General features: G+C 48.9%; 12 protein-coding genes and 2 long non-coding RNA genes across 32 annotated transcripts; 6 read left to right on the top strand and 8 right to left on the bottom strand.

Moving 5' to 3' along the window:
- Nucleotides 1–659: 659 nt before the first annotated feature.
- On the bottom strand, nucleotides 660–16,771 carry LOC135286192 (membrane cofactor protein-like). 5 transcript variants are annotated; one of them, XR_010350651.1, is made up of 13 exons: nucleotides 16,608–16,770; nucleotides 15,590–15,781; nucleotides 15,282–15,378; nucleotides 14,765–14,850; nucleotides 14,194–14,400; nucleotides 13,464–13,646; nucleotides 12,763–12,951; nucleotides 12,478–12,669; nucleotides 12,148–12,174; nucleotides 11,427–11,493; nucleotides 9,871–9,968; nucleotides 9,348–9,400; nucleotides 6,216–8,067 (listed from the first exon to the last, which is right to left on the bottom strand). XR_010350651.1 is itself a non-coding variant. In XM_064399201.1 (12 exons), exons 1-11 carry the CDS (start codon nucleotides 16,711–16,713, stop codon nucleotides 9,878–9,880), a joined length of 1,437 nt encoding a protein of 478 aa, XP_064255271.1. In that variant the 5' UTR covers nucleotides 16,714–16,770; the 3' UTR covers nucleotides 6,216–8,067; nucleotides 9,871–9,877. The 5 variants fall into 5 exon arrangements, 4 of the variants coding, with proteins under 4 accessions (XP_064255270.1, XP_064255271.1, XP_064255273.1 ...); XM_064399201.1 differs by lacking the exon at nucleotides 9,348–9,400; XM_064399203.1 differs by lacking the exon at nucleotides 9,871–9,968.
- A 1,276-nt stretch (nucleotides 16,772–18,047) lies between these two features.
- Nucleotides 18,048–45,389, bottom strand: CR1 (complement C3b/C4b receptor 1 (Knops blood group)). Its single transcript, XM_064398763.1, has 49 exons — nucleotides 44,617–45,389; nucleotides 43,425–43,616; nucleotides 42,738–42,929; nucleotides 42,451–42,547; nucleotides 42,200–42,285; nucleotides 41,740–41,970; nucleotides 41,035–41,094; nucleotides 40,909–40,935; nucleotides 40,739–40,802; nucleotides 40,472–40,582; nucleotides 40,071–40,256; nucleotides 39,748–39,843; nucleotides 39,400–39,489; nucleotides 38,315–38,526; nucleotides 35,643–35,717; nucleotides 34,877–35,056; nucleotides 34,615–34,797; nucleotides 34,275–34,454; nucleotides 33,968–34,150; nucleotides 33,308–33,490; nucleotides 32,977–33,156; nucleotides 32,637–32,819; nucleotides 32,164–32,382; nucleotides 31,709–31,900; nucleotides 31,371–31,470; nucleotides 30,929–31,014; nucleotides 29,820–30,014; nucleotides 29,313–29,492; nucleotides 29,029–29,220; nucleotides 28,774–28,873; nucleotides 28,545–28,630; nucleotides 27,825–28,019; nucleotides 27,165–27,347; nucleotides 25,856–26,038; nucleotides 25,541–25,723; nucleotides 25,268–25,450; nucleotides 24,466–24,657; nucleotides 23,744–23,926; nucleotides 23,339–23,530; nucleotides 23,007–23,106; nucleotides 22,394–22,479; nucleotides 21,500–21,679; nucleotides 21,023–21,070; nucleotides 20,639–20,821; nucleotides 20,181–20,363; nucleotides 19,801–19,980; nucleotides 19,159–19,407; nucleotides 18,823–18,907; nucleotides 18,048–18,137 (listed from the first exon to the last, which is right to left on the bottom strand). Exons 1-47 carry the CDS (start codon nucleotides 44,702–44,704, stop codon nucleotides 19,178–19,180), a joined length of 7,113 nt encoding a protein of 2,370 aa, XP_064254833.1. The 5' UTR covers nucleotides 44,705–45,389; the 3' UTR covers nucleotides 18,048–18,137; nucleotides 18,823–18,907; nucleotides 19,159–19,177.
- A 1,088-nt stretch (nucleotides 45,390–46,477) lies between these two features.
- On the bottom strand, nucleotides 46,478–48,778 carry LOC135286176 (uncharacterized). Its single transcript, XR_010350639.1, has 3 exons — nucleotides 48,362–48,778; nucleotides 48,078–48,254; nucleotides 46,478–47,773 (listed from the first exon to the last, which is right to left on the bottom strand). It is a non-coding gene; the product is annotated as an uncharacterized LOC135286176 (long non-coding RNA).
- A 10,471-nt stretch (nucleotides 48,779–59,249) lies between these two features.
- HIPK1 (homeodomain interacting protein kinase 1) lies at nucleotides 59,250–84,363 on the bottom strand. 5 transcript variants are annotated; one of them, XM_064399281.1, is made up of 16 exons: nucleotides 84,100–84,363; nucleotides 82,102–83,179; nucleotides 76,854–76,977; nucleotides 74,754–74,873; nucleotides 73,939–74,025; nucleotides 72,942–73,126; nucleotides 72,498–72,660; nucleotides 71,917–72,139; nucleotides 70,973–71,094; nucleotides 69,273–69,407; nucleotides 66,645–66,787; nucleotides 66,309–66,491; nucleotides 65,588–65,803; nucleotides 65,109–65,347; nucleotides 64,636–64,784; nucleotides 59,250–63,760 (listed from the first exon to the last, which is right to left on the bottom strand). In XM_064399281.1, the coding sequence occupies exons 2-16, from the start codon at nucleotides 83,175–83,177 to the stop codon at nucleotides 63,275–63,277; spliced, it is 3,651 nt and encodes a 1,216-aa protein (XP_064255351.1). In that variant the 5' UTR covers nucleotides 83,178–83,179; nucleotides 84,100–84,363; the 3' UTR covers nucleotides 59,250–63,274. The 5 variants fall into 5 exon arrangements, with proteins under 5 accessions (XP_064255351.1, XP_064255356.1, XP_064255352.1 ...); XM_064399286.1 differs by having other exon boundaries at nucleotides 59,250–63,496; XM_064399282.1 differs by having other exon boundaries at nucleotides 66,645–66,784.
- A 704-nt stretch (nucleotides 84,364–85,067) lies between these two features.
- Nucleotides 85,068–91,187, bottom strand: DCLRE1B (DNA cross-link repair 1B). The gene is made up of 4 exons (XM_064399288.1): nucleotides 90,930–91,187; nucleotides 90,668–90,812; nucleotides 90,294–90,473; nucleotides 85,068–90,207 (listed from the first exon to the last, which is right to left on the bottom strand). The coding sequence occupies exons 1-4, from the start codon at nucleotides 91,116–91,118 to the stop codon at nucleotides 89,366–89,368; spliced, it is 1,356 nt and encodes a 451-aa protein (XP_064255358.1). The 5' UTR covers nucleotides 91,119–91,187; the 3' UTR covers nucleotides 85,068–89,365.
- A 107-nt stretch (nucleotides 91,188–91,294) lies between these two features.
- On the top strand, nucleotides 91,295–97,942 carry AP4B1 (adaptor related protein complex 4 subunit beta 1). Its single transcript, XM_064399287.1, has 10 exons — nucleotides 91,295–91,555; nucleotides 91,920–92,144; nucleotides 92,225–92,355; nucleotides 92,568–92,715; nucleotides 92,853–93,349; nucleotides 93,995–94,078; nucleotides 94,954–95,057; nucleotides 95,198–95,405; nucleotides 95,875–96,159; nucleotides 96,580–97,942. The coding sequence occupies exons 1-10, from the start codon at nucleotides 91,443–91,445 to the stop codon at nucleotides 97,053–97,055; spliced, it is 2,271 nt and encodes a 756-aa protein (XP_064255357.1). The 5' UTR covers nucleotides 91,295–91,442; the 3' UTR covers nucleotides 97,056–97,942.
- An 805-nt stretch (nucleotides 97,943–98,747) lies between these two features.
- On the top strand, nucleotides 98,748–115,107 carry PTPN22 (protein tyrosine phosphatase non-receptor type 22). Its single transcript, XM_064398953.1, has 21 exons — nucleotides 98,748–98,874; nucleotides 101,134–101,242; nucleotides 102,174–102,250; nucleotides 103,712–103,807; nucleotides 104,160–104,198; nucleotides 104,584–104,655; nucleotides 104,733–104,792; nucleotides 105,162–105,304; nucleotides 106,124–106,190; nucleotides 107,198–107,275; nucleotides 107,754–107,846; nucleotides 109,157–109,233; nucleotides 110,144–110,874; nucleotides 111,862–111,960; nucleotides 112,094–112,224; nucleotides 112,905–112,932; nucleotides 113,305–113,385; nucleotides 113,671–113,771; nucleotides 113,963–113,993; nucleotides 114,092–114,169; nucleotides 114,474–115,107. The coding sequence occupies exons 1-21, from the start codon at nucleotides 98,788–98,790 to the stop codon at nucleotides 114,536–114,538; spliced, it is 2,343 nt and encodes a 780-aa protein (XP_064255023.1). The 5' UTR covers nucleotides 98,748–98,787; the 3' UTR covers nucleotides 114,539–115,107.
- Nucleotides 115,108–116,090: 983 nt separating this feature from the next.
- RSBN1 (round spermatid basic protein 1) lies at nucleotides 116,091–131,408 on the top strand. Its single transcript, XM_064399382.1, has 7 exons — nucleotides 116,091–116,477; nucleotides 119,965–120,635; nucleotides 126,600–126,737; nucleotides 127,149–127,291; nucleotides 128,129–128,296; nucleotides 129,298–129,406; nucleotides 129,963–131,408. The coding sequence occupies exons 1-7, from the start codon at nucleotides 116,123–116,125 to the stop codon at nucleotides 130,422–130,424; spliced, it is 2,046 nt and encodes a 681-aa protein (XP_064255452.1). The 5' UTR covers nucleotides 116,091–116,122; the 3' UTR covers nucleotides 130,425–131,408.
- Nucleotides 131,409–135,305: 3,897 nt separating this feature from the next.
- Nucleotides 135,306–146,033, top strand: PHTF1 (putative homeodomain transcription factor 1). 3 transcript variants are annotated; one of them, XM_064399379.1, is made up of 18 exons: nucleotides 135,308–135,488; nucleotides 135,553–135,609; nucleotides 135,684–135,753; nucleotides 136,280–136,438; nucleotides 136,772–136,931; nucleotides 137,331–137,447; nucleotides 138,254–138,413; nucleotides 139,416–139,625; nucleotides 139,705–139,782; nucleotides 140,769–140,975; nucleotides 141,287–141,415; nucleotides 141,832–142,104; nucleotides 142,602–142,733; nucleotides 142,863–142,949; nucleotides 143,306–143,461; nucleotides 143,788–143,937; nucleotides 144,407–144,532; nucleotides 144,836–146,033. In XM_064399379.1, exons 1-18 carry the CDS (start codon nucleotides 135,450–135,452, stop codon nucleotides 144,854–144,856), a joined length of 2,331 nt encoding a protein of 776 aa, XP_064255449.1. In that variant the 5' UTR covers nucleotides 135,308–135,449; the 3' UTR covers nucleotides 144,857–146,033. The 3 variants fall into 3 exon arrangements, with proteins under 3 accessions (XP_064255451.1, XP_064255449.1, XP_064255450.1); XM_064399380.1 differs by having other exon boundaries at nucleotides 135,310–135,488; nucleotides 143,842–143,937; XM_064399381.1 differs by lacking the exons at nucleotides 143,788–143,937; nucleotides 144,407–144,532; nucleotides 144,836–146,033 and adding an exon at nucleotides 143,029–143,130 and having other exon boundaries at nucleotides 135,306–135,488; nucleotides 143,306–143,437.
- A 1,067-nt stretch (nucleotides 146,034–147,100) lies between these two features.
- Nucleotides 147,101–158,372, top strand: TBC1D22B (TBC1 domain family member 22B). Of its 2 annotated transcripts, none has more exons than XM_064399270.1 (13): nucleotides 147,101–147,281; nucleotides 150,826–150,882; nucleotides 151,778–152,097; nucleotides 152,834–153,013; nucleotides 153,472–153,542; nucleotides 153,942–154,070; nucleotides 154,481–154,546; nucleotides 155,384–155,498; nucleotides 155,941–156,047; nucleotides 156,411–156,486; nucleotides 156,730–156,857; nucleotides 157,081–157,176; nucleotides 157,628–158,372. In XM_064399270.1, the coding sequence occupies exons 1-13, from the start codon at nucleotides 147,226–147,228 to the stop codon at nucleotides 157,754–157,756; spliced, it is 1,530 nt and encodes a 509-aa protein (XP_064255340.1). In that variant the 5' UTR covers nucleotides 147,101–147,225; the 3' UTR covers nucleotides 157,757–158,372. The 2 variants fall into 2 exon arrangements, with proteins under 2 accessions (XP_064255340.1, XP_064255339.1); XM_064399269.1 differs by lacking the exon at nucleotides 147,101–147,281 and adding an exon at nucleotides 149,555–149,760.
- A 697-nt stretch (nucleotides 158,373–159,069) lies between these two features.
- On the bottom strand, nucleotides 159,070–176,753 carry BRPF3 (bromodomain and PHD finger containing 3). Of its 4 annotated transcripts, XM_064399264.1 has the most exons (13): nucleotides 176,106–176,753; nucleotides 175,930–175,982; nucleotides 170,924–172,326; nucleotides 169,811–169,967; nucleotides 169,233–169,364; nucleotides 168,250–168,378; nucleotides 167,594–167,906; nucleotides 166,266–166,526; nucleotides 165,547–166,024; nucleotides 164,403–164,500; nucleotides 163,710–163,807; nucleotides 162,157–162,311; nucleotides 159,070–161,861 (listed from the first exon to the last, which is right to left on the bottom strand). In XM_064399264.1, the coding sequence occupies exons 3-13, from the start codon at nucleotides 172,306–172,308 to the stop codon at nucleotides 161,678–161,680; spliced, it is 3,390 nt and encodes a 1,129-aa protein (XP_064255334.1). In that variant the 5' UTR covers nucleotides 172,309–172,326; nucleotides 175,930–175,982; nucleotides 176,106–176,753; the 3' UTR covers nucleotides 159,070–161,677. The 4 variants fall into 4 exon arrangements, with proteins under 4 accessions (XP_064255334.1, XP_064255333.1, XP_064255335.1 ...); XM_064399263.1 differs by having other exon boundaries at nucleotides 175,930–176,753; XM_064399265.1 differs by lacking the exon at nucleotides 175,930–175,982.
- LOC135286234 (uncharacterized) lies at nucleotides 175,040–195,959 on the top strand. 4 transcript variants are annotated; one of them, XR_010350671.1, is made up of 4 exons: nucleotides 175,040–175,169; nucleotides 176,920–177,037; nucleotides 179,514–179,647; nucleotides 187,372–187,798. It is a non-coding gene; the product is annotated as an uncharacterized LOC135286234 (long non-coding RNA). The 4 variants fall into 4 exon arrangements; XR_010350674.1 differs by lacking the exons at nucleotides 175,040–175,169; nucleotides 187,372–187,798 and adding exons at nucleotides 175,536–175,607; nucleotides 192,890–195,959; XR_010350670.1 differs by lacking the exon at nucleotides 175,040–175,169 and adding an exon at nucleotides 175,536–175,607.
- On the bottom strand, nucleotides 182,683–192,947 carry MAPK13 (mitogen-activated protein kinase 13). The gene is made up of 12 exons (XM_064399275.1): nucleotides 192,639–192,947; nucleotides 189,999–190,128; nucleotides 189,599–189,657; nucleotides 188,442–188,550; nucleotides 187,406–187,435; nucleotides 186,938–186,985; nucleotides 185,716–185,830; nucleotides 185,298–185,369; nucleotides 184,777–184,856; nucleotides 184,306–184,384; nucleotides 183,283–183,459; nucleotides 182,683–182,979 (listed from the first exon to the last, which is right to left on the bottom strand). Exons 1-12 carry the CDS (start codon nucleotides 192,755–192,757, stop codon nucleotides 182,900–182,902), a joined length of 1,098 nt encoding a protein of 365 aa, XP_064255345.1. The 5' UTR covers nucleotides 192,758–192,947; the 3' UTR covers nucleotides 182,683–182,899.
- Nucleotides 194,278–217,320, bottom strand: MAPK14 (mitogen-activated protein kinase 14). 2 transcript variants are annotated; one of them, XM_064399277.1, is made up of 12 exons: nucleotides 216,804–217,320; nucleotides 210,002–210,131; nucleotides 208,929–208,987; nucleotides 208,444–208,555; nucleotides 207,930–207,959; nucleotides 207,461–207,508; nucleotides 206,925–207,039; nucleotides 205,966–206,037; nucleotides 200,494–200,573; nucleotides 197,882–197,960; nucleotides 197,438–197,611; nucleotides 194,278–196,659 (listed from the first exon to the last, which is right to left on the bottom strand). In XM_064399277.1, exons 1-12 carry the CDS (start codon nucleotides 216,917–216,919, stop codon nucleotides 196,592–196,594), a joined length of 1,083 nt encoding a protein of 360 aa, XP_064255347.1. In that variant the 5' UTR covers nucleotides 216,920–217,320; the 3' UTR covers nucleotides 194,278–196,591. The 2 variants fall into 2 exon arrangements, with proteins under 2 accessions (XP_064255347.1, XP_064255346.1); XM_064399276.1 differs by lacking the exon at nucleotides 200,494–200,573 and adding an exon at nucleotides 198,462–198,541.
- Nucleotides 217,321–220,398: the final 3,078 nt, after the last annotated feature.

Genomic DNA, 220,398 nt, shown 5'->3' with positions numbered 1-220,398 from the left:
TGTAAGTGCAGTGCTCTTTTTGAGTTTGCCCAGTTTCACCTCATTGTTCCCTGTGAAATGTAGAATTCTCCACAGGATCCAGGGGGTCAGCAGAGCCCTCCAAACAGGCTCAGGGTTTGCCCAGGAACTCTCCTGAGAGCAAAGCTGGAGGAGAACTGGATGACTCCAGGCAAGTCAAAGCAATTTCAGATGAGCAGGGGGATCACAAGATGGGGAACTACAGCACTAATATCTAAGCACACCTCCAATGGTCACCATGCTCAAACAGCCACTGCAGAGTGCTCTGACAGATTCCCCTTAACAGGAATTGAAATCAGTGACTCAAACCAAGCAGGCCTGACTGTCCCACTGCTCACAGTTAAAAGGGACACAAAGCTCCACAGGCTTTTACCCCCATCCTGTCCCAGTGTTCAGCCTGCCTTGGGGTTTTGGGGGGTTTCAGACACACAGTGTCTGCCTTTTAACTCCATTTGTACTGCAGTTGTAAGGCTGCAAGAGTAGGACTGAAGGAACAGGCTACGTTCAATTCAGGATTGTAACGTGGAGTTTTTATTGTGGTCTTAATAAAGGAAAAAAATATCTCCCTTATGCTTTAAACTCGTGAAGGAAGTACCTGTTTTTGCTGCCCATAACAGCAGTGGCCTCTCCAGAGCCATCTCCTAGGCACAAAGACCAATTTTCCTAAGCAGTGCAGCCCCTGCTCTGCCTTCCCTCAACCCAGGCTGGTGCTCTGGCACACCAAGTGTTCCACAGAGGACTGGCTCCCAGTGCAAGTCAGAGCACATTTGTCCACAGCTGACCCACGCAGCACCAGACCTGCACAACAAAGAGATGCAGTTACAGGCTCCCCACGCCGAGGAGGCTTTTTTTGAAACCTTAGAAGTTCACTCATTTCCATTCCCCTTGCAGGTCACCACTTGTACTGTCACACCCCTTGTCCTGCACCTGGCCCTGGGCTGATTCATTCCTTCACTGGGAGGATGATGCATCAAGCTCAGACTCTCAGCATGTAAAACAGGGATTATTTTCTCCAGGGGAGACCAGAGCCTGATGAATTATGAGTTTCACCCTGTGATGTGAAAATGGAGGAAAAAATTCATGATGCACACTGAGATCTGTTTTTCTTTCTGTAAAAACCCCTGACCTGCCTTTCTTTAGAAGGTGCAGGTTGTGCAAAATCAGGTCTGTGACATCCAGGCATGCCTTGTTCCTGCAGGCTGAAGGGCTCAGGGTAGAGAGGCAGCTGCCTTTCACAGGGAAGGCAGGGATTCCCTTTCTGTCTTTGTCTCCTATGGAACGTATAAAGCAGTGTGAAGTCCATGAAAGGCTTTGAGCTGTTCCTCTGAAAGAAGCTACAGAACAGCACTGCCACTAAAACACCTGAAAAGGAGGAAAACCACAGGATGATAATGTACTTTCCCTACTGTTATTTACTGGAAAGTCCAGACCCCTGTGCCAGAGCCAGGCACAGGTGACAGTATTTGCTGCTCTCCACACAGCAAACGTTTGAGACCAGCACTGCTTCATTTTCTTCCCTGTGAGGGTGGGGAGGGGCTGGGATGGAATTCCCAGAGCAGCTCTGGCTGCCCCACCCTGGGAGTGTCCAAGGCCAGCTTGGAGCAGAGGGAGGTGTCCCTGCCCAGGCAGGTGTGGCACTGGGGGGGCTTTAAGGTCCCTTCCAAGCCAAACCATGCTGTTTGTGCTCCTGTTTTCCTGCCCTGCACGTTCCCAATGGATCACAGCATCCTGCACTGCTCCTTTCCCCTGCCCAGACACACTGGGAGCCTTGGAAAGGAGAGCACAGGCAGATGTACCCTTCCCAAATGTGCTCCTGCACCTTGCCAAGGAGGGCTGGCACCTTCTGGGGAGCTTGTGAAGGCAACAGGACAAACTCCAGGTAGCCTGGAGGAGGGGCAGCAGCATCTTCATTATGCTGAAGTGAAACCTGGTTTTATCAAAACTATAAATAATAAATGAGCCATTGGTCTTCATCTGCTGCATGATATTTCTGGAAAGGTTGGTCTCCTTTGCAGAGGGGAAGATGTGCAGAAGTGTTCAGTCCTTCTGAGTCTCATACTTTGACACAAGCTCCCATTTTCAGCAGCACAAAACTAAGTGACATTTCCTTCAACTATGTCTCAAAATCCTAATGAAGATTTCTTTGCAATGCTTACTACTGAGGCAAGGAAAACCCAAAGCACAGCTCACGGTGAGCCTGTTTCTCAGAGATGCTGCTGTGATTCTGTAATTCTGTACCTGCCTCTCCTGCTGCAGCTTTTCAGGAGTAAATCTCACCTGAGAATAGAGGGTGCCTCCTAAATAACTGTGCCACACGGCAGGCACTGGGGAGGGAACCTGCTTTCCACTCGTCTTTCACCCTGTTGCCCCAGATAATGGATTTAGAAACGACAGTAAATACCCAGACAAGAAATCTAGTCCAGTTATTTCCCCTTCCTCCACCCCTCTTTCTTGGAAGGACAAGCTCCTGTCTCTGAGCTTTCCCTCTGCTGCCTGGCAGTGTGCATTAGGATGGAGGCACCCGAGCAGATTTTTGGATGTGGTTACAACAGGAATACACAGAGCTGCCAAAACCCCAGGGCATCAATAAGTGAAACTGCTGCCTCCAGTTGTGCTTTGTTCCATTTCACGTTGGCCTCTACTCCAGCACAGGTCAGACACTTATCCAAGGGTTGATAGCTCCTGAATTATGCATGTGTGGAGCAGTTCAGAGGCTTCTCAACACCCCCTCTGCTCCCTCTGCTCTGAGCTGTGGACACTGCAGGTTAAGTGCTCAGCCCTGCTGCAGTTCCAGGAACTATCAGCCACTCATTTTCACACTCTCCCTCCTCGACAACTTCCACTGAACCATTTACAGTTCAATTTGTGAACGCTCCCTTTCTGCTCTGACCCACACTCAAAGTTCTTTCAATCCAATTTAGTTTCATTCTGCCTGCAGAATTTAAAAGTTGTCTCACAAAAACCTGCAAGTCCTTGCTTATTTAAAGCACAGGGACTGCTGATAGAGGAAGTTCCATCGGGACACTCACATTTCCTTTCCCTGTCACAAAAAGCACCTGATGTGTCCTGTACTCTCTGATCAGTGAGTGACAGAAAGCCAGAACACTCTCTGTCTTGGACAGAATGAGGTTTACAGCCTGGTTCCATCTGCAGTGAAATGGAAAAAGTGTTCCTGAGCCACACAAACTTCCCACACTCACCCCATCAGCATCGTGCTCTGCACTAGCAAGAAATAAAACCTTGATCATCACTTGCTGGGAAGAACTTGAGTGCATTCCACCTGGCTAGGGCAGGAAACAACACTCACTGCCAGGCTGGGGGTTTTCCTCACCACATATCTCATTTCTCCTACACCAGCCTCAACCATCCACGAGATGCCACAAAAGAAGTGTATCCTTAAAGTAGCTAAGCCCAAGGTAACTGTCTTGCTGTCTAATACAATTAAATAAATGAATTTTTCTCTAGGTACGGTGGAGATGAAGGATTTTCTCCCTCAGCCTGCAGCCATGCACAAGATGTGTCTTCCTCTGGAAGCTGGTTTCACATGGTGGCTTAGATTTTCCCACTTTGTATCTAGCACCATTTGAAATCAGTGTTCTAGGAGCAAGAATTACAGCGTGGGAGGAGACCAAGCACCTGCTCACTTCAACAACATCCTCTGCTCCTCACATCAGCCCCTTTCCCAAAGGTTATTTTTTTTTTACCAGCCATCCACTTTGTAACATCATCTGATTTCTAGACACTTCTCCAACCACTGTATGCACCCTCCCAAGGCAGGGCCACAGCAGCACAGCCTCCTGCTCGTGTACTTCTGCTCAATAAACAATGGATATGAGTTCAAGTGTCCAGAGTAAAGTGATCCGCAAGTTGCATGAAAACCAACGTGGTATCTCTTGTCCCTTGACAGGCAGAGTATGTTTGATACCCAAAAACTAGGATCAACTTTGAATTTACTGCCTCAGAGCAAAAGGATTCTCACCCTCTGCCTGGGGGCTCCATCACCACAGGATTCTCATTGCACAGCTCTGCAAACACAGAAATTCCCCCCAACAATTTCACCTCAGCAGTCAGGCACAGAAATGCCTTCAGCAGTCCCAGACTGGCTTGGGTTGGAAGGGACCTTAAAGATTATCCTGTTCCACCCCCTGCCAGGGGCATCACAAGATGCCACACAGCACACTCAGAACCCAATCCTTTTTCAGAATCACTTTCCAGCACACTCAGAACCCAATCCTTTTTCAGAATCACTTTCCAGCACACTCAGAACCCAATCCTTTTTGCAGAATGACTTTTCAGCACATACAGAACCCACTTCTTTTCTAGAATAATTTTCCAGTTTGCTGCTGGTACCTCCCAGCAATATTTCACTCCTCCAGCCCTGCATCCCAACCTAGAATGAAGCTGAACTCTTTTTTCTGCCCTCCCTGCTGCCCAGCGTGTTCCCAGACATGGAAAAGCTGATCCCTGTGTGGATGAAGGTTTGATCAGAGCACTGAGTAGTCATCTCTAAAGAATGCATAGCTGTCATCTCCAAGAGGATCCTTCTCTGAGCCAGGAAAACGTCTCTTACACAGGCTGACCGATTTCTCTTGGTGTTCAGAGTCTCAGTTTTTGTCTAGCACCATTTGAAATCGGTTATGATGTAGGGGGAAAAGCAACAGTAATGGGGAACTTCCTTCCCTCACCCCCCAGCCACAAACAAACACCACCTGGCCTCCCCACCACCACTGGCTTGCTGTTCTCTGAGCTGAAGTTCCCCCCACAGGCTGCACACAAGGAGGACAGTCAGCATCCCCTTCAAGGGAGGATGGGATGCTTCCAGACAGACAGAAGCATCTCTTCAAACATAACTCAGCTTCTTCAACTCAGGCAAGCCAGGGCCTGGCTGTGACAACACAGCCACCCAACCTTCTGACCACTTCTACTCCATGTGCTGTTTGTTTGCCTTAACCTGTTCTTTACACAGATTTTTTTTTTCCTTCTAAATAAAATTGTGTGCTCTATGCTCCTGGGCTCTGTCTCAGGTAGAGAGATCACCTGACTCCCTGCTGGACAACACCAAAGTGCTGCAAGTCTCTTCATTTCAGCCCCAGCTCCATCTTCACCACCCTCAGAAGTATCCAGGTTCTGGAGAATCAGAATGGTTTGGTTTGGAAGGGTCCTTAAAGTCATCCAGTTCCAACCCCTGCTTTGGGCAGGGTTTAATTTATACTCATTTTAAGTGTGACACTGAAAATCCACCAACCACAGTGACCTCACATGATTTAACCCTAAACCACAGAACTCTGGACCCGTTTTGCTATTCCCACTGCCCTGTCACCAGTAGATGGCAACAACTCATTTTTATTCCATGCAGCTTTCCCTTAGCAGAGTTCACATCCCTTTAATTATCAGTTCCAGACTCCAAAAGGAAATAATTCATGCAGCACTGAGTTTTAGAAAAACAGCACAGGACTCATGACAATTAGGCCAAATTAATCTGTAGTGTTTAAGTCAGATTCACAGAATCACAGAGCAGAATCCCAGAATGGTTTGGGTTGGGAGATTTAAGATCATCCCCTTCCTAGAAACTCTGCTTATCCCCAGTGCTCACTGCAAACCCAAACTCCACAGGGTAAAGCTGTGCAGCCTGGCATCATTTCCACACCAACTCACTCTGAGTATCTCAAACTGCACTGAAATACAGCATCTGAAGTTATCTTTTCTATTCCACCCTCTGAAAGGCTACTCTCCATCAGGCAGCTGACTCCACACACAGTTCAGTGCATTTCAAGTGTGAAACTCAAACAATTCCTAAACCCACTCTCCCTCACAGGTCACCCAAACCCACCAGAGCTGTATTCCCTAAGGATTGCACGTGTCACACTCGGGTCAAAACATCTCTGGGCTTTGTCTCAAGTGTTCCACCAGAACAGCCCCAATCTCCTCCATCAGCTTTTCATCAATTTTTTCAGGAGTCAACATTGTAAAATTCTGGAGATTCTGGGCAATTCTCTGCAATTCTAAAAGGAAACCCCAAAAGGTGCTCAGCAAATTAAATCCCATCCCCTCCACTACCACTGAGTAATTCTGTGTACAAACTGCAAACTTCAATCTCAGCAGCTTCCACCTGATATTTGGGACATGAAAAATCACCTGATAACAATGGGAGAAGAGCTGCTCAGCACAATGATGAATGAAAGACAAACACTTACTGCTAAATAATTTAACATTTTTATTTGGAATATTACAAATCACCGCTAATCTTTACATCCAGAAGGAAGAGCAAAAACACAGCCACTTTTTACAGTGATTTCACTTCCCAATTCAGAACATTGCAGTGTATTTCAGACATTGCAGATGCCACACAAAGCAAGCTGAGCTCCTGACCAGCACCACACTCAGTCCCAGTCACACATCCCAGTGTTTACAAACAACTCTCCAACTGAGCTATCAGCCAGGCCACCAACAGCCAATCCTTCTGCAGAGCCAAAGCCCCTTTCTAACAACCACAGCCTATTATGAACTCCAACAATACGACTGCTGGGACTGTCCCAAAAAACCCTACAAAGCCCCAACCAGTTCTGTGCCACTGCAGCAATCTGTTGATGACAGGGAGAGCAGTGCCAAGCAGCCACAGAGAAGCCAGAGCACTCTCAGTGCTGCCTCAGGCACTGAAGTGAGGCTAGTTGGGCTTCCTGTGGAAATCAGAAGCTGCCTGCATGCTGACAGGGAGATTCATAGAGCTAAAACTTGTTCTAGTTAAGATTTGGGGTTTGCTGAGGAATTAGAAGTAGCAGTGATTCTAAACTAGTGGCAAACACAGTGGTGGGAGCTCCTGGAGTCAGAATCTGGACTGAAACATTTACTGAACAAGCAGCAAACAAGAGACCACCACATCTACCAGCACTCCCACAACTGATTTGGTTCTCCTTTAACATGAGAAGTGAGTGACAGGGAAAAGCTTCTGCTTCTAAACAGGAATCTGATGCTAAATCCAGCTTTTTCAGAGCTTGATTTAACATCCCAGTCTGCAGCCAGAGGTTAGAAATGTGGAATATGTGACTTCAAGTAAAAAAGCAAGGAAGGTGGATCACACAGCACCTGTTTCTATCCTGGAAAGCAACAGAAGATCTCCAGAACTGACATCAAGGCTCCCTAAAATCCAGCAGCCTAAGGAACTTCCACTGTGCCCATGACAGGACACGGCCACCACTGAGCTCTCAGCAGTTCCTTTAATCAGGGATCTCCTGTCAACAGGCAGGGGATGCCTTTGCTACAGAATCCTTCAGTTTTCAGGTCCAACAAATGCACTGCAGTCTTTGGGAAATTACAGCAAAGAATCAGAAATATACATGGCTTTTTTCCTTCTCAGAAGCAAAGGAAAAGCTATAAAACTCTGATTTCAAGGCACATTTTAATTCATTATATATACAGCAACCAACTTTGGCAGACAAAGAGGTAGAGTATATAAGATCTTAATTGTGATAGTTTCCAAAAGACATTGCCTTCAACGGCACCAGACTCTCCAGGGAATGAGCAACAAGACATTTCAGAGCACAAAGGAAACAACAGAACCATTTACAGCAAAAAGGGATGGGAAGGACAGCCAGGTTTGAGTGAGCAGAGCTCTACAGGAGGGAGCAGAATATTGGACATCTTCTGTAGGCCAAGAGGTGGCACTGCAGGCAGCAGGCAGCAGCAGCTGGCACTGGGACAGGGGCATTGCAGCACTCCCACAGACTCTGGCATGCTACAGGTCCTGCCTCTGCCCCAGCTGAGGTGCACAGAAGGACAAGGAGGGGCCCAGAAGGCAAAGCAGGGTCTGTGTTAGCTACAGGCACGCACACTTTTTATCCTATCAAGCATCTCCTCCTGCAGTTCATCAGCAGAGCAAGACACAGCACAAGGAACTCAGGGCCAGCCACTCACTGCAAGGGCACTCAGTGCTTGTGCAGCTCTGCCAGGGCCATCCCACTGCAGAGTCCCTCCCTCCCTCCCTCCCCCCAGAAAGGGCATCATGCTTTACACATCTTATATTCGGCAGAACTGGGAGTGCTCTCACGTTTCCTACAAACAGAAAAACAAGGCAAATCAGAGGTTTTACATGGCAAGAGGTTTTACATTTACACTGAAAGCACATCCTTAGTTTTGGCATTTAAGCTGCAGGTAAAGTCACAAACTGGGTCATTCTTTAGCCTCTCTTTGCCAGCTGCTGGACTGAGGAGATTTTAGCTTCATTCAGCTCCTGAACTGGCAGCAATGACCCAAGGAGCAGCACAGCCTCTGATCCAAAGGGATCATTCCAAGTGATGCCTGGTATGACCAAAAACTAACACCAGAACAGGTACAGGACTCCCACAGCTCCACCAGGTGCACTCTGGATTTAATTTTAATTACTGTGTGTTGTTTAGTATATATTTTCCAACCAAAAATGAAATATTAGTTTGTCTGGATTTAGATTCTGCAGTCCACTAACAGCAACTTTACAATACTTAAACATACAAGAACTAAAATTCACAATGACATTCTTATATAGGTCCCAAGTTCTTGAATAACTCCAGTTTTGCTTGAACAAAATCCCACCCCATACCAAAGCTCAGTGCTGTTACTCCAAGGCTCTAAGGAGTTCCACATTCCAAAAGAAACCATCCAGAATCACCAGTGGTTTGACACACCAGACCAGTAATTCCTCTTATCATGTCTAAAGGTAAGTTTGGAATGAAGAATTCTATTCTATCTCCTGATTCATTTTTTTCTCTCCAAAAATAAGCCAAATTAACCCAGAAAACACATCTTATCCTAATTAGAAACATATTTCTTCAGAGTGAAGATGATATTCCTTAATCTATAAATTATTTTGGAATAAACTCCAAGCTCAATGTTCCTACAAAAACTCACCAAAAATACTGAAAATTCAGCTGTCTTTTACAAGTCAATAGAAACAAGATTATGCACATGAAAAGACCTTTGCATTAAGCTGAAATAAGAGAACCATCACCTCCTCAGAATTTGTGCAGTGGAGAAAAGCAACAAAAAAAAGAAGATGCTGATTAAAAAAAAAATAAATTTGTAGTTCCAGCTCTGATGGGATAGCACAACAGTGGCAAGGAAAAGTCAAACTGAGCTGTCCTGTCTGCAAAGTGCTCTGCTCAAACGAGGCTGGAAGAGCCAGATTTTGGAAGAGCCCATTTGACCCTACACAAGGGCAGGAGGAACCCCAACATTCATCACATGCATCTCACTGGGTGAGCATTAGGTTAAAATACAGGAGAGCACAGCAGCTTCAAAGCAACTGGATTTTGAGTCTTTTCAGGGCTACAGAACTCTGAATGTTAAAAAGAAATCACCTTTTCATAAGAAGGTTTCAAAAGATCTTGTTAGACCCTTCATTTATTCTCTTCTAGAAAGCAAAAATGCAGATGAATCAGTAATTGTGAGAGATGTGATCTGGTTTTGTTTGAAGGATGCACAACTACCTTTAGAGTTTTAGTCCCCAAAGGTGGACTTCTAATTACAAAGCTTCTAATTACAGGGAATTAAACTATTAGCTAAGAGAAGTAACTCACCACTGGGATGGGTGCAGACATTCTTCTGAGTATTGTAGGCAATATGCTACTCATTCTTCCAACACAACACCAAGAAATGTGATTTACAATCACTGGAAGCTCTTACTGACATTGCTAAATGGTAATTCTCTATATATTATATCCTGTTCTCCCAAAATGAATGAAAAATTAAGATATTCTTCCCTACAGGAAGCCAAGGTTCCCAGCTAGATGGACTCCACACTCCTGAAATTCCAAGCAAACCACAATAAAACAGACACTTAAGCTGCATTGCAAAAAGTCCAAATGAAGTGGAAAGTTATACCTTTTCATTAATTCATTTGTGCAGTTTCTTCCATCTCAGCTGGGACATTAGTTTTTAAAATACAAATTTCCTTGCAACTCTCATCAACTGTGTACGAGCTGAACAGCAGAAAGGGAGAAAGGTCGAATTGAATGTCCCATCCCAGGGATTTCCCACACGCCAGAGAGAGAGGCCAAGGAAAGATCTGCTGCCATTGGAGGCCACAAACCAGCAAGGATCAGGGGCTGGAAGCACAACAGCTCAGCTGCATCAGGAACTCAGACACCAAACAGGAGATGGAGGTTTCATAAAAGGAGATCAGATCAGGGTTTTCAGACAAGAAAGAGCTTGAAGAGGCAGATGTTCAGAGAGGAAGATGAAGGGAAGCACTAGGCACAATAAGGCTTTTCATGCTGTCAGATATTCTGGAAATGTCAGAGTCTTTAATTTTTGATGATGCTGCTTTAGATCCCTCCTGCTTTCCACACCCTGAGAAGTCCCTCCACGGGTGAAGGCAGCAAGTGCTGCCCTCAAGTGCCAAGAGCTCTTCTCTGGCCCATCCAGGCTGCAGAATATTCCAGTACTGAATAAAAGCAGGGGCTCAAAAGCACCAAATTGCTCAGCAGCACACTCTGGCCCTTGGACTGATACTGCACTGCCTATTTAAGGCTAAAACCTCACTGGATATAAAGCACCTCCAGGGCTCTCCCAAGTCCTCTGTGGACTTCATTACAAATATGAACCACAGGAATATTCCCTCTGGTTTGCTTCTTTTAAAGCATCCCTCCCTTTGTTTCATGGACTCCAGATAAATCCCAACAGATTCTGGAAAAAGACAGCACTGCTTTGATGAGATGCTCATCCTGACATTCTGTGTGTACCACCAAACCCGCTCTGGACTGTCAGTGTTTTGCATTTTACAAAATATTTCCCTGACAAAAAGGTTTTTTTCCAGAAAATAAAATCAGACATCACAGCAAAATGCAATGCACAAAGAGGAATTTAAATCTCCTGCCCCTCCATGAAAAACCCCACATAAACCCCAGTTGTTTTTAAGATAAAGCTTAAAACCCTCTACATGTCTCATTAAAAATAGAACACTACTTGCTTGTGCACAAATCTAGTATTTTACAGTTAATTTTGCAGGTCTTTAACACAGAGACACCAATACTGGGGCTGCAGGAAGAGAAGAAAAACCTGAAAACCTTCTGGCAGCACAAGCCCACACAACCTAGACTCCCCCTGGCTTTAGGAGATAAACTGATATGTTTGAAGCAGATGGACAAAATTCTTTCTTTGGCAAGTGGACACTGCCAAACACAGGTTTGAGAACTGGGTTTTTCCTTCTTTGAAATTAGTGCAAGTGTTAATTAGCAGCTTAGCTGAACAGCAGATCCAAAACCAAAGTTAAATTCATGGTTAGGCTTTAGCTTCCATCAGCTGCTGGGAGGAGCTCACACAAAATCAGACATTTGAAAAAGAGAGGGCACACAAAGCTCAAGAAACTTAAACATCAGCACAGCTTTGGCTCAGTTATTTGGAAATTTGCAGTATTAATAAAGAGGAAGCCTACTCACCCATTCTGTGAGAAGAATTTCTTGTAGATCCAGAAGGCTGCCAGGAGCACCACAACTACCACAATCACTTTAGGAAGAATTCAAGTGAAAAAAAAGCACCTTAGAGTGATAAAGGTCATCTCCAGCTCACAAAAAAAGCAACAAAAATTTTGCAGAAATAGCCTTGCTTTCATCTACAGGTCTATCCCACCTCTATCCCCCCAAAAAAACCCCACAACCCAACTTATTTATGGAATGAGCCATGTAAATTAAATATTTGATTCATCAAGATGGTTCAGCTCAGAACCAGTGACCACCAAGATGGCAAAACCCCACCAGCTCAGAAACTACAACAGGAATGGCAAGGCCCCAGCATTACTTTTGACAAGTTTGTACAAATCTGGGTAACAAAAGCAAGGACAGAGGATGGACTGAACATTTCTGTTCACTGGCAGAGTTATTTACTCACACCCCCAGTAAAGCCAAGCTCTGAAATTTATCCAAGTGGCCAAGCTGTTGGAAATTGCCTTTGAAATGTGACCTCACCACATGAGAAAATACACATTTCACACTGAATTAAGCTATAATAACTAAGCAATCTTTTTTTTTTTTTGAATCATGCAGCTTTAACCAAACTCTAAAATCACCCTGTTGCAGTCACAGGTGACTGGAATAAAAATGGATTCTCACATAAAAAATGTAATTTGTACTGTATTTTTTTTAAGTTTTAGAAAATACTTACCACAGATGATGGCTATAATATATCCACCTGAAAACAGAAGGAATCAGAATCACAAGAGGAACATAAGTGCTTCTTACTCAAACATTATTATAAAAATATTCACAGAGCAATTTCAAGTCAAGTACTTCTATCAACACAATCTTTGAAGCAGACTCATTTAAATAATATCATTTAACTTAGAATATGAATATTTTAATTCATTTTAACAAACCCTATTTTTCCCATCAAAATAAAGAAGGAAGCTGCATTAAATGATTTCTCCTGACTATGAAAGGAGTGTTCACTCAGCTGCATTTTCATCCTGGTGGGGATTTTGCAGTGCACACTTACTGAGCTGGCAGGCTGGCACTGCAGGCTCCCACTGGTTGTTTCCAATGTACCGAATCCGAGCCTCCCCGTGCAGGGTGTACCCCGTGTAGCATTCAATGGTAATGAAATCCCCCACCAAGTAGGAAGGTTTCTGTCCAGCTATCACTCTCCCATAACTTATGACTGGAGTGGAACCAGAACCTTCAGGCTCACCTGGAAAAAAAAGGGGGGAGAAAAAAAAATAAATGTATTACTACGTCAGATGTTTAAAACTTGTCAGTGTGTCCTGATTTTAGTTTTACTCACAGGTACAGGGCTGTAAAGCACCCCAGGAACTCTGTTCTTGACAGGTCACTGTCATCTCTGCAGAGCCACCAGGGAAGGAGCAGCCAGCTTTGCACTGGATCTGCACAGACTCTCCTTTTGTATAGGCAGGCTTGCTTGGAACCAGGACCCCGTTGGGGATCTTCGGGGCAGGACACACATCTGCAGTGACTAACACAGGAATTTAAAACAAGTTTAGTGAGAATAAAGCTTATTTCATAACTCAGTAACTCATTCTACAAACACAAGCTGCCTTCATGTAAGAAAAATAGCTCAGCACATGTCAGAAGTTTAACTTTACCCCAATTTTAAGTGCAAACATTCCCCTTAGAAAACTTAAACATCACTGTAGATATTCATTAGGGTAATACAATCCTATGACATGGCAGCTCAGAAATCCTTACTGGTTCATTATTTCTCTGAGCTCTAGAATCATTTCTAGAAAGTAGGAGCTGAAGAGCTGCATAAAAAAAACACACACAAAGATTTCAACTCCTCCAGAGGGATACCACAGCTTTCCTCACTGTGCATGCTCCTGGTTCTCTGTATCAAATATTTTCTCCTGCATTCCACATCTCTTCTCCTGCCTTCACCCATGAAATCACCAAAACACCAGGATGCTCAATTTTAGCTAAAACTCTTTCAACACACAAGAGAAAAGGGAATATTACAGGAAGTCTTACTTTTCTCACAGGTTGGTTTTGGAGGATCCCAGGCATTATTTTCTTTACAGGTAATTACATCTGCTCCAACCAAGAAATAACCTTGATTGCACTCAAACACAACCGAGTCCTTGTATTTGTAGGTAAGTCCAAATCCAGATATTTTTCTCCCATTTTCAACTCTGGGATCTTCACATTTGACCACTGAAAGAGACGAAACATTTGTTAACACAAACATTTCTTAACAAACGAAAACAAAGCTTGGAAACATCTGTTAACACAAACGTTGCACCAAACACAACATCCTTTTCCCCAGTGTCAATTTCCCCAAGTTGTTTTGGAGAAGCTTTGTAGGAACATTGATTCCTGCACTTCCATGGTGGCTGTGTTTTTAGGAACAGGATTCTTCCTTAGCTTTTTACAAGTCCTAATCCAGCCCCCACCTCCTTGCCCTTGACACAGTTTTTCCCCAGGATTTGTGGTCTCCCAGTTCCTTCACTTTTGACCTTGTCACTTCTACCAACAAAACCCTCACAGAGCTATTTTTCAAGCTTTAACTTAAATTTTAGTCATGTTCTGTGTCATAATCCATCAATATCCACCATGCTGATGTAATTTCCTCTGGAACTGTACCAAACTTTGTACCAGAGCATTTGTTCCTTCTTTCCTAGAGGCAAAGTCCATTCTCCCCACCCCACTTCCCCGGAAAGGGCCAGACATTGAAAAAAGAAATAATAAAAATCCCAACAACCTCGACATTCTGGAGGAGGCCCACTCCAAACTCCATTTGAGTGTTCATCAGACGTGCAGTAAATCGTGTCTGAGCCAACGAGGGAGAAGGGATCACTGCCCTTGGGGACATCCTGACACCTGTAGGTCACCGCGCTCTGGTACACGTAGCTGGCTCTCTCCTCATAGCCCCCGTTGGCTATTTTGGGAGGTGGCTCACAAGGAATTCCTGGAAACAAAGCACAAAAGTTGGTCAAATTGGTTTTGCTGTGTTAGCTGGTTCATCTCAAAGAGCAAGCCTTGGTTTTCCAGTCATTTTACTGGAAATCTGACACAGCCACTCGAAGTCACGCTACAGAACCTCAGCTTCAACAGGAGGTTGATCTTAATATGAGATAATATGATTTTAATATGAGATAATTACCACCAAAAGTGACATTTTTCATTTCCTCAGGCATAACCCAAGTAGTTAAGAAAGAAACCATCCCTGTTTTCCCATCATTTTTTGTACTGGAAAGTCGGTGGCAGAGCTGTTTGTAAATGAACTTACCCCCCTCTGAACAGAAAATCAAACACAGCAGTAATTCACTCACTTTCACAGTAAGGCAGACCTCCACTCCAGCCAACACCTTCATTCTTGATATCACAGGAAATCTCCCCCTTACCCCGCAATCTGTACCTACACAGGTAAAAAATTTGAAGATGTGAAACTTAAATTTCTCATTTCTCCAACAAGCACCAAAAAATTGGTTCTTATCAGTAATGCTGTTCTGTGATTACAGGAACATAACATACATAACATTTTCCTGTAATGAGAAGAGAATCTTGTTTATTTTGCTGACAGTCTCACTTTGAAAACAAAACAAAAAGACATCACTAAGGAACTGTAGCAGTCTTAACATTTTCAGAAATACTGTCTAATATTAAAGTCCTAAAATTACTAATAATCAAAGAAAAGGAAAAAAAAACCTCCTTAGTGTTGTTGACTTAATTATTTGCTACAGGTAGAATTCAGATTTCAGGTCAGAACTGGAACAGAAAATTTGGGTTTATTTCAAATCTGGTGTAAACATTAAAAAAAAAAATCGTTAAGTTCACCAAAACACTTACCCCTCTTTACAATGAAATGTCAATTTTGAACCAAATGTAAGATCTGTTGGGTCAAAATAACCATTTTCCAAGTCTCCTGGGTAAATACATTTTCTCGCTGGGAGAAAGGGGGGAAAAAAGAGAAAAGAAAAAAATCTACATTTTTGTAGTTACATACAAAATCAAAATCTTTGGCACTTATCACTCTTACCCACACCAGCATTTTCCAAGCTTCTTTAAAATATGGCAAAACCCTAATTCCCACTCGCAAACCAACTGGAACTGTTAAATATCAGTGGGGAAAAAAGGGGCACAACAAATGAAATTACCTGTACAGAAGGCGCCCTTGGGTGACCACTGCAAGTCATCACCACACGTCCAGCTCAGTGGCTTCCCTGGCACCCTCATGTATCCCGGCCGGCAGGTGAAGGAGACTCTGGTCCCAGGTGGAAAATCCTGCATTTCCCTGGAGCTCTGGTCGAGCTCTGCGTACTGCAGCCGCTCCGGCCTGGGACACGAGCCTGGGAGAGGAAGGAAAAAGGGAAAAAACAACACAGCATCTTAGCAGCAAGAAGAGAAACGCCCTGAGGTGTAACAGCACAGGAGACAGAACCATTCAAGAGCTCTTAAGGATATATTTGAGTCGTGTCCAATTTTTTAATTTAGGTTTTAGCTGCATGCAGGGTCCAGCTCTACATGTATATAGGGCATGCTACTCATTGTTTCCTCCAGTTCTTTAGTCACTCTACCCAGACAATGCACTTCCTTCCAGATCCTATTTTCAGATTTTTGTCTGTTTGCCATTTTTTTGTAGTTAGACACACGCCTTCACTCACCGCACACCCATTTCTTTTGCTGCATGAAAAACAAACAAGCCAGCCCACTCACAGAGCTCATTGTCCCTTCTTACGGAAAAAGGACAGCGGGTCTAAGGGACATAAAGCGGAGCTTAAAATCATCTCCGGGGCCAGGCTGGGCGGAGGTTCAGCGGCAGGTGTCCCTGCCCAGGAGATGCGCTTCGCGGTCCCTCCCCAGCCCAACAGAGCCGCAATTCTCCGATTCAAACCCGCCCAAAGCCTCGCGGCTGCACCACCGCCCCAGAGCCATTTCCTTCCCGCTCCCCTCGCCCCCCCGGCAGGCCCTGAGGGCTCCCTCAGCACCCTCAGCGGGGAGCAGGGCACGGCCACGATCCCAACCCCGACCCCGATCCGGACCCCGACCCCGATCCCGACCCCGATCCCGACCGCTCCTCCCAGCCGCGGTCCCCTGAGGGCTCCGCGCCGCGCCCGCCGCTCCGAGCGCCCCTTCCCCACCGGCACCGCAAGGAGCGAGCGGCCGCTGCCTCACCCTGAGCCTGGGCTCCGCCGAGCTGCCACAGCACCAGCACGGGCGGCAGCAGAAGCGGCAGAAGCGGCAGCATCAGCGGCGGCGGCGGCACCGAGAGCCGCCCCATGCCCGCAGCGGGGCCGCGGCTGCGGCCGCTCCGCTCCCTCCCGGCGCCGCGGAGACGCAGCGCGCGGCCGGGTGCGCATGCGCGGCCCGCCCCGCCCGGCCCGCCCTCAGCGCGGCGCCGCCATGGCCGCGCCCGCCCGCCGGGCCCCTCAGCGCCGGGGTGGCACCTTGGGGAGAGCTCGGGCCGGTGTTCAGCCGGGGGTCGCTGGTGTTCCCCGGGCCGAGCTGCCCGTGCCGGTGTTACACACACGACTGCAGGGTTAGGGCGGTTTCCAGGCGCGGCCGCTGTGTTGTGATGAGTTAATGCCCACACGAATGACGCAGTCCCGGCTGGGTTCAACGCATGCCCAGGGAAGGCCCCGTTTGACCCGAAAGTGTGATTTTTAGCAGGGTAATAATCGCTGTTCAGCTGAAGAATACATCGGCCTTGAGTATTTTGCCAAATACATCATCAGCACCTTGATTTCCTTCATCCTTAAAGCTAGTTTATTGGGGGATGCCCTTGACTAAGGGATGCTTCTGCCTGCTCATTTTTTATGGATTAGGATTGGAAGTGTACAAAGATCTTCCACCAAAGAATGCCCTGACTTAAAGGAGTCTTACAATATGTGGACATATTCCACATTTTGCAACACCCTCAGCGCATTACAGCAAGGAGATAAAATCCTTTCCTGGGCAGCTCAAGGAAAGAGGATAAAGTCAAAGTGTATTTAAGTGCCACACGTGGAACACCAACTGTGATAAATTAAAAATAACAGCCAGCTCAGGATGGACATCCCCGTGCAGGGCTGCTCGCTTTTGGAAGGTAAATCCCGTGAGTGGCAGAGCAGCATTAAAATAGAACAGCCAAAATTAAAAAAAAAAAAAAAACAAAGCAGAAAAGACTTAAAGTTCCAGGCAGGCCTCAAAGAAAACACAGAATTGTCATCATCAGCTTTTATTAGGTTAAGCATTGGTAGAGGAACACCGCACATAAGCGTTGCTGGAAAGAAGTAAACATGTAAAAACAGCTGTAATTAAGACATTAATGTTACTCCCACCCTTGTGCAGGAATGTTTTGGTGGGCACAGGGAGACACGGAATTGGGGTTATGGCCAGTGCATTATTGTTTCTCCCAACCAAAGCTTGGGGTTATCCATTTGGTTATCCAGTTTTTTGGGGATAAAGGAAATATCCTTCATCAGGAGCAGTGCACAGAATTCCCTCCGAGGCAGCACCCGCACTGCGTGCAGAGTGCTCTCACTGTGTGAGCCTCACTAGATCCTTACAGTAACTGCTGAGAGCAGAAGAGCATTGGAGATTTACAGTAAAATGTCCTTTTTTTTGGCCACAGAATTCCAGTCTCCACGTGAGCGGTGCTTCCTCACTGCAGGGAACGAGCCGGGTGCCTGGTGAGCAGCAGCAGGGATGAGATCTCTTTCCAGCCTAGGAAAGATGATATCCTGGTGTTGGAATCAGGATTTCCTGGTTTTGTACTGGTGCGTAGAGATTCCATCGCCACCCGGAGAGGGAGGAGGGAATTTCTGGGAAATGCTTTGTTTCAAAGAAATCTCCCAGAACAACCCAAAACTGAGATTGTTTACGTGTCCCACTTTGTAGGTGAAGTGCTGCTAACAGTGAAGATTCACTGCTGGCTGCAATAGGTCCACCATAGAAAACAGATCCAGTTGTAAGTAAAAAAACCATTGTAGCAAGTGTGAAAGCAATAAAAAACCCCCAGGAACCAAGTTCAGTGTCTTGTCTGACTCTACTACTGCTGAGGCAGTTTTTCAGCTTTTTCATAATCTGTACAAATTAAAAGCAGCTTTAAGTCAGAAGCAAAGACTGGTGTGGAAGTGCACACCAACCATCCAGACTGTGGAAAAGGAAAGACACGCTTTGGGGGTGGTGTCAGAGGGAAACTGGATGTTTTTAAACCCCAGTTTAAATCTTCTATTCAGCAAAAGAAAATATTTTATCAGAAGACGAAGGGAAAAGAGGTTTCTGCTTGAAAGATTGTATTAGGAAAGCAGTCATTCAAGGAGACAATGCAGTCAGCAGTATAAACAAATGACAGTATAGTTATTGCAGCTCTAACTGATATTTTGTGCTGAGGAATATAAATCCTTACCTCCTATGGCAGACACGAGCCTTTGTGTTCAGTGTCTGGGTTCAGGGGGGTTCTGTAATTATAGTTTTCATACGTGTGATAATAGCTACGTAAAAAAGAAGAAAACAATGAATTGCTTTGTAAAAGAACACTTGGTTGGGTTTCCTTTAAGAAAGAGAGGCTTGAAATAAAATGACCACACCATGAGTTCCAGGTTGTAGCATTTGCAAGCCTGAGCTGAAGGTACGAAATTACAAAGCCCAGAGGCACTGAGGCAAATATTTCAAGTGTATCAAGTGTTATAAAGCTTGGGACTTGGCACCAAGGGACGGGAGCAAACAGCCAGAGCTGCCTTACCCTTCCTTCTGCTTGGAAATTATTTTCCAGACAACACCTGCCCCCAGGAGCAGCAGAACTGCTGCAGCTGCCACTCCTGAGGGAGAAGAACCCGGGTTATTCTCACTGTGTGTGTAAAGTACATGAAATGCACAACAGGGTGTATCTGCTGAGTAAGCAGAGGGAGGCTGTGCCACTGAGCCACTGAGCTGGGGACAAAAATGTTTGTAAGCTGCTTACCTAGGCCTAGTGACCCGGGCTTGGGGGACGCTGGAGGGAAGGGAAAAAAGGAAAATCAGCAAACTGTTCTACCAAAATACAGCATTTCTCAACTGTCCTTAATCAACACCCATAAACCTTTCAGAATCACAGGATGCTTTGGGTTGAAGGGTCTTAAAGCTCATCCAGTTCCCCGTGGGCAGGGACACCTTCCACTGTCCCAGGTGCTCCCAGCCCTGTCCAGCCTGACCTTGGGCACTGCCCGGGATCCAGGGGCAGCCACAGCTTCCCCATGCCAGTGTCTCACTGCTAACACCCACAACACCAGATTTCTGAAAACCACACCCCTTGTATACTTCCTTTTAAAAAAATACAGACACTTGCATGTTTAAAATGCATTTGCATGCTTGTGTACGATCTTTGTTCGGTTTACATTCCACTCACTCAGTTTACAGGCAGGCACGGGAGGGTCCCAGCTGAAATCCTCTTGGCACTGGGTGTGACTGATGCCTTCCAGCACGTAACCATCGTCACACTCAAGAGTGATGTTAGTGCCAGAGCGATAAGTATTTCCTTTAATGGCTTTTTTAACACCTTGGACATCCGGGAATTCACATCTGATCTCTGAAATTGGACGCAATAAGAAGAGGGCGTTTAGAGGGAACACGAAATATGAGAAAGACAGCTGTGGGTTATTTCGGACACTGCTCTTGAATCCCTTCTGAGTGTAGCCAGGAATTCATTCTCATTCCGCATTCTGCAGAACTGGGAAAGTGCCTCAGTCCCACGTGGAACTCCAGACATCACAGGAAGCAGGAACTCACCTTTGCACTGCGGGAGGGGCTGGCTCCAGGAGCCCGACCCCGTGCAGTTGATGAAAGCGTTCCCAAGCAGTGAGTAGCCAGGATCGCAGCTGTAGGACACGGCGGCTCCGGGGGGAAAGGTGGCAGAGCTGTTGCCTTTCGGCCTCCCGTTGGTGATGTTTGGAGGCTGCTGGCACTTCACAGCTGGAAAGTCAGGGAGAGACAATCAACAGGATGCTGAAGGGTGGCCAGGGGGTGACTGAGGCACTGACCCTCTGCAGCCTCGGCTGCTCCCTTTGAATTTCTTCCCCTGCACTCAACAGCAGCCCTGTAACTCCAGCAGCCTTTGGAAAGGCTAAAAACTCGAGCTTGTTCTTATCACACATTCTGTACTCAGCTTTAGACCTTCTACAGAGCTTCCCCTAAGGCAAGACTTGTTAAATGTCCTTTGTTCTTCACTCTCTGCAGCCAAAACACACCTTGACATACGGGAGGGGGATGGCTCCAGGCTCCAGATGCTGTGCAATAAATGGATGCTGTCCCCAGGAGGGAGAAGCCAGGCTCACAGATGTAGTTTACAGATGTTCCCACAGTAAAAGCTGCTTTTGCTGGGCCACGGAAAGACCCGTGGGTGATGTCTGCAGGCTTGGAGCAGTGCAGCACTGAAAACAGAAATGTGCAGATCAAAGCAGAGCTCAGAGAGACAAGAGGGAAAACTTCTGAGCAGCTGGGGAAGGCTGAACGCTCCCTCCCACAGCACTGACCCCAACCCTCTGCAAAGCTCCCTCAAAAAAGCACACAGGTTGGGAGGAGGAGTTAGTGATTAGTAAATCAAATCTTGCCTCTTCAGGTAAGAGACCTACCTGGCTTTGTTGTGGTGTCAGGGTGGTGATAACGTTCTGACAGTCCATCTAAATGCAGCATTAAGAGTTTAAAAACATGGTTGAGCAAATAAAATACATACATTTACCTTCATTTCCTGTCATCGTGGTTCTTACATTTCTAGGAAAAAATTCACAGCTCTCTGACATTCAATGTCCTGCAGCTATCAAATTCCTCATTTCCAGGGAATTAAGAGAATGTAGATTATGGATTGCAACAAGCAGTGTGAGAAAGTGCAAATCATGCCAGTACTTACAGCATTACCCAAGCCCTGGCTCATCTCCTGTGTGTGAAGAAAGGCATAAATGAAAGAAAAAATTTCTGGATTCTCCTTAAAGTAGTTGGAGCAAACAGGAAAAATAAAACCAACTTTGTCTTCCGTGAGTGGACAGGAGAGAAATCGGGTGAGAAACCAGGAGGAATGTGCAATCCCAGCAAGGCCCAGAGCTGAGTCTTACCCTGCTCACACACAGGAACAGGCGGGTGCCACCTCCTGTCCCCTCGGCACTGGGACCTGCGGTGGCCTCGCAGGGTGAAGCCTCGGTGGCACTTGAAGGTGACAGAGTCCCCGTAGGTGTAGCGGGGCTTGGGGACAGCCACCCTCCCGCTGGGGATCTGTGGGGCTGGGCACACCACCCCTGGAAGAGAAGCTCCTGCTTAGGGGCACAAAGGCATGCGAGGGCTGCAGTGAACACGTCCTGGAGTCCATTCTCAGTGTGCTCAGAGCAGCTTCACAGGTAGGATTAGAGACAAAGATAAGAATAATTCCAAGAACTGAGGGGTTTTAGTTCTCTTAGGTACCTTAAGGGTACCACAGTATTATATATATAAACATAGATGGTGTGAATATATTCTAATAAATACATGAAATGGTGTAGAAGTCTGTCAGTACTGTCATTCTCATGAGTGCTTTACTATCCCAACCTCCAAAAGCAATTCCAGCTGAAAAAAAGACTAATTGCAATGAGCAACCCCTGCAATACATCCTTGTGCTTTGGTTAACGGTACAGGGTTTGGAAAATTCCATTTCAATGGTACTCAAAATATCACTCTTCTATTACAAAACACATTTTTTACTTGATTTCTTTTTTATTGTTGTGAAACAAAAGGGACAAGTCCCTGCAGGCATCTCACAGCTCTTCACTCTGCATTGCTGTGACAGATCAAAAGCTTACATCTGGAAGATTTTTAGAAGAAACCAAATATACAAGCATAAAAAAAAAACTATGCCAGAGGAATATTCTCATTTAATAGTCTTATTCATTTAATTCTATTTATTTAAAGGAAACGCTTTTTAATTTTAAGGACTTAGCATGGCAATTCTGGCCCCAATATAGTAGTGACCTACTTACTCTGACAGATGGGAGGCAGACCAGTCCAGGCAACGTGTCGTCCCAAAATCTCACATCTCCTGTGGGACTGTCCAACCAGTCTGTACCTGGAGGTGCAGAGAGGGAAACATCAGCTCATACCAAGTCCTTCAGCTGGGTTTTTCCCTCCCCAGAGGTTTCCTTCTGCAGCCTCCTGATTCCAGCTGATCACCAAGGTCTCTCTGCTGGTTTGACACCTGGGAATGAAGGACACCAAGTTGCTTCTTCCCACATCCAAGAGTGCAACACTGACCCCAAAAACTCTGGGTTAGATTGGTCAGGTGATAAATGATGACCCAACTGATTTCCAAAGGGCTGGAGCCTCCTTGCAGCACGGTCTTGCTCCCACTCTCAGCTCCTGCTCGAGGCCATCTGAGAAGGAAAACTGAAACTGGTTTGCAAATTAATCTGCTGAGCACAGGAGGGAAAAATGAGACAATTCTCCCTTTCTGGAGCAGGCAGCTATGGCAGAATTAGAACCAAAATTCCAGTTCAGGTCTGCTGTGGGAGAACAGCTGTGCAGAGGAATGGGCTCTGATCCTTTACCCAGCACCAAACTCAGACACGGAGGCAGCAAAGGCAGCGTGGGACTCACCCTTCGTCACACGTGTGGCTCACGGTTGACCCAAAAAGGAGATCTGTCAGAACAACAACTCTGCCATTCCTGGGGGGTTCTGGGTGTCTACACTGCTTCCCTGGGAAAGAACAAGGCTGAGTTTAAACTCCTCTCTTGAGGTTGTGTAACACACTATGAGAAGGCACCTTAAGGCTCTGTCCAAGTTCTGCCACCAGTAAAGACGTGATTTTGAAAAGGCCCAAAGAGGCCCAGACCATGTGACTAGTAAAGCCATGTACCAATCTTTCCTTCAAAAACCCACAAAATACACAGTTTCCAATAACCAACACCAAATGGATGGAGCTATTCACTTTTACAGAACTCTAGGGCTTCAGACCACGTGTGGTTTTGGAGGCAAGTCAGAGTTTGGGGCGCTCCGGGGCGTCTCGAGTATCCTGGCCGGCAGCTGTAGCTCACAGTGTCCCCAACAGCAAATTCCAGCTGATTTTTGTATTCCCTGGTTAGCTCAGCAAAGGTGAGGTTTGGAGGTGCACCACAGCCACCTATCAGGGGAGAAAACATAGGGAGAAACGGAGATTTCAACTACAAAAATTGTTTTAAAATGTATTTTGAGTAGGTACGGCTTAAAATTGTAGTGCAAAATGAGTAATAAAAGGGGAGGGTAAAGGATTCAGAATTTTGGGAAGGGTGAGGATGAATCCTGCAGGTAGAACTCCCAGACTATCCGTAAGTCCAAGCTTGGAAGCACAGTGTACCTGCACACTGAGGGAGAGGGAGGCTCCAGTTGCCAGAGCTGGTGCAGTAGATGGACGCCTCTCCCCGCAGGCTGTAGCCAGGGTCACAGCTGTAGTTCACAACCAGCCCAGCAGGAAAAACCTCCAAGTCCTGCCTGTCGTGGCTTCCTTTGGCAATATTTGGAGGTGGAGGGCATTGCAGCACTAAAGAGAGAGGACAAAACAAAACTGAGAAAGGGGCAGGGCCATGGTGCTGGGACAGGCTGGGGAAGTTGGGGCTGTTCAGCCTGAAGAGAAGGCTCCAGGGAGACCTTAGAGCCTCTTCCAGTGCCCAGAGGGGCTCCAAGAGAGCTGGAGAGGGACTTGGGACAAGGGATGGAGTGACAGGAATGGCTTCCCAGTGCCAGAGGGCAGGGTTAGATGGGACATTGGGAAGGAATTCCCTCTGTCAGGGTGGGCAGGCCCTGGCACAGGGTGCCCAGAGCAGCTGTGGCTGCCCCATCCCTGGAAATGTCCAGGGCCAGGCTGGACAGGGCTTGCAGCAAGCTGGGATAGTGGAAGGTGCTCATGACAAGGGCTGAAACAAACTGATTTTTAAGCTTCTTTAACTCACTGTCATAGGAGAAGAATCACTATTTTCAGAAATCTGCCCAAACCCTGCAAAGGAGGGGGAGGTGAAGGGGAAATCACAAGGCTTCAGCACACAACAACTTAAACCAATCAGAAGCAGCTGCAAAACTTACTTTTGCAAAACTCCTGGGCTTCAGACCACATTAGATTTTCAAGACATGTGATAGTTGGTGATATCTGTGGCTGTTGCACGTATCCAGGCCGACAAGTGTAGTTCACAGACATCCCAACAGGAAACTCAGTCTGATTTTCATATTGCTCACTTAGCTCAGCAAATAGCAACGGTGTCGGTGTGCCACAACCGGCTGCCAAGAAACAAAATGGGCATGAGAAATATGTCCTTGGCTGTGAAATGCAGCTAAAGAGAAACAGGTGCATTGATAGGCACTGTTAAACCCCAAGTTATTAATGCATCTTCTATGTAGTCTGACATTTGTTTGCATCAAATAACACTCAGCGTGCGAGGACACAGGCACCTAATTCATGTGGCCTTAAAAAACAGAATAAAACAGTGCCCAAAAATTAGTTTGGGCAGTGTGGTGCCTTCACACAACTCTGAGCTGAAGTACAGAAATCTTTAATTTCAATATTTAGAACACCCAAGCCTGTCTCCTTTTGAGAAACTTGAGCAATGCCACCAGCTTATTCCCAGTGCCACCAAAGTGAGCACAGCTCCTGCTGTGGTTCTCCCTGTGCCGTGCAATCCTGCGGGTTGGCAGGTTTGCCTGATCCAGGGTGAGCCTGGCATGGGATGTAAATGTTGAGCCTGGCACGGGGTGGATGCTGAGCCTGGCACGGGGTGGAGGCTGAGCCTGGCACGAGATATAAATGCTGAGCCTGGCACGGGATGGAGGCTGAGCCTGGCACGGGATGGATGCTGAGCCTGGCACGGGGTGGATGCTGAGGCAGCCCCACCTGCACAGCGAGGGTAGGGAAGGCTCCAGTTGCCCCAGGCCGTGCACAGCACGGAGGGGTCCCCGAGCAGGGAGAAGCCGGGCTGGCAGCTGTAGCTCACGGAGGTGCCACTGGTGAAGTTCATCCCCGGCTGGGCACTGAGCGTGGCGTGGGCGATGACGGGGGGCGGAGGGCACAGCCGCACTGCCAGGGAGGAGCAGAGAGCAGAGCTTGAGGGGTTTCACCCAAATGAGGGGCACTGGCACCACAGCAGAGCCCTCCCAGCTGGCTCACCTGGCTGGCAGGTGGGCACAGCAGGCACCCAGCGGCTGTCGGGCTGGCACGTGGCCCCACGGCTGCCCCTCAGCACGAAGCCTGGGTGGCACTGGAAGGTGACGTTGTCCCCAGGGTGGTACACAGCCCTCCGGCCCTCGGCCACCTCTCCGTCCTTGACGCTGGGGCTGCTGCAGGTGATCGCTGCGGGGGAAAAGCAGCAGAGCTCGGGCTGGGGGCACGGCTGCCAGAGCTGAGGGTGCTGCTCTGGTTTTGGGAGCCGTGTGAGTGCAGTGCTGTCCCTCTGCACTGAGGGCAGCAGCGCTGGCAGCTCACCTTCACACCGGGGGTAGGGGATGCTCCAGACTCCCGATGGCAAGCAGGAAATTGTGGTTTTCCCGGTGAGGACGTAGCCCGGGTCACAGTGGTACTTCACTGCCATGCCAGGGATGAACTCTGCCACCCCCTTGCTGTCGTGCTGGCCATTTCTGATAATGGGAGGGGAAGGACACGGCGGCACTGCAAGGAGGGGGAAACATCCCAGCTAGCCAAGAGCTGCTACCACAAACCCCTCTGGGAGTGAGGCAGCCTTTTAGCTTTGTTCTTTCCCATTAACTTCTGCCCGACAGCAACAAGAGCTGTCACTGAATGATATTTCCATCCTACCCTCTCTTACCTGCCAGCGTTCATGCTTTCTGAGCTTATTGACATAAAAATGATAGCTTCTCATTATTTAGGCAACTGCAGTGGTTAGTTTCCATCTGTGACCCTAACAACTTACTCTGGTCTGTCTGTGGTTGTGAATGATAGGCACCAGCCTGGATTTTGTGGATTCATCTAAAGAGACCTACACTTCACAAGGGTCTGAGTCACAGAAACATTTAGGTTTGAAAAGCCCACCACTACCCCATGTCCCCAAGTGCCACATCCACGTGTCTTCTAAATCCCTCCAGGGATGGTGCCAGATGATGCCCACACCTCCCCAGGTGCCTGTTCAGGGCTTTGGATGGGGATGAGGAGGATGGCAGGATATAAACTTGCATGTTTTTCCTTTCCAGCCCTTGAGAGCAGCCCCTTTCCCTCCACACACAGGTTCAGAAATCAGCTGCCCCTCATCTGCACTTACACTTCTCACAGCTGGGGACAGGAGGGTGCCACTTGCCCCCAAACTGGCACTGGGACTCTTGAGAGCCCTTCAAGGCATAACCAACGTTGCACTCGAAGACGACGATGTCCTCCAGGCTGTATGTGGTCTCTGAGCCAGCCACTTTTCCATTCTCGATCTCTGGCCTGGTGCAGCCAGTTGCTGGAAGGGAAGAGCACGAGGATGTGAAGAGCTGGGGATGTGAAACCCCCCTGGCTGTGGAGGGGGACCAGTGCTGGGCCTTGCCATCACTGCCACGGGCATTTCAACATTTCTAACTCTTATTCTTACACTAAATATCATTATTCAGCTGTCCCTGAGCGTTTATACTCATGAAGAACAGAAAGGGGAACCCAGAGGGGCACAAGGGGCTCCTCCTGCCCCTGGCACCTCTGCTCCCTGCCTCTCCCTGGGGATTCCCTTGCAGTGATTAAACCAAGAGCCAGGAGGGAGGAAGGAGCCCGGGGCCAGGCAGAGGAGCCACAGAACCACAGAACACACCTCGGCAGCGGGGCTGGGGCCGGCTCCAGGTGCCCCTGGCCGTGCAGCGGATGGAGGCGTTGCCCAGCAGGGAGTAGCCCTCGGCGCAGGTGTAGAGCACCACGGAGCCCGGGCTGTGCCAGGCCCCGGGGCTGGCACTGTGCTGCCCGTTGGCAATGCTCGGAGGGGCAGGGCACCTCACCTCTGCCGGGAACAAGGAAAGGCAGCTGAGGATTAGGGCAGGGCAAGATAAACACCGCAACCCCGGCCCTCTGAAAGCGAGGCAGGGAGATAACACAAGGGCGGTCAGTCAGGTCGAGGTGGTGTGTAACTTTTCCAGGAATTTCCCTTAGCTCTTTTCTCCATCAGAGACAAACATCCTGGTTTTTAGAGCTTTTTCAGAAGTAATACGTCAAATTAAATTGTAATGAAAACTGAAGCAATAATAGTACTCCCCCACCAGCATCAAAAAGAAAAATCTATTATACCAAAGTGCTAGCAAATAAGCGTTTGATGCTTCGAAAAATGATTAAAAAATTACAAATTCTCTGAGTTGAACACTGACATGAACTGCTGTGAATGAACAAAATCAGACGTGTGAGCTGTGTCCCCGTGGGTGCAGGCCCTGTCCCCTGTGCCAGGGCCAGCCAGGGCTGGCTGTGGGCACACCCCGAGCCGTACCTTGGCAGCGTGGCACTGCCCCGCTCCACGTGCCATGCTCCCCGTCCGCAGAGCTGCAGGTCAGGGAGGCGTCTCCAGCTGGGGCCAGCCCCGAGGCACAGCTGTAGGTGACCACGTCCCCGAGGGAGAAGGTGTCCCTGGAGCCCCCGCTGTGTGTCCCCCGGGGGATGGCCGGAGGGGCGGCGCAGGTGACGCCTGTGGGCAGCACCAGGGGAGGGTCAGCAGTGCCCGGCGCTGCAGGGCACACACACTGCCCAGGAAGGGCAGGGACCGAGGGGAAACCACCTCAGCGGTGACACAATGACCCGATTCTCCAGGAACAAACTTTGCATGGATCAAATCGCACGTGGGAAGGAAAATCTGTCCCCTCCTGTGAGTCACTTCCTTGCTGCCCGTGTTTGGAGGTGCTGGGACAATTCTTACCTCCCTTTCCATAACCATTGGTGACACAGAGAGAGAGAGAGACTGGCCAGTGGGAAATACTTACCCACTAACAGGCACTTTAAAATATTAATATTTCTTCCCAGTTTGGATCAGAATAAATAAAAGACCTTTGAAACCATTCTCAGAAGCACATCCAAACCAAAATGAAAAGAAAAAGGAAATATTTTACACATTCAGTGACCTGAGAAATCTTTTGCAATAAAACCTTTGGCTTGAAAGAAGTTCCATTTTATCTTGTAAACCATCTCCAAGGGCCTGTTGTGGTGGCCTACTTACGCTGGCAGACAGGAGGATCCCCACTCCATGAGACATGTGTGCCAGAGACCTCACAAATTCTCTGGGAGCCTCCCACCAGCTTGTACCTGGACCACACAGAAGGATTAATTCTTTTAACAGTGAGATTTTTCAACTTGAAATTTCTTTACAACCCTTGCAAGTGGCAGCCAGGAGTTATGGGTTGTGCAAAGCTGAAAATCCACTTCACTCTCCCCAGGACAGGACTCACCCTTTGTCACAAGTGTAGTTGATTTTGGACCCGAGGAGGAGATCTGTCAGGACAACGGCTCTGCCGTTCTCTGGCTTCCCTGGGCTGGGGCACTGCTTCCCTGGAAGGGAATGGCAGCCCCCATCAGCCCTGGGCTGTGCCCACATCCCAGCAGGAATGTCACCACGGAGAGCAGGCACAGACCCCCACGAAGCTGGGGAAAGTGCAAACCAGCCAAGCCTCACACTTGAGGCTTCCAGCCCTTGCAGGACCTACTTTCACAGAACTCCAGCACTGCAGACCACGTCTGGTTGCTGAGGCAGGTGATGGCTGGTGAGACCCCCAGGAGCTGGCTGTAGCCAGGCTGGCACACGAATTCCACCCTGCTCCCCTCGGGAAACAGCGTCTGGTTCCTGTAGGGCTCCTTCAGCTCGGCAAAGCCCGGCCTGGCAGGGGCTCTGCAGCCAGCTGCCAGGAGAGAGAACAGCCTGGCTGTTACAGACCCACAAAAGGTGGATTTGGGAGAGCAGGGGAGGCTTAAGCCCTGTTGGGACACTTGCCCTGCTCGCAGACGGGCACCGGCGGCTCCCAGGTGTTGTTTGGCTGGCACTGGCTCTCTCTGTGGCCACGAATGGCATAGCCTGGGTCACACTCGAAGGTCACGGTGTCCCTGTGTGCGTAGGCAGACCTGGCAGCCACGATCCTCCCGTGCTGGATCTGCGGCACAGGACAATTCGCCTCTGGAAAAGAAAGAGGTGCAGGTGTCAGAACAGCCCCTCAGGCAGAGCTGGGCAGCTGGGAAGCCACCAAGGGCTGCAATTTTAACACACAAGCCCAAAAATCATTTTCCCTAGAGAAGATGTTGCACCTGCATCCAATATCAAACATCTCCAAGGGCAAAGGGGACCCTGGGACAGCAGGGTGGCACTCCAACCCCCCTGCTCTGGATAATAGGTAATGCTGGGGCAAAAATCCCAGCTGGCTGCAGTTTCCCAGTCATTCCCAACACAGCAGCGATGCTGGGAGGATCGCCGGGGGTCCCAGCACCCTGAGGCTGCCCAGCCCACCTCCGCAGGCGGGGAGGGGCTCGCTCCAGACGCCGTTGTGGCCGTCGCGGGTGGTGCAGTGGATGGAGGGGTCCCCGTGCAGGGGATGGCCGCGGCTGCAGGTGTAGGTGACGGCCGTGCCGTACAGGAACTCGCTCAGCAGCCGGCCCGAGTGCTGCCCGCGGGGGATGTCCGGGGGTGGCTCGCAAGGGATGCCTGCGGGGGTGCAGAACCTCAATTCAACAGCAGCGCCAAAGCCATCAGGCTGTGGGGCACAAACACTTCTAAAGAGGGGATGAAATTACCTCCCAGGTGAGGTCCTGGGAACGGGATCCCACCCGGATGGGATGAAATGACCTCCCAGGTGAGGTTGGGAACAGGATCCCACCCCCCTGGCAGGTAGAAAGTAGACCAGTAATCAAAGCTCTCTGTGGAGGAAACCCTGCATGCTTTGCATTTTCTACTGTTTAAGGAATAAGACATCGAATGCTTATTTAGCATCACTTGGATAAAATCCTGGTGCCAGGTTGTGCAGCAGGCACAGTCTGTGTGTCGCCTGTGGCTCACACCCACCTGGAGAATCTGGGAAATGCTTTAAACCCCCAGAATGTACCAGCAAATGCTTCTTTCTTCGTATGAAATGGCTCTGATCAGCAGAGGAAGGCCCAGGTGGAGTTGCTGAGGAGCAGCACAGCAGCTCTTGGGCACTCACCAGTGGCGGAGAGAGGGAGCAAACCCACACTTTGGGATTTTGGGATTCACTGCTGGCCCTGGCTCAGTGCTCTGAGCTCTTAGGACTGACCCTTGTTCTCTGTGGGTCTGACAAAACCCCCCCTAAGCTGAACATGTTTTCTCTTCCTCCCCTGCAGTGGCTCCTGGTGTCAGTCACAGCAGGACACAAGCACTGCTGGAAAAGCTCCAGCTGAGGGGTCTGAGCTGTTGCTTTCCATAATCCCTTCAGCTTTGGGATCCCCAGATTGCTTTCTTACAACTTCCAAACCTTCTGGTAATTTTCCTGCCCACAGAGGGGAGAAATTGCCTGTGAAAGCTTTGACTGGAAAGGTGTGGCAGTCTCTGCTGGGAAATATTTCCCGGATCCTTGCAAACCCCCAGAGCCATGAGCTACTTACGCTGGCAGAGGGGAATGTGGCCAGTCCATGCAACACGTCCCCCAGAGATCTCACAGCGTCTGCTGGACTGTCCAATTAACCTGTGCCTGGTGTTAAAAGGGTTGGTCATTCACCCCAAGCCCTTCAGCTGGAGTTCTTGTTCCTCCCAAGCACCCGGGATGTGGGATCAGCCCTGCTGGCAGCAGAGCTGTGGCCCTGAAGGGGAGGTTCCTTCCTTGCTCTGCACAACCCATTTCCCAGCATTTATAGGGGATATGGATCTATATATTTATATATCTTTATATTTATATTTATATATATATATACACACACTATAGTGTATAGGCACAATAGGTACAGAACCCTGTACGGGGCTTCTGTACAGAATCCATTTACTGGGAGTGAATGAACAGGGGTTAAAAAGGGGGACACTCACCCAATCCACCTCCAAAGCAGGACTTACCCTTCCTCACAGCTGTAAACCACTGTGGACCCAAGCTGGAGATTTGTCAGGGAAATAATCTTGCCATTCACAGGCTCGCCTGGGTGACTGCACTGTTTCCCTGGGGAAGGAAAACACCCTTATATCCTGCTTCTCTACATCACAGTAGAAAATATTCAATTATTCCTCCAGTCCCCTGCCCACATTCCCAGTCCCCCCAACATGGGTTTCCAATTTCAAAGGGTTACATGGCTTTACTAGTCACATATTCAGAATAACATCAAGCTTTTGGCAGCATGGACAGAACCTGAGACCTGTTCCTCCTGCAACAACAGACACCAAATCAAGGAGCTATTCACTTTTACAGAACTCTAGAGCTTCTGACCACACTCCACTCTCAAGGCATGTCCTAGTAGCTGACATTCCTGGGACTTTGGCATATCCAGGGAGGCAAGTGTATTGCACAGTCTTCCCAACAGGAAAATCAATGGCATTTCTATGCTCCTCATTTAGCTCAGCAAACTGTAACCTTGTGGGAGCACCACAAGCACCTAGTGAGAGAGAAAAGAGATGTGAGAAGCAGGCAGGACAGGCACACGGGGGCAAGCACACCAAGAGCACTGTTAGGAGGAAAGGGGTTTGGTTTGCCTTGCCAAAATGTTCATTTTGATTAATATAGCCATTAATAAAGACATTTTCCCAAAGGCTTGCAGAGGATTAGGTTCTTACTCCCAGGACAGGCTTCAATCATCCCCAAAGGGTTTAACAGCATTTTTTAAACAGAATAAGGGGACATAAAATAGCAGTTAAGTACCTGGAGACCTGCTGAAGGAGCTGTGGTAGGGCAGTGCTCTGTCGCACTCAGGAGCAGGGGGCTGCCAGCTGCCATCCTCCTGGCAGGACACGCTGGCACTGCCCTGCAGGCTGTAACCATCGTGGCACCGGAATGTCACCGTTTGCCCGGGGGCAGAGAGGAGCCCGTGGCCACCAACTTGCCTTCCGTTGGCTACGATTGGATTGATGCAGACAGTCCCTGGAAATGAGGGTGTGCAGGGGGAGTTGGAGCAACAGGAAACACAGAACCACAGGCTGTTAATGCTGGAACCACAGAACCAGCGTGGTGTCCACACAAACCTCCCCAGCCTTGGGAAGGCTTGCCGTTAATTGATTCCGTGGTACACTTTACATGGAATTAACCCTCTTGGAGGGTCTGTTTGCACTGTGAGGGTGTCCTTGTGCTCAGGGCCACCCTGAGTTTGTCCCTGAGGGGACAGAGCCCAGACCCACCTTCACAGCGAGGGAGGGGCTGGCTCCAGTTCCCCGATGCTCTGCAGGACACGGCGGCATTTCCAACCAGGTAATAGCCAGGGTTGCAGCTGTACCTCACTGACATCCCAGCCGTAAAAAACGCTTTGTCCTGGCCGTTGTGATTGCCATTGGCGACCTCGGGAGGCATCGGGCACGGCCGGACTGCGGGAGCGAGATGGGAAATTGAACTCAGCGAGAGAACGGGGAGCGAGGGGAGGGCAGGCAGAGCGATGTGCACGGATGGGTGAAATCACGGATGGGTGAAATCCCTGCCTGCATCAATCCCTGCCTGCACCCCCTGTTCCTGAGCAGCACTCACCCCTCTGGCACACGAGCTCCGGCGGGTCCCAGATGCCCCCGGGTTGGCACCGAGCCTCATCGGAGTCCTCTGTGGTGTAACCAGCATCACAGCCAAAGTGCAGAGTGTCCCCAGCTCTGTAGCTGCTCTGCACGTTGTGGACCTTCCCGTTCTGCACCTCGGGTACCTGGCAGCCGATCGCTGTGGGAGCAGGGACAGCATCCTTTAAACATCGCTGCACGGGGAGCTGGATGTGCACACACCGAGCCCTCTGCTCCCCTCCGAGCCACAACCCTGCTCTGACCCTCCAGCACCCCTCCTTCCTCCCCAGCCAGGAGAGACCCCCAGAGACCTTGACAGCGGGGCAGGGGCCGGCTCCAGAGCCCCGAGTCCGTGCAGGTGATGGTCGCGTTGCCGAGCAGCTCGAAGCCCTCCGTGCAGCTGTAGGACACGGCCACCCCCCGGGAAAAGCTGTCCTTGGAGCGGCCGCTGTGCAGCCCATTGGCGATGCTCGGTGGCCGGGGACATGTCACCTCTGCAGAGGGAGGGGGAACCTCATCAGAGTTTGGGAAAGGTGATTTTGGGGAGCCAGATCAGCCCCCAATCCCGCATGTCAGACTTTGGGAGGACAGAGGGGTCAAACCCCAGGTACTGCCAGCTGCGTCCTGCCAGCAGCCTTTGGGTCTCCTGTCTCTCCTCTGGTTTTTCTGCACAAAGAGTATTAAAATAATTCATTTAAATTCAGCTGGTCTCCCACTAAAAGCTGTGTCCCCTCTATGCCCATTCCTGCTCTCAGCACTGTCACCATCCTTGGATACGCTGGAGCACAGGGAGGAGGGTGCTGGCTCTGGACTCGTGGATTTCAGCTTGTTCTTTACATATTATAAACCCATATATTTCATTAAAATGGAATTTAGTCTCTCACTGAAGGTCTCAGTGGATTCGGTGAGGGTGTCCCCTGTGCTCAGGGCCACCCTGAGTTTGTCCCCGAGGGGACAGAGCCCAGACTCACCCTGGCAGCGAGGGAGGGGCTGGCTCCAGTTCCCCGATGCTCTGCAGGACACGGCGGCATTTCCAACCAGGTAATAGCCAGGATTGCAGCTGTACCTCACTGACATTCCCATGGTGAATCCTGCTGTGTTCCGGCCGTTGTGATTGCCATTGGCGACCTCGGGAGGCATCGGGCACGGCCGGACTGCGGGAGCGAGATGGGAAATTGAACTCAGCGAGAGACCGGGGAGCGAGGATGTGTATGGATGGGTGAAATCACGGATGGGTGAAATCCCTGCCTGCCCACCCTGTTCCTGAGGAGCACTCACCCCTCTGGCACACGAGCTCCGGCGGGTCCCAGATGCCCCCGGGCTGGCACCGAGCCTCATCGGAGTCCTCTGCTGCATAACCAGGGTGACAATCAAAGTGCAGAGTGTCCCCAGCTCTGTAGCTGCTCTGCACGTTGTGGACCTTGCCGTTCTGCACCTCGGGTACCTGGCAGCCGATCGCTGTGGGAGCAGGGACAGCATCCTTTAAACATCGCTGCACGGGGAGCTGGATGTGCGCACACCGAGCCCTCTGCTCCCCTCCGAGCCACAACCCTGCTCTGATCCCCCTGCACAGCCAGCACCCCTCCTGCCTCCCCAGCCAGGAGAGACCCCCAGAGACCTTGACAGCGGGGCAGGGGCCGGCTCCAGAGCCCCGAGTCCGTGCAGGTGATGGTCGCGTTGCCGAGCAGCTCGAAGCCCTCCGTGCAGCTGTAGGACACGGCCACCCCCCGGGAAAAGCTGTCCTTGGAGCGGCCGCTGTGCAGCCCATTGGCGATGCTCGGTGGCCGGGGACATGTCACCTCTGCAGGGGAAAGAAAGCGTCCTGTGGGTCTGCTCAGGGGCACTCAGGGACACTCAGGGGGCACTCAGGGGGCACTCACCCTTTTTGCACTGCGGCAGAGGGGGGTCCCACCTGGAGGCGGCCCCGCAGGTGCTGCTGCCGGGGCCCTGCAGGGCGTAGCCCGGGTTGCAGGTGACACTCACGGTGTCCCGTGTCCAGTAGGAAGAGCGACGAGGGGACACGGTCCCGTAGGGCACCCGGGGGAACGGGCACCAGGCAGCTGGGGGGACAGAAGGGACATGCTGACCTGCACAGCTGCCGTGCTGAGGGTGTCTGTGCCCCGAGCCCTGGGGGTGCAGCTGGGGTGGGGGTCCCTGGGCTGCAGGACCCTCCCTGTGCTCCTCGGGGACCCCGCTGCCACCTCAGCTGGCACAATCTGCGTGTCCAGGATTTCGTGTGAACACCCAGCAGGGTCAAGAGCCTTTCCTGGCCTTTCTGCAGGCTCTGAAGCCCCTCCTGAGGGCCCAATCCCACCCAGAAAACACCGACAGGGCAGGCCAGGAGTGAGCCAAAGGCTCCCAGGGATCTGTGCTGTGCCAGGGGCTGGGGGTGCCCGGCCTGGGCTGGGGGTGCCAGCTGTGGCTCTGACGATGTGCCAGCTGTGGCTCTGATGACCCCAGAGGGTCTCTGCCATCAGCAGAGGAGCTCAGGGCTCTGTGATGCTAGGGTCCACCTGGGACCCGTGCAGGGCTCCCTTTCCCTGGGCAGGGAAGGGCACAGGGACCAGCGAGGACAGAGCAGTGATGAGGAGCAGGAGGGCAGTGGGAGGAAGGCCCCAGGGGAGCAGAGCTGCTGCTCTGCCTTACCTTGAGCCCCGGGCGTGGTGCTGAGGAGCAGAGCGGAGCTGCCCAGCAGGCAGAGGGTGAAGGTGGGCACCATCCCTGGCACAGACAGCAGCTCCCGGGGGCACGGGGCAGATATGGGCGCCCCAGTTCCCCCCAGTGCCGCCGTGGGAGGAAGGAGATGCTGCTGGGGGACTTCCCAGGACGGTGGGACAGGAACCTGTGGGCTGCCCAGGCACAGCCAGCACCCCCAGGGGGCTGCAGGTGCCCCAGGCTGCTGCTGGTTTTGGCAGCGGGGTGGGAAAGAGGGGTGAGAAAGGGCAGGGTGCGGGCAGAGGTGCTGCAGCTGCACTGTGCCCCTGGTGCAGAGCGTCCCCCCTTGGGGGAGTGGGCCAGGGGCTGTCCCAGAGCCCCAGGGGGTGGTGGTGGCACCTGAGGGACACGGCACATCCCAGGGGTGGGGTGGGCAGAATGAGGTATTCCGTGAAAATGGAATGTCCAGCTGGGGACACAAATCCTCCTGAGCCGACCCTGGGCTCATCCCTCCCCTCTGGCAGGAGGAACAAACCCCCAGACAGGACTTTAGGATGAGGAGCAGCCCCAGCAGCTCCAGCTGCCCACCGCACCCAGGTGACACTTCCTGAGCCTAAAGCAGGCAGCAGGACATGAACTGCTCAAATCCTTTTATTTCTTCTATTGACAGAGAGCTTCCAATACTTACAAATCCAACGTTCACACTTCAGAATTGCACTTGGTCATTTGCATTCAGATTATAAAGAGAAATGATGTGCAATTAATTACAAATACAGTAAATAAACCCTCTCCAATGGTAAATTTTGGTGACCACACCTGTAAACAATGTTTCAGCATTCACAATTCCTTTCATCTGATTGTGGGGAGATAATTCTAAGCTGATCCCTGAATCACATGTTAAATCATTTGGAAAAAAATCACTTTGGACTGTGCAGTATGAATAAATGTGCTGGGATTAAAAGAGCAAAACCAAACACAACCCAGAGCTGCGAGGCTTTAGGTTGTACTTTGTCCATGTAGTCACTCACATGGCTTATGGTAAAAGAGAAATAAAAATGACCAGCAATGTGCAAATGCTTCTTCTGCAAGGCTAAAAAACAGGATCTGCAGTGCCCCTGTGACAGCTGAGCAGGACAGTGCCCTGCTGGGGACGGAGAACTTGGGGGTCTGTCTGGAACAAGGCTGATGTGTGGATGGAAATTGTTGATTGTGGGTTTCCTTCTTATTAAAGGCATGTTCCTGCTCACAGGGCAAAATGGAGAAACCCAAGGTCTGTAGCAGACACATTTGGGTGGTTCCTGTTCCCAGTGTGCATCATGAGAAGCTCCCAGATGGGTGATTTACCTCTGCAGCAGACAAAACCCCAAACCTCAACACTTTGCTTTACCAGCAGCTAAAAGTCTGAGTGTCTCAGGCTTAGGCAGTCAAAACTCCACCGCAGTGGTGTTTCCTTCTGAGCAGGAAACCTTCCCATCTCATCTCCATTTTATGGCAGCTTGTCCAGTGATCTTTAGCCAGGCTGAGTTACAGCCAGGAAAGGACACCAGTGCCTCAGCCTTGCCATCAGCCAGAGAAATCCGGGGCATTTTGCCACATGGTCCCTCCCTCAGCTCTCTCCACGCTCACACACATCCTCAGCACAGCCACGGGTGGCTCAGGGCAGGCAGGGTGAAACAAAATGCCCAAAAGCTGTAGGTGTCCTGCTCCCAGGACAAAGGTCTTTGGCATCTGTGTGGCATCACCCAGGGAGAGCTGCCCTCGAGTTCTGAGCAGTGTTCCAGAAATTCTGAGCAGAAGTTCTGAGCAGTATTCCAGAAGTTCTGAGCAGCATTCCAGGTGGCTTCCAAAGCACTCCAGTCCCACAGAGCAGTGCCAGGGTTTCCTGGCAGTGACGGCTTCAAGGCCACTCTCTCAGGAGGGAAAAGCAGAGCACTGCCCCACCTCCCTCACCACAATTCCCAGGAAAGCTCAGGCACTGGACACCAGTGCAACAACAGCAATTAATTGAGCAGAAGCAATTAATGAACTTGATTATATCCAGCAAAGAATGAGAGTGCAAAATCATTTGAGCCACTCTATGGGAAGGCTTGATTAGTGAATATGAAATAAACCCCAGAACCAGGACACCAGTATTCCTTATTTTATATTCCTTTTATTTACAAAACAGTTTTACTATAAATACTGTAAATTTTGCACTTTTATCTGCACACTAGGAAAGAACCTCAGTTAAAAAGAAGTCGTTTAAGAAATACAAATAAATCTTGCAAGATTGTGCAAAGAGGAAATTATTTTCCTAGAGCAAAGAAACGTTTACTGACTTTTTAAACTCTTGCTTTAAGAGCTGCAAAAATACTTGTTCATACAAAAATAAACAAAAAAGTGGGCATTAAATCAACACAGCGGTGGGTTTGAAGTGTGTTTGGTTTTTCTGCTTCTTTGCCAGCTCAGGTGGAGTCAGAGCCTTGATTTCAGGTCCCTTTATTGCACTGAGAGCTGAATCCCTGCAGGGAACTGAACTCCCCTTCCCTCCTCAGCTCCTGGATTTATCCTGCAAAGGGAAACAAGCAGGATCAGGGGAGCCCCTCGGCCTGGGGAGGGTCTGAGGAGCCCCGTGCCCCTCCCCAGGGACCCCGGGGTGTTTGGGGTGCCCCTGCAGCTCCTACCGTCGGGTGCCAGGCGCTGGGGCTGGCACAGGTGAGCGTGGGTGGGCACCGAGCACACGGGGCAGAGGTGGCAGCCGGGGCTGTGCAGAGGCACCAGGTGGGCCGGGGTCCCCTCCCCGGCCAGGGGACACACGGGGCTGCTGGCTGTGTCCCCGTGGACCAGGGACAGGAGCTGTCTGTCCGTGCAGGGGGGGCACACGGGGCCCTGGGGGCTGTGGGGAGAGAGGGGAGTGAGCCCCAGCGGGGTCGTGACAGGACCTGCCCCTCTCCAAACCACCCTGCACAGACCCCAGCACCCACAAAAGCTGCTTTCCTTCACAATTTCCCTTTTTAAATCCAACAGGCAGCGATTCAAGAGCGCAGAACTGCAGCTCCCCCCAGGACTGCAGCTCCCTGCCAGTGGAGCAGGCACTCACAGGAATAAATGGAAAAACCCCGGAGCAGCGGCAAGGAGTTCACACTTCCCAAAGCCAAAGCAAGCAGATGCACATGCCCAACCATGTTTATCTGGTTTTTCATGGGAATTTGCCTCTGCCAATGGTGGCTCTGTTGAGGAAGCTTTGTCAGCCTGGGAGAGCACCAGACTCACATGGGCGAGTGTCATAAATAAATAAATAAACTGAGCAAACAGCTTCACCTCATCTCTTCTCTGGCCCAAAACCTTACCCTGCCACAAGCAAAGGAACCACACCCACAGGGGGAAAAGCCCTGGGCAGTGGCTGAGAAGAGGCTCCCACTGCAGGGTCTCCCCTGGGCCCTTTGCTGCTCCCCCAAAAGCAGAGCCCCAAAGAACACGAGGCCGAGCCAGGTGAGCAGAGCTGAGGAGCACAGGCTGTCCAGAGGCACCCAGGGAAACCCCACAAGCATCACCTGAGTGAACCTCACCCAGTTCCTCTCTCCTGTGGAGAAGCACCACACTTTACCTGGCACAGGGCGAGGAGCAGCCAACATTCACCCCCTGCCACCTGCTTTGGTTCTGAGTTCCACCTGCTTTGGTTCTGAGTTAAGCTGTGAGCTCTCAGCCTGGAGGGCGCTGGGCACACCCCGCAGTGCTGAGGGGAGCTGCCTGCCCTGGCCACACTCACCCCTTGTCCTGGCACTCCCCCGGTGTCACAGCACTGCTGTCACCAGCGTGGGCACGGAGCCAGCTCTCACAGGTGGGACAGATGTGGTCGCTGTGGAGAAGAACCGTTGAGGGTGGGCACTGAGAGCAGGGATGTGCCTTCCAGAGCATGGTTCTGAGGCTTGCAATATCCTGGGATAGTGGGAGGTGTGATGGTGGGATGAGATGAGCTTTAAGGTCCTTTCCCACCCAAACCATTCTGGGATTCTCTGATAAACACATTTCTACTCTGTTCTGAAATTTGCTGATTTTTGTCCATGCCCACCGTGGCACCTGGGTATTTTTGGGTATTTTTAGGTGGAGGACTGACCTTTGGTGGTCCATGGGCTGCTCTGCCTCCCTCCACCACGGAGCAGCTTCTCCTGTGCCATCTGCCCTCGGCACATCCACAGCTTTGGCAGGAGAGCTGAACACAGAGAGAGAGAGAGGATAAGCTGAGTGTGGCTTCCCAAAAACACCCACGGCCCAGCACAGCCACTGCTCCCTAATATCAAACCCTTGCTCCTGCTGAAACAGGAACCACAGGAATTCCAGCTGCAAAACTCGCTTTATCCACATGGAGATGCTTCCTCCCCCTTTCCCCTTGTTCTCCTCCTCCTCCTCCTCACCAGGGCAGCAGAGCTGGGTCTGTACCTGGTGCCTGCTGGGCTCTGGCTGTCCCCAGCACCAACGCTGGGCACGGAGTAGCTGCGGGGTTTTTGGGAGCTCAGCCAGCCCTGGCAGGCGGCACAGCCGCGGTGTGGGGGCTCTGAGAGAGGGGCCAGGTCACCGTGGAGCTGCTCCTCACAGCTGGGGCACACGTGGCAATTCCCTGTGTGGCTGTGGATGAGAGAGATGGGAAATCCACCCAGAGAGCAGCCAGGAAACCCCAGACCCTCCCGAAGCCCCCTTTGGACAGCAGGGTGCTCATTGTGGCGTTTGAAATCAAAAACTGCTCAAAGATCTTTGCACAGGTGAGCTCAGCAGCAGTGAGACTCTTTGCTAAAGTCAGAAGTCTGGCACAAGTTTTTGGGCAGGTGAAAACGCAAACCTACCAAAAATAGGAATTCCAGGGCTTGGGGTGCTTCTTCTCATCTGTGACCTCTGGATGCATCGCTGCATCCCTTCCCTTCATCTCCTGCTTTTGTAAATTCACATTATAAGAGCTGGAGAGAGAGAAAAGGGGAAAATTGTAGAATAAAAAGAAGCTTCACAACATGGAAAAATCATGCTAGCCATGCAAATATACTGAAGGTATGGGGCTTGAAAGGGAAAATCCACTTATCCCCAGGGAAAGTTCTGATTTTCGAGGGGCAGCTTACTGCTTTTCACTCTCTTTCCGTCTCATGATGATCCCAGCTAGAATTCCAAGGGCTACTGGGGGAACTGACAAAGAAGGGAAAGGGAGAGTGAAATCAACCACTGACTCCAGGTATTTCACAGCAAACACCTTTGGGGTAGGAAAATATATTTTCAGTTTTAAGCTACTTACCAATGCAGCTGGGAATGAGGATGCTTGCTGGGGAGGAAAATAATGAAAGAGATGTTAAAGATATGAAGGCCAAAATGTGGTGCAATTACAGCAATTAACAGGACTTCTAAGAAATGGAGCTCTTACCCAGCCAGTAAGGATTCTCTTCTGAGGGTTTGGTTTGGTTTGTCTCTGCTGTGGTTTTAACTAGGGAGAGACAAAGGAAAAGCACTCAAAATGTGATTTTATATGGCACTCAGCTTGTACATAATATATAAAATAGTTCAGAGAGGAGTAAACATCACACGGGCAGTGTCTTGTGCATCTCAGGCTGTGACAGGGACCCCTTGTGCCCCTCCAGGCCTTAAGGACAGAGGGGATTCTGCTGTTCCACTTCACAGAATCCCAGAATCTCTGGGTTGGAAGAGACCTTTAAGATCATCGAGTCCAACCCATGTTCTAACACCTCAGCTAGATCATGGCACCAAGTGCCACATCCAGCCTTTTTTTAAACACATCCAGGGATGGTGACTCCACCCCCTCCCTGGGCAGATGATTCCAGTATTTGACCACTTGGCTTTATTGCCTGGGCGTTGTTGGACACATAAAATAAATCCTTTCTAAGTCCCCTCCAGCAGCTTTGCAGTCCCTGACAACTTCCCACACTGTCCATCACACTTCTGCCTGTTCCTCTTGAAGGGAGAACATAAAACCCTGTCTGGTGCTGCTCAGCAGAGCCTGGCACCTTGCAAACAAACCCTACAGAGCGCCTGTGCGGGCAGGATGGAATCAGGAGCCCAGCAGGAGCAAACTGCGGGGAAGGGGCGGCTGTGAGCAGGGGATGGGTCTCACCGCGGCAGGCGGGCGGGGCCCCGCTCCAGGTGCCGCTGTCCCCGGTGCTGTCCCCGGTGCTGTCCCCGGTGCTGTCCCCGCTGTCCCCGGTGCAGCGCAGCGTGTCCTCTCCCACCAGCTCCAGCCCCGGCTCGCACGTGTAGGTTGCGACAGAGCCCAGCACGAACTCCCCCGAGCTGTTCCCACTGTGCTGCCCGTGGGGGATGGCTGGAGGAGGGGGGCAGGAAATCACTGGGGGAGGAATGGAAGAAGTCAGGAGGTGGCCCCTGGGATGCTCTTCTCAGCTCACACTGCTCCTGTCAGGCCTTCACAGGGGCCAGGGGTGCTCCTGGGGACCCCGGCAGCTGTCCCCTTGCAGAGATGCTGACCTGACTTCACTTAGCGAGGTAAACCAAAAATTCAGTATTTCTGAGTTGGAATATTTGGTTTTTCCAGTCAAGCACTGGACAACTTCACTCACCCTGACAAGCTGGCAGAGGACTCCAGACAGCTTTGTCTCCCTGTAGGAGACAATTGATGGAAGGTGATTCTCCCTTCAATCTGTACCTGCGGGGGCAAAAGGCACAGCCCAAAATCAGCTGGTTGCCACCAACCAAGAGTGAGTGACCACAGAGGTGCTGAGGACTGTGCACGGGCAGAGCCATGTCCCAGTTACACCCAGTGACCCTGGCCAGGCTACTGGGATGCAGAGGGCAGTGGCTTCACACTCACCCACGGTCACAAACCACTCTGGCTGTTGCACCCAGCTGATGTTCTGTTAGGATAACTTGGCCATGTTCTGGATTGGCTGGAATACCACAAGATTTCTCTAAAAAAGGAGTAAGATTATCCTTAAGACACCTTGAGGCTGGGAAAAACCCCACAAGTTTAGTTTTCATGGCAGTATGGCAATGTCAAATCAGGCAGTTAAATGTCATTAGAAAAGAGCAATTTTAAAATACAGGCGTGGCACTTGGAACACAACATTGGGGAAAAATAAATGACGTGGGGACACTCACTCTGACACAGTTGAGGAACTTCTGTCCACGTTAAGTTGTCCAAACAGGTGCTGGTGGGGGGCTGGGCTGTGGTGTTTTCAAAACCTTGGCGACAAATGTACCTCACCGTGGTGTTAACGGCGTAAAAATTCTGCATTTTGTCTTCTGCTGATATCGCAGCGAATGACACAGATCTGGGTCTGGGACAGCTGCCTGGCCACCACAGAGACACCCAAATGTCGGGTCACAGAGCAAAAATAACACTTTGTAAACACAAATCCGAGTGATAACGCACGAGCCTCGCTAAGAGCGTGGATCCCAAACAGTGCCCTCCTCCCTGGCCACTTCCACCAGGGAATTGTCTGAGGTGGGAGAGTGCAGCCAGTCCTCACTGGAGAAGTTTCCAATTCCCCAGACCCAAACCTCCCCGCCTGGTTAACCCTTTGGTCACTCAGTGCTCTGCCCCTGCATTCCTTCCCCTTTCCCATGTGTTTCCCAAGCTGTTCCTCTGTTTTCATTAGCACACAAGTGCCACACAAGTGGTTCCAACCACTCGGTGGAGGGTAGGAAAAAGGGGCAGCAAGAGAAGTGGCCAGACCACTTCATCCTGTGTGATGAGGAAAGCCCTGAGGCAGCGATTGCCAAAGCTGTGGGTGTTCCCACAAGCAGCCCTCGCCCTCCTTGTGTCAGAGAAAAGGAAACGCTCACGGCCGCAGAACTCGGGCAGGCTGGACCAGCGGGAGTTCGGCAGGCACTGGATGGTGTCGGAGAAAAAAGGGAGTTTGGTGTAACCAGGGATGCAGCCAAAGGTCACTGTGGAGCCCACGCTGAAGCTCGGCTGGTGTTTGGTGTCCCCCAGCGGCTCGGCGTGGCTGATATTTGGCAGCGGCCCGCAGTCCCCTGTGGGGAAATAAACAGGGATTTAGCGCGGCTCCTTCTGCTGCTTTTGTACCCCGGGCAGGGCGGGGCACACACAGAGCCGGTGGGAAAGGGGGGCACAGGGAGCACACACAGGGACAGGGATATGAGGCACACACACACAGAGCACACACATTCCCATGGATAACCCACCCTTCCATGGATAACCCACATTCCCGTGGATAACCCACACTCCCCTGTATAACCCACACTCCCATGGATACCCCACATTCTCATGGATAACCCACACTCCCCTGTATAACCCACACTCCTGTGGATAACCCACATTCCCATGGATAAACCCACACTCCCGTGGATAGCACACAGATCATACATTCCCATGGATACCCCACATTCTCATGGATAACCCACACTCCCCTGTATAACCCACACTCCCCTGTATAACCCACACTCCCGTGGATAACCCACACTCCCCTGTATAACCCACACTCCCACAGATAACCCACACTCCCGTGGATAACCCACACTCCCGTGAATAACCCACACTCCCATGGATAACCCACACTCCCCTGTATAACCCACACTCCCGTGGATAACCCACCCCCCCATGGATAACCCACACTCCCGTGGATAACCCACACTCCCCTGTATACCCCACATTCCCATGGATAACCCACACTCCCGTGTATAACACACAGATCATACATTCCCATGGATAACCCACACTCCCGTGGATAACCCACACTCCCCTGTATAACCCACACTCCCGTGGATAACCCACCCCCCCATGGATAACCCACACTCCCGTGGATAACCCACACTCCCGTGTATACCCCACACTCCCACGGATAACCCACACTCCCGTGGATAACCCACCCCCCCATGGATAACCCACCCCCCCTGGATAACCCACGGGTCCTGCCCTCGCACTCCCGCGGGCTCAGAGGACGCTCCCGCACGCACGGAGCTCCCAGCCCGCAGTGCCCGGCTCCCCGCAGCCCCCTCCCCTCCAGGGGCTCACCCCGCGCCGCGGGCAGCACCAGCAGCACCAGCAGCACCAGCAGCACCGGCAGCGGCAGCAGGAGCGGGCAGCGGCGGCCGGAGCCCATCGCGGGTCCCCGGCACTGCCCGGGCAGCGGAGCCGCTCCCGCGGGGCTGCTCCGAGCTCCGCCGAGCCCCCGCCCGCCCCTCCCGGCCAGCCCAGCTCAGCTGAGCTCAGCTCAGCTCCGGGAAGGCTCTGACGAAAGCCGTGAGCTGGTGGGGAGCGGGGCTGGGTGTGGAACGCGCGGGGTGCGCGGTGCCAGGCGCGCCTGGCATCCCAAGGAGCAGCTTCCAGGGAACCCGCTGCCTCTGCCCCTCCTTCTCTGCCTTACTCTGCGCCTGCCAGGAAAATCCCCCCTCCCTCCGAAGCTGCCAAGTCCCAAAGGGAAAGAAAATACCCAAACCAAAAGGGGCAGGAAGGGGAATGTGTCCTCCCAGTCCGAGGAGAGGGCAGCCAGCAGCCGACCTGCACCTTCCTGCTGTCCTTTGTTATCCAGGAAACTGCGATGTTTCCACTGCTCGAACTTACCAACTTACCTCTTTTATTTATTTTTTTTTTTAATTTACACTTTATTTTCCTTTCCTATACAATTTAAGTTCCAGTCGGATGTAACAAAGGCATTTGCGATGAGACACAGAGGTGGTTTCCGAAGGGGAGGAATCCAGCACCTTGGATAACGTATTCCTACAAAACATTTCCCTGTAAACACGATGACAAATTCCATGGAGAGACCTTGGCTGCGTTTTTACAGCTCACTGCCCTGAATGGGGATGGTGGCTGCAGAAGGCAAGAGGAATCTGTTAACAGGAAATAAAACGAACCACCTTTAAATTCTGGGGAATTCTCCTGTATTAGCTTAGGCAGTGACCTTGGCACGGGGCAGGAGGATGCTGAAAAGTGTTTGGCAAAGGCTCCACGCGGTGCTGAGCCCCCGCAGGGAGCGGCTGCACTCGCTGAACCGAGAGCTGCAGCTCCAGCTCGGTGAAATGCCCCTGCTCGCAGGCTGAACCCAGAAAACCCAAAAAAACCCAGAAAACCCCAGAAAACAGGATATTTTCTGCTTGAGGAGGAAACAGGAGAGATCTGTGCCCCTGTCCGGGCTCAGCCCTGCCCTCTGCCCTCTGCACCCGCATTCACTGCCCCGTTTTGCCCCGTTTTGCCCCTTTTTGCCCCTTTTTGCCCCTTTTTGCCCCGTTTTGCCCCTTTTTGCCCCATTTTGCTGCGGGAGCAGCGGCTCCTCCCGGGCTGTGCCTGAGCCCCACGATAGCAGCGCTGTCCCTGCCCGGCCACCGAGGGCCACCTGCTTTATCTGGCCCTGCCAGCCGTGCCCGCAGCGCAGGAATCAGCCCGGGCAGCTGCTGCTGCACGCACGGAGCTGGCAAAACCCGGCAGCAAAAACAGCGCTGGAGCTGCCGGGATTGCCACAGGAATTCAGCCTCAGCTCCTAAACCTGCTGGGCTGAGCCTGGGTCTGCCTGGGCTGGGCCTGGGTCTGCCTGAGCTGAGCCTGAGCTGGGCCTGGGTCTGCCTGAACCAAGCCCTGGGTCTACCTGAGCTGAGCCTCAGCTCAGGGCTGCAGGGCTCAGTCCTGGGGTGGCTGAAGGGGTCAGGAGAGGTGTAACTCCAGCTGCCTTTTCCAGGCCACTTCCCAGAAACACATTCCTGCCTTCCTCCTTTACAACTTTTTTTAAAATGTGCAACCAAGTTGAACTTGCCATGGGTGGCATTTATAAAATAAATGTTCAGAGTGATAAAGAACTGACAGAACATCAAATCCTGAGCATTGCCAGGATATACCTTAAAGCTGAATCTTTATTGAAAAATAGAAAAAAATACGACAAAAAACCAGCAAGGAGTTGAATTCACAGAGTGCCCTTTATAAACCATCACCATTTATTACTAAACAGAAATAAAAACCCAGGAAGGCTTTGGGAGTTTTAGGTCTTTACAGGACAGAACTGGGGTAGGCAGCCCAAAGAGCATACGTGACTTTTCCAGTCCCTCTGTTGCAGGCTGGCAGCCCTGGGGAGGATATTCAGGAGCTGTGTTTCAGTGTCTGTGCCTGGCTGATGTGCTCAGAGCGGGACTGAGCTGCTCCCTCCCCCTGGAAAGCAGAAGTGGCTCCTTGACGTTATGAGATCACAGATACCCAACCCACATGTGGCGTTATCTTCCTGTGGTGGAAATAAAAACTGCAAGGAGCTTCGGGCTGATACAAGAAAAAGCTTTTGCTAAAGAAAGGGCTAAAACCACTCCAGATATAAAGATTAAACAGTGTAACATCCCATGGTTTCCTGAAAGAAATGAGCTAAAACCCTGCAGGACGGGGAAGTCCTGGCTTCGCTTTTTCCTGCTGGCAGCTGGATGCGCAGCTGGATCAGCTGCAGCCGGGAATTCCTGGGAAGCTGAGGGAGCAGCTCCCTGCCCAGGGCGGCTGGGCTGTGTTTAGGGTTTGTTGTGGTGTTTCCAGTGAGCAGGAAACCTGCGGCCCTGGAAACACCGCGTCAGGCTGGGCGGGACCCGGCCGGGCTCCGGGAACTCTGCAGAACCCCGGGCGTCCTCCGCCTCTCAAACCCTGCTGGGATCGGCAGGAATCGCAGCTGGATCGGGCGCTGGGAGGCAGGACTGAAAGGAAAACTCGGCTGGGAGGAGCAGATATGGAAATCAGCCAGTGCTTTTAGGAATAATTTTCCATCCATTTCTTGGAATGCAAAAACATCATCATTAAAAAATGACATCTCATAGGTGGACAGACCTGATTTAGGTCATCCTTTATCTTAGAGCAAGGTGAAAGAGTCCTAATAAGTGTGACCATTGCATGAGGCACTTTTGGAACAGGTCAGGAATGGTAAAAAATATTCTGGTTTTGACCCAAAAGACAAAACTCAGCGTTGGGCAAGCTCAGTGGACCCTGACACCAAAGAACCCCTTTCACCATCCCCCAGCTGGGTACCGAGATCCTCCAGTGGCTGTTGTGCCTTCCCCACTCACAGAGACACAACCACAGCTCCCAGCACTTCCCACAAAGCCAAAACTCATCCTTTTCGTGGATTAAAATTGTCCTCTGCAGCGGGTGGGGGATTTGGAGGACCAGAACTTCCACCACGTCCAGCTTCTCCTGGCTGTGCATGACCTCCCTGTGGGGAACAAGGCTGGCATCAGCACCTCGGAGCCCTGGCACCCTCAGGGCTATGTGGAACAAAGTCCTCTCCTGCTTTTCAAAACGCCCAAAAAATGAGTTTAAAAAAATCTGTAATAAGGTGAGGGCAAGGAAATAATCAGTAAATTAAAATGTATTCCAGACAAAACAAAGCTTTTTATGAGAATAGGAGGTCGGTGCAGTCAAAGATGAGTTGTGAACCAGATGCCCAACCACCAAAAAATATAAATTATACAGAGAAAACTTACAGAAGAAAATAACGTGACAAAAAAGCCACTCACTTCCACAAAACGATGGAAATTTGGGCCGTTTTGACTTCTGGAAGCAGCCAGGTGGGGGAAGGATCCCCATGTACTTCGGAGGACACATGGATGCTTTGCTGGACCCAGAATAGGATTTGGGGGATTTGTACAGAGGCAGAACAAATCTGAACTCCGAGGCAGCCCAGTTCCTGCTCACTGAAGGGAAATAAAGGGAAATAAAGAGGAAAAAATGAAAATTCCAGTTTTTAGGGGTGGGAGAAGCCAGGAGGTGCCGCTGATGTCGTTGTCCCTCCAGGACTGACCCGGTTTCCAGGAGGAGGAGGGCTGGGAGGGGGAGATGGTGCTTTGGAGCGCCTTTTTGTAGAGGCTGAGCTTCCTGTGCCACGCGAGGCCCGTGGCGGAGGGCCGGGCTCCCTCCGCCTGCGGCCCTGCAAGCGGAATTCGGGGGTGAAGTTCACGGGCGGCCTTTCCTGGACGTGGGATAAGGGGGAACAAACGGGCCTGGGTTGGAGGGCGCGATGCCAGCCCGCCTCGGGAGGAGCTCTCCTGGCCGCGGCCCTCGCTCCCGGCTGAGCTCTGCGCTGGGCACACAGAGGGAGCCGGCTCGGGGCGCGGCTCCTGCCCGAGCCCCCCGGCCCCGCTCCAGCCCTCAGCATTCCCGCCCAGCCTCCTTTGGAGCCCCCTTCGCTTCGCACCCGCAATGTTTGAAGATCTTTCGCCCCGAGTAAAAAACTAATATTAAATACTAAATAGTGAGTAATAAGTACTAAATACTAAATAATAAATACTAATTAATAAATACTAAATACTAAGTAAAAAATGCTAAATAGTGAGTAATAAATACTAAATACTAAATAATAAATACTAATTAATAAATACTAAATACTAAGTAAAAATGCTAAATAGTGAGTAATAAATACTAAATACTAATTAATAAATACTAATTAATAAATACTAAATACTAATTAATAAATACTAAATACTGAGTAATAAATACTAAATACTAAATAATAAATACTAATTAATAAATACGAAATACTAAGTAAAAAATACTAAATAGTGAGTAATAAATACTAAATACTAATTAATAAATACTAATTAATAAATACTAAATACTAATTAATAAATACTAAATACTGAGTAATAAATACTAAATACTAAATAATAAATACTAATTAATAAATACTAAATACTGAGTAATAAATACTAAATACTAAATACTAATTAATAAATACTAAATACTAAGTAAAAAATACTAAATAGTGAGTAATAAATACTAAATACTAAATAATAAATACTAATTAATAAATACTAAGTAAAAAATACTAAATAACACTAAATAACATGAAATACCAAAGAATAAATATTATACAATGAATACTAAATTATTAATAATAATTTATCATTATTAATTAATAATTAACAATAAAAAGAAACTATTAAACTTACTATTAAATACTAATTAATAATTAATAATAATATGTACCAATTAATAAAAATAAATTATAAAGAATAGAAATTAAATTATATATTATCTATGATAAATGAGAAATGAGAAATGATAAACAATAAACAATAAATAATAAATAATAAATAAGTAATAAATAATAAATAACAAATAGTAAATAATAAACAATAAAAATAAATAAGTAATAACTAATAAATAATAAACAGTAAGTAATAAACAATAAACAATAAACAATAAACAATAAATAATAAATAATAAACAATAAACTATAAATAATAAACAGTAAATAATAACTAATAAATAATAAGTAATAAATAATAAACAATAACTAAAAATAGTAAACAATAAACAATAAAAAATAAGTAATAAATAAATAATAATAATTAATAAATAGTAAATAATAAACAATAAAAAATAAATCATGAATAATAACTAATAAATAATAAAAAATAAATAATAAAGAATAAATAATAAATAATAAACAACAAATAGTAAATAATAAACAATAAACAATAACTAATAACTAATAAATAATAAGTTATAAATAATAAACAATAAGCAATAAACAATAAATAATAAAAAACAAATAGTAAATAATAAACAATAAATAGTAAACAATAAATAATAAACAATAAATAATAAATAATAAACAGTAAATAATAACTAATAAATAATAAGTAATAACTAATAAATAATAAATAGTAAGTAATGAACAATAAACAATAAATAATGAATAATAACTAATAATTAATAAATAAACAATAAATGGTGAATAATAACTAATAATTAATAAATAAACATTAAATAATGAATAATAACTAATAACTAATAAATAATAAACAATAAATAATAACTAATAAACCATAAACAATAACTAATAACTAATAAATAATAAGTAATAAATAATAAACAATAAACAATAAATACTAAATAATAAATAACAAATAGTAAATAATAAACAATAAATAGTAAATAATAAATAATAAACAATGAACAGTAAATAATAAATAATAAACAGTAAATAATAACTAATAAATAATAAGTAATAACTAGTAAATAATAAATAGTAAGTAATAAATAATAAACTATAAACAATAAATAATGAATAATAATTAATAAATAATAAATAAATAATAAACAATAAATAATAAAGAATAAATAATAAACAATGACTAATAACTAATAAATAATAAGTAATAAATAATAAACAATAAGCAATAAATAATAAATAATAAATAATAAATAATAAATAATAAATAATAAATAATAAACAATAACTAATAAATAATGAATAATAACTAATAAATAATAAACAATTAATAAACAATAAATTGTAAAGAATAAATAATAAATAATAAATAGTGATTAATAAACAATAAATAATAAATAATAAATAATAAATAATAAATAACAGATAGTAAATAATAAACAATAAATAATAAATAATAAATAACAAATAGTAAATAATAAACAATAAATTATAAATAATAAATAATAAATAATAAATAATAAATAATAAATAATAAATATAAATAATAAATAGTAAATAATAAACAATAAATAACAAATAGTAAATAATAAACAATAAATAATAAATAATAAATATAAATAATAAATAACAAATAGTAAATAATAAACAATAAACAATAAATAATAAATAATAAATAAAAATAATAAATAATAAATAATAAATAATAAATAACAAATAGTAAATAATAAACAATAAATAATAAATAATAAGTAAGAAATAATAACTAATAAGTAATAAATAATAAGTAATAAATAATAACTAATAAATAATAAGTAATAAATAATAAATATAAATAATAAATAACAAATAGTAAATAATAAACAATAAACAATATAAAATAAATAATAAATAAAAAGGAATAAGTAATAAATAATAAATAATAAATAATAAATAATAAATAATAAATATAAATAATAAATAACAAATAGTAAATAATAAACAATAAACAATAAATAATAAATAATAAATAATAAATAATAAATAATGAATAATAAATAATAAATAATAAATAATAAATAACAAATAGTAAATAATAAATAATAAATAATAAATAATAAATAACAAATAGTAAATAATAAACAATAAATTATAAATAATAAATAATAAATAACAAATAGTAAATAATAAACAATACATTATAAATAATAAATAATAAATAATAAATAATAAATATAAATAATAAATAATAAATAATAAATAATAAATAATGAATAATAAATAATAAATAGTAAATAATAAACAATAAATAATAAATAATAAATAATAAATAATAAATAGTAAATAATAAACAATAAATTATAAATAATAAATAATAAATAATAAATAATAAATAATAAATATAAATAATAAATCGTAAATAATAAACAATAAATAACAAATAGTAAATAATAAACAATAAACAATAAACAATAAATAATAAATAATAAATAAAAAAATAAATAATAAATAATAAATAATAAATAATAAATAAAAATAATAAATAATAAATAATAAATAATAAATAATAAATAATAAATAATAAATAGTAAATAATAAACAATAAATAATAAATAATAAGTAATAAATAATAACTAATAAGTAATAAATAATAAGTAATAAATAATAACTAATAAATAATAAGTAATAAATAATGAATAATAAATAATAAATAATAAATAATAAATAACAAATAGTAAATTATAAATAATAAATAATAAATAACAAATAGTAAAGCATAAACAATAAATAATAAATAATAAGTAATAAATAATAAGTAATAAATAATAATAAATAATAAGTAATAAATAATAAATATAAATAATAAATAACAAATAGTAAATAATAAACAATAAACAATATAAAATAAATAATAAATAAAAAGGAATAAGTAATAAATAATAAGTAATAAATAATAAATAATAACTAATAAATAATAAATATAAATAATAAATAACAAATAGTAAATAATAAACAATAAACAATAAATAATAATAAAAAATAAAAAATAAAAAATAAAAAATAAAAAATAAAAAATAATAAATAATAAATAATAAATAATAAATAACAAATAGTAAATAATAAATAATAAATAAAAATAATAAATAATAAATAATGAATAATGAATAATAAATAATAAATAATAAATAATAAATAACAAATAGTAAATAATAAATAATAAATAATAAGTAATAAATAATAAGTAATAAATAATAACTAATAAATAATAAGTAATAAATAATAAATAATAAATATAAATAATAAATAACAAATAGTAAATAATAAACAATAAACAATATAAAATAAATAATAAATAAAAAGGAATAAGTAATAAATAATAAATAATAAATATAAATAATAAATAACAAATAGTAAATAATAAACAATAAACAATAAATAATAAATAATAAATAAAAATAATAAATAATAAATAATAAATAACAAATAGTAAATAATAAACAATAAATAATAAGTAATAAATAATAACTAATAAATAATAAGTAATAAATAATAAATAATAAATATAAATAATAAATAACAAATAGTAAATAATAAACAATAAATAATAAATAATAAATAATAAATAATAAATAATAAATAACAAATAGTAAATAATAAACAATAAATAATAAATAATAAATAATAAATAATGAATAATAAATAATAAATAGTAAATAATAAACAATAAATAATAAATAATAAATAACAAATAGTAAATAATAAACAATAAATAATAAATAATAAATAATAAATAATAAATAATAAATAACAAATAGTAAATAATAAACAATAAATAAATAATAAATAACAAATAGTAAATAATAAACAATAAATTATAAATAATAAATAATAAATAATAAATAATAAATAACAAATAGTAAATAATAAACAATAAATAATAAATAATAAATAATAAATAACAAATAGTAAATAATAAACAATAAATAATAAATACTAAATAATAAATAACAAATAGTAAATAATAAACAGTAAACAGTAAACAATAAACAATAAACAATAAACAATAAACAATAAACAATAAACAATAAACAATAAACAATAAACAGTAAACAATAAACAATAAACAATAAACAATAAACAATAAACAATAAACAATAAACAATAAACAATAAACAATAAACAATAAACAATAAATAATAAATTATAAATCATGAATAATGAATAACGAATAACGAATAATGAACACTAAGCAATGGACAATCTCCGCCCGGGGGTGCCGCACCTCTGCACTGGGCCGTGCCTCCCCTCCAGGCCCCGCTGCCTCTGGCCCCGCTCCCGCACCGGGCGCTGCCGCTCCCCAGCAGCTGGAAGCCGGGCTCACAGCTGTAGGTCACCGTGGAGTTAAAGGCAAAAACCTGCAGGCCCTCCCCATCGTGCCTGCCGTGCCTGATCGGGGGAGGTGCAGAGCAGGTAATCACTGCGGGAGAGGAGCACAATGCGTTTGCTAAAGCTTCGGTTTAATAAAAAATCCAAAAAGTTTGAGCCTGCCCGAGGCTCTTGAGGGTGAGCTTTGGACAGGGCAGGTGGGTACAGCACTGCTGCCTGCCCCGTTCTCTCTGGTTTGCTCCCCAAGTGTTTCTCTTCTCACACTTTTCTCCCTCTCTTTATTTGCCACAGCACATAAACTGCAGCTTGCTGTGCTCAGGATTCCTGGAAACCTCACCCCATCACCTTCAGTCACGACAAAAATGCTGATTTTGTGGGAACACAGCTGCTGAAATAGCAGAATAAACATTTCTCAGCTGTGATTTTGGGGACAGATCAGCCACAGAGTATCAACAAAAGCAATCCCAAGAGAGCTTTGGACTGGACATGGGGATGCAGGATCTGCTGGAGCAAAGCAAAAAGGTTCAGTCTCACAATTTAGGAAGAACCTCACATTCACAAGTCGGAAGTTTGCTCCATTCAACGTCGTTTCCTTTCAGCTGGCACCAGATGAAATTATTCCCGACTAATTTGTACCTAAAATACAGGAGAGAAAATCAGTGTAAGCACCCAAAACTGGGAGCACTTCCCACCCTCCTGCAGCGCGTGATCAGGGGTGTGGGAGAGGCAGTGACGCTGCTGGGGAGCAGAACTCCTGTCAGCATCTCTGTTCCTCTGTTTTTGGTGGCTCTCTGCTCTGACTCTGCATTTTCCATTTCCAGGGAAGGGAGAAATTGGAGCTGAGGCTGGCAGAGTTCTCTGGGAATGCCAGGCAGGGCTGAGCTGAGGGCTGGATTCCCACACGGATTTGCTGAATCAGGGGCTCCATCCCTGCCTGCTCCTGGCCCACAGCAGTGCTGGGGTTGACCCTGTCCCCATCCAGGGCCTTTCCCACGCTGCTGTCACCTCAGGGGTGGCACCTGGGACAGTGGAAGGTGTCCCTGCCATGGGAAACTCACCTCACTGGGTGAGTTTTAAGCTCTGTTCCAACCCAGTCTGGGATTCAGATAAATCCTCCATGTACTCCAGGACAGTGAGGGCAGCAGGGATTGATCCACGTTAATTAAAGTGGTTCCTGCTCTGGTTTGCAGGGACAGCTGACACCTTCCCCGTTCTGAATCCCCCCCCGTGCACAAACCCTCAGCATCTGGCCAGGATGGATAATATCTGATCTAAGAAGAGCAGCATTATCCCTCCACCCTGAAGTGGGTTTCCAGAGTTGAGCTCAGCCCCAGCAGGGTGGGACTCGCTCTCATTTCCTTCAATTGCATCCCCAGGGAGAGGCAAAACCCCTCTGCTGGCCCTGGAGCTGGGCAGCACCAGGCAGAGGATGCCAGCTGCTTCCTGCTGGGAGGGAGGAACACTGGCTGCAGTGGCAAGAAATTAAAATTTCAGGGCTGCCCACTGCATTTGGGCCCTGATTGAAAGCAGGCAGCAGCCATGAGTCAGCTCCTGACTGTGGAAATTGTGTTTCACTGCACTTTTCCAGCTGAACTTTAACGGATTTTAAACATCCCAATGTAACCCTTTTTTTCCAATATATCTCAACTGCCTTAAGCCAAAATATTTTAAATAACTTGTATTGAAGTCTGCAGTTATCAACTACAAATACAACCAGCTGCTCCTGTTGGGGTGGACACTCAGAGCTCCTCTGGGTGGCACTTGGAGGAAAAGGTGGCCCTGGATCCCCCCTGGTGCCCTCCCTGCAGCTGAGTGCCCCTCTGGAGCTGTGCCCAGCACTCACCCCTCCTCACAGAACAATTCCACTCGTGCTCCCAGCTGCAGATCCGTGAGGGGCCCCGTCCTCCCCCCAGGCAGCATCCCTGGGGTGCCACAGGACCTCCCTGGGGACACAAAAAAGGCAGAGTGAGACCCAGACACAGGCTTGGAGGGGAATTCCCAAAGGTTCCAGAGGGTTTTACTCCATGGACATCACAGCCGGGCTGGCAGGAGCCAGACTCAGCTGTGGGGCAAGGTGGGGATCCCAAAATGCTCCACACCCTCAGAGGGGTTTCCATTCAGTGCATCAGGAACAAGGCACTCATGTGTGAAAAAACATTCCTGTCCCATCACCAGTCTCAATATTCCACGAGTGTCACCAAGGGAATGCTTTGCCTTCCTGTTGAAGTTCAGTGCTAGAATAGCAAATTGGGATTTGTGCCCTGCCTGTCCTGGTGAAAACATCTTTAGGACCACAAAAAGCTTGGAAAAGGCCTCTGAGATCACCGAGTCCAACCAAACATTCCCTAGCATGAAAATCAAGCCAGACCCGTTTGTGCCAGCAGAAAAACCAAAAAGAACATCAGTGACACTTCTGCTGCTCAGTCTTAAGTAGGAATGACAAGGAATATCCCCAATTTCCTGCTAACGGAGCTGTTGGGAGATAGTGACCAGGCTGGGAGCAGCCAGGGCTGCTTTTTGGGGTGTGGGGCAGCAGAAATACTCACTCCTGCACAGCTCGGCGGGCTGGGACCACGCCAGGCTCTCGAGGCAGGTGCTGGAGGGGGAGCTCTCCGAGGAGTTCTCGTAGCCAGGCCTGCAGACGTAGCTCACGTTGGTGCCAACGGGGAAGAAATTCCTCCTCTCATCCTCCTTGGACAGGGCAGCAAACCTCAGCCTGGTTGGGGCAGCGCAGCTCCCTGGCAGCCAAGGAGAGGCAGCCTGACAGAGCTGCCACCAGCAGCTGCCCAAACACTCCCTGGGGTCACCGGAATGCTTCTGAGAGCTCCTGGTGCTGCTGGCAGCAGAGCTGGGGCTCCTCTCCAGGCTGCCAACCTGCTGCAGGCTCCAGAGCGGGGTAAGGAGCCCGGGGAGGGGTCAGCAGGACATGGGGAGCACAGGGGGGGACACAGAAGCCCCCAGCCCACCCCTGACTGAGCCCTCTGCCAGCCCCTGGGGCCACCAGAGACTGCGAGGGGCAGCAGGGCAGGGCAGGGGGCTTGTCCCCAGGGCAGGGGCTTGTCCCCAGGGCAGGGACAGAGCCAGGGCAGGGGGCTTGTCCCCTGGGAAAGGGATAGAGAAGCACAGAGGGTGTGTCCCTGGGACAGGGATGCTGCCCCGGGGCCGTGTTTCAGACATAAAGGAAGGCACAAAGAAAGGTGATGCACAGGAAGGTACAAAGGTATAAAGGAAGGTATTTACGGCCGCAGGGCTCGGCCAGCCTGGACCAGATGCTGCCGGGCAGGCACTCCACGGTGTCCGGCAGCTCCGGGATCCTGCGGGCTCCCTGCGAGCAGGTGAACGTCACCCTGGATCCCACCGGGAAGCTGCTGGAGCTGCTGGAGGGCCTGGAATAGGTCATGGCAGGAGGGGGCCCGCAGTCACCTGCAGCAGGAGAACACCTCCTCAGTGAGGAGCCCCTTCCCTGGCCCCTTCCCCACCCCAGGAGGGTCCCTGGCATGGCCAGGGGCTCCTCTGTGGGACAGCACTGACCCCCAGATCCAAGGTGTGGCACCCCCAGCCCCGGAGCACCAGGTGGGCTCCAGGCAGGTGTCCCTGCTCCTTGCCACGGCCCCGTACTCACCGTGAGCCCCAGGAATGCTGAGGAGCCCCAGCAGGGCCAGCAGCAGCACGGGCTGCCCAGAGGTCACCCCGCAGCTCGGGGGCTCGGGGGGTCCCCCCCATCCTGGTGCTGCAGCCTTCATTGCAGAGCCGTGCTGCTCTGTGCAGCCCTGAGCCTGCCAGGGCTGGGAGGGGAGGCACTGCAGGCTCCACCAAACCTCTGGAGCTGTGGAAACCTCCCCAGGACACCCACGGAGCTGAAATCTCCGTCAGGAGCAGGGAGAGCAGCCAGGGTGGGGACAGCTGTCACTCCCAGGCTCGGGGAGAGCCTCCTGCTCCTCCTGCCCCAGCTCTTCTTTGTGTCACTTTGTTATTTTCTTCTGAGCTGGCAGGGAGCACTGACCAAGTGAGTTTTTCCAAAACTGCATTCCCAGAGAAGAAAATCCCTATTCCAGCCCCAAGCTGCATGCAGGGTGGGAAACACCTCCCCAGTTATTTGCTGGCAGGTGATGCACCACAGATCTGCTGTCAGCACGGTCAGTGGAGCAAACAAAACATTTTCCTTCTCGTCTGCTGTATTTTCCTTTGGCTGCCTGACTCCTGGTAATGAGGAACGGCTGCGAGCAGCCACATCTCATTAACCCTGTGACATGTCCTGTGTGACATCAGCCAGGGCAGTGGGTTTGTGTCCTGGGCAGGGACAGTGCCAGGGCAGTGGGTTTGTGTCCCCTGGGAACAGGGACAGTGCCAGGGCAGTGGGTTTGTGTCCCCTGGGCAGGGACAGTGCCAGGGCAGTGGGTTTGTGTCCCCTGGGCAGGGACAGTGCCAGGGCAGTGGGTTTGTCCTCTGTGCAGGGACAGTGCCAGGGCAGTGGGTTTGTTCCCAGGGGACAGGGACAATGCCAGCACAGGGCAGTGGGTTTGTCCCCTGTGCAGGGACAGTGCCAGGGCAGTACCAGCCCCACGGGTACAGCCCCAAGCTGGTATGTACACATTTCATTTCCTGGCTGCCTGCCCCTCTGTGATGGATCCCCTGGGCAGAGCCATCGCTGCCAGGGGTGGCACATGGCAGGTTGGTCACTGCCCTCAGCCGGGGCTGCCCGGCCACTCGCTGCCCTTTGGCACAGCTTGGCCAAGGTGGCCCAAGAGATGGGATGGGATGGGATGGGATGGGATGGGATGGGATGGGATGGGATGGATGGATGGATGGATGATGGATGGATGGATGGATGGATGATGGATGGATGGATGGATGGATGGATGATGGATGGATGGATGGATGGATGGATGGATGGATGGATGGATGGATGGATGGATGGATGGATGGATGGATGGATGGACACTGAATGCAGCCAAGCCGGGTGGTTCTGCAGGCACTGGCCGTGGGCTCCTGGGCAGGGACGATCCCAGCAGGGGCTGCGGTGCTGCAGCAGAGCAAGTGTGCCACCTAGTGCCCTGCATCCCAAATCTGCATCCCAAATCTGCACCCCGAATCCAAACCCTGCACCCCTACCCTGGATCTGCATCCCGCACCATCGACACCTCATTCTGGATGCCCCAAACCCCTCTCAGCTCCTCATTCTGGATACCCCAAACCCCTCTCAGCTCCTCATTCTGGACACCCCAAACCCCTCTCAGCTCCTCATTCTGGACACCCCAAACCCCTCTCAGCTCCTCATTCTGGACACCCCAAACCCCTCTCAGCTCCTCATTCTGGATGCCCCAAACCCCTCTCCCACCCCTCTGAACAGACCAAGTGACCAGATGAATAGAGTACAGAAAATTAACCCTTTTTATTGATGCATTGCAATTGTTCTACATTTTTACCATATTATGTAGAAAATACTTAAAATACAAGCTACTTTGTAAAACCAAAGACAAACATTGAATCCAAAGATAAACTATGTTTTCACAATGGACCCTTCTCCCATATAGTTAGTATTAAATTTTTAAATATCTATTTCTTTTGTTAAAATGATTTTTACATACCCCCTAAGTACATCAGCAATACAAACATAGATCAGTAATTGTCAGAAACTACCTGTATCTAGCGGCTTGTAAAAAGGAAGAGCACAACCATAAAAGAAAGTTAAATTTTACACAGTAACTAGCATATCAAATACATTTAATAAAGTAGGAATTCCATTGCAATATCAAGGATTCAAGCAGAAATACTAACATTACATATAATGTACTGCTACATGTAGTGAGATAGATATAGTTCAAGCTGAATCTGAAATCACACATTATATAAAGTTTAGCAACAAACAACCATGTGGACATGCGGCACCATTCAGAAGTTTAAATAAAATTTAAAATAAAAGAAAGCAGGGCTGTGCCAATCCTGTCATTTAGAAGCAATTTAGTTTCATGTACTAAAAGAAATTGCTGAGTCAGAGGTAAATTACTGCATCCCATCAATTAGGTGCTAAGCAGGAAAGCCTCAGGAGTTGCCTCTGCAGGGCTATCACAGCTGCAAATACAGGTCAGGTAAGAGAAAACTGATTGAACAGCTCAAGAATCACACAGACAAACCTAGCTGGGACCAAATATTCCAAAGGTGAATCCCAAACTAGCTGTGAAGAAAATTCAAGGATGCCAATTCCTATCCAGAGATAGCAGACTTCTCTCCAAAAATGTGTAGCAAGCTCTGGCAATGAGGAGAGTCAATTCTTGAACCCAATTTGAGGCTGGATATGCAAGGGAAGAAGGGATGTTTCTCCTTAGAGCAGAACACAACACACCTAAACTGGGCATCACATACTGGGGCCAGACTGGGAGCCCTGGCCCTGCTGGGGTGGGGTTTGCTGTGTATCACAGAGGAATTCTGGGGTATTATTTGGCAGCTTGTTCCAAATGGAGCACGTTTGATTTCACCTACATCACTTCCATCTCATCCTCCCTGTTCCAACACTTGTGGGAACTCGGGCAGCGGAGGAGATGACACCGTGCTTTGGGAATACATTTGATTGGGATTAATTGGGTTACAAGGTTCTCTAAATGGACATTACAAGCTGCTGTTTTTAAGGGAAAGCGGGCAAGTTCTCAAAATTATTAGCAGATTTTGCTAGAGGTCTTTTTATCTTTTTTTTTTTCCTGTTAGTGAAGTGTTTTCCATGAAGTCCTATTTGTGAAACAGGGAGTTGGAGCTTGGTTTGCCTTTTGGTGGAAAGGCACAACTCTGTACCCAAGAGGTATCTCAAGGCAAGTACTGAACACAAGCAATGTCAAAAAAAGCAACAAAGTGCCTACAGCAACAAACAGCATCGTTTGCAGCAACGATGTGGCACAGCAAGGTTGGTTCTCTGACTACAAACACACTGAACATCAACGGGGGCTAATGCTACGCCCACAGCCCTCCAGCCCTCCCTAGCCCCTCCACCTCAGGCCAGTCCAGGCTTCCTTCTAGCAGGAACGTGGGCTTGCAGAAATGGCTTGGCCATTTCTTGCCACAGCCAGGCCAGGACTGGCCTCCCTCCCACGGGGACATAAACTGGGGTGCAAGGTTACCAAACCTCTTATTGCTGCAGTAACGCGACCGCTCGGACCAGTTTACATCATCATCATCCTTTTGGACAAGATACTTTGTGTGTTAGATGAGAAAGAATTCCTAGTACAAGGGACCCAAGAAAACAAAGCGTAGTCCAAAACCTGCACTGATTATCCAAAGTATTTCCTCTGAACACTAACTAGGGCTACAGCTGACAGACCTTCCCAACAACTCCACGTTAGCAGTAGCATTATAAAACTTTTTAATGGTATTATGTGCTTTACAGCAGGCTCTCTTTGGTATAAATATTCTATCACCAAGCTAGCAATATTTTACACGACACATCTGCTATTCCTGTGGGGGAAGGTAACGCTACACTAAACCTAATAAAAGTGATTGCACGTGTTTAATCACTTCTGCAATATTAGACTAAACATTCCAATGCATTCCCAGCACTACCTTATCCGAAATGCACTGACAGACACTAACAGTACATGTGCCATTTCAGGGGAAAGCTTCGAGGGGACGTCGCTTCACTGGGAACAAGAAGGGAGCTGGGATGAGAGCGGTGACAGGGAGAGGGCTCTGCACCATCCTGCTGCTCTGGCTGGGGAGCTGGGGGGGTGAATTGCTTCAATTCGACGGGGGCTTGCTGGTCCCTCGTAAGGCAAGCTCACTGTAAACTCTAGTCACACTACATCATCATTTAAGGCACTACAATAAGGGGACACACCAAACAACTCTTCATCACACATACCTGTGCAAAACAAATCCAAGGTATCCTTTCCTCTCGTGAAGCTCTACTCCTCTCTCAGTGCTACAGTGATGAGCTCTAACCATTGCATTATATCACATACATTCCAACATGAATCAATTCATTTTGGTTTAAATACAAAGGATACAACACTTCCATCCCCAGGAACGTTTAAGAATTAGACAAACACTAAGTACAGAGTTCAAGTATAATCACTACACATTTTGATTACAAAGACAAAACATTTGGGGTTAGCAGGAAGTTTTGCTTGTTATATTTTTCTAATCAATATGTACATATTTCATTTTCTGTAAAATATTAAAACACCACCAATACAAAACTTCTAAAATAGTTTTAAATTCAGTAATAAACTTTAAAATCTGGATTTTTTTTTCCTTTTTTCTTTTTCTTTCTCTTTTTTTGTCTTGTTTTTTTCTTTTTTTTTCCTTGCAATTCCTACATGCACGTACAGTTTACAAGTCTTATTAAGAGCGCTTTAGAGTAGCTGCTGACATATCCAGGAGGATACGCTCACAGGAGTATAAAAAGCTGTACACATCAATACAGTGATGTTTCATTGTATTTCAAATTCATCTCCCTCCTAAATGAATCACGTGAGGCAAAAAATATTAAGAAAAACAGAACAAAGCAAAGCCCTGTGCTTCTGTGAAGGAATCCAGCTCCATTATAGGGCCAGCATCTAATAAGCTGCAGAAACCAAATCTTAGAGCAATGCTGCATTATTCACTCTCAACTGGAGACAACAACAACACCCTGACAGAGCTGCTGAGCTCTGTCACACAGTGAGATCCTGAATACAGTTTGAACCACTTAGAAGAATTCTGCAACGAACACAACAAAAAATTCAGCTGGGTTATGGAGAATTTTGGAGAAAACAAAGCAGACTCCAGGGTTTACAGGACTCCTGAATGTATCGTGTTGCTGGCATAAGGCAGCTGCCTCTACCAGTCCTTAAACAAAGCAGAGGAGTAAACAAAATACCTTTGACAGAAACATACATGGAGATGTAATGGCTTTTCAGAACCAGCAATTTGTGAAAGACAAAGTGAATTACAGAACAGATGTCAAAATATTAAATCTGATTTTAAAACTGCCCCAGCAACGTAATGAGATAAACATGCACATTTTTAGTGGCAACGTGGATTTGTGCAAGCTGCTAAAATAGAATCTGCACATCTGTTTGTTTAAGTTACACAAGTTAAAAAAGACATCAGGATCTGTCTTCTGAGACACTGATTTGACACCCCTTTTGATTAGCACAACAGAACAATTTTAAATAAACGTGACCATGAATTTTTTTAAAAGCATCTATAAAAAGTAAGTAAAATTTTAAAAACTTAATTAGTGACCCTCGTACTGGTAACAAAGCATGCTGCTCGGTTAGTGACCGAACTCACCAGAGACATTTGGGAACAACACACAACCAGATCAGGGAGAAACACGAACCAGGCAGTCACTCCCAGGCAAAGGTTCACCTGAAATCCTCTGCAGCCTCTCGGGCCCCTCGCAGGACAGCGCTTCACTGGCAACTACAAGTAGGAGTACTGGTTGATCTTGGTGGGGCTCAGCGGGTATCCAGTGTAAATAGCAGATCCTCTGGAAGCACCAATATAGGACTGGGGAGCGAACTGGTGTTGGTACTGGGCGGGGGGGACGTTGGCAGAGGTCAGCAGGCTGGGCCCCACGCTGACAGGGACCTGGTGCACCAGGGTGCTGGGGTGGGCAGCGTAGGCGGCGTGGCGCGACGAGCCCTGCGGGGAGAACAGGTGGGCGATGGACGTGGTGGAGCCCAGCGTGGCAGCACTGCTGGGGGCATAAGTGTACATGTGGGGCTGGCTGGACAGGTGGGCACTGGCCGTGGCTGCTGCCAGGTGGGGATGCACTGGGCTGCTGTGCTGGAACGTGTAGGGAGCCTGAGAAATCGTTGATGTGAGGGGGGCCACGTAAGCTTGCTGCCGGCGTGGGACAGCGTTGCCGTTTCTCTCCTGGGAGGCCAGCACTGTGGTTTGCTGGTTCTGCAAGGGGAGGGAGTAAATGAGGTTAGTGGTCATGCTCAGGTGAGCAGGGGGCACCTCCACGCCCCCTGATACATCTGCAGATCCTCCCTCGTGACAGATCTGAGGAGGTGACTGCATTTCCACAGGGACAAAGGTGACACTTTCCTCTGCAATGGGGCAAACTGCCACTCGGGGGGTACCACAGCTGGACAAGTGAGGGCAGGTCCTAGATGTGACCCACAACTCCTCACACATCTACTCCTCTGCACACTGGGAGGGTGGAAGCAGGGCTGCCCTGTTTTAGCACCACAAAACCTGTCTGGTGTCTGTGCCAGAAGTGAACTGCAGGGGTGACAACACTCCCTCTCCTCTGAGAGGCTGCTGCAGTGTGACCCAGACATCCTGACACAAAATGAAGTGAAACTAATCTTTGAATTGAAACATCCAAAGATGTTGGGTGTCAATTGTAAGTTTGAGAGAGAAAGTCCTGTCTTAACCTACTGGTTGGAACTCTGTGAGGTCTAGAGAAAGGTAAAGAACTAAAGAATTTTCTCATACTGTGCCTTCGAAGTTACTCTAATTCAACAGCTAGACCTTGGTGTCACCCTCCTGAGTGGCAAGAAAGACCTGCTGTAAGTCAGATGTGACAAAGAGCACAAAGAGAGACTATGGAGACAACCTTCTCCTGCCCTCTGGTACAGGAACAAATCCTGTGCCTCGAGAAACCCCCCTGTGACCCCACAGAGTGTGTCCCACCCTGCACCACCCCAGGACAGAGCCAGCTCTGAAGAACTACCACGTGCAACTACTGACCCTCTTGCAAGCCAGCCTTTTCCCCTGCCTCAGACGTTCCTGAAGCCCCCCAGGGCAGCCCCTGAGGCAGGTGGGCTCACCTGGCTGAGGTTGAGGGGCTGCACGCCGTTGGTGCCCACGCGGTGCGAGCGGTACCCCGTGGGTGTGATGCAGCATCCCGAGGTCTGCCCGCTCACTGAGGCCACTGGCTTGCTCTTGCTGCTGCTGCTGCTGCTGCTGCTCAGGATGCCTGCAAGATGCCACAAGCTCAGTCCACTCCTCCCCTTCCCACGCTGCTGGTAACCAGCTCTGGGCAGCAAACTGACTGTTTCTGTCACAGAGACTTTGCTTCAATTATGATTTCAAATGTGACTAAGAAACCATCAGGAGTGGTTACAGATCTTCCTAAATGCAGCCAAATGTAAATGAAAGGTAAATCTATCAATGACTATGAAAACAGACCAAGGCTTGCAGAACAGCAGCTGTGAAACCTAAAGCTGAGAAAGACCCATTGTGCAAAGTCCAGTGAGGATGAGTGTGGCACAGGGACAGGAGAGCACACTGAGATACCCACCTGAAGCCTGGGTGGCTACGATGCAGTCATTGAGCTGCATTTTCAGGGGTGGCACAATGATGGTGCGGGAGCTGGAGCTGTCAGCAGCAGCTCTGCTGGGCAGCTCCAGGGCCCCCCCAGTGCTCCTGAGCGAGGACAGGGGGTCTGGGGCATAGGGGCTGCTCAGGGACGAGTCCGAGTCAGGGGAGTCGTTGACGGTGACGTAGCTGATGACGTTGGATCTCTGCTTCATACCCAAACTGCAGGGCAAAAAAGGACAAAATACAAATGGGAAACGTTCTAGTTTTCCCCACCAGATTACAGATCTCCCTCTGAGACCTCACACCCTCCCTTCTTGTCCATTAAAACTCGGATTAACTACTAGCACAACACCACAGAGATGTGATGGGGAATGTTCTGTCTTGTGCCCAGGGCTCGCACACCGTGTCCCCCCTCTCCCTGATGAGCTGAGGCCAGCACAGCCCAGGTGAACAGCCCACCTGGCAGGTTTGTACTTGCTGTCCTCCTCGTCGTCGGTGTCGCTGCGGATGGTGATGACGCTGACAGGGGGGCTGGGGGTGTCGGGGATGACGATGGGCTGGTGCTGCTCCTGCACGGCCACCAGCACGTTGGACGAGGACGAGGCGGAGCGCAGGGGGCTGCTCCCGACCAGCGAGTACACTTGGGTGGGCACGGGCTCCAGAGATGAGCTGGGCCTGCAGGGGAAGCACGGCAGGGTTCAGCTGCAGCTCAGGGGCTCAGACAGCATTAGGAACATACAAGCATGAACACATACATGAACAGAATCTCAGTGCACACATGCAGACAGCAAAGTGCCACAGACACAGCCAAAGGCACTCAGGGATGCTCTGAATGGGACTGATCCACCTGGACACTGCCAGAAACTGCCACCCCTCACTCAACACTTCTGTCACTTGCACTGCTATGGCACCAACACCCCGGGAGTGTAAAACCCCTCTGATCAGGACAGCAAAGCACTTGGCCAACCATGTCCTTGCACTCACTGAAATTAATATAATTTAAATCAGTAATGACAGCACAAAGGCTTTTTCCAAGACGTCTTTAAATGCAGTTGTAGCCCAATGAAGTTACACCCTGAATGCCTCTGTGATCAGATGCTTTTTTCACAGCAAAAGACAAACTCCACAAACAAACCCGTGGCTTTTCTAGGATTGGGAAAGGAAGCAATGGAATCCTTACTTGGCTGTGCTCGGTGCTGGCTGCTTGTTCTTCTTTGCTGGCACATTGCTGCTCTGCTGCTGCCTCACAACATGAGCAACCCCAACATTCAGAGGCTGTGCTGTGGCCAATGTCACGTGGTTGGTCAGCAGAGATGGCTGTTGCATGAGAGTGCTGTACTGATTTCCATGGGAATGTGCATTCCTGGAGCAGAGGAGAAACAAGAGACCCAAATCCCATGACTGCACTGCAGGAACCACGAGCTGCAGCGAGCCCCTGAGGGGAAGGGAGACACTGTGGGCTCTGTGATGGAGGAATTCCCACTTGGCAGGGAGCTGGAGCTCCTGCAATCCCTACCTCCAGTCAGCCAGCTGCTGGCTGCTGCCAATGGTCTCTGGGATCACGGCTGCTGGCTGGACAGAGTTGTGCAAAGCAACCCCTGGGAGCTGCTGCCAGGTGGAAGGGAGCAGGATCTGCTGGGTTCCCCCTGGCCAGGCCTGCTGCAAAACAACAAACACAGACAGAGGATCACTAGGCTTCAGTTCCTGCAGGGGCAGGCAGAGATTTGCCCAAGCAATAAATGCACTGGGGTGGATTGTTAGCTTGCAGAGATACAGCTCATCCTTGTATGTTTTCCCAAGGACAAGAAAACCAGGGGAATGAGCTTCCCCAACATTTTGCTGATCTCTTTTATCACTGCTGTCACCTGGAGAAAACAGTATTTATATTGTGCTGCACATGCAGCCAGGTATTGCACTGCCAGGTGCAGCAGCAGTGCTTGGGACTCCTTCTGAATGTAAACTTACATCATTGCTCTGCTGAAAGGTTCCAAAACATGAAACTAATTTGGTCCTGTCTGCTTTTCTGTCTTGCAGGGCTCACATTGAGAGAGCTGAGATGGTGTCATTATTGTGGAAATTCACCCACCTCAGCTGAGGCATTTAAGAAAAGCCTCATTGAGAGATAATTTAGTTACATGAAGGCAGGTTCAATTCATTAATATTATCAATGTTCCTGTCCAAATAAATTTGACAGAGTAATATTTCCATGATTTTGATACTATATGGCTTTCTCTCCTGCAGCTTAAACTGCAAAACGTGTTGTTTCAAATTCAGTATTTCTGCAAGTAACAGATGCACTCAGCACAAATAAAGACCAGTTCCGAACAAGAAGCCTTCAAAGCAGAGAGCTGCTAAAACCTCTGCCAACATAAGCGGAATAATAATAATAATAACAACAACAATAACATTGAAAAAATAAAAAATAAAAAGAGAAATATGTTAAAAGTCACACCATGCGTCTTTCCAAAAGCCAACACCTGCACAAGACAAAGCAGAGAGTTTAATACAGCAAGATATAAATTCCCAATGAGAGGCAGAAATCGGGCCTTCCAAGCGACGAACTGTTTTGACAGAGGAAGGACAAAAATATGCAAAGCTTAGCAAATGGCTAATGCAAACTCAGGGGAAGCAGCAAGGGAGAAGTGTTGGAAGCACTAAAGGTGAGCAAAAATCACGCCAAAGGCTCCCAGAATCCAAAGAGAACTAGTCAAGTCCTCCAGAGAAACTCAGAATGCAGGCTCAGAGTCTGGAGACTGATCTCTGATCTCCACTGCTGTACAGGGCAGTTGAACCTCAAGTCCACTGCACACACACAGCAGAACAGAATTTGCCTGTTGAATCAAAGCCCAAATCCACTTTGGAAAACATCACTGACGACTCACTTGTGTCCCAAGCTGTGCTATAGTCACCCCTTGCTGTTTTTGGAGCCCAGATTGCAGCCTTTCAGCAATCAAAATTCATCAGGAGGAAAGAAGAAGCACCCCTGGGTCTGTTTAGCTCAGAGCTGTGACCAGGAGAACCCCACTCTCCTGCTTCCCATCCCCAGAACCAGGGAGCAGCTCACTTGGTTCACAAGAACTCAAATGAGTGGGTTTCAATTTCAGGACAGGTATGACTTGAGCAAATTCCACTTCAGCAGAGGTCTCTCCCTCTCAGAAGAAAATGACACTCAAACTACCACTTTAAAGCAACAAGAAACAACATGGTTCACACAATGGAATGTGCTTTGAAGGACATGTGAGGATACCAGCACTTCAGTGCACTGCAATGTTTTCATAAGCTTCACTGATCTGATTCTGGAGTTTTACAATGACTTCTTTGTGGCACTTGCAAAGTTGTTCTGATGCAGGTGCCAGAATACAGAAGAGGACAATTTTGCAAGCATACATTTCTTAAAGGTGTGTTCATTCCTTTCCCCCATCCTTTTTTAAAATTGTTCCAAATGACCTAAAAGCTAGCTACTGCTATTTTGGATACTAGAGCTCACCTTTAATTTCAACCAAGAAATACATATCAACTGAAAGTATCTGTGAGGAACAGAATCTTTATCTGGATGAAGCAAGCTACGTGGATTGGCTATAAATAACAAAAGGCCAGAAAATTATTGTCAATATTCAACAGAGGTTAAGAGAAATCAACTGCTAGAGCAATACATTAAAGGATTTGCTGTCATTAGGGATTTTAGCCTGTGCTTTATGATCTGAAGCATTTCTCCATACAAAGCAGCTTTACACGTGTTGCAAACAAAATATGGAGCTAACTTGCCAAGTAGGTCAAATTCTGGCCATCCAGGTACCTGTAGCAGAGTCAAGCTAAAGACTGATTCCTTTGTATTCCACAATCAAAAGGCAAAGATAGGAGAGTAAGTGAAGAACAAGAATGATTACAACTCTTCTAGGGTCTAGTTTAGAAGAGCTTTCAATACTAGGCTAGCAAAGGTAATAGTCAATGGATCTGGATTCTTTACAGAGCCACACTAAACGTCAGAGTCAGACAGTGCTTCAGCAATGTTGGGGAGGAAAACAACAAGACATTAAGATGTAGCAAGAACACAGCCACAAGATGGCACATGCTTCCATGCCCTCTGCAAGTCTAAGTTAAAACAAAAACTCAGTTAGTGAACACAATCAAGGGAGGCAATTACCAGTACTGCAGCCGTCTGTTCGACCAGCGCCGGCCGGCCGGCTGCGCAGTTCAGGGTAAAGGGCACCGCATACTGCGGCGTGATGGTGGCTACTTGAGGATGAAGAGTTGCTACCATTAGTGGTGTACAGCTTCCCTGAAATGTAGATCAGGCAGTGAGTGAAACACACGAGCTGAGGCAGGCGGGTGCAGGTCAGCGCGCTGGGCGGCGGGGCCAGGCGAGCGGCACCGCGCTGCCGCGGAGGGGAGGGACGCACCGACACCAACACCAGCAACCACCAACACCCAGACCCTGCACTGCCCCACGGGCACCCTCAGGGCCCCGAGGAGAGCACGAGCAACTGGGAATCTCCAGGCCAGTGACACGGTTCGAAAGTCAAAACGAGTTGGGGAAAAGTTTGGGGACAGGAGCTCTCCGATGACACGGTTCAAAAGTCAAAATGAGCTGGGGAAAAATTTGGGGACGGGATGTCTCTCTGATGACACATTTCAAAAGTCAAAGTGAGCTCAGCTACTGGCACTTTTCTGGGTCCCAGAGGGCAAGTGACAGCCACGCTGCACTAGCCATGGCACGGTGGCAGCTCCCTGCACTTGCTGTCAGACCTTCAAATCCACACACAGAACTCTCGAGAAAAGGTAAACTATGGGATTTCATGGAAGGCACAGCAGGTCTTTGGTGTCATGAAAGAGCAAAGTTATCCGTGATGAAACCACCCAGACATGTATCAGTGCATCAAATGTCTAATTTAAATTAGGTTCTTGGTGTACAATTTGCACTCTTGGATTCAGGTGGGCCTTCAAATGGATTCTGCTTTGTGGATACTGTGACCTGTATCATTAATGCTAAAGAAACCAGCAATCACAGAATGCCACCTAAATATCTGGACTGAACAAACTAAAAATTACTCTTCTACAAGATCTGTAAGTGCAATATGCTGCCTGAAGAGTAAAACTAACAGAGTTTGTGTTAATGCCAGCAGAAACTAAAACTAAGCAAATAAACAAAAATGCACTTAATTGTAAAGGCAACTACAAATTTTCAGTGAATAAAACTTGTGAATCACCAGGCACTTATTGTACAGTAAAGGATAACTTTTTGGAAATTAAAATGGGTTTAATTTATGACACATTACTAATATTTAAAACAGCATTTTTAGAATTATTTGTGAATTTTGGTATTGTATGTTGCTTAAAACTGCAAACTGCAGAAATAGATATGTCATTGCTACACAATAATTCACACTAAGAATGTAACTAGCTGAGAAGGATTCAGAAATAATTTTGTTGATTTAAAGATGAAATTTTAGCATGAGTAATCTGTGTTGTCACCTCTGTTTACCGGGGTCTCACTTCTCACAGCAATGATTTCTCCTGCCACGTTTTTAGTGTAGGCAAAAATGACCAGCACTGCCTTACAGGCACTGTCCATGCCTGAAAAATACAGCCTGTTTTAGCAGCTGAAAACCACATATTTATTCCCATTATTAAATCAAACTCCTAAAACCAGGGAGGCACATGACATAAAATAGTTCAGACTTTAAATATTCCAGAAAAAACAAAACAAAACAAGAAAATACTGTCTTAGAAGTGACCTGCATTGAACCTTTCAGTGTGTCCTGAGAACCCCCTGCACCCAGGCAGGTTCTCCTGGATGGTGGAACTGCAGTTGAGCCCATGAGGGGTTTGGGGTGGTTTTTTTACCTGTGTGAGAACTCCAGACTGGATCTGCAGTGGCTGTGCTGCAGGTGCTTGTGGCACAATTGGGACAGCATTTTCCATCCTGACTGGGAACCCAGAATGCTTTGTAGTTGCCTGAAGTCCAGCTGTGGAGGACAAGACACATCACTAAGCTGCTGTACTAGAATTTGTTTCCAAAAATCAAATTCCTACTAGGTAAGGGTAGAGGATAGGGTGGGTTTAAGGGATAGAAGAGCTTTGACAAAATCCCAGTAAAACAGCAGCTGAAGTAAATACTTCTGCACCCTGGGATCCTGCAGGGCCATGATGGACAGCCAGCCCTCACCAGCTCAGCTCTGGGGAGTCTGGTTTGCAGAAACAGTGACACACACTCCCAATTCCAACCTGCCTGAGACAAGTTTAAAGTTCAAGCCCTACACCATCAGTTCCCATGTCACAAATAACCCTCCAGACTAAGACAATCCAGGTATCAGCACAACTACAGAACCCTGAGGATGAACAGAGCTGCCTGTGCTGAGCTCACTGACCCACAACCTGTGGCAAAAACCTGCATCAGGGCTGTGAACTGAGGCTCAAACAGCAGATATTTACTGTTGAGATAACAAACACAGACACTGATTTTCAGGCAGGTCTGGCTCCTCTGTTCCCTGCTTTCTGTGGAATGCTGCTGTGTTCAGTTTGGGGGGAAAAACTGGTTGAGCAACCAGCTGGAGCCTGCAAGCCAGGCAGGCAAGGTCCTGTCACCTGTTCCAGCACGACCTGGAAGGGGATCAAGCTGCCTGCACATGTCTGACCTGGTTCTGCACCTCCACCTGATGCAAGAGCCCCGTGTGACACCCACAGAGAGCTCTGCTCTGGTCAGGCTTGTCTCAGTTTGGTCCAAATCACAACTTCTCCTGCCTTAAGTGGCTGAAACCACAGCATCACACAAAGGGTTCTTGGCTTACTTTGAAAAGCAGGGGGACAAACAATGAAGGTTTGCTGGAAGGGGTCTGTCTGTGTGCAGATCTGGGTGGTTCCAGGCTGCAGGGAAACGCTCTGCTGAGCCACTCCTGCCACTGGGGCTGCAGAGGATGGGTACAGGGCAGACTGGTAGTTCAGCAGGGACACGTCTGAGTTGGCCAGGGAAAGAGTAGCAGCAGCAGTGGAATTGGAAGCCAACACGCTGGCCTAGAAAAATAAACAAAAAGAATTCACTTATTTCCTGTAATTTTATCTCTCTTTGTTATAAAACAAACAACAGGAACCATCAATATAAAACTAGGAGGAAAGCACCTGGAAAATGTTTGAGGTAAAAGGCTGAAGACAACACAGAACAAAAAACATGAATTGCACCCAATTAATTTATGTTGCTGAACTGACAAACTTTCAATACATGAAGTAAAGAGGCTCCTAGGCCTGAGTTTTGGAAAATCAGACTTTGAGATAAGACTATGAATTTTGAGAGTAGTTTAAAATTTGGCCTGAAGGCACCAAATCAGCCTACTCATGTTTTTGATTAGGATAAAACAGGTGAAAGATGCTATACCTGGTTGTGTACTGTGTTGAGCTGGTTGTTAAAGCTCATTGTCAGGTTTGTGCTTGTGTTAGGAGCAACGTGAGTGGTGAAAGGGCTCTTGATCTGATTCACTGTATCATACATGTTCACTCTTCTCTTGCAGATCTCCATGTTCTGAAAGCAAGATTTCACACTGGAACAGAACGACAGAAGGAAAACATCAGATTTGTAAAAACAGGACACAGATGTGACAGATTCCCAACTTTATGCACGTGCTTTAGGTTCTTTTAAACCAACAAAGAATGTCCTAAAACATGAAAAGGAAGCTTATGCACATTCCATTCCTTACACATGCCATTGCTATTTTCAGATCAGCCAGGAACTGCAGAAAATAGCCCTGCCAGAAAGCTGGGAAGGGCTGCTCTGTGATTCCAGCAAATCCTGAAACCAAACAGCCCATCCAAGGGAGCTTACTGGTTACTGTGGGGGAAGTCCAGCAGATGTGCCATTGTAACAAACGAATGGTTCAAAGTCTTCAGTGGAGTAACTCTCTTATCTGCATCAATTGTCAACATTTTCTTCAACAAATCAATGTATTCCCTTCGGTCAGCCTTCTCTGCCAACATGTCGGTCCCTTCTAAGTCTGTAGACATATTCACCTGGAAAATCACATGGGGGTGCACACAAGCATCAAATTAACTGCTGCCTAACAGTTCAATAAATGCAACATCACACAGAAATAGTTATTGAGCATTCCTGTCTCTCAGCCAGACCAATTTCAGGTATCACAGTGCTAACACACTGCCTTTCCTTTGCTCGTTCTAGGAGAGAAAGTCAAACTTCACTGGAATTCTCTTCCCAACAGGGATTTGGGTCTATTCAAAGGGACCAGCAGGCTTCATTCTCCACTCACTGGCAAAATGCCCTCATGTTCTGGGGGAATCTGTAAGGGGCTGGCAAGCCAGAATGATTCCACCTTCTCTGCACAGATCTAACCTGACGGTAACAGCTACAAAAGTGACAGAAAATTTATATTTAAGGCCTCATGATATTAAAACCAGATATTCTTTCATTTTACCTCTCAAGAGAGAATGAAAATAAGAATGATCTGTAGTTCTTGTCACTATTTCCAAAGTCTAATAAGAGGTTTAATCCTACAACCACATTTGAAGGGGCTCAGCTCTCCTACTGCTCTGCTATACTGGGAACAGGCTGGGCACACTCCTGCTAACACACCGAGGCATAAGATAACACAAAACATTTCAAACAGCTTCATAATTAACATTTTGACTGATTTCTGATGCAAATTGGCACCACTGTAAACCTCCATCAGTGGTCTGAACTGCCAATGGAAGAGGACTGGCTGCTCCAGCACAGGAGCCTCATTTTTAGAGATCCCCCAAAAAATGAAAGTTACTTAATTATATGTAGAAAATTAACGAGTTATCTGTGACCCAAGATCCCCACCCACCTGCGCCATATCATCCAAACAGTTGAATATATATTTCCGAGCTTCTTTTGATTTTATTCCTGTTTCCAACTCATGCTCTTCTGGGGTCTATAAAAGAAAACATTAGTATAAACTGAGATATTGAGTATTGATAAGGAAGAAGCAGCAAGAAATTGCTGAGGCAGACGATCAATTGCTGCTTTCAGACACACCACACACCAGCAGGTCAAACCAAAGAGCCCTGGGATCCCATGCCCTCAGCTGGGAAGATCATTCACTGCAAAGCTGAATTAACAGCAGGATGACTTCATTTCAAGGCTGCCTTGGGTAGTGCATTAGCCAAAAGAACTGAAGGTTTCTGATTTAGAAAGAGGCTATAAATATTTAAAATCCCTCTTCTACAAAGAAGAAAGGCAAAATTCCCTTCTTTTTGCTGCTCAAAGGCAAATCAGGCCTACATCCCATTCTTTGCTGTGCTCTGCCAAGCCATAACCAGATTCCTGATAAACGAACAAACCCATCCCAAAATACTCCATATTTTACTGGCTGGATTGTCAGGAGATGACAACAAGGTGACACACTTGCCTGAGAATGAGCAGCCCATAATAAGCAGGCATTATCTCAGTGATGAACACCCACCCTTTGCTGGTGCTATCATCACTGCTGATTTTTTTTTTTTGCTGTCAGAGCAGCTCCTGCAGGCACAGAGCCCCAGCCAGCCACACTCCAAAGCCAATCCTCACTCAGAGCTTGCACAGCACACCAAAACTGGGTGGGAATTTCTATCAAATCCCCTAGGAAAAAAAGAGAATTGGGGATGGGAGAGACAGACAAACCTTGAGCCTCCACAGTGGGTATCCCAAATTTGGGTCTCTGTTAAAAAACCTGCTTGTTTTCGTTCCTGCACTCAGAAGATACTCCGCTGGAAGGCCTTGAGTTTGTGAAATATAACGAATCTAGGGAAGAAAATTACAAAAGTCAGGGCTCCCACCATAAAGAATTCACAGCTAATGGGGTAATTAACAGTCAGGTTTGTTCACAGCTAATAGGAAATTACCTGTAAAAGAAAAAGACTGCCCAGATATGCCACACTGCAAAATTAAAGGGACCATCTCAAGTATTTATAAAGCCGTTTTTGTAATCATACAAAAATTTTAGGTTTTAAATGCATCTTTCTTATTTTATGGAAATATTTTTTGCTAATCTGTATGCAAGTACACTCTAGGCTTTTAAGACATTAAACAGTGTAAGAAATAGGTATTTTGAGGGAAAAATACCAGAGAATTTATCATGTATGTATAAATAATTAAAGGCATGATTATCCAAGCAACATTGCTGTGCCTGCCTACACAATATGCCAGGCACACTTCAGAATAACATCATGGCAAAGTCCTCACTGACCAAGAAACCAAGACCAAATATCCTCAAACCCATTTAATATACTTATTTTCACATGTTAAAAAAAATGGCTCAGAATTTTGGAAGATGCACCTGAATCCTTGTGATGGTATTGATAAGACACTGGGAAAGAGATAACAAATAAAAAGGTATGCTCAAAAGGAAAGCAAATAGCAAATGCATAAAGAACTCCACAGTGTTAAGGTAACTATGCCTTAATCAAAGCATCAATTACAGATCCTTCACAGATCCTTAGCATTTCTTATTTGCCAAATTCCTGCTATGGCACTGTGCCAAAACAGGGCACTGTCACAGCTTGTGATCACATCAATTTATGGGCTCACTTTTCAATCAAGCCAAGGTGGATCCATGTGTTTACACGTGGATATTTCTTGTAGCTACACAACAGTTCAGGTAGCAGTTCTCTTTTTACAGGACATAACTTTTGCTTTACAGTCAAAGGGTGTTTAAAAAAATAGCTGTAAACCCCATCCCAGCCCATGAACTCATTCCTGGAGAGGTCCTCTCACAAGTTCCACCTCAGCTTTCACTTGCTGCTGCAGAATCTCAAAAAACATGAAAGCCAAGTCATCTTCAGTCTTCAAGGGAAATTCAGACATCAAAATGAACCCCATGAAGTCACACCTCACGCTGCCTCACAGAGGGCTGCAAAATCCTGTCATGAAGCAATGGAAAAAGCAGCTCCTCCCCAGCCACCTACACCAGCAGATAAGGTTCTCAGAATTACACAAAACTCAGTGCACAAGGAAACCACCAGGCCCTGCCTCAACTACTTTCTAGCTCATTCTGCTCATTAAGGTACCACTGTGCTTCCTTCGGAAAGTTACACTGCTGGGAAGACACATGTGAGACATTTAGTGAGTTTTTATGTATTTTATCACACAAGGAAAACCATACCAAGCACTGCAACAGGATCCCACCATAAAAACCCCAGTGGAAAAGCTACTCTGAGAAAAAACCCCTTTCACAGACTTTTTGTCCTTTTATAGGCACTGACTAGGCCAGGTAATAATGCCAAGTATCCACAGAAAGGACTAATTAGTTCAAGATGCCTCTCAGAGTCTTGCCCTTGGATTCCAAAGACAGCTTGAGGCTCACACTTTGCATAAAAACTCAGGGTTGTTGTAGGTATTAACAGGGCAGGAATGATAGGTTTGCTTTGTCCCCACATGGAAAAACTGCCCTCATGGTGAAATTACAGAGTGTTTCACACCAGCACACACACACCTCGCTGCTGCTTTGGCAGGAAGGTGTTTCAACAGCTTTTGGGTTTGGAAACCAGGGGTTAACTGCAAATTGGCCCCTTTTTTTGGACAGGATACACTCAGCTCAAGTGCAAACACACAGAACACTGTGCTCCCTGCCCAGAGACAATGGGAATATCACGAGAGAAAATGAGCTCAGACAGCAGCAATGTGCACCAGAGAAAGCTGATGCAGGACACAGGGGTTCAGGAGGGTCTGAGCACAGAAAATCAAGGTTTCATGTGAAGATCCCACGTCCCCCAGTGCTCTCACCTGGTCGTACTCAGATGCTCCTGGGTACAGAGGCCAGCCCAGAAACAGCTCAGCTATCACACAGCCCAGTGACCACATGTCAATGGCTTCACAGAACGGCAAACCCAGGATGATCTCAGGAGCTCTGGGGAGGGAAAAGGAAAGAAAAGGCCAAAGTCAAATCTGCTCTGAAAGCTGCATTTCTTCCCTGTAAACCACTCTGGGTAAAGCCCCTCCACGCAAAAGTAAATTTGTGTGAATATAAATTATTCATTCCTTAAAGAAAAAGTTGTTTCCTTGAGTGGATCCCAACCTTTTCATCACTTAGGTGGATTCTTTTATTGCCACGGTGGCCCCCAGCTCCAAGGAGGCCTTTATATCACAATTGTATAAAGTTACCCCTTGAGTAATCAGTTTAATTACACTTGACAGCATGTGAGGTGTCCCTGAGACAGCACACAGCATCACAGAATTATGGAGAGACCTTCAAGATCATCTAGTCCAGCCTATTCTAACAGAATTGAGAAGAAAAGCTCTGGCAAACAGAGACTTTTCTAGGAGGAGGTCTTGAGACCCCAGGTAAGCAGCTGCAGGAGGCTGCCTGCTTCTTGTGGCAAAGAAGAGCACCTGCAGAGCCAGGAAAAGGAGCTCCCCAGAGAGCAGCTGGGTTTCTATCAGCAGGTTTTCATGCAGGGTTTGCTCAGAGAGTTTCGAGTCTAAAATGGATGCAGAGAGCCCAGCTGGAGGTTGTGTTTCAGGTTTCTGTGCACCCAACCACACCTAATGCAAAATGTACCTGTCTGGCCCAGCCTTTAAGGGGAGGTGATAAAAAAACCTCACACTCCAAGCAGGGTTTGCTTCTCTAACAGGCTGGAATTTCAGGGAGATTTCTGTCTGGAGCTGACTCATAACACAGAAGGATGTTTTAGTACAGCTCTTCACCTACACAGAGTCCTGAAACAAAGTTCTGAGGCTGTTCCGGCAGGAGAAATTCTGGTCCTACATTTGCATAGAGCACAAAACCCCAGGTGCTGCACACCCCAGGTGAGCTGCTGTGGGAATTTACCCTGGAAAGTACAGGAAATACAAAAGCCTTGACCTTCATCATGAATAACTAACACAACTGCAAAGGAAGACAGAAAAGCCCTGAACTCCAGGCTATCCATTTCCTGGTCATGCCCCAGGGCTTGTGTGGCATTTCTGCTCTTACACTATGGATACTTCAGCTGTTAAAAAAGGCTCTGAAACCAGCTCTGATCCCTCTATTGAATTCTAAAAGCCAGGGTTTGCACAATGTACAGGTGTCAGTAAATTTGTCACTCGCCCTCCTCGACTCCTCAGCCTCCCAAATGTTTGTCCCTGGCAAGAAGTGACTCCCCAGTTAATCACCCTTTGTGCCGTGGTGACACAGACACAGCTTTGTTTTAGCTGGCTACACAGGTGTCCCCAGAAGAGAGGTACTCAGCCCAGCTGCTCAGGCACAGGGCACCTGGAAAGCACAGGATCAGACAAGGCCAGGCTGGATGGAGCTTGGAGCAAGCTGGGAGAGTGGAAGGTGTCCTTCCCAGGGCAGGGGTGGGATGAGATGAGCTTCAAGCTCCCTTCCAACCCAAACCAGCCTGGGATTCTATAAAAAAGATAAACAGCTGAACCAGCTGCCTGCTGCAGTGAGGTCACATTTATTCTTTATTATCCAGATTTTATTAAGTCTGAGCCCCCAAAACCAGAGCAATGACATAACTTCAGTAATCAGAATAATAGATTGTTCAAGCTAAGACATAAAGACACTCTCCACTCAACACTGATCTGTTTCTACCCTCTTGTTTGGCTGCTCCTGGCAGTTGTTGACTTTGGAAAGGTTTCTCACATGTGAAAATATAAAATGATTGTGCAAGTAGAAGCAGTAGCTGATATTTGAATGCTGACTCTCCTGCCAACATTTCTATTTTAAGGAAATATGCTAGAATGGATAGAACTTTCTACAGGCTAAGAGTTGCAAACCAGAGGAATCTCTTTCTTCACAAGTAGAAAAAGTACAATTCATACATTTACACAGGAGCCCCCCTTGCCATTACTTTATGAGACATCATCAGCAAACTGTACTGCCCCTCTTGATTACCCTGATGTAGGAATTTCTGATTCAGAAAGGACCCAGACCTGTCATATAAGGCATGCTGCACTTGGACTGGCAAACAAACTAAAATATAGTTGGCTTGTGGAATATGCAGAGCATGCTAATCCTTCTCTAGTGTGCCAAAACCCCCCAGCAATTCCAATGGAAACACAGACTGGTGGCAGTTTGTTGATCTTTCACTCCAGGATGGAACACACTCACATATTCCTAAATCTCAATACCATGATGATAGCAAGCTGAAGTCTTGTATTTTATTCTTGCAACTAAAATAAATGAACTTCTCATGAGCCACCTGATTTCATTCTGATTGCAGGACAGGGCTGGGAAATCAGAATTTCTCTCATCTCCTTTCACACCACTGCAATTAGCAGCCTTATGAGATGTGAGCTGAACCAGGACAGCAGGCAGAGGTCACTTCCATAGCTGCTCTGCCAGAGATTAAAGTGATTTTACCATCTTAAGCTCTTTGAAATAAAATCAACAGCACTCTTTGCACAGATGCTTGCCAAGCACTGCCTCCCAAAGCTGACAAATACACTCAGGCACTCTCACAAGAGAAAGGACTGACAGCAGCCCCAGAAAACTGCAGGAGTCCCTCCCAGCATTTCCAAACAGCCCGTGTTTACACCTGTGCTTTGGGATGGTGGGAACAGAGCCTGGGCAAGTGCAGCAATGCAGGGAGCAGCTGCAGGGCCAGCTCAGAGCTGGATTAGCAGAGTTAGACTTGGCAGCAGGCACTGCTGCTCCCCAGGCCAGCCAGGCTGGGACAGAAGTAGGTCATGGAGCCCAAAGCAGAGGTGAGAAATGGATACTCCTGCACTCTGCAGCTCCCCCAGAGCTCAGGGCCACCTTCTCAGGGCCCAGACTGTCCAGTCCCAGTCTGTGCCCCACACTGGCCCACGGGCAGCAGCAGGAGGCAGGGAGCTGAGTGAAACTCCCAGCATGGCTGCACTCACATTTAGCACAGGGCATGAGCAAACCCCACTCTGTACAGCAGGGAGATTTTATTTCTGCATGCTGTTTCCTTCCATTGTTCATCCTCCCCAAGAACAAAAGCAACCTGAGGAAGGTACTCTTGTTTTCAGGTGAGAATTACTGCAAAAACATCCCAGAACTGCCACAGAAATTGTTCACTGCAGAGAGCTGATCTACTCCTACTCCACGATGGCCTTCAGAGCCAAAGAATTCTTCATGGGCATTCTGCTCCCTCTTTGAAGTGTGAGCAGTAGAACTGCCCCTCCTGAGTGGGGTCAGGCAGCAGAGGCAGCAGCAGTTTCTGTGGAAAAGGATCCTTTTCCACAGCAGAGCTTACCCAAGTGGCAGTAACAGGGATTGAAAGCTAAAAGGTGAGCACAAAGAAGTTTATTTTTAATGGCTGACAGAGAACCATATGAAGAATTGGTCTGTGCTCTTTCATTAAACACAGCATTGAAAAAAATTCCAGCTTGGAACTCATCTGAGCACTAATTTAATGTGAATATGGGTAAAGCAATCCAGTTCTCCCACAACGAGCTGGTTTCTGCGCCATCTCTGTAAATTCCTAGATTATGGATTTTACTAATCATCACCATTAGACTAATTACATATCACTAAATACTAGATTTCCACATCACAGCATTCTTCACTCCAGCCAAGCAGACAGTCCAACGCCACCTAATCCCAGGTTATTTGCCTTTCTGGCAGAGTCAGTCACCCCAGGGAGCTGGAAGGGGCTGGAGGCCAGTGCCCCACACACAGATGGAGCAGGAATTTCCCTCTCTGCAGCCCCTGGAAGATTCTTATCACCCCTCACTGCTTTTCCTCAGCTAAATCTGTTTTCTGAGATACCAGAAAATGGAGAGCACCTCCCCAAACTGCTTTGCTGACACATGTGGCAAGTCAGATAGAGCAGATTCTTGACCAGTGGTCACCTCTTTCCATGCAATAACAACAAAACTGATGATGTATTTTAGAGAGTGAATGTTTTTCCAGAGCTATGGGGCACGGGGGACAACTGCACTACGAAAAAAACAAACATACCAATCAATAGTTTAGAATTGGAAAGATTGGTGCCAACAAGCTGAGCAAAGATCATGAGCAATGGATTAAGAAAAGTCTGTATCACATGAAAGGAATGTCATGGAAAGCTGGTACTGGTGTCAGAGTTAAAAAGAAAAACAACACAAAAACAAAGGGAGCAAGCACACAGGGAGCATGAGGGATGAACTGAGCAAACCTACAATAAGCCAGGCTTCAAAAGTGAAGTGAGCAGCCAGGGAAGACATCAAACAGAGCAGAGACACAGGGTGGGGCAGAGTGCCTCAGTCCTGTCTGGTCCCAGCTGGAAGGACTAGATACTAGCCCTGAGTTTTGCGTCAAGTGAGCTCACATTCCACCCAAAGCAACCCTGACAACACAGCACAGACTCTTCACGGCCCTTTGAAGCCAGAAGTTCTTTCTGCATCCATTTATTGAAGTCTGCTGCTACTTAAATTCCAATATACACTCAACAGAGCCAAGCCAAGCTGGAGCAATAATTGAAAGAAACAGCACAGCTCTGAGTTTTAACGTTTCTGGCCATAATTTATTTTTGGGCAGGAGTAGGGTAGAAGACATCTCTGCATATTGCTAAGGGAAGCAGAGATCTTTCTCATCACTGCTCTAAGGGAGCTGCAGGTCTCATGAAAGCATGACTTAGCCAGGGTTGACACAGGAAGTCATGTGCTCCTGAAGGGGGTTCAGACAAAGATGAAGAACCAGAAGAAACAAAAGCAAATAGAAATCGACATCCCTTTGACTCCTCTCCCTTCTAAATGTCCAGGGTTAATGGGCTAGTTTCAGACCATAGCAGACAACCACAAAGTTAACACTTCTCCAGTTTGCCACTTCATACAGTGTCACAAGCCAGTGCCCAGGATAAAATCAACTTATTGCACTCATCTGGGGGGGAAAGGAAGGTGCTGGGCTGCAGATTAGGCCACCCTTGCAAGGCAGACATTCTATTTATTTACATCCAACTTTCAGAAGAAATCTCCAGGAAACATGCAGAGCTGATGATTTCCTGCTGCCCCTCAGCTGGGGTCGGACAGGAAAGCTCAGTGTCTGCAGAAGGAACCCCCAGCCTGACCTGGCTCAGGGAGCAAGGGCACTGCTTACCTGTAATAGCGTGACTGCAGGTACGTGGAGCACACGGCCTTGGACACGTGGCTGGCTGACCCAAAGTCTATCACCTTCACTCTGTAGGGCTGGCGTGCAGGATCCACCAACATGATGTTCTCTGGCTTCAAATCAGCGTGGATCAGACCCAAGCTCTTCAGCTTCATCAAGGCAGTTGCCACTTGCTGCAGGATGGGCCGGATGTATTTCAAGGGCAACGGACTGAACTTGTTTTGCTTTAAGAAATCATATAAGTTCTGTTCCAGCATCTCAAAGACAAGGCATGTATGATTCTTGTGTTGAAAGCACTCGTAGGAGCGGACAAAGTTGTACTCATCAGCATTCTCACTGCTCAGGCGAGACAGGATGCTCACCTCGATCTGGCCCTGCCGGGCGTAGGAAGGGTGGTTCTTCAGGATTTTGATGGCTACAATCTCCTTCGTGCTACGCTTCCAACATTTCGCCACCTGCCCGAACGTCCCTCGTCCCAGGAATTCCAAGACCTCATAGCTGTTGGTCATAGAGCACAGGATCTCATGCTGGACCAGCTGATAATCCCCCTCCCCACTGGAGCTGCTGCTCTTCGTGGTGACCGTGGTGGTCGTGGCCGCAGCTCCCACCGCAGGTCTGTTTTGCAGCATGAGAGGTGGATGTTCCTCAATGATCTGCACGCTACCGTTGCTGTCGACCTCTTCACTTTTCCTTTTTAATCCACATTTTTGGTACGGTTCCAGCAAAGAAACGTTGCTCCTGTGGGTGAGGGTCTGGCTGCTCTGGAAGGACGCTGTGGCGCTGCTGCCGGTGCTGTCGGCCGCGGTGACCACGATGTGCTCAACGGAGGGAGCGGGGAGAAGGAGGTTCTGGTCGTAGGCAGGGATGCTGAAGTTGGCTACCTGATGAGAGGAGCTGGCTTGCCCTTGAGCTGCTGGGAGGTTTTTGCTGTGGGTATAATACTTGTCACTACTGCTCTGTCCTGAAACATCCCAGACAGACGGCTCCACTTTCAGTTTCTTGGCACTGCAGAAGGCACTCGAGGATACTGACGGAGGGGAGAACACCTGCAGCTGTGAGGCCATACCTGGAAAGCAAGAGGAGAACTCATAAGGGGCAGCAGGTTGGGATGGACAAGATCCTGTATCTGCACCAAACCCAGAATGACAAAAACCCAGTGTTTTTCTGAGCACCATGTGGTGCCCACCACTGAGGAAGGGAACCTCTGTAAGTGCTGCCCTCAGGGCATCACTGAGCGAGGCTGTGCAGTGGGATTACTGCATCTGAGAAGCACACGGCTCTTTATCCAGCTCTCTAAGGGCTAAAGGAGTCCAGGACGCGACAGGAATCACAGAGTCACTTTGCTTGGAAAGACCTCTGAGATCATCGAGTCCAACCTGGTGACCAAACACAACCCTGTCACCCAGACCAGAGCGCTCAGTTGCTCAAACACCTACAGGGCCGGTGACTCCACCAGCTCCCCGGGCAGCCCGTTCCAGTGTCTACGGAGTGAAGAAATTCCTCCTATTGTCCAACCTACACCTCCCCTCAACGCCCCGCGCTCTTGTCCCGCCGTTGGTTACCCGGGAGAGGAGCCCGACCCCCACCTGGCTACACCCTCCTTTCATCAGGGACTTGCAGGGAGCGATAAGGTCACTCCCGAGCCGCCTTTTCCCCAAGCTAAAAAAAAAACCAAACAAACCCAGCGCTGGAGAAAACAACCCAGAGGATCGGGGGAGCGCAGGAAGCGGGGATTACGATCCCGTCCCCGGGCCTGTTTGTGCAAAAACAGAGCGGGTGGGAAACCCAGCCCCGGCAGGCCCGGCCTCCCCCCGCCGCGCGGCCCAAGGCCGGGAGCGGAGCCGCGGGGAGCGGAGCCCGCCGGGCCGGGGCCGTTACCGGGGCTCGGGCCCGGCCCCGCCGCCGCCCCGGCCCGCCGCAGCCCCAGCGCGGGGAAGGGGCGGGCCCGGGCCCGCCCGCCCCGCCGCCCCCGCCGCCCGCACTCACCGCCGGTGGGGGGTTCTCAGCCGCGGGCCGGACCTGCCTGGGGGACACGCGGGGGTGCGGAGCCCCGCAGCGGGCTCATCATAGCCCCGCCACGGCCGCCGGCCCGGCCCGCTCGGCCCGCGCTCGCCGGGGGGAGCCCCCAGGCCGCTCCGCCGCCGCCGCCAGGCTCCGCCGCGCCCTCACGGCCCGGCCGGGCTCCCCCCGCCCCGTGCCGCCGCCGCCCCGGGCCCGAGCGCCCCCGGCCCCGCCGCGCTCCCGCCGCCGCTCCGGGCCCCGAGCGCCCGCACAGGCCCAGCCAGCCGAGCCCCGAGCGGGCGAGCGCGCACGTGACCGCGGGGCGGGGCGGCCGCAGGAAGCGCCGGGGCCGGGCCGGGAGCAGCGGGGCGGGACCGGGAACGGAACGGGACAGGGCCAGGAACCGAACGGGACCGGGCCGGGACCCAGCGGGACCGGGGAACGGAACGGGACCGGGCCGGGACCCAGCGGGACCGGGGAACGGAACGGGACCGGGCTGGGGAGCACAACGGGACAGGGCCAGGAACCGGGCCGGGAGCAGCGGGTCGGGGCCGGGACCGAGCGGGACCGGGGAGAGGAACGGGACCTGGGAACCGAGTGGGACTGGGCTCGGGAACCCAACGGGACAGGGCCAGGAACCGAACGGAACCGGGCCGGGACCCAGCGGGACCGGGGAACCCAACGGGACAGAGCCGGGACCGGGCCGGGACCCAGCGGGACAGGGCCAAGAACCGAGTGGGACCGGGGAACCCAACGGGACAGCACCGGGAACCGAGCGGGACAGGCCCTGAGCGGGTGTCCCTGACTGGAGATACTCCAGCCCCAGCGGACACAAGCCCGTGCCCTGTGCTCTGCACTGACCCCGCTGGCACGGGAGCTGGGCCGGCTCAGCGCTTCCAAGAAGGGGTTCAGGCCGGGCAGGTCACCATCACCCACTCAAGAACTCCACAGCGTTCCAATCCAGCTTTTCCCAAAGCCGTTGTTACAGAAATGTTTATTGGCTTTCTTGCAAAAGTTGACAGCATTTAAAAATAAACATTACACATAGTCTTACCAAAATTCAGGCTGAGAATAGGTTTATATTAGATATTGGGAAAAAACTCTTTATTCAGAGGGTGGTAAGGCCTTGGCACAGATTCACAGAAGCCGTGGCTGCCCCATTCCTGAAGCGGCCCAGGCTGGGCAGAGCTTGGTGGAATTTGGTGTAGTGCAAGTTGTCCCTGCCCACAGCAGGAACCTAACCCATTCTGTGACTCTGTGGAAACCTCAGAAACTCTGACAGCCTCCTGTTTACAGGAACAGCAGCACAAGTGTGAACCCCTCCAGCAAAACACTGTCCAGGGGCTCTGGACCCTGAGCCAGGGAGGACTCAGTCCTTGGCAGGGCTCTCTGCAGGCTCCCAGGGAACACGACCCTCACCTTGCCCAGCAGCTGCTCAGGAAGTGCCAGCCTGAGGCTCCTGGTCAAGGTCTGTCCCAAAGGTTTTATTGCACAACCCCTGGCTGCTTGTGCCTAGGCTGGGGTTGGGCCAAGGGCAAAGCCACCAGAAAAACTTCAGCACGGCAGTGGCTGTGGGAAAACATCCCAAACTCAGCAGAAGGAATCACAGACACACAGAACATTCACTGAAGCTCACCTGAAGGCAGCACCTCACATGATTATCAAAGGGACTCAGCCTTTTCAACATGTTCTAGTACCTTTTCAGAAAAAAGCACTAAGATTCTTAGGCTTTGGAGTAAGTCCAAAGTGACAACACACCGTACAGGTAATTATGTAAACTCATTTATTTTCTGGTGAAGGAAAGCTTTCACCATTGCAGGGGTTTTTTTAATCTAGGAGAGAAGCCCCTGTGCTGCAGGAACAGAGCAGCTCTGCAGCAGGGAAGGGAGAAGTTGTTGGGAGTGCTTTTGGCCTTGGAACTGGGGAAGCAGAGTCAGAAAGCCAACCCAGCAGCGCTCTGGGGTGTTCCCTGCCAGGTGACATTACACACTGGTCTCTGTGGAGCACAGGAGCAAGGCAAGTTTCACCTCAGCCTCTCAACAACAACCTAGAGAGCATTTTTTCCCTCTCCACAGCATCAACAGGGCACTCCTGCTTTCCTGCTGTTTGGAAAAGCTAGAGCCAACTGAGCTGTTCACAGTGCAGTGATTGACCCTGCCCAGGCAGCTCTGCTCCAGAACCTGCCCTCACACCATGCCACAATTTGATCACAGCTTGGTAAAACAGCACTGAAAACTTGCCAAAGGAAACTCGGCTTGTTCCTTGTTCCTCTGCAAGGCCTTGGCTGAGCAGTTTCTCCCCACTGGGGCTTGGTTCCCAACTGTGGAGCGGAGATAAGCAGCTGGAGCATGCTCTGTGTGTGTAGGTTTGGGAGGACTTTGCTCAGAGCACGTTCTGTTCCCTGCCAGGATAACTGAAGGCTCCAGGCATGCAGCCCTGAGATCCCCTGAGCTGCAGCTTCTCCTTGTCACAGCTTTGAGCAAAGCACACCTGTGGGCAGCAGGGCAGGTGAGCTGGGAGCAGCAGGCTCAGAGCCTGCTCCATGACACTCCAGCTGCTCCCCTGGCAGCCAGGAGAACAGGGAGAGCAGGGAGACAAGTGTGAGGGACAACAAGGCCTGAAAGAGCCGAGTACTTACTGCCAGGAGACTTCATGAAATCTTTTAGGTTGAAAATTAATTTAGATGACAGAATGCAACCATTAACCCAAGCACTGCCAGGTTCATACTAAACCCATCTTCAGGGGAAGCTGAAGGATGCCCAGCAGCCCCAACAGTCAGCAATTCCAATTTTCCCCACAAGGCCACATTTTATCTTCCAGCATTTTAGGATAGCACACAAAAGTAATATTTAAACACCTAACAGGGAAGAAATGTTTGGCACAAAAATGCCTTGTGCACCTGCTGTGCTGAGGCAAAGATCTCCAACAAACTGTTGGTCAAGTCTCTCCTGCTTCTATTGCCTTTTAAAGCCACAGAGATTTTAGGTTTCCTTGACTCAGCATGATGGATAATTCCCTCCTCAAGTGGCAGGAATTACCTTTTCAGCTCTAGGAAGTGAAGCCAGCATTTTATTCTGCAGCTTTAACTGAGCACACAGAAATGGGATGCAGATCCCCAGACTCTGAAGCCTGCAATGTTCACTTGTTTGTGCATGATTAAAGCCCAGATTTACCCCTGTAAAGAATTACCATTTACAGCTCCTTTTTGCCCAGAGGCTGACCAGGAGGTTCTCCACCTCATTGACTTTAATAAATAGATGATAAGAATGAAAGAGGAAAGGCTGGATGCCACAGAACATCAGATCTCCCAGGTCATTTGCAACATGCCCAAGTGGAGCAGTGACTCAGAAGGTGAGCATTCCTCCCAGCAGTGCAGAGGCTGTTCAAAGCAGGACCTGGAATTTGGGAGTTCTGGCAGTGCTTCACTCCCCTGCCTGTCAAATGAGTCACTTGAATTTCAATAATATTTAAATAACAGCCTGCATCTCCCAGGCAGCAGCAGCAGCCAGCACACTACAAGCACAGCACTGTCATTTCCATGTTACAAAACGTGCAGGTGTCTCCACTCACAGCCACCTGATGGAGCTGTGCAGTGGAGTTGGATTAGGAAACAATCCACCCAGAAAACTCCAAGCAGCAGGACACAGGGCCCACAGCAGGAGGCTCAAGCTGCCCTGTGTGCAGTTCACAGGACACTTGTGTCACTTCCAATGTCCCCGTGGCAGCTGGCAGGCAGAGCCAGGGACAGGCACTCCTTATGTAACAGGGACAGATGCTGCCATGCCTGGGAAAGCACAGGGCTGGGAGTCAGGATTCCTGCTTGCCAAACAAACAGCTTTCCAAACATCCCCACTCTGGCTGTCAGCGCTCTCACTGCTCCAGACAGCCCTGTTTGTGACTGCTGCATCCAGGGGCACCTCTGCTTTCCACAAAGCCTGGCTCTCCTCCAAGAGCCAACTTCCTTTTCTGTCTCAATTCAGGGAATTCAGCCCATCTACTGCCACTTAGAAAGGCCCTGTAGGACACTGTGTTCAGAAAACTCTGAAACACTTGGCCTAGGCAGTACCAAAAGGAGGATCAAGAGAGCTGAGGAACAAACTGGTTTGTTGCTCCAGGACAGTGTCCAGTGACCATTTGCACTCCAGCTGCCCAGTGACCATGTGAGGGGCCAGTTTGAAACATTTGCAGTGCTGTTTGCATGGTCAGCTGCAGTGGCTTTGTCACACTACAGACACTCCCCAGCTGTGCCAGGCCAGGGCTCTGCAGCTGATCCAGAGTGGGAAAGTGCCCAACCTCTAACTAACAGAGCTAGTTCTGCTGTTCACTCACAATCTTTGCAAACAATGCTGCTCAGACTAATCACTTACCACCACCACCAGATGTTTCATTATCTCTCATTCCATTTGCCACTGCAGGACAGAGCAGGCAGAATGGGAAGGCAGAACACTGGCAGCTCCCAGGAGTGCTTTGCACTCAAACAGAATTCACAGGTGCAAGAGACTGCAGAGAATTTAGTGAGCCACTCTGAAAAGCCTACAACTCAAGAACCCAGACAAAACTCCTACTTTTCCTAGCCACAAACCTGAAAAAGCACTACCAATTAGCACTGAGATGGCACTTTCAGGAGAGCAGGACAACATCCAGCTGCAGTAGGCTGGCTGGATGCAAAAGCTGGAAGTATTAGTAGATTAACAGATAGAAAACAGATTATTGGATTTCAAGGCACTTCATTTCCTAGAGTTCTTTAAGCAGCATTTTTAAAAAGCACCTCAATACAGAAGATTTGTAGTTCACTTTGGAATTAACCGTTCATAATCAGTGAGGTATCACAGACTTACAGAAAGGAGAATCTTTGAAGCTCTCAGATTCCCCCTTGCTCCCTTAATCACATTCCAGCCATTAATTACTCAGCTGCAGACAGCTCACACCCTCTGCAGCTCTGCTGGAATCAACCTCTCAGTGACTTTTCTAACAGGGGACAGGCAAGTCACTGCCAAAGGTGGACACAAGGCACACAGACAGTGGGACCACAGTGCCCAGCATAGTGTGGGGACACAGCAGACGTAGAGATAAAGAAATAAGTAAGTTTTCAAGTACAAACTGGCTCTAGTTTCCTCTTTGTCCTCTATAAAGAGGTAAAGAAAGTAGAGGCCCAGAGCTGAGCTCCTCTTTCCTAATGGGAAACCCAGCATGGAGGAGAATGAAACACTGCTACCTGCTGCACTTGCACCAGCAATGTCACACAATTTTTTCAGGGCGTGTCTTTCTTCTGAAGAAAGTCTTCTACCAGCTGATCAAACTTCTGTGAGGAAAACTGCTTTAGGACATGTAAGGGAGTGAGTAAATACTGCTCTGCAAGTCCAGTTGCATGGTGTTCATTGAAAACAAGTGCTGCTCCTGCTGCTCCCAGCTGTTCCTCACTCAGCTCTTCCTTGTCACCCCTGTGACAAGTGTGCCCTTCTTTTGAGCAGAGAGCTGGCTCACAGTAGTGCTGAGGAACCTTAACATCTGTAAACACTTCAGGTTTGTCAGTATTTTTCTCTGGGGAGTCATAAACAACCCCTCGGGGCACAGAACTCCCCAGGGCTCTTCTCCAGAGACTTGTGGGTTTCTGCCCCCTCCTTCGCCTTTGCTGCTGTCCAGCCTCTGGCACAGTCTTTGAGACTCTGAGGTCAGGAAGTACCTGGGGAGCAGAGCTCAGGTATTCCTGAAAGTAAACCTGGCACATGTCGTCCTTCACAATGGGAATGAGGGAGCAGGGCTTCAGCCACTTCACAAACTCCCGCAGCTCCTCAAAGGACGAGTGGTCCGAGTAGGGGACGAGGTGGATCTTGGGGTGGGTGACCTTCACGGGCCTGCCCGTGGGGATGATGGCGATGGTGGGGTGCCGCGCGTTCCAGGCCACCAGCGCGTCCCAGCGGATCTCGGCGACGTCCACGGCGCGGATCCAGCCCGCGCCCTCCTCGGCGGTGAACACGTCCGGCAGCTCCAGCAGCCGCAGCTGCTGCAGGCGCCAGGGGCTCACCACCACCCACGTGCTGAACTCCAGCGCCAGGTCCACCAGCAGCGCCTCCTTGCCCAGGGTGTACACACCTGCCGGGGCAGCAGCGGCTCAGGGACGGGGCAGGGGACACAAGGCCAGCTGAGGCCGTGCTGGCAGGAGGGAGGGCAGCACTCACCGATGACCACGTGGTGCTGCGGGTGGGCGCGGATGAGGCGGGCGGCCTGGCGGGTGGCCAGCGCCCGCGAGGGCAGGGCGCGCTCGGGGTGGCAGTGGGTGTTGTCCAGGTACAGGCGGTCGATGTGGCGGCCCCTGAGCGCCGGCTCGCCCTGCATGGCGCTCGTGTAGCGGAAATCTCCTGCAAGGACAGGGGTGGCAGGGCAGGGTCCACACAGGGTGCTGAGCTCCCCTCAAGGAGGGCATTTCAGAACCATCTGGTCACAAGTCTGTGCCATGTGCTCTGGGAACCCTGCTTGAGGAAGGGGACCCACTGCAGTCCCTTCCAACCTAACCCATTTTGCGATTCTGCGATTGAGGGAACCTGCCCTGTACCTGTGTAGAGGATGGTGCCGAAGGCGCCCTCAAAGAGGAACATAACGGAGCCAGGACAGTGGTTGGAGTCGATCAGCGTCACCGTCACCTCACCCACGACATGGCTCTGCCCCACCTCCAGCGGCCGGATCCAGCACTTCGCCACCTGCAGGGGCCGAGGCGTGAGGGCAGGGCAGATGACAAGGGTTGGGACAGACACGTGGGGATGCGACAGGTGAGGATGCCCAGGCGGTGAGGGCAGAGGCGGGCGGGACACACCTACCTGCAGGCGGTGGTGCAGGAGGCGGGCGGTGAGCGGGGAGCAGTACAGCGGGCGGCTCCAGGTACTGGACAGCCCCACCGTGTGATCCGAGTGCATGTGGGACAGGAAGAAGAGGCGGGCGCCGGCCGCCTTCCGCAGGCTCCAGAAGTCCACGGCGATGGGGGTCCCGGCCAGCACCGTCCCACTCATGGCGGGCGGGCGCCCGGGACCCCGCTCCCCTCACGCCGCTTTTGGCGGGAAGCGCCGCGCACGCGCGGGCGGCGCGGGGCGGGGCGGCGTGACGTCTGCCGGACGTGGGCGGGGCGGCGGGGCGGCACCGGGACCGGCACCGGGATCTGGGAACGGGACCGGAACCGGGACCTGGATCGGGATCTGGATCTGGACCTGGACCTGGGAACGGGACCGGGACCTGGATCTGGACCTGGGAACGGGACTGGGATCGGGATCTGGACCGGGACCGGGACTCGTAGCAGCACCGGCAGCGTCGCTTAGGAGCGGCACCGGCGCGGGGCCATGCCGTACCTGGGCGGCGAGGAGGCGCAGCGGGAGCTGCGGCGGGCGCTGTCCAACCCGCACGTGCAGGCGGACCCGGCGCGGTACCGCGGCGCCGTGCTGCGCGTCATCCGGTACGCCGGGCGGGCCGGGGTGGGGCGCGGTGCCCGGTGCCGGTGCCCGGTGCCCGGTACCCTGTGCGCAGTGCCCGGTGCCGGTGCGCGGTGCCCGGTGCGCGGTGCCCGGTGCGCGGTGCCCGGTGCGCGGTGCGCAGTGCCCGGTGCCGGTACCCGGTGCCCGGTGCGCGGTGCCCGGTGCGCGGTGCTCTGTGCGCGGTGCCCTGTGCGCAGCGCCCGGTGCGCGGTGCCCGGTACCCTGTGCCCAGTGCCCGGTGCCGGTGCGCGGTGCCCGGTGCCGGTGCCCGGTGCGCGGTGCCCGGTGCGCGGTGCCCGGTGCCGGTGCCCAGCCCGCGCTGACCCCCGTGCCCGCCCCGCGCAGGCTGATGGCGCAGGGCGCCGACGTGTCGGGGCTGTTCCCGGAGATGGTGAAGGCGGGCGCGGTGCCGGACGTGGTGCAGAAGAAGCTGGTGTCGTTCTACGTGCGCGCCCAGGCGCCGCGGCAGCCGCAGCTGGCGCTGCTCGCCGTCAACTCCCTGCGCAAGGACTGCGCGCACCCCAGCCCGGCCGTGCGCGGGCTCGCCCTGCGCACCATGTGCGGCCTCAGGTGCGCTGGGCATCGACCGGGCACCGCGGCTGTCCCCCCCGGCCGCCGTGCCCCGCTGACGGCCGGCTGCCCTCCCGCAGGATGCCCGGGATCCAGGAGTACCTGCAGCAGCCGCTGGTGAGCGGGCTGCGGGACAAGGCGTCCTACGTGCGCAGGGCGGCCGTGCTGGGCTGTGCCAAGATGGTGAAGCTGCAGGGGGACTGCGAAGTGGGTGAGTGGCTGGTGGCCGTGGGGCTGGGGACACGCAGGTGCTGTGTTGGTGATGCATCTTCAGCCCCCAGGGGTGTCCTGGGGTCCCTGTGCTGCCCCTGCTGTTGTGGCTGCGGGGGAGAAGGAGAGGGAAAGAGGAGGGTAATTAATGACAGACGGGGATAATTGCGGTGTGCCAGCAGATCCCGATGGCAGGGGCTCTGTGCTTTGCAGACGGTGCTCTGGTGAATGAGCTGTACAGTTTGCTTCGGGACCAGGACCCCATCGTGGTCGTCAACTGTCTGAGGGCCTTGGAAGAGATCTTGAAGAAGGAGGGAGGTGTTGTCATCAACAAACCCATTGCCCATCACCTCCTCAACAGGTTTGCTTTCTTTGGCACTGAGGTGGCGCTGGAAGCTTCTCCCGTTCTCTATGCAGAGGGGCAGTTCCTGGGGGACAAAACCTTCTCTGCACAGGTGTTCCTGCCCCCCTGAGCCGTGCCCCCTGTGCCCCTGGCAGGATGCCTGACCTGGACCAGTGGGGGCAGAGCGAGGTGCTCGCCTTCCTGCTGCGCTACCAGCCCCGCAGCGAGGACGAGCTCTTCGACATCCTCAACCTGCTCGACGGCTACCTCAAGAGCAGCAGCCCCAGCGTCGTGATGGCAGCCACCAAGCTGTTCCTGGTGCTGGCCAGGGAGTACCCAGATGTGCAGGCAGATGTGCTGGGGCGGGTGAAGGGCCCGCTGCTGTCTGCCTGCACCTCGGAGAGCCGGGAGCTCTGCTTCACCGCGCTCTGCCACGTGCGCCAGATCCTCAGGAGCCTGCCCGGCCACTTCAGCAGCCACTACAAAAAGTTCTTCTGCTCCTACTCGGAGCCCCACTACATCAAATGCCAGAAGATGGAGGTGCTGTGTGAGCTGGTGAACGATGAGAACGTGCAGCAGGTGCTGGAGGAGCTGCAGGGTTACTGCACCGACGTGTCGGCGGAGCTGGCGCAGGGAGCGATCTTTGCCATAGGTGAGGGCTGTGCCTCGGCTTGGCTGCAGCCCTGCACCTTTCAGGGGGGCTGCTCTCTGCTGAGGGGTGCCTGGGCAAGCAGCAATCACTGCTCTGCGCTGCAGCAGCACGGACACCAGCCTGCCCAGGAGTGGTTTGTGCCAGGGTGTTTCTGTTTCAGGAGTCCTGGCGCTGAGCTGCTTCAGGTTGTGCAGAAAGTCCTTGAATCTTGTGCTGTGAGGAGATGCTCTAGAGAAAATGTGTCATTTCAGCTTGTTAATGAGCCTAACAGCATTCAGTGAAGCTGTGCTGGGGGTGGAGGAGCTCTAATACCTGCTTGTCCTTTGAGTTGAGAGTTGAGGTGATAGCTTTGGTTTTGTGAGCTTTAAAAATAGGTGAACTATTACAGTGTTCATAAGGAGAAAGTTTGGGATGATAAAATGCTTTTTTTTAATGTATTACATTTAAGGAAAGTTCAGAAATAAAAAAGAACAGGTGCCTGGTGTGGAGAACAAGCTCATTTGGCCACACTTTCAGCAATATAGTCAGAAAGGAAAGGAGGGAGACTGTTCCTTTAAAGAGAGTTTGTGATGGGTAGCTGGGTTCATGATTCCTGTGTCACTCTGATAGAAGGTTGATTTTTATGTCTTTTTGGCATCCTTGCAGCCAATATTGCCAGGACATACACGGAGCAGTGTGTGGGGATCCTGACAGAGCTTCTGGGGCTTCAGCAGGAGCACATCACCTCAGGTAACCATTGCTGCTGCTTTATGCTCCCAGGAGGTGCCTTTGCTGGAGCTCCTGATCCCAAACTCAAAGGCTCTTGGCTTTCAGTTTAATTGGCACTTTCAGTGGAAGTTTTCCAGGTGGGTTGAGGGGTGTGAGGTGTGTTCCTCCTCTGTGGGAAAGGGGAAGATGGTTGTAGCTGTGTTCATGCTTCTTTCTGGCTGCCACCTGCTGACTCAGGGAGTGAGGGGCTCAGCAGAGACATTTTACTGTCTGTGTGAGAGCCAGGATGATTAATAGACCTTTTAGATCTCTGTGATTTCTGTTCCTCACATAATAGTCTGATTCAGTTGTGCCCAAGCTTCCTTTTTTCTCTTCTGCCCTCAGATCCGCCTTCACGTCGCTGCTGTTCCTGCTGTTCTCTTTTAACTGGTCTTGCTCTCAGATTTGAAAACCACACACTTGCACTCAGCTGCTGAATTCCATCTCAGGAGCTGTTTTTGTGTCTGAGCAGGCAGCAAAACCTTTCAAGTTTTGACCTAAAGTTCACGAGCCTCATTTTGAATCGGGGTCAGCTTTAATTTGTCATTCTAACCTCGTGTGTCTGAAGCATCATGAGTCAGAGGCTTTTTAAAAGCTGGCAGGGGCCAGGAGAGAGGCTGCTCTCCAGCAGAGGAACAATGTGAAGTCTCAGTGCTCTATTTTAGACCTGCTGCAGCTTTGCTCTGACAAATGCAGTGTCATGGGATTGGGAAGGAGGATGCCTCAAATCACAGTCTCAGGCAGGGCTGGCTGAGATCTGCAAAGCCCCTTGAGTGGGGGGGTTTGAAATGATTTTTTCTTTTCCCTGGTGGTTGTTATGACCCTTGGGGGATGCTGGTAACTCCTTTTCCTTGCAGCTGTGGTCCGTGCTTTCCGGGACCTGGCCTGGCTGTGTCCCCAGTGCACAGATGCCGTGTGCCAGGCCCTGCCTGGCTGTGAGGACACCGTCCAGGACAGCGAGGTGAGGGGGAGGGTGGACAACAACTGTCCATCTTCCCTTTGCCTTGGGACTGGGGGCAAAAATCAGAAGTGCTCAGATTTGTTCTCCCAACAAACGCGGCACACAGCAGCTGTTTGCTGGTGTTCCTGTGCTTCCCTCAGGGCAAACAAGCGCTGATCTGGCTCCTGGGCACCCATGGGGAGAAGATCCCGAACGCTCCCTACGTCTTGGAGGACTTTGTGGAGAATGTGAGGTCGGAGTCGCTGGCAGCAGTGAAGATGGAGCTGCTGACGGCGCTGCTGCGGCTCTTCCTGGCGCGGCCCGCCGAGTGCCAGGACACGCTGGGCAGGCTGCTCTACTACTGCATTGGTGGGTTCCCTGTGTCCCCACAGCTCCAGGGACCTGGCAGGGCTGTGGCCTCAAGCTGTGTCAGTGTCCAGGCTGGTTCCAGGTGGCTCCATGCCTTGGGCTGCTGCCTGGTCTCTGGTGCACTGAGTGTGGAGTCATGGCATCAGAGTGGAAGGGACCTTAAAGATCATCCAGTTCCACCCCCTGTCCTGAGCAGGGACACCTTCCCTGTCCAGGCTGACCCTTCAGGGATCCAGCTGCTCTGGGCACCCAGTGCCAGGGCCTGCCCACCCTCACAGGGAAGGATTCCTTCCCAATATCCCATCTAACCCTGCCTTCTGTCAGTTTAAAACCATTCCCCCTTGTCCTTTGGCTGTCTGCCTGCAATCAGGCTTGCACTGTATCCCTGAAAGGTTTTAATAATTTAGTGTGAGTGCTGTGGGGCAGTGAGGCTGATGGGATTCTCCATGGTTGCTGTCTGTGCTTGCAGAGGAGGAGCAGGACATGGCCGTGCGGGACCGTGGGCTGTTCTACTACCGCCTGCTGCAGTCTGGCGTGGAGGAAGTGAAGAGGGTCCTGTGCAGCCCCAAGTCCGACCCCTCCCTGGGGCTCCTGGGGGACCAGAGCAAGCAGCCTGTCAATGCCTGGGCTCTGGAGTTCAACACTCTGGCCACAGTTTATGGCAGAGAGCGCTGGGCGCTCGCCACCGCTCAGCAGCCTGTGGAACCCTCCTGCTCCTGCTCCCCTGGGGCTGACTGCAGGGGCAGAGACACAGGTAACCCTGCCTCACCTTCCTCTGGGAGCCATTCCCCATTCCCCATTCAGCCATTCTCCATTCAGCAGAACGCAGAATCCCAGAGTGGTTTGGCTTGGAGGGAGCCTTGAAATTCCTCTCGTTCCACCCCCTGCCATGGGCAGGGATCTTCCCCTGTGCCAGGGGCTGCCAGCCCTGTCCAGCCTGGCCCTGGGCACTGCCAGGGATCCAGGGGCACCCACAGCTGCTCTGGGCAGGCTGTTCTCCCGTGGGTTTGTTGGGAAGAAGGTCAGAGTGCTTTGGGGATCTGGTGTGCAGTGTGGGGCTGGTCACTCACTAGTGCTGCTGGTGGCCCTGGGACTGCAGCCTTCCTCTGCTCCATCAAATGGGCTCTGAGGAGCTGGGAGCTGCATCTCAGAAGTCTTTGTGCTTGCATTCCAGAATCCCTGGTTTCTGGAGGGGATAAGGAAGTCCTCGAGGTTCATCCTGACACTCCAGTGTCTGAAGAGAATAAAGAACTCCTCCAGGCTCATCCAGATGCAGGCAGCCTAAGCTTGATTCCTGATGTTCCCCTGACTGCAGAAGAGTTTGAGAAGACCTGGCTGAGCCTGGACACGAGCTGCCAGCTCTGTGTGCCCTGGTGTGGGGCTGTCCATGCAGACACCCTCCAGACAGCCCTTCGTGTCGTGCACATCCACACCATCGCCATGAGCAGAGCTGGAGCCCAGCCCTGGAAAGCTTATCTGAGTGCCCAGGATGGCTCGGGCTGCCTCTTCCTCACAGAGCTCCTGCTCCAGGCAGCGCATTCAGAGCTGCAGGTCTCGGTGAAGCAAAATGAAGCAAAGCCAGAGGCACTGCAATCCTTCACGTCAGCCTTGAGGACAGTCCTGGAGGCTGTGGCTGGACTGGAGTCCTGACTGGTCCCTGCTCCCAGCAGGATGCATGCTCAGGGCACAGGAAAAGCTGATTTTTCTGGCTCCTTTTGCCATACCCAGTGCTGGTTTGGTAGTTTTAAGCTGCAGAGTTTCCAGCTTACCTGGAAAGCCTGGGTGGTGTGGGGAGCAGGGCAGGGTGAAGGGGCTGCCCTCCCCCTGGCTGGGGAAAGGACAGGGTCACTCTGTGTGAGTCACAGCACTGGTGGCATCCGTGCTGGGTGTCATGAGGCACCAACATCACCGCTGGAACCAGAGCTGAGCAGAATCCAGGGGTGTGTTTTGGAGAGTTTTTTTGGTTTTTTGGTGGGTTTTTTTTTTTTTTTTTTTTTTGAGAATTATAAATAATTAAAAAAAAAAAAACGAACTGTACACCAAAGGCACCAGGACTCTGCCACTTACCTCACATGAAGAGAAACAGTGCAGCAAGCAGAGAATCTTTATTCTTGGCTCCCTTTAGATTTGTTTCAATTTGCTGTCTGATTTCAGTAGAGGCTTTGCCTGGGGGTGAGCAGAGCTCTGCTGTGCCAGAGGAGGGCAGGCAGGGGACATCCTGCTGGCTGGAACCGTGTGGGTTTTTAACTGAAATGTGTTACTGAGGTGAGAATTGCCCTCTCTGAAGCTCCCGCAGCTCCTTGATGGAGGGTGAGGTACACAGTGAGATTGATCTAACAGGGACTTAGGGTACTCTGTGAGGAGCACAAGCTTCTTTTAGCCCTCTTCTTTCCGATTTCTTGTAAATTTTGGTTTCTTTGACTGACTTGATTGTACCCTCAAATGGCACTGTGCCTTCCATGCACTGCACTGAAACCCTGTCACTGTTACACAGACTTCTGCCTTTCCTAATAAAAGTGTGAATCATTCTTGGCTGATTTCTGGAGTTTCTTGTTCCTTCAACCCTCAGGGCTGTGGATGGAGTGATCTGTGGATCAGGGCAGCTCTGCAGCCCAGCTCTGTGCCCAGCAGAGCATTTCTCTGACCTTCCTTGCAGCAAAGCTTTAAGGAGCAATTGGGCAATAATTAATCTCAGTCTCAAATGCCAAATTACTGTGAAGGGTGAGCTGCAGGTGCTCTCCAAGGCAGATCAGCAGTCAGCTGTGGCAGGGCTCCTGTTGACAGTTCCCACAGTTGTGTTGTGCTCCTGCCCTCGGGGAGAGCTGATGTGGAAAACAGACTGCAACTTCCATCCCTGGAGAGTGTCCAAGGCCAGCTTGGATGGGGTTTGGAGCAAGTGGAAGGTGTCCCTGCCCATTGAGATGAGCTTTAAGGTCCCTTCCAACCCAAACCATTCTGGGATTCTATGTTAAAAGAGTGAAGGAGAACTGTGGGTTTTCCATGCTGTTTTATGGACTCTTCCAGCCACATTCCAGGCTCGAAGCCTTCCTGGTGAAGCGTTGGGATGTGAATGAGCCCCCTGGGTACCCCTGGCAGTGCTGGCTGCACACGGTGCTGAAGGAATTGGGGCTGTGGGGGGTTGCACTGGTCCAGCACGTCCCTACCCTTGTGCTGCCCACCCTGTGCCAAGTGGGGCTGGTTTGAGCACAGGGTGCTGTGCTGTGTTGGTTGTTTGACCAGGATTATCTGCCACGCACTAATTTCCTTTGGGGCTGTGATGAAGTCAGAAAACCACAGGCAGCTCTCCCCGGCGGCGCCTTCCGCCGCGGATCACTTGACATGTCCCGTCCCAGGAGGGCCAGGCCAGGCTCCCTCCAGCACCATGGACCAGAGGGGCATCCTGCTGCAGAACCTGGAAAGGGCCCAAGGCAAGAAGCTCAACCGAGGAGAGTTTGCAGAGGAGTTTTTGGTGAGTTCTCTCAAGGCTTGGCTCGGTGTTTCCCTCGTGTCGGAGGGAGCCGCTCGGTCACCTCTCAAACCTGTGCCAGATTTTCTGGAGTTTCATAGCAGGCACCCAGAAGTTAACTGGGATAAGAGGAGTGTAAAGAAGTGGTAGGAAATTAATAGTTTGCACTTGAACTGTTTGCTTTTTAACTAATCACCCGAGTGCTTCCTGTTTTGTGCTTGGTGAATGCACTTGTCGGGACGTGGTTTCACTTTGCCTGGTAACAGAACTGGGGATACAGGGGGGAATGTGGAGCCTCTGGCCCTGGTGACACAGCTGGGATACAGGGGGAAAGTGGAGCCTCTTCTCCTTCTCCCCAGGGCAGTCTGTTGGACCTGTGGCACACGAGTTCCTGCCAGGCATCTCTGGCTTCTCCTTGACTTAGCCTGTCCTTGTTTCTACAGAGCACAGGGGAGCTGGGGCTGCCCCATCCCTGGAGGTGGCCAAGGCCAGGTGGAAAGGGCTTGGGACAGCCTGGGACAGCAGCAGCAGGTGTCCCTGCCCATGGCAGGGGGTGGAATTAGAGCTTTAAGGTCCCTTCCAACCCAAACCATTCTGGGATCTGCGTGCTCTACATCCAGCAGAGCTCCTGGCCCCTCCTGGAAACCACTTGCTTGTTCCCTCAAGGCAAAAGCTGCACAAAATGCTGATGGCTCCCACCTCCCCCTGTGGATTCATTGCCCTGAATCTGAGAGCTCCCTGATGTATTTTTTGGTTTGGGTGCCAGGGGTGAGGCTCAGATGCCAGTGCCAAAGCTGGTGGCTGGAGGTGGCTCCTGGTGCATCAGCTGGAGGCTCTGACAGGCTGGTTGGGCTGCTCTGAGGGGCAGGGACATTGCCCAGCTCTCACAGACACATAAAAGGGTAAAACTGTGGGATCTGAGATGTGTTAAACACTCAGACCCTGGCAGTGGGCTCTGGGTCACCGAGGGGTCTCCACAAGCCCCAGCCCTGCTCTGTCATACCAACAAAATCTGGCCCTTCAAACACTTGGGGAAAGCTGAGTGCTGGGTTTCCAGGTGTCTGGGGTGGAGGGAAGTGATTAATCTGAGCCTGCAGTGGCAGGCTGTTGTTCCATGGAACAAAGTGCTGTCACAGCCTGCTGAGTTTCCCCTCTCTCTGCCTGGTGTGTGAGCAGTGGGCTCTGAGCCCTGCTGCTCAGGCTGGCTCCAGCAGCCTGATGGATTCATTTCTGATCAAAATGGCAGATGGAAACGGTCAAGGCTGCATTTCCTGTTTTATGGGATAAGATCTTCTCAGAGACACCTGATTTGTGGCTGCTTTTGCAAGGCAGTGGCCTCAGCAGGCCACCGTGCTGGCTTGTTTCCAAATGTGACAGATAAATTCATGCCATTCCTCCACCCCAATTCCTGCCCTCTCCTTATGGGACCAAGCATTTTTGTGTGCAAATTGTGGTGATGTTAGTATAAATGACAGGGGTTTTTGTTGCAGTCCCCTTTTTCTGTTTGTGCAGTCTCACAGCTGGGCACTGCCCAGGCTCCCCAGGGAATGCCACAGTCCCGAGGCTGCCACAGCTCCAGGAGTGTTTGGAAAATGCTCTCAGGCACAGGGTGGGATTTTGGGATGTCTGTGCAAGGCCAGGAGTTGGACTCAGTGATTCTTATGGGTCCCATCCAGCCCAGGATATTCCATGATTCCAGGAGAAAGATGCTTTAACTCCCTGTGAGTGCTGCAGCTTTATCCTTAAAATGAAAGAGTTGAGAGATCTGCAGCCCCAAGGGTCTGTCCCAGGACTCCTTGACTTTCACCAGTGCATGGAGCCCCTCTGCTCCAGCTGCCTGTGCTCCCTTTGTGACCTGAGCTCACTGCTTCCAGCTACAGATGGGAGCATCTCTACCAAAGTGAGAAAAACCAACAGATTCACCTGTCTTTTCTGGTGTCACTTGTTGAAGGTGCTTTGACACTGTCACTCCTCTGATCTGGGTGCCATTTGTGCTGAGAGTGGCTGCCCTGGGCCTCTCTCAGCTGTGGGTGATGCTTCGTGTCACTTCACAAGGCGACGTGTGGGCACTGCCTCAGCACACACTTTCCACCCTCCACAAGCCTCTCAGAAGGTTCTGTCTCTATTTTAGCTCTGAGCAAAGCCACTCAGGAAAGAATTAATGGTGGTAGCAAACGTGACCCCTGGAGACCTTCATGTGCTCTCTAGTAGTGAGCTGGCTGCAGCACGTCTGCTGTAATTTGTTCCACTCTTTCATCACAGAAGCTGAAGAGACAGTCAACAAAGTACAGGGCGGATAAAATCTACCCTACAGCAGCGTCTGAGCAGCCAGAGAATGTCAAGAAGAACAGATACAAGGACATCTTACCTTGTAGGTTGGAAATGGCACATGTTCCTCCTCAGCCTTTTGTTTTTCTTGCTTTTCTTGCTCTCATTCTCTGGTGCCTGCCTGCAGAGCTGTTGTACGTGAGCATCTCACTGCTGTCTGCTGGCTTTGAGCCCTGCTGCTCAGATTTAGGGCTTTGGCTGCTGCAGTGCCTGCTCTGGAGGACTTTGGCACTTGTCAGCACTGTCAGGCACATGGTGGGATTCTGGGGATGTCCTGTGCAGGGAGGGGAGTTGGACTCAATGATCCTTGTGGGTCCTTTCCAACTCAGGGTATTCTGTGATATTTCTACAGACGGAACTTCTGTTCCCTAGGACACACATCCTCCAGTGACAATCCTTGCAAGTTTCTGTAACCACTTGCATCCAAAGGCCTTTGGACAGCGATGTCTCCATGTTGTGCAAAGCAGACAACAGGCAAACCCTGCTGTGGCTTGGCTTGCCTTGGGGCAGGGGTGTCCAAAGGACTCTGTCCCAGCATCACAGCAGACTGTCTCTTTTGTCCATTCCAGTTTGGAAAAGAAAGTAAATCACAGAATCATTGAGGTTGGAAAAGACCTCCAGGATCAGGTCCAGCTTTCAAACCTCTGTGTCTAACCCCACAGAGCTGGTTGGAGCCTGGAGTGCTGTTGGGGGCTTTGGGGCTTGGCTTGCTGCATGGTCAGAGGGGACCAGCACTGCACTGGGGCTGTGGCAGCACCTGCAGCTCTCCCCTAAAACCTCTCCAAAAGGATCTTTCCATCCCCTGTGTGTGCAGGCAGCAGGGCTGAGGGAGGTGTGGGGGGACATCAGCTGCTTGCACAGCACCCACCACCCCTGGGTGGGCTCATGAATGCTCCCCAGAGCCCCTGGTGCTGCCCTCCAAGGGCTCAGGGACCTGCAAGGACAGACACTGACTGCTTCCCCTGCTTTTGCAGTTGACCACAGCAGAGTGGAGCTGTCCCTGATTACGTCAGACACAGATTCTCATTACATCAATGCCAACTTCATCAAGGTTTGCCTCTTTTGTGGCGTTTTGTCCTGCAAAGGTGTTGGTGGTGCCAGGAGGAGCAGGGTGGGGGCTCTGCAGCAGTTTCTGGGCTGTGCTCAAGGATAACTGATGGAAGAAGATGAGTGAGCCCTCCAGAAACCCCCTGGGCAGCACAGAGGCACCGGGCCAGGGCAAGGGACACACTCATGCTGGGCGTGGAACACTTTGTGGTTCTCAGCCCCAACTTCCTCGTCGCCGTTGCTGCCTTTGGTGGGTGACAGAGGTGCAAAACTGCCTGTGGCCAGAGTCACCTGGGCTGAAAGCAGAGCAGAGGCAGGAAGCCTTGCAGTGCTGCACGGCTGGGACCTGCTGCTGGGGCAGATCAGTGTGGGACAGTGCTCCATGTGCAGCTCCAGCAGTCCTGGGGCTGCCCTGGGCCTACAACCCTTCCCTGAGTGATAGAAGGATGGATGGATGGATGATGGATGGATGGATGGATGGATGGATGGATGGATGGATGATGGATGGATGGATGGATGGATGGATGGATGGATGGATGATGGATGATGGATGGATGGAGGGATGGATGGATGGATGATGGATGATGGATGGATGGATGGATGGATGGATGGTGGATGGATGGATGGATGATGGATGGATGGATGGATGGATGGATGGATGGATGATGGATGGATGGATGATGGATGGATGGATGGATGATGGATGGATGGATGGATGGATGGATGATGGATGGATGGATGATGGATGGATGGATGATGGATGGATGGATGGATGATGGATGGATGGATGGATGGATGGATGGATGGATGGATGGATGGATGATGGATGGATGATGGATGGATGGATGATGGATGGATGGATGGATGATGGATGGATGGATGGATGGATGATGGATGGATGATGGATGGATGATGGATGGATGATGGATGGATGGATGGATGGATGGATGGATGGATGGATGATGGATGGATGATGGATGGATGATGGATGGATGATGGATGGATAGATAGATAGATAGATAGATAGATAGATAGATAGATAGATAGATAGATAGATAGATAGATGGATGATAGGTAGTTCTCTTATTCTCTTCATTCTCCATGACAGTGATCAATGGCCCAGGGCTCTCTGTAACCTGTCTGCAGAAGGTCAGACCTTCCCAACAAGATCACAATTCATTCTTTGGCCATCAGCAACAGAGCTGTGGCCACATCACCTCCAAGCTCCCAGAGGTGCTGTAAGAGCTGGTGCTGGTCTGTGGGAGCAGATCCCATCTCCCCAGCTTGGCCCTGCCTTTGGTTTGCACTGCTTGAGTTAATGTATGTGCCCAAAATTCAGCTATATGAAAGTCCTCCTAAATCCTTAATGGGCTTGCTGGTAGAAGTAAATTCAGAGAGAGGAATGACTTCATTTCTGCTGGTGAACTATGCACAGACGTGTCCATGTCTGGTTTGAATGTTCCAGGGTGTCTATGGGCCAAGAGCATACATTGCAACCCAGGGTCCTCTCCCCACTACTGTCACTGACTTTTGGAGGATGATTTGGGAGTATGAAGTCCTGGTAAGGTGCAGATTTATATTTAGATATAAATGTCCTTTTTTTTAAAAGAAAAGCTGTCCTTCCAGCCAGAAATCCTTTGGGAGTGTCAGGGTTTCACTCCAGCCTCTCAGCCTCCTCCCACTCGTGCCAGAGTCTGCTGGTGGCTGTCCCTGCCTTTGGGCCTGGCTGGGAGATCCTTGTGCCAGGCTGTGGGTGATGTCCCAGTGAGACTGGGCTGGCAGCTGGGGCTCAGGGGAAGGCAGCCCACAGAGTTTCCTTATCGCTGATAAGTACCCACAAGAGAGGAGTTTAATTTTGCTGCCTGGATGAGAAACTCGTGTTCAGACTTTTCTAATGAGCCTTCTTCCTGCAGGTCGTGGTCATGGCTTGTATGGAGTTTGAAATGGGGAAGGTGAGTGGCGTGTCACAGACGGCCCTGAGTGCCAGGGCAGGGTGAGAGATGCAGATTTTTATTAAATCCCTTTAGTGACAGCCATTTCTGTTTGATATAAAGCTGGGTTTTGGGGTCTCCAGCTGCAAATGGTCCCATGGGAGATGATCTTTAAGGTGCCTTCCAACCAAACCAGTCTCTGATCCCACAAAATGCTTCAGCCATTCCAGTAGTGTAGGGAATCTCTCTGGAAAAAGAAAACCAGCAGTGGCAGCTCCAAGGAAGGGGAGGCTGGAGCTGGACAGCAGCCTCTTCCCAGAGTGAATTTCATCCTGAAAATTGAAAAAGGAGCCAGCACAGCGGGGCCAGTGGGGAATAACCAAACACATGGTGCTTGTCCCAACAGAAGAAGTGTGAGCGGTACTGGGCGGAGGTGGACGGCTGCCCCCTGCACTGTGGCCCTTTCTCCATCACCTGTGTGAGTGCAGCCACCCCAGCAGCCTGTCCCACCCCAGGGAACCTCAGAAAATCTGACTCTGCCTCCTTCTTCTGCAGGAGGCCGAGGAGAAGAGGAATGAGTATGTGATTAGAACTTTAAAGGTGACCCTGAATGAGGTAAGGAGGAAAGGTCAAGGCAGAAAATGTACCTGGGCTGGTTTTGTTATATAAATAATATATTAAAATGTGGTACATTTTGTGCAGAAAATTTTACATTGCTCAGGCTGCTGAATTAGATTTGACAGCATTTGAGGGAACAAAGGAGGTAAAAAATTCATTAACTCAGACCTCAGTTTCTGAAGCTGTTTGTCAGTCATGGCAAACCAGGCTCCGGGTAAGTGAGGCCAAGGATGTCATAAAACAGCTCCTGCAGCAAAACCAGCTGCAAACTGCTGCTCTGCTGCAGATGGGAGCTGGGGATGGGGCAGAAATCCAGCTCCCCTTGCTGTTAACACCCCAGACCCTGCCCCTGCTCTTCCCCTGCAGGCAGCCCGCACCGTCTTCCACTTCCACTACAAGAACTGGCCGGACCACCACGTGCCCTCCTCCATCGAGCCCATCCTGGAGCTCGTCAGGGACATTCGCTGCTACCAGCCCGACGACAGGGTCCCTGTGTGCATCCACTGCAGGTGGGTGAGCTGGCTGCCAGCAGGGAAGGGCTGCTGGCCCCCCGAGCCCCGTGCTCCCACGTCCCAAGGGGGCACAGGGCAGGGGAGCTGGCCAAGCCCACGGCCAAGCTCCTCTTGTAGGGAGCCCTAAGGCAAAGGGATCCTCTGAGGGCAGCCAGCATGGCCAGGGGGCAGGGAGGGAGGGAGCAGCAGGCCAGCAGTTGAATCACAGAACCATGGAATTGTTTAGGTTGGAAAAGTCCCTTAAGGTGCTCGAGTCCAAGCACTCACCCAGCACTGCCAAAGCCACCACTAAACCATGTCCTCAAGTGCCACATCCATTCAATGGTGACTTCACCACTGCCCTGGGCAGCCTGTGCCAGTGCTTGACAATGCCTTTGGTTGAGAAATTTTCCCTAATATGCAATCTAAACCTCCCCTGGGGCCGTTTCCTCTTGTCCTGTCCCTTGTTAGTTGGGAGAAGAGACCAACACCCGGCTGGCTGCGCCCTCCTGTCAGGGGGTGACAATGTCTGGGTCACAGACCACCACCATGGCCATGCCCACGGGTGGCTGGTCACCACAGGAGGGCTGAGAGCTCTTCCCAGGGCTGAGAGCTCTTCTCAGGGCTGAGAGCTCTTCCCAGGGCTGAGAGCTGTTCTCAGGGCTGAGCTGTGCCTCCCAACCCTGTGTGCAGAGCCCTGCGTGGGCTGAAGCTGCAGCACGCTGCAGGTCTGCAGGATGTGTGTGGGACAGCAGGGTCACGGGTGGCTGTGGGTGGGTGCCCAAACAGCCCTGGCAGCACAGGGTGCCCAGGCTGTGCCCTGTGCTGTCCTTGCAGCGCTGGCTGCGGCAGAACCGGCGTCATCTGCGCCATCGACTACACCCAGAAGCTGCTGAAGGACGGGGTGAGTGCCAGCCCTCGCTGCCCGCCGTGGCCCCCGCGCCCATCTGTCCCTCCCCTGCCTTCCCTCTGCCTTCCAGCCCCTCTGGCTGCGCCCAGGGGGGTTTCAGGGGGAGCTCAGGGGGATTTCAGGGCGATGTGAGCTCCCCACAGCCGCACTGGAGGACGGCAGTGGCCGAGGTGCTGATTCCCCGTGCCCAGTTTGTGCCACCCCTCTCTCTTCAGGCACTGGCAGCATCTCCCCAGTGGGGCACAATGCCCCCTCCGCTGCCCGCTCTGGCCAGGCCTTCAGCCCACAGAAACATGGTCCTGTGCTGCCCTTCACTCTTCAATCCATCTTTACTGTCTGTGTTTGTCTGTCCACGCTCACACATCAGATATTCAGTGTTTCCAATCTCCTCTTGCTTTACTCTGGCTCTCCAATGACGGCACAGGCAATAATCCCCAGCCCCGGGGCAGGTGCTGGGACTCAGAGCAGAGCTGCTCTGCCCCACAGCTCCCTGACCCCGTCCAGCTGGGAAAGCAGTGTCACGTCCTTCCTGCTGCCCACAGCTGTTGTAAAAAGAGTATTTTCTGTGGAGTGTGAGACAGAAGGGAGGAGAATGGTTTGTAATAAATAAAATAGCACTTTAATCAGGCCCTTTGTTAAAAATCATTGCAGTAGCAGGCCTGGATTTCAGACAGTGCTCTGAACTGCCTCATGACTTGGAAGGTTTGTGGAATTAGACCTGTCTGTAATTTTTTATCAGAGAAATTATAGAAATCATTGAAAGATTTGGGTTGGAAAGATCTTAAAAATTCTCTCTTTCCAGCCCCCTGCCATGGGCAGGGGCACCTTTCCCTGTCCCAGGCTGCTCCAAGTCTTGGTCACTGCCAGGGATCCAGAGGCAGCCACAGCTGCTCTGGGCCAGAGCCTCCCCACCCTCCCAGGGAAGAATTCCTTCCCAATATTAAATCTAAATCTCTCCTCTTTTAGTTTAGAACCATTTTGTCCTTTCTCTTTCTCGCCAGATTGTTCCAGTGAACTTCAGTGTTTTCAGCCTGGTCCAGGAGATGCGCACACAGAGACCCTGCATCGTGCAGACCAAGGTGTGTTTGGGGAGCATCACTGCTCCACCTCTGCCCAGCAGGGTTCACAGGGCAGTGGTGCTGGTGGCAGCTGGGGTGTGGAGACGTTGTGCAAAGCCCCTTTTCTGAGCAGAACAATGATTTGGCAGAAGTTCATTTGGGAGCCGAGCGTTTCCCTGTGGACGGTGCTCACAGATTTATCACACGCTCAAATGTGAAAGCAGGGACTGTCCAGGCAATAAAGTGGGAACTTTCCTCAGCTGCAACAGACTGAAGAGGAAGCTCAGTGCAGAACAGCGTTGTTTGCACACCCAAAAACCCCCCAGATGCTTCAGTGTGAGCCCTGTGAGAGCTGTGGCTTCTGCCTCTTCTCGAATTTCACACCCTGCCAGTGGACAGGAAGGGCAGCTTCTCTCGGGGTGATGCTTGCTTGGGAAGAGGTGGCCATTTACAGTCCCACGGGTGCTGGCTGTCACAGTTTTGTCTGTCTGGAATGCAGGAGCAGTATGAGCTGGTTTACGATGCCGTGATTGAGCTCTTCAAAAGGCAGATTCAAGCACTCGATGCCCAGAAAGATTCTGCTGCTCCACAGGTAAAAGTCCCAGGGCAAACAAGCTGCCTCTTGCAGCCTGGGCACTCCAGCTTAACCTCAATTCCTGCTGCAGATCTGGGGTGAATTCCCATATTTTCTACTCCCCTTGGTACCCAAACTGAGTCTCTTTTGTCCTTAACCCATGAGAATCCAGCTCTTCCCCTCAATGTGCAAGGCTTATCACAAACAAGACCTAGTCTTGTTTCAGTCTCAAAACAATTTTCTATTTTCTATATATTTTTACAATTGTTTAATGTAATGAGTGAAAAGAACAGGAATTTTCTACAGACTGACTGATTTCCATGGGGATGTGCCAGTGAAACCTGAGGGATTTTCAGACCAGGTTGGGAAGCTTGGGATCACAAGGCAGTGAGGCTGAAAGTGTTACCTCGTGTGTGCTGGTGAGGGAATCAGCACTACAGCCTGGCTGTGGGAGGGCACAGGGGGAAATATCTTGTGAAAAAACAGGGCAAAGTCTCACAAATCTGTTACATCTCTGAGGAAAAGAAATGTGGTCTTGGTGTGAAGTCGCATATTAACAGGAATGGCCAAAACCTCTCTGGTTGAGGTTTTCTTTGCTCTTGCTGTTCTGTGGCTGCTGATATGAGCCTCACTGGAAAAAAATCCAGGAAAAAAATCCAGGAAAGTAAATGCATCACAGTAAAGCCCGGAAGGTCACAGTGAGCTCATTTTGTCAGAAACTTTTATCTCAAAAAATGGGAAGGGGATCCTGTGATGGGACTCGTGCCTCAGTTTTGCCATAGGACTTACAGTTCGTTCCAAGCCAGAGCTGAGTGAGAAAAGAACTGGAAAAAGCCTTTTTGGACTGGTTAAGGACAGTCTGTGAGCAAAGGTCACACAGGGCTGGGTTGACACAAAATGGAGAGGACTTTTCAAGTCAGGATGTGGTTTTGTAGCTCTTGCCCAAACCTCTCGCCCCCCTAAACCTCCCTGTCCTCTGAGGACAGTGTGCAGAGCACAGGGCTGGCCGTGAGCTGGAGTCATGCACAAAACCAGCACCCAGCCTGCCCAGTGGGGGCTCCTGAAGGCAAAGAGTGTGCACAGGCTGCCTGCCAGCTGTTTGGCACAGCTGGATGCTTCTGGGGCTCTCTGCACTCTCATTTCAGAAAGGAGCTGGCAGAGTTGCTCTTCAGGAAGTTCTCTCTGCAGTTTTCAGCTCCACCTTGGTGTCATTTCCCAAGTGCTTTAGTAATTAGAAGTATTTGGCAAATCCCAGCTCCTGGAGCTGCACGTTGGGTTCTTTACATTCTGCCTCCTCACTCCTGTTTGCAAACATCTCCTTTCCCCAGGAAGGAGCAGGGCATCCTGCAGCCAAGCCAGTGCTGACTCCAGTGGAAGACATTTATGGCCTGAGTTCCCTCACCTGGTAAGCCTCAGCACAAATAGCCCTGCCTGGTGTTTGCAGTCACCCACACGATTTCAGAGAGGTGAACTTCTTGCTGTGTGCTCTGGAACACTTTAGCTCTGAGGATCTGCTGCCTCCCTCGCGTCCCACTTTGACTCTCATGTTTGTTCCTAACATAATTCATGGAATCATAAAGGTTCAAAAGTCTTCTGACACCACCAAGGGCAACCATTAACTGCCAGGTCCAACACTAAGCCATGTCCCCAGGTGCCACATCTACATGTTTTATGAGCACTTCCATGGATGGTGTTTCCACCACTTCCCTGGGCAGCCTGTTGCAATGCCTCATCACCTCCTCAGGGAAGAAACTTTTCCTAATTTCCTAATGATTCCTCCTCTTCTCACTGATGTGTCTCAGCCTCTTCCCTGTGTGCCATTATCTGTCCCCTTCTTCTGCCCTGGGCTTTGTGTCACTCAGTGTTTCACATATAAACAGAAAACAGTATAAAACAGTATAAAAGAGTATAAAAGTGTCTCATGAACACGGAGACTGGGTCATCCCAGCCCTCTGCCTGGCATGGAATGCCCCCACGCTGGCCCAATGTTCCATCTGCACGTTCCACTCCAGTGCCCCTTGCTGCAGGAGCAGCAGTCCTGAGGATGCAGCTTCCCCGTGCCAGCAGCTTCCAAGGGTGGCGGGATCTCTCTGTGGACATGTTTGGGATTGCAGCAGCTGCTTTCTGTAAATAATTTTGCTTTCTGGTTGACATCAAGGGGCCTCCTCTGTTCACCACTTAACGGAGTTGAAATGGAGCACAGCCGGGCTCTGCACTCCTGGGGGAATTGCTCCTGGCACCAGTGCTGTGGGCTAACACTTTCTGAGCCCTCCATGCCTCTAACTCCACACCACTTTCCTGTGCTTTTTCTGCAGCTCAGAGCGAGAGGAGCGGGCTCCACACCAAGCCCTCCCTCGGCAGCAGGACTGGCACCACCATCTCCCCGCGGTGCCACCGAGCAAAGCGTCCCTGCCCTCGCTGTGTGCCCCGGGGGCACAGCCCAGCTCTGCCAGGGGGGTGCCCCCCATCAGACAGGCCATCTCCTTCGGGGCTCTGAACTTCTCCAGCTGCAGGCAGGCGGCTGCTGGCGAGCCCTGGGGCGCTGGGGATGCCCCTCAGAAACGCTGCAGCTGGGAGCTGGAGCTGGAGCCAAAGGGAGCAGGCAGGAGGGCACCAGGAGGTGCCAGAGCTCCTCTGGCATGGACTGTATCGACCCCTCTAGAGCTGGGGCAGCGGGGACAAGGCTGGGAATGGGATGCAGGGGATGCCAAGCCCGTTTGGAGTCCCCAGTGGCCAAAAGCTGCTCACTCGAGCTTCCAGGATGGATTTTCCCCTGTGGACATGAACCCCTCCAGACGAGCAGCAGATGCCCCCCCGGGCCACAGGAAGCAGGGGCGATGCCCTCACCCTTCCCTGTGCTCAGCAGAAGATCCCTACTTCTCATCCCTCTCTCCTGACGACCCCATGTCCCCCGTGTTTCCCTTTCTGGGGGGGCAGGAGGAGCTCCTCCCTTCGTGCTCTGCCAGTGCCCCCCTAGAGCCCAGCGCAGCCAGCTCCCCATCGTCCCACCGTGCCCCCCTGGGCCAGGAGAGGATCTTCTCCTCGGGTAAGTGCTACTGGGACAAGGGCACACGTGGGACCAGGTCGCTCTGGACTGGGGTGTGCTGGAGGGAGTGGTCAGTGTGGTCATCTGCTGTCCAGCAGGGCTGGAGCTGCTCCTCAGGACTGGGCTCTCATGGGAGCTGAGGGAGCAGCAACTGGTTTCACCCTCACACTCTTCATCCTGCCTGAATTTTTTTCCCGCAAACATTTTGAGAGCAGTGTAATTTTAGTGTTTGCTGCTCTGAACCACTGTGTCACCTCAGAACAGCTCTCACAGGGAGGCAGGGGTGGTGCTGACCAACTCTTACCCCAAGGTGCTCCAAAAAGCATTCAGAAAGCTCCCAGAAATGGTTTTCTCTGAGGATCTAGTTTTCAGGCCAAACCCCTCTCTTTGCTGCAGAGTGTCATGCGATGGACACTGAAATCTCACCAAGACTGAGAGACCCAAGATTCAGGGAGAACCTGGGTGACACCCCTGCCCATGGTGGGGGTGTTGGATCTAAATGGTTTTTAATGGTTTTCCCTTCCAACCCAACCCAGTCCATGATTCCACGATTCATCACAAGTGTTTTCCCCAGATCTGTAGCACTACATCCATCACCTGTTGTATGAAAAAGGTGGAATTATTCCTTGTTCTGATTAGTCCTGGTCCAATCAGACTTTTCTGTTGCCCACAGCTTTGGCACTTGCTCCACTTTGTCCTCCCAGACCCCTCAGCATTCAGTGTCACACAGACACGCTCGTTATCCTGGTGCCCTTGGGAATTCCTGGGAGGTGCAGCCCAAGCCAAGCAGCAGAACCACCAGCTGCATGCCTGGCTCTGTGCTGGGTTATGCTCATTTGTGCAATTGATGCTGGGAGTTATTTGGATGTTTAACCACAGTTTAGAGGTGTTTAACCTTAATCTCTGGGCGGGAGCAGCCCCCTCCCCTACACAGTAATCCCCTCATGTCCTGCCATGCCAGTAAGCTGTCTGTGTCTCCCCAATCAGCCCCCCTGCCACAGCCTGATGATGATGATGATGATGATGATGCTCCTCCACCCCTGCCCCAGCGCACCCCTGAGTCCTTCATCGTGGCCAGTGAGCTGGGTGAGTGATTAAAACATGAAATGTGGGGCTGAGCAGCACTGGGGGCTCACCCAGCATCGGGGTGATCCCAGCATCTGGCAGTGCCTGGGATGAGGAATGACCAATGATCTCTCTGGTGTTCAACTGCTTCCAGGGCAATTTCCTCAGGCCACTTCGGATTTCCAGATTCCAGACAGAAATCCAAATATTGGCACCTCCTGGGAGTGGAGTGGTGAGTCTCACTCAGAGGGGTTTCATGACCCTGTGAGACTGAGGCCATGTAAGGTACAAGTGGCTTTTGACCTCTTTTCCTGCACTATTCCTATGCCAATCTCCTTACCACATTTCCTTCTGTGAGAAAGACTCTACTTTTTGGCACTTTGTGCTTGCCATAAATTATTTCATAGAATCACAGAGTCATGGAATAGTTTGGGTTGGAAAGGAATCGTAAGAAAATCCCATTCCACCCCCCATCCATGGGCACCTTCCACAAGAACAGCTTGCTCCAAGCCCCGTCCAACCTGGCTTTGAACACTTCCAGGGATTTCAGGATTGGAAAGAAGATTGGGGCCTCAGTCCAGCCCCTTTTTATCAACATCTACTTTACTCCAAACATTAATTTTTGGGATTCTAAGACCAGTACAGGGTAATAAACATATTGTCCATATTGTCCCTCATTTAGAGAAGAATAATGAAGACAGGACATTCGTGTTCTGCTGAGCTTCACCAGCCCTGTGGAACCAACAGGAGCTGAACAAAATTCAGGCATCTGTTGATGATCCCATAGCTGAGTGACAGCTCTGTGAAGTGGAAGAATGAGGCACAAGGCTGTCTTCCTCTACTCGAGCATGGAGGTGTATGTGGGAGGGTGTTTGCACATCACATCCTTTCCTCCTTCCTTGTGTGCAAGAAAACAACATTTGGGTGTGGGAATTTTAAATACCTGCCTTGTGTTTTGTTTCCAGAGTGTGAAGCTTTGGAGCCCACGAACAGGTATAAGTTTAATGCTGGGATAATCTTTGGAATTAAGACCTGCTTTTTTTTCCTGAAACTGCTTTATTTAGTAAATGTGTTTAGGATCTGTGCTCAGTGCAACGGAAATTGTTGCTAAATAGTTCTGCAACTAAACAGTTCCAACCAGAACTAAACAGTTCTGCAAACAAGTGAACTGGTAGTTTTATGTTTCCTAATCAGCTCCTGCCTCATCCTGTTCATGAGGATGTTTTCCTTGCAGCCTCCTCTTTGTCTGCATGTTGTGTGTTTCCTTTGAGACAGCTGAGATAAGCTGGTTGCTTCTAATACACATATATATATATATAATATTTTAAAGCTAGGGAACCAACTCTTTTGTCTTTGCTCTCTCAGAGACAGCCCAGGATCGCTCCAATTCTCCTCCTCCCCTTCCTGAAAGAACCCCGGAGTCGTTTGTTCTTGCTGAGGCAGCAAGTAAGTGCCGAGCTCTTCTCTCAGGGTCTGACTGAGGTTTTACACTCACACCTAAACCTGCAGGTTTCTGAGAGCGTGGCCCACCTGCTCAAAGCATTGCCAGGTAGTGCTTCAGCACTTCCCTGCAGGAGAGTTCAGCAAACACAACGAAAATAAACACAAGTAGGGAACTTGCAGAAAATTTCTAGAAGTGCTGCGTTAGAGGAGATGAAAAGCAGCAACAAGAAATAAGCAGGAGGAGTTGTGAATGACCACTGAAAATGTACATATCATGTATGCTCCCAGGTCTCCAGCCTGCTGCAAGAAATTCCTCGAGTCCTGCGGGTTTGGAGAACAAGGGCTCGGGAACATCCAAAGAACTCATTAAATGCTTCAGGAGGAGCAAGGTAAAAGAAACAAAAGACGGGGGGAAAAAGGAGAGAGAAGAGCTCTGGCACAGTGACACTGAATTCCCACATGTACATTTATCAGTGTTTTTATACATGTGCATTACCAGCAAATTCCCTTTACCACAGTAGCTGATCCACTGCTTCACACATTTTTTTCCAACTAGCCTTTTTCTATTTTTTTTTTACAGAGCTTGAAAATATTGAAAAATGTGAGAAAAAGTAAGTTTTCAGCCTAATATCTTTGCAATGGCTTTGAGCAGGTATTTAAATGTGTGGGACCAGTGACCAGCTGCTCCAGTCTCTTATTTTATTTCTAGGCATCTGCAGTCCATCTTCACTGATAAAATCATCAGAACCTGCCCCAACAAACTCTCCGAGGTCTTTCCTTAACTTTGGTATGTTTTATTCTTTGTGTTTCAGTAGGAAGAACTTGGTTCTTGGAACTCTAAATGCCAGGCAGAACACTTACAAACTACAAATATTTCAAATAATGCTCTTTGGGTTTTACATATTTAGTTTTTACACATTTACAACTTTATTTGCAACGAAGAGATGTTGCTTTTCTGTCATATCTTAAGACTTGGGAAAGATCTGAAATGGCAAGTATTTTCAATTCCTGTGTTATTTTAAGGGATTACATAATCAGCATCTGTAACACACATAATTTTTTGCATTAAAAAACATATCATTTCTTCCTAGGCTTTGCAAATCGATTTTCAAAACCCAAAGGACCAAGAAATCCACCCCCAGCATGGAACATTTAGATGCATTTTACAGACTTGGCGCTGCAGATTTGTGAAACCATCCTGAAATACTTGGAGTGCCCATCCCAGTGAAGCTCCCACCAAAATAAACACATCCAAAGCTGTTACACAGTATTGGCAGCTCAGGCACTACTTCCACATTCACTGAATTTAAAAACGGAGTTTTAAATCAAGAATGTAAAAGTACCAGCAGCTTGCAGTTAATTCGCAGCGGGATGGAAGGCAAACCTTGGAATGCAAGTTTTATCCTAAGGAGGGACATATTCTTGTCATGTTTTGGAATATAATCACTTCAGAAGGATGGATTTGAGCATAAACTGATGATGGGACCCAGTGAAGGCTCTGGAATGAACTGGAATGAACTGGAAAGCCAAGGGAGCTGAGTGAGGTGATCAAGACCCTCTCTCACGTTTGTAGGTCTGCTGTAATCAAAGACACTGAAATGTTTACATGACTTGGACTAAGGGGGAATTAGATTCCCAAATTTAGAAATAATAATTTCTAAATAAGCTTGCTTTTTTTTTTTTTTTTTTTTTTTTGAGTGAATCAGAGCATTTTTCTGGATTTTGGGGCAATAAGACTTAGGATGCTGATTGATCCCATGGAAATTAAACAGGTGTAACTGCACAAGTGGCTGACCTAGCCACTCTTCTATCTGGGAAAAAAAATTCCCAAAACACCATGACAGCAAGCAAAATATTATTGTATTTTAAACCAGTGTTGTTTTTAAGGATTGGTGATTCTACAGCACAGAATTTCAGGTGGGAACAGGGGAGATTTCTTGCCAGATTCCACTGATCAGTGGGGAGGGATAAAGATGCTGAGCATTGCTTTACATGATTCTGTTCCTGTGAAGACAGGGGAGGAAAAACCAAATCTCAAAAAAACCCCACCAACCAAGGCAGGATTTCGGGAATTTGGTCAAGAAGAATCTGCTGAGCACTGCTGGAATGGAAAACTCAGCTGGTTTAAAGTTGGGGGAAGAGCCAATATTGCTATATTTTTATTACTGTAAAAAAACTGTATGCCTGTTTTTATTACAGGGTGTCTTAACAGCAGAGAACAGTGAAAGCCTTTACCCAAATTATATTCCTGTTTTGCCCAGGCTGGACAGGGTTTGGAGCACCCTGCTGTGGTGGAAGGTGCCCCAGCCCATGGCAGCGGGTGAAAGGAGATTTTTAAGTTCCCTCCTAACCCTTAACATTCTATGATTCAATAATTTTATCCCATCCCACTGCCATGGGCAGGGACGGCCTCCTTAGGCTCGCTCCAAAAGCTCCACATCATCTCCCTCAGGGGGAAAGCCTCCTCAGCACCCCGCGGCCGACGTTTAAGGGGTGCAGCACTTCAGAACAAGCGACAAACGCCATTAAAATAAAAGTTTTTCACCCCTCCGCCCTCCCCGGCCCCGCGCTCCCTCAGCGCTTTCCCGCCCTCTTCGCGCCGCCCACGTGACCCGCGCCGCGCGCACGCGCGCCCCTCCCGCTCTCCCCGAACTACAGGTCCCAGGGTGCCCCGCGGCCGCGCGTGCGCGGCGGCGCCCGGCGCTCGGGCCATTTAAATGTGTGTGAGGGAGCCCCTGAAATGGCCGCGCAGGTCGCCGCGGTGCCGCGGGCCCCGGAGGAGCCGCCGCCGCCCTCAGCGGACCGGCCCGCCCGGCCCCGCGGGCCCCGCCGCCGGCGAGCGGCACCCGGCGAGCCGCCGGCCGCCAAGAGGGCCCGGCCGAGCCAGCCGCTGCTGGCGGGGCCCGGCCCGGCGGAGCCGCTGCCCCCGCCCGCCCTGCCCGCCGCCGCCGCGGGGCTGTTCACGTTCTCCCCGCTCAGCCTCCCGCCGCCCGGCGAGCGCCGCCACCACCACCGGCACCACGCCGAGCCCGCCGGCCACAAGGCGCGGCGCGGCAGCCCCGCGGACGGCGCGGCGGGGCGGCCCAGCCCGCGAGGTGAGCCCCGGGGGGAGCGCGGGGGTCGCGGGAGCCCCGGGCGGGCTCGGCCGGGCGGGCGCTCGGCGCCCCGGGAGCGCCTGTGGAGGGCGGCGGGCGGCGGCAGCGCGGCGGGCTCGGCGGCCCTGCTCCGGCCGTGCTGCCCCGGGCACGGAGCGCGGGGCGGCCGCGCTGCTGCTGCTGCTGGTGCTGCTGTCAGAATCGCCCTCATGGCAGGGTCAGCGTGCAGGTGCTGTGGGAGTGGAGGCTTCTTCACGTGTGAGGAGCTGCTGGCTCGTTGGGGTTTTGTTTTTCTTTATTTTTAATTGCTGTTTTTAATAAGGGGTCTCGTGATTCCGTGTGAGTATTTCCAATGCGGTTGTCAGGGGATGGTGCCGGATTGTTTTCAGGGGTGCCCAGCAACAGGGCAAGGCAGGATAGCCATAAACTAAAACACGAGAAGCTCCTCCTCAACGTGAGGAAGAATTCCTTTCAATGAAGGGAGGCAGAGCACTGGAACAGGTGCCCACGGAGATCCTGGAGTCTCCTGCATGGAGATATTCCAAACCTGTCACCTGCTCCAGGTGACCCTGCCTTGGCAGGGGGGTTTTGCTGGATCATCTCCCGAGGTCCCTTCCAGCCCGAATTATTCTGTGTTTGCTTTTACTAAAAGGCCAAAATATATCTGGATTTTGGCGTGTGCTGTGTGTGGTTTTGTTTATATTTTTTTTTAACAGTACAGAGTGATTGTTTTGGTTCTGCTCAGAGATTTGTTATAGTAAAAAGCTTCTTGGAGAGAGCAACATAGATAAAAAATAACTGCAAAAGCTACTGTAATTAAAAGTATAACGTGGTGAATTATGCTTGAGGAGTGTATGGGCAGGTTTTGTGCCAAAGAAACCAAAGATGCAGTTGCTTACAGAAGTGTCTGTAAAGTCTAGATAGGACTGCCTTAAAAACAGACAAAACTAGTACCAGGAGAGGCCTTTCTCCACTGGTTAATGCTTCCCCACCACTGTGCTTGAAAAAGGACTATAAAAACTTCTGAATGTAAACCTCCACAGTTCTATCAGTGTTTATCAAGCAAAAGTTTGGAGCAGTGTAACTTTGTAGACTGGAGTGTCACTGTGTCAGTTCTAACCCAGAATTAAATTAGGCCTCTTAATGAAGGCTTAAACAGTGTGAAAATGAGCATCAAAATTCCAGATTTGTACAGGAAAGCTGTTTGCTCATCTGAAGCTCTTCCTGCCTGCCCTCAGCTGTAGGGGTAGTGCCTTTTGGGATGGGGCTGTGTTTCTTTTCCTGACTATCCATTTTTATTTTGATTTATAATCTCATTAAATTACCTGTTACATGGACTGTGCCATGCTTATCTGTGGCCCCAGGTGACAGGGAACACCCCCACTGTTTTTGCTGTTTAATAATGGTTCTGGTTCTGTTGTGGGATGTCTGATCATCTCAGAGTAGCTGAGTTTTTGCACTGCTGTCACTCTGCCTCACTGCAGAGCCCATGGTTTATTGACCTGTCCACAGCTTCTTTGTGTTTTCTGTTTATTTAAAGGAATAATTAAAACTATATTTCCTTCAGTACTGCCAGGCATTATTCTAATGTCACTGTTTATCTTCACTGAATCCAGCAGTTACTCAGTGTAGTAGTGGGACTGTGCTGTGTTCAATGGATCCAGCAGCAGCCAGGACAGCTTTTATCCTGCAAACACACAAGTGCTCCCTGGAACCTCCAAAATGCAAGGATTCCCCTGTTATTAGGATATGGCTTCAAACAGGAAGATGCTCTGAATTGAAATGTGTGAGGTTTTAAAACTATACCTGCAATCAGAAATGTTTACAATAAGAAACCTTTAACAACCGAATGTCCTTAGAAATGTGTGTAGGGAAGCATTCCCAGCAGCACAGTGGTGGCCTGAAATCCTTGTTTATTGCAGCTTGGGATCTCTGGTCCCGGCAGGACACACACCTGGCGTGTGAATTGCACGCTCCCTCGCTGAGTGAAGCAGTGTCTGTGCTCCGAGCCCAGTGGCTGAGCACCCGTGCCCTCCTCACATCGGAGTCCTGCAGCAAACCTCATTCCAAGAACCGTTTCAGTTGGCTTCCCTGAGCAAGTGATACCGCCCTGCTTTTCCTGGTTTCTCTGAAACAGAAAGATCAGGGCCTTTGCAGTTTGCAAGGGCTGCAGCAGCACGGGGAAAACTTGTATTTCAGGTCCTAAGACTATTGTATGAAGCGAGGATTAAGCAATCAGCTCTTTCTTTGCTCCATGAGTAACTCTGTTCCTTACTCCAGGCTGTTGTGAAGGTCAGCCCTCTCCAGTAACGAGACCAAACCAGTAATGATCCAGTTAAACACTGGTTACACTGAAGAACCTGGAGCTGCCTGTGTTTAGCACTGCACCCTTTCTCATAAAACAGTGGAACGTGGGTTTTTTCTTTAACTTAAGTGCTCTAAGAGAATGAAGAGGGAATACCAGTGTGCAGCCAGAGAAAGGAAATTTCATTAGGACAAAGCCCTGTGCTGAGGGGAAATGCTAAAACTTGAGTTACTGTGTCTTCAGTCAGGTGTTGCCCTCAGCAGCAGGTTGTTCTCATCCCCACGGCTATCCTGCTCACACAGCTCCTGGAGATTCATGGGCACTCTTGCATGGAATGGTTCTTTGATTCAGGCACCTTAAAATCTTGTCTTGGCAATTGAGTTTGTAACAGCTGGGCCATCAAGTTTTCTAATTACCTTTGTCCCTTGCTAAATGTTATTTGAAGTAGTTTTTATTCTTGAAAGAAGAACAACTTAAGCTATTCCATTTTGCCTGACAGAACTACTTCTTTACGTTTTATCTCCCAGCCTTTTAGAGGTTAATTAACCGCAAAAAAAACCCCAAATAACTGAAACAGGCTCTTAATTTCTTTCTCTCCATTAACTGAATCATTAACTATAAGTCTGAATCCGTTGATGTGATGATTTGGGTCCTTTAATTTTAAAAGACCAGCAATCTAAGCTTTACTGAAGTGTTTTTACTTGTAAATGTAAGTAAAGCTTGTAGCTCTTCAATGCTACTCTGTTTGTTTCTGTATCGTGTATCCAAAATCAGGGAAGTGTTCTGTAATGAAAGTCTTAAAGTTTAAATGTTACACATACTTGTTTATCCTCTTCCCCTGTACGGCACTGCCTTAAATGTCAGAAGTTATTAATGTACTTAATTATAGATGCTCTGAAATACAGACTCCTTTTAAAGGTGTTCTAATAAATCTGTTAAAAATGGGAGTATTTCTAAAATATTAAGCTAGAGTTTTGTAAGGTTTCCTTAATTCAAGGCTTTATTTGTATAATTATAGGTACCCTGACTTTTGACTTAATTATACAACCAAAAATGCAATGTTTTACAATTGGCCAGTCTCCCTGGGAATAGATCCCTTCAGCAAGTGAGAGGCCTGAATTCTTTTGGGGTGAATATGCTGCAACTGCAGAACTCTAATCTTCTCTTTATTGTCGCTGCCAGAAACTCCAGATGAAAATGGCAAAACCCAGCGAGCTGACAGTCTTATTATGAAGAAGATAAAGAAAAAAAAGAAAAAGAAACACCGGGAAGATGTGAGGGGAAAGCGCCTGAAGATGTACAACAAAGAGGTGCAGACCGTGTGTGCTGGGCTCACTCGCATTGACAAGGAGACTCTGTCTCAAGGACAGTGTGACAGCCTGGAAATGAGCAAGGAGTCCTTCAGGTACCTGAAGGATGAGCAGCTGTGCAGACTGAACTTGGGCATGCAGGAGTACCGGGTCCCCCAGGGAGTACAGACCCCCTTTGTGACACACCAGGAGCACTCTGTGCGCAGCAGCTTCCTGAAGACTGGCACTAAATTCAGTAACTTCATTCACGAGGAGCACCAGTCCAATGGAGGTGCCCTGGTCCTGCACGCTTACATGGATGAACTCTCATTTTTGTCTCCAGTGGAGATGGAGAGATTTGCAGAAGAGTTTCTTGCGTTGTCATTCAGTGAAAATGATAAAAATGCAGCTTACTATGCTTTAGCCATAGTGCACGGAGCAGCTGCCTATTTACCAGACTTCCTGGATTACTTTGCTTTTAACTTTCCAAACACTCCAGTGAAAATGGAAATTTTGGGCAAGAAGGACATTGAAACAACAACAATTTCAAATTTTCACTCTCAGGTAAGAGCTATTCAAATGCATAAGTGTTGCACAATACCTAGATTTGATTAATCTCAGTAACCCAGAGCAGACATGATTTAAAATAGGCGAGTCACAAATGTATTTTCCAAGCAGGTGAAGAAAGGTGATGTTAGGACTATTCTGCTGTGCTGTGTATTCCTGCTTCTGCTGAAAGCTTTTCTGTGCTCCCTGGTAGCTGGTGAATCACACATCAGACACTGCTACCTGTGACCTGAGGGAAGATCTGCACTGAGCATCTTTTTCTTCTAAACTTGGGAAAACACTGAGATTGTTCCAAACAGCAGCCAAGTCTATGGCAAGAATTGCATAGACTGCAAATGCTAACACTGCTTTTCTGGTCAACAGAGCTGGGGTTTGTTTTTGGGGTTTGGGGTTTTTTTGCAATGATGTTACTTTTCATGTTTCAGTGTATCTGTTTTACCAGGTTTTTAACATCTAAATTCCCTCAGTGCCTTATGCTGTTTAAACTTTCTAACTTGTCAGGGCTTAGAAGATCTTTTTAATTGCCTTTGAAAAGGAGTCTCATTTTGTTTACTCCCTTGGTTTCCATGGTAGGCTTTAACTAGTTTAAATTCTGAAACTGTATCTCCATGTAACTTAAATGGATGCAACAGTAAAAATGGAGCTAATTTTAAGATTCCTGTATTAAAGTCTCTTGGATTTTAGTCTTGTGATCAAACTCAGAAGTATCTATGAGTACACCACAAGATCACAGCTTAGATAAAATTCTTTTTGATGGAATAAAGCTTCTTTCTGTTTAGTCTGAGAATGGATCCAAAGTGCTGATTACCTTTAAGGTCTTGAGACATCAATTACATTTACTAGTTCACCTGTTGGGGGGATAAATCTGAAACTCTGGAATGGAGTTCAGTTCAGTGTGATAGGAACACACCTTTAACCACAGACTGTGGGGTGTTAGTGCTTGTGGATGGGTTATTTGGATCTCTTCAGGCTTTACCAAACACTCTTGTAAGAAAGATTTGCCTTGGAGAAACCATTACTGCTTTAGGGACAGTTACTGCATGGTTGCTGTGGAGTCTTTGAATAGCATTAAATGAATAATTCTGCCACTTGGCTTTTTGTTTGGCAGTGATTTGCTGCTGCAGCACTTATTTTAACCAGCTTCTCTTTCTTGGTGTAAATCATTCTTTGTGTTGACAGAGCTGTGTCTGGGTGCAGAGCACCCCAAAACAATCTCTGAGCTTATGAACCACTGCTGTGGGCAGCAGCACTTCTGCACAGCACACACCTGTGTGCTGCAGGTGTCAAATGTGTGCACAGGTCAGGCTTTAAAGTCTTCTGTATTAGTGATTTATATGTGTTCTTTAGTGTCCTGGTTGCTTTCTGGCTTGATGACCCCTGAGATGGCTAAGCAGAGCCTCTGGAATGTTTAACAATTGCATTTTTTTCTTGGTGAATGTTCTGTGGACATGAATACTGGCACTATAAATACACGTGAGGAATGTATGGTAATAAATAAGAGGCTTTGCTGGGTTATAGTCTGCTGGTACTTCAATTAATTCTATTTTAAGTACTGTCTAAACTTGATTAAGATTGAGTCATGACATAAGGTTCAGTTGGTCTAAACCACTTCTGTAAACCCAGCTCCAGCATGACCTGGTTAATCCTCTCTGGCTGAAGTGTGTTTGCTCAGGGAGAGTGCCCTGACAGACAGGGGAGCTGTCTCAGGCAGCTGGGGCAGGCTCTTCAGGGAGCACAGATGATGGAAAAGCTGAAGAAACAGAAATTGGTGTGGGTCACCCAGGTTTAGCAGGCTGGCTTGTCTTGGAGTGGAGCAAGCTGCAGTGCCCTGCTCCAGGGCCTGGGGTGATCAACCTGGCTGTTGTGCTCCTGTTCCTTGGTGGCTCTGGTGAGGGTCAGGTTGGCCAAGCTTCACTTTTCACCCTTCTGAGGAGAATTGTACAGCACAGAAGCACTTCATGGTTGTGCTTCAGCAGGTGAAACATGTTGCACTGTTGTGGGCTGTAACACTGGTTATTTTCAATTAAGTTGCCTCCATTCTGTGTTCTTTCTCTGTGTATGAGTTTGTTTGCTGCACTGACCTGTGCCAAGGGATTTGGGAGCTTTAGGGAGTCTTGAATCCTGAAGATTCAGAGTTCAGAAATCAAAATTTGTTCTGTAAATCGCAAGTTAATGTGACCTTTGGTTTGCATGACATTCAGCTGGTTTGTGTTTTTAGAGAAACTGAATTGTAGTATTCAAAATAAGGACTTTAATCGGAAGGACTTGGTAAGTCTAGTGATAATTAACTGCCTCGCAAGGTGAATTCCTTTGTTCTCAGAGCAGTGAGTTTATAGCAAAGTACTCCAATGTGTATTTGTTACATAAATGTTTGGTTTCAGTATCTTAAAATAATTAAGCTTCAGTGTCCTGTGGATTTTTTGCTTGCATTGGCTCTCAAGCTTTGGAGCTGGAGCTCAGCTTTAGTGTGGAGCTGTTCACTTGGGCTGAGAGCTTTCAAGACTCAAATCACTGAGCAGTAATTTGTAAGCTTTCCCCACATAAGGGCACACTTTAATTTGGAAGCTCTTTGCTGTGCAGCTAGAATGAACTCTTATTTTCCTTATCACTTGTTTCAGTACAACTGCTTTCACTCAGTGAATGGGAATATCTTTAGAGTTAAAAAAAAAATTCTGCTTTTTTTCCCAACTGATCAGCTTGCCTGATGAATTCTCTCTGATCCAAAGAACAGTTACACTGTCACAGAGGGTGTGTGGGGGTTCTGGGAAGGGGCCAAGAAGGAGAATTGGGGAAGCAGGTTTTGCATAAGCTGCTCTTCCTTCTGGAAGCAGGTGAGAGAAGCAGCCAACAGGTGATAACTGTGTGAGTTTTCTTACTCCTGCTGTTCAGAAGGGTTGCTCTGTTCCTGACAGCTTTGGTTCATGAACCACATCCCATGATTGTCTGCCCTATGTGACCTTCTCTGATTCTGGAAGGGCAATTTCTTTTTTTTAGCAGTAGCTACCAAAGTATGAAATGGAGAAATTGTGCATGTGTACTGAATCCTTCATTTGGTTTGTCACTAAAGCCATAGAAACAATGCCCAGTGGTCCTGCACTGTGTCAGATTTTAGTCAAGCCTGTCACCCTCGCTGTGCTGGCATGTCACTGCCTTGTCCTTCAGCAGGAGCCAGCCTGGTGCTCTTGCTTTCTTCCTTGTAGCCAAGGTTTTGTGTGGTTGGTTTTATAGCTGACTTGGCATGCTGAAATATGTTGCTGTCAACTGATTCATGCTTTTCTTGCAACTGGAGAGAAACTTCAGAGACTTAACCTCATTTGTCTCCAGCTGATGCCTCATCTGCGTGTCCTCTGCTCATCCTGTGCTGCTCACTTAACCCGTGGTGAGGCTGGGGTGCCTCAGGAACGTGCAAATAAACACCAGCTCTGAGCCTCTGGCAGGAAACACTGCCTCAGTCTGCCTCTGCTCTCACCAGTGTGGGAAACTCTGATAGGCACGTGGTGCAGCTCGAGAAAATGTCTCCATGAGCACTGGAGCTAATTTTAAATGTGCCCATAACTGAGTGGGGGGTACACACAGCAGTGATGGTTGGCTGGCATTTGAAAGGGCACAGGCTGCCTGAGCTGTCTTACTGGCCCCATTGTCCTTTTGCAGCAGTACAAACAGTGGCAGTGCCTGCTGGAGATCCACTGCTGCTTTTAAAGCAGCACAGGGAACAAATTGTAGCAAGGGAGGTGCTGTGGTAAAAAGTTCCTGACTTCTGGCAGCCGTGTGAACTGGAGTGACCCCAGCTAAATTCCTAAACAAGAGTTGAACTTTAAACAAAAGTAAAAAACACTGAGAGAGGTTCTAATGGATATAGTGAAGTGACTTCAGCTATTTCATCATCTCAGCTCTCTTCCCTCAATGGGGGTGCACACAGGTGACTGTGAGCAGAGCTCAGAGGGAACCTGGAGCAGCTGCTGATGAAAGGCCAGAGCAGCTTGCAGTGCAGCAAGCAGGGTGCTTACTCATGGGACACCACACCACGCAGCTGTAAAGGAGAGCAAGGTGCCTGTTCTTTGAGATGCTTGTTGCATCTTTGTGGAGACCACTGGCCTAACCAGTGTTTGCTGCTCGGGAGGAATTAGGAATGAGAGACGCTGTGAAGAAGTTTTTTATGGCATATTGAAGTAGCAGACTACATTCCCTGTGATTGAGGTGCTTGAGATGAATAATACAGCCTGCTGGGGATTGCCGTGGGTTGGTGCATGTTGTCAGTATAAACATGTCCTGGCTTTAATTCTCAAGGGTGTATATTCCTTTAATTGCTGTTAAAAACTAGCAAAGCATTGAAATCCAGTGTTTCCCTAAAGTATTTCTTCTGTTTCCTTTATAACTCCTGAATTCTTATCTATTTTTCCATTGTTCCAGTGCGTTTAAAAAGAAAACAAAGTTAAAGCTTCTAATTTTTCATTTCCTTTAAAAACATTCCAAGGAAAATCTGCATATGGAATTATAATTCATTTTAACTCATGACAAACACCTGTAACATACCAGTGACTCTCACCAGGTGGTTTCAGTAGCACAGAACTCATCTGGAAGGAGTCTGTCTGCACTTACATAAACAGTGCCAGGCAGTTAAACTTCACTGGATAAGGACCAGAGCACTTCAGTCCTTAGTTTTTCTGTATGTGCACAGAACAAAAACATTGCTGTGGTGTTCCAGTGCTCCTGCTCTGAACTGCATTCAGCAAATAGAGTGAGCTAAACTTGTATCATTAAGAAGTGAAATATCTATGGCTGCTGCTGGAGGATAAAATTGCAGCAGTAACTCTCTATTCTTCCTTTATTAGTCTCTCCTAATTTAACTTTAACAACTGCATGGAGTAGTTTAATGACATCTGGTTTGCTGGCTACACGTGCAAAAATGAAACTAAACTTAAAGCTGCTACATCCATGTATCTCTAAGTGGAGTTCTAAAATGCATGACACTGGGTGAACATGACTGTTGAACTGCACATTTGTAATTCTGTGCTGTCCCACCACTCAGCCATGGAGAGCAGCTGGAGTTTTTCACCCTGGAGCACTGAAGGCTGCTGGAGGGCTGGGGCTCAGCCTCAGCTGGCTGTGCACAGCAGACTTTGCTCTGTAGAACTTGTGCTCTGCCAGGCCAGCTCGCTGTGCTGCCTGCACAGAACCTCCTCTGTGGCCACATGGCACATTCCAGCTGCTCTCCATGGGATGAGGCTGCAGAGCACTGGAGTCCTGCCAGTGCCTCTCCTCTGGGAACAGGAAATTAGCGAGAAAAGTTTCCAGATGAGCCAGCAAAGTGGGACAGTGTGTGTTCTAGAGGGTGTCCACGAGCTGTGAGATTAAAGTGTTTCTGACCCCGGCACTGACAGCAGGTTCTACTGCAAATGGCTGTCCTAAAATTCTTCTCCGTGAGCACTGGCTTTCCAGCTAAACCCCTCATTTCATCTGGTTTTTGTCCAGTTTCCTGTGTATACTATCCCCAGAACCACGGCATGAAAGACCTTGAGGTTTTTCACTGCAGGCCAGGGGAAGGACCTCAGGGACAGGGCTGAAGTGAGGAATGTGCGTGTCCCAGGAGCATCCGGTTTGAAATGTAGGAGCAAAAGTCCAAATGCATAAACTAGTGGAGAGTTGAAGCTTGCTGGTGAAAGACTGAGTCCCAATGAAACCTTGTGTGGTTGTTTTCTCAAGTCAGCCTGGAAGTGTTGGATTGCTCCTGAATCAGTCAAATACTCACTCGCTGTTATTCAGACTGCAGGAGGATTTCCTGTCAGGAGTCCAGGCAGGAGTCCTTTCTCTCCTCTGTTCTAAACAGTCCCTGTGCATATCCCAAAGGCCCATCTGCTGAAACAGATGTGGACGAGTCCCAGATTGACCCCAGCTGTGTTAGATCAGTCACTTCTGCCCTCCTGAGGGGGAGCTGAAGCTGTGGTGTGTCTCCTTGTGCAGGTCAATCGGACGTACTGCTGTGGCACCTACAGAGCAGGACCCATGCGCCAGATCAGCCTGGTGGGAGCCGTGGATGAAGAAGTGGGGGACTACTTCCCAGAATTCCTAGACATGCTGGAAGAATCTCCATTTCTTAGAGTAAGCACTAACTTGTGGTGTGTTCAGAGAATGTAGATATTTAAGCAGTTGCTAGGTTTCTAAGTAATTAGAAACTGTGAGGTATTTTCTTTGTTGATGTGCTTATTTGGGCTGCTGAGGTTCATTCTTTCCTGTGTCCAGTTGAAAGGCATGAACTGAGGTGGCTAATTAAAAATAACCAAGTTCATTATATATACTTGCACTACATGCACTTCTACTTCCCTAAAAACTATGCTTGATAAAATTAGCTTGGAATATCTTTTACCTCTCAAACTTACTTAGTTTCTATGCAATTCTTTTGCCAGCAGATTTGAACCAGTTTTACCAAAGGCATCATTTAATTTTTCTATCTCACCCAGTGTTTTGTGTTATGTGTGTTTTGTGGGTTGTTTTGTTCCTGTTTTCTTTTAGATGACTCTGCCCTGGGGGACTCTTTCCAGTCTCCGGCTGCAGTGCAGGTCCCAGAGTGACGATGGGCCCATCATGTGGGTGAGGCCGGGAGAGCAGATGATCCCCACAGCTGATATGCCAAAATCACCCTTCAAACGGCGCCGGTAAGGTTTGGCCTTCCCTTTGTACTCAGATAAAACATTGCAGTTAAGGCTGGGTCAGATTTGAGAACAAAAGCAAAGTACTTGATACGTAACTGGCTCTTCAAAGGACTAATTCAGAGTTAAGTTTCACTTTCACTTTGTTTCAAATTGGCTCAGCTGATAAAGCAAGTGTTACCCGTGATGGTTATTTTATTACACTCCTTTTGACAGTATCTTTCGGTACTTCTCACATATCCTAGATCCGTGCTTTAAGATTAAAACCTCTTTTTATTATCCTGCAGGAGGCTTAATTCATTTTGTGGCAAGAACCAATTTGGTGGTGAGGGCAAATGCTGTAAAACAGCAGAGATCCTTCTACTGCTCCTGCTGCCTTCTAATGTCAGTGCTAAAGCACTTATAACACTGCCTGCCCAGGAATTATTGTGTATTCTTGCTTTCTGTCTCTGAAAGAGTGCTCTAAAACAAATTTCCGGAGATTTGGAAGCATATTTTAATTGTCACTTCAAGAAGAATTTTTGAATGTACTCCCAAATAACTGAAGTTTCTGTAAGATAGCTCTATTTTACATACTGGTATGTTCTTGGAGGAAGTCTTCCAGCACAAGTGACACAAAAATTATATTATTTGATTTTTTGGGTAAAGTTTGATCCTATAACCTGAATTGTACTTTGCTGGTTTTGTTTCGATCTTTCACCAAACCAACACTTAGAAAAAATCCAAGGGAAGTGCTTTGTTCCCTTAAATCCTGCAGCACCCAAAACTCTAAGACTATTTCAATACAAACATGAATTTTTCAGCAGCAGGGGCATTCTTACCGTGTGTTTTGTGCCGTGGCAGGTCCATGAACGAGATCAAGAACCTGCAGTACCTCCCTCGGACCAGCGAGCCCCGCGAGGTGCTGTTCGAGGACAGGACCCGCGCTCACGCTGACCACGTGGGCCAGGGCTTCGACTGGCAGAGCACGGCGGCCGTCGGGGTGCTCAAGGCTGTGCAGTTTGGGGAGTGGTAAGTGCTGCTGGGATGAGCTGTTTGCTCTAAAACATAAAAAATATCGTCCTTGCAAAATGAACCTAATGGGGTTTAAACGCGATGATGAGACAGTGGCTGGAATTGTCTGCCCAGGGAGGTGTGGAGTCAGTTTATTTTTGAAAATAAAGCACTCAGTGCCATGGTTTAGTTGATGAGGAGGTCTTAGGTCATAGGTTGGACTAGGTGATCTTAAATGTCTTTTCCAACCTAGTTAATTCTGTGATTCAAAAGCTGCACAGAGCTGAAAACCTCAGGCTGTGTGCCTCCTGTTTTTCCATCTTGAGGCAGCAAAAAATTTGTAACAGCAACTTGCAGGATATTTTAGTGACATACAAAAGCCTTAAACTTGGACCATCATCCTTGATTATTCTTTTCCTGAGCAGGTATATTAATTCTAGCTTTTGTAACTGTGATCTAAGAGCTCAGTGTAATTAATGTCACAGCTGCAGTGCTTTCTCAGGTCATGTACCCAGGATATTGCTGTTGACCTTGCAGAGAAACTGGACTTGCATCATTGTAATAGCTAGAAATTACATTAGAAATTTGATAGCATCATTAGAATAAAAGATGCCAATATTTCCTATACTGTTGAATAAAATTCCTCACTGCTTCAACTTCAGTGTTACTTGGTAATTTTTCATTTTTCCCTTAATGCAGAATTATTCTGTCCCATTATAGAATGGAAGAATTGAGGCAAATTTTGATAGTGGCAGTTTGAACCTGGGTCTCAGGCTTTTCAGTGTACTGTCCATGCAAACATCCCTTCTGTGGTGAATGCAGCAAAAATTGAGAAAGAAAAAAGGGAAATATATGAACTATACCTTTTTTTCCAAACTAATACACTATTGAGAGGTGTTGAGACTTTGTGCACAGTGTAACAATCAATCAATGGTTCAATGGAGCTTTCTGCTGGGAAGAGCTGGAATGCTCTGTAACTCAAATACTTCAAAAATTCCTGGAATTCTCTTTTTTTCTAGGAGTGACCAGCCTCGTATAACCAAAGATGTGGTTTGTTTTCATGCTGAAGACTTCACTGATGTTGTGCAGAGACTTCAGCTGGACCTGCATGAACCTCCAGTGTCACAGGTATCAAATCTGCCCTGGTGGCAGCTCCTTCCTGGTGTTTGGGGAGGCGTTTCTGACAGATCCCAGCTTCTCCCTAAAGTCAGCCCTTTTGTATCCCCTCAGTTCTCAGCTCTCTTGGGTAAATTTCCTTTTGTTTCAGGATAAAATAGTTCAGTTGGAAGGGACCTTTTTCTTTTCCTTTCCCCCAAGCTGGGGTTCATGCTGTAAGTCCCAGGGTGTGCTATAGAAACAATCTGCTGGTTAAGCCATGTGTGCCTGCTCCTGCTTTTTCTGATGTCTGATGTTGCCTTAGGCTGTGGAAGCACCTAAACTCAGTCCTGTCAGCCCAAGCAATGCAGCCACTGTCATTTTTAACTATAGCTATAGAAACCTCTTCATTCTCCCCTCAAGATGTGCACATCAGAAATTGCATTTCTAAAGTCCAGTTCTCACTTGAATTAGGAGTTTTACCCACGAAACTGAGACATTCAGATTTAGACATGAATCCACTTGACAGCAGGAAGATGCAGAGTTTTTGAAGAGCTGACACTAACTTTGCCATCTCTCCTTCTCCCAGTGTGTTCAATGGGTGGACGAAGCCAAACTAAACCAAATGAGACGGGAAGGCATTCGCTATGCTAGGATTCAGTTGTGTGACAATGACATCTACTTCATCCCTAGAAATGTCATTCACCAGTTCAAAACAGTGTCAGCAGTCTGCAGCTTGGCCTGGCACATCAGACTCAAACAGTACCACCCCGTGGGGGAGGCTTCTCCAAAAGCAGAAAGCAATTCAAGCCTCAACAGTGATGTTCCTGGAAACACAGAGGCAGAAGGTGAACCCCAAGGTGTGAGTGTCAAAATAGAGTCTGAAGAACCAGGTCTAGAAATTCAGCTTACCCCAGGGGTGCTCTCCTCCTCTGCTTCTTCAATATCAGGACTTGTGCAACCAGATCAGGTGGCCCAGCCCCTTCCAGGTTTTAAAATAGAGTCTGATCAGCAACACAATCCACAGGATCATGCAGGCTCTTCTGTGTGATATGTATATATTCAAACATTTTTTAAACAACTTTTTAAAATTTTGATGTGAAGTTATAGTTTTATAACTGGCTTATGTTTTATTGGAGAAATCTTGCCTATAATTCTATAAAGAAAGGTGACATTCCAAAATGTCAAGCATATCTTTTTTACACAGATTATGCAAAATTCAAGTTGTATTTTAACCCCTTAGTACAACCTGTAACAGTGGTCTACCACTTCTTTCTGTTCAAGTAAAGAGATGTTGAATATCTTCTCAAAGTCAGATTGGAATTCCTCCAGGAATATGAAATGATTGAACTCCATTGGTCAGTGTTATTTCCCTACTTTTACTTTAATCTTCACCAGAAAGTGATGCTTTTGTAGAAGACTTGCAAAGTGATTTCCCCATCTCATTTTAATTGCTTAAAAAAGTAAAAAAAAAAAAAAAGGTAAAAAAAAGGAAAGATAAAAAAATAGAAAAAATAGAGAAAGCACAGCACTTTTGATGATTTGTGGAATTTTTGGTATGTCTGTTCTTGACATGTTGGTTTATATACAAGCTATAGAAATTGATGTTTCTTACAGTTCCTACAAGGGTGACCTGTAAAAAGAACTGAAGCAAGTGTCTGATTCCTGTTGAAATGCAATGACTTACTGACCTAACACTTCTCATAGCACTGCTTCTGTTGTTTGGTGTGGGGGTTTTTGCTTCCAAAATACATCTTCCCTGAATGTGATAAATGCTAGTGTCAAAATTAGAGAACCTCTTGGTAGTCTTGTGGAGGAAACTGCTATCTTTGAGCTAAGGCTTTAAAATACTTAACCAACCTGGCAGCTTGTTTTGATGGGGTCGTAACGTGTCCAATGGATCCACACTTTCCCTTGTACTGATGCACTTAACATAATAAGCATTGAGCTGATACCTGACTTCCTAGGATAAGGCCAGCCTTACTGTGTAAGTTCTGTATTAGTATTTCACAATAAAGAGTATTTTGGCGTTGGACTGCTTTTTCCATGTGTAGCTCCTGGGTGCCCAGTTACTGTGGAAAAATCAGCAGCACGTGCTCAATGTGTAGAGTGTCAGCTATCAACAGTTTTTAAACAATCTTTCAATATTTCTGGATGTTAACGTGTAAGCTGTATTTGACTTTCACTCACCCCATTTATTACTGCCCTTTCCAGTCATCAAAAGGAGAAGTCCCTGTTCCCTCTCCCTCCCCCCTCCCCACATTTAGAGTACAAGTTGGGGTTTGGTGCAACTTAAGCTGTCTCCAGATAACTTCATTTGTTCTAATCCTCACTGGGGTAGGAAAGATTTGAAACACTATGTTAGACTAGACAAAAGCAAAGATGCTGTGTTAGTTCTGGATGCATCTTTTTAATATCAATTATTACTCTTCTCTTTATAAGGGTCTCTAAAATATGTTACTCTATTATAAATCTTACTTTGTGCAATATTGTTTGTGTAGGCTTTTATATACATATTAGCACCTCAGTGTAGAGGTCACTATTTTAAACTGATAGAGAAATAATCCTCAGAAGATACTGCAGTGATTAGTTAGAACCTGTATTACTCCTTATGTGTATGTATGTATTGTCTTCGGTACAAAAATGAGGACTAGGAAATATTTCAATTTAAAACTAATTTACAGATTGAAGTGGTAGTGACTCGTTTAGTAATCTGTGTAAATAAGGTGTTAGAATGGAAAGCTTTTATGATGAGAAGTAATGTGATTCATGCAGGGGTGTAATTTAATCTTAGCAGAAATTCTAGATGACTCAGCGCGGCTCGGGGACGAGCCGTCAGTTCTCTGGTGGGTTTTTTCCACTTTTTATGTTGAGAGGAATTTCATAGCTTTAAGGGTTGTGCAAAGTAAAATTCCTCACAGGCAATAGTGGTTTCAGTTCATCCTTCACATTCAAAGATTCCCCAGGGGTGTTCTTTCCTTTTGACCACGTCTGCGAGTCTTCCACGTGCCCGTTCCGCCTCTCCCGTGCTGCTCCCTGCCTGTGCCTGTCCCCAGGGTGGCCTTCCCTGCCTCCAGCACTGATCACTCAGGAACTGCCACCCTGCAGGGCCCACAGAGCCTGCAGAGGCAGAGCAAACACTGAGAGCCCCCCCACCTGTCTGTTTGTTGGGAAAATTGGAGTGGAACGGAGAGAATCCGTTTGGAAGTCTCTGTAAATTCTAATTTACAAGTTTTCAAGTGGATGAGGGAAGACTAGAGTGGTTTGTGCTGCTTTCCAAGCTGTAGCTTCAGTGAAATCTGTGACAGCAGCCTGAAATAGCTGGAAAGTGCTCTGACTCCTCTTGCATGGAGGGACATGACCAGCAGCATCATGCTCTCTGTGCCCTGCTCAGTTTCTAGCTTAAATCCCAATGTCAGATTTAAATGCACATAAATAAAGGTATCTTTGAATGGCCTGAATGTTGCTGATGCTATGCTATTTTGGAAGACTGAGGGAGAGAGGAACAAGCTGTTTGAGAATCTCTGGCTAAATCCATGCTCAGCTTTGCTGTGCTTTAACCAAACTGGCAGACTTTCAAATCCCACCTCTGCTCTGGATGTAAAGTGTGAGAGGGATTGCTTGGGAGCTGCTCACTCTCCAGCCATTGCTTCAGTTGCCCAGAACAAAGCCTTGATGGGACAAATGCAGTTGTTACAGCCCAAGACCTGTAGAACACTGATTTTTTTATTTTTTTTTATGAGCTAGAGCAGTTTAGAGAGGAAGTGACGAGTTCAGGCCATTTAGTGTTTGAGCAGAACAAACCCAGTAAATACCTGTGAATATCTCATGTTAAATAGCTGCTATTAGAATGTATCTCAGATTCCATAAAGCAGGGTTATTAATGAGCTAATCACCTTTGATTTGATGGGATTTTTTGAGCCACATTTGATGGCTTGTTCTGAGGCTGAGGAAATTTTAGTGTGGACACCTCAGAGCCCCTTGCAGGACCTGCAGGGGCTGCCCTGGAGAGGGGCTGGGTGACAGGACAAGGGGAATGGGTACAAATCAAAGAGGAGAGATGAGGCAGAAATGTGCTGGGTGGTGAGGATCTGGCTGCCCAGGGAGGCCGTGGCTGCCCCAGCCTGGGGGGTTTTCAAAGCCAGGTTGGGCAGCCTGGCTGGATGATTTTTAAGGTCCATTCCAACACCTTAACTTTGTTACTGCCAGTGGAAAGCAGACACAGAACAGTTCCTAAATAGAAACGTGCTGGTCAGTTCTGCCCCTCCTCAGTGCTCCCTTTGGGAGGGCCTGCTCTGTGCTGTGTGTCAGGTAGGAAACACTGCAGCTTTGTGCTGGGGACAGCTGTCACTCTGTGACACAGAACTGAGGCTTAGGCTGGACTTTAAACCAAGTGCTGGTGACTAAAAGATGCCAGGGCTGAAGCTGTGCTGGAGGTGGGCTGGGGCTGCTCTGCTTGCCCCTCTCCTGCAGGGCAGCTCCAGGAGCAGGGACACCCCCAGCTGTCCCCAGGGGATGCTGAGGGACTCTTTCCACAGGGCTGGGCTGTGCTCTGCGGCTTTGCTTTGTCAGAGCAGCTTTGGGCTGTGCTGAGCTGGGCTCTGCGGCTCCCAGGCCGAGCCTGGGCAGCCTTGGGGCTGGCACAGCACCTGGGGCACGGCTCCCTGTGCCTGCTGTGGGCCTGGAGCAGGGCACAGAGCCCCCAACACCTGGGGCACGGCTCCCTGTCCTGCTGTGGGCACAGAGCAAGGCACAGAGCCCCCAACACCTGGGGCATGGCTCCCTGTGCCCCTGAGCCAGCTCAGAGCAGGGCACAGAGCCCCCAACACCTGGGGGATGGCTCCCTGTGCCTGCTGTGGGCACAGAGCCCCCAACACCTGGGGCACGGCTCCCTGTGCCTGCTGTGGGCACAGAGCAAGGCACAGAGCCCCCAACACCCGGGGCACGGCTCCCTGTGCCTGCTGTGGGCACAGAGCCCCCCAACAACCAGGGCATGGCTCCCTGTCCTGCTGTGGGCCTGGAGCAGGGCACAGAGCCCCCCAACACCTGAGGCACGGCTCCCTGTGCCCCTGAGCCAGCTCAGAGCAGGGCACAGAGCACCCCAACACCCGGGGGATGGCTCCCTGTCCCCCAGGGCTGTCTCTGTCCCTGCTGTGGGCTCAGAGCAGGGCACAGAGCACCCCAACACCCGGGGCTTGGCTCCCTGTCCCCCCAAGCCAGCTCGGAGCAGGGCACAGAGCCCCCCAACACCCGGGGGATGGCTCCCTGTCCTGCTCTGGGCTCGGAGCAGGGCACAGAGCCCCCAACACCTGGGGCACGGCTCCCTGTCCTGCTGTGGGCTCGGAGCAGGGCACAGAGCCCCCAGCACCTGGGGCATGGCTCCCTGTCCCCCCAAGCCAGCTCGGAGCAGGGCACAGAGCCCCCAACACCCGGGGCACGGCTCCCCGTCCCCCCCAGCCCGCTCTGTCCCTGCCCAGCCGCTCCTCCCCACCTCTCTGTACAACATGTAAAGATACCCACTCCTCTATTGCCGTTTCGTGGTTTCATTTGATTTGATTGGCAGCTACGATTATTATTTTTTTTTTTCTCTGTGGTTTTAATTTATCTGAGGGCTCTGCCTCCAGAGGACGTGTACAATTGCCTGGACGACTGTTTGCTTTGTGCGGCCTTAGTGTATTTATTGACATTCGCGCGTGTGGGGCGGCCCCGCGCTCTCGGTAGCTGACTGTACACCAGTGTCAAACTGTTAAGCTATTTCTTTGTAAAATAGTCCCGCGGAATGCATAGAATTTTTTTCCTGTAAAGTATTTTTTTAATAAACAAAAGTCTGATTTTGTCCTTTACCCGCCTGGCCTCGTCTGTTCCCCGGGGGGGCTGGGGGCGGCGCTCGGCGCTCGGCTGGCGCTGCCTGCGTGGGTGTGGGGGCGCGGCAGGCGGAGGCAGTCGAGCGCCGGGCGGTTTCCAGGGTAACGGGAGCGGGGCCGGTCCCGGTGCCGGTGCCGGGCCCGGTGTCGGTGCCGGTGTCGGTACTGGGCCCGGTGCCGGTGTCGGGCCCGGTGCGGCCCCGCCGCTCCCCATGGCCTGCCGCGATGCCATTTCGTGGTACCAGAAGAAGGTGAGTGCGGCGCGGGGCGGGCGGGCGCGGGCCCGGCCGTGCCCTCAGCCTCCTCTCCCCGCAGATCGGGGCCTACGACCAGCAGATGTGGGAGAAGGCCGTGGAGCAGACCCAGATGAAGGTACCGGCGGCGGGAGGGGAGAGCGGGCCCGCCGCGCCCCTCACCGCTATCTCACCGTGTGTTCCGCCCCGCAGGGCTTCAAGAACAAGCCGAAGAAGAAGGGGCACATCCAGCCCGACCTGATCGACGTGGATCTCATCAGCGGTGAGCGGCGCTCTTCCTCCCCCCGGGACAGGGGGCGGCTGGAGATGGCTCACAGCAGGGGTGGGCTGGAGATAAGGAGGGGTTCTCCTTCCCTCAGAGGGTGCTGGCACTGCCCAGGCTCCCCAGGGAATGGGCACGGCCCCGGGGCTGCCAGAGCTCCAGCAGAACGCCCCCGGGGTGCCCGGGGTGGGGTTGCTGGGGCTCTGTGCAGGCGATCCCTGTGTGCCCTTTCCAGCCCTGACTCTGCAGGTGCATCCCAGCTGTGTGGGGGAAGCAGAGCCTGCCCTGCTGGTGGGCACCGGGGGCAGAGCAGGAGCTCAGGGAGGCTCTGCAGGAGTGCTGGGCGGGCAGGGAAGGGTCGGAGGCAGAGCTCTGACCGAACACAAGCAGTGCCGTGGCTGCTGGGGCTCTGTGGCTTTGAACGGTGCCCAAATCTGGGCTGTTCTCACCCCGTGCTCAGCCCGAGGCAGGGCTGGGCTCCTGTGATTCACAGTTAATGGTGGCTCGTGTCCCCTTTCATTCCAAGGCTCCACCTTTGCCAAAGCCAAGCCTGAAATCCCCTGGACGTCGCTGACCAGGAAGGGAATTGTGAGGGTGGTGTTCTTCCCCCTCTTCAGCCACTGGTGGATTCAGGTCACCTCCCAGAGGATTTTTATGTGGCTCTTGCTGCTCTATGTCATGCAAGGTGAGGGAACAGGCTGTGCCATGAGCCTTCCACTGCCAGGAATGGGGCATCAAAGAAAGCATGGATGTGGCTCTTGGGGAAGGGGTTGGGGGTGGCCCTGGCAGTGCTGGGGTCGATGGCTCAGGGGGCTCAGCCACGCTTAGTGAGTCTGTGATTTTGCAGTCCATAATCTAAGGCATGAGGATCTTGTCTGGAACCTGCCTAATGTGCATTTCAAGGCACTAGTAACTGCAGAAATTAAATTATAATACAACAAAGCAGAGTAAAAAAAGAGTAGAAACAGTTGAGACAGACCCATTAATGTTTGCCTTGGTGCCATGTCCCCCTTTGCAGTGGTAGCAGTGGTGCTGTACTTCCTGGTGCCCGCTGTGAGTGCCAGTGAAGTGATGGGGCCCCTGTGCCTGATGCTGCTGCTGGGCACAGTGCACTGCCAGATCGTGTCCACGCAGGTGAGCAGAGCTGCAGGGAGCAACGGGCTGAGCCGGCGCCGCAGGTGAGCTCCAGCAGGGCCCCGGGGGCACAGCTGGCACGGCTGGCACTGCTGGCACTGCACACAGCTGGCACTGCACACAGCTGGCACAGCTGGCACTGTATCCTGCTGTCCTCCTTCAGGCTGCTGCAGCAAAGATTCCCTCCAGATTTTGTCCCTTTTCCTTTCCCAGTGATGCCCTGACGCCCTGGGGGCATTGGCAGAATTTTTGTGTCTGGGAGTCAGTGCTCTGCATGCTGCAGGAACATGGCATCCCAAAAGCCATTGGAATGGTGCCTCCAAAGAGCCTTTGGAATGGTGCCTGAGTTTCAATGGTGCTGTTCAGATCTCATTCAGACCTTATAAAAAAGACCTTAAAGCAGCTCCTTACACCAGCCTGATCCTCCTTGTCTTCACACGCAGGAAGTTACGCAAGGCCGTGGGTGGGGATGGCAGCATCTGGAGTTCTGACAGAGCCAGCAAGGAGGAGCAGGCTGCATCTCTGCTGACCAATTTGTCCAGCCTGCTCTTCCAGAGGAGGTGCGTGGTCCCTGCTGGGTTTGTGCTGCTCGTGACACTGGGAGCAATTTGGCACCTGGAGATTGAAGGCACAGCATGTGCTGTCACTGACATCCCCACTGCCTGTCACTCTTGTTCTGAACTAAAACTTTTGTGGTCGTGTGGGAAGCTGATTCCTCAGGAATATTTAGGATGTCCTTATTAGATCATATAAAATTAGCCTGTATAAAATTAGATCATGTGAAACCAAGTGTTAGATGAGCTGCAGAATGTGGTGGAGTTTATTTTTATTTATCAGATAAATGACCTTGTTTGAGAGAGTGCTCAGATTGTATTGCTGGTTTAGGTGATTTCCAAAAGCAGTTGTGCCTTCTGCTTTGGACAGTTGTCTCACTTTGGCACCTTCCTTCTCTAAAAGTAACTCAAGGAAAAGGAGGAGAGATTGTATGGGATAATATTTCATTGTTTTCTCCTGTTCTCCCAGGTGAATTTCCTGGTGAGTTTCCAGTTCACAGGTGCTTTCTCTTCATGAGGACTTTTGTTTTCTGAATTGCTCTTATTTTTTAAAAATAAAAATAATTTAAAATTTCCCCTTGATTTCGAAGTTTTAAGATACTATTAGAATTACAAAAGACATGTTGAGTGAGGGTGAAGCACATATAAATCTTTTAACAGACTCAGCACACAAAGCCTATCAGCCAAAGGAAATTATTTACCCCTTAGGTATCTTGTTTGATGCTGCACCTGTGACAAGGGAAGCCCAGATTGTTTTACCCCAAAGAGTTTTTCTCTGACATAAAAGCATTTAATTGTATTTTCTCTCCTAGGAATAGAGGAGTAAAGCTGGTAGCTGAGAAAGGGACTGAGACAGAAAGTGGTGTGAGTGCTGTGGGTGATGGCATCAAACCCAGACAGGCCAGATCTGAGCACAGGCTGCTGCACTGCAAAGAGAAAAGTAAACTTTCTGATGAGGAGAAGAGCCATCAGGTACTGCCAGGGGGGATCCTTTGAAATCACAGTTTCAGTGTGTTCTTTGTGTGCCAGGAGTGTGTTGGTGTTTAACTGAATGGTTTGGTCTAATCCCAGATATTCCCTCCTTGTGCTAATCTTTGCCTGCATTAACCTAGAAACCCTTTCTGCCTCTCACTGAGCAGCTGAAAAGGTGCTGGTAGTTTATTTTCATAATTATAGACTACAGTTCCAGAATGGTTTGGGTTGGAAGGAGTCTTAGGGGTCATCTCATTCCACCCAGGGACACCTTCCACCATCCCAGGGTGCTCCAACCCTGGGCCAAACACAGACAGCTGGAATGTCTGTTTTACCAGAGTGCTCTGTTAATTGTTGACACTTCTGATCACAAGGTGTTCAGTTAAGGGACAGTGCTGATAGTGACTAAATAAATTAGCCATTTTCAAAAGCAGCTCCATAAAATATTTTGTCTTACAAGACTGAGACATCCCTTGAGGAGAGAGAAAGAGCTAAAGCATCATGAGCTCTGTTGAAAGCTTTGAAACATAAAGATTTTGGGAATTACTCTTGGTTTCCTTTGGGGCAGTGGTGTGTCAACTCCACATGAAGAATGTGGAATAGATCCTGTGTGGAATTGTGTCATGCTGTGCCATCCCACCTCCTCTCTGTGAAGGAGTTTGGATGGGGCAGAGCTTGGTGCAGGGGCACAGCCCCAGATTTTGGGTTTGTTGCCCCCCAGCTCGTAGATACATCTGAGCTTAAGGCACAGCCAAGAGCTGCTGCTGCATCCTCCTCTTCCTGCCTTTTCCAGCTCCAAATCCACCCACCCAAAATTCTCTCTCGTTCCCTCTGGGGCAAGACAAGAGCAGTGGGAAGGAGTTAATATCTGTGAAGTCTCTGATGCCAAGAGAATTCTGTTCTGTGGGGATCACGTGCTGGTTCTGCAGGCACTGAGGGCTGTGCCAGGGGATGGATGGGACTCAGCTGGTGCTTGGTGTGGCCTTGGCTGTGTGTTTGCAGGATGATGGCACCACCAGGGACGGTGCTTCTGACGAGCTGTCGAGCGAGGAGGATGCTGAGGATGCTGAGGATGCTGAGGATGCTGAGGATGCTGAGGCCCTGGCACAGAGGATCCTGCTCCGGCCCAGCATGGAAGGGGCTTCCAGTGACAACAGCTACGAGGAGAAGAAGAAGAGGCCTCTGGTTTCTCTCAACCAGGCTGTCTCCCAGGTACCCAGGTGGGATTAGTGCTGTTCTCCACACCTTGTTTTGCTGTGGATTATGAGGTGGTTTTCATTGGTCTTGGCAGGTCAAGCAAGCCCTGAAAGCTGCCAGAGACTCTGACAGTGTTGTGGAGTCTGAACTGGAATCCACCTTGTACAGGCAGGTATGGCTGTAAAGTCAGGAGAGGAGCTTTCCCAGGCCTGGCAGGGGTCACAGAACCAGAGGATGGCTTGGGCTGGAAGGGGCCTTAAAGCTCATTTCATCAGTTATGAAAGGATTGTGCTCAGAATCCTCAGGTGCAAGCTGTGACCTCTTCCCTCCCTGCTGCTTGGCAGCCTTGTAAACCTTCAGTGTACACAATCCTGATTGTGCTGCTTTGTTAAAAAACCACAAACAAACAAACAAATAAGTAACTGTTGGCAGCAAAGGACAGTCCAGGCTGCCTCTAATTGCTCCTGCAATCGCTCTTGTGGTTGGGAGGCAGTGCTGTGCTTGCAGCTTTTAAGCTAATAAATTTAGATTTTAAAATCACAGACTATCCTGAGTTGGAAGGGACCCACGAGGATCGAGTCCAGCTCCTGTAATGAAGGAATAAATCTGTTCTGTGAGACACACTCAGTCACTTCATTTACTTTGGTTTTTTGCCCCTACCTGAAAATAAAATATTAATATGTGAATATCAAGTTACAAATATGGAGATATATAAATTAATACAAAATATAAATGAAACATTAAAACAGATTATGCAAAAGGCATAAAAATGACATTTTTATATTAAAATGAGTACATCAGTTTTTATTTTGTAGGTTGGGAACGGAGGTAGGGAATTAACGGGCTCTGTGTGAGTTCTGGTATAGAAATGCTTTTTCCCCAAACATTGTCTTAAACCATTCCCACCGTGTGGGTGCAACTGGGAGCACTCGAAGCCGTGGGAAGCTGGGGGAGAGGGAGGAGGAGGAGGATGAGGAGGAGGACGGGGAGAAGGAGGGGGAGGATGGGGAGGAGGATGAGGAGGAGGATAATGAGGAGGAGGAGGATGGGGAGGAGGATGATGAGGAGGAGGATGATGGGGAGGATGAGGAGGAGGCGCTGGCTGTGCAAGCCGCGGCCGGGCTGTGCCGTGTGACCTGTGCCGCTGCGCTGCCGCAGGAGCCCAGGCCGTGCCTGGGCGGGCCCCGGAGCTGCGGCGGGAGCCGGCGGGACTCGGAGAGCACGCGGCAGGACTCGGAGACCGAGGACATGCTGTGGGACGACCTCCTGCACGGCCCCGAGTGCCGCTCCTCGGGCACCAGCGACAGCGAGGAGCGCTCCCGCAGGGACCCCCGCCGCGACCCCAAGGAGGACGTCTTCCAGCAGGTTGGGTTTCCATCCAGGAGCTGGGTTTCTTCTCCCTCTTCCCCCTGCCTTCCCAAACGTGAGATGCTGTTGGTGTAAGGTGAGCAGCCTGGATGAAGCCAGAGTCACAATGGAAATCTGGGTTGCTCAAAATTCTATCAGTGATAGATGATCGAGGCTATCCCTCCCCTCTGCATGGCTGCTTATCCCAAAACAAAATATTTAACCCAAAATGGAATTTCCCCTCCATCCAAATGTGCTCTAGGCAAAGGTGTTACTTACAGCAGGCAGAAAGAGCTGACCCAGCTTTTGCACTCCTGTCTCTTTTCTAGAACCATCTGTTCTGGCTGCAGAACACCAGCCCAGCGTCTGCCAAAGTGAGTGCTCTGATCTGGGAGGGGAATGACTGCAAGAAGGTGGACATGTCCGTGCTGGAGATCAGTGGCATCATCATGAGCAGGGTAAGGGGGCTGTGTGGCATTGCAGCCTTTCCTCCCACTTCAGAACACAGCCCCCAAAACCCCTGGAAACAGCTGCACCTGCAAATACTGTGGGTGGTATGGAACTGGTCCCTCCCCAGCTGCAAAGATGGTTGTCTCATGTGTTCTTACTGAAAAATTGCCTAGCCCCCAATTTAGGAGGTCTCTTGAAGACTGACAAGTGCTAATTATCACTGATTGTCTCTGCAGGGTGCTGAAAGTGGGGGGTTGATTATTTGGCTGATTGGTTTTGGGTTTGGACTGAAATGGGTGGATTATTTTAGGCTCTTGTGAAGGGAAGGGGAACCAGCTGCTTGCCTGAGTTGGTGCTACCACAACAGGCCTTTTCCTTGATGAAAACCCCAGCTAATCATCCCATTTTTATTCCTGCTTGCCAGGTTAATGCCCACCAGCAAGGAGTGGGGTATCAAATGCTGGGAAACATCATCACCATTGGATTGGCCTTCCTGCCATTCCTCTACAGACTGTTCCGCACGGATAACCTGGAGCAGCTCTGCTCCATTTCTCTGGTGGAGCTTCTGCACATCTTCTGTGGGGCACCTGTCAGCACCTCTGTGCTCATCCTGTCTGCCATCAACTTCCTGGAAAGGCTGTGCTTAACCTGGATGTTTTTCTTCATGATGTGTGTTGCTGAGAGAACCTACAAGCAGGTGGGTTTAAAGGTGCCTTTCAGGAAGCTGGAGAGCAGGAATAAAAATGGGATGATGGCCTTAAAGCTCATCTCATCCCAGCCCTTGCCAAGGTCAGGGAGGGGAGTCTGGGAGGGCTCTTATTGATCAGTCACACATTGTACCTATCAACAGCATTCCTGACTCACCTGTTCCCCCCCTCACCTGTCCCCAAGGTCTTACTGTGTCCCTTCTCTGCTGTGGCTGCCCCATCCCTGGAAGTCTTCAAGGCCAGGCTGGACAGGGCTTGGAGCAACCTGGGAGAGTGGAAGGTGTCCCTGCCCATGGCAAGGGCTGGAAAAGATGAGCTTTAAGGTCCCTCCCAATACAAACTAATGTGGATTTCTATGAAAACAGAGGTTGAGCACCCAGGTCTCATGCTGAGCTTCCCCAGTGACCCTTTTTGCCAGGTACCACTAAGAATCCCAAGCAGTCTGTTCTGTTTTCCACTGATTTATTGTTCTGGGTTTTACTTGCAGAGGTTTTTGTTTGCCAAGCTCTTTAGTCACATCACATCTGCTCGGAAAGCCAGGAAATATGAAATCCCTCACTTCAGGCTCAAGAAGGTGGAGAACATCAAGATCTGGTTGTCCCTTCGCTCCTACCTGAAGGTGAGTCCTGAGCTGGGGTTTGGTTATTGCAGAGGGGGTGCCAGTGGCAGTGCCAGTGGCAGTGCCAGCTGTTTGTGGTGAGTTTTGCTGCACACACTCAGCCCTGACCCTGTGTCCTTGTGTCTGCAGAGACGAGGCCCCCAGAGGTCTGTGGATGTTGTGGTGTCCTCAGTCTTTTTGCTGGCTCTTTCAATTGCTTTTATCTGCTGTGCCCAGGTGAGATTTTAACCTTTGTGGTTTATAAAGTAGGGAGAAGCCTCCCAAGTGCTGGAGGCTTTTCTTTCACCTACAAAAGGCTTGGCTGAGACTGCCAGAGGGACAAGGAAAGGCACTTCATTATGGAAAGGCTCCTTTGCTGAGCAGAAGGAAAAAATATCCAATTCCAAGCTAAAGGCAGGTTAGAAATGAGACCTTTGGCTGTAACCTCATCACAGGAGTGATTTACAATTCCTGGGAAGTGTAAATGTGTATAGAGCACACAGGGCTGGGAAGAGGAGAAGGGCAGTGCTTGTGCACTTGTCCCAGGAACAGGCACTTAGTGACACTTGGTGCTTTGTTTTCTCCCCATACAGGTTCTTAAGGGTCACAAAACCTTTCTGAGTGCAGCTTACAACTGGGAGTTCCTGATGTGGGAGGCAGCACTGCTCCTCTTCCTGCTACGTCTGGCATCTCTGGGCTCTGAGACCAACAAGAAATACAGCAACATTTCCATCCTGCTCACTGAGCAGGTAGCTCCCTTCAGCTTGTTCTTCCCTGGCCTTTGTGCTTTGTTTGGATATAATTACTGTATTTCAAACCAGCTTAAATACTGGAATCATATTTAAATTGTAGGGATCAACCCTTGTGTTGGCCAGAAGGCACCAAAGCACTGGTCAGCATGGGGGGTGAGCTGGTCCTGGTGGGGCAGACTCAGACTCCAAAATTCTAGATTATTTTGGTCTCTGGGTTCATGTGTGTTTAGCCAAAACAAGTGGAAAAGAATGGTGTTATCAGTGGTAAATTCACTACCTCAGGAGTGACAGCAGACTGCAAAAATGGCTCCAATTTCCCTTAGTTAGGAATCAGCTGGGGGCTGGAATCAACCCCTGGCCTGTGGTGTCTGTCACAGATAAACCTGTACCTGAAGATGGAGAAGAAGCCAAACAAGAAGGAGCAGCTCTCTCTGGTGAACAATGTGCTCAAACTGTCCACAAAGCTGCTGAAGGTGAGGGGCTGTGCCTGAATGGCTGGATTTTCTGGCAGCAGGGAGTTGTGGCAGTGCCATGTGGCCCTGCCCTTCCCTTGCCTCTGAGTTAGTGCTCACAGAGGGGATTTTTCAGTGCTGCTGCAGCTGTGACAGGAGAGGGAGCAGCACAAGGCCAGTGTGGGTAATTAGTGCTGGGAACTCTTGATGAGCAGAGGCTGGGGTGGGCACAGCTTCTCCTGACTGCTCCAGTCTGGTTTTCCTCCAGCAGCTCTGAGGCTGCAGCAGGGAGAGGTTTGGGAAGGAGTGAGCAGAGTCTGGGCTGGGTCATTCTGCAGCCTGGGGTGTCAGGCTCTGGGCTTGCTGCAGAGCCTTTGCATTCAGCAGGAGATGCCTCTGGCACACTGGCAGTGCCAGAGCTAAGCTGAAAGTCAGAGGATGAATTCCTTGGTGCTGGGGGTGCTGATGGAGCCTTGTGCTCTCACTGCAGGAGCTGGACAGTCCATTCAGGCTCTATGGGCTGACCATGAACCCACTGATCTACAACATCACACGGGTTGTCATCCTGTCTGCTGTCTCAGGAGTGATCAGTGACCTGCTGGGATTCAATATCAGAGTAAGTGTCCCAGCTCTGGGCTCACAGCCCTGGGGGAGGCCTGGCTGTGCACTGGGACAGACCCCAGAAGGTGCTAGGTGTGTCCCCACCTCCCTGAGCCAGTTCTGGGGGGAAGGACAGGGCTCACTTCAGTTCCAGTCCCTTCAGGTGAAGCTGTGAGAATCCAGGGCTCCTCCCTTTATCCCAGTCCTGCTGTGGCTCGGCCTGGAACTGGAGCTCAGTGAGCAGAGCAGGATGGGCAGGAGACACAGAGTTAAAAACCATTCCTGTGAGACCCAAACTCCCTTTCTTGTCTCTTTGCAGTTATGGAAAATTAAACCATGAGCTGGCAGAACATCAGCCCTGGGCATCTCCACCAGACACCAGAGAAGAGAACCAGCAGTGTGGGCAGAAAGGAGAAAACTGACAGAAATCTGTAATTCCGGTTTTTAAACAGATTCCCAGTGTATGCATCAGAAGTTTTCTTTCTGCTTTGCTGCCCTGCAGCATCCAGAGTGAACTGGTCTCATCAGGGATGTCATCCCATGGCATGCACAGAAAATCTGCATCAGGGGGGCCAAGTCCTGGCAGCTGGAGCAGGGACAGCAAGCACTAAAGCCATGCAAGAGCTGCAGCTGGGGGACACCAGTGGCTCTGCCTGGGGCCGTGTTTGTCAAACTGGGCCCTGGGCATGTGGCAAGGAGGGGCTGAGCCCTCCTGGCCCAGTCAGCCTGCCTGGGGCTGCCCTGGAACGTTCCAGGCTGACAATCCTGAGCTGCCTGAGCTGCAGAGCTTTTCTTTCCTTGTGCCCAAGGCTTTGCCTCCCTCGTGCAGCAGCCCAGGGTGCACCAGGTGAATTCCCCTCCTCTGCTGCCAGTCCAGCAGCACCCAGATCCTGCTGGGGCTTGGGCTGGGGCTGCTGCAAGGAAATCATTGAGGACAGGAGAAATTACTGTGGTTACAGGAGAAAAACCTTCATCACACACTGCAGGCAAAGCGTTGATGAGCTGGAGGATGTTTTGTCTGTCCCTGGGATGCTCAGCTCCATCCTGGCCTGGCTGTGAGCAGCTGCTGCACTGGGACAGAGCCTCACCCTGAGCACCTGGGGAGGAAATCTGGGGGAAAAGCAGCTTGGACAAAGATTTCCTCAGCTTCATGCTTAGGAAGGTCATGGAGAGCAGGAAAACATCTGAACTGGCTCTAATGACTTCTGTTTATTAGTGGTGGAAAGAGCAAAAACCGAGGAACTTCTCATTCCTTCACAGGAGGCCGAAGTGGCAGAAGAATTTTTGGTAGTAAATTGTTTACAGCGATTTTCTGTGCAAGGAAAAGTTGTGAGATGTAAAAGGAGGTGACATTTTTATACAGCAAAATGTGCAAATAAACCTGCAGGACAAGCACTTCATCATTGCCAACGGTTTCTACAGGAATTGATGACTTTTATAAGATCTTTTGGAACATCTGTTACTGGAATGGGGGGTCGGGGAAACACCCAATAATAAATTGCATTTGTTTTCCAGAACATGTTTGTGGGTAAAACCTGGCTCTCAGCCCTGAAAGCCAAGCAAGACCTTGGTTCAGACAGTGCAGAAGCAACAGGCACGGACTGGAGTTGGGTTTCAGATTTGTGTAAAAACAATGAGTGATTTTCAGGTGATTTCCCTGCAGCCAGTCTGAGGAAGGTGCTGTGCAATAAATAAATATTTACAGCAGCAAATTCATCCATTGTGTGGCTTTCCAAGGCCACGTGGATGCAGGAATACAGAGGAAGGTTTGGGGAAGGGGAAATCCCACCCAGGTAGGATTTGGGGTTTGGGTTTTGACTCTTCCAATGCTGTTCTATTTTATAAATGTGTGTTTTTGTTTTGAATTTATTTTTGCAGTTCTTTGTGCTGCAGGTGTTTGGTGTTTGTTATGAGGTGGCAGTAGGAAAAGATTTTTGTCCCCTCATTTGCATATGCAGTAGGATATTTGCATATGCAATAGAATATTTGCATAATTGCTAATTAATAATTATTCTTCAGTGCTCCATATGGGAGTAAGTGGGGTGGAGAATAATAGTAATAACATGAGAGGTGTTACTCCAGTCTGGAGCACTATTTATGGGCTTTATGCACTATAAATAAAAAGAGGACAAATAACAGCGTCTGGTGCAGAAAATGCCACGCTGCCTGGAGGCAATTTTTAATTCATTTAATTTATTTCACTCTAAAAGTCTGAACAGTTCCTGTGTCAGACCGAAGCAGCCACTTCACGGGACCTAAAACGCCACACGACAGGCGAGCGGGATGCAGGGCGGGGATGAAACCGCGCGGCGAATTCCCTGGAAAAGCAGAAATCCCAAAATCCCGAAATCCCAGAAAATGTCATTCCCCCCCGCAGCAGCGGGTGGTGCCGTCCCGCACCCCCCCCGCGCCCCGCATGGTCTCTCCCACCCCTCCAGCGTAGCAGACCCCGCCCCTCCTCTTGCGTCACCGTCGTGCCCGCCTGCGATTGGTGGAGCCGCGACGCCTCGCGCGCAGCGGCCAATGGCGGCGCTGGGCCCGCCCGGAGGCAAGATGGCGGCGGCGCGGGCCGCGGGCGGGCGGGCCTGAGGCGGCTGCGGGGGCCGCGCCTTGCTCCGCGCCCCGCGCCGCGCCGGGGGCCGGCCGGCCGCGGCTCCCCGCTGCCCGCTCGCGGCCTGGCCGGCCCGCCGCGCCCGCCCCGCCTCCGCCATGGCGGCCGAGAGCGGCAGGCAGTTCTGGAAGCGGAGCGCCAAGCTGCCGGGCAGGTGAGCCCCGGGAGGGGGTGTGAGGGCCGCGCCCCCCGCGCTCCGCAGGGGGAAGGGGCTGGAGCCCAGACTAACCCTGTGAGGCTCGGGGGTGCGGGGGGATCTGTCCCGGCTGAGGAGCCGGGGCTCCTGCCTGGAGCGGGGGGTGCCAGCGGCGCCCCGGGTGTGGGACGGGAATTGGCCGGTGGAAGGTTCAATGTATGAGGGACAAGGTGGGGACAGAGCTGCTCCCTCACCGGCAGGGCAGGGCAGGCGCTGAGGGGGCTGCGGGACCCTGTGTGCCCCCGCGGACCGGGCTGCTTGGAGGCCTCTTGGGGCAGGCTCAGACCAGGGCTGTGCCGCTCCCTCTCCACAGATTCTGAGGGAAACTCATCCTTCCCGAGTCCTTGGAGGCGTCGCCTTGGCTGGCAGCAATGTCCCTGCTCATACACTTCCCTGTCCTGGGTGGGTGTCGCTCCTGGTCCCCCTGTGCTCCAGGCTGTGAGGGCTCCTCTGTCCCTGCCCTGCCTCAGTTCCTCCGGCCGTGGTGCCCTGCTTCCTCTAGGGATGGCAGAAACAAGTGAAAAATGTGATTGACATGGTATTTAGGGAGAAAAGGCTGGTGCTGGTGAAGGAGAGGCTCCCTACAACGCCTTGGGAGCAAGGCTGATGTGGAAAGAGGGCATCAGGTCTCTGTGGAGGCTTCTCAAGAGCTTTTGCTGCCTCTGCTCCTCACTTCTGCTCCCATTTGCCTTATCTGAGCCCTGCCCTTTGCCTCCCGGGGTATGGGTGCAGTCTGAAATGCTTAGTTGGTTTTAAATCCTGCTGGGCCAGTTAAATTTCTCTTTCTAAAGTGTTTTCCCCCATCTCTGTGCAGCTCCTTCGGGCTGGCTGGACAATCCATGGCTGTGGTGAGCTGAGGGAGAGCGAGGGGCTCTCTGTTCCTCCTCTGCTGCCCCTGTGGGAGCAAAATCCTGGCCTTTCCCTGGGTTATTTCCCAGCTGCTCCTGCCTCTCACCCGGAGGTGTCAGCAGGGTCGTGGGCAGCACCTCTCTTCTCCTTTGGGTGATTTCTGAGCTTTGCCTTGGAAGCTGCAAGCGGGGGAACCGGTCTGGCCTGCCCCAGGCGCTCTGCAGGGCAAGGCTTTGGCAGCGCTCTCCCCTCTCCTGCCTGGCACATCTCCTGCCCCAGGAGCCTCTTGCCTCCTGGGTGCTGCTTTTTCCAGGGACAGCCACCAGCAGCAGCCTGGCTGCGGGTGGAGGTGGGATGTCCTGCATCCATGGCCCCCAGACATCGCCCTCCCTTTCTCCTCTTTAGTCTGAGCTTTGAGAGACCCTCCTGTGCAGATTCTTGGCTCTCTCCTTCCTTTCCCCTGGCAATCTGGCAGAGGGAGGCTCTGTAGGGACTTGGATACTGTGTTAGCTTCCTTCTCCATGACACTCTGTGTGTTTGGTCACTTAGTTGTATTAGCTTTTATTTGCTAATAAAGTTTATTGGCTTTTGGTCCCTGTAGATTTAGGGTGGATTTTAGGTGGAGGTTTAGAACTGGTAAGTGCTGCTTTGTTTTTCCAGTGCTGTCTTGTGGTTTTTTGCACTGGGAATTCTCTGCCTGGTAATTTTCTAGGGATGTGTTGGCTGAGTGCTCTGGCATGTTGTCCTCTGTGATGTGTTGTTTATTCCCTGCTCTTTAGAGAGATGGGCAGCCAGGGGTTATTTAAATGCTGTTTCAAAAGGGGAGAATCAGCCTGCTGGAAGCAGATGTGCTGTGTGTCCAGAGGGGCAGTGGTGTTTCATGGCTGTGCTCTGCTGCAGTGTCAATAACCCACAGGCTGTGCTGGTCCTGCAGGTGTCACACAGGAGCACAGCCATTGTCCCTCACACCTCAGGTCACTGAACACCCAGGGAACAGGAAATGCCTGTCCCAAAGAGTTGAACTGGGACAGAGCTGGGGACTCATCCAGCCAGGCTGGGAGCACAGCTTAGACCAGCTTCAGGTTCCTCCTGGGGAGTGTCTGACTTGTAAGAGCTCTGTGCAGGTGGGACCTCTGCCATGGTATCAAACACTGATTCACACCCCCAGGAAAGGGTTTCCTCCCCCAGCACTGGCTGCCACATCCCCTCCTCTCCCTAACACACATCCTTCCTTGGAATTGTGAAGGAAACCAAAGCAGTTTCCCTGTGGCAGCCTCGGGGCCCTGACAGGGAGGAGGAGCCCTGGACATCCTGGGACCCTGAGTTTGGTCCTGGCCATGGGAGAGGCTCTGCTGCCTCCTGTCCTGCAGGCAGCTGCCACAAGTCACTGGGCAGCAATGCTGATCTGGAGGGCTTGTTCTTCCTCCTCCTCATCATCTCTTTGCTATGTCAGCCCGTGGAGGTGCCTCTGCTTAATTGCAGTCCTGACTTCCAGGTGCTCATTAGTCACCACCCTCTGTCCTAGGCTTAATCCTCGATGGATAAACTCCCTGAGGACTTCCAGCCTCGAGGGACAGCCACTGCAGTGGTGAGCCCACCCCTGCCTGGCTGCTCCCCCACGATCTCTCTGTGCTGTGGCTGTTCCCAGCCTCCTCCCTGGCTCTCTGCATCTCTGCCCTGCCAGCTGGACCTGTTGCTTTTGCATCCTCAGCTTGTTCCCAGCTGCACCAGGCTGCCATCCCTCTCCTCCATGGCTGGGCCTGCTGGTTTTACTGCCGGCCACCATCTGCAGCTCCTAGAAACCAGGCCAGCTCTATTGACCCAAGAGAAGCTTGTTCCTTGTGTGCCAGCTCTGAAAGGGCCTTTGTCCGTGCCATGGCATTGCAGCACTTGTTTTCCAGAGGTTGTTTTCCAGGCTGGGTGGCTGTCAATAGTTCCTCCAATGCAGGTGATAGCTCAGGATCCCTGTCTCACCTCCAGAGTCTGTAAAAACAGTGATGAACTTTTTTTTTTTAGTAGCTCCTCTCTGAGGTGATGCTCCCCTTGTAGGGCCTGGAGCCCTCAGGCTCCTTGTCCCAAGGAACCAGGGACCAAGATGTGGTGACTCATTTGTGACCACATAGGAAGTAATTGATTAAAGCAGGATTTGGACCTGAGTCAAACCACAGGAATTCCTTCTCCGTGGCATTGGCTGTGATCCTGAGAGCCAGCATGGGCTTCAAACCCTCTGAACATCCATGGGGGAGCCCCAGTGTCACTGCCTGGAGTCCTTCCCTGTCCTGGGGAGGGTGAGTTCCCCAGACTGCAAAAGAGAACAAATGGCAGTGTGTGCAGCAGGTAGGCTGAGACACCTGGACGCGTGGAGTGAGCTGGTGGTGCAGGAAGGAGCAGATCTCAAATCCCAGCTCAGGCTGGACCAGGCCTAAGAGTTTAAACAAGGCTTCTTCTCTTTGCTCCTGCAAAGAACAAATCTTCATCTGCATGTGGCACTTTGGATCTGAGGCTTGTAAGTTAGAAGGGTTTTGAAGCTGCTTTTGGGCTTTTTTATTCAGCTCCTGATACCAGGCAAGAAGCATGAGCCCAGTTGAGGCTGAGGTTATTTGTAGGACCTCTTCTTACAGCATCTTGTTCTTTTTCCTTTCCCTTCCTGCAGCATTCAGCCTGTGTATGGAGCACAGCATCCTCCGCTGGATTCCCGGCTCACCCAAAAGTGAGTGTTTGTCTGCTGCAGATGCAGCACAGGCCTGGCAGCTGTGCAGTAGGTGCAGGTCTCCAGCATCCCTGGCACTGTGATATTGCAACAGAGAAGGACAGCAGTGCAAGGGTGTGGTACTGCCTTGAGCTCTGCAAAATCTTGCAGGGAGAGCTTATCTGCTGGTGCCCTTTATGGCCAGAAATCCATACAGTAACACCCACATCAAAGGAAACAGATTTATTTTATTTTTTAGCAGTGTCTGATCCTTCTGCTCCTCTGTGGAGCTGGAGGAATCAAGGGAAAGGGAGGTAGAGCTGCAGCAGTGTTCCCAGCAGGAAAAGGCAGAATTCCTGGTCTGAGCTGCCTCTTGTCCCTGTCCTGTGCAGTGGTGAAAGTTCCCTGCTTCAGATGGTGGACTTTGGCTCCTGTAGCTAAAGAGTAAATTCCTTCTGTGCCTGAGGAAGGACCCAGGCTGGTCTGGCTGCTGGGAGCAGCTGCAGCTGTTCTGGGAGTGCCCATGGAAGGAGACCTGCTCTGGCTGCCCTCTGACATGCCTCTCTCCAGGTTGCAAGATCTTCTTTTGGGTGATAATCTACCTGTTTTGTGTAGGGTGGGGGACAGCTGGAGGAATTGTACCTGTCTCCTTGTTTTGTTTGTCCTTCCGAGGCAGGAAGGCTGGCACCTCTCCAGCTGTGTGCTGCCACTGTGGCCTCAGACTGCTGTCACAGCAGCCTGTGACAGCCACTCCTGACAGCAGGCAGCCCAGGGAGACTTAACATGTTCCTCAGGTCTGGGAGGAGGAGCAGGCAGGCTGGACAGAGGGATTGGCTGATGGGAGCGAGGGCGTGGGGAAAGGAGCACATGAGCTCGAGCAGCAGCAGGGCTCTGATCCTGCTGCTCTGGCTCCCAGCTTCATCAAGGACCGCTCCAAGGCCGCCGGGCTGCCCATGAAAAGCAAGAAGGCCTCCAGCTTCCACGAGTTTGCCCGCAGTACCAGCGACGCCTGGGACATCGGGGATGACGAAGACGAGGACTTCTCCTCCTCCTCCTCCTCGTCCTCTTTGCAAACTCTGAACTCTAAGGTGGCCAAGGCCACGGCAGCGCAGGTGCTGGAGAACCACAGCAAGCTGCGGGCCAAGCCCGAGCGCTGCCAGCCTGCCCTGGGGGACCTGCCCACCAACTGCAAGGTCATCAAGTCCAGCAGCGAGGCCCAGCTCTCCAGGACCTCTGGTAAGAGCCATCTCCAGGAGCAGCCTCCTGCTCCAGTGCTCTCTTGCCTGGCCACTGAACTCAGCTGCTCTTTGCTGCTCCCAGTATGGGCAAGAGGCTTTTCTTCCTTTTGGTATCCTGTACTCCAAGGAGCTATTTTCAGAGGCCTGGCTTTAATGCTTGTCCTCAGCTGCTCAGTGTCTGCCCCAGAGTATTCCATGTTCTGGGTGCTAAGTTTTAAGATCTGTTAAGTTCTCACTGTCTGCTTCCATGGTGGTTTGGTGTGCTGCTCTAAGCAAAGGCCTGGGTGAGGTGGTGTTGACACAGCTGGGGCAGGGAATTGGGCAGCAGCAGCTCCTGCTCACTGCCTTGCCTGCCTGTGCACTGAGAGTGCCTCAGGATGGCACTGGCAGCCCATCAGCTCCTCTCTCTGCTCTGGAATCAGCTCCATTGCTGTTTGGATCTGGAGAGCAGAGCAGATCTGAACGTCAGTTCTGCCTTGTCTCCTGTGTCCTTCCCTGTGTGGAGGGAAGTCTGGTCCACTTGCAGCCTGGTGTTTGGATGGAGGAGCAAGGAAAGGAGGCAGAAATGGGGGAAGTGGTGGAAGAGGCACCACAGATGCCTGTGAACTGCTGATCCATTGGAGTGGCCAGTGGTGCTGAGGGGTGGAAAGGTGGAATGTGCAGTGTCCTGCAGTGGCTGTGGCAGTGAGGTGGGAGCTCCATGCCCAGCTCAGTGCAGCCTCTGTCCTTGCCAGAGGAGGGCTGTGTGCGGAGCCCCCTGCAGAAGCAGCAGTCCCTGCCCCTCCGGCCTGTCATTCCCCTCGTGGCTCGCATCTCTGACCAGAACGCCTCCGGGGCTCCCCCTATGACCGTGCGGGAGAAAACGCGCCTGGAGAAGTTCCGGCAGCTCCTTTCCAGCCACAACACCGACCTGGGTGAGTGGGGCACAGTGAGGCTGGGCTGGGCAGAAGGGGCCTGCTGCCTGCAGGGTCTGCTTCGGAGTGGAAAAAACCACTGCCTGCAGGTGTGCCAGATGGGTGTTTGCAGGAATCACCCTGGTGGCAGATGGTGATGTCCTCCTGCCCCTCCCTGTCTGTCCCTAATCATTCTCCATCTTGCACATGATGGTTGGGATCACTGGGGGCTGCCTCTGCATGAGAAGGAGGTCCTGGCACATTGGTGATCCTGCAGCTCCCTGGAAGCTGGGCTGAAATCACCTCTGCTCTCCCTGCAGCAGACCCACGTGCCCAGTCACTGCTCGTGTGGGAGCCTTCCTGGAGGCTCACTGTCTCCAGAGCCTGCAGGAGCAGACTGGCCTTTCCTCTCCTTCTAGGTGTAGTGGTGCCTGGACGTGCCTAGGATCTAATCCATTGCCACCACTGTCCGTTTGCAGATGAGCTGAGGAAGTGCAGCTGGCCTGGTGTGCCCAGAGAGGTCCGGCCTGTGACGTGGAGGCTGCTGTCAGTGAGTACTGGGAGCTGTGACCCTGGACTCTGGGAGCACTGTGCCACCCCAGGGACACTGCTCCCACACCTGCCTGTGTCCCATAGCCAGCTTTGCCTGTGTGCTCCCAGTGCCCAGCTTCCAGGTGAGCTGTAGGGATTTTTGATCAGGGAGCTCCACTGCTGCATCCTCCTGGAGCTCAAAGCCCACCTGGTGTGGGGACTGCCTGGGTCACTCTCCTCTGGAGAACTGAACCTCATGAAGTTGGATTACTCCCAGCTCAGGGGCTTAGGAAGGCCAAACTCCATGAAAGCTCTTTCCCCAGCTCCTGAGTTGTGTGCCCGATGTTTGTGCACAGCTGGCAGGATTTTGGGGTGGTGAGAAGGAGGGTCTGCCCTGAGCTGAGCTCTCCCAACGCAGGGCTACCTCCCGGCCAACTCGGAGCGCCGCAAGCTGACCCTGCAGAGGAAGAGGGAGGAGTACTTCGGCTTCATCCAGCAGTACTACGACTCCCGCAACGAGGAGCACCACCAGGACACCTACAGACAGGTAGGAGCCCTGCTCCTGCCTCCTGCCTGGCCCAGAGCCCTGCTCCTGCCTGGCCCAGAGCCCTCTCCTCCCTCCTGCTGCTGCTTGTCCCCATGCTGGGGTCCTGCCAGGACTTGCTCTGGCTGTAGCAAGGAGGAGTCTTCTCTTTGGGGAAAGGCATTGTGGTTCTGTCCTTGTTAGTTTAAGCTTTTCCTAAATTGATCTAATTTAGGAGAATTTTAGCCCTGAACTACCTGCCTGCACATGAGCAGAGCAGACTGCAGATGATTTTCTCAGTACAGCTGTCATCTGTACCTTGTCAGCTCTTGCCTGGGGGAACACTCATGGTGGATTCCCCTCTGTTAGCCTGTCACAAGTTACTGTGCCCCTGGAAAGCACAGCTGGTGTGTGTAACCCACCTTCTTTTCCAGATCCACATTGACATTCCAAGGACCAACCCACTCATTCCCCTCTTCCAGCAGCCACTTGTCCAGGAGGTAAGAGGGGTGAAGCTCCTGGCCTGCGCCTGCCATGGGTGTGTGTGTGGAGTGAGGCCAGCACTGCTCCTGGGGAGTTAACTTTGTGGGGAAACCTCCCTGCCTGACACTCCTGATGCAAATATCTCCTGGAACTGTCTGGTCTTGTCCCATGTTTCTGAAAGATATCAAACCTGGAGCTCGGGGGTTATGAGGTGATCTCTTCTTTAGCAAGAAGTAGCCAAGAACTGGATAAAAAAACGGAAGCTTTTGAGACAAATTGAATGCATTTGAACCAGAACACAAGATAGTTCTATTTTGTTTCAAAACCTCTTTTATGGGAGAAACCTGGGCAGGGATGGGTTCAGGAGGTGGCCAGGAGGTGTGGGCAGCTGTCCTCTCTGGAAACAAGCTCAGTGTGTGTGTCAGAGCATGGTGTCCAGGGCTTGGGAAGGTTGGTGGCTGTGAGGGAGGCTGCCCTGGTGGGAAGCATCCTGATCTGTGGTGCTTTCCTGGAAGTACTGTGCTGAACCTCATCTCCCCACCTGATGTTCAGCCAGGGAGGCTGCTCTGCCCTGTCCTGTGGATATTAAGCTGTCTGGGTCTTGAGAAGTTGGGTCTGCATTTCTTCAGGCAGAGGTTTTGATGAGGAGCCTGGGCTGTCTTGGCTGGCCTGCATGTGGCATCTGTGATGACACAGAGCCTCTCCTAGGACTTCCATGCTTCTGACATTACCTTACTGCTACAGAAAAGCCTGGCAGTGCATGGTCTGCACTCCCTGAGCTTAGAATGATGCTTTTCTGCCTTCCCTTCGTGCATGGCTAATGCAGGTACCTGCTTTCCCTGGTTCTTCCCTAGATTTTTGAGAGGATCCTGTTTATCTGGGCCATCCGCCACCCAGCCAGCGGCTATGTGCAGGGCATCAACGACCTGGTCACCCCCTTCTTTGTTGTGTTCCTCTCTGAGCATGTTGGTAAGTGACACTTGCTGCTCTAAGCACTCCTGACTGTGGGGTTTGAAGTGCTGTGAAATGCTGGCATGAGCAGAACTTGCTCTGCTGGAGAAGGGGATGATGTGCTCTTCCTCCAGAGTGCCTGGGCCTGGCTGGAGTTGTGTTTTGACCTCTTGCTCTATCTCTGCTCCCTGGTTGCCTGCCAGGATTTCTGAGCCTCTGAAACTGGAAATGGGCCAGCTTAGCCCTGTTATTTATCTGTTTAGTGTTGTGACAGCAGCCTGGTGGGTGCTCTCTTGCCAAGGAGAAAAGGGAGGAACTGCTGGGTCAGTCAGGCCAGGAGGGCCAGACTTGTGTCTCCTGACTTTGAGTGTTGCAGTGCTTGGCCTGGTAAAGCCCTGGGATTGTCCCATGTCCCTGGTGTCCCCCATCTCCCTGATGCTCTTCCCTCTCTGTTTTGCAGAGGAGGATGTGGAAAACTTTGATGTGACAAACCTGTCCCAGGACGTTTTACGGAGCATCGAAGCCGACAGCTTTTGGTGCATGAGCAAGCTGCTGGATGGGATCCAGGTGAGCTCTGGGGCCACAGCAGCTCCTTTGCCCTCGCTGGGGTGGCAGCGTGGCTGTCTCCTCTCCCTGGCTGGGGGAGTATTCTGCATGCTCCAGCATTTAGGGAGGTTTTGCTACTTCAGTGACTTCAGTTTCTTCACTGAATCCTGTAATCTGTGAAATCCTGGGGAGGTGGGTGCTGTGGCTGTCCACATGGCCCCATCCTGGCCAGGGAGCTCACAGCAGGCACAGTCCTGGTGCTCAAGAGCCCTGTCTCCTTGGCTCATGATCATCTCACCCCAACTGTCCAGCTGCTGATCTGGGATTGATCATTTCTAGCTGTTGTTCAAGCTGCTGCTTCTGACTCAGGGCCTGTCCCCACAGGACAATTACACCTTTGCACAGCCAGGGATCCAGAAGAAAGTGAAAGCCCTGGAGGAGCTGGTCAGCCGGATCGATGGTAGGTGACACGGAGTGGGGTCAGGCTTGGCACAGCAGAGGGAGTCTGCTTTGGGACAGCTCTCAGGGCAGGGGTGGACACTTCTTACCACACTCATGGAAGCAGAGCAGGGCAGGGTCAGCCAGAAACCCCCTGGTGACAGCACAGGGTGAGGAGAGAAGGAATTTGTGTGAAGCCACTGTGCTGCGAGCAGCGTGCAGGAGCTGCGAGCCCCAGGTGTGTAAGTGAAATGTGCTGTTTCAGAGCAGGTACACAATCACTTTAGGAAGTACGAGGTCGAGTACCTGCAGTTTGCCTTTCGCTGGATGAACAACCTGCTCATGAGGGAGCTGCCCCTGCGCTGCACCATCCGCCTCTGGGACACCTACCAGGTATGCAGCTCCACTGCCTCCCCCTTGCCTTGTCACTGGCACCTGTGTCCCTGTCCCCAGGGGACAGAGGGCTCCTGGCACCAGCTGGGTGCTGAGGGGAACAAAGCAGAGTGGCCCCAGGATGTTTGCAGCCAGCTGGGTGATGGGTGGCCCAGGAGGACATCTGTGTCTGGGGTTCTCCAGCTCAGCTGCAGGAGCTCACCCAGAGTTTTGCTGCCCACAGTCAGAGCCAGAAGGATTCTCCCATTTCCACCTGTACGTCTGTGCTGCCTTCTTGATCAAGTGGCGGAAGGAGATCCTGGATGAGGAAGACTTCCAAGTAAGACCCTGGGGTTGGGGGTGATCCCCTGGGGAAGGGAAGTAGAGGGGAGGGAAATGCTCTGGTTGGGAGCCCAGTGTGGACATGGACAGCTGTCAGAGCTGGCTCCAGGATCACCTGGTCTCAGATTTGCCTGGAAGTAACTTGAGCCTTGGTGATAAGGACAGAGAATGGAGCTGTTGGAGGGTTCAAGCATCCCATTCCAGCTCTGATCACAGTGTCCAGCTGTAACCCTGTAACAGCACCCTCATTCCAAGGGGCTTGGGGTGTTTCACTGGTTCAGATCTAGACCCAAGCACATGTTGGTGTTGTCCCTGAGCCTTTCAGAGCTGCAGGTGTGGTGAGCAGAAGTTACTGAGCGCTGCTGCCACTGCTCAGGCCAGCCCCACGCCTGCACTGGATCTGTGCTCTGCCTTCAGCTTCTCAAACTGAGCATCTTCCCCTCTTTCAGGGCCTTTTGATGTTGCTACAAAACCTGCCCACGATACACTGGGGTAATGAAGAGATTGGGCTGCTGCTGGCTGAAGCCTACAGACTCAAGTACATGTTTGCAGATGCCCCGAACCATTACCGCCGATAGGTGCCCAGACTGCTCCTCCCCCTGCCCGCCCCTTGGCCTGGCCCGATCTGATCACTGTGGCATTTTTGTCATCCCAACTCCTCGGACACTCCAGCCAGCAGCTGCTCTTTGCTGTACAAAGCTCACCTGAACTCCTGTCTTAACTCTGAACGTGTGCCTGTCTGCCACTCCATGCGCCTGGATGTGCCATTTGACAACTCTCAGTATTTCACTCCGTGCTGGTGGCTCACGCCAGGAAGGGCTGAGAGAGAACATGGGGGAAGCTTTACAGATAAACTGAGCCAGAGACGAAGCCCTCCTGTCCTCTCCACTCCCTGTGCTGGGCTTGTCTGGCTGGGACCACTTCAGCTTTGCTGCCTCCCGTTGCCCTGCCCCATCTGCTCCCTCCTCTCTCCTGACACCGTTTGCGCCAAGTCCCAGATGAAAATGCCTTATCAGAGACCTGCCTGGCAGCAGAATCCTTCCCCACCAGGGTGGCAGGGCAAGAAGTTTCTCTCAGGGCCTACCTTCGCTCCGAGGGTCCAGAGACCCCCCAGGCACTTTGTGGGTTCACAGGAGAGTCCCTGGTGCCTGCCCTCCCTCCTCGTCTCCATCCTCTTCGCCTACCTCTCCCCCAGGGCAGCAGGGCAGGCACGACGGGGGCCACGACCACTCCATCCTCACACCCCTGGAATGACACGTGCCAGCCTGGTGGAACTTTGGGTGACTGATGGGGGTGCTGGTAGGGGAGCAACATCTCTCAAAACCTCCTGACAAGGTCCCGCTCCTCCGAGGCGTTCTGTGTATATTGTGTTCTTGTGTATATGGGTCAAAGATGTACAATATATGTCTTCTCTTTGTAGCAGATTTTATATTTATAACATGAACCCCTTGTTCTCCCCATCCTCTCCACGCCTGAGGAGGATGCCTGGCTGTGCTGCTGTAGGGTTTTGAACCCTCTGGAGGTTGGGGGGGTTGTTCCAGAGCTGCAGGTTTCCATCCTGACGTGTTCCTGCAGTGCTGGCTGTGCCCGAGGTGTGACAGAAACACATCTCAGGGGCTGGGCACTGGAGGGTGGCAGCTCCCAGCTAAGCAAGGGAGGGGCTGCAGGGCTGGCAGTGCCCCCGGGCTGTGCCAGGGCTGTGCCAGGGAGGAGCAGTCCTGGCTGCTGCCGTGGCTGTCCCCAGCAGCTCTCACTGCTGTCCCCCACAGCATCCCTGGGGGCAGCCCTGCCGTGGGTGCTTTACCAGCTGGGGATGGCTCCAGGGGCCACTCCCCTCCCTGGGCAGCACCTCTGTGCTGTGCCACGGACCTGGGAGGGCACGAGGGGACAGGTCTGGGCCACCCTGGGCACTCCTGGCAGGGCTGGAGGCTCAGCCCTCCTCGTTCCCCTTCTGTTCCCAGGGGGGGAAAGCAGCAGGCAGTGAGGCCCGGGCCAAGATGTGACAGGCAGAACCTTGTTGCCAATAAAACTCCAAACAGAATCTCAAGAAATCACTTTCCTAAGGTGGACTTGTTTTTCTCAGGCATTTGGACTTTGTTTGTGTGTGCCTTTTGTTGGTTTTCTCTGAGAAAACAGAGTGGTCCTTAGTTTAACATCAACTAAAAAGAGGAAAGAATTAAAACAACTCCAAACAAACAAAAAAAACTTACAAACAAAACCAGCACAAGGTGGGCCCACCCAGTGGTGTCACCCTCTGCACAGGGGACACAGGACAGGGTGGAGGCAGGAGAAGAAACCCCTCCCTGTGTCACCCCCTGGCACTGCTCTGCCCCCTGCACCTGGCACCACTGGGACAATTAAAAGCCATCACGGTAAGTTCTGGATTTCAGGATAACAATAGCAAGGAAGAACTCTTTCTGAGGGTGGTGGTTTGTTGTTTTGCTTTTTTTTCCATACATTAGAACATTTATTTCTCAGAGAGAAAATATAGTCTCAGACAGTCAGATTATAGTAGGTAAAATTAGCTTTTTTTTTCTTTACAAGCATAGATTTTCTTATTACTTCTCTTATACCATCTGATATAAACAATTCTAGAAAGCAAATAAACTCACTTTCTACAATAAATAGAGCAATCTGTGCTTTACAGCAGACTGACAGTAACATTTAGGTTCTGTAGCAACAACAGGATATCAGCCAATCCAAATTCTAAACTCATTTAAAAACCAAACAAAACGAAGAAAAAAAAAAAAGAAAATAAAAGACCAGCTCCCAAGACCTTAAAACATATACACAGGTCACTAGTCCACAGCTGAGCTACCACCTGGAAAAGTGTATGTTCCTTTAAATAAATTACACTGTGTGCATATAAAAGACCCAGCAACACAACTGAGGACTTCAAGAATGGTGACAATAGGTCTAAATAATTTAGAACATTTTACAACTATGTACACAACATCCTTCCCTAGCCACACTCCATGGGCATTATTATTAATATTTTTACAAACTCCTATGCCCCATCTCTGTGTGTTGAAGGAATCTCAAAATTCCTTCAAATGCAGTTCCATGCCCCAATGTATAAGAAGTGGTATTTTAAAAAAGTAGAGCAAGTAGAAATGGCAGTGATTACTCCCTACTATTCATTATCATTAATATTATTATTTTGACTCCACATTCTCTTCAGTATGAAAAAGTTAAAAATAATTAAAAAATACTGAGTTAAAAAGCAAAATGATGATATTCAATCTACAATCTTGCTTTGCACCTTTGGCTCTTTAAAATGGGAAAGCAAAGAGGGATATGCAACAGAAGAGATCAGAGAAATCATAAAGTCCTTGGCTAATAGAAAAGATTTAGTCACCAAGTTCCCAAACATCAGTTTGTCCCTGTTTTTGTTTGTTTGTTTTGTTTTTTTGCAATGCAAACCCAAACCAACAGGGATTGTCTGGGCTCACCTGGAGACCCACACAGCAGGGAAGGATGTGCACGTGTGGGAGAAGCTGAACAGCAGAAGGGTCCTGTGCTCTGCTCAGTGCTTGCTTTCAGTCCAGAATGTGGCAGAGGAAAACAGGGAGACAGGAAAGAGGAGGGGGGGAAAAGGAAGAGGAGCCTTACACCAAATGTGCATAAACCAACACAGAAGATGCATCTCCCTCCAACCCTGATCAACCTCAGTGCCTGAGGAGCTGCTCCAGCTCAACAGACACTCCAAAATTACTTCTTAAAAAAGGAAGTTATCTTTTCTTAGGTACTGTGCTAAGTCATGATATGAAATGTTACTGCAACAAGCAGAGTGACAGAAATCAGAACTGAAATGTGAAACTACAAAATCAATTTCTGAGACATACATATAGACACAAATCAGGTCATTTGATTTTCATCTTTAAAGCTCTGTGCATCTGTGCATGAAACTGTGCAGGGGGGGAAGGTTACCAAAATCTGAAGCTTTTCTAAACGCAATGAGAGAAATCTAAACATGAAAACACAATGTAGGTAGGCAGGAGAGTCACAGTCAGAGCTCCCAGCTACGATTCTGTGCGGTTTTTATGTGACAGGACAATGTCATTTAAAGAAAAATGAAAAGGCCAATGATGGTTAGGGTAAATTTGGCACAAGAAAGTCCAGTTGGGATTTCTGTCAAGAATCCTGGGGGTGTCAGGTTCCCAGGAATCACCTGGGACTGGCTGACAACTCAAAACCCTGGCAGTCCAGAGAGGCAGGGGACGGCGCACGAGGTCCCAACATCCAAGTGCTGTGTGCTCTGCTCACTGCAGCAACTCACCTTGGCTCCTGTCACCTGTCAGCTTCTCCTACCTACCTCACTCCCTGCAGACTACATTTCATCTCCTGCCAGCTCTTCAGCAAGACACATTCAGGAAGAAGCCGGACAAGGTTTGTATTTTTTGGCACATTTCAGGGTACTCCGAGGCGTGCTGACAGCTGGAGGTGCTGCACTGGCAGTGCAGTGAGCTGGAGGCCTGGAGGAGCAGGAGCAGAGCCCCTCACAGGTAGGTGGCTGGCAGGAAGGGGTTGTCCCCCTGCACTCTGCTCAGGTGGATCATGGCTCGGTCGTAGGCCACCTGCACCGACTTGCGGATGCTGGTTTTGCGTCCCTCCATCATCTTCAGCTTGTCCACGGTGTCATCCACGCCCAGGGGAAACACTTTGTCCCGTGGCAGCCACTGCCTGCAGCACAGAGGAGGGCACAGAGCTGTCACCCCCTCCCCAGGAGCAGTTACAGCCATGTGATGCACTAATTCATCATCACTGCCCCACAACAGGTATAAATGTTTAAATCCCTGCATTTGACATAAAAGAAGCCCCGGCAGCCAAAATTCCTTCTGAGCACAGACTTCTCTCTGCATGTTTAAGCTCCCCCATTTACATGTAACATCACCATAATCCCTGCATGCTCCCACACCCCAAAGATCATGTTAAACCTTCACTCACGCTCACCACGGAGCTGTGTGCACACACTCACCAGGTTCTCTTGTTGTCAAAGAAAAGGACAAGGAAGAGTTTTTCCCCTGCCTCTGTCTGCCTCTGCTCCCCCAGCTTCAGGACATCCATGGGGGGCACAGGGATGGGGACTCCATTGTGCAGCAAACCCTCACGTGGCATCTTGGGGTCGATAATCTGGGGACACAGGGGAGGACATTTAGCACAAAACCCTTCCAAGCAGTGAACAGAATGCATTATTCTTCTGTTCTTTCAGTGTACAGCTAGACAAATTAAGTCTGCTTTGGGTGGGTAAGCAAAATTGCTTGTTCCTAAAAAAATTTCAGCCTGAGGCTTCCCCCTTGGGAGGGAAGCCAGTCAGTCCCAAAGCCAGGCACCTCATCTTGAAAAATGCATGTGTGTGGTTCTGTGTGGCTGTAAATGCATTGACACTAATGTGTAATTCAGTACAAATTCAGGATTATTCTGTTCAGCAAAGGATTTCCCTCCCTCACACCAAACTCCAAACAAAGGCAATGCTCCTGCTGTACTCCACAGGCAAATGGGATTTCACAACTGCTCCATTCTGGAACAACTCAGTTGGCATCAGTGGCACTGCTCAGATTTACACTGCATTAGATCAGAACCAGGCCAAATATTTTGAGAGTTGACAAGCAGTGCTGGCTCCATCAAGCCAGGGGAACAGAGACCACAGGAATTTTGAAGAGAAGTCACAACAAATACATCAATTCTCTCCACATAAAGCAGAAATGTGCACGTTTGTGCCATGTCAGCACAGGAGAAGAAAACAGCAGAGGGTGGCTGCAATCCTCAGTCTGTTCTTCTTCCCCTCCTAAGGGCTTGTAAAAGTAGATTGGCTTTGACATTGGCCATCTGTAGGAGTTTATTAAGACACTTTGCCACCCCAACAGGCTGCTATAGAAAAAGCCCTTTTTGGAGGCAGTCTCAGTGGTTAAATCCATTCTCAGCCACAGTTTAATTCTGGCTGTAGCCACGTGGAGAACTAAAACTGCTTTGGCTGATCCATGGATGTTCCCTCTTCTGGGCTCCCACCTGGAGCAAGGGCATGGATGAGGGTCACACTTCCAGCAGAATCTGCCCTTTTTGATGGCATTCATAGATAAATATCCAAAGGCAGATAAACAGTAAGAAATAACATTCCAGGGACATGCATATATGCTCATATTTAAATCAAACATATGGTTGTTGCAAGAGGATGCAGACATGACAGGGCCAGCTGGGCACCTACAGATGGAGCTGTGCTCACCAAACAGCAGAATGTGCAGAACCTAGTGCCTGCATTTATAAAATTTGGGCCTTCTCATCCTCACAGTACTGATGACTTTCTCAGAGGAGAGTGAAAGAGCTCCTACCCCTGACAATGAGAGACCAATGTTTTATGAATCCTCTGCAAAGCTCTGAAACAATGAGCACTGGGAAAATTCAGTGTGCAAAGGGGAAAGGAGAGGGGAAAAAAAGCATATATTCCATTATTTTGGGAAGTTTCCCTTTTCTGTCTGGTTACAGAACACAGCAGAACTGTGTTTGGGCTGTGGCAGAGCACAGGGCACTCACCAGGGCAGGGTAGGAGGGATAACCACGGCACTTGGCCCACACCAGCTCCAGGGGCTCCAGCTCAGCCTGGCTCTCAAAGGACATCAGGAGAGGCCTGCCTAAGGGACAGCAGGAGACAGAGCTTAGGAGCACCAGCAAGAGGAAACACAGGAACCACACTGTCATCTCACCCAGGCCCCATCTCAGTAGCAATCAACTAAAACAAATGAACAACTGTAGTACTTAAAGCACACTGACAAGAGAAAAAGGAAAATACTTGTTTGTATCTATACGAACTGGGTGTTTATGACAAAACCCAGCATGCACCAAACTCCAGCCTTATTTGTGCTCTGTAGGTACAGTCAGGTTCAGCACTAAGATAAGGCCACAGTCTCCTAAATCATGGGTGATGTGGCTTCACATGAACTCTACAATACAGAAATGCTAATCAGATTGAGTCACTGAAATCAAATGGCCCCACAAGAGATGGATTTGGTCATAGATATGAAATTGGCCAGTCTTGGTCCTGGAAAAGGAGTAATCTCCATTAATGGAAATGTTATATGCAATAACCTAAATCAGTAACAGAGCAGGCAACAGTGCCCAGGCAGGTCCAGCCTGGGGAGTTTGTGCAGGACTGGCTCCTGGGGTGCTTTGAGATGTTCCCCCTGGTTCAGTGGGGCCAGAGCAGGGGTGGAGGGCAGCAGCTCTCACCTGAGCCACTGAAATCAGAGTCTCCATTGACACCCTCCAGGAGGGGCACCCGGGAAAGGGCCGGCTTCCCTCGGCTCCGCTTGGGAGGCACCAAACCGCTGCAGGGAGAGGGGAAAAGCAGGGCATTAGGAGAAAACAGATTATCCTGCACAACAAAGGCAATGCACTCCCCAAACTGGGTTAAAATTATGAAAAATTACTGCACTGGTGCATCAGTGACATGAAAAGATCTCTGAATACTTGTGCAAAATGTGATCTCTTGTGGTGAAAGCACACTGGACATCACCCCAGCTTTGCCATGAGCCATGAAAAGGCCTCACAGAAACCCAGCTGTAAACACCAGGAAGAAATCCAGTGAAGATTTCACGCCTGAGAGCTGATGTAATGATGCCTGGAGCATGCATGGGCTACACCAGTTGTGTATAGGGTGAGAGATGGCACAGCAGCCCCCAGCAAAACTCCAGTATGAAACTGGACTTTGCCAGCCCATATCCTGAACATCCATTCACCCCCTTACTACAAACATTTCAGAAAAGCAATCATATTTTTTCACTTCAAGAATCATATTTTTTCACATATTATAATTTTTTTTTCTTTTACAGTTTTATAATAAGCAACCTATTGAGATTTTGGTGCTGGGAAAGAAAGACTGGAGAAAAAGTAGCAAACAGAGCTGCCCCTGAATAGAATAATTGCACAAGTTATCCACGAGACATCAGAAGATGTCAGGTGCTGGCTTAAAGTCTGTTCAGTCATGTTTGAAGTGCACAGCTCTGCTCAAACTCCCGAGAGGAAGAAAGCAGCTGTTTAGTAGGTGGCAAAAGTTCAGCTTTACCTGCAGTGCTGAACTGAAAATCTGAATTCAAGTTTTGGTTCCCAAGAACTGCAACAGCAGAGAGGATGTGCATGCACTGACAAAGAGCAGTGCAACACACACCCACTTGCTTGAAAAATCAAGCACTGCTTTTGGGACTGGTAGCTTAAGAGAACAGGATGAAAACTCAGCAGCTTTTTGTGTTTCAGAGTCAACGCACAGATAACAGTCTGGGCTGGGTTTGGAACTGAGAAGTCAAAGAACAGAATCAGAGAGGTTAACCCAGACACAGAAGGTGTTTCAGGGAACAGCTCTGCCTGGGCCACTCACCTGCAGGCTTCCAACACCAGCCCAGTGCCCAGGGCAGAGCGTTTCCGTGCCTGCCGCTCCCCGTCGGGGCAGGAGGGCGAGTGCTGCCCGCCCTGCCTGGGCTCCTCCCCGTTCTCCAGGGAGCACTCCAGACCCCGCTGCAGCTTCACACCGTTCTTGGCTTTTTTAAAAAGGACCGATGTCCGCCGGCCCACGCTGCTGAGGGCGGGGCTGGCAGGGCTGTCTGCAGGGGGCAGGGCCAGCCCGTTGAGGCCATTGTTGGCCAGCAGGCGCTGGAAAGCCTGGCTCTCCTGCTGCAGAGCCTTCTTGTCCAAGAGCTCCCTGTCCGACACCATCCTCCTCTGCAGCTGGTTCAGGGACCTGCTTTCATTGATGGGCTTGAGTGTTGGAGGGTCCTGCAGAGAGTCCAGCTCTGAGAGGGTGGGTGCAGGTCCTGTGGGCTCCAGGGTTGGAGGGTACGGGAGCTTGGCACCATCTCCTAAAGGAATAAAGAACCTGCTTGAGCTTTTTAGCAAGAGTCATTCCCAAAACCACCAACAGCCATTCCCATCTTTCACTAAGATCCCAGGACAAACCCCACCAACAGCCATTCCCATCTTTCACTAAGATCCCAGGACAAACCCCACCAACAGCCACTCCCATGTTTCACTACGATCCCAGGACAAACCGCAGGCTTCGAGTGCTGACTAGAGACCTGGAATCAAAATCCCGCTGCTCACCTTTCTCCCCTTCCTCATCCCCATCCCTGGACGCTGTCTCCAGCCCCTCCTGTGGCACAGTGTCCCCGTTGGGACACTTGCTCTGCTGCTGGGCCAGCTTGTGGCGGATGGCGTTGATCTCGCGCCGCAGGAGCCGCACGCGCCGCGTGCGCGCGCCGCTGGAGCGCATGGAGCTCACCGTGTCCAGCTTCTCCAGCAGCTCCTTCAGCTGCGCCTCCAGAGACAGGTGGGCCCGGTTCTCCGGGACCAGGATGTTATCCACTGCACACAAGAGATGGGAACAGTGAGGGCAAGGAGGAAGGCTTCTTGGAGAAGCATCTGAGGGCAGTGCCAGGCCGCGTTCCCTTGGATGCTGCCCATGAATCAATTTGTCTAGCCTGGGGATTCAGCAGTCAATCACTTTGGAGCTTGGACTTTGGATAAAAAGCAGCTGATTCAACTTGCACTGTCCCTCAGTTCCTGTTGCTGCCCCTGGGGCAACAGTGAAAGGACATGTCTGCATCCCAGATCACCCTTGTGATCTAGGCCCTTGTCAGAAACCTATTTCTTTGTCAGATTAAATGACAAAATCAGACCACAAACATAAGCGGCCAAAACGTAACATATTTTCCATTCCTCTGGCTCTGCTGGAGGGCTGGCATCCACTGGAGCAGGACAGACAGCTGAACACCTACACAAATTTCATAATGACTGTCCATCTGCACCCAAGAGGGCTTCAACATTTAGGAACCAGATGGCACACTGCAAGCCCTGTGTGCCTGATGGCTGTACTAAGTTTAGCCAAGTTACTCAACCAATGCTTTGGAGCTGCATCTCAGGAGGGCTGTGGGAATGGATGGGGTTGTGTTGGGAATGGAAAGTCTCAGCTAGAAGAATTGCTTAGGTCCCAGTACCTCCACCCCTCATCACTCCCTTTCAGCCCTCAGTGCTCCATCTAACCCAGCTGCTGTACGTTTTGGCAGTTTGTAATGAAATATATGAGCTCTCCCCTGAGCAAAAAATCCCAGACCCAAGTTTGCACTGCTCTTTAAAACAGTGAGTTTGTACAACATTCCTGGCACAAATCAAAGAGCATGGGCAGTTTACAAGGTTCTGCCAACACAGACATGCACTAGGAGAGCTGGAGCTAAGCTGCACCTAGCTCAGAGTGCCCAGCTCACCTGAAATCCCACCCTCTGGGGTTCTAAAGGAGTTCTGTATGTACCTAGGTAAACAGATGGACAGGAAAACCCTCATTTGCAGAACAGCTACAACCTCCATGCAGGCCGAACAACATGCTCAGAACTACAGCTCTACCAGAGGGGAAAAAACCACCGGTCATGACTCACCATCCTCCCAGGAAAAGCGGTAAAAGTCGTGGGGCTTGGGCGACTCGGGCAGGTGAACCCCCACGGCAGTGTCAAAGCCGATGCTGTCGGCCTGGCGCCGCGCGTGACGCAAAATCGCTCCCCCGAGGTCCCGGAGCCGGACAGCTGCTCGGTGGAAAATCGTGTCTTTAGCATTATACCTCATGCAGTTGGCAACTATAAGGTTAAAGTCTTCCTCAAATTCATCCAAGGTTCGGTACAGGTGGGACTCCAGCTTCCGCCTCATGGTGGAAAAATCCATTGGGTTGGAAATGAATTCCAGGTAATCTGGAACCTAAACATATAAAACCTGTACAATTACAAAAACCATTTACTAGCCAACCAGAGCGCACCCATCACAAGCACTCTTAATGCCCCTTCCACTGGCAAGGGGCAGCAACAGATGTTCATTTCTGTGTCACCCAGGCAGGGCAGACACACCCTGCCTCTGCAAAACACTACTTATCTAACATGTGCTAAACTTTCATAAAAAAATACCCTTTTTTTGCCCTGGACACATCATGAGTCCTTTTTGAGATAGTTTCTAGTCCACCCGCAGCTTGAGACAAGGTGGTTTGTGCTTCTGCCCAGCAATAGCTCATCTACAACCCACTAAGCACCTCTAGAAAGAGACTTGCCTCGTTCAGGTTGACAGGCTCTGTGAAGATCTGGGCAGCATCCTTCTCCTGCAGCAGGTCCAGGGTTGTGCGCAGCAGGACGTTGAACGGGGTCAGCTGCAGCTCCATGGCAGCCTGCTGCACCTTGACCTGGCAACAGAACACAGCCATGAGGACACCCACTCAGGACAGGATCTGTGAGTGGTGTCTCCCTCCAGAATCATCCCCCCAGCTTTACTCAGTGGTGGAAACCTCAGGCCAGCATTGTTGTAGAATTTCTGGCAAACACTTTGCACTCTCCATGCACATTGCCCAGTCCAATCCTTTTACACGGGGAACTCCTGTTTATTCAATCTTACAAAGTCAAAACCAGAGGAAACCCCAGGAAGTTAAAGGATACTACAATTAAAAATGAAAACAGGCTTTTCATGCCTGGTAAATTATCCTGGAGAAGTCCCTGCCTCAAGATATTGTTATTATGCCAATTAGCAATATTATATAAAAATTAAAAGTATGCGGGCATTTATAAGAACAACAACATCAATAATCAGACTAGAGAGAAAAAACAAACTTAAGACATAAGCTCTCATACTTCAAGGCAGAAACCAAACAACAGTGGTTAGATGTCTGCAAATTCCTAATACAGTTCCTTCTATCCTTTAGGAAGTCTCTAGCACTGCTTGATTTCAAGCAAACAAGTTGTAGCACTGAAAACCTCCTGCATGGAAAATCTACTCAAAGAAGACTGGAACAAGATAAAAGTATTTATTTGTCCTTTAACATCTTCATTTCTTTGATCTTATAATCACTTGTTATGTCATTAAATCAACACTTCAGTAACAAAGGTAAGCAAGTCTGTTTACACGAAGCAAACTGCATTTGATGTGCTCAGCAACAAGACTGCATCAACGAGAGAATGAATATAGACAAAGATCACATTTTTCCCCAAAAGAGCTTGCAGGGACTGAAGTTAAGGGCAGAACTCGACAGCCAGAACTCCCCACCTGCTCCCGTTTGAGCTTCTCCCTCTTCCGGATGAGCTCGATGAGCAGCCGGGCCCGCTCCAGGTCATGGCGCAGCTTCTGCCAGTACTTCAGCTCCTCCTTCACTGCACTCGTCTTCTCATCCTGCTCCTTCTGCAAAATACGACTGGGGTGAGATTAAAAACACCACAGGCTTCCTGTGTTCCCTTCTTTTTCTAGGAATCCTCTGGGAATTGCTCTCAGAGTCTTCCTCTTACTTGCCTTGCTCAGACCATGTCCCCTCCTCCCTCCAGCATTTAGCTAACAGAGGCAACATCAACTTTTCTAGATTTTACCTCATCTAGGTTTACCCTTGCACAATGCTGGGTCTTCTGACTCAGAGACAAGCTCCTACCTGCTGTCTCACCAACACCAACTTTAGTGGCATCACGGAAATCCCACTAATGCACTAACTCAGTTCTTCAGGCATGAGCACACCAAGAGGAGACCGAGAGAGACTTAAATCTGATCTTTCCCCTCCCCAGCCATGTGTTAAGCTGAGCTCCTGCTGGCAGGCAGGCTGTGAGTGTGCCCTGTGGGCTCTGGGCAGCAGTGGGTACCTGCTCAGCATTCCTCTGGGACTGCAGGTGCGAGTGCAGCCGCCGGATCAGGGGCACGCCGTTCCTCGCCTGCCGCTTCAGCAGCCAGTAGTTGTGCAGCCTCTGCATGAACTGGTTCTTCCTCTGCAGGGAGAGCCCGCTGCAGATCTTGTTCAGCCTGAAGGAAGCACAGAGTGTCATGGAGCCAGCTGTAAAGCAATCGTGGCCTTGCAGGCCCTGGGGTGTCCTGATGAAGCTTTGCAGTGTTGTGTCAGTGCTCACTCTGAAGTACACACGAACTGGGACAATCTGGGATCTCCTCACATGCAGACAGACGTGCCCCCTTTTCATACTGCAGGGTCCCACCAAGCACTTGCCACAGCACAAAGTATGAAATCATCGGGTGCAAGCCTTAATTTCGAAATTCAGCTCCGAGCCTTAATTTCAAAACTACTTCCCATGTCAAGAACCTTCCAGGGGACATTTAAAATTTGATGTTATTAATCTGGAGCCTAGGAAATTAACTTGACAGGAGTCCAAGAATAATGGATCACCTATTCTAACCTTTGCTTACCATTCTTATCTTACACATGGTGCCTATCTGTTAAAATAGACACAACACACTTCCTAAGGCACCAAACAAAAATTCAGCACTAGCTAGTTCTGCATGAGGGAGAGCTGGGAGAAAAATACAAAAATACAGCCAAAGTCAAAGCTGCTTGCAACACTGTCAGGTTTGACATGCTCTGTAGTAAAAGGAGGAATTAAGAAACTATGAAGTGAAATCTCAAGAATTTTAATAGTGGGATGACCCCTACCTGCCTACCAACCTGTAATGCCTCAAGTATTTTAAAAATGCCTTCATGGTAGATGGGTGTTTGCCATTAGGGACCACCACAGAGCCTGCATCACACAACAGCTTGGGATGGCTGCTCAGCAAAGCCAGAGAACCACAGTGACACTCAGAAGAAAGCCAGCCACAAGTGCTGCAGAGCACTCTGAAAACAGTTATTGCTACAGCCTTGACTGAAGATTCAGTGTTTCTAAAGTCAACAGTGAGAGGGACTGAGTCCTTAAAACAGCCCCTGTTCAGCTGCAGCTGTCCAACTCCTTCCCTAAACCTGCAGCACTCACCTGTAAGAGGGAATTTGTGCAACGGTCACCACGGGCAGGGACGAACGCCCTTTGGTCACGTCACCAGGCTCCTTTTTGATCTTTTGCTTCAATTTCACTTGGTTTTTCTTCACAGACCCTTTGGGAGGGCCGGAATTGACTTCCTCCTCTTCCTCCTCCTTCACAGTGACCTCCTGCCAATCACCACCAGCAGCTGGACACCCCCTTCTCACCGTGCCAGGCGGGGAGTGGCTCTCACAGTAGGCAGTCTTGCGCACGGTGAACGTCGTGCCGTTGATGCTGGTCTCCCTCATGGGCTCAATCTTCATGAAGAGACCGGCTCTCTGCGCACAGGTGACGTGGAAGGCAGTGTAACAGTTCACCTTGTGGCACTGGATAGCAGCTCCCATGCCCTTCTGCTTGCAGATACAGCACGTGAGCTTCCACCGAGCGGGAGGGATGTTATTGATCCCTTCGATGGGCTCCAGGAACACAGTGTTTGCAAAGCAGACCTCTGGGATCCAGATGGCACAGACCACGTGAGCCCAGCGGCCATCGCTGGTCTGCTTGAAGGCTCCCCCTTTGTTTGGGCAAAGGACACAATCCACGGGGCGAGAAGGGGACTGCAAGCAGCAGCGGCAAAGCCACTGCCCCTCGGGGATGTAGGGCACACCGTAACACTCCTGGTGCACGGCCAGATTGCAAATGTCACAGAACAGGATGACGTTGCTGTTGTGACACTCATCGTCCATGCAGACACAGCAGAAGGCATCCTCATCGATGAGGGACTGCTGAGCCCCGTTGTTCCGGCTCTCGAGGTACGACTCCTTTTCCAACCGATCCACCAGCAGCTCAAAAGTGTCAGCAGAAACTGTCCCATAACCATCAGCCCTTCTCTTCTCGTTGACCATCTCCAGCCACGCCAGATCCTCCTCATCCATGTCATACTCCACTTCTACGTCGAGGTCCTCGGGAGGCTTTTCAATGTACCGGTAGTAGGCAGCAGGGAGGGGAGGGGCATCTGGCTGCCTGAAGGAGTCCACCACACGGAACTTGGGCTGGGGCAAGTGCAAAGATATCCCTGGCGCATGTTTGGAGCAGGACTCCTTCTTCTTGCCTTTGGAAGGCGTTTTCTTAGACTTGGACGTGAGGAGGGGCTGCTCGCTGTTCTCCTTGTTGCTGTTGCACTCGGTGATGTCCTGGGCTGTCAGCTCGTCCTCGGTGATGAGCTTCAGGGGGTCGTAGATGCTGATGCGGTGGAGCCGCCCGTCGATGTCCACCTCCACGATGCGCTGCGCCTGCGCGTACGTCAGCGTCTCGCGGCTGGGCGAGCACTTGAGGCTGTAGGGCGAGGGAGAACGCCTCCCCTCCAGGTGCTGCCGGCACCTCCTCCGAGGCTTCCTCATCCCTGTGGTCCAGAGACCCTGGGGAGCAACAGGACAGAGGGCAGGGTGAGACAAGGAGACGAGCAAGAAGCAGCGCAGACTGAAAAACTCACTCAGTGCCGGAATAGAGAGGATTTCTACCAGGGACTCCAGCAATTTTGGGCTCACTGAGTCTTCACACCTTACATACAGGCAGGTATTTGATCTATCACCTTGCATACAGGCAGGTATTTGATCTATCACCTTACATACAGGCAGGTATTTGATACAGCAGCCATTTCCTGCAATGTGTATCAGAGCAATACACAACTTCCTCTATTTGCACCTCGGATGTACATTCCACCACACCACCAGTAAGAAAAACTCCAAATAGTTTGACAGCACAATATACAAACAGTCTGCTGTGCACCCAGATCAGCAAACCATTCAAATCCCCTGAAATTCAAACAACATTGGTGCAAGAAGATGTGAATATTCATGTATTAAGCTCACACAAACCAACAAGCTCTCCTCTGCTCTTTTTCCTGTGACTTTTCATTTATATCCCCAAATGTGCTGGTGAAAAGGAATGCATTCATTCAGGTCTTATGAATGCAGTTTCCAATTTAATTTTTTTTTTGTCAGCTCCAGATGAGAAAACTAATGGTTTTCCTTCTGTCCAGGAGGGAGCTCCTCCAGGTTTCACAGCTCAGGGCTGCCACCACCAACCCTTCCATTCTGACACTGCAGATGCAAAAAAAGTCCCATCATAAAAAATCATCCTCCAGTTTTGCATTTCCTTCTGTCAAGGGTCACAAACAGAACCAGAGGACGAACTGAGCAATGAAGCAGAAACCAGATGAGGGATAAAAAGGCAACAAGCAGCATGGATCCCAGTGGACTTACGAGCTCTGGTGTTAGCCCCTCTGGAGCCACAATTCCCATTCATCCACCTGAGCCACCTGGCTATGGAGAGTCCACAGGGCCACAAGCAGGAAAGCAGCAGGACAGCTCCCAGCACCAGGAGCTGTGAAATGGCATTTGCTCAGAGCCTTAACAAAAAGCCCCAGCCAGCTCTGCCCGCGCAAACTGCTAATCAGCAAGCCAGATAATTAGCTGAGAGTCGGCTGCTGGCATTAAGGAGGTGCCTGTCAGAGGGGAGCAGAGGAGAAGCCTGGGGAGATGGTCTGGGGGAGGATTCAGCCATGGTGGCAGCAGCTCGGTGATCAGGGGGTGAAGGAGGGAGCTGCCAAAGAGGGGAAGCCAAGTGAGTAATGCAGGAGAGAAGGGCAGAGTTAAGGATGGGAACATGACTTATGGGAATAAACAAGCCGAGGCTGAAAGAAGTCAGAAAGGAGACAAAGAGAAGCAAATGTAAATTCTCTGTGAGAAGATAAGCCAGCCCAGAGCTTATCTGTTGCTATGCAGAGGCCTGAAGCAGCACCTCACCCTTATTTAAAGCAATCCACATTCAGTTCCTTTCTGTGGGACCCACAGACAAGGAAACACACCACAAAACCACAATTTGTGCTCAGCCAATGCAGCATTTGTGCTCCATGAAGGACAGAGTTCCAGAAACTCTCAACTGTGTGCCATAGCATCTCACAGGAGCAGGACCTACAAGAAGTCCAAGCTTATTCCAGAAGGAAGGAGCAAATTCTAGGAGCAATACTTTTTCAAGTACTGGTTCTGTGAACCATGAGATTAAGCCATGACACCACCTGTGTCTTAAGAAACAAACAGGCTCTGGGAAAGATTTCCAAACTCTTCCCTGCATCCACAAAAATAAGCTGCAGGTGCCAGTTTCAGTATGCACACCCATAATGAGGGAGCCTGTAAATACAATTTTACCTCACATGTAAAATAAAAGATGATAATTTCTACCTGCAAATATAGGTACCACAAATTTTGGTGGTACCTTTTCCTTAAAACTTTAATCAGTCACTTGATCCACACACTGCAGACGCCCAACTGCACTCGTCCTAACAACTCCAATGGTTTCAATCAGCAGGAGAAAATAATTTTAAAAAGAGGTTGTGAAGCTAACTTGATCATCAAATAAAAATAATAATAATAATAAAAAGAAAATCCCGCTGACAAACAGCTCTGTTACAATTCAGGCTGGTACGAGCAAAGAGGATATTGGAGGCAAAAAGATACATGGAGGATAAAGTAATTATTATGAGCTGCCCACACACATCATTAATATTGTGTTCAGGAAAAATGAGGTAACAGCCAATTGCTTGGAATGCTGAAGGACAAGGAAATTTCACTGAAACAAGCACCTGAAAAAAGGGTTGTTTTATCTGTTAATGGGAAAAACAAGCACGCAGAGCTCCTTTAGTGGAACAATCAGTGTATTTCTAGACAAATTACCCCAAAGTGGGCTTTGCACCACAGCAACCAACTGCCATAAAACAACCCGTTTGTAAAACACACAATTACTTAGCCCCATGAAGAAGCACCTAAAACGGCATGGAAATTGCTGCTAGCGAGAGCTGAGTGCCTGAAATGAGACATACACCGGGATATTAGGGGAGACAGCTCCAAAATACCTTGAAAGCAGCAATGAAATCAACTCAGACAACTGAGCTGAGCACTGTGACCGTGCTGTTGTCTACAACAGAAACTTCTAAGCAGCAACCTAGGAATGTTTTGATTCCCTCTGCACACCCGTGCTTGCCCATGGTCCCCTCACACACCTGCCGAGGGTTTGTGCTCCTCACACCAACATTGATGCCTACAATGAAATGTGTCGGTGCCCAAGAGATGTCACAGAGCCGCTTGTCTTGGCACATGCAGGGATCTCGATCTTTATCAATGCCCTGATACTGCTGTAACCAAGTCAAGCGTGGGAGATGCCCCTCTGCAACGGGGAGGGTGCGAGGTGGATGAAGTTTCAGGTACAAAGTCAGGGCCCAGCAACAGCCGGGGTGCGCCATGAGCGGTGTCGGGTCTCAGCCGCAGCTGAGGGAACGGCGACATGCCCTCAGCTGCCAGGCACAGGCGGGAGCTCCTCTCAGGAGCTACCCCGCGGGGAACTCCGGTAGCAGCCAGCCACTGAGCCAAGGCACAGCAGGGCCTTGAAAAGAAATGAAGGCGTTCCTAGGAAGAGGGCAGGAGAAGGCGATGAACGGGACGGAGCCACGGCCGGGCCGAGCGCGCGGCCGCCTCTCCCCACAGAGCTCCACAGCCTCCAGAGAGCGCGAGCGCAGCCGGGCTGCACGGCCATTGGCTGCCGCCGCCGTCCATCACAGCGCCGCCGCCAATAGCAACGCGAGGCTCCGCGGGGCTAACGGCGGGTGCGCTCGGCCCCGCCTGGGCCAATCGCGTGGGAGAAGGTGGGCGGCGCCCCCGCCGAGCCGCGAAGAAGGGGGGGCCAAGATGGCGGCGATGGGGGGGCTCGGTTGACACGGCGCTGCCCGTTCCCCGTCCCCGGGCGCTCTCCGCCGCTGCCCCCTCCTCAGCGAGGGACCGCGGGCCGCTCTCGCCGCACGGAGACGGAGCAGGGATGCGGGAGAGGCCCGCAGGCTGCGGCGCACCGGCCTCCCCCAGCTCCTTCCCGCCCGCCCGGTCACCTTCCCGCGACCCCGGCGCGGGGGTGTGTGAGGGAGGAGAGACCCCTGAAGGAAGGGTGTCGCGGCCTCCCGCGCAGAGCTTTACCTGGCCGGCTCAGCGCGCCGCTGCCGCGGCTTCTCCACCGTTGCCGCCGCCTCCTTTTGGGGGGAATTTTTGTTTTTGTTTTTCTTTTCCTTTTTTTTTCTTTTCCTTTTTTTTTTTTTTTTTTTTAAATTCTCTCCGCCTCCCCCTCCCCTCCCCCCTGGGGCGGACGGGCTCACCCAGCCGGCGGCGGGAGGGGAGGGCACAAGATGTCGGCTCCGTCCGCTCCGGCTACCGCCGCCTCCTCAGCGCCGCCTGCTCATCGCCGCTGCCGCCGCCGCTGCTCCCGCCGCTGCTCCCGCCGCTGCCGCTCCGGCCCCGGTGCCGCTTCGCCCCCCACCACCCTCACCTCCCCCCCGCTCCCCCCCGGGGCTCCAGCGCCCCCGACGCTCTCGGCGCTGTGGAGGCGGTGTGGGGGGGGAGCAGGGGACACACGCTCAAGATGGAGGCGGCGGTGGCGGCGCGGGCCGGCCGAGCGGCGGGGAGAGGCGGCAGCCAGCGGCCAGGCGGGGGAGGGGGCTCCGCGCTCCGCTCCCCCCGCGGGCAGGCACCGCCCGCCCCTCCCCGGTGCCTTCCCACACCCGGGCCGCGCCGAGCGGGAGGCCCCCGGGGGCTGCTGGCGGCGGAAGGGCGGGGGGGTCGCTCCGCGCTGCCCTCATGGCTGAGGCGGGGGTCGCTGCCGCCCGTGCCCCGCTCCGGGGCTGGCGAGGCAGCACCGGGGAGCCGCGGGCTCCCGGAGGCCGGAGCGGGCTGTGCCTGCGCCTCGGCTGCCCCCACATCATCGCGGGGTTGGGATTTGGGAGCTCGGGTGCGGGCCCATCCCAGGCTGGTACCTCACAGCCGGGAGCTGTGGGTTTGGGGTTTTTTTCGGGGTTTTTTTTTTTTTTTTTTTTTTTTTTTTTGTGTGTGTGTTTTTTTTTTTTTGGTTTTTTGACAAGCTCGTTTGGGGTGTCTTCATTTTGCAGCCCACTTTTTTTTTTTTTTTTTTTGCAGGAGACGTGGGGTCCCAGGAAACACCCTGAAGCGTGGTCAAGTGCCAGAGTCCAACTACACTCCCAGAGAACCTTTGCCTGCCACAGTTAGGCTAAACAAGCAACATCAAACAAGCCATGTAAATAGCAAGAGCCTGTGTTTATTTTGTAGAGCAATGTTTCGGGTCCAGATGGCCTCTTCACATGGAGAGGTGTGACAGGCTGGAGGGACAAGGAAGAGAGGGACTGAGGGGATTGAACAAGGAAGAAGTTAAGTTAGCAACTGAGATAAGAATTGAGATAGGAATTGCAGAGGCTCCCACACTTACTTTTTATAGAGCATGCCACATACTTGAGCATATGTGTGTTCCACCTCCCACTCTGCGCAGAGTATTGCATAATATCACCATCTGAATTTATAGAATTAACAGTTTTTAGAAGGAAGCAAAGAATGTTGTTTTCCCTCATTTACAGTCCAGCTGGAGATCTTTTGTCTCTTAACGTATGTTAACCATGGAATCTGAGAGCATCTAGTCTGTGACAGTCTGTTTTGCAGAGTACTCAGGTTGGACCAGAGCTTGCTGCAGCTTTAAAAGCAAAAAGAAAAATATGTTCCTTACTGCTGAACAGTCTTTACATACCACCTTTGAAATATATTCTGTGTATATATGGTGTATACTTTTTTATAGGTCTACTACTTACATATCAAAACTTGAAAATAAATAATAAGCTATTCTTGTCTTGCATAAAAAATAACACTTCAACGATTTAGAAATAAACTCCCAACACTCTCACTGATTTACAAAGGATCTCACCCTCAAAAGAACAGCTGTGTAACAGTATGGTCCTAACCATGAAGGACCAGACAAACCCTGAAACAACCTACAGCTGCATTTGCTTCCTGGTTAAACAGTAAATAAAGTAATTTCAATAATTGATAAGTGACTTCAAAGGCTGGGTTTGTTCAGCCTGGAAAAGAGACGCTCTGGGGTGACCTAATTGCAGCCCTTCAGTACCTGAGAGGAGCCTACAGTCAGGATGAGGAGAGACCTTTCCAAGAGCAAGGGGGAATGGTTTCAAATTAAATTAAAGGAGGTTTAGACTGAGTAATAGGAAAAAAATTCTCTGTGGTGCTGGTGAGGCACTGGAACAGGCTGTCCAGGGAAGCTGTGGCTGCCACGTTCCTGGAATTGTTCAAGGCTAGGTTGGATGGAGCTCTGAGTAACCTGCTCAGTGAAAGGTGTCCCACAGCAGGGCACTGCAGACTGATCTCTAGTCCCTTCCAGCCCAGACCCTTCTGTGATTTTCCTTCTTTATTTGGGTATTTTAACTGGGTTTTACTTGAATTTTTTTTACTTTTTTTTTTAAATATGACCAACTTCTACAAACATTTTCTTACCTCCGTTTTGAAACTCTATACTCTTAAATTTGCACTGGAATTAGTTTATAATCATATTAGGTTCCCTATTAAGAACAGTGCACAGAGATCAGACATCTCTGATGACTGAGGGCCATGTGTTACAGCATCAAAACAAGTTATTCATCATTTTGTTTTACACCAAAGCTGTGGAACTAACATTTGAAAAATGTTCTGAACTTCTCTCAAATCCCAGAGGCACAGCTTAATTCAATTTCTTTCCTGTCCCAGTTTTTAAAGGGTGCAAGTGCAAAATTAGTTGCTTCAAATGAAAGCAGAAGCCAAGACACCTCAAACAGAGTTGGGCACCTTCATTCATATTACAATTTTCTCCATGTTTATTCAAGCATATAAGACATACCTAGAAAGGGAAGAGAAGTATTGTTTAGAACTGAGAGCTGACCTTTTTCTTTGTTGATTTATTAAGCCTCAAAACTGACTTATGTTTGTATCTCTCTTTGGCTGTTTGTTCTGCTGCTGTTTTCTTCAGAATTGCTGAAATCAGAGCAATTGCTAAACAGGTGCCTTGTGCATTAAAGGTTAAAACCTGATATCTCAAAAGTGATAAGCCTGTATTTTCACTGGAATTTTACTTATCTATTTATAACCCTCTTCAGCCTCACTAACATCAGAGAGGTTACACAAGCACCCAGCACTACCTCATCACTGGTCCTTATTTTTTAATCTCAATGTCTTCTAATTTTAAAACATTTTTTTTTCAGTTGAAATGTTCTGAAGGCAGATCTGAAATCATGGTTTATGGCAGGAGAATTTTTATTTTTCCAGCCAAACCTGGCTAAAAGAAGTTAACTCACTTTCATGTAACAGCAAATCAATGAGGGTTGCAAATACCCTAACCCTTCAGTGTTATTTAATGGAGTGCATTCCAACAAAAAAGGAGAGCTGGCTGAATCAGCTGGGAGGCAGCACCAGCTGAACATCACATTAAAAGCTGTGTGCTCAGAAAATGGCCTTGGAGAGAGAAATCAGGCAAAACATCCCCTAAACCTCATTCACCTGGAAACTGTGACATTTTCACTGTGGATTTGGACTCCATGATCTTAATGACCTTTTCCAAGCTGAATGATTCCATGATAATTACAATTAGTGCAGCCAGTGTCCACCCTTTTGGGGGAAGAGCAAATTAGTAGTGGCTATTCTGGTCTTCATTCAATCTTTCATGTCTTTTATTCTCTCAGCTGTGGAAAGAAAAACAGCCATAATCACGTTTCCAGCCAACACTCTGCTGACCCATGATACAGGAAAAATGCAGAGGATTAGGAACGCTTTCCCTGGTTGCTCAGGCAACAGCAAGACATGGGAATATGAAAAGGTACCACCATCCTTTGTACAGAATCTCACTACACTTCTCAAATGTGTTTAGAATTTTTTGTTTTTCTTCTTTCCCATTGTCACATACTTAAAACATGAACGTTATTTGTTTAGTCTGCAACCTAGAATGTGAAAATGTTAAATATAAAAACAGATAATCTGTCTTTTTCCTACAGGATAAAATAAGTAGTTTTCTAAGAGGCTGTGGAAATTTTAAAAATTGTGCACTGAAAGGTTTCTAGGTGGTATCCAAAGCACAGCTACTATTATCTCTCTTTAAAAATCCTCTAATTTTGTGGAATCTCTTAATCAAATAAAATAATTATTCCTTCATCTGCTTTTTCTTTCCCACTTACATGTGCAAATACCTAACAAATAGGCCCCATAAAGCTGCAACTTCACAGACCTAATTAACTGTCAAAATAAACTTACAGAGAAAGATTGTTTCTGAAGACTTTATTTTCCAAATTAAAAAAAGATGCTTGGAAATCAGAAATTAATGTAAGAATACAAAGTAAATAGTATTCCAAGTTAGACATCTGTAAGTTATCTGACACAGGCACAAAAATTCCATCCATATATCTGTGTAAATTTATATCATAGAAACTTAATACAAACAGCAAACATATTTTTGGCTGGCCTGATCTATGGAATTTTGGACCACTTAATGGTTGAGGGATTTTTATCACTTGGTTTTGTGTTTTTAAGTATGTAAACTATACTTGCAATGAAAGGAATGTCCATGAATTATGTGTCAGTGTGAGTCATGGACCAGGCAGTGCCTGCACCTCTGCATGAGGTAATTTCTGCTTTGACTCTCAGTGTCTGTCAGGGTCACACACCCCCTCTCAGTTCTGGTGCTGATTGTGAAGGATTCCAGCCTTGGCCTGAGTCATCACTGGCTCTGTCAAGCAGGTGTTTTTCAAACTCCTTTCAGGACATGTCCATAGGATTTCCCCCCACCTCTCCCTTCTCCTTGCTGTTCGTTGAAACACGTCCTCAGATGCCACAGCAGCACTGGCATGGTTGGTCTGTACAGATACTCCTTCCACTACCAACCTGCTACATTTCCTGCTGTCTATTTTGAGTTCTTGGATGATACATACCACAAAAAACCAAATATGCATACACCTCCAGGGTTCTGGGCTTCCAGAGCACCTGCTCCCCATTTGTTGGGGTATTGGGTAATCCTGTTGCACAGTGTTCTGTCAGTGTATGGGTTGGTGGTGAATGAATGAAACCAGAGCATGGAGCCCACACAGCAGCTGTTGGGATTGCTCTTGCAATTTTAGAGCATTCAGGGTAAGTGTAAACCTCCCAAGAAACTCAGAAACCCTGAAACTGGGTGTGTATTCAGCAGAAAGATTGATGCTGAAGAGCGTTTATGTGCTGTCCCTAAAACAAGTGAGGCTAATGTTTGCAGAATTCTTCTCACACCTATTTGTATCACATGTCCTCAGTGCCTCTTCATGCTTGTCCTCTGCTCAGACAGACAATTCCCAAAGGGCATTTTAAATTATTCTTTACAACTATCCAAGTCTCTTTTCAACTACCTGCAGACTGCTCAGTATATTCCTTTATCATGAGGATGTTTTGTCCCTCAGCCATCATTATTGAGACAGAAGACTCTTCAGGTCTACCTATCCCCTTCTGAAGGAGGGCAAGATGATAAGAAATACCCTGCATTCCCATTTTGGGGTTCATGAATTCTGTCTGAATCTGGCCTTAACAGGTGCCTTTGACTTTAGAGATGACTTTCTGCATAAGAAAACACTGAATTCTCAGGGAATTGAGGACACATCACAACAGTTCTGTGCTCACTGTCCCTACCTAAGAGAAGAGTGGGGCAAAGGCCTCGTACATGACCCAGACAGATACGAGCCAAGAGAAACCTCATCTTATCATCATGGCCCATCTGTGCAGCTGCAGCAGGCAAACATCAACACCACCCTATCAAAAAGCTGCAGGGTTATCCCCAGTGCTGCATGCCATGAGCTGCAGCAGGGAGGCAGCCAAGCAACGTGACATCACTGTCCAGTTCCCAGTGGAGAAGAGAGATCAGAACATTCTGGAAACGTTGCAGTTTTTCCTTACTTGTGGTCTGTACAGCAAAAATGAACATTGCTTAACAAAATTAGAGAGTACTGAAAACAACCAACCTGCTAAACCAAACCAAAATAAGTCAGCAGCTATAGGAGAGGGGTCAAATATAACTGAGGTCAAATACATTTCTCTAGTCCTGGGGGCTCTGAGCTCTGATACAGAGAAGGCCCTTGGCTCTTGGCACATATCCCTTGGGATGGACTTTGGAATGATTGCCTGAGCTTGCCTGATCTCCCTAGGGAAGGTGTTGCAGTCCAAAGGTGTTATCACAACGAGCACCTGTGCCTGCACTATCGAGTGACTGTATTGATAAGCTGTGGGTCTGCAGATACTCCAGTTTCAGCACAGGCTGGAAACTGTGCTGCAGATCCATATTCAAAGTCACTTGTGCAGCTGCTTGGGACTCCCAGTCTGTCACTGTGGGAAGTGGCCTCGAATTCCCAGGCTGTGTTTGCTGCCTCCAGTGAGGAGGAGACAGCACTGATCAAATCCCAGGGGAAAAACAAAACAAAACAAAAACCAAAAAAAGAGGCAGTGGCTCTTTGGAGGGGAAGCAGCTGGGCAGAATTGTGAGTGTAAGATGAGAGGATGAGTTTGTAGCTGCTCTGAACACAGGCTGATCCCTTGGTGCCCTGGAGCTGACACTGTCCCACAGCCTTGCTCTGCTGGTGCTCTGTGACTGCTCGGGGAAGCAGCACACAGCCAGAGTGAGATTGGCTAAGGTCTTGTTATGCTGAAATTCAGTATTTCTGATCTTTTGCTTAGGACTCACTTCCTAGTCAATTTTACCATTTTCTTTACCTCATCCATAATTAATGTACTAAATTCTGTGCTTGAAAAGACTAATGAGAAAGAGTGAAACCCCTCCTCTCTCAAGTGGACAAATACAGGGGGAAAAAAAAAAGGAAACACCAGGTAAAATTCTCTCACTTAAAGTTTCAACAAGAATATATTTGTCTTTATGTTGAAAACTGTCTGGAGTGCTTCCCCTTTAGAAGAACAAAGTCCAATGCCCACAGCACCGTGTCATCCTTGTGCTGGCACACAGAGAGAGGTCCCACGGGGCAGAAGTTGGCCACCAGCAAGGCAGTGTGGAATGAATCTGATGTCACCAGGGAGAACTGAGTCCCAGGCACAGCTGCACCCATGGCTATAACGACATCCCACTTCTCTTCTTTGAATCCTTCCGTGCAATGGGACTGAAGGTCAAGATCTCCTTGTAAATGTGCTCTTGAACAACAGAACAAAATAACCATTAATGTCTGATTTTAGAGGAAACTAATAAAAGCTGGAGTGTTGGATGTGCAGAAAAAGGCACTCAGTGGCAGCTGAAAGAGACAAAGGAGAGAGACAAAAAAGTCTGCCTGAAGAGTTGGAGGGATCTTTGCTGAATGGATAAAAGCCAGAGATCTGTGCACCACCACTGAGGCATCAGCAGGCAAACACAGCTTCACTCAGCATCTGCACAGGAAAGAAAGAGGGGTAGGAGAGTCCCACACTAGACAGGCACCTCAAAGAAAATCAACTTCTTACTTTTCCACTCCTCTATGGAAAGCTTTTCATGTTCCAGAGAATCATCATAGGAGTGCTGTGCCTCTGTCTCCTCCTCAATATCCCGGAACTGCTCGAAGTAGGGGTGAGCCAAGGCCTCTGTTGCTGTAAGGCGCTTTTCCACATCCAGCTGCAGCATCTTGTCAAGCAGGTCCACAGCTGTGCAGGAAGGGAACAGGGCTGGGAAGGTGCAGGGGAGCACGGGCAGCCCGTGCATGAACCCTGCAGCTGAGGCACTGGTATTTCCAGTGTTCCATCTCCAGACCTGACCAGGAGAATCCTCAGCCTGGCCAAGGCAGCAAGGAGCTCCCATCAGTGGAGATGCAAAGTCTGCCCAACAACAGCCTCAGGGAGCTCTTACTAACAGAAGTTAAATTGTGCAGAAATAACAAATTAGACCTGAATAAGCCTTGCTGCACAGATTGGGCTGCAGAAACATGAGAAGCAAACCAGTAACCTCAAGATATTTTTCAGTTTTAATAATTTTCTTTCATTCAGAGCCCTGCATCTCAAAGGAGTCTTAACATGGGTAATCTGCATAGAAACCTATATATCCCTGGTAGAGAGGAGGGCAGGAAACTCAGATCAGCCCCATTCCCAATTGGTTTTGACATTTTAAGACTTTCTTCCATTCTGTTTCTAGAAGAGTTTTGCTTGCTCTCACCTCTAACCTACCTGGGAAGAGAGCTCTTTCTAAGAGATTATTTTTTACCCTGAAAATTTCACATCAGTTGTCTGTTAAATATTGCTAGATCCAGGTTCTACACTGTACTTAAAAATAACAATATTTTTTAAAAAGTAGTAAATGGCCAAGAGCAGCAGAACATCACCACTGTAATGCAAATAAAAGATAATTCTGCTTTTAACTGATGCATATTTTCCCTGAGGAAGGGCCAAACTGCAAGGGAAAAAAGTACCAAGAAATTATGAGGAGGAGAAATAAAGTTGGGGCTGTGGCAGTCAGCCTGCTGTGAAAACTCATGAGAAATGCTGGAGATTACTTACCCTGAGGATTTGCTTTAGGGAAAAGCACAGACAAATCCTTCTTGGGGATTTTAGGAAGGGACTTGATATAACTCTTTGCCTGAAGGAGCAAGGAAAGCACAGTTACTGCACATGGACAGGTGAAATACAGCTCTCAGTCTCAGCAAGTGGAGAGAAGAGCAAAGCATTCCACATGTCCCATTTCAGCAGTTTACAAGGAACTTTTTTATCAGTGAAGACAGAGAAATACTTCTGTTTTAAGAGTCCAGCAGGAGAACAAAGATTGGTTTGCTGGGGCATCAGGCACCTCACATGGGAGTCCCTGCCAAACACAGCCATTCCCAAGGCAGCACCAGGTCCATCAGCTGTGCCACCAGCACAGAGAAATGCCCTCCTTGCCTGGGGAAAAGGGCATTTCCCTGCTGCTGTGGAGGCAGCACCTCTCCCATGCCAAGCACAAGTCAGGACCCAGACCCACAGGAGCTTCCTTACCGCTTTGTCCTCCAGCTTCTCCAAGAAGTCCTCTCCTGGATGCCCTGTTACCTTCAGGATCTGGGTCAGTTGATCCAGGTCTGGCAAGCTGTGTTAAAGATCACCCTTTGAGGAGCAAAGCCCCAGCCCAGCTCAGCCTGTGAGAGTACAATTAGCTCATGACACAAACCCACCACAGTCACACCAGCAGAGATTCATTACACTGGCAAAAAGAGCTCCAAGCCTTCCCTGGAATGGCATTTCCACCAACAGATCATTTTTCTGGCACAGCTATGCCAGAACACACATCCATGGGCCTGGAAGGATGTGCAGAGCTTTGGGAATGGAGCTATGGCCACACAAGGTTGAACAGCTGATGAAGAACCACCCCACCACAGAGGTGCATTTCTGGTCCTTGTGATTATGTCCTGATAAACCAGTCTGACACCTCTTTTTCTCAGTGGCCTCATTCATAAAAACCCTTCCACACACACTAAGAATTATTACTCTGCTGAGGCAAAAGGTTTAGCTTGAAAGGATACAGTCTTTTCCTTTAAAGAGTGTTTTCCCAGTCAGCATTTCTGCCATGATACAGCCAATAGACCAGATATCCACTGTTCAGAGAGAAAAAAGAGGGAGGGGGAAAAAAGGAAGGGAAAAAAATTAGAAAGGCAGCAGTGGTTGCTGGGGCTGTCACTTTTGCTGTTGCTTGCAGTAGGCACTGATTTAAATTTCACTCCCGCCCTCCTCTGTTCTTTCTATGCTGCTAAAATCTCTGCTTTCATAATTCCTGCAAGCAGCAGCTCTGGGAGTTGTGCAACACCTCTGGGACCTGCTCTGCTCCAGGGAACACTGATGAAAACGAGGTAAAAAAACAACTGGACAATTCAGTGAGATTTGAGCCAGCAGGATCCCCCAGCTCACCAGCAGGGAGTCCCAGGCTGGGGCAGGGCTGCTCACCTGTCTGGTTGTAGTGCATCCAGTTGAGGATGACCTCTGGGGCTCTGTACCACCGTGTGACCACGTAGCCAGTCATCTCTGCATCAGCCTGCCTGGCCAGGCCAAAATCCAAGATCTGCAGAGCCAAAGGAAGAATGAGGAGAAGGGAGGGCAGGAGAGAAAAGAGAAATCCTATGGGCAAGTGAGACTCTACTTCTAAGGGGAAATGGAGTAGCTCCAATCAGACAATAACAAAGCTCCAACAACCATGGGATGGTTCAAAGAATTTATATATCTTAATTCCACTGTAAATTGCAAGCCAGCTGCAAACCCTGTTGTCATGAGAGGTCCCTGCTGAAAGGATCAGTGCTTTGTGCTCCCTGGAAGGTCACTGCCTTTCTTGAAGCTTAAGTTTTGAGTCAATGTGCTTTACTGGAGTTGGTCTGTGAGCTGGTGGTGAAGGCATGCTCCCAGGTCACCACAACTCACCCTTTCCTATAAGAACACCTGGCAGGTGACACAGCATGGCCTCTCCCTCAATGCTGAAGATGAACAAGCTTGACCCAACCTTTATGGGCAGCAGAGCCACTCCCTGAAATATACATTACAGAAAATGCATGCTAGAGACCCCACCAGCCAGCAGCAAGCAAACCCTTCAGAGCAACCCTGAAAATGTCTGGAATAACAACCACAAGGTCCATGAGAACCAAAGGAACCCTTCAGAGCAACCCTGAAAATGACTTTGTCTGGAATAACAACCACAAGGTCCATGAGAACCAAAGGAACCCTTCAGAGGAACCCTGAAAATGACTTTGTCTGGAATAACAACCACAAGGTCCATGAGAACCAAAGGAACCCTTCAGAGGAACCCTGAAAATGACTTTGTCTGGAATAAAAACCACAAGGTCCATGAGAACCAAAGGGCACCTGCAGCTGAATGCAGTTCCCCTTCAGGGATCATTCACCTCTGCAAGTATTGCTCAGCAGTGCTGAATTTCTCTAGGAAGTCATTACACACTGCCATCCACGAGGATTACAGTGGCAGAAGGCTCATTTGAGGTCTTGTGTCCTGATTCAGCAAGTGACATCAGCAGGGGAGCATTTCCCACTGCTGCAGCCCAAGGAACACAACGCCTGGAATGGAGGCTCGGGAGGAAAGAGGAAACATGACAGTGCCAGTTTCCTGCTGCCAGAGCACTTCCCCCACCAGCTGATGTGCTGCAAATGCTGCTTTGCCACCTACCTTCAGCTGGCAGTCTTCATTCACAGCCAGGTTACTTGGCTTCAGGTCCTACAACAGATAGGAGCAGAAAAATTGGATGTTTCAAGCTGCTATGCATCAACACAACTCTCAGTTGAACCTCTGCTTGTTTTTGATGGGGTCCTATAACACCCCAGGTTCAGCATCAATTCAGCAAATGACTGAATAAACACCATGCTTGCTGTACTGTACAGTATTAGGTTACTATTTGATTATTTTCTGGAACAGTTTTAATTCAAAAAGCATCATAAAATGCTTCTAAGCTCATCAGAAAATACAGTATTTTCTCAAAATCCTGCAAAAATTAACAATTCCAAACATATATGGGGTGTAGGATGGAAAAGAGAGCAGACAATGCTATTAGTGAAATGATGGTTAGGAATTTCTTAACTTTATGACTATGCTGTGTTTCTCAGACAGAAATCAGAATAAGAGCACACATGAACTTACCCTGTGGACGATGCCAGCTGAGTGAATATACTGCAATAAAAAGAGGAGCCACAATGTGATCACCAGCAGACAAAATTCTCTGTTATCCAGCAGAGAAACGAGAGCTACAAACAAGAACTTGCTGAGAACAAACCTCTGCAGCCTTCCACAGGTCCCTGGTCCCTAGGGCAGCAGTTTGAAAAGAAATTTCTGCCCCAAATTACTGACAGAGTGCTGTTGCCAGTCTAAAGAAGATGCACAGAGCAGAAGAGGAGGGATGAAGCTCCTCAGAGCAAGTAAAACAGCTTGAAACTGTCAAAGTCATCAGGGTTACAGCAGATGACATGAGAACATGGTTGTTTTGGGTGTTCAAAAAAATAATCTCAGCCCAAAAACATAAAATAGCAAAACTGACTTCAGGGTTTTTAGCATAACAGTTAAACCTTCTGTGTGTTCTTCCCCCCTTATTTAAACTCTAGGTACAGTGACCTGGGGATAGGTGTGATTGAGGTGAACCCACTGGTGCCTGCAAGCCACAGCTGTGACTCCAGGTGAAGGATGTGACAGGACAGCTGGAAAGCTGTCTCTACATCCCAGAGTTTGCAGGGATTGCTTTCAGCTCCCTCAAAGCCAGTTAGAGAAACATATTCCTTCCTTATGCTGCTGAAGAGAAAATCATTCCCTCTGTCCTCTCCCCCGAGAGCCTCTGGCAGGTTCAGAGGGGCTCCTGCTCCTGCCAGTCTCTCCCTCTCTGTGCAGAGTTCTGCTGAGGGTTTGGGCAAGGCAGAGACAGAAACAAGTGCTGCCATGGAAAAGCCATCCCAGGGCCTGTGGCTGCTGATTGCTGTGATACCCACCTGGCTGATGTAACAAACACTCATTTTATTGATGTGTGCTGGACCAGGAATGGTTCAACAGCCACTGCCTGTTCTGAGGGGATGCCATGAACTCCCCACATCCTCCTGTACAGTACTGGAGGGGAGTTCAGATAGGGTCAACCCAGAGGTGACACGCCCAGGAGACACAGGGAGTCACTAACTCCTCCAGACCCACCTACCTTCAGCCCTTTCAGCATTTGGTAGACCAGGTACTGGATCTTTTCATCACTGAATTCATGTCCCATGATCTTTTGTAAATCTGTCCGCATGTATGGCATCACCAGGTAGCTAAAAGGCAGTAAGACAAGGCCCTGAGTCTGGAAGAAAAATGCAGGGGACCAGGCTAGCCTTGTTCTCACTTGGGTTGGTGTTTCTGGCTGTGTAACTCACTGTGAGGAGGATGAGTTGTTGTGACAGTGTTCCTGGCTAACTAGCTCATCCTGCAGAGAAGTTGGAATTTCAACCTGTTCTGAAAATTGTTCTTTCTCCTCCTCTGAAATCACATATCTGATGCCAAGTAAGAACAAGGATCTTCAGATCCTGAATTAGTTTAGATTTCAAGTGAAGTTCAATGTTGGGCAGCTTTTCACCATCCAGGAGCTGAAACATCTCACACAGCAAAGCAGCTGCACTGCCTCCCAAATTTGTCATTGTAATGTTCTCCAGCCCTGCCTCAGAAGACAACATCCAGCTTCCTTCAGTACCTGCCTGCTGAGGCTGCTAATTAACTGATGGTGTTCCTGCAGGAACTGCTCTGAGACCCTTCAATGCTCTTCCTGCAGGCTAACACTCAGCCATCAGCCAAACCCCAAACCCAGGCACACACTGCTCATCTGCAGTGATGGGGAAGGAAAAAGGACTTGTCCAACGTGGCCATGAACGTGGAGGGAAAATGCCAAAAAAAATCATTGACAAGAGCCAGAATTAAGAGGAAAAGAGGGACAGATCTTTCAAATTCTGAGCTTAATTGCCCTGAGGCCCTGATGAACAATACTTCTCCTGTTCTGAGTGCAGCCCCTCAGCTCAGCAGTCACACAGTGCTGGCATGGATCACCCTGCTGTGATGCACCATGGAATGCAACACATCCTCACTGCACAGGTTGGTCTGTGCCTGCTCTGGTGGCCCAGCTGGGAGCAGGGCTGGGATCTGCTGACGTGGTCTGGGTGTGTCAGCCATGGCAGCTGAGGTGTGCTCTTGGTTCTCTGTGTTATTTGGGGATGCCTGGGTTCTAGTCTGGTCCCTTTGCACCCCAGCCCTCTCTGTTGTGCTGCTGCTAAGACTCAGCTGTCTTGGAAAATAATTAAGTCTACACAGAGCAAAGAACTCCAGACTTACAAGTCCTGGAACCCCTGGTAGGAGGCAGTGGAGGTGAAGACATCAAGCAGCCCAATGACCTGAGGAAGGAGAGAAGCCCACATTTAAATCTGGAAAGAATTTGCTGTGCTCATTACACTGATCAGCTCTCCACTGGCACATGCACGTGGGTGAACACAGAAAATTCCACCTGAGGAACCCAGGGACTCCTCAGTGATGCTGCATAAATGTTTTCCCTCTTACTAACACCTGGGCTCACCCATTACACACCTGCTCCATCCTGGGCACAGCAAACAGGTCACAGGTAATCCCTGAGACAGCCTGCACATACCAAATGTCAATTAAAACACGGGTGATGCCACCAAAAGGTGGCAAGGAAACACCCCTCGTGTCAGCAGGAAGAGGAGAAATGAGCACTCACGTTCTCGTGCTGCATGTGCTTCAACAGCATCAGCTCTCTGTAGGCTCTCTTGGCAAAGATCTCCGACTGGAAGGGGCGACACAGCTTCTTGATGGCCACTTTCTCCCCTGTCTTCTTGTCTATGGCTGAGCTGCAGCAGGCAAATAAAAAACCATCCTGATGTCAGTGGAATGTTTGAACAGATTCTGCAACCCCACAGGTTCCTAGAGAAGAGCTGGCTCCTGTGCTTGCAGCACAGCAGAGGAAGGTCCTTTGAGGAGCTCAGTGGAGCCCTGTGTGGCTTTGGGCAGCCTGAGCTCTTTGGGGGATGAGGTGGGACACCAAGAAAAGCCCAAGTGGCTCATCTTTATTCCCTTCAACCTGCAGAAATGAGCTGGAGATAACAGAGCTGAGAGATAGGGGAAACACAAGTGGTTAAAGGTCAGAATTAGTTCTAACTCTGCCTTCTCCCTCCTTAATGCATGGAGATAAGGGAAAAAAGATATTGTAATTTCTGCTTTGCCATCTGCTTGGAGGTTGTTGTGTTTCAGGGCAGGCCAGCTGCCTTCACTGTACTCTGGAGCAAAGACTGTGGATGTCACATGTTGAAAATGCTGCTGCAATTAATCCTGCTGTGCTCAGAATCCTTGATTACATATTCACTTCTGTGTAAGAGCAGGTCTGGCTGAAAATGAGACTTCTCTGGAGCTGATGAAAACCTGGTGCAGCAGCCATTGCTGCAGGCATTATTGTGCTGTGTTATTCCAGCTGTTTGCAGCTGGGCACAGCATTCCTGTGACAGCTCCTCTCCCTCTGGAGGCTCCTTGCTCAGATCTCCAGGAGGGAAGGGAGGTCCTCAGACAGACAGCTGGAATTCAGGGTTCTCAGTGGTGTTTTCCAGGGGTGTCTCAGCCCCTCCTTGACCCCTCCCAAGAGGCAAACAGATGAAAAAAAAAGGGATTTTCCTGCCAAATCCCACTGTTCCCTCTGCTTTGGAAATCCCTGTCCCATCTCCCACAGGAACAGAAGAGCTGTAAATCATCACATTCAATGCCATGGCTTCCAGCTGCACCCTCCAGCCCTGCACTGACAAATATCCAGTCAGGAGAAGCACAGAAGTGCAGGAACAGCTACACAAGGCAGCTGGAGTGCTGAAGATGCTGCAGGCTGTCCTAGGAGGGCTCTCAGTGGGGTTTTGTCTCCTTTCCAGGACTTCAGCAGAGGGGACAGCACTGTGTAAAATTTTTGGAGGAGCCAGGAAAATAAGAGGAAGGGACTCAGACCTTGGCTGGCAGAGATCGGCAGGAGCAGCATTGGAGGGGTCAGAAGATTCTTGTTTCACAGTCACACTCAGCTGGAAGCCAAATCTCTACAGATTTTGGCAAATTAATAAGGGCAGAAGCAAGCCCTTGCTGTTTCTCCTGAGTTACTTTCTCAGCTGCTCAAGAGGTGTAAAAGCCGCTGCTGCAAAACGCTGCAATAGGAAATTTTCCCAGCAATTCCCAGCAGAGGACAGCAAATCCTAGCTCCACATTTCTGCCTCAGCATCGAGTTCTCCCTGCTGAGCTCTGTCCATTCAAAACGACCACGCAGCCCCGGCTGCTTCAGCCTCCCTTGAGAGCTCCAGAGCAGCCGAGAGTTTTACAGGGACCAGTAAAGGTTTCTTTTGATGTTTGTATTTTTCGGCTGGGCAAGGAAACTTGAAAAGATTTCTCTCTTCCTTTTTTTTTTTCCCCTGTCTTTATTTTTCTTCCTGATTTCCTCTGTGATAAAAATCAGAGAACACTGTACAAATATAAATTAAAAGTCAAGTCCAATCCTGCCTGATTTTGCAGGACTTACTTAAGAATTTAAGAGGCATAAACACATCTGGGCAGCCAGTGAGTGCCTCTCTGGAAAAGGACAAAACCTGGACGCCAGGGTTTCAGGATTAGTGCCAGTGGCAGACTTTGCCCAACACCTATGAAAACGGACACACCTTTTTTTTTTTTTTTCATTTATTTTTAGCTCAGCATGTTATGAAATAAGGGCTCTGTTCAGATGCTATCAATGGGCTGTTTCACATTTAACCTCTCAGGGCTGCCCATCTCTGGTGTGTCAGTGCCAAGCCAGCAGTGTCTGCCTTGTGCTCGCTCTTGCTTCAGGCACCTTTGCCTGGCTGAGCAATGAACAGCAGCTCCTGCTGCTCTCTTGTAGGCTGGGATTTATCATCAGCCATGAGGAAATCTGTCTGTTACTGATCCTGGTTTGCAGTAATTTCTATCCAATTTGTGATTACAAACTGGAAATTGTATCAGGGTGGGGGTCAGAAGCTGTATCAGGGTATTGTCCAGCTGCTTCATCTGCCCGGGGCGGAGCAGCAAGGACACCCTGCTCCAGCTCCCACCTCTGCAATCACCCACAAATCTCTTTCCAGGGATTCCCCTGCCTCTGTCTGTGCTAGCAGACAGGAACTTCAACTCAAGCTGGAGTCCAAAGCAGCCCAAAATCGGCCTGACCCCAGTACCGAGGTGACGCTCGGCTGCCCCGCCACCCCTGCCCTGCCCCTGTTCTTCAGCAGGAGCCATCCTGTCCCCATCACACATGCAAATGCCCTTCCTCAATAATGGAGGGGTTCTGCCAAGCGCCTCCTCGCTCCCCCCCGGGCAGGACCCCACTCACCAGACGGAGCCGTAGGCCCCGGAGCCCAGCGGGTGCAGGGATGTGTATCTCCTGGGCAGCTCCCAGAGCGTGCTGTTCACCTCCTGTCTGTAAAAGCCTCTTCTCCTTGCGATGTTCATCGCCCGGCGGGTGCGGGACAGCCACCCCCCCAGAGTAGTGGAGTACGGGAGGGCTCCTGGGGCGAGAGCGGGGCAGGGAGGCTTCCTGCGCTGCTGGAAAACGCTCTAGCGACTTTCCTGCTCTGTTTTCAGCTGGTGCGAGCGTGAAGGGACATGTCTTTGGGCCCTCCTCCCTCCGCCTCCACATTGGCAGAGGTGAGGCATCAGGTTTCCTGACACGCCTCGGTGCCGGGCAGGTGCCTCTGGCTCGGCGGCAGCAGGACGGGAGCAGCCAGCCCGGCTCGGCACGCCTCCGCCAGCCCCGTCAGCCGCAGCTCCCGCTCCGCTGCTCCATCAGCCCGGAAACATCCTCACGGGAGCTCGTGAAACCCTCCTCCAAACGAGGGGATGAGTAAGGACTCGCCGAGCCGGGGAATCCGAGCGACAAGCCACAGACGGCAGGGACATCCTCTCGAAGGCGATGGACAGCTCGTGACAAAGTCACATCGATGGCCATTTTCTCCCGAGCCCGGCTTGCCAGCAGCGTGGGGAGGTGCTGACAGCAGGCTGAGGTTCTCCAGGGTTCCAGGAGCAGCTCTGGGATGGGAACAGCCCCACGCTTTGTGCCCCAGGCTTTGCTGGGTGCGGTCTCGTCTCCTGCAGCAGCTCTCGGCCCTTCCTGGCTCTTCTCGGACAAAACAAAGCCCACGGTCACCGCCGTGGCTGTGACCGAGCAGCCCAGCACCCCCAGCCCACGAGGAGCACTCCTGGTAAGCAGAGAGCACCTCAGAATTCACCCCAGCACGGGCAGGCTCAGGTGGGGCTCCCACACAGGAGGTGCATCCTCCCCACTCCCCAGAGGAAGTGACTAAGCCGAGCCTTACCAAGCCAGCCCAGCTGCTTGCACGGTGTTCTACCCCAGCAGCCCTCCAACCCTGCCCAGAGCCTCTGCTCCCTCCAGACAGGGAGGGTGTCCCTGCAAAGGTGTCCCTACAGCAAAAGCACAACCAAGGGGGTGGGGGAAATTCCCTTTATGTGCAACCACTGCATTGGCCCTTATGCTCTTGGAGCAGCCCAGCAGAGCCTGCTGTGCACAAACACAAACAGGGGCAAGGCACCAGGGCACAATCTGTGTAATCCACAGCTTGGCTGGGTCTATAAATACACCCGTGAGCAAGGTGTCACAGCAAAAGCTCCTGGTCCTTAAGCAAACGTGGAACTGCTGGGTTATTTGATGAGCACAGCCCTTGCTCAGCTGCTGCTGCACACACAGGCACTCAGCACCCAACTGGGGAGTCCTGGATAGCTGGGGCAGGTCAGGCTCTACTGAGATTAGTTAAGTCTGTGACCAAATCAAACAGGAAACTTCAGAATGGGGAGAAAACAGACAAGAAGCCCCACAGCAGCAGAGCCAGCCTCCAGCCACCTTGTCCCTCCCAGCCATCACACCCAGGATCCCCCAGAGCACAGCAGAGAAATCCACACCATGCTAAAACCCAACACTTCCCAGTGCAAGAGCTTTCCAAGTACCAGCAGTGCAGTAAATCTGAAAAATAGATTTTATTTTTAACCAGTGGTATTGTGACATCTTATCTGGCATTACCAATTACAGCAAAATCCATGGATAGGAACAAAATAGCAGATCTCTGCTTCTGGGTGCAGCATGGTGCCCAGCAGCCGAGCACAGCAGCACTGGCAGCAGGGAGTTTGTGCCCCAGGGCTCCCTCGGAGGACAGACTCCAATGAACCATTCCCACTCACACACACAGACACACCCACACACACGACACCGAGAGCTTTTAAAAATCTTTAGCAATATTTCCGCATGAAATCACACTGTAGCATCTACACAGAGAAGGGCTGATAAAAATAATCTTGCTGTAGGTTTACATAGTGTATCTACATTTTTATTTGAATACCCAGACTGCTGGCCCAGCAGAAAAGGGAGGTTTTTTGTCTTGATTTTGTTGGGCTGTGGAGAGTTTTATCCTAGAGCACAACAGAGCTGCTCTCTGCATCTCAGCCCAGACCTTTCTTGAACTCTTGGCCTGAAGAGATTGCTGGGAAGTCACCCAGGAAGAATCAATGGCTTTGTCATCCACGTCCCATCCCTTTGTGCTGCCTCTTCAAACATGGGGCAAAACCACTACAAAAACACTCTGCCCCACAGGTAACAGGAATACAAAATACTGCAAAAGCCTTTCTCCTCACATACACGGGTACATTGCCCACACAGGATGCCTGCAACAAGTTAAAAGTCTAAAAATGTTTCCTCCAGAAGCCCTAAAATTGGGCTCCTGAGATCCCCAGCCAGAGATGGAGCACACAACCATGCTGAGAAACCTCCCTCCTGCCAGCCTCTCACTCTGGGCACTTCACTCATGCAGAGTCCTGGAAAATACAAAATATTTGAACCATGTTTGTTTCAAACATACTCCCTTCTCTTGTTTCCTCGGGCAGAGATCAACCTGCTAAGAAATAGCCAAGAAGCTCTTATGTGAGAGGATAAAAAAACTTCTAGTAAATGTTAGTTTTATGTATATAAATATTTGTATTTATAGATATAGACAGTGAAAGGGTGATTGTGTGTTTATGCATGCTTATTTCTTTGCTTTGGGTTCCAATACTTCTAAAAAAAAATCTTTTCAGGAAATAACTTAAGTTCTGGCACAAGATACTATAGTCATTTCTTTAAAGAATGTTTTTTTACACTTGATCTCACAAGAAACCTTTCCACCCAAGCTCTCCTCCTCTGCAGAGAGGTCAGAACAAAGAAAAAGGTGCATGTTTCTGTTGTTGGACACAACTTCCCTCCCTTGTTGAAGCCTCCAGGATGGCAGGGATTTCACAAGGAGCTGCAGCACAGGAGGAAGGGTGCTGTGATTTTATGGCACTGCCTGAGGTACTCAGCAAACACTTCACTGATTGAACTGCCCCCAGTGCCATCCCCAAAAAGTAAGGACAAAAATCAAGCAGCTCTACATGCACATACAGCTACAACATGCAAAAACACACCACCTTGTAGGGAACAGGATACACAAACGTGTGGCTAGCAAGGATTTCCCCAACCTCTGGCTCCTGGGAGACAATGCTGAGAAGCCTCAGAACAAGAGGAGGAGGAAAGTGAGAAACACAGGAATACCCAATCCAGGGGTTGAGGTTGTTGCCTCAGAGTTCCTTCCCAATCACATTGAGTTCATGCCTTGCTGCCTGGGAGCCTTCACTCAAGAACAGTGGGTCAGAGTTCCACCCCAGACTTCCCTTCCCCTCTCTCCCCATTTATTTAAGGCACAAACATATTTACAGTTTCAAACAACATCTGTTCATGTTCCAAGAATCAGACCAGGAGGCCTCTACACGCTGCTGTACCAGGAAGATCTGGATGTCAACCACACACCTGGCACTGAACAAGGACATCCTCAACCCCACCTTCAGTCCTGAAGAAAACAGAGGACTCTCTAAGCCTATAAACCAACTTTCATTCTTTTTGAGGTTACTCAGTTGTAGGAGAATTGATAAATGGCAATGATTGCAACCAAACTGTCACTGTCACCTTCCTCACCTCACCCCAGCAGTGCAGACTGGTGGTGCACTGTTACTCTGGAAGAACTAAGTGCAGTCAGAACAGGTCTCCAGAGGCTTGCCCCAGGCTGTACACAGAATACAAGAGCATGCAGCATGTTTACATAGACTCAGCTTCCTTCCCTCCCCCCTCCCTCCCCAGTTCAACACACACAAAACCCCTCCACTAAGGAGAATATTGTTGTGATGAGGCACTTGAACGATAATTGGAGAGTCCCTATGAAAAGGCCTTCCCTTCACAGTGAAGTGGGACAAACAGAAGAGAGCAGTTTCTCAGGACTCCATCTCCTCCTGGTCGAGCGGGGGTGGCACAAAGCTGATTACTTCATCATAAGTCAGGCCTGGGGGGAGAAGTGGGACAGAAACTTAGCAGCAGGATTATGACAGCACTACCAGACACACCTTCATGCAAGAAAACCTGCAACAATCTCAAGTGTTCTAACAGCATTTTAAACAAAAAGTACTGTTTAATTAAGATAAAGAAGAAAAGAATGGTTACACTGCTCTCAGAGACCAACATGCACAATAAAAGATACTTCCAGAGCATTGAGGAGATGTGAGTCTGAAAACAAGGATATGTTTGTGTGCTCCTAGTAGTAATTAGTTACCAGGGACTATGCTAAATATGCACACAGCATGTGGCAGATTCACTGAGTGCAAGGACAGAATGAACAGGATGCCCACATTTTATCACCTTCTGCTGTGCCTCTAACCATGAACCTCAGTTCATGGGATGGAGAGAAGACTGAGAGGAGACTCATCAGGGTCTGAGAGGGGCAGCTCCAACCTCTGCTCTCTGTGAGCAGTGACAGCACCCATGGGAGCAGCTGGAGCTGGTCAGGAGGGTTGGGCTGGGTATCAGGGAAAGGTTCTTCCCCCAGAGGGTGCTGGCACTGCCCAGGCTCCCCAGGGGATGGGCACAGCCCTGAGGCTGCCAGAGCTCCAGGAGCATTTGGACAATGCTCTCAGGGATGCCCAGGGTGGGATTCTGGGGTTGTACAGGACCCCTGTGCAGGGCCAGGAGTCAGACTCCACGATCCCTGTGCGTCCCTTCCAACTCAGGATATTCCATGATCTACAACCACAAGAGAAGCTGTCTCTCCCCTCCCCCAGACTCACTTTTCCATTCTTCAATCTCAAGTTCTCTGCTTTCAAAGGACTGGTCGTAGGGGTCTGCCACGGGTTCGTCGTCGGGGTCGTGGTACTGCGCGAAGTAGGCGTGGGCCAGCGCCTCGGCCGCCGTGATGCGTTTGTCCGTGTCCAGGACCAGCATCTTCTCCAGCAAGTCCACGGCTGCAAGAGCACCACACACACAGGATCTCTCACATGAGCTCTACTCTGAAACGTAAAGCTTCTAAAAGCCCAACACAGATGAGGAATCTGTAGTTTTGCAGGACCCGCCATCATCCAGCATTTTCTTCCTCTTACACCCTTGGCCCACACATCCCTGTAAACACAACCCTGTTCTGCACTGCTCCTGCAGCCAGAGCAAAGCTTTGGGAATCTCTGTGTCCCAGGACATGCTAGCTTCAGTTGCAGGAAAATTTAATAATCAGGTCTTACCCAGGGGATTGGCACCAATAAACACGTTTTCAAAGTTCATCTTCGGCATGTAAGACAAAGACTGGATGTAGTTTCTTGCCTGTGGAAATAAATGCTCTGTTGAAGTATCAGACAATATCCAGCCAGCAAGATCAACTACTTTTCAGTGCTGAAGCACTGGTTATTATGGTCTGTCTCCTTGCTTCCTCTGACACCTACTAAGCACATCAGCATCACCCTGTCCCAACTAAGCACTCCAGACAGTAGAGGAAGAGCTGACATCACTTGTGGCAAAGACTGGAAAGCAGAGAAGCACAGAAGAGCTGAGCCCCTGGTGTCCCAGCAAGGCTGGGTGCAGCCTGCTGTGCTTTGCTGAGCTGCACAGCCCAGCCCAGAATCACGACCAGCTCACAGGCACGCTCTCCCTGGTCTCACACATCCTTTTTGAGCTGTCCAAACCTCACACCTCCTGTAGCACAAACACCTTGCAGAAGAGCAGGTCGTTAATTGCCCACCCCATGCCACATGCAAGCATTCAGCGGGCAGAAGTGGTGAACTGTGAGTGCAGCCCTGCCCTGCCCAGCCCTGTGCTCAGTCTCACCTCGTGGCTGGGCATCCTGTTAATGAGATAGGCAGGGGGCGTTCCCGTCAGACGCATGATCTGCTGAAGCTGGTTAATATCTTAAGTGCCTCGTCAAGGGCTTTGTTAAAAACAGTGCAAAAACCATTTCAAACAGAAAACAGTCGCATACAAAAGCATCTCTTCTGCAAACCACAAGGCAAAAGCCACACAGGCAGGGTCCACTAATTTTTTCAGCTACCTGTGAAATGTTCAGCAATTACAAAGTGAACACTTAAAGCAATGGAGACTCACTGCTCAGTTGGTAACTGCCAGTACAGAACATTTCTGTCCAATGCAAGGAGCATTACACTCCAACAAGGCTGTGTTCACATTTCCCAGCAGTTTTAAGCCATCAGATGTTTCCTTTGGCTGAGGCTCCTCCACCAAGTTTTCCCTGAGCTGTGCAGCTATACACAGCTTCAGGAAAATGAACAAAATTAAAACAGAAACAAAAACTCTACCCTCTGCACTGGTTACCAGCTTTTTTCCCCTCTTGCTGCACAGAAAGTGCTTAAGTTTCTTGTGGTGCAAAGTGAAACTGGCTCACAACTGACACCTCTGAACAGCTCTGAGTGCCCTTTGATGTGGGCTGGGTGACAGAAGGCATTAAATGCAAAATTAGCACAACATTAGCATGGCATAAAACAGAGTTAGCAGGTATCAGTGAACAGGGAAAGTGAGAGTCAGTAAAGTAATGCAGCAGAAAACCAGGATTTGTTATAGTGACAACACCATCAAACACTGAAGAGTTTTGCTTTCCCCACACAATGGATAAATAGTACAAACAGTATTTATTGCCTTTTTTTTTTTTTCAAACAGACCCGGATAAGAGCAATTATTATTTTCATTGTGCAATAATGTTTATAAAAAGACCCACTTCAACTTACACATGCAAATTAATCTTCTGCCTAATTTAGTCAACCTTCCATCTTATGTCTTGCTAATCCCCTGTACTTCAAACACCAGAGCAGCCTTAAGGTCAGTTCACAGGGCAACCAAATCAGTCTGGGTGATTCAGCTCCAACCTCTCCAAAGCTGGAACATCCCAGAGCTTTTTACTTTGCTGGGATATTCAGCAAGTTGACCAATTCATCCCAATTTGCACTGCACATGCCTTCAGCAGGTGATGTTCAAGGCTAATCTCACATCTGTATTTACAGTCACTGCTCCAAGAACATTAAGCTGCAGCACAAGATAATCCCCAGAGCTCTGATCCTCTGCTGCACCTCCCCAAGTGCAGTGACCTCAGAGCTCACTGTGCATTCACCTGCTTGGCCCTGCCTCGGAGTGACTCCCTCCTCCTTCAGGAACAGGTAGGACTAAAGGCCATGTCACACTGTGTTTGCACCAGTTCACAACTCAAGATTCCTCCAGCACAGCAAGGCTGAAGAGGGGGGTCACCCTCCCAAAGTGACTGCAGGAGGCATTTTTGGGGCTCCTTGGTGAAAGGGCCCCATACAGCAACATCCCACACAGCACAAGGGAAGAGCAGCCTCCTGTGTGCCCTGGAACAGCTGCTACAGAAAGGCACCTGAAAGGCATTTTCTGCTACAAAAACAAAGAGATGGCAGCAGCGTTTCAGAAATTCATCACACTACAGAAGGGACTGGGTGTGTTCAGAGGATAACACACCTGCTCCTATTCAGAAAGATCCCTGGGTATGCAATCTGGAGAAACAGTAACTGAGACAGGCCTCGAGCTCTTAGCTGTGAAAAATACTTCCCCAGTAACACCTGATGATACAACAGATCACAAAGCATAAACCCACAAACTGAGAGAGAAGCAGAAGATGAGAATGTGGAAGGATGAAATCATACCATGGGCAGAGGTAAGAGGAATAAAGATACACAAAGCATAAGAACTTAAAGCCATCCAAGAGCAAAGAATTACAAAGGAAGAAAAATAACAGAAAATAAATCCCAACACATTCTACAGATAGGACTACAGGAGAACAACACACAAGCTTGGGACTTCTGAAAGGGCAGATATTACAATCAAAGTGTAAACTCACAGACTCTGAGGAGATTTTCTTCAAAAGCTCAGGCCCTGGGGTTCCAACGAGTCTCAAAATGAGCTTCAACTGATCAATATCTAATGATGGACCATAAAGGAAAATGCTGGGAGAAATCAAAATGAAAAGCGCAAACACATCACCCTATTAATGCTGAAAATTAATTCTTGCCAAGGCCTTGACTCAAAAGCTGTTTTAGGCAAACCATATTCATTCCTCTTGTTACAACTGAATATAGCTGAGCTCTCTCTGTATCAGACAGATTGAACATCTTGTCTGCAGACACCCCACATGCATGGAACTGGGCACTGCATCCTCAAATTTTATTTTGGAGCAGAGATCTTTAGCCCCACTGGCAAAGGCTGAACTCCCCTGCTCCCTTCACCCCCTCAGGCCCACACCAAGCTGCAGTTCACAGGATTAGCTTGCATTAGTAACAGCTGAAGGAAAGCAGAAGGCTGGAAAGGGCAGGCACTCACATTAAGAAGAAAGTCAAGGCTTTTTGTGAACACCTTCCAAGCTCAGTCAGCCACTTCTAAAGCTCGGGAGGTAAGGAAATGGTTGGACCCTGCAGCACCACTTCCCCCTGGGCACACCCTGGGCACACTCTGGGCACAGCCAGGGCAGCTGAGCTGCTGCAGCTGGCACAGGGTCCTGCCCTGGCACAGGGTCCTGCCCTGGCACCTCCTGGGATCAAACACCTGAACAACCTGAACACCCCTGCTGCAGCAGCAGGGAGAAGCAGAGCAGGGTTTAACACATCTCTGGAAAGCTGTCAGGATGGAGCCCTGCAGATGGAAAGAATGTTTTACAGGGACACAGCACAGAAGGACACGTGCCAGCCTGAGCTGTCCCCTTCAACAAGGCCTGGCTGACAAAACACACAACTGAGGGAGGGGGGAATCCATCAAAATCCATCATTTATGTCTAAATCTCAAGACACTAAGAAGAGAAAGTATCTTTTTTAAAACCATCAATGTATCATCTCCCTTCTTCCCTGAATTACCCTCCACAGCAATTTCAGACTGTCCATAATGTTTATATTTGCCTTTAAAATTACACCAAAAGAGTTACATAAATTTTTTTAGACAATCTTCTTTTCTGGGATCAATGCCTTCCTGATGGCTGAAGATTCAGCTGCAGCTCCTTCTCAGAGCATCTTTTAATCTGAGCACTGCAAGAACTTCAAAAACTTCACCTGTTTAAAAAACCCTAGAACACAACTCAGAGTTCCTGTAATACTGTAATATATTCCTGTAATAATTCAAACTGTGTATGAAGGAAATCACCAATGCTTTGCTAAAACCACCATCTTTTGAGGTAAACTTTGGTCTAAAGTTTGATCTATCAAATTAATTAAGAGCTCTGGAATTAGCCCTTGGTCAGAAGAGCTGAATTAATTTTTCACTTGGAAAGTTACTTGGCAAACTTCTAGCTACTCAAAACCTAAAAGTAAACCCAATATCTATTTGGATTTAGCACAGCTGAACTGCAAACTCTGAACAGTCAGTGCTTAAAATGAGATCAGAATATGCACTGCTGTAGGAGAATAGCAAAGGACACTCCACTAACCACACCTGGTTCATTCCAATTGGATTTTCTTCAGAGCTATTTAAAACAGTCCTTACTTCTTTCACTTATTCAGAAGCTGAAGTGCAAATTTTAGAGTGCTAACATGCCACAGCTCAGTTAAATATTTCAGTTATTTAAAGGCATTCAGAAGCCTGTGCACTGTGCACAATATTTCTGCCCTGTTTGCCAGTGGGAGATACTTCCCAGATAAATAAGAAAAAACACAGACTATGGAACTGGCTCTGCCAAAACCCAACCCTGCTTCTGGTTTTAGGCCTGCATTTACAACCTGCTGAACTGCAGCACTCTAACTACAGGGCCCAGCACCTCCCAGAGAAATGAGCCACAAGCAATTCAAGACAGGAAAGAGATTTAGTAAATACAGAGCAGAAGAGAAACACCAGCACAAGTGCATGGAGCAGGAAAGCACAGCATGCAAACCCCAAGTGCCATCCTCAAGCTACTCCCAAGGACTGGGGAGGGATTCTACAATTCAGAAAATAACCTGCTGTCACCAGCAGCAGCAAATCTCACAAGATTGTGACAGTTTATCCAGGCAAAGCAAAGTTCCAAGGTGTTTTAGCTGCCATCACAAGCAAGAATAAGTGTATCAGAAGAATATGTAATCTCAGACTGGTTAGTTATCATGGAAGTTTCATAATACTGAATAAAAACAGAAAAAAAAAAAACTCTTCAGAGTTTAAGGGAACACAAAACATAAAAATGCTAAACTAGTACAAGAAAAAGCTAGATATTCTTATTTTTACTTTATATGATTTTGTGCAAGTCAAATATTCAAAGTCAATTTTCCTACTCATTTGTATGAATCATTCACACCCAGAGCTGTAAAAATTTAATTAATATATGTGTTTAACAGAAATGGATCTTGGCATCAGACAGATACAACACCACCAAAAGAAAGCCTCAGCTAAGCCTCCCATGCACAGAACATGTTGAGTTGGAAGGAACCCACAAGGAGCAGAGTCCAATGCCTGAAGGACTCTGATTTGCATCTCCTCACGTTTTGCTCTCTGACTCCTTTCCCACAATCCTGATCCCCTTCTCCACCTCCTGGCAGAGATTTCACCAGTATTAGAAATCCATCTTCAATCCAAATGCTTCTACCCATAGATTACAACAGGGACAATACAATTACCTTACATTCAGTGTAGATTAGAAATACTTCAGCAATCCTGCAGAGCTAAACCCAAATTAACCACAGGGTTTTTTCCTTAGAGTATCTCCAGTCTTGCTTTAAGTCAATGATAGAAGTGTTTAGAATCTCTACAGATTCAGAGGTTTAAACTCAACATTCATTTATCAGAGGCACAACCATCACAGACAGCACTGGAGATCCTCATTTCAGAGTCCAATATTTTACTCACCTGATTAAATGAACTTCCAGCTTACCTGCACTGAATGGGTGCTCCCCAGGCTGTACAAAGAAAAGTGTGAGGGACTGTAAATAACAGCAGAGCATTTCTGCCAAATCCTGCTGCCAGGGACCAACTCTTCACACAGAGCCATCTGAACAGGGGGATGGTCATCCTGAGAAGCCATTACATATTCTGTCACTCTGATTTTGGAAATGTGAGGCTACACAGTTGAGAAAATTTACATCTTGAGACCAAAATGCAAGAATTATTTCAGATGTTCAGTTGTCAAACAGGAGCCATTTCCAGCAACACAAAGTCCCACTGCCTCCAACTGCCCAGGGCATTTTCTAGAGCTGCAGTGGATTTGGATATATCTCATCCTTGGTACTGGACACAAGGCAAACATACCTTGAATTATTCATGTTAATATTAACTCCAAAGTCACTAAGTCAGCAATTGGGCAGTGACACTACAGGAGGAACAAGAGCCTCTGCAAATCTGTGGGTACAAGGAAATTAAGAGCCCAGAATTACCCAACAGGACCTAAACCTGGAAAACCCCTTCAGCTCTCTCCCAAAATAATGCACACACAAAGATTTCCAAGAGCCTTCCAAGCCAGGAAGAAACTAGAACTGACTGTTATCTTAATTCTGCTTGCTGTCTTGAGATGCCAGCAGACCTGGAGTGAAAGCTGCCAGCCAGGGTCCTTTCCAGTCCTTGGGGAAGTGTTCCATGCACAAACAACATTCAGAACCAACCCTGCTCTCCTTTCAGTTTTAACCTCATGATCAAAAAGCACAAACACAGAAGGACTGGAAGAATTACAGTTCTACAAAGTTTTGTCTAAGATAGGAAAGGATTGGGTCTGTTTTTCTTAAATCTAAGCACTCAGAACAGAAAGAGCATTTAATTAAGAAGCATTACTGCCATTTGCAAATGAAATGGAGCATTTAAAGTAAATCATCACAGGGGAGACATAAATGAATGAAGTACCTTATTATGATAAAGCAAATAACTTAGATCCTAGAAGTATTCATTTTGCATTGCAGATATCAGTGGCTTTAATTGACAGCTAAGAACAGAGTTGGAGAAAAAACTTCTCAGACCTGGAAGAATCACCATTTTGTTCAATTCATAAAAACCACAAAAAAAATCAAAACCATGAAGCATTTCTTACACATTGAAAATCCTATTACAAATATTTTAGTTGCAAGTGTCAAGTTCTTTAAAATCTGAAGTGTCACTGTTGTTAGGGTTAAATAATGGCAACAGCTTAAAGGCTTTTGCTTTGTTTGAATGAACAGTTCTTGGTATCTCACTTTTTCTTAAAAGAAACCAAAAAAAAATGTCCAAACCAACCTACACGTGATGAATCAACAGATAAAAATATACCAGCTTTTGTTTAATTCAGTTTCTGTCTCTGACAAAAGTACAGCAGAGATGACTACACAGCACAGCACAACAAATTTAGAGAAACTGAGATGGAGTCAAGAAGAAAAAGAGGAGAGGATAAGTTAAAGCACACTGAGAAGAGGTGGCACAAAGCTGGAATTAAAGCTTCTCCTCACGTTCAGTTTTGGAAGCCAGATGCTTTCTGAAGGTAAATAAACAGCAGGCAGCAATTCCAACACCAGCTTGCTTTTCATCAAGTGCTACCATACTGGAATGAACTGACACAAATACCAACAAATTAACAGAAGTTATTAACATGAACAGACTGTGGTTGAAATAATAAATTTTGGTAAAAGGTGGCCAATGTAATTTTCTCTGGCAAATGAAAACCCAATTTCTAGGCAATGAAAAATCTTGCCAGGAGTAAATTACACCCCAATCTTGGTGGCTGAGCAAAAATTTTAACTGCAACAATTTGCATCAAGTCTCACTTCCAATTTCCTGGGGAAAACATGACCAAATCTCACAAAGTTCTCTCAAATTTACCAAAGTGTCCTACCCAGCCCACTTTATGAGGCAAAAAAATAAATATTTTGCAAAGATCTTATTGAATTTTCACATCAGTATAAGCACACTGTGAAAGGAGGTTCCCAGTCAAGCATGGAAATGGAACCTAAACATTTCAGAGCAATTTTAATGAGAACCTTGGCACTAAAGAATCTGCAAAAATTTCAATAAAGAACCTGCTTTCACAGCCAGGATACCTCCAGGAGAAAAGAAGAGAGGCCAGAAGGGAATCACATTTGCAAGAAACCTAAAGCAGAGAGGATTCTTGGCAGACATCCATGCAAGTATTAGCTAGAAACTCAACCAATCAATTTAAATAAACTTAAAGGAAAGTAACAGAAACAAAGAGCATATAAATCTAATGATGACAATAGACAACAAAGAGGAACAGATGTGCAGCAAATTCAAGAACTCACCTCTTTGTACTGTGAGTAAAAAAAAGCCATTAATTTAAAAACAAACAAACAGAAGTCCATAACTAAACCCAGAACTTATTTTCTTGTTGATTGTGTGAAAATGAAGATCTAATTTCAATTTCAAAAAAGAAATTACTTCTAAAGGATACGGTCTGTGCCAGGGAACAATGTCCTTCCAGTCAACAGCTCAGCCATAATGCATCCCACTGACCAAATATCAACTGAACAAATAAAACAGAAAACAAAACATGATGCATAAAAATACAGCCTGAGCAGAACCCTCCCATCCAGCCACAGCAAACAACTCCTCCTTGAACAATCTGAAACACACTGCAAGCTAACTGATACTGTTCTGTGGCATCTAAAACTTGTACAAATAACAGAATTCAAGATCAGGCAACTCTTCCTCCAGATACAACATGACCTGAACACCAAAGAGCTGGGGAGGAATCTAAACCAACAAAGGGGAAGAAACCTGTCCAAGAGGACTCTGAGGAATGGATTTGCATGTGGCTTTACATAAATGCAACCCAACTCTTGCACTGATGATACAAGACAGGCCCCTATGTGTGCAAGAGGGGGAAAAAGCCCCATAAGGTACTGATATCTGAAACTGGGGTAGCACATCATTTTCTTTGTGCTTTCCTGTACAGAACTATTTTCTTCTATGTCCCTGACCTGCAAGTATTGCTGGAGAGAAGATACTGGAAACTGTGAGCAAGATAAATCTGTGAAGAAGTGGCTAACAGGAGAGAGAAGGATGGGAGATTTATCCACTTTTATCACTTCTTCACACTGTAGCTCCAGACATTCTCCACACCCAGACACATCCCAGTCATTTATTTCAAAAACCACTCTGCTAGGAAAAGCAAGGGATAAGTGCTGACAATATTTTGCTGATTGCAGTTTCAAAGGTTCAGATTGCTGATGAATGTTACCACAATGATTCTGAACTTCCACCTGACAGAAAGTGGCTCAAACACCAGCCCCAAAGCGTAATTACCAAGAGTGCCAATTTATGCAATCAAATGGAGGGGGACTTCTTTTTCCCCCTCCCAGCTCAGAAAGCTGACAAAGCAGAGAACTCTGGTGCTGGCTGAAGCAGTACCTGTCTGGTTGTAGTGCATCCAGTTCAGCATGATCTCAGGAGCCCTGTACCAGCGCGTGGCCACGTAGCCGGTCATCTCGTCGTCCGTGTGCCGCGCCAGCCCGAAGTCCAGGATCTGCAACACAAACACAGCTCTGCAGCCACGCTGCAGCCACCAGCACAGCCAGCACCCAACGGGGACACGAGGGCTGGGAGAGCTGCAAAAACACATCATGAAAGCAAATTTCACAACCTGTGAAGAGACACTAGGCTAGGGCAGCGCGGGACTCGGCAACCGGAATTGTGGCTGGGTATCTTGTCTCCAAAACAAGGAAACACAAAGTAAAGCTGTTAACTCTGCACTTTCACGATGATTCACTGAAAACACAGGACCAGACACAAAAACCACATCCTTACAACTCTACAGCTGGGAAGCACATTATGGCTTTTCTATGAAAGTATTTTCAAAAGGAATTTTTTTGACACTTAAGTTGCAAGGGATGTTCACATGGCACTCAAATCTCAGTCAAATAAATCAGATTTTTTAATTACATTACCTTCAGCTCACAGTCTTCATTAACAGCTAGGTTACTGGGTTTTAAATCCTAAAAAATTAAAGATCAGCATTAACAGTGGAGTATGTGCTGTTTCACGAGTCTGAAGAAGATAAAATTGTAAACAGAGATAAAAGTACAGATTCTAACTGAGTGCAAATACTAACTTTGGATAAATTATTTCATCAGAGTCAGAAATATCTTCTGTGGTTCTCAGAGGTGTCACATATAACCAAAAATGCATAAAGGTAACACTGGTCCTGCATATTTGTATTTAAGAGAAAAGCTAATTCACAAAGGAAAATTATAAACCTTAACAACCACTTCCCCTGTTCCAACTTTTTACTACTTAACCAAAAAAATTCTCAGAAAATTTTCTCTGGTTTTTCTTGGTGCTACTTGTACATGTTCATACTTATTTTTTTTAAGATATTGTTTCACTACAGGACACAATATTAGAATGAATACTCACCCTGTGTATTATGTCAGCTGAATGGATGTACTGTAAAATAAGATGACAAAATTTATGTAACAGTCCAAGCAGCCACCTCCTCATCCCTTCCCTGGAAAATAGTGCCCTAGCCCAGCCCACACAACTGAGATGCTCCAGTCTGGCTGTGGGTTTCCAGGTGGGTGTTCCACTTTGCCTCTCCTTAGGAACACCCAGGAGTGCTGCCACACCAGTGGAACAGCACAAGTAAACAAAACTGAAGAGATGGAAAATTCATTGCCAGAGCAGACCAGAGGGCATCACAGCTCATGGTTCTCTGCCCATAGAACACATAAAAATGATAGGTAACCTTACTGATGCAGAGCTCCTGAGAGGCAGAAGGGAAACAACAATACTAAAATGTTATTCTATGATACTTTAGGGAAGTTATAGAAGCCCTGTGCACACATCTGAACTTCTGAGGGTGTAACATTCAGCAGGAACTCCCACCCCCCACGGTGAGCTGTCCCCATTCAGGGAGGACAGGGACGCTCACCTTCAGGCCCCGAAGGATCTGGTAAATGAGAAACTGCACGTGGTCATCTGTGAGCTTCTGGCATTTCACAATGTTGTTCAGGTCTGCTCCCATGAGATGTGTCACCAGGTACCTGTGAACAAAAGCAAACACGTGGGCTGTGAAGCAATCTCTTGAGTAGGATTAGGATAAAAATTCCCTATAAAGCTCCAGTGGCAGAGCTGACTGTCCCCAAGCACGTTGTTCAATGAAACACAGATCGTGACACTTTAAATAAGGTAGCAAATTAGTGGAGTGATTCCAGCAGCACTGGGCAGTGAACCACAGCAAGTGAACAATTCTGACACGTCCAATAGCTTAGGAGATACTGTAACTTTGTGCTGGAATTCAGGATTATTTGTGAGTGACAGCAGATCAATTAAATAGACAAATATTTCTGTCATAACCTGGGAGGTGTAAGGAGATACAAAAGACATTTTGTTGCAATCTTCAGAGAAGTTACCTACACATCATTGAATTCTTCTAGTGATTTGGCAGGGGTGAACACATCCAACAAACCAATCACCTAAAAAGAAAACAGTGAAGAGAAAAGCTGTGAAATATCCTTATAGCACACTATGATACAGTTCCTAAGATCCTTTGTGGCACTGAAGCATTTATTCCAGTAGATGTTTCACTTCCATCTGTTCAGTGTTGTGCTTTATGCAAGCTAACGAGGCCTTCTGGAACTTGAAAACCTGATGCAGACACACGTGAGAGCTCTGCAGCTCCGCTCACTCACTCACATCACCATGAACGAGATACTCCAACACCCTGGACTGCAAGCTTTGCATTCAGCACGAGGGAAAAACCATAAGCACCAAGAAAAAAGCAAAGCATCAGGATGGATGCCTGTCGGAACCCAGGACATCTCTGGATGCCCTGGATGTCTCACAGCCCTGGCAGGGGCTCAGAGACCCTGGCAGGAAGCCAAAGACACCTGGAAATTCGATCTTAATTCATGGAGCAAATTGCCAACCTTATATGAAGAACTACAGGCCACAAAAGTTTAAGTAGGAATCACAGGGTGAAGGGAAAAACTTTGGAGCACTGTACAGGGGGGTTTTGTATGTTGTACAGGGGGGTTTGAAATTCTGTACATGGGGGTCAGGGGTTCTAAGATGGAGGGATTTGGGCGTGCCCTGTCCTTCTTCTTTCTTCTCCTTGGCATCCATGTTCAGGATGATGTTGGCATGTGTGGATTGGTTCATGGTGAAGGTGCGCTTGCCAACAAGGGCAGAAAGTATTGGGAATTAAAGGTAAATATCTAATACGTAGTTTTCACTATAAAAGAGACAACCGCCCCGTGGGCGGGGGAGAGTGCCCTTGGCTGTCTTGCTGATCAGACCTCGGCTGGACAGACAGAAAAACTTTGCAGATAAGAAACAATAAACTCAACTGAAGACCAAAAGCAAGAGTCCAGACTCCTTCTTGGAGAGCGCGGCCTGCCCAGACGCACCTTTTCCCGTGCTGGGGCAGACACAAGTGACAGCCGAGCCCGGCAGATGCCCAGCCCAAGGACAGCACTGCCTGCACTCACGTTTTCGTGTTTCATGTGCTTGAGCAGCCGCAGCTCGCGGTACGTTCTCTTGGCGTGGATGATGGACTGGAAGGGCCGCGACAGCTTCTTCACCGCCACGCGCAGACCCGTCTTGGTGTCAAAGGCAGAGCTGCAACAGGGCAAGCACATCAGCAAAGTGACTCTTAGGAACGCCTTCGAATCCACACTGAGCTACAGCAGCACCACTTCTGCAATGAAAATGGTTTCTAGGTTTCCTGGTCCGTAACCTGCGCGCCACACAAAATCCTCACAGTTTTACACAACTGCTGGTTTCTGCAGAAAGCGTTTAAAAGATGAGTCTTGTCCACACAGTAAAGGGAAATCTTGTAGAAAGAAAGAGAAATGTTTAGGACTTTGCTGTCTGAAGTGCTCTTAAACATAATTATGCACTAAAACTCTGGAGAGAAGAGTACTTGTAAATACCATCACTATTCCTAAACATACTTGCAAACACCACCCTTGATCACAAAATGCTATGCTCAAAATACTATTTTCATGGTTTAAATCCATACAAAAATCCAGAACTTGTGCCTAATAAAATCAGTTATGATTGTTGTTAATCACAACTGTAGCTGAAATTAAGTTTCACCAAGTTCTGTTATATAAAAGTGCATGTGAATGAATGATAAGTAGCTGTACATTACCAAAACTTGTCCCTTTGTACATACAAATAGTATTTTTTCTTAAGAGTCCATGAGGACTCTGTAACTAAATATATATATATATATATACACGCACATGCAAATATATATATAGTACAGTAAAATTATATTTAAAGTAATTTCTTACACAATTTATAAAGCTAAGGTCTGTCCAAAAGGAAGGAGGAGGAGAAAGAGAGGATATGAAATCAACACTTCACTCAAGGCAATGAATATGGGGAAAGTATGGAATGGAAAAAGTCACGCAAGGACAATACTGGTTGATTTTCCTGCTGTATTTATGATTCAGGTGAACTCCTGATTCCATTTCAAAGTGAGTATGCACTGGTTCTTGATAAACATCAAGCAAAAAGGAATGCTACGTGTTTATAAAGTGTGAAATATAAAGCTTAACTAACAAAGCTCAACACCAATCCCAAGAGCAGTCCTAAATAAACCAAATAAACCCACAATTGCACATGCAACCCACAACGCCCACCCCACCAAAGGAGCTGTTTGAAATAAAGGCAGCTGTCATTTACTTTCAAAACAACCACCAAGAATTAACCTGCAAAAAGACTCCTTATCTCGTATTTGCCCAGTTTCCAAGGAATTTGGTAAGTGAAGTTTATAAGAAATAAAAACCACACCATCAGCAGCCTCCTGTGAGCAGTGACCCTTCCCCAGGCCTGGCAGGGAGTGGAAAAACCCTCTGTGCCCAGGGGAAGAGGAACATCTCCCTTTCTGTAAAGGGCATGCAGAGTGGAAAGACCTCTCTGGAAAACACACGGGAGTACACCAGGTCACAGCAGCAAACCTGCCAGAGCTGAATTACTCAAGCTACAAAAAAACCACCCCTTAGCAACTAACTCCACATGCAAGTTATCCTTTACACCCCAGCCTGGCACACAAAAGAAGCCATCAAGCATTCACTTTTTAATGTTGATTTCAAATTCTCAAGTTTTCACACATCACTAGGAAAAAAAAAAATCAATATTTAAGCAGCAATGCTTAATGAAATTTAGAATTCAATTATTTTTCAGCCTCGGGTAAAAATCACCATCCTGCAATACACAAATATCTCTAGTTCAGCCTGAAAATACATGCCAGCATTTTACTGATACATAAGGCGTTTTCTAGGACTTAGAGCAAAAATAAGAGTAGTCATCATCATTCAGCACATGCTGCTCTAAATTAGTCACGGATCTTCACCAGTTTCCAAACATTCAGGTACAAAATGCAGCAAATACCAGAAATTCTTTCATCTTGCAAAGAAGGGGATCCCCTGCACCTCAAACCTCCACAGCTGCAGAGTCAAATTTCTTTTTGGTTTCCCAGATTTTGGGATTTCAGAGCCACCAGACATAAAATCAGCTGTTTCAGGATTCAGATGAAATTCAATTTCACTTTTTCTTTTTAAATTACATTTTCTGGGGTCATACCCAGTCACTGTGCTGTTGCAGTAGCTGTAGAACCTCAAGGGAACTGCAGTCAGCAGTACTGGTCAAACAGCACAATGCACAAGCTCAGGAAAGAAAATTCTGTATAATTGAATATTCACAATCTAGACTTGAAGTCAGAACACAAAGTCTGGTCATATTTGAGGCCTAAAGACCATTTCCCCACAGATAAATCGTGCTGAGTAATTTTCTGCCACTGCAGATAACTGGCTAATGAACAGCTACAGAACAGCTGTCAGCTGGAGAACATTTTAAACAACTCTAAGCTGCCTTTCATCACAGACTTTAAAACAGCTGCATTGCACTGATCATATTTCAGCTAAAGAAGCCCAATTAGGAAAAAATTGCACTATCCACAGTTTTAAATCCATTTAAAAATAAGATCAGCACAAATTTAGAATTTATCACACTTTTTTTAACCTCTTACATAGTACTGTGCTATGGCAAATGAATGCATCCACCTCACCCTAAGTGAGCTAAAATTACAATTCTGATCTAACCTGAATTGAATCCAGAGCACAGGAGGTAGAAGAAAACAATTACTTTAGAGAACCAAGGTTACTTATGAGCACAATTTATTTAAATATTAAATAATCAGAATGTTAATTTTTGTGCAAAGGCTTTGTTGCTAAATATATGCTGCTCATTGCTTGTGCCTCTGCAAATACCCAAGCTCAAATACCTGAATCTCCTTAGTGCTGCCTCTGAGGTTAATTTATGCACTCCTAATCAGACAAAAACACAGTCAGCACCTGACAGTTTATTATTGACTGCAGCCACTTCTGTACCTGCACTTCAGCCATCACCCTCCCAACACACAATAAAAGCTGCAAATATCCTTCTCCTGTGCTAGATTACCTTCTGCTTCTAAGAAAGCTGCAATAAAAACCTCCCTAAGCAGATGTGCTCTCACTAATTTACTTAATGCACCAAGCTCCCCTACATCCAAACTCCTTGCCAGCACTTTCAGAGCTCTGCTCACAGCTTTTCTGTGCCTGCCCTTCTCCTACTCAGCTGCCCCCTCCCCACTCATCTTCTGCCAATCCTTCCTGTGGCTGCTCCATCCCACTCAGTTTTCAGCTCCTATCACTCCTCAGATCCACCACACCTCCCTGGAGGAGCAGGCACCTGTCCCTCCAAGCACACGCAGGATTTGGAGGCACCTGCATGCTTTGATAAGGGATCAGGAAAAAATGAAATAACCCTAAATACCACATTTGTAGAAACAGTTCCTCTGTTTCTACAAATGTGGTATTCAGGCTTATTTCATTTCCTCTAGACCCTAATGCTTTAAAATGTGTTAAATCTATAATGTTTCTCTGGGAGCTCTCAGTACCCAAGAAACTCAGTCTCAGTACAACTGTGGGTTGAAATGGGAAGAAATCACAGGTTTTGGAGGGCTGTATCACCTGACAGTCTATTAAAAAAAAGCTAAAAAAAAATCTTATGCAAGATTTTGAGGAAGAGTAAGTGTTGGCTGTTCAATCCTTTCCCAATTAAGGCAATACAGATAGCTTGCAAAGCAATTAAACCAAGCCCCTTATTTTACAAAGGCATCAATACAACAAAGAACAGCTGCAAAAATACAACAATTAACTAAGAGTATAACAAATGTGCTTCACAGCCTTTTAGAAATTGATGGGAAATTTGTGAAAACACCATTTTGCTTAGCTCAGAGCTGGCTGAACTGATGCTAGGAGTGGAGACTTCCCTCCAGCACGGGCAAGAAATGAAGCAATCCTGCAAGTGAAGTGTGAGTCACCAATCAATCCCATCTCTGTCCAGCAACTTCCCACTGCAAGATGCATTGTCCAGGCCCTCTCCTCCTCACATGAAAAATTACAAAATGTTAGGAGCCCTTTTTTCAGTGCAGGCCTGGTTACAAAAGCATGCAAGAGACTGTGTTGTATAAATACACAAAATGTTGCAAGAATGAATGAAACAGCATTTCATACAGCAGATGCCATGGCAATTGCTGCTTGACTTAGGCAGAATCAGTCTGAGGATATGTGCAGATTTTTCTCAAAGTTTTGGAACTGAATCCCTATTTGTATCTCCAACACATGCAGTTTTTAAAAAATGGATCCTGAAAAACACCTGAGCTGGTATTTGAGCCTCATTCTTCCAACACTGCACATCACCCCTCAGAAACACTGCAATAGCTGCTCTGACTGCAGGCAGGGTCTCGGGCTGCTGCAGAAAATGCCTCTCCCTGCAGGCAGGGTCTCGGGCTGCTGCAGAAAATGCCTCTCCCTGCAGGCAGGGTCTCGGGCTGCTGCAGAAAATGCCTCTCCCTGCAGGCACTGCCTCCCCAGCAGTCAGGTCTCTGCATCAGGGAGCTCCAAGCCACACTCACAGCACATTCAAAGCAGCCCACAACAGCTCCCTAGTCTAAGTGACTCATCTGGCACCTTCATGCTTTCTTTTTTATTCGTTTTCCCCTCCACTTTCTGCAGATTCCTCATTTTTAAATGCCTCATTTTGACAACTTAAATAACAGAGCATATTGGATTACATTTGAATACAATAATGCAGTGAACACACATGAAAATATATTTCTCATTTTAAGGATTGTTAAAACACCACTATGTACTACCCCAACAGGGACACACCAAACCCCAAATGAAACTTTTTACTGGAGAGAAAAAAATAATCTCTAAGGGGACAGAGCAGAACAAGTCCTTGCAGGAATACCACAAATAACATGCATCACCACTTGTAGCTTAATAAACGTCCATAAATATGCAAAAGTTTTTGTTGTTTTCTGGAATTTTTCAATTCTGACATACTTTCCATATCACTACATCTTTTCTGAAAACTATTTTTAGAAGAACATAGAGGAAGCCATTACCATGAACTGTAAAAAGACTCTGCCACATGTCTGAAATTGCTTCCAATACAAAACTGTTTCACTTGGTCTGAACAAAGTTGCACAATCTTTGAAAGTTTTGACACAGCAAAACAGGAAATTCATGATGCAAACTCGTTAGTTACTGGCTGAAAACAAACTTTGCAAGTATTACATGCACAATGGAGATTGTAGGGAGGGGGAAGAGAAAATGGGAGTGGGGTATGTGATGTAGGATCAACCTTAAAATACAAAGGACCGGGCACCAAGCAAATTAATTTCCCATTACATCTCAGGAGTTGCATAACTCTGTGACACTTACAGGGTATTTATCAGCTGTGTCAACAAGGTCCTTCTTTCACCAGAAGAAACCTGTCTATTCCCTTCCAATCATTCTATAATTCCTTCCAAAACCATTCTATAATTATATTAAAAAAAAAAAAACAAAACAAACAAGCAAACAAAAAACACACCTCAGCAAGCATATTGGTTATTCTTGCTACAAAACTGACCTGCCTGGTTTACTTTTATGAAATGCAAGCCTCTGCACACTTCAATCACAGCATTTTAAAAAATGCAAGTTATTTAAGCTCAGCTTACCAACAATTTTGTAACAGGTTAAGAACAGCTGAGCATTTCATTTAAACTGTAGCTCATGCAAAAGAACTTATTTTCTTTACTAGCAAAATGCAGCATGTGTCCCTCCTTATAATAAAATTGATACCCATAATGTAAATTTGCATACTACATTAATAAAAACATATGCATGCCTGCTCGAACACAACAGCAAAGCAGCTTTGTAATTATGCACGCATATTTCAAAATTCTGCTCACACTCTGACAGAACCAAAGGACACAGAACAAAACCCAGAATGCTCATGTGGAAGACGTTTCTCAATCAAAGGAGGCAGCAATCTGTGAACATTTAACTAAATGACTGCTAAAGTCTAGAGTCAAACTGATTCAAATACCACCTTGTCTTTAAGCTTAAGCCAAGTATGCAGCTCCATTTATGTTTAATGATCCACCGCAGCTCAGCAGAGAAGCTACAAATTAAGGAGGCATTGCATCTCACACAAGCAGCCTGGTTTGTTCCTACGGGGTAAGCATTAAAAACCAAACTCTTGCAGCTCCCTGTATTTCTGCAGGTCTCGCAGCAGGACTTTACTCTCGCAGGGAGCACACACTGCAGTAATTCCATAGCAATAAAACGAGTCCTCCTGTGTTCATCTATTATTGCCAAGAAAATATCGGTGCTTGTGAATCGGTGCTTGCGACTATGACAAGTCAGGAATACAAAAACAGCCCTCCCAGCACTCTCCCTATTATCAAATTCCAGATGAAAACACAATTGCCTCAAATACAACCTATCCTTCAGGTCCAGAACGAAACTGGGACAAGCTCTGCAAAGCCAGCTGTGGGGGGGAGCTTCCCAGGCTCCATCCCTCTGCACTCCCCACCTACGAACTGCAAGGAACCACACCGAAATCTGCCCGTGTGAGCTCATTCGGGGCGGGCCGGGGGGGACGACACGTTATTATCTTCCCCTGCAAAAATGTTTCGGAGCCACCTGCCATGTGGTGCAATCCCCGACGCATTCCAAAGACGGGGCTGCGGCTTCCCGGCAGCACCGCGCGTAAAACCCGGCAGGGAGGGAAAAAAAAATAAAAATAAAAATGTCTCTTGCAGGAGGCTGGTGGAGAACTGGGGGACAGGAACCCCCCGGGAGACAGCCTGGCCGCGGTGCCCAGCCCGCACGGGTCCCTGCGGGGCTGAGGGGCCGCGACCTAACGCGACCTCCCCGCGCTGCCCCGTCCCCTCCCCGCACTCACCAGACGGAGCCGTAGGCCCCGGAGCCGACCGGGGAGAGGTTCTGGTAGCGCTCGGGCACCTCCCACACCGTCTTGTTCAGCTCCTGCCGGTAGAACTTGGGCCGCTCCTGAGACATCTCGGTTGCGGAGCCCGCCCCGCCCGGCGCGGCGGGAGGGGGAGGCTCTGCCTGCGGCTGCAACAGCACCGCCGCCGCCACTACCTCCTTCTCCTCCTGCAGCAGCGACTTCTTCCTTCCTTCCTTCCTTCTTTCGCTCCCTCCCCCGAGCGCTCCGGGCGGGGGCAGCCCCGCAGCAGCGACGCCCCCGCAGCCGCCGCCGGCCCCTCACAACCCCGCCCCGCTCCCGCAGGCACGGGGGGCGAGGCCGAGCGCGGCCCTGTCACCGCCTTCCCCCGCCGCTCTGCCTCCCTCCCTCTCTCCCCTCGCCGGGCCGTGCCACAGAGAGGGGCGGGATGGCCCCGCGAGGCGCGGCCGGCGGTCGTGCGGCCAGCGGCGAGCGAGGCGGGGGCGCCGGCGTGCGGGGCGGGGACACGCTGCCGCCGCAGGTGGGACGGCGCAGGCGGCACCGCAGCCACCGCCTCCGCCCCTCACGGCCCGCCTCGGGCGGCGCAGCCGAGCTGCGACCCCGTACACAGCGCAGGCAGCCGCGGGCACTGGCCCCGCTGTCCCCGCTGTCCCCGCACGGTCCGAGCGCGGAGCCGCTCCGCGCGGGCGGCACAGCACGGAGCTCCTCGGAGCTCCTCGGGGAGAGCTCCTCGCGAGAGCTCCGGGCTCCAGGGCGCAGATGCCCCAATATGGAGCCCGCGCGGCCGCGTCTCGCGAGAGCGGCGCTGAGCGCGTCCCGCCTTCCCCTCAGCGGAGCTCGCTTCTCCTTGAGCTGTTCTAACAGTAAAAAATAAAAGGAAAATAGATGAGAAAGCTTAGCTAGGGCAGCACGGGGTGAGTAACAGCGTGCCAGGGTGTATCTCAGCCCCGGTGCGCCTGAAGCCTTGCAGGCTGGTGTGAGTTGTTCCTGTAAACTTCCCAAAGGTGTTTTGTTCCCTTCCAGGGGTGTTGGGGAGAGCTAAGCTCGCACTGCACCGATTTCCCAGTGTCTTGATCTTTCTGTGTGTTTTTTGAGAATAAGCTGCTTCTCAACACTTCTCAAAAGGCCTTGCAATATCAAAGATAAAGATGTGTTTGCTTTCAAGTGAATGCATAAGGCTCAAGTTATTAAGTGCAGCAGGTTAAGCTAATTTTGGGGTGGAACCCACGGGGTCTTCACCAGGTAGTAAGTACAGAATATCACAGAAAATAATTAATGTTAGGGATTTGTGTTCAAGGCCAGTTAGCTTTTCATCTCAAGCTCTAGAAGGGTGAATTGTTAGCAACATTCTGAATGGGTTATGGAAGCTTGCTTTTAAAATATTTGGCTTCCCATATCAAAACCCTTTTCTTTCTCTGCACAAAGCACCCTGTCCTATGGTGCTGCAAGTCATTGAAGCCCACAGAAGTAAATACTTAAAAGTTACCACTGCTTGCACCTACAAAGTAATTACTTCTTGATGTCTTTAAGGTCCTTACCACCTTTAATTTGCTTCCTGTTAGTTTTGGTTGTATGACCTTGCCTTGAAAAGGGTGATTGTGCTCAAGGATGTCAGACACACCTCGCTCTCTCTGTGGCCATGTGTACAGGACATACAATGTAAAATACATACAAGTAAATATAATGCTGGAGTCCCTGCTGTGGGATCAGAAGAAACAGGACTCAGTGATCACAGATTTGTTTCTTTGTTTTAGTTTGGTTTGACTATGAATATCTCAGTTTTCTTTCTGAATCTCTTTTTGGATCTAGTCTGGACTCTCGATGGTTATGGCTTTTTCTGCTCTGCTAAGTCCTCCTGTGAAAGCAAACACAGAATCTCTTATTCACCATTTATCTGGGCTTTGTTTCAGTGTATACTGAAACTTAAACTGTTGTTTTGAGACCGTGACAGGGCTTGAGACTCAAGAGTGAGCCACTGGGTGAGGCTCTCCAAGGTGTGGTGAGCTAATCTATCAGCCTGCTGCTGCCAAAAGGACGGGAGCACACAGGGGAAGGGAGGCAGGGGAGCCAGCCCTCTCTTTCTGGATAACCAGCTCTTTCATCAGCTCAGCCACGTGTGGCACTGAAGCCTGAAACGATGGGTCTTGTCCAACTTACCCTGCTGTAAAGGAATTTTCTGGTGATAAATGCAGGCAAACAGAGCTGTAGTTTGAGTAGCTGTTTCTACTTCTCAGTAACCACGAAGGATTGTCAACAAGGTTACTTTCTGTAATAGTGAGATCTTTTATGTTGTGTAAAACCTTCTGTTCCACCGCTGTCTTTTTATACCTTAAAAAATATAAGGAGATTGGATGAAATTCTGGAGTCAGAGAAACAAAAGCAGTTGATGGTAAGAGTTGAATTGTGTATATTTATGTCATGTGATGTAGAGTTAAGAGTCTGTCCACCCAAAATTACCTGATGCAATAAGTTTTGCCTGAAATTCAAAGGGAGAATTCTGCTAATATTATTGGAAATTTTATCATTGCATGGTTTAATAAGAAAATCTCTTTTATTTCTTCCTCCAGCACATTGTTCAAGAAAAATGTCTGCCTTGCTTCCTCACGATCTTTTCCCTGTTTCATGTGTTTTCAAGCTCCTTTGCCACTTCCCTGTTTCATGTGTTTTCTCTGTTCTCCATTTTGTATCCACTTGTCAGCAGAGCCACCCTTGACAGTGAAATTGTGGAGAGGGACACAGCTCTATGATGTTAATGTGAGTCCCCACAGTCACTGTGCACAGTTCAGGGATGCCAGAAGCCTCACTTACATTTGGTTTGTAAATAAAAATTTAAAAAATAAATCACCAACATTGCCAGGGAATTAAAAGGAGGAAGAAGGAGCACTGGGCAGTGGGGTTAGTCAGAGTTTAGCTACTGGAAATTCTGATTCAAACACATACATGGGTAATAAATCATGTAGGTCAAGTCCTGATTTAACCCACTTATTAAATAACGTAATACAGGAAGCATTTGTCTGGTTTTGGGGAGGTGGGATAGGTTTGTTTATTTTTGCTCCCCAGATGCAGTGTTTATATGGTTTTCTTCTAGGTCAGAAGGAATCCAAATACCATCCCCTCTTTTTCTGCAGCGTTAATTAGGTCAAGTAATTGATGTCCCCAGTGCTCTGGGCTTCTCCAGCACAGGCTATTGTGAACAGCACACAGAGTGTTTGTGATTCATCCGGGGGGAATGCAGGGGCACAGAGTGCCTGCCTGGCACTGATGGAGTGTGCCAGCTCTGGGATAACACCTGTGCACGTGCCTGCAGAGGGCAAACAGAGCAAACCCTGGTGGTCACAGCAGCTCACAAAACAGCACTGCACAGACAGGGGTGGCTGCTTTGGACAGGAGACAAAGTTAGGTGAGGTAGAATCTACTACAAAACAATCTGTTGAAGTCTAGCTGAACAGCAGAGGGTGGAATATTTGGTTTGACATTTAAGCCTTCACGTTAAATTATCCTGCCAATAACTTAAATATTGCCATGGAGTTGAGGAAATGGTTCTGGGCAGATCCTCCTTTGAATTCTCAAT

Source organism: Passer domesticus, chromosome 25, assembly GCF_036417665.1.
Source record: "Passer domesticus isolate bPasDom1 chromosome 25, bPasDom1.hap1, whole genome shotgun sequence".
Classification (NCBI taxonomy): Eukaryota; Metazoa; Chordata; class Aves; order Passeriformes; family Passeridae; genus Passer; species Passer domesticus.
Note: the sequence above shows the minus strand (reverse complement) of the source record. Positions and strands in the feature narration are given on the sequence as shown.

Bases quoted from the DNA above. Each gene is read 5' to 3' on its own strand.
- LOC135286192 (XM_064399200.1), bottom strand. From the start codon at position 16,713: ATGGGGCGGCTCTCGGTGCCGCCGCCGCCGCTGATGCTGCCGCTTCTG. The intron at 15,379-15,589 runs GTAATTTCATTT...CCTTTCTCCCAG, and splicing joins CAAGGGCGCCTTCTGTACAG to CGAGAAAATGTATTTACCCA. The intron at 11,494-12,147 runs GTAAGTATTTTC...TTCTTCCTAAAG, and splicing joins TATTATAGCCATCATCTGTG to TGATTGTGGTAGTTGTGGTG.
- CR1 (XM_064398763.1), bottom strand. From the start codon at position 44,704: ATGGGCTCCGGCCGCCGCTGCCCGCTCCTGCTGCCGCTGCCGGTGCTG. The intron at 39,844-40,070 runs GTACAGACCCAG...CTCTGTGTTCAG, and splicing joins CAGAGCCCAGCAGGCACCAG to CTCTCCTGCCAAAGCTGTGG. The intron at 31,471-31,708 runs GTGAATAGCTCC...TTCCTTCCCCAG, and splicing joins AGCTCTAGAGTTCTGTAAAA to GGAAACAGTGCAGTCACCCA.
- HIPK1 (XM_064399281.1), bottom strand. From the start codon at position 83,177: ATGGCCTCACAGCTGCAGGTGTTCTCCCCTCCGTCAGTATCCTCGAGT. The intron at 72,661-72,941 runs GTAAGCTCCCTT...GTTCTGTTCCAG, and splicing joins GACTTCCCCCACAGTAACCA to TGTGAAATCTTGCTTTCAGA. The intron at 65,348-65,587 runs GTGGGCTGTTCA...TTTGCCCTGCAG, and splicing joins AGCAAGTACAAACCTGCCAG to TTTGGGTATGAAGCAGAGAT.
- DCLRE1B (XM_064399288.1), bottom strand. From the start codon at position 91,118: ATGAGTGGGACGGTGCTGGCCGGGACCCCCATCGCCGTGGACTTCTGG. The intron at 90,813-90,929 runs GTAGGTGTGTCC...CGGCCCCTGCAG, and splicing joins TCCTGCACCACCGCCTGCAG to GTGGCGAAGTGCTGGATCCG. The intron at 90,208-90,293 runs GTGAGTGCTGCC...CTGCCCCGGCAG, and splicing joins GCAGCACCACGTGGTCATCG to GTGTGTACACCCTGGGCAAG.
- AP4B1 (XM_064399287.1), top strand. From the start codon at position 91,443: ATGCCGTACCTGGGCGGCGAGGAGGCGCAGCGGGAGCTGCGGCGGGCG. The intron at 92,145-92,224 runs GTGCGCTGGGCA...GCCCTCCCGCAG, and splicing joins CGCACCATGTGCGGCCTCAG to GATGCCCGGGATCCAGGAGT. The intron at 93,350-93,994 runs GTGAGGGCTGTG...GCATCCTTGCAG, and splicing joins GGGAGCGATCTTTGCCATAG to CCAATATTGCCAGGACATAC.
- PTPN22 (XM_064398953.1), top strand. From the start codon at position 98,788: ATGGACCAGAGGGGCATCCTGCTGCAGAACCTGGAAAGGGCCCAAGGC. The intron at 104,199-104,583 runs GTGAGTGGCGTG...TTGTCCCAACAG, and splicing joins TGGAGTTTGAAATGGGGAAG to AAGAAGTGTGAGCGGTACTG. The intron at 104,793-105,161 runs GTAAGGAGGAAA...CTTCCCCTGCAG, and splicing joins TAAAGGTGACCCTGAATGAG to GCAGCCCGCACCGTCTTCCA.
- RSBN1 (XM_064399382.1), top strand. From the start codon at position 116,123: ATGGCCGCGCAGGTCGCCGCGGTGCCGCGGGCCCCGGAGGAGCCGCCG. The intron at 128,297-129,297 runs GTAAGTGCTGCT...CTTTTTTTCTAG, and splicing joins GCTGTGCAGTTTGGGGAGTG to GAGTGACCAGCCTCGTATAA. The intron at 129,407-129,962 runs GTATCAAATCTG...TCCTTCTCCCAG, and splicing joins ATGAACCTCCAGTGTCACAG to TGTGTTCAATGGGTGGACGA.
- PHTF1 (XM_064399379.1), top strand. From the start codon at position 135,450: ATGGCCTGCCGCGATGCCATTTCGTGGTACCAGAAGAAG. The intron at 139,626-139,704 runs GTACCCAGGTGG...TGGTCTTGGCAG, and splicing joins TCAACCAGGCTGTCTCCCAG to GTCAAGCAAGCCCTGAAAGC. The intron at 144,533-144,835 runs GTAAGTGTCCCA...GTCTCTTTGCAG, and splicing joins TGCTGGGATTCAATATCAGA to TTATGGAAAATTAAACCATG.
- TBC1D22B (XM_064399269.1), top strand. From the start codon at position 149,570: ATGCTGATCTGGAGGGCTTGTTCTTCCTCCTCCTCATCATCTCTTTGC. The intron at 152,098-152,833 runs GTAAGAGCCATC...TGTCCTTGCCAG, and splicing joins CCAGCTCTCCAGGACCTCTG to AGGAGGGCTGTGTGCGGAGC. The intron at 157,177-157,627 runs GTAAGACCCTGG...CCCCTCTTTCAG, and splicing joins TGGATGAGGAAGACTTCCAA to GGCCTTTTGATGTTGCTACA.
- BRPF3 (XM_064399262.1), bottom strand. From the start codon at position 175,208: ATGGCGCACCCCGGCTGTTGCTGGGCCCTGACTTTGTACCTGAAACTT. The intron at 172,327-174,968 runs GTGTGTGAGGGG...GTTGCTCCCCAG, and splicing joins GGAGCACAAACCCTCGGCAG to GGTCTCTGGACCACAGGGAT. The intron at 169,365-169,810 runs GTACCCACTGCT...CGTATTTTGCAG, and splicing joins CCCAGAGGAATGCTGAGCAG to AAGGAGCAGGATGAGAAGAC.
- MAPK13 (XM_064399275.1), bottom strand. From the start codon at position 192,757: ATGAACATCGCAAGGAGAAGAGGCTTTTACAGACAGGAGGTGAACAGC. The intron at 184,385-184,776 runs GTAAGGAAGCTC...TTGCTCCTTCAG, and splicing joins AGAAGCTGGAGGACAAAGCG to GCAAAGAGTTATATCAAGTC. The intron at 182,980-183,282 runs GTAAGAAGTTGA...CTGTTGTTCAAG, and splicing joins TTCCATAGAGGAGTGGAAAA to AGCACATTTACAAGGAGATC.
- MAPK14 (XM_064399277.1), bottom strand. From the start codon at position 216,919: ATGTCTCAGGAGCGGCCCAAGTTCTACCGGCAGGAGCTGAACAAGACG. The intron at 208,988-210,001 runs GTGAGTGCAGGC...TTTTCTTTTTAG, and splicing joins AGCACATGAAACACGAAAAC to GTGATTGGTTTGTTGGATGT. The intron at 208,556-208,928 runs GTAGGTAACTTC...TTTTGTTCACAG, and splicing joins CTAGAAGAATTCAATGATGT to GTACCTGGTGACACATCTCA.